This window comes from Trichosurus vulpecula, chromosome 9 (genome assembly GCF_011100635.1).
Source record: "Trichosurus vulpecula isolate mTriVul1 chromosome 9, mTriVul1.pri, whole genome shotgun sequence".
Taxonomy (NCBI): domain Eukaryota; kingdom Metazoa; phylum Chordata; class Mammalia; order Diprotodontia; family Phalangeridae; genus Trichosurus; species Trichosurus vulpecula.
The window spans coordinates 51,605,592-51,893,949 of record NC_050581.1 but is presented as its reverse complement, the minus strand read 5'-3'; the positions used below and the strand labels follow the sequence as shown (position 1 = coordinate 51,893,949).

The following is a 288,358-nucleotide window of genomic DNA, read 5'->3' as shown; positions in this document are numbered from 1 at the left end:
ATTGGTGATATTTTCCTTCCCCAATGCAAGATACCATGCTAGAAACTTGCATCTTTCCTCCAGAGAACGGAGGTCAGAAAGAAGACTCCAGAGGGTGTAGCAAAGAGCTTTCCCTCTTCTGACTCCTAGCACCGGGCAGCAGAGTAGGATTCACTGAAGAGAGAAAAGCTCTTGAGGTCAGACTGGGGTACACATCTAACTTTTAATTTCAAAAATGACCTTTGGAAAGACAGATGGCATGAATAGTCAACTCAATGATCTCCTTACTGTAATTTCCTACAGTCTTGTATCATAATGAACATCATGCTACTCATTCATTTTCCTTTTGTTGTAGGCCGATCTTGTCATTATCTCTGTTAGCAAGATCAGTGTGCACTTTGCTTCACTGATGCCTGGTACGTATCCTGGAAAAGAAAGAAAATGAGTGACTAACTTTGATATACTTTACTCCTCTCATCAATTCAAAGTTCAAAGACAGCTCCAAAAGACTCATGATGCAAAAAGCTATGCACATCCAGAGAAAGAATTGTGGAATCTGAATGCAGATGGAGGCAAACTACTTGCTCTCTTTTTTTCCTTCTTTTTTGGTTTCATTTCTCCTTTCTCATGATTCATTCCATTGGTTGTAATTCTTCTTTACAACTGGATTATTATGTAAATAATTTCAATGTGAAGGTCTATTGAGAACCTACATTGGGTTACATACCATCTTGAGGAGGGGAGGGGAGGGAGGGAGAGAAAATTTGGAACATCAAAACTTGTGGAACTGAGTTTTGTAAACTAAAAATAAAAAAGAAATTTATTTTAAAATTTTTTTGTAAAGGAAGATGGGTGAAAAGAACATTAGTCTTGGAGGTAGAAGACCTGGTGCTGACACTTACAGTGTGACTCTGGGCAGATCACTCACCTGCGCTGAGCTTCATTTTCTTATCTGTAATATGTGAGTAATAATGCTTGGAACACAGTTTCATAGGGTTGTTGTGAAGAAGGCATTTTTCGAACCTGAAAGTTTGTAAATGTGAGAAGAGCATAAGCTTGAGGAAAGAGATTATAACGCTCTTGTCTGTACATCCCTTGAACTTAGAGCAGGGCCTGGTAGTGGAATCTTAATAAGTGATTGCTAAAGAATAGTTAGACTGATTTCAAACTTTCAATTATGTCATGCTCCCCAGGAAGTAAGGCACACTTACCTTCATATAGCATGCTTTCCAATTTGCTATGGCTCAGACATGATTACCCAAAATGAAGATATGAAAAATGATGCCACATCTTTCCATTTGAGGTCATAAAAAATTTTAAGCCTGTTGGATGAAGGCGGACCCAAGGGGACCCCATCTTCAAACCACATGTAATTTGATATTGAAATTTTAACCTGAAATCACTAGTGTCAAGCACATTCAACCACATACATAGTTCTTCTTCGTACATTTCACTGCCAAGTCCCCTAAAAGATTTTTCAATTTGATTCAACAAACGCTGAACATCTACTATAATGGTGGTTCTATTGTAATTTATGTTTGACAAAACAGTTTTTATGCATTATCACATTCAATCTTCACCAAAACTCTGTAGGGAAGGTACAACAGGTATTATAATATCCATTTTGTAGTTGAGGAAACTGAGGCTCAAAAAAGTTAAATGACTTGTCCATGGCCACATAGCTGATAAAGAAGCAGGATCCAAACCTTCCTTCAAGTGCTAGATCTTTTTTTTTCTTTCTACCATGCTGCCTCTTTGTCATATGCAAGGCACTGGACTAGGCACTTAAAGGTAAACAATCATGAACAGTCATGTTTGCCTTCAGGAACATACAAGTTAGTAGATGAGATAATATCTGGACATGATAATAATAATAGCTAGCATTTACATAATGCTTTAAGAATCGAAAAGTGTTTTACAAATATTAACTCTTTTGGTCGTCACAACAATCCTGCGGATAGGTGCTATTTACCCTGATTTTTACAAATGAGGAAATAGAAGTGAAGTGACTTGCCCAAGATCATACAGTTAGTAAGCATGTGAGCTCAAATTTAAACTCAGGCTTTCCTGACTCCAAGTCCTGAATTCTATCCAATGGGCCACTAACTGCCCATAATGCAATTATAGTACAAGGAATGAATGAATCCATCAACAAACATGTATTAAGCTGGTTGTGTCCTGGCTGATGGGGATACAAATACAAAAGCAAGACAGTCTCTGCCTTCGAGGAACTTACAGGTTAGTGAAGGAAAGAAGATCTAAAAACTCGGTTTTAATACAAGGAATAAGTTAATCAATCAACTGAAATTTTTGAAACACCTACTATGTTCTAGACACTGTGCTAGGCACTGGAGGTACACATACAACAATGTACCAAATCCTACTCTAAAGTAGCTTCCACTATGTCAAAAGAAAGAACATAGAAGTACTCATAGCAAATTGCTATGAAAACTCAGAGGAAAAGAGAAAGTCACAGAATTGGAGAACCTTAGAGATAATCTGGTCCAAAAGAGAAACTGAGGCCCGGAAAAGGAAGATAACTTTCCCGATTTTACATAATTGGTGAGTGACAGGACAGGGGCTGGAGCAAAGGTCCCCTGAATTCTAACCTTAGTATGCTTTCCACTGTACCACAGCCATCCTTAGAGAAGGCTTCAATTATAAAACAAACCTTTAGCAGACAGATAGTGTCTGTTTCTACTTATCTAAACTGTACCTTTTGAAGACACCCTCTATACTTTTAAACTCCACCTTCCTACAGAGTGCTACTATATATTTGTACAATTTAAGGTTATCTGGATAATCATTTTGTGTGGACTGACTCTTTAAGGACCAATAAATACCAAGCACAGATGTCTACCATTTCTTCCCTTTCTTTATGAGCCAAGACCACAGCCAAGACTGACTTACCATTTTATTTTCCAAATGCAGATACAGTGCTAAACTTCAGGCTTTCTCAAATGCTGGGCTTGCTTGTACTGCCTTTTTGTAGGTGACCTCTAACATTCAGCTGCATTTGCAGCTTCAAGATGTATAGTTAGTTAAGCAGTTGAACATTCTTTTGTTCTCTTTCCTTGAATCCTTCCCACCTTGTCCTTCTGTTGCTCATCCCTCTCCAAACCATAACACTGGGTTACTACCACTAACTGCCTACTCTGCTTCTACACACATGCTGCCAAGTACTGGTAAGGGAAGTTCTGACTGGGTCCACTACCAATCCGGGCTGTGTAATCTTGACCGGGAACTCCCTGTTGCATCTTTTATGTGTCCCTGATTGACTCTCCATCCCATTCCCAAACCTTTCCTTTACTTCTCAAAGAACCTATGCCACCTGCTACCCACTCATTCTCCACAGAGAACCTCAGTTCATACTTCACTGAAAAAAGGCCACCTCTCACTTCTCACCATTCCCAATTCCTTACCTCAATACAACTCTCTATATATCACCTCCTACTTTCCTTTGTTCCTATAATAAAAATTATAATGTACAAATATTTACACATCACTTTAAGGTTTGCAAAGTGCTTTATAAATATTATCTCATGATCTTCACAACCACCCTGGGTGGTAGGTGCTATTGTATGGATTCAGTGAATTTCCCAGCTAGTTAAGTGTCAGGTGTCAGAGGCTGGATTTGAACTCAGGTCTTCCTGATTCCAGGTCTAGTAGCTCTATTCACTGTGCCACCAGAGCTACAGGTGAAGCTCTGGTACCTGCCCAGACCACCTGAAATGACATCTCTCCACATGGAGGATACTAAGAATCGGCATCTTGGAGAATTGTGATAATGTGTAAGGGAAGTATCTCAGAGAGACTAGAGCACGACTAGACATTCTGTAACTGGATCTATCTGTCTGGCCTCTTGGTTTGGGAGGAGTATTTTTATATTAATTGGGTAGCCAGAATGGTCTTTGTCTTCAAAAAAGTCCTCTCAGCTTCAGCTACTTTGCTACTCATCACCTAATTGTCTTCACATGCACTCTGGTGGGGTGATGGTATCCAGGGGAGAAACCATGCAGTAAATGCAAGGACTGAAGGGCCTTCCCTCCTAAAGCTATTATCATTCAGTCGTTTTTCAGTTGTATCTGATTCTCTGTAACCCCATTTGGGGTTTTCTTGGCAAAGATATTGGAATGGTTTGCCATTTCCTTTTCCAGCTCATTTTATAGATGAGGAACTAAGGTAAACAGAGTTAAATGACTTGCCCAGGGTCACTCAGCTAGTAAGTGTCTGAAGCCAGGTTTGAACTCATTCTTCCTGACTCCAGGCCTGGCACTATCCACTGCACCACCTGGCTTCCATCTAAGGCTATATGGCCCACAAAAACCAGAGCCTTCATTTGTTCTTTTCCTTCTAGCTACAGGAAATGGAGTCTCAGACCTAGGGAAGTTCAAAGGCCAGAAGATCAAGCCTTGGGAACCCAGAGTCAGAATCTAGGCCAGGTTCATGATGCCCCAAAGGCAAAGGAGTAATCTGGACTCCAGCCCGGGGGGAAGGATTCATCCAGAGATTATGCCACATTTGGACATGAACTTGGTGGGACCAATACTACGTAAGAACTGAGCTACTATATTTTGAGTCTGATCTTTCCAATCTTCCTCCATTCCCTCACAACCAAGGTGATATAGGGTGGATGCCCTAAAGTGTTGGGGAAAATGTTGGCCGTTTGGGAGGAATGTTACTTTTTTCTCTTGTTTGTTGCTTATTTTTGCCTTTGCTATATCTGTGAAGTAATCTGGGATCCCTCTATGACCCTCCTAGATTTTCTCTGTAGAGCTGCCTTGCCTTACTCAGAGTCAGGTGGGCAGTCTGCCCTCAGGAGTCTCCTCCTCCAATCCTACCCACATATTCCAGCTGGCTATAACTCTATCAAAGAAAAATCGGCCCTATGCAAAACACTCCTAGATCTACATATCTAGCCCTACTCTTTGACCTGAATTCTAGTCTGGTATCACCACCTGCCTATTAAACATCTCCAACCATATGTACTGTAGCCATCTCAAACTCAACATGTCCAGCTGCCATCTAAGAACCATAGGACCTTTCCATTAGACTTAAGCTAAATCTACTATGTGTTGTCCCCCTCTTTTATAATACAAGCTTCTTGAGAACAAGAACCGTCTTGCTTTTCTATTTGTATTTCCAGTTAGCACAGTAAGCATGTAATAAGCACTTAATAATTTTTCATTCAGTCATTCATTACAAAACAGAACTCATTTCCCCACTTTTCTTCTTAACTTTCCTATTTCTGTTAAAGGCACATCCATTTATCTATACATAACTTCAGTTGTCTTCAAGCTCCTCTCTCCCCAGTCCTCAGCAATCTAATCAGTGGCCAAGTCTAGTTATTTCAACTATCCCAATATCACATCTCTTTTATCCACTCATGTGCCCACCACCCTAGACCAGACCCTCATCACCTCTTACCTGGGATACTACAATGGCCTCCTAATAGGTTTCCCAACATCCATCCTTTCCAATCTCTAATTCACCCAACACACAGCAGCCAAAGTGGTATTTCTGAAGCACAGATCCGACCAGGTCACTTCCCAGCTCAAGAAGCTCCAATGGCTTCCTCTTGCACCTGCAGTTAACATACAAACTCCTCTGTTTGGCTTTTAATGCACTCCACAATCTGGCTCCAGCATATGTCTCCAGGCTTTTTACACTCTACTTTCTTTCATGCACACATGAAGCATACTTCAACCAAACTAGTCTGGTAGCTGCTCCCTATGTAGGGCAGCATCTTCAGCTCCATGCCTGTCCCAGGCCGTCCTCCGTGTCTAAAATGTCCTCCATGTCTTCTCACCTCTGCCCCTTAAAATCCCCAGTTTTCTTCAAAGCTTGTTCAAGTACCAACTCTAATAGGAACCCTATCATGGTCCCATCAGCTGCTAGAGTCCTCAATCTGGAAATTACTCTGTATCTTTTCCTAATTTTTTTGGTCCTGATCAATGATGTCGTTAGTATAAAGAATTCTCTGGTAATGAAACTCCCCTTACAAATGCAGATTGGCAATTCTTCTGCAACTTTTAGTCTTATAGAGTGAGTTCATCCATACATGTAATAAAAATTTCTATGTGCATGTTGTTTCCACACACATGTTGGAATATAAACTCCTTGAGGGCAGGAACTGTTTTGTTTTTGTCTTTCTATCCCAGCTTAGTGACATGGCTAACACATAATGAGAAGAAAGAAATGGAGGAGTGGATTTAATTTCCCCCATTTTATAAATGAGAAAACCAAGTTTCCACAGTCATACACCAGGATTTAATTCTGTGTTTGCAGAGTTGACATCATTAAACTACACAATACTGTTTTATAGATGAGATTGTATTTTTACAAAAGCCTTTTCATTATTCATTAATTTCAAGTCTATTGGGCTCAAGTCCCAGATTAATCTACTTTATACCAAATCCCACTCTGTAGCAAATAGTTATAGCAAGGTACATAAAACTTGGAAAAGTGAGGGGAAATCTCCCCCTAACATTTAATCATTGCCCAGATAGGTGTTTTGGTAGGATTGGTATCATGCAAAGAAGCCTGGACTTGGCAGAAGTAGACCTAGTTTTGAATACTTGAACTGATGACCTCACTTAACTGCAATGAAGACCAAATGTCATAATAGAGATAAAAGTACTTTTCCAAGTTACAGAGCATATATAAAGGCAAAGAATTCATGAGGCCATACATTTAGAGCTATCAGAGATCTTAGAAGTCATGTAATTCAATTCTCTCATAGAATTTGAGAACTGGAAGGTACCTCAGTGACAATCTAGCCCAACCCAAAAAGAATCCCCATTATAAACATTCCAGACAAGTGGTCACCTGGCCTCTCCTTGAAGACCTCCAGTGAAGAGAAATCTACCCTCCCAGGCCATCCTTTCCCTTTTGCACAGTTCTAATGGCTAGCAAGTTTCTCATGACATTGAGCCTTAATTCCACCTCCTTGCTTTTGTTTATGCCTCATGGGACCAAAAAGAACACACTTAATCACTCTTCTATTGACAGCCCTTCAAATACATGAATACAACTTCTCGCCCTCCCCCTATTTTCTTCCGACTTCTCTAGACCCTTCAACATCCTGGTTGCCTTTCTGGATACTCTCTGATTTGTTAATGTCCTTCTTAAATTATGGTGCCCAAAGCTGACTACAATGCACTAGATGTGGTCAATGCACAGAGGAGACAGCAGGGTACAATAGGAATGCAGTACTGTGTAGTGGAATAAGACCCTGCTCCAGAACTAAGACACCTAGGTTATGGCACAACCTCTACTGCTCACTAGCTATGTGACTTTGGGCAAGTCACCATAGTACTTTGGGTCTTAGTTTTCTTGTCCTTATAATGACAAGCTGAACAGAATTATTTCTGTTTCCTTCCTGCTCCAAAACTCTATCAGCCTCTCTGATTCTCAGTTTCCTCATCTGTAAAATGGGGATAGCATTTGTACTATCTTACAAGATTTGAGCAAACTGACCCAGAGAGCTAACATGACATGCTGACGGTCATATGTAGAGTAAGTTTCAGGAGTCAAACCAAGGTCCTCTGAATCCAAATCTACTATATCATGCTGCGCTTCTATTATTTTAATTAAGTCTTCTGGCTGTTCCTCCTACAGGACGTTCTATCTCTCAACTCTATGACTTTTTATTAGCTATTCACCTTCTGCAGGAGACCTTATTTGATTTCTTTTCTACCAGTGCCTTTCCTCTGAGATTACTTTCCTTGAATACTATGTTTATTGTTGCAATTGAAATTAAGGTAAACTGAGGCACAGTTCCATGCATTATCAATTTATTAGTAGAGCATGAATCTACTATCTAAGTCGATCAGTGGCTACCTCAGTAATGGCCAAAGACCCCAAGTGAGGGATGACAAGGTACTTTATAGCAATTAACAAGATGGAAAGAGGATTCTGGGAAGTAGGTCAGAAAACTTTCGGCTCTCCAAACTTCCTCCACAAAAAAAAAGACAGAACCTTGACTCAGAGAAGCAGAAATAAACATGAGGTACAGCAGTTGTCCTCCTAAGACAATCTGAGATGACCCCAGGAAAGACTTGACCTCTAAGGTGGAGGTTAGGCCTAAGTGAAGTACAAACCCCCCAGGCCAACTTTGCAGAATGAACAAATAACCGTGGGAGCAGCTGGGTTGCAAGGAAGGCTTAGAAACTTTCATTTTGTAGTGTGGGGGTCTGATGGCTGAGTAGGAGAAGACTGAAGGACTTTCCACTGTCAAAGGACATTAAGCACAGCTCTGCTGACCAGATATGTCCCAGGCTATGGCTGCAGGGTGTAGGAGCTAGCACACTCCTGGTGAGTGCAGTAGCGAGGGACAGCAACCTTGTTGGCTGTGGGCGCTTGCAGGACAGCAGAATCCTTGGTTTCAGTTCCAGGGCAGAGAGGACAGTCACCAAGGGAAATACAGGGAGCAAGATCATTTGCACTACAATGTGACTGGGGGCTCTAGCAGTGGCTTAGGAGTGGAGAGGAGAGCCTGAGGTTGGGCCCTGAGACAGACCTCAGAAAATAACAGTAAGAAAGACCTGAGACTTAAGGCATCATTTTCCTTACCTTGCGTAATGCCAATTATGGCAGCACACCTGAAGACTGCTACTGTGAATAATTTCAAGGGTCTAATCATGTAGTATAATGAACTATTTATTCAGCAATAAACCAAAGCATTGTTCAATAAAGCATAGCATAATATTCATAACAACATCCTTAAGCAAAACATATCATCTAATATAGATATATAGATATAGATATATATCATATCACTCAGTATGTCACATGGCACATAGCATGTATCATTGTACTCAGTAGCATTCCCCAAAATACTTGTTCACACAGCAGGGGGTCCCAAATTAGGGTCTTCTTTAGCACAACATATCCTAGGTCACAGTAAGAACAATCTCCTCAATCATTACCAAGCACCCAAGTAAAGTCCTCTTTCATCTTGACTCAAGGTTGACTTCCAAGTTCCATGGATCTTCCTCTGTAGGCGGACCGCTCCCTACTCTCCTGCGGATTCTCAGGTAGGTGGCTCTCCACTGCTGTACCAGGTCTCAGCTCATGGGGACTGATCTACTCCAAGGTCCTGCCTGACAACAGGCTCCAGGGGTTCCTGCCCAAAGCTTCTATTTCTGGGAAAATGAAGCTTACTTAACAGAGCAGCAACAAACACCGCCAACACCACCATCTCAATTCACTTCCAATGTCCAGAGGCTCTATGTTAACAGCTCAGTTCACTTTAACAGCTTTCAAAAGGGGCTTAAACTAAGCCTCTTTCTTGTGAGCAGGTCTCTGCCCTACAGTTCCACTCACCTTCAAAGTTTGCAGGCTTCTTCAGCAAGTCTCTGCCATCAAAAGTCTTCTCTTCACTCTCAAAGGTCACCTCTGCACTCTCAGAGGTCTCTTCACTCTCAGAGGTCTTCTCTCTGCTCTTGCCAGATCTTTTAAATTTCCTCTCAGCTGAATGCTCACAGCTCATTCTTCTTCTTCATCTCTTCTCTTCATTCTTCTCAATGCTGGCAGCTCTATCGATGCTGGCTCTCTCTCTGTCTCTCTACTTTCTCACACTCTGGGCTCCCATTATATACAGTTCTAGCCAGCATCTGATTGGCTAGAACTCAAGTCTCTGATTGGCTAGGATTCATGCACATCTGATTGGCTAGAACTTGGGGCACATAAAAGTCTTTGATTGACTAAAACTCATGCACCCCTGATTGCCCAGAACTCAATGCACATTCAATCCAGCAAAAATCTCACTTTGCTTGCCATTATACCTTGTACCTGCGAACACAACTTGATTATACTAATAACTGCTAAAAACAAAATAAAATAAAAAATAAATAAATAAAAATGAGTAAGTAAAGGAGAAAGAACCCAACCATAGATAGCTACTATGGGGATAGAGAAGATCTGGTTTCACATCCAGAGAAAGATAACGGGACTAAAAAAGCCACTCCTTTTTCAATGAGAAACGTCAACTGGTCCCAAACACAAAAGGAGCTCTTAGAAGAACTTAAAAAGGACTTTAAAATCAAATAAGAAAGACTGAGGAAAAATTAGGAAAAAACAAGAGCAATCCAAAAAAATCAAGAAAATTATGAAAAGAAAGTCAACCAACTTGAAATAAAGAATCAAAAACTTAAAGATGAAAATAATTCCTTGAAGACTAGAATTGGGCAAGGGGAAGCCAATGATATTCTAAGATACCTAGAAATCATAAAACAAAATCAAAAGAATGAAAAAATAGAAGAGAAAATGAAACATCTCATCAGAAAAACAACTAATCTAGAGAACAGATGGAGGAGAAGTAATATAAGAATAGACTACCTGAAAATTACAATTAAAAAAAAGAATCTTGAAACAATATTACAAGAACTATCAAGAAAATTGTCCTGAAGGTCTAGAAGAAGATGGCAAAGCAGAAATAGAAGGAAAAAACCCACCAATCATCACCTGAAAGAAATCCCAGGAGGAAAATGTACAGAAATATCAAAGCTCCCAGATTAAGGAGAAAAGATTGGAAGCAACAAGAAAATAAAAAACAATTTAAATATCATGGAGCTACAATAAGGATTACACAAGACCTAGCAGCTACTACATTGAAGGACTGTGGGTCTTGGAATACTATATTCTGCAGAGCAAAAGAGCTGGGGTTACAACCAAGGGTAATTTACCCAGCAAAGTTAAGTATAATACTGAATGAAAAAAAAATGGACATTTAATGAACTGAAAGACTTTCAGGTTTTTATAACAAAGCCCCCAGAACTTAAGGGAAAATTCAGCATATAACAACAAGGAGAAATATAAGGTAAACATTAAAGACCAATGATAAGAGACTCCATGAGGTCAGAATGTTCATTTTGTATATATGAAAATACTAGCAGTACTCTTATGATTGTCATCATTATTTCAGTAGTTTGAAAGAGAGGCTTTGGCTGAACTGAGTATGATGGGGTGAGTCTAAAAAAAATAAAACTGTGTAGGGAGAGATAAAAAAGGGGTAATTATACAAATGAGGCATTAAAGGAAAAATTGATACAGAAGAAGCTGGTGGGGGGAGGATGGGTAGTGCTGGAACTTTACTCTCATCAGGAATAGGTTGAAGAGGGAAATGTGTGTGTGTGTGTGTGTGTGTGTGTGTGTGTGTGTGTGTGTGTATAAAAGTCTTCTAAATTCAGAAAGAAATAAGAGGGCAAGGAGATAGGGTGGGGGGAGAGGATAAGAGAGGAACTTTTAGAGGGATGGGTAGGTTAAGGAATAGGAGGGAAAGGTAGTGGGTAGAAGTAAAGCAGAGGAGTGAGGACAGCACAAATAGGGTGAGAAGGATAGTGAGGAAAAATAGGAAGGAGGAAAATATACAGCAAGTAATTATAGCTTATAATGTGAATGGAATGAATTTACCTATAAAACAGAAATGGACAGCTGATTAAATATCTGAATTCAGCAATATGTTGCTTTAAGGAAACATTATAAAAATGAGAGATACACACAAAATAAAATAAAGGGCAGGAGTAAAATTTATTATGAAAAAAGCAGGGATAGTAATCATGATCTCAGACAAAGTTAAAGTTAAAATGAATTTAATCAAAAGTAAAAAAACAGAGAAACTACACTATGGGTCAGCAATATTATTTAATATTGTTTTAGACCATGTAAAATACCTAGACAGTATAAAATACCTGAGCATAATACACGCCAAAACAGACACAAGAACTATATGAATATAAACATAAAACATTTTTATACAAAAAAACTCAGATCTAAATAATTGAAGTAATATTTATTGTTATGGGTAGGTAGAGCCAATACAATTTTTAAAATGACAATGTTATCTAACTAGTCTATTCAATGTAATCCTAATTAAATTACCAAAAAATTACTGAGTTAGAAAAAATAATAAAGTTCATTTGGAAGAGCAAAAAGTCAGAAACTTCAAAGAAACCAAGAAAAAAGATGTAAAGGAAGTTTACAGCAGTTTTAGACTTTAAAGTATATTACAAGGGAGAGCATTGTTGAAGTGTAAGGAGGATAATTTTGATTATTTTAAAGTAAAATTTTCTTGTATAAAATAAAACCTATGTAGAGGGAGCTATGTGGTGCAGTGAGTAGAGCACCGGCCCTGGAGTCAGGAGGACCTGAGTTCAAATCCACATTTACTAGCTGTGTGACCTTGGGCAAGTCACTTAACCCCAATTGCCCTACCCAAAAAATAAAACCTATGTAGAGAAGAATAGAAGGAATGCAGAAAAATTGGAGGGGGGTGGGACTTTCATAGACAATCTCTCAGATAAGATATGATTAGGTTAGAATATTGCTGTAGTGTAGGAAATGATGAGCTGGTTAATTTAGAAAAATACGGGAAGACTTACACCTATGAAGATGCTACTCACCTTCAGACAAACCGATGACAGGTGGAAATAAGCATAGTACAGTCTTTAAAATGTATATGTAAGTGAAATATGTACATATCTATGTATATGTAAGTGATATATGTACATATCTATGTATATGTATATATATCCACACTTAATTGTAACCTTCTTTGGTTTGGGGGGAGGAAGGGGAGGTAGGGAAGAAATAAAGTTAAAAAGTATACAGCAGAGAACAACAAAAAAAAACAAGGAAGCAAAGCTGGGCAGCTTTAAAAACAATGTGTACTATTTATTATATAAGTTTTCTTGAAATGGAAATTTATCTTTTCATATTGAATCTTCTTTTATGGCCTGCTGTGTGCATGTCAATTTTTTTTTCATTTATCATTTTATATTTGAGTTTAAAATTTTAAAAATTACAGAAAAAAGGAAATTAACAAGATGACAGAGCAAAATTTCAAGCTACATAGATTATCTTCTTCTGATTGGCTATCAATGACAGAGTTCGAATTGAGATTACATTATCTGAACTTCCCCTTCTGAAATCCCTTAACCACAGCCAAGACTTGTGATTCAAGTCATAAGGCATATTCTCAGGCATGGGAGTTGAGATTTGACCTTTCAGATTAATCAGGTTTCTCTGAAAATAGGATTGATGGGTGGGGTTACAAAGGTGGAAGAAATTACAAGACAAAAGCTTGACCTTTAGGCAAGTTCCTTGGGATGTAGGTGGTGGGTGAAGTTACAAGGGTGAAAATACAAGTTACAAGAACTGTGGGACAAGTGACCCTCAGTTAAGTCCCAGCTCTTCATAATCCCATTTGGGGTTTTATTGGCAAAAAATACTAGAATGTGTTTGCCACCTCCTTCTCCAGCTCATTTTACAGATGAGGAAACTGAGGCAAACAGGGCTAAGTGACTTGCCCAGTGGCACCCAGCTAATAAGTGTGTAAGGGCATATTTGAACTCAGAAAGATGTCTTCCTGACTCCAGACCTGTGTAGACCACCAACCTGCTCCAAGTGATCTGAGGTTACCTGAATAAACCTTACAGCAAAGAAGGATATTAAATCTAGCTTGACTAAGCCTTAAAAATAGAATTAAAATCAATTTTACAATATATTTTGTGTCTTATATGTACACAGTGGCTTGCATGTTGTCTCTCTTGTTAGAATCGGAGCTCCTAGGGGCAGGGCCCAAGTCTGCACTTCCCTTTGAATCCTCAAAGCTTACCACAATGCACCACACATAGTAACCTCTTAATAAATGTTTATTGATTGATTGAGAATAGACTTCAAAGTGAGGAAAACCTAGTCTGGGTGAATTAGGTGTGAATTAGGAACAGCTCTAGGAAGATGTATGTAATATGCAGTGCAGAGCAACAGATCAGGTTTAAGGAGAGGCAAGACATACAGACATCCACTGGAGAAGGGAAAGGCAAAACCCTGTAGTTTTGTCAAGAAAACCTTTCCTGGCTTATGAAGAATAGGACACGACTGAACAACAACAACAAAAAAAAAGATATATAGGTTTGGAGCCACACGAAGCAGAGGAAATTACTTTTGCCAACATAAATTACAGGGTAGGTAAGGACATGAAGTGCCGAAAGTAACAGAGGTGTTGGTAAATTAATTAATATCTGTATTCTTCGTGGAAACTGAACACAAGCTAAAACAGAGGGAGCCCAAAAGGCGTGAAAAAGGTCTGGGGCAACTCTAGGGTAGAAAGAAAAGCAAGCAAATACTTAGAAACAGCCAAACTTACACAATTAATGATGAGGTACCTAAGGTGAACTTTTTGCTTTATCTTGTCAGAAATTTCTCTTTCCACTGCCATTTCTAAACTATACCCCCAGGTGTAACAGGGAGAGGGGAAGAAGGAAGTAAGCTCTCTTTAAGGGGTTGTCTTCACCCATCAGAATGTAAACTCCTTAAAGGGAAGCACTACCTTCCTTGCTTGTATTTGTAAATGTTTATCTGAAGTACCTAGCACATAACAAGAACTTAATAAACGCTTTATCTATCTATCAAATGCTACTTCCAAAACCTTTATCATTTATTCTAATTGGGTCTCACTAGGTCAATAGGTTTATAACTAGAAAGTAAAAGTAAACTGTGCTGTGATATGAACTTTTTTTCTATTAAAAATAAAAACAGGTAAATCTATGCGATGACATATCCCTGCCCTACCATCCACACCTGAAGTAGACCTAACTCCTCTGCCTATGCTATACTACATGTAGCTAAATTTCCTGAATAGCAGGTGCAGTATCTTAGAGGAAATAGAATTGACCTTGGATCCCTCCAAACTATTTCAGGGATGTGAGTGCTTTCTCTTTCAACATTCTAAATTCCTTCCCATCAAGTATATATTAAATCATAATATCACAGATTTAGAGCTAGAAGGGACCATAGAGGACCTTTAGTCCAACCTCCTCATTTTACAGCTAAAAAAACTGAGGTAGAGAGAGGTTAAATGACTTGCCCAGGGACACACAGCAAAATATTGCCTTCCTGAGCTATTCTGCAATAGATAGGTGCTAAATAATGTGAATAAGCAGTTTAAAAAGATTTTTTAACTAGAAATGACCACAAGAAAATGTTTTCCAAATCTCTAAGACAAAAAATGCAAACTAAAACAACTAAGGTTTCATTTCAACTCCATGTAAACTAGCAAAGAGGGAAATTGTTATTGTTTGTTGTTAATCCTTCACTCCCAAAGAGGACCAATGACATCACAAGTACAGATGTCTTGACTTTCAAGTGAACTGGATTTAAGTGAGGCAGAGCTGAGCAAAGTCATCAGCCTCCCTCTCTCCTCCAGAGTCATATGGGTCTAGTGGCAGGACAAAAAGTCAAGACTACTGGCAATGGCCCAGGATGCAGTGGGAGACATTATCCTTTTAAGCTAGGGTCTTTCTCAGGTCTAAGTTTGTCTGAGGCAAAGCCCATTCAGTGACTAAGGGCTAAGTAAAAGATGGCCTAGCTTGCCGTTACAAAAGAAATCAATCCGGGCAAGGAAGACCCTGAGAGTTTCTGGCCAGAACAGAAAACAAGTGCTATTTACACTAACTCTCAGCTGTCAAAACCCAAACAACGAGCAAGAGAGGGTTGGGCTTGAATCTACAGTTGGCCATTCAGTGAAAGCCAGAGTGATTTGGGTTAAAAGGCATAGAAAAGTAACTCCATTTGAATCACAAGGGGCTTTTTCAAAGCCTGTTTTTTCAGAGCTATACTTCAAGAAATCATAAATGAAAATGACACAAACTAGAGTTAATTGCCCCAGGTTTTGGTGGGGGGAATGATAAAATAGGAATTTATAAAAAATTCTGGCCCCCAAGCCCCAAGCCATTTTACAAAGTATAAATGACCAAAAATTATATTCCTTTGAACAGAGCACCTACATATAAGGCATGGACAAACAGACCACATGTGATGAAGTAAGAAGGAAGGAGAAGAAGAAATAGCAGCATGCCCAAAACTTGAAGTGGCTAGTTGAGTCCCTACTCACAGATTGTTGTTCATCCTTCATTCGCAAAGTGGACCAATGACATCATAAGGGTGATGCTTTGATGTAAGGAGGATTTTGTTATTCCTTCTTAAGAGTTTAGTTCTCAGTATCCATGACTATAACAATTTTTAGTTCCCAGGTGATAGATATGAGTTCTCATGATTGTGGTTCAAAACAGTTTCTACCATGACTGTGCAGAGAGATGTAGGGGTGAGATAATGTAAAATTGTGAGGTTATTGTTGGCAATATGCCTTCTTTGTCTGTTGCCCATCAGTAAGTGGGGATTTGGGATTTGGGTAATGCATAAGGGAATGCATGTAACTTCCTCAACTAGCCCCATTGATGCTTGGGGGATTAAGGGGAATGCTGTGCCTGTCTCAACTGGCCCCATTGAGACATAAGGGTTATTGCCAAACCCCCTTCTCACCAGCACCTACAAGAAGGGTGATTAGGGAAAGTTGTAGGAGTTGGGGTTCCCATTATCAGCAACTCCCTCTTGAGAAGAATGGACTAGAATAAAGTAAGCTTATTTAACCCCTTATTATGATTCCGTATCTGTCTTCCTGTCTGCCTGGTTCAAGAATGAACTTGTACTAGAACACCTGCTCACAGTCCTCCCGTATCTCCACCTGTCTTATACTTGGCGTAGTCGATGTTACCTGTGTGTAACACTTGATTTTGAAATGAATTGGATTTACGTGAGGCAGAGCTGTCCAAAGTCATCAGCCTTACTCTCTCCTCCACAGTCACCAGAGTCTAGTGGCAGGACAAAAAGTCAAGATGCCTAGCAATAGCCCAATCAAAGATGGAAATAGTCCATGTTAGAAGGGCTGTACAAAGAAAGGCACATTAATGCATTGTTAGCGGAACTGTGAAGTGATCCAATTGCTAGGGTTTTTAAATTTGGAATTATGCAAGAAAAGGTACTAAACTATCCATATACTTTGACTTTAAGTGTAATGTTCTGTGTACTATGCCACTTAGCTTGCTATTATGTGTTGAAAATACTTGGCCCATGCTCTAAATATGCCAGTGGATATATCCTAGAGTTGTTCTGTTCTTGCCTTTTTTCTATACTCTCTCTCTCTCTATTAGAGATCATTGTTTGTGTCTTTAACTTTTTCATGGTGTGTGCTTAGTAGGTGGAATTGCTAAGTCAAAAGATATGGACAATTTAGTACCTTTCCCTGCATAATTCCAAATTTAAAAAACCCATTCAAATCCTGCTTTGAACACTTACTGTATGACCCTGGGCAAGTTACTTAGCTTCTTTCAGCCTCAGTTTCCTGACTACAAAATGGGAGAGTAGCACATAATTCATAGAGTTGTTGGTGAAGATCAGAGATAACCATCTCAGGGTGGTAAAATGGATACAATGTTGAAGTTAGAGTCAGGAAGACCTTAATTCCTGTCCAGCCCCAGATATTTACAGGCTATGTGACCCTAGGCAAGTCACTTAACCTCTGCGTGACTCAATTTCTTCATCTGTAAAATGAGGGTACCTACCTCCCAAGGTTATTGTAAGGATCAGATGAGATAACTATAAAGCCCTTTTGTTATCATGTAAATCACTTTGCAAGCATTAAAGCACATGCCTATATGTGCATGTGTGCCAGCTATATCAGTATTGTTATTATTGTTATTAATGTTATTATTATTTCAGCATACCTTTGAAGAGCATTCCAAGTGGCCCCCACCCTTAATAATGCACCTCCCAAACTACCGATATTTGACTACTTTGTATTCATAGTCTTTACATTTCTTCTGCATACACATACATACATGCAAGGTGTCCAAAAAATCTAAGACTTTTGAGATACTCTGTACTTGTTGCCTCTTCCATGAGAATGTAAGCTCCTTGGCAATGAGAATCGTTTTACTTCTTATATTTGTATCCCCCTGACTAGTACTACTTAATAAATGCAATCGACCCTGCGGGTGGTTAAAATGAAGAGAAGCTATTAAGGCAGGGGAGCTGAGTAAGTTGATGAACTTATAGGCCAGGATATTTTTAGGGACAAAAGCATGCATATTGAAATCCCCAATTATGAAGGTGGGGCAAGAGTAGAAATAGAGAGGGAGACTGTGAGCCAGGTACTGGCTCCTTAAAATAGAAAGGAGAATGTCTCAGATATTAATAGATGACTGCAACATGGAAATGGTGATATAAATGAATGGAAGGAACTTCAAAAAAGTGAAGGTGATAGAGGCAGGGTCTGGAGAACAATTGAAAGCCAAAATAAGCGACCTCCTCTTCCTGGCTCACTGTTTTGGGAGACATAAAAGGTGTATCATGGACTGGGGGTTCCAGAGATGCAGTGTTTTCTGGGAAAAGTCAAGTTCCCCAGATTCCTAGAAGATGGAATTAGCATGACATCAAAAGACCTAGGATGAAAGGGAATCTGTTAACAGTGGAGTGACATCACAGAGCTGCACAATAGAATAGGAGGAAAGCTAAATTTATGAATTGTAGAAGAACAACAGTGGTGTAGATAGGGATGAGAGTTAAGGGAGAGGGAGTAAAGGGAAAAATTTTCACTTCAGTGCACAAATACTCTGAACTACAGGAATAAGGAGAGCAGAAGGCAGGAATTTGACAGTGATCAGATGAAGCAGTTGATTGGGGCCCTCACTATCCAGGTTCCTGTAACGAATGAGCAAGGCTTCCGGTAGGGCAATGCAGCATTAGATTTGGGTTAGTCAATCATCTGCCTGGACCTGTGTCCTTTTCTGTAAATGAGGAGGTTGAGCTATGTGACTTGAGGGCCCTTTAAAGTCCTAATCTTCCAAATGGTATCTATCATTAAAAAGCAAAACCAGAGGACTATTAAGCTGACGAGATAATTAACATACATGAAACAACTCATGAGCAATACAAGGGACAGTAGAGCTCAGTAATGAATGGGAGGAAGTCTGGTGTAATGCAAAGGGCAAGAGGCTAGAGGAATTGGGACACCTGAATTCTCCCTCTGCCATTCCCAGGCCACAGTTTTATCATTCATATAATATGGGGACCAAACTAGAATATATCATGGATTACTTCCAGCTTTTTCAGACCTGATTCTATTGAGGAAGGTAAAAAAAAATTCAGTTTTTGGAGATATCAGTGGGACAGCCCTTCTTTAGCAACAAGTTGGCTTGCCGAAATGACAAGAACTAACAAGAGATTGTCAAAGAGAAAATCGAACTCAGTATTTGGAAAACCAGCTGAAGGTACTATTTCTGTTGCTGTTCAATCATTTTTTGGTCATGTCCAACTCTTCACAGCTCCATTTGGGGTTTTCTTGGGAAGGATACTGGAGTGGTTTATTATTTCCTTCTCCAGCTCATTTTACAGACGGGGAACTCAGGCATACAGGGCTAATGATTGCTCAGGGTCACACAGCTAGTAAGTATCTGAGGTTGCATTTGAACTCTGGTCTTCCTGACTCCAGGCTCTATCCATATGCCATCTAGCTACCCCAGTGTTATGGAATTGATAAAACATAACCTCTCCGCACCCAGTAGAGGCAGGGTACAATTAGAAAAAAATATTGTATACATTGTCACAAGATGTTTCTGTTTAACTATTACTGTTACAAGGTAGGGAGCAGGTGTCAACCCCTGGGGGACTCTGGGTCCCTACCCTGGTCTGACCAGCAGTTTCCAAGTGGCCCTATTCCTGGACAGAAATAGTTACAAGGCTGCAACTTTGTTCTTTTAATCTCCTTTCAACACTTCCTTTCTGTAGTTTGGCTACTACAGATAACCCTGGCTTGGGGTCAGGCCAACAGCCTGCCGCTGCAGGCTAGAGCCCAATCCTATGGTTTTGCCCAGGGCTCCATGTACCTACTTACACACCTACTCCGGAGTGTGTCTAACTAACTCTCGTTGTAACTCTCCTCCTAGGGAATGGTTGCACAAAAAGACAGCGGGGTGCCCTGAACCGTGAATAAACTGCCTCACTTATTTACTGACCACCTAACTGGTCTGAGTTTTTGCATACTTGACGCAGAGAAGAGTTGGCACTCCCCAAAGACCATGATGTAAAGACAAAATGCACCATTTTAAACAAATGAAGAAAAGAAAGAAAAGTTAAGGGGATAAAGAAGAAAAGAAGATAAAGGAAAGGAAGAGGAATTAAGGAAGAAAGGAGGATGGGATCGCAGATTTAGAGTCTTAAAGTGACCTTCATGGCCCTCTAAGTACAACTCCCCCATTTTGCAAATGAGAAAATAAAGGCTTAGAGAAGTTAAGTGACTTGGCCACGGACGGTCAGTCACACAGCTAGTGTCAAGAGAGCAGATGTGGAATCAATGTGAAATCAAAAATCCTGAGGTCAAGGCCAAAAAGGGAAGAAAAAAAATAAAAAGAGGGAAGGGAAAGGGGAGGGGAGGAAAGGGGGGAAGAGAAAGAAGAAAAGGAAACAAAGGGTTTGATAAAAAGAAGAGAAAGGTAAGGGGATAAAAAGGAAAGGAGGAAAAGAGAAAGGAAAGAAACAACGAGGAAAAGGAAGAAGTGAAAAAAAGGAAAGCAAGAGAAAGAAGGAAGAAAGAAAAAGAAGGGAAGGAAAAGGGGAAGGAAGAGAAGGAAAGAAGGGCGAAAGGGACGAGAAGAAACACGAGAAATACGCAAAAGGGAGGTAAGAAGACGTCTTTTGCGATCTAGCTTCACGCCTATCACGAGCTCAGGGAGCCCTTATTGTGCTCCCCGCCCCCGTCCTGCCTCTGCCAGGAGCGGGACGAGCTGGGGGGAGGGGCAGGTCTGAGTGGGGAAGGGCCTGCACAGCCACAGGCTCTTCACGGGGCAGACGCATTTGACAGCGCCATGGTAAAGACAGGGTTGGCAGCTTCCCCCGAGGGGCCCGGGGCATAGGCACAGGTGGCCGAGCGCGCCCACGAGCCCTTCTCTCTTCTCCGGCGCCGGGCTGGCGCTCGCTCCCGTCCAAAGCGCCCCCTGGCGGTCGTTGCAGGCGCGTTCCCAGGCTTGGGGGGAGGAACGCCGTGGCCGCGCACGCCGAACATGGCGGAGGGGGAGGAGGCGGCTCGGGCTTACCCCGACTAGTGGGCTGGACGGTCGGCGGGTTCCCGGGGACTCAGCCTCGCCCCGGCAGCCGGGGAAGCCTCCCCTTCTCCAGTCGAGACATAGGAAGGGGCGCGTCCCTTAGGGAGCACGGAATATCGGGGACGTGCTAGGGGAAAGCCTTGGGCAGACCCTAGGTAGGCCGGGGACCCGGAACTGGGGGGGGGGGCGTCAGAGGGGAGATGACGTGCGCGTGCGCGCGCGCACTCCTGGTGTTTCCTCGGGGTGTCGGGGTCCTGGCGGTTAGGCGGGCGCGTGCATTTGGTGTGGGGGGGCGGGGCGGAAGCCACGGATGGGCTCTTCTATGACTGGGTGTAGGGGGACGGTCTGAATGTCCACCTATGTGTCCACAATCCTGCCTTTGACCCCATGACCCCCACCCTCACACTCTTCACCCCAGTGCCTAGTACTCTCATTCATTCATTCCTTTATTTAACAAACGCTTGCTAAGGCCTCTTCTGTTGCAGACTCTGGTGCTAGTATTGAAGGGTGTTACCAAAGTAGGAAAAGCCCCCAGAAAAGAATTGATTGTCTAGTACAGTGTAACATTGTATACCTTCTCTGAGATTGTAACACCCTCCACCCACCTCCCAAACCGTGGTCTGGTTAACTAACTAACCTCTGTTAGTGGCTTCTGGTGTTATCCTTCCCTGTGCTTTGCATTTTAAAAGCAGACAGCAGGTATAAAACAGTGTTTTCATTGAGGAACTGATTGTCAGATTTGGGCTATGTGTGTGTACATACATACATACACGTGCGTATGTATATATTATGTGTATATACCTATACATACACACATATATGTCTATGTGTGTATGTATACACACACACACACACACACACATATACACAAAAAAAATCCCTAATATTTAGGGTTGCTCAAAAGTCTTCCTCCCCAATAATAGGCTCCTTCCCAGTTTTACTGGAGACTTTCCAGGGGAGGTTGAATGGTTCTGTGTCAGTCATTCTGTGGAAGGGATTCATGTTTCAAGTGCAAGTGGGTCTACATGACCTCCCCCACCCCTGGGTCTCTTCCAGCTTTTTCATTCCTTGATTTATGATAGAAATTTAGGTCCTCGCACTTAGGTGGGAAAGAGACTTGCAGGTGAGGAGGGACTTTCCGGGTTCTATAAAACATAATGTTTTTAGAGTTAACAGCACATTGTCCAGAACAACTCTACCTGTGTGGAAAGCAGTAGAAGTATTATTTATTTTCATTTGACAGCTGAAGAAACTGCTGAAGAAGAGGGGAAGTGACTTTCCCAAGGACACACACTCAGTAACTAGTAAAGCTGCTTACTTAAACTTGAAGTCCAGGTGTTAGAAGCAAGCCACGTTGGTCCTCTTGAGATGGAAAATTATAAGCATGGTGGTGTCTTAGATTCCCTTTCTTTCCCTTGCCCCCTTAGAAGAATACAGGACATTTTCAGTTAACAAAGTGCCTTCACAAGCTTCTCTTAGGCTTCTACAACCCAAAATGTAAATATTTATAAGAAAAGGAGCTACATGCTCTATCACCAGCTCTCAGTTACATGGGCTAAAGGATAAATGAATTCTACACACAACCCCCTCAGCTCTTTTTCCCTTCCACCCCCTTAAAAAAAAAAAGAATACTTTTACCAAAGTTGTTCACAGGCACTGGTGAAATTTCTCCTTTTCCCTTTTTGCTGCTGGCAGGGGAAGAGGAGTAAAAGAGGGGTCTGAGTAATATCCCTAAACTGAATCATTGGTCTAGAATGATTAGAACCAGATGGATCCCTGGCTGGGTTGTATCTCAAGTAGTAACATTTCTTGCATATGTTTTGTGTTAGATACCCTTCCTATGATTAAACACCCTTATTAGGCATACTATACAGACTTGCATTGTACAAAATACATGATCTCAGTCATCTTATCTCAAAATAGATTATAATCCCTTTATGCTCTTAATACCCTAATTTGCTTTATATTTATTTGTATACCTGTCTTAATACCACCATCTAATTGTAATGTCTTTGAGGGCCAGGACCTTGTTTTAGTTTTGAATCTCCAGTGCCTACCATTGTGTGCTACACAAAATTTTTAGATTGGACCTGTCATTTCACTGGTCTGGGGAACTCCTAATAAATAAACTCCCTCTCCCAATGCAGTTCAGCACCTGTTCTGTAACTTATAATCTTAAAACAGTTCTCCAGGTTGCTAGGATTAAATTACTCACCCAGGGTCATACAAAAAGTATGCGTCAAAGGCAGAATTGAACCTAGGTCTTCCTGACTCTCAGGCTAGCTTACTAACCACTATTCTACACCTCTCTGTTTGTTACACATAATGAGCCCTTAATAAATGCTTGTTGAAGAAACCTAAACCAACCCAAAGACATATTTCTAAGGGTCTTTTGGTAAGTATTAAGTGGGTAATGAAACATTTTCATTTGCAACAGCCTTTCATTAAGGGGTTATCTTTTCATTCTAGATGCTCTTATACAAATTAATAGCAACACTGCACAATGGTGGACCCAGAAGAAGAGGAAGTTATGGAAGAAATTACATTTAAAAGTGACACCGTGCTGTCTGATGTGCATCTAAATATCCCAAACAAAAGGCACCTCATGGTTCGTCTGAATGCTGTTGGCCAACCTGGTAAGGACAAAAAAGTTCATGGCAGAATTACTGATCTCATGTGTTTGTTTTCCATTTGGATTTGATTTACCAGCCCACTCCCAAGAATAGAATCATAGATCCTTTTCTTAACACCGATTGGGGGAAAGGAAAGAATGTGGAGTTGTTTAATTAGCAACACAGTGAGTTCTTCAGTAAGAAAATGGCAAGTTTTTTCTTGCTAAGGTAGAAGTATAGTGCAATGGAAGAAACCCAGGATTGAGGACCTGGGCTCAAATCCCAGCTCTTCTCCTTATGACTTGAGTGACCTTGTCATTTAACCCCTCTGGGACTCAGCTTTCCAATCTGGAAAATATTTGGAGTAAATGACTTCTGAGATCCCTTATCATTTTATTGTCTTTGAAGATAAAGAACTACTGGCCTCTGCCTTCTAAATATAGATTAGGACTAGGATTAGGTTTCCCTTAACCTTTTCTCCCAAATAGCTCCTTTGAACTTTCCTCAAAGTTTAAATTCTAACCTTTTAACATCCATCCCATGGCTGTCATCCAAATTGCAGGAGTTCTTAACCCAGGATCCATGGACTCCCAGGGGATTCTAGGCTTCACCAGACTGTAAACAGGTCTATGACACAAAAAAGGTTAAGAATCTCTGATCTAAAGCCCTCTTCAGCCCTCTTCAGCTGTGGAGCCCTGAACTGGCCAGGGTCTTTATCGAGGTTTAACTACTATAGAATATAATTCGAGCATTGCTTTGAGGTTCCTGTATGCTACATTCTTGTTTGTGCATGTCATTATCATGGGTTATGGCAAGATGTGTTCAGTGATATACTCTTGAACTTACTCTTCCGAAATTTCCTACATTAAGTAGATCCTGTTTTGTTTGATTTCATCTAAATACCTTGTACTTGCTCATTAAAACTCATGTCAGTTTTTGACTATCCAATTGTAAAGGGTTTAGTCAATGCTGAACCTATCCTCCAGGTGATTCACCTGAGGTGAACCCTGTGGGCATGCATGCTGTTATTCCAGGCTTTCTATTTAGTTCTGTCAAACTAGACTTTCAAATATCTTAGTAAGGAAGTTAGCACTTTCCAAGAGAAGGATCTTCCTGCCTCATATTTGTGTCTTTTGTCTTTCAGTTTTTCAGTCACAATTCAAACTTCTGTGGAACAGAGATTCTTGGAAAGATACTCAAGTTAAGGATAAAAAACAAAAAGACATTCAAAAAGAAAATACTGAACAGGATGACAGAAGTATTCAGGATTCCTGCAGCAAGAATAGCAATGGTATAGATTTTCTGAACAAGAATGAAACTCAAACCAGCCCTTGTATGAGAATAGAAGCTCTATTAGATAATGATGGTGACTTGGAAGTGGCAAGAAGACCACGGGTTTTCTCTGAGACAAAACAAAAAGAGCCATCGAGAAATAAGATACATCCTAAAATTCTAACCCAGGGAGCAGAAAATTTCAATGAAGAAGAACAAGAAAATATCCACCACAGTATGGTTAAAATAGGTAACTATGCAAGAATTGTCCATTCAGAAACTGTCCATGCCTTCTGTAAGGCTGTAAAGACATTGTCCGGCACATTACCCACTTGCCCTTTATGCAAGGACCCATTTGATCAATTTCCACTAACTGGTTATGTGATCACCTTATTTTCTTGAGCCTCGGTACCTGGAAAAATGAGATGCTATTGATACAAACAGAGTTGTTAACTGGCTTGGGGATTGCTAGTGATGTCCAGTAAGTAACCAGGTGGAATTGAAGATTCTGAGAGAAGTTAAGGCTGGAGGTGTAGATTTAGAAGACCTCTGCATAAAGGGAATATAAAGCAGGGCAGTATACCTGGTATTCCTTCAATAAAGCCTAATGACTTAAAAGTCTCAAAAAGCAAGTGTGCCTCAAGTGTGGGAAGCAGTGTTAAAATCTGCCTCTCTAGGGTTCTGACTGTTATGTTTCTGAATTAAAATTTTTAAGTCCCTCTGAAAGAGTGTATTCTATTAAAAATAAATGTGCACTTAGTTGCTTTATCTACCACTCACAAATTTATCTAACCTAAGTTGCTAGTGGCCAATAGTTTGGGGGTATAGGATGAGAGGAGGGGTGCTATTTAGTTTTAAAATTACCCTTGCATCAGGTACTAATTGCCGCCTTTGTTAGCATAGTAATAAGCTCAGGATATGTCTACTTTTAAAATTCAGAGCTGTTATTCTTGCCTGTTGGGTACTTACCTTGTGAATGAAGAGCAAAAAACCCTAACTTTTTAAAATCAAGACTGTTTTTCTCCTTAAAATTAGATTTGGTCACCTATTCCTTTCAAAGAACATATGATCCTTCTTTAAAATGGCAGTTTAAATCTGATTCTAACATCTCCTAGGCCATTATGGTTTTGTTCGGTCCTCATTTCACTGTGGGTGTTTTTGTTTTGGTTTTCCATTCTGCCAGAGCACACCATGGCCACCCCTCTGGAAGATGTTGGCAAACAGGTAGGTGTGTTTTTTTGTATTTTGCCTTTAGCATCTTAGAACTTTCCTTAAAGCTTGACCCTTTGCTTTCCTTGTGCCCTGAAGGTGTGGCGAGGAGCTTTCCTTCTAGCTGACTACATCCTGTTCCAGTGTGACCTGTTCAGAAGTTGCACTGTGCTTGAGCTTGGGGCTGGCACCGGAATTGCCAGCATCATCACAGCAACCGTTGCTAAGACTGTTTACTGCACAGGTACTTTGTGTCTTCATTATTTGAGGTAAAATAGCAGTATTCTTAAAGTGTGTACACAAATTGAAAATTGAAAGCAAGAAGCTATTGATTTTTCTTTATTACCCTGGCTTTCTCTCTCCCCACCCCCTTACCCATTCCCCAACTTGATTTTGATCTCTGTTGTCAAAGTGACCCTGAAGCTTTAGATCAAAACGAGACAGAAACAGGACCCTTTTAGGACTGTGGGAAGCCTGTGCTCCTATCATTCTCCTAACAACCGAGAAAGGAAACAAGTGCCAGAGAAATGGAGGGGGCAGGAGCAGGAGGGAGAAAGGAATACATACATTTCCTTACCAAAGGGAGACAGGGGAAAAGATCTTAAAATCATGCAACCCTTTAACTAGGAATTCCTATAACAAAATTTGAATTAATCATGGTTGGAAGTCTATGATGAACAGTTCATATATACTAGCCTCTCCTTCCCAGTTTTCTATATATAACAAATGTTCACTTCTCAAAGAGTTAGCTAAGTGAAACCACAATCTTGAGTCAGCCATTCAAGATGATTGCATTTAATTTTTCTTTTTACCACATCTATAATATTAAACTGAGCAGGCAGAGTTTTCAGGTTATTTCAGAGTCTCTTAAGAAAGTGTTTCTGTACCTCTTCCAGGTGAATCATAGCATTTTTGAGCTGGAAGGGTCATAGAGATCATCTAATTCAATCTCCTTTTATAAATGGGTAAACTTCCCTCCCCACACACACAAGGAGAGTGTCTTACCTCACATAGTTATTTAATGACCGTGCTGGGTCTAAGACCCAGTTCTTCTGACTCTTAGTCAAAGCCTCAACATGTTGCTTTTAACTTAAGAAAGTTCTGACATTTTTCCTGCCCAAATTTTTGTATTTTGGAATCTAATAGAAGAGGGTTGTTTGGATCACTTGCCATCTTGGAATTTCTTTTTTTTTTCACTTTTTTTCTGTGTATATTTTATTTAATATTTTAGTTTTCAACATTGATTTCCACAAGATTTTGAGTTACAGATTTTCTCCCCATTTCTACCCTCCCCCCCATTCCAAGATGGCATATTGCCTCGTTTCCCAGTCAGCCCTCCCCTCTTTCACCCCATTCCCCCCCATTCCCTTTCCCCTTACTTTCTTGTAGGGCAGGATAGATTTCTGTGCTCCATTCCCTATATATCTTGTTTCCCAGCTGCATGCAAAAAAAAATTTTTTTTTAAATTTTTTTAAGCATCTGCTTTTAAAACTTTGAGTTCCAAATTCTCTCCCCTCTTCCCTTTCCACCCACCCTCCCTAGGAAGGCAAGCAATTCAGCATAGATCACACATGTATCATTATGGAAAACACTTCCACAATGCTCATGTTGTGAAAGGCTAACTATATTTCCTTCCATCCTATCCTGTACCCCTTTATTCAGTTTTCTCCCTTGACCCTGTCCCTTTTCAAATGTGTTTGATTACCTCCTCCCCCATCTGCCCTCCCTTCTATCATCCCTGCTTTTTTTTATCCCCTTCCTCTTACTTTCCTGTGGAGTAAAATACCCAATTGAGTGTGTATGTTATTCCCTCCTCAAGTTGAATCCGATGAGAATAAGATTCACTCATTCCCCCTCACCTGCCCCCTCTTCTCTTTCAACAGAACTGCTTTTTCTTGCCACTTTTAGGTGAGATAATTTACCCCATTCTGTCTCTCCCTTTCTCCCTCTCTCAATATATTCCTCTCTCACCTCTTAAATTTGTTTCATTTTCTTTTACTTATTTTTTTAGATATCATCCCTTTATGTTCAACTCATTCTGTGCCTATATTCCCTTCAACTCCCCTAATACTGAGAAAGGTCTCCTGAATTACACACATCATCTTTCCATGTAGGAATGTAAACATAACAGTTCAACTTTAGTAAGTCCCTTATGAATTCTCTTTCTTATTTACCTTTTCATGCTTCTCTTGATTCTTGTATTTGAAAGTCAAATTTTCTATTCAGCTCTGATCTTTTCATTGAGAAAGCTTGAAAGTCCTCTGTTTTATTGAAAATTCATATTTTGCCTTGGAGCATTATACTCATTTTTGCTGAGTAGGTGAGTCTTGGTTTTAATCCTAGCTCCATTGACCTCTAGAATATCATATTCCAAGCCCTTCGATCCCTTAATGTAGAAGCTGCTAGATCTTGTTTTATCCTGATTGTGTTTCCACAATACTCAAATTGTTTCTTTCTGGCTGCTTGTAGTATTTTGTCCTTGATCTGGGAGCTCTGGAATTTGGCAACAATATTCCTAGGAGTTTTCTTTTTGGGATATTTTTCAAGAGGGGATTGGTGGATACTTTCAATTTCTATTTTACCCTCTGGTTCTAGAATATCAGGGCAGTTCTCCTTAATAATTTCTTGAAAGATGATGTCTAGGCTCTTTTTTTGATCATGGCTTTCAGGTAGTCCAGTAATTTTTAAATGATCTCTCTTGGATCTATTCTCCAGGTCAGTGGTTTTTCCAATAAGATATTTCACATTGTCTTCCTTTTTTTCATTCCTTTGTTTCTGTCTTATAATATCTTGATTTCTCACAAAGTCACTAGCTTCCACTTGCTCCAATCTAATTTTTAAGGTAGTATTTTCTTCAGTGGTCTTTTGGACCTCCTTTTCCCTTTGGGTAATTCTGCTTTTCAAGGCATTCTTCTCCTCATTGGCTTTTTGGAGCTCTTTTGCCCTTTGGGTTAGTCTGTTCTTTAAGGTGTTATTTTCTTCAGTATTTTTTTGGGTCTCCTTTAGCAAGTCATTGACTTGTTTTTCATGGTTTTCTTGCATCACTCTCACTTCTCTTCCCAATTTTTCCTCTACTTCTCTTACTTGCTTTTCCAAATGCTTTTTGAGCTCTTCCGTGGCCTGAGCCCAATTCATATCTTCCTTGGAAGCTTTTGATGTAGGCTTTTTGACTCTGTTGACTTCTTCTGGCTGTATGATTTGATCTTCTTTGTCACCAGAAAAGGAATCTAGAGTTTGAGTTTGAGTCTGAGTCCATTTTCGCTGCCTGGCCATGTTCCCAGTCAACTACTTGACCCTTGAGCTGTTTGTCAGCATATGACGCTTGTAGAGTAGAGAGTACTTTGTCCCAAGCTTTAGGATCCAAGCACTGCTGTTTTCAGAGCTACTTCTACTCCACTGTCACCCCAGGCTCTGTCACAGCAGCGCTTCTCCTCCCCCAAGAACCGCCAACCAGGACCACAATTCAGATCCACGCAGGGGCACAGCAAGAGAATCTGCCTTTGTGCCCACAAAGCAATCCTTGCATTCCCACTCTGATCTTCTGTTAAATTCCTCCCACCATGTGAGCCAGGGACTCAGGAAGCCGCTGACGCTGGCGCTCTGGATGCAGCCTCAGGAGCTTCCTGCTGCTGCTACTGCCACCGCTGCATGACCTCCTCCTCCCCCAGAGCAGGTGGGCAGACCTCTCTGAACCCAATCCCACAGTTTCCCACTAACCTGCTCTTTGGCGTTTGTGGGTTGAGAAGTCTGGTAACTGCCTCAGCTCACTGTTTCATGGCCCCAAGGCCTGTTCCGGCTGACTGATTCAGGGTCTGGTCTGTCCTGGCGTGGCCCACGCTGGGCTGTCCTCCGCTCTCTTTAGTGTAGCTACCATGATAGTTCTTCATTACACTCAGAAAAACCAAGAATTATAATTAAGGTCATTGAGTTATCTCTTCTGATTTCAGAAATTAGACTGGAGAACTTTTTCTGTACCTTCAGTGCCCTTTCCCTATATAAAAATAGGATGGTCCTCTCCTATAATTTTATTTTATTCCTGTCTTTAATGTTAAGACTCTCCCAAAATTAAAGCATTAAAACATAAAATGTTACTTTTCTCATACTAAAAAATGTTAAAACATGTACTTTCAGATGTTGGCGAAGATCTCCTGACTATGTGCCAACGGAATGTTGCCCTAAACAGGAACCTGACTGCAACAGAAGGTAAAGTTCATTTGATATCTTGCACTTGTGTGAGAAGGTTTTTTTAAATCTGGTTTTTGTTTTGTTTTGTTTATTGGTAAAATGAAATCACACCATTCAGACTGTTTTTAATAGTGGAAAAAAATCTTTATACAGTGATTGTAGATGGTAGATTTCAATTTTCTTTGGTATATCCTACCAGCTAAGTGGAAAAGAGATATTTTTCCTAGTTATTAGATTCAAATTTCTTCAGCTCATGGTGTTTCAGGAAGATGTTTTCTGCATGTATTATGCTCCCCTCTCCCAACTTTTAATATGTGATTTGGGATTTTTTTTTTTGCCCAATAGGAGGTACAATTAAGGTTAAAGAACTGGATTGGCTGAAAGATGACTTATGCACTGGTAAGTTTGCTTCCTCGTTATTTTAAATATTTGCTTCAGGCTTTTGAACTGACAGCTCTTTCAGTATCAAATCATTTACTTTGAAATTATTCCTGTTTTTTTTATTTTTTTATGGTTTGTTAAATGGGAAGGCTGTTTTGGAGAGAGAGGGGGAAGAGATACATTGGGAAATGGATATGATGTAAAAGTAAGATATTAAAAAAAGACAAACATTTGGAAAAAAAGAAATTATTCCTGAATAAGCAATCAGAGGCTCTGCTATAGTTTGAAACAATTGTCATCTTTGCTAGATTTACTAAAGACAAATGTGGGAACAAGGTGACTGAAAGAGAAAAGTGATTGCCCATAGTCCACAATTTGGAGGTGAATAGCAAGAGCTGAAAGGGATCCAGACTTAATCATATTCGTATCTCCCCCTGCTGGTATCACCATGCTCTTCACATTGTACTTACTGGGTAACTGTTGAATTAATCAATGAACCTTGCCCAGTCATTACATTTTACAGATGAGAAAGCTGAGAGCCAGAAGGATCAAATGACTTGCCCAAGGTTGTATAGATATTTAAGAGAAGAACCAGGACTAGAATCCAATTCTTTCGAGCTTCCTCTCTGTTAAGAGTTAGAGCTATTTGGCAGATGGATGAATTTTCTAAAGCACCTTCGGGACTGATTTCAAATGTAGACTTCTCAGCCTTTTCTCACTTCGAAATGAGTAATTTCCTTTGTGGGTCCTTGCTACTACTTTTTTTTGTCTTCTTTTGCTAGAGAACTTGATTTATATTTTTGATGGTAAGGTATAAGAATGGGGAATTTGAAATCACTATGCTCTCTTCCTTTTTTCCCTTTTTTTTGGTAGATCCTCAAGTCCCTTTTAGTTGGTCTGAAGAAGAAATTTCTGACTTATATGCTCATACTACCATCATAATGGCAGCAGATGGTAAGGAAACATTACTTCATACAGAGGATTTTTCATATGCTTAGTATAGTGTGACTTCTTGTACTTGGTTTTCTGGATTACAGAGGTGTTTCCAGAATTGAACGTTACAGGATAATTCTGTGGCGCAGTGAGGTACTATTTCAATTTTAAAGACTGTATGTTTCTTTAAAGTAGTGCTCTAAATCACTTTTTTTTTCTTTTTTCCTTTTATTTACTTATTTTCGTTTTCAACATTCACTTCTATAAGATTTTGAGTTCTAAATTTTCTCCCCTTCTCTCCCCATTTCCTTCCCCAAGACGGTGTGCAATCTGATATAAGCTATACGTGTAGAATCATTAAACATAAGTCCAAATTAGTCATGTTGTAAAGAATTGGAACCAAAGGGAATAACCACAAGAAAGACAAAACAACAAAAAAAGAGAAAATAGTCTGCTTCAATCTGCATTCAGACTCCATAGTTCTTTCTCTGGATGTGGATAACACTTTCCATCATGAGTTTTTTGGAATTGTCTTAGATCATTGCATTGCTGAGAAGAGCTAAGTCTATTAAAGTTGGTCATCACACAGTGTTGCTGTACTGTGTACAGTGTTCTCTTGGTTCTGCCCATTTCACTCAGCATCAGTTCATGTAAGTCTTTCCAGGTTTTTCTGAAGTCTGCCTGCTCATCATTTCTTATAGCACAATAGTATTCCATTACATTCATATACCACACCTTGTTCAGCCGTTCCCCAATTGATGGGCATCCCCTTAGTTTCCAATTCTTGACCACCACAAAAAGAGCTGCTATTAATATTTTTGTACATGCTGGTCCTTTCCACATTTTTATGCTCTCTTTGGGACACAAACCTAGAAGTGGTATCGTTGGATCAAAGGTTATGCACAGTTTTATAGCCTTTTGGGCATAGTTCCAAATTGTTCTCCAAAATGATTGGATCAGTTCACAACTCCACCAACAATGCATTAGTGTTCTAATTTTCCCACATCTTCTCCAATATTTATCATTTTCCTGTTTTGTCATGTTAGTCAATCTGATAGGTATGATGTGGTACCTCAGAGTTGTTTTAATTTTCATTTGTCTAATCAATAGTGATTTAGAGCATTTTTTCATACGACTGTAGATAGCTTTAAAACTGCCTGTTCATATCCTTTCACCATTTATCGATTGAAGATCTAAATCACTAGCATACTATTTTCACTTTATTATTTTCATGGGTTTTTTTTTTTTTGCCTTTTGGTCTAGATCTTCTTTGACAACTGTGACTAATGTGGAAATATGTTTTACATGTTGCACATATATAACCTATATTGAATTGCTTACCATTTTAGGAAGAGGGGAGGGGAGAGAGGGAGAAAAATTTGGAGCTCAAAATCTTGTGAAAAATGAATGCTAAAAATTTTCTTTGTATATAACTGGAAAAAAATATAAAAAAGAAAAAAATATGAAAAATTCCACATATTATTTTCAAACTAAAAAAAGACTGTATATTTCCATTTTTATGGGAACTGTTTCCATATACCATTTGTAAGTACTCTAAAGAGCATGAGAATTTTCAAGTGGTAATATACTGTTTTTTATTAATTTTTTGCAGTTTTTTATGATGATGACCTCACAGATGCTTTATTTAAAACACTCTACAGAATTACTCACAATTTGAAAAATGCTTGTACAATCTACTTGTCAATAGAGAAAAGGTATGTTTGGCCTTACATTTTGTGTGTACTACATTGATGATATGTAAGGTTTTTTTCACATATCCAAAATTAGCTTTTTAAACCTTTTAAATGTCTCTGTCTTTCTGTCTCCATGGACACACACTCACACACACACACACACACATGTGAGTGTGTGTATATGTATGTACCAGGGTGTGTGTGTATTTGCATATATATGGATTCTATGAGGGAGAATATAATTCTATGGAGTTCCCTTCTCTGAGTTCCTAATACTTAGTATAGGAAAGAACAAATAAATAAGGTGTATACATCAGAGATACAAGTGAAAGACTCTAGAAATAAATACATATAACTCTGGCAGCATTTTTTCCCGTCAAGTGAACTTTAAAATGTTTCTCTTTACTCCTTAGCATCACTGCGTTTTCCCCCTGGGCGTCTGAAGTACAACTATATTACTTCAGTTTTCAGACTCAATTGTGCCTGCAAGGTCTCTGCTGTATGGGGCCTAGTGCCTGAGGAAATAAGCTCATTTGTGCTGATTTCCATTGGCCGTTGATCTACATGGTGTTTGTGCTACATATACAGAACATGGCCTTTGTGTATTTTCAAATAACAGGGCAATTTCACTGGTGTGAAAAATGACCCAAGCTTTGGTTTCAGACCTGCATATAATAGAGACAAGCAGAGAGTATTGTACTTACAATGCTTCTAATAGAACATGCACATTTTTTCTTTTTCTTCCAATTTTTTTAGAAGATTGTTGCTCATTATGTACACAGTGTCATCTTTGAATTTTTCCCTTAGCTCTTCACCTCGTAAGCATTTTAATAAAGGTTTGGTGAATTTGGATTTTACTGAGCAAAGAGAGTCAGCAGTTGGCATTTGAGCTGCTTTATTTTACAGAGATAGCAATAGAATTATTAACCCAAAATTGAAGTCTATTGTGACCCAGCCCAGAAATCAGAAAGAAAGAGGATCCAGGGAATAATGAAACTGTAACTATCCAGAAACAGGTTTTAACTGCCCATCTAAATGGGGAGCTTTAATTTCAGCCTATCAACTCTGGTTATTTTCAAAAATATGGAACTTACTAGCCTGACTTCTCTATAATCCCAGAAACAGGGGGGAAAAAGGAAAAGAGGCATATAAAGACATTGATATTCAAGCTGATAGTGTTTGGGGTAGTGATCAGGGAAGTGAAGTTGGCAATATCTCTTAAGTATTATAGAAGATAAGCATGTCTTGAGAAATTCCTCAATGTAACACATGGTTCTTTGTTTTTTCCAGACTAAACTTCACACTTAGACATTTGGACGTTACATGTGAAGCTTACAATCATTTTCGATTTTCCCTAAATGATCTAGAGAAACTCAGAGATGGCAAAATGAAGTTTATCGTAGAGCCAATTGAAGCTACTTTCCCCCAGTTCCTTGTTTATGAACGTATAGAGCAGTTGGTAAGTGCCATTCATTTAGTAAACTAGCAGTAATGTGCTGAGTTAATTGCTTTGCCACTAAGCTGTTTAGTCAGCAGAAAAAAAAAAAACTTGAATGTGCCAAAAAAAACTCCAAACTGAAACTTCTTAATTACTGTACTTTAGGAAAGTTTTTTTTTTCCTCTGCATTGATAGTAGCACCCAGGGATTAGGGTGTAAAAATTGTGAAGTATGCAAACATCATGCTTGGCATTTCCTCCTCCCTCCTTTCCCTTTCAACTCTGTTCTCCTTTTTGTCAGCTTCCCCTCCACCTTCCCAGAAGAGAAAGCTTCCCAGGGACCCAGTACCCTTCTGTTTGTTTACCCTCTGAACAACCTAAGGCTCACCACTGTAGCTGAGGTCTTTGATACCATCATCACAACCTTCAGATGTTTGCTAATATTCTTCCAGTGAAAAGTGATCTGCATGTTAATGCCCCTTCCCTACAAACCTTGCTGTCTTTAAAGGACTAATCTGATAATTAGCCTAAAGTATATTCATAGGTATTATTTTTTAACATAATAATATTAACCTTCAGAGCCTTAAGCTAAAAGAGTAACTAATAATTGAATTTCAGTTTTCTAGGAAGGCTGGTAACTGAAATTGCTCTTCCAGAGTTAACAGTGATCTCTTAACTACCAAATCTGATCAATTTTGTTTTCAATCCTCATCCTCCTTGACATGTCTTACACATTTAATGCTATTGACTATCCTTTCCTCCTACTCTCTTCTCTCTGGGATTTCATGACACTTATCTCTCCTGGTTTTTCCGTATGTGTCTGACCACTTCTCAGTTTCCTTTGCTAGTTCATCATGTATATCATGTCTCCTAAATGTGAATGTTCCCCAAAGCTCTATCCTAGACCCCTCCCAACTCTTCTCTCTCCACCTTCTCAGTGACCTCTTCAGCTCATGTGGATTTGATTATCATTTCCAAGCAGGTTCCTCCCAAATTCATATATCCAACCCCATTCTCTGCTTTAAACTTCATTCCAACATCACTCATTGCCTATTGGATACATCATGCTGGGTATACTGGAGAATAACTAGTAGTAGTATATAGACACAGTAGATACAAGCACCAGGCCTAGAGTCAGGAAGATCTGAGTTCAAATCTGGTCTCAGACACTTACTGGCTGTGTGACCCTGGGCAAGTCATTTAACCTTGTTTGCCTCAGTTTCCTCATCTGTAAAATTAGCTGGAGAAGGAAATGGCAAACCGCTCCAATATCTTTGCCAAGAAAACTCCACATGGAGTCACAGTGAGTCAGACACAACTGAAAATGACTGAACAAAAAAAACTGGAAACATCTTAAACTCAACATGTGTAAACCAGAACTCATTTTCATTCCCCCATTCCCAACTCATCCTTCTTCCAAACATTCCCATTTCTTTTGAAGAAACCACCATCCTTCCAGTCTCTGAGATTCACAATCTCAACTTTATCAACATCTCTCTCTTTCTCACCCCATATATCCAGGAAAACTGACCAATCTTTCCATTTCTTTGTCCCCAAGTCTCAGAATTACACCTTAGTTTGACCCTCATCACCTCTCACCTAAGTTATTAGTTTCCCCAACTCAAATCTCTCCCCACTCTAACCTGCCCACCACACTATTGCCAAAGTGATTTTCCGTAAGCCCAAATCTGACCATATCTAAGCCTACTCATTCATCTACATTGGCTCTCTCTTGTCCCTAGAATCAAATATAAACACACAGCGCTCCATCTCCTGTCCCTGCCCTTCTACTATCTATTCCCCATGCCTGGATTGTACTCCCTCCTTACTTCATGGAATCCCTGTTTGGCTTCAAGATGCAGCCCTATTACCACCTTCTGCATGAAGTCCTTCCTGACCCACCCCAAGCTAGTGTTTTCCTTTCAAACTGCCTTGTATTTAACTACTTTGTACTTATATTCACTTATTCACTTTATGTCCATCATTTGATCATGCTGTAAAGATAGCTTCCTACACTGAGGTTAGCACAGGTGACACACTTGCAAGTACAAATGGTATTTTAGTACATGGTCAAATGCCTGCTTTTATAATGTACATTTGTTCATTCATTGAAAAGTATGTATTGGACCCTCCTTATGTATTTAATGCTATTACAAGAAACAGAGGAAATGGTTGCTAAGTTTTACTCTTGTCTTAAAGGGGAAAAATTTTTCTTACATCAATAAAGTTCAGTCCCATTATAAGAGTAGGAAACTGGTGACTTTTTTCCCTTAAAAAAAACTGACCTTCCAAGTGTTATCAGCATTTCGGGGTGCTCCGTGTTTGAATAATACATCTGGGCAACATTTGAATCAAAACTTGATTGGCATGAATATTTTTTGCAGCAAATGTTTATAAATTATGTATGTGACTTACATGAACCTTCCCTGTTATTAGAAGTATTACTGATCTGTATAGTAACTTGCATTATGCACCTTTATAGATGGATAACCAGCTCAAATTCTACATGAATGTTATATGAAAGCAAATATATGTATGTATTTATATGTATTTCTTATAAGGTAGGCACACCTTCCTGTTGACAAGCTCAGGTATAGAAGTTGAGATCATTTAAATGTTTCTACTTTTCAGTGTTTCTCTAAATTAAAAAGTTTGATGTCTGGATGTACTAAGCATATCCCTAGCAAATGAGTTTTTTACACAGAAAATGATATGCTGTTTTACATTCTTCACCTGCAGGCTTTAAGGGTAACAGCATATAACAAAAAAAAAAAAACACAAGATTCATCAGCGACAGTACATTGTGCTTAAGACTCCTTAAAATGGAGAAATTGTGATGAATCTCATTTTGGCATTTTTAATTGTTTGAATCCCAAATGTCTTTTTATATTGCAAGAGTATTATATTTTCTTACTACAGTTAGATGAGACTCTCTCAGAATAACAAAGAAATTCCCCAATTCCTAAAACAATCTTTATGTTACTGGTAGAATATGGTGGTTTAAATGCTATCATTTAAAAATCTCTTTTACTAAAGACTTCCCTTTATTAAATGGACATTTTCATCATAGTGACCAGGATTCAATTTTAAAATCTGCCCTCCCCTTGCAGGAACTCTGGAAGATCATTGCTGCACCAACAAGCTGATCGCTCATGGAAAGAGGCTGAAAATATTCCCCAAGTCGGTTTACTATGGTTCTTTCCAACTGGATTTTCAATAAATCAAAGCTACCAAACCATTTTGCTTTAGTTTTTATAATTAAAAATGGTCAATGTGCCTGATGCAGTCTGATCATTTTTAAATTTTGGTGATGTTTTTCTGCTGTATAACACTTGAGAGCATTATCTCTTGTGGAAGTTGAATGAGAATTATTTAATTGCCACCATCTTTACTTGTCACTAGGGAAGCCTCCTGAAGACATTGAGTTCTACTTTTATCCAGTTAAGAAAATTCTCTTACCTCTTTCTAGCTCAGGTACTATTACCATGCACTTCAGTGGTGGCCAGACCAGGGGTGGGGAACCTGTGGTGTTGGGGCCACGTGTGGCCTTCTAGGTCCTTGGGTATGGCCTTTCAACTGAGTCCAAGTTTTATAGAACAAATCCTTTTCTTAAGGGGGTCTATTCTGTGAAGTTTGGATTCGGTCAAAGGGCCACACTTGAGGACCTAGAAGGCCACATGTGGCCTTGAGGCTGCAGGTTCCCCACGCCTGGGCTATGCTGATTATAGGCTTATGCTAGTGTTTTTGTCAGTATTGCTGCTGTTGTGCTTGCCATGTTAACAGTTTGTATGTATTTGCATTGATCAACATTAAAGACTCATTTGCTCCTGTTTTTTCATATTCTCTCTGTCACAAATCATTAATATGTTCAGGGCTTGGAGCATGTGAGTCTGACTCCATGCCACTGCATCACTCACTGCTTCTGATACAAGAAGCAAAAGCCATTGTCAGAATTTCTCTTTCTTCTGCTTTTTAAAACCTTAGGGTGATTTATGAGTAAAATCAGGTAAATGTTTTTCATCCTTTGAAGGAGACACCAAAGCTGCTCACTCCTTTGTCCTCTATCTGGCCTTTACTCTCTCAGTCTAAACTGTCTGGTTTGTTTTCTATCTCATCTGTGTATATGTGTAATCTGATATATGGACATACTTACATATGTGTTTAAGTGGATGGGCCTATCATTTCTTCTGATGCTGTACTAGGGGTTTTTTTTCCTTTTCCTTTTTGAAGTAGCTCTAAACCTCAGACCCTTGATAGTGAGGGTATCTCCATTGGCTCAAGATAGGATTGCCAACTGACTGGTGTTCAACTTGACTGGTGTTTTATCACAGAAGCTAGATAATTCTGACTGATGTGTCATCAGATGGCCAGGTTTTCTTATTTTTGATTGTAGTAACTCTTGTTACCAACCACTGGATGTTCTTTATCCCTGAACCTGTCATGACTTCTCAATGAATGGCATGACAATAGCAAGTGATGGACATGTTTCCTTCTCCTGCAAGTTCAACACGTTCTTGACACAGCTCACTCACAAAGTAAACGAATACCTAGCAAATCACTAGCTCTTTCTGTGTCTGTGTGTCTCAGTGAAATAATATACCTTTCCTGCTCACCTATGCATATGTATGCTTACCAGATGTGTTTCTAAAACATTCATACTCATTTTTCTGCTACAAATCTGTAAGAAGTGTTCCTGCCTAACTTTTAAATCTGTACCAATTGAGCAAGACCTGATAGGCCACAGCCAATTCATACATTGCAAGTTTTCTTTAAGAGATCACTTACAGAAATACTTATCTTTAATTAAGGAAGGTGGCAGATCACAACACAGTAGCTGTGGATGACACTGAGAATTAATGTTCAGAATGGCAATCTGGGCTTCAACCGGATATGCCATCTTGTTATATTTCAGTGCTAACACTGACATTTTCACAGCCTTGCTAGGTACATGCCTATAAATGTAATTTACATAGAGCAATAGAATTGTCAAGGCATTCACCTGATGCATTAGCGTAGACTCAGGTTTTATGTGTAAACAACTCAGATTGAATGTTTCTTTTAAATGGGGCCAGGAATTAATCTTGATACCACTGTAATTCAAAACATCGTCAGATTCCCATTCCTCGGAGTCTAAATGTGATGTTATCACTCTGCTTTACAACTTAATTCTGGATTCCTCAGTTTAATGGAGCTTAAGCTTCTTTGCACCAATATTTTAAAATATCCAGACCCTCTGAATGTTGTGATAGTTAATTAATTGGGCCAGTGGCTCATTTTGTAGTATGTTCTAATATTTCAGGATCTTATATATGGAAATATGGAGTTGCTTCAATCTGCTGTAGCATGTCTTGAAGGAGGCCTGTACTTAAGAAAAAAAAAAAGCTTTGATCTGAAGGTTTTAGTTTTTCAGATCTGTGAGTTTGAAATGTCTTATCAAAAATCAAGGTAGAAAATGCAGCTCTGGGAAAGTAGGGCCATATATAATTTACAGGAATTCACTATGTGGCATTAATCTCTAGCAGTTCTTTTTTGAAAACAACTTTCAAAACAAGGAATGAATTTGACCAGTATTGATGATAATGTGAAATGTTACACATTGTTTTTTTTTCTCAGTGCAAACTGGTAAAAATAGCCTTAATTACATTAAAATTTCAGTTTTGCATTAGGGTTACAAGGGCTAGTGCTTCCCTTGTAAATCAAGAACATAAACTGAAGTTTGGGCCTTACTGAATTGGCTTTCAGGTAATAGGATATTTTTATTTGAGCCTGCAGATTTGCAGGGTTTAATTTCCTATTTCAGTTTCAGTTTTTTGTACAGCAAAACCTTGATTGACCAGATTTCAGCTACCTATATTCATTTCCCCCACTTGGACCCTCAACCCCAGCTCCCAGAATGTGTTTTCAGCAGAGCAAGACAGATTACAAGGATAAACTTTGTGTCAAGGATTTATCGAAATATCAACTTTCAAAATTTCTGGGAATCAGTCTTCTATGTATGTTATAACTTCATGATGTTGTCTTCCCAGGCCTTATCTTCACATAAAGGTGGTCTCACCTTTGAGTTCAAATTCTGACAGCTGGTCCTACAAAGCTGGAATGGCCATAAGTATGGAACTAGCAGCACACTGCCATCAAAGAACCAACCTCAAATATTAAAGCAATTGAGAACAAAGTAATATTTTTAGTCAGAGCAACTCAAAGCCATGTCCTAAAGGGAGGATAAGTTGTGCTGTGTATTGGGAAAGGGAGTTATCCAGAGAAAGCATAGTTTTCCTGAAGCATTGTGTCATATGGTGCCTTCATATGTTATATTCTCATTTTCCTTTATGGAACCCTGTGAAGACGATCGTACAATATAAATTCAATTAATACGATATTCTTTGTCCATTCTTCTACCCTTTTTCCTGCCCCAGTTCCTTAAGCATTACAATTCGTTTCAATTCAATGATTATATTAAATTACAAAGTGTTCCTTAAAGAAATAAAAAGCTACTTAACTTGGAGGATATGCAGTACTTGTGTCTGGACCATGATAATGTAATAAAAATGACAATACTACCTAAATTAATTTGCAAATTTAATACTATATCAAACTATCAATAGGATATTTTAGACAGCCTGACTGATAATATTTGGAAGTACAAAAGATCTAGAATCTGAAGGGAAACGATGAAAAAAATAGGAGTGAAGGGGAGATGGCCCTTCTAGACTTCAAATTATACTATAAAGCAGAAATCAAAACTGTAGCAGTACATTTTTAAACATGGTCTAGGTGGAAATTTGTTTTGCTTGACTATGCATAGGTTTTGTTTTTCCCTTTCAGTGGGGGATAGGGAGGTGGGAGGGAGAAAAACAAATGCTTGTTAATTGAAAACAATACTTATTTTTAAAAGAACTACACGGTAATGATTTTTAATATCATTTGAATAGACCACATAAGGAAGAATCAGAAACAACTGAACTTAAGTCAACAAACATTAAGTCCCTACTATATGCCAGGTGCTAAGGGTTCAAAAAGAAAATAATCCTTGCCTTCATGGAACTTTTATTCTATTGGGGGGGGAGGGGGTGAAATACAACTTATGTAGCATGTGTACGGATACGTATGTACAAGGCAATTTTTAAAAGCCTAGAGTGCTAAACGGAGAAGAGCAAAGACTTCATCATAGAGCTGACAACTGAGTTGTATCTTGAAGGAAGGTAAGGATTCCAATGTATTCCAGAAATGGAGTACCACTTATATAAAGGCAGGAGATGGCATATTGTGTTAAGGGACTAGCTAGCTGTTCCCCATTTAGCAGGAACAGAGTACAAGAAAGGGGGAATGCTTGCAATAAAATTAGAAATGTAAATGAAGAACCAGATTGTAGAAGACCACAAATGCCACGCTGAGGTTTTTTGTATTTTATCTTAAGGGCAATAGAGAACCACTGGACATTTTTGAGTGAGAGACGAAGATGATTAGATTTGTGTTCTAAGGCTATTAATTGAGCAGATGTGTGAAGGATGGATTGGAAGGGGAATGACTAGAAGGAGGGAGGCCAATTTGAAAACTATTGCAGTAGTCCAGGTAAGAGATAATGAAGGTCCAAGATAAGGTAGAGTTTGTACAAGCAGAGACAGGAGGATGGATGCAAGAGATATTTTGGGAGTCGAGTCAATAAGACTTGGCAACTGATTGGATGTAGAGATTGATGGAGAGGGAAGAAATAAGGATGACTCCAAAGCTGTGAACCTGGGTGGATGGAAGGTTGGGGTTTCCCTTGGTAGAAGTGGGAAACTTTCAAGATGGGATGGCCCACAATAGCTGCAGTTAATCAGTTTCTATATCATGACTGGCAACCTTATAAAAGAAGTTGAATTTAAATTATCTACCACCACCAAAAAATACCATAAAACACTTCAGGAAAGACTTTAGTTTAAGCATACAAATAATTTTGAAAAGTACCAAATTTCTGTCCCTCTAAACTGGCATGGGGAAGAAATTTTCTAAAGGTTTTCATTGTTGTTGTTGCTGATACAACTTTGCATCTGTCAACTTTGGTCACCAAACCAAAGATTTGGAACAACTATCTCCATTTTACAGATGAAAAAACTAAGGCTGACCACTGCACCACCTAATTGCCTCATATTTCAGTTTGCTTTATACTTGTGGGAAAATAGATGGAAATACCACAGCAGATTTGGCCTTCATCTCTACATTAAACAAGTTTATAGACTACTAACATGTAATCAATGCAGCCACTCTAGTGTATGACTTCCAACCAGCTGACCTGAGCTCAGCACCACCACTGTTGGAAGTAAATGCTGCAGAGAGGCAGAGCAGTACTATGAGAAGAAAGCTGAACTTGGGGTCAGAGGACCTAGGTTTGAGTTCTATCTCTGTCATATACTACATGTGTGGTCTTAAACAAGTCACAAGCTCTCTGTGCCTCAATTTCCTCATCTGTAAAGTGAGTGGCATGGACTTGACGACCTCTAGAGTCCCCTCCAGCTCTAAGACTTAGGATCCTTCCATTAAATTGCAGCCTCTTATCCTATGACAAATAAACTCCTCCTGGAGAGTTACCCAGGAGAAAATTCAATTCCCTTAAACCATTGACTGGTTGGCTAATTGTTTTCCCTGCCATCATGAATCATACTCTTGTCAGTGTAAGAGGACACTGAAGAAGGGGGAGGGGAGGTTTGAATAATCATCTCCTACAGGGAAATCTTGAATCTGAGGTGAATGACTTCTAAGTAGTTGGAAACTATCAGGGGGTATGCTGGAGCCAACCCCCACCCCTCACCATGGTTCAGTTGTCAGTGTGAGCATTTACTTTGGAAATCAGCAAATGCTACTAGTCTAGGCTTGATTTATTGTTTTGTTGATTGTCTAGACTTAAAAAAGTGACAGAGAAAATGTTAATGCAGATTCAACTTAAAAGTGTGTCCTACATACCTATTTTCTGGGAGAGCTGATTGCTAAATATTTACCAGCACACCCCTGGGAACCATACAATAACAATGAAATAAAATCTCCATGAACAAGATCTTTAAGGAATGAGAAATGGTGGTCAATGTGTCTATAAACCTTGTCTCTGGCCCACCCCCAACCTCTCTTTGGAACCCATACATTCTAAAGAATTCTTTTTCCCCTCTAATATATAGTATCATTGCTGACAAAGGACAAATTTTATTCTTTTGAATCAATGAATAAGCATTTATTAAGTCCTTACTGAGTACTAATCACTGTGCTAATGCTGAGGACACAAAGAAAATTTAAAAAGAGTCTTTGTCTTCAAAGAATTTACATTCTAGGGGAGCAGATATGTACATAAACAAGTACATACAAAATAGATTCTTAAATTTGGTTTTTGAACTTGCTCCTTTAAAAAATATTTTAATCACTATTTCAATATAATTCATATTCCTTGTAATAATCTGTATTTTATTTTATCTATTCAAAAACATTTATTCTGAGAAGGAGTCCATAGCTTTCCCCAGACTGCCAAAGGTTTGATGATACACAAAAAAGCAGCTGGGGAGGTTGGTAAAGACCTCCTGCAGAAGGTTGCGTTTGAGATGGGTCTTGAAGGAAGCCAGGCATGGAGGAAGGAGATGGAATTTGGGGTTAGAAAAATAACCAGTGAGCCAGTTTGATGGGAATGAAAAATACAAACAGTAGTGGGGAGTAATATATAATAAGACTGGAAAGGTAAACGTGAACCAGACTATAGAGACCTACAAATGCCAGGCTGCTGAGGTTTTTGTATTCTATCCTAAGGATGATAGGGAGCCACTGATTATTTTTGAGTACTTTCTGAGTAAAAAAGTAACTTGGTCAGATTTGTGTTCCAAGGACATTAATTTATCCTTAGGTACATAAAAGGTAATGATGTATAAGGATATTCATGTGTCCTTAGATGTATAAGGATGGATTGGAAGGGGAAAGACTGGAAGGGTGAAGTCTGGTTTGAAAGCTACTACAATAGTGCAGGTAAGAGGTAAGGAAGGCCCAAGATTCTCAGAGGCACAAGTGAATGAGGAAAACATTCCAGATATATTCAACAGTCAGAAGAAAGCCACAGGGACATGTGATGGCAAATTGTGTGTGGAACAGCAAGAAGGCAGCATTGTGGCTGTACTACTAGCAATAACTAACACTAAGATTTGCAAAGTGCTTTATGTTTTGTCTATTTGATCCTCCCAACAACTCTGTGAAGTGGGTAATATTATCTCCGTTGTACAGCTGAGGAAAATGATACTTGCCCAGGATCACACAGCTAGAAAGTGTGTGAGGCAGCATTCAAAATCTGGTGTTCCTGACTCCAAATTCAGAGAATATAAGGAAAGAGGGCCAGATATGTTACATGATCTGCCCATGTGTAAGGTCAATGAGGAATAAGATCTTCCCTGCCCGTCAATAAGGCTCATGTGGAGCCCATTAAGGGAAGCTTGCTTGCTTGTAGGAAGGCTTACATACCTTTTGTTCATTTCTAATTAGGCACTGAGCCTAAAGAGTATATATTCTGAGAGGTGAGCTTTTGCTTTGGGGGCTCACTTATGAGAAAGATGTTGTGATTCCCTGGTCGAGACTCTGAGTGGCCCAGAGCTCCCCTACTCCTCAGAGGTGAAGGCTCTCTCAATTCAGTGGTGGATATAAAGCTTTGATTCAGGCAGTAGAGTCCTGACTGTTGGTCTTTATTTCTCTTTTCTGTGTTTCCTGTGTTTATATTTTATGGGATTAAAAAAGAAAGATTGTTGACCCCTGAAATAGCTATCTTTTCTTAGTAAAGCAGATAAAAGAACCTGCACGAGCAGCCATCCTGGGTATGCCAGTGTGGTTGTTGTACACCATGACCACAAAACTAGTAAGAATAACAAGAGAAATTTGAACTTAGAGCTCTCCTGATGCCAGGGCCAACACCCTTTGCATTACACCATGTTCTTCCCTACCTCATGACAACCATCTCCATAGACTATCCATGTAGATTTCCTCTTTCAAAGTCATTTTCCGCCTTTTAGTTTCATATATCCCCAAAGGTAAGAAATATAGCCAATTCAAAATATCAAGTACAGAACCTGATTTTAGTTAAACCAAAAAAAGGTTGTTAAGTTGTATCTGAATCTTCACCATCCCATTCGAGGTTTTCTTGGTAAAGATACTGGAATGATTTTCCATTTCCTTCTCCAGCTCATTTTACAGTTGAGGAAACTGAGGCAAAAAGGGTTAAGTGACTTGCCCCGGGTCACACAGCTAGCAAATGTCTGAGGTCAGATTTTAATCCAGGTTTTCCTGACTCTAGGCCCAGCGCTCTATGCATTGCTACCTAGCAGCCCATTATAAGTGGTAGTCCTGAAGACAATCCTTATAATAGCAGTGTGATTAAACAGGAAACTCTCTATGAAGATGATTGGGCAAGTGACTAGAAATAGTTCCTTTAGCCCTACGTGCTTTTTATCAAGGAGCAAGGCTAAGATGGACAAAATTAGAAAGCTTAAATAAGTTTAAACGCCTAGACTTGCTTGTTAGCAATGGGAGAAAATTTAGAGATTATCTAATCCAACTAGCTCTATTTTAAGGCTTAAGAAACTGAGGACAGAGATACCAGACATCCAGAAGAGAAGAAATTTAGAAACATCATTAGCAAACGAACAATTTATTTTGGGGCAGCACTTAATAACCTGCAAATATAGGGTTATTTGGTGTGCTCAAATGTTTTCAGGTTTAGAAGAAGATCCAGACACATCACTTCCTCCAAATATATAATTGGGATGTGCTCCCAAGGGTAAGAAGACAAATGGAATTAAGGAGATTAAGTGACTAAATAGTGGACCAAAAGCAAAAGGTCATTTCCGTAAGACAGTAAAAAACCAAGACATGGGATCCAAGAAGCATCTTTCAAGGTTCTGATATTAGGGTCCTCATAACTGGTGTTCTTGCCCAACCTACAAAGGAAAATAGCATCAAAAGAAGCCCCTGCCCTAGACACCCCTATCAGTTTAAACCATCTGCCTCCCCATCACTCCCAACCTCCTACATACTCCTTGGTCCAGATCAATGAGGTAGCTCCTTGGTAACATGTCTGAAACATAGAGTGATTGTTCCTATTCAAACATAAACTAGGCCCTTTAAATTGAGAGCAGTTGATCATGCAGGCAGGGCTGACTAGTGGGCCTGAGTTATCCTGGCACAAAAGACAATAGAATTCCCTGCACAGTAGAGGAAGTAAATGCAATTGATGCTCTATCATGGTGTTGAAACTATTAGCTCCTGAAAGCACCGATGAAGAAACATAGATGCAGAGTTGTTACTTGGCCTCTCCAAGGCTATAATTCCATTCAATTCAACAAACGCTTATTAAGCACTTGCTATATGTCAGCCACTGTGCAAGATGCTGGGAATGCAAAAGCAAGACTCCCTCAAGAAGCTTACATTCTACTGGGAAGGGGGCCCCTGGGTGTTATAACACGCATGTAAATAGGTCAATACAAAATATATATGTAACAGTGACTATCCAGGCCACCACTGCCTGAAGGCCACATGGCTACATTTTATCCCTCCTCTAGGGTTCCTGAGTACCCTTAAAGGGGCTTGGAGGTGTCTAGGCTTTCTGCCATTAACTCTAGTCCTCATCTATAAAGTTCCCCAATTTTAGCAGGACTCCTGCACCCGACTTCCACTTAACCACTAAACAGATAAGATTTCACAAAGAAATATCTATGTCAAACCTGGGAGCATAATCACTGCCATACCACTTCATATTCTTGGGAAAAGAAGGGGATGTTCACAGTTTAGCTTAGTTCCTAAATAGCACAGTCCCAAGTTACAAACCAAAGTCTCCCTTGGGTATGAGTCCCAGGGATTCTGCCTTCTCAGGGCTTCCCTGTTGGTCTGGCTGGCTCCATATCTGGCCTTGAATCCTGCCTCCAAGATCTCCATGACTCAAATCTGGAGCCAATGGGAGTTCCACCACCTATGCCTAAAACTGAAAAGGACAAAGAAAAGAGACCCAAAACCAAACCCCAAGCTTTATTCTTAAGGCCACAGGGTAAAATCTGGGGAGGAGAGGAGGATAGCCCACATGTGACTGAGGGGCTTGTTATGTGTGGTGATTAAAAAAGAAAAAATCTAATGAGCTACAATGCTAAAAGATCTTAGAGCTTAGGGGTTGCTGAGATGGAGCTAAGTTAGTATTTAAAAGGGAAATGGTAGCAGGATAAGGGACTTTTCACCTAGGCAGCCTTTACATTATAAGGATTTGGAGAGAAAGTCAGTGGTAAGATTAGAAGAATCTGGCGGTTCACTGGAAAGAGCAACGGAGTTCGGCATCAAGAGATCTAGGTTCTAACTCCACCACCAACCACCTATGTAATTTTAGCAGTCATTCTTCACCTCAGTTTCCTCAACTTTATTTTTTTGGAGGCAATCGGGATTAAGAAACTTGCCCAGGATCATAGCTAGTGAATATCTGAGCTCACATTTGAACTCAAGTCCTCCTGACTCTAAGGCCAGTGCTTTACCCACTGTACCACTAAGCTGCCCCCATCTAATTCTCTTTTTTTTTTGAGAGGGAAGGCAGGGCAATTGGGGTTAAGTGACTTGCCCAAAGTCACACAGCTTGTAAGTGTGTCAAGTGTCAAAAGGCCGGATTTGAACTCAGGTCCTCCTGACTCCAGGGCCAATGCTCTACTTACTGTGCCACCTTACTGCACCACCACCACCCCCCATCTAATTCTTACTAAGGCATCACTGAATGCTAACCAATTATTCAACAAGGATTAAGTATATACTATGTGTGATATACTGTTTAGCACTGGAAGATACAAAGACAAAAATGAAACTTCCTGCCCTCCAGGAACATACATTCTAAGGAGTAACAATATATAACCTTCCCAGGTAACATGCATTTTAACAGGACCTTCAAAGCCTTAGAAGAAATGAACATTATCTGAGGATTTCAAACCCAGTGGTAGGTACTATGGGAAAGGAATTTTGGAGGGATTTCTTCATACCTCAAGATACACCAGGTATAGGCGGCTGCCTAATTTGCCCATGCATAAGGCTGACCATATCTTTGTGTTCTTTAACATTATTTATGGAGGCAAGTGTCCTTCTTCTAACAGTATATTAGAAATTATGGAGGCATAAAGAGCTTAAAGACTTTACCAAAGGTGATAGTGATAACTCCCTCTGCCAGTGTTGTAATCATTAAATATTTAAAGTGTGGTATAGTATAAGGAACACTAAATTAATAATAACCGCTAGCAGCTACATAGCATTTTAACGTATGCAAGGTGCTTTACAAATAATATCTCATTTTACCCTCACAACAAACGTAGGAGATAGATTCTATTATTGTGCTCATTTTATAGACAGTATTAAATGATTTGCCCAGGGTCACACAGTTGGTAAGTATCTTTGAACTAGTAAGTGGATTTGAACTCAGGTCTCCCTGACTCCAGACCCAGTGCGCCATCCACTGCACCATCTAGCTGCCCCATGCTATCATTCTGACTCCCTAATAGAGATTCAGATTCTTCTGTCCCTGCCATCAACTTACTATTTGATCTTTGGTGTGCCTCCATTTATCCAGATGGGAACTGGAGGCAATAACCTATTTCTAGGACTAATTATTACTGAAATTGAATATTTGGCAGGGAAAATATTGCCAAGATAAGTTCTCCCCAGAAAAAAAAATGAATGGCCTTCCATGCTGGGCCTCTGGATCATACTCACCACAAGACGGCAATGGTTATTGTCTGTCATTCTCAAAGAGAACCAAAATGATGTCACTATGTTAGAGTCAAGTTACAGTGTGTCCAATGGTGGCTGATCAGAGAAGATGGCAACACAATCTCAGGAATAAGCAATGAACCCCTCTATAGAAAAGTCACTCTCCACCTTGTGCACCCACTGACCCTCTCACCCTCACTGCCATATTTCCTTTAATAGCATTAATTCTCAAAGGATGACCTGAGTGACCTCAGGGTGAGCTGGGACCTCATCATGTAGGATTGTTTATCATAGTCATAATTTGATTTTACAGATACTATGCTGGATGTTAGATCTGGAAGTGATCTTTTAATCTAATCCCCTCCTTTTAGATGAGAAAACCAGAAGGGTTTGGGGGAGAAGAGAGAAGAGAAAATGGGCAATGTCTTGTCTAAGTTAACCCAGCAATTTAGTGGGGAAATCAGAACCCAGTTGTCCTGCTAGGGAGTGGAGAAGTGGATAGAATGCTAGATTTCTAGTCAGAAATCTGACCCAAACACTTTTGTGTGATCCTAGGCAAGTAACTTAACCTCTCTGTGCCTCAATGTCTCCATTTGTAAAATGATAGAGTTGGTCTCGATGGCCTCTAAGGTCATTAAATATATTATATTATAACATAGGATATATATTAAATATATGATCCTATTAAATATATGATCCCTACTGCCAAGCTATTGCTCTTTCCAATACAGTGTGCTGCCTGCGCCCTCTGCTGGTGATACGCCTCTCTTCTCCTACATTGCTTCATGTGGTGAACCATAGTTTAGTTGATTCTGAGTGTTCCAGACCCTGCATTGTCTTCACCACATCTACTCGTTCTATCTCACCCCCTCCCATGCCCTCCAATGTACCAAACTAACACACTGACCTTAGTTTCAGGTTCCTCCCTTAGTTAAGGATGTGGCTTGTTGTTCTTGGCCCGAGAGAGAGCTCCAATTTCAGTTAATCCCGGTATCAGTCCTCAAGAAGGGCAAAAGGCAGAGTGGTAGAGTAGGCACCCAGAGTTAGGAGCCATAGGTTCAAAACCTTGCTTTGACATCTATTATGTATATAGACAACAGCAAGTGACTTCAATCCTATAAGACTCAGTTTCTCATCTATATAATGGTGATCATGATGCTTACAATGCCAAAGGGAATCAAAGACAGAAAGATCCCCAATACACCAAAATATTACTAATAACACTCTTTTTTCATAGCAAAAAAATTGTAAACAAAATTGATACCTATCAATTGAGGAATGACAGCAAATTGGGGTATGTAAATCAGTTTATAAACATTATTAAGCACCTACTATGTGCCAACAACAGGCATGTGATATAAAGATGATATATAATTGTGATGGAATACTACTGTGCTATAAAAAATGATGAGTTTGATGATCTTAGAGAACCATAGATAGATTTGCACAAAATAATGAAGAGTGACACAAGCAGAACCAAGAGAATGTCACATATAGTAGCAACAATACTGTTTTAAAAATTTTGAGCAAATAAATCATTTTGACTATTATAAATATCCAGATTAACTACAAAGGATATATGAAGGAATATGCTCTCTGCATCCAGAGAAAGACCTGAGAAATAGAAGTATATATAGAATGATTTTACATATGTGCATGTATATATACATATATATATTTGTATCTAAAGGAAGCCAGGGTGGGTGGAGGAGAAAAAGAAAAGAAATGTTCATGATAACTTTATTATATATTTAAAGGAATAGTAAGATGTACATAATAGATTTATAATTTCATGTGCAATCATCTTTTTAATTTTTCTATGTTATGAAAATGTTTACTTTATTGCATAAATTAAATTTCTAAAAAAAAGGTAAAAAAATAAAAATAAAAGGTAAAAAGCAGTCCCAGCTTTCAGAGAGCACATAGTCTAGTGGGGGAGACAACATGTAAGGCAACTATGTACAAATAAGCTATATGTAGAATAAACTGGAAATAATCAACACATGGAAGGCACCAGAATTAAAGATGGGGAAAAGGCTTCCTGCATAAGTTAGGATTTTAGCTGGGACCTGAAGAAAGTCAGGAAACCTAGGAGGCAAAGATGACTAAAAGCATTCCAAGTATGGGGGCCAGACATTGAAAATGCCCAGAGTCAGGACATAGAGTGTCCTGTTTGAGGAAAAGCAAGGAGGCCAGTGTTACTGATCACAGAGAATGGTCAGTGGCAAGTTGCCATAGTGTGGGGTGTGATGATAAAGGCCTGTACCAAGGTAGGGCAGTGTTCAAGGACGGAAGGAGTATATGAGACACGTTACACAGGTAAAATTAGCAAACCTTGGCAATAGACTGGATGTGGGTGTGGGGGAGGAGGTGGTGTTAGAGAGAATGAGGAGTTAGCATGACACCTAGTGTGCAAGCCTGAAGGATGACGATACTCTCAACAGTAAGAGAGAATTTGGGAATGCGCAGGGGAGGAGACTTTGTGGGGAGAGTTAATGAGTTCAGTCTTAGACATGTTGAGTGTAAGTTGTCTATGGGACATTCAGTTTGAGATATCCAATAGATGGTTGGAGAAGTGAGACTGAAGGTCAGGAGAGAAGTTAGGACTTGAAAGCAGATTTGAGAATCATCAATATAAACATGAAAATTGAAGCCATGGGAACTGAAGAGACCACCAAGTAAAATAATATAGAGGGAGAAGAAAAGAAGGCCTAGGACAGAGACCTGGAGAACACTCACGATTAGCAGGCATGCTGATACATAAAAGGAATGAGTAGCTTTAGAGTAAGACATAGGGGTGGTGGATTGAGGTGAATGGGAATTAAGGAAAAAGCAGTGGGAAGCTTCAAATGGAGTTTGAATGATAAACAGCAGGGCTTGAAATCATTGGTATGGGGAGGATATGACCTGGGGGAGTTTGTTAATCACTGAGAAGAATTTAGTTAGATTTTCATTTTCCAAAGAGGTTTGAATGAAAATAATGGAATATAAGAAATAAGGAGTATGAAGATTTCATAAAAAAAAGAGTAAAAGAAGATGTATATAAACTTATGTAAAGTGAAAGCAGAATAAATGAAACAATATATACAATGGGAAAAACAAAAAAACCCAGAATTCTGTGTAATAATAATAAAATAAGGAATATGTATCGTGTTTTGGCACAGTGGATAGAGCGATGGGCTTGAAATCAGGAAGACTCATCTTCATGAGTTCAAATATGACCTCAGACATTAGTAGCTGTGTGACCCTGGGCACATCACTTAACCCTATTTGCTTCAGTTTCCTCGTCTATAAAACGAGCTGGAAAAGGAAATGGCAAACCACTCCACGCTATCTCTGCCAAGAAAACCCCAAACGTGGTCACAAAGAGTTGGACACAACTGAAAAATGACTTAAACATTGTGTCTTGAGATTTGCAATGCATTTTGCATATGTTATCTCATTATAATGACCAAGAAACTTGGCCCTGGAGAAGATCTGCAAGAATGCACATTATCCTATTCCTTCTTTAAAGAGGAGGGGAACTATGAGTATGCAATTTTGTATTGTCGGACTCGATATGTTGGCTAGTTTGGGTGAACTGGTTATTTTTTCCTTTCTTTTTATATTCTATTATCAGGGATGACTCACTGGATGAGCAGGAGAGAAATATACTCAGAAGTGAATATAAGGTAGAAAATCAATAAAAAGGTTTTTATCTTTAACATGGTATAGATATATGAGCTATTTATTACTTTTCTTTTTGACAATTGTACTCAGTAGGGGTATTTTTTACATTGGTATGTAGGATCAGGTAGAGTAAATAGTCCATAGGGTCTTTGCTGAAGTGGTCCATGAATCCAAAAAGTTTGACAAAAAAGGTTTTGGAATAGATGAAAACTATTACTTCCTCATCTTTATGATTTACTGCTCTGGGTTTCAGTTTTGCTTTATCCCATCCTGTATGACATTCTCATAGACAAACTGTAAAATAACAGCCTTTATCTTCAGTGAGTGAGCCCAAGGGATATTACCAATGACTAGGCATCAGACAAGGAACATATCTATTCCATAAGGATAAGATCCCAAATTAGAGAAGCTTACTAATATAGGAAAGAAGAGGGGAAAAAATTCAAAGTGACTCCACAAATTGAAGAAATGGTCCTACAAGCTACAAAGGATAGTAAGTCTGGTGGCAAGTGTTTTGTTTCAGGACCAAAGAGTCACAACCAACACAGAGATGATAAAGACAAGATGGTCAGAAATTCACTTAGGAGAAAGATATAACTATAATTGGCTACAAACTGAGCATAGGCACGCTTTGAAAGTTGCATGATTTCATTGATGTGAGTCAATTGCAAGGCCTCTGCGTTTTCTGAGTTTCCATGGTCAGAAAAGGTTATCACATGGGGACCAATCTTTTGGTGGTGAGTTTTTCTCCATTTAGCTAAATTGATTGCCAGATGATAGAGACTCTGTTGCTGTACCTATACTAAAATATTTTTTCATTCACAGCACAAAATGAATATGAGTTGGTAATATTGTGCTAAGATGTATAAAGAGTAAAACAAGGTTAGAAATAATCCTTCTCAAGGTGGCGGCTGAAAAGCAGGAACTTGCATGAGCTCCCTGCCAGGTTCCTCCAAAAAACTATAAAAAATGGCTCTGAAAAAATTCTAGAACTGCAGAAGCCACAAAATAGCAGAGGGAAGAAGGGATCTAGCCCAGGACAGCCTGGATGGTCGCTGGATGAGGTCTATTGCACACAGAGCAGAGGGGAGTGGAGCTCAGCGTGGGCAGTGGCAGGACCAACCAGACCACCAGCAGGCTGGAACAGGCCCTAGCGCCCTGAATCAGTGAGCTGTGGCAGTTACCAGACTTCTTAACCCACAAACACCAAAGACAACAGAGAAAGTTAGTGGGAAAGCTGCAGGGGACAGTTCGAGGTTGGGCCACCGCCCCAGGGGCAGCGGGGGAGGTGCAGCTACAGAACTACAGCTGCAGTTACTTCTGGCCCCAGGCCCATGTGGTGGGAGGAATTAAGTGGAGGATCAGAGCAGGAGTGCAGAGCCTGCTTAAGATTTGCATCAGGTTCGGGTTGGTGGTTCTTGAGGAAGGAGGAGTGTTGGTGTGGCAGAGCTTGCTGTATAGAAATAGCCCTGAAATCAACAGCACATCCCCTCAAGCTTGGAACAAAGTACTCTTTGCTCTACAAGCAGTCATACCCCCACGAAAAACTCCAGGGTCAAGTAAGTTGGCTGGGAATATGGCCAGGCAGCAAAAACGGACTCAGATTCAGACTCAGACTTTGGAATCTTTCTTTGGTGACAAAGAAGATCAAAACATACAGCCTAAAGAAGTCAACAAAGTGCAAGAGCCTACACCAAAAGCCTCCAAGAAAAACATGAACTGGTCTCAGGCCATGGAAGAGCTCAAAAAGGATTTGGAAAAGCAAGTTAGAGAAGTAGAGGAAAAATTGGGAAGAGAAATGAGAATGATGCAAGAAAACTATGGAAAACAAGTCAATGACTTGCTAAAGGAGACCTAAAAATATACTGAAAAAAAATATTGAAGAAAGCAACACTTTAAAAAATAGACTAACTCAAATGGCAAAAGAGCTCCAAAAAGCCGATGAGGAGAATAATGTCTTGAAAGGCAGAATTAGCCAAATGGAAAAGGAGGTCCAAAAGACCACTGAAGAAAATACTACCTTAAAAATGAGATTGGAACAAGTGGAAGCTAGTGACTTTATGAGAAATCAAGATATTATAAAACAGAACCAAAGGAATGAAAAAGTGGAAGACAATGTGAAATATCTCATTGGAAAAACCACTGACCTAGAAAATAGATCCAGGAGAGATAACTTAAAAATTATTGGACTACCAGAAAGCCATGATCAAAAAAAAAGCCTAGATATCATCTTTCAAGAAATTATCAAGTAGAACTGCCCTGATATTCTAAAGCCAGAGGGTAAAATAGAAATTGAAAGAATCCACTGATCACCTCCTCAAATAGATCCCAAAAATAAAACTCCTAGGAACATTGTTGCCAAATTCCAGAGCTCCCAGGTCAAGGAGAAAATACTGCAAGCAGCCAGAAAGAAACAATTTGAGTATTGTGGAAAAACAATCAGAATAACACAGGATCTGGCAGCTTCCACATTAAGGGACCAAAGGGCTTGGAATACGATATTCCAGAAGTCAATGGAGCTAGGATTAAAAAAAAGAATCACCTACCCAGCAAAACTGAGTATCATGCTCCAAGGCAAAATATGGATTTTCAATAAAATAGAGGACTTTCAAGCTTTCTCAGTGAAAAGACCAGAGCTGAATAGAAAATTTGACTTTCAAACACAAGAATCAATAGAAGCATGAAAAGGTAATCAAGAAAAAGAAAAAGAAAAAGAAATTGCAAGGGACTTACTAAAGTTGAACTGTTTTGTTTACATTCCTACATGGAAAGATGATGTGTATGATTCATGAGACTTCAGTATTAGGGTAGCTGAAGGGAATATGCATATATATATATATATATATATACACACACACACACACATATATATGTTTATGTATATATATGTATATGTGAGTGTGTATGTATGTATATATGTATGTGTGTATATATATATATATATATGGAGAGAGAGAGAGAGAGAGAGAGAGAGAGAGAGAGCGGGCACAGGGTGAGTTGAAGATGATGGGAAGATATCTAAAACAAATAAAATCAAATTAAGGGATGAGAGAGGAATATATTGAGAGAGGGAGATAGGAAGAGATAGAATGGGGTAAATTATCTCGCATAAAATTATCTCGCAAGAAAAAGCAGTTCTGTAGGAAGAGAAGAGAAGGCAGGTGAGGGGGAATGAATGAATCTTGCTCTCATAAGATCTGACCTGAGGAAGGAATACCATACATACTCAATTGGGTATCTTACCCCACAGGAAAAAAGGAGGAAGAAGATAAAAAAGGGGGGGATGATAGAAGGGAGGGCAGATGGGAGTGGAGGTAATCAAAAACAAACACTTTCAAAAGGGGACAGGGTCAAGGGAGAAAATTCAATAAATGGGGATAGGTTAGGAAGAAGCAAAACATAGTTAGTCTTTCACAACATGAGTATTGTGGAAGGGTTATACATAACGATACACATGTGGCCTATGCTGAATTGCTTGACTTCTTAGGGAGGGTGGGTGGGAAGGGAAGAGGGGAGAGAATTTGGAACTCAAAGTTTTAAAAACAGATGTTCAAAAACAAAAAAAAAGTTTTTGCATGCAACTAGAAAATAAGATACACAGGCAATAGGGCGTAGAAATTTATCTTGCCTTACAAGAAAGGAAGGGAAAAGGGGATGGGAGGGGAGTGGGGTGACAGAAGGGAGGGCTGACTGGGTAACAGGGCAACCAGAATATATGCCATCTTGGAGTGAGGGGGCGGGTAGAAATGGGGAGAAAATTTGTAATTGAAAGTCTTGTGAATATCAATGCTGAAAACTAAATATATTAAATTAAAAAAAAAGAAAGAAAAAAATCTTTCTAATATGTGTTCTGTATTCATCAGACTCTCATTATAATGATATAATTGTGCCCAGTTTGTACACTCATACTTGGAGAGGGTCCAGAAGAGAGTAATCTGAATAAACAAAGAATAGAAGATTTGGCTCTGTGACAAAAGATTAAGGGGGAAGACTTTTCTTAGCCCAGAGAAAATAAGAATGATGAGTTGTGATGACTATATATAGGTATGTGAAGAGGGCATTTTTAGAATGATAATCAGATATTTTCTATATTCATAGGAAAAAATGAACTGGAAAAGTAAAATAGGTTTGGAATATGTTGGAGACACAGATTTCTATTAACTATAAAGCTATATGTGTTAGGTTATAATTTCATGAAGGTCAAGGTACAGCTGCAAATAGCTAGAGTAGGTGCTAGATAGAGGCTGTGGAATTGCAAATTTTGACTTATCCAAGGTCACAGGGCTAGTAGCCAACTGAACCAGGTTGTGAGCCAGGGTCTTCTGAGTGAGAAGCAAGATGGTAGTATGGAAAGGAACTCTGGATTTAACCCCAGAAGACCTGGGTTCAAACCCTACCTCTATCTCTTACTGCTTAAGTGATCTTGTATAAGTCACTTAACCTACTCTAGGCCTCAGTTTCCTGAAAAATGAGAGTGTTGAACTAGCTGTTCTGTGACATTCTTTCCATCTCTAAATCCATTATTGCAAATCAAGTACTCCTTCCCTTATATCCTTATACCATAGAATGAAGGAACCTTAGAGATCATGTAATCTAATCTCTTCATTTTACAGATAAGGATTCACTTTCTTGACCTTCCTTTGACATTTATGTCAAATAGTACTTAGATCAGATGCCCAGATGAGCAAAATGCTGTATTAAAACTGATTTTTATACATGGATTTTTCCCACAAGGAACTTCTCATATAGAAGACACACTATATGAAACACAATGGAGGAAGAGAAGGATTAAAAAGAGAAAAAAATTTACTAGATTTAGGAAGAAGAATAGAGTGCCAGACCTGTAGTCAGAAAGATTCATCATCCTGGATTTAAATCTGGCCTCAAACACTTACTAGCTATGTGACCCTGAGCAAATCACTTAACCCTATTTGCCTCAGTTCCTCATTTGTAAAATGAGCTGAAGAAGGGAATGGCAAACCACTCCAGTACCTTTGCCAAGAAAACCTCAAGTGGGGTTACAAAGAGTCAGACAACACTGAAACAACTGAACAACAAAATCTCTAATATGACAGAATTACACTAGATAATCTCTAGGGTTTTCCTTAACTTTTTACACTGTACTTCTAAGCACCACAGAACCCTGTAATAGTATGACTTTAATAAGATTCAGATTTCTTGCAAGTCAAATCACATCCACTGAATAATAAGTGTGTATAATAAAAAACTGATACCACATGGTAAGTCAGGTTGCAGTTTTGTGTTGTCACTTGACATGTGTGTTTTGGGTTCTATTCTATGTGTGTGGAATAGGAAATGAAAGAAAATTTGTTGATTTTTTTTTAAAGTTGTTCCAGTGTCAGAGTTTACATAATGGCTTAGTCAGCTTTCTATCAAGTCAAGACTTTCTTTCTAGCCACATTTGAATTCAGTATAGAGGCAGATACTGACACAAAATTCATGTCAGCAAAATCCTGATTATATAAGATATGTATTCCATAAGGCCCATCTTGTGCAAAAGATACATGACTGATCATGTGTGAGAGAAATATCAGCTAATATGGATTTTACTGAGTGTATCTTTTTCTTATTTTGCAATTCATCATTTTAGGAATAGCCTGCAGGGCAAGGGACCATGTTAGACCACTGGTGAGCAAGAAGCCTCCCAGCTTCATACTATTGAATGTAGTAACATCTTATGCTAATGCCTTTTGCGTTAAGTTTAATTTGGAGTCAAAGGACCTGAGACCGAATCCTTTGCTTTACTTTGGGATATATACTGCTTTTGTGATTTTCAGTTAGTCATTTAATCTTGATGAGCCTCAGTTTTCTAATCTAAAAAATGAGAGATTTGTACTAGATGAACACTAAGATCCTTTCTACATTTAAGCTTATGATCTTATGATACTGGTAAGAGTATAGTGATAAGAGTGAGTTTCTTTTCTGGCAATGTGAAATAACTAGGCTATAAACTTCATGTGGACAGGGGCCACACTTTAGGTAGATGTTGCATCTCCCCCAGAGTTCTGGATCAGTATTTCACTCAAAAAAAAAGTGTTCACTGAATTGAATCAAATTGTTGGAAGGAAAAAAAAAGAAAACCAGCTTTTCAGCAGGTGTATTGCTGGACAGTTCCTTGGTTACAGTGAATGAAGTAGTAGTGGGCATCAGAAGAAATGAACCTCATCAGCCTCCCTCTGTTTCTCATTAAATAAATATTTGCAGTGATCCAAGACAATTCCAAAGGACTCATGATGAAAAATGTTATCCATCTCCAGAGAAAGAACTAATGAAATCTTAATGCAGATTAAATCATACTATTTTTCACTTTATTACTTCTGTGGGGGTTTTTTGATCTGTGTTTTCCTTCACAACATGACTAATATGGAAATATATTTTGCCTGATTACACATGTATAACCTATATTAAATTGCTTATTGTCTCAGGGAGGTGGGAGAGAAGAGAGACAGGGAGAGAATTTGGAACACAATTTTAGAAAATAAATGTTAAAAATTGTTTTTACCTGTAATTGGGGGAAAATGAAATATTATTCAAAAATCATTTAATAAGCACCTATTATGTGGCAAGCATAGATTTTTTTTTTACTTAAGACAGCATTCAAACTCTCAAAACCTTATGATTTCTCTGAGGAAAAAAAAACCAAAACAAAAGAAGTATAAAGATGTTGCACCATCAGTGGGATATGTGTCTTGAGTAGTTTACACAGAGTTAAGAATGCCAAATGATTATTAAGTTTTAAGTTAAAGTTAAGAATTATGCTGAACCATTCGCACTCTTACTCAGCCTTCTCTCACCCCAGATATCAAGGACACGCATTTACAAGATGGTTGGTTGAGAGTAGGGAGGTAGGACAGTCTAAGATGAGTGAAGTGTGTCAATACAACTGATCCACAGGAATTGAATCTATTATTTTGTCCACATTAGGCTCATATTCAGATCTCCTGAATTACAGTCTTTTTTTTTAATTACAGTCTTTAACATAAGCACTGAAGAATCAGAAGGACTGTGGGCTTGAATCACGTAGAAAGAGTGTTGACACTAAATCTCAGTAAACTTTACAAGGCAGATTACTTAACTAGAAAAGAAAACAATGATGTTTAGAATGAGCAACATCTATTAAGCACACACTGGATTTCTTGGTGTTTGACTATGGAGGTTAATGAAAGAAAGACACTTCCCATGGGAAACACTAAGACATCAGCACTAATGTGAGTGTACATAGAATAACAGCAGGAGGTTAAGTAGCTCCTCAAATACGTAAGAATTTTTGTGAATTGTAAAACTTGTGAAGGATGCTGCCTTAGGGTAGGAATCTTGCTGACCATGGAAATCTTCCTTAGACTCTGTTGCTTTTTGTAACTAGTCCAGTGGACCTTTTACTTTATACCAAAGGATAACCTTTGCTGATGCCTAAACCCCAACTAGAGAGGCTAGGCCTTTTGTCTTTGGTTACTTGGAGCCTGCTTAGCACCGTGAGTTCAAAGAAGTCCCACCCTTGACCACATACTATTTTTTTACCCTCCTACCTCTGTCAATCAACAAGTAAGGCACTGGAGTACAAAGACAAAAATGAAACAGTCCCTGCTTTCAAGAAGTTTATACTCTACGAAAGAAACTACACATAAATATACAGGGTGTCCCTAAAGTCTGGACACATAGGCAAAAATGCATATTTTGGAATATTTGGAATATTAACAGACCTAGCCCCCTTGACTCCTTTTTCTGGGGTATGCTAAAGGAGAAAGCATACTCAATAAAAATCACAGATGCAACACACTTGATTGAATGCATAAAGAATGTGCTAAAATTGATGGCAATGCGGAGTTATTGCATCAAGTTCACATGGATCTTGCAAAGCATATCAACCTTTGCATCACAAATGATGGAAATCATATTGAAGATTTTATTTGTTAATATTCTAATTAAATAAAATGTTGTTGAAAATTTCATTCATTTCATTTCTTGAAAATATGCATTTTGCCTATGTGTCCAGACTTTAGGAACACCATACGTATATAAATATATATGTGTGTGTGCATATATATATGTACATATATACATGTGTGTGTTGTAAAATATATAACAGATGTATGCTGTATATTCATGAGGACACGTGTATATTGCCTATGTCATATATACACATACATAAATACAGTATAAATACAAAATAACTACAAGATAGTCTGGGGAGAGAAGGCAAGAGTAGCTGGAATGATTGGAAAAGACAGTGTAGAAGGTGAAATCTGGAATTCAATGAGGTAGAGGTGAGGAGGTCGTGCATTCCAGACACCGGGAAAGTCTAATGTAAAGGCAAAGAAGATGGATATGGAGCATCCTGTGGGAGGAATAGTAAGAAGATCAGTTTGGTTTAACTGTAGAGTGTGAGAAAGGGAGTAACATATAATGAGACTGGAAAAATAGGTTGAAGCCACTCTGTGAAAGACTTTAAAAAACAGAGAAGTTTACTTTTTGTGTCAGCTACTGGAGTTTACTGAGTGATAGAGTGATGTGGTCAGACATGTGTTAGCGTAAAATCACTTTGGCAGTTGTGTGGTTAATGGATTGGAGAGGGGAAGGTCTTGAGACAGGGAAACCATTTAGAAGGTTTTTGCAATAGTGTAAACATTTCTAAAAAGGGGAAAGAATCTATTTGTAGAAAATTATTTATAACAGCTCTTTTTGTGGTGGCTAAGAATTGGAAATCAAGGGGATGCCCATCCATTGGGGGAATGGCTGAACAAGTAGTGGTATCTAATTGTGATAGAATATTATTGACAAGGGTGGAGCCATGACAGCTCTGTGAAAGGAAGGAAGTACTGGAGCTCTCTCACAAATTCTGTCAGATATGTCTAAAATAGTGAATCTGAGCAGATTTGAGAGAGTTAGAAGCCACTAGTAGACTGAGAGGAGTAGGAGCGCTGGGCACGGGGAATGGCATCAGACCAAACCAACCGGGAACAGCAGAGGGATCCAGCTAGCACTCGGGTCTGGGAGAGTGCTGGGTAAGCGAAATGCAGGAGCAGGAACAGGCCCAGGGCGGAAGTACCAGCTACAGCCGCAATTGAGCCCCAGGCCCCTCAGCCCAGGACAGGAGTCTGTCAGAGAGCAGAGCCTGTGGCCATGGGAGCAGCTAGCCCAGAGGACTCCAACTTCCAGGAGCCATGATGTGCAGGTAAAATGGCTCTCATCCCTCCCTTGAATAAATGGATAAGGAAATTGAAAAGATAAAGGAAGAAAACAAAACATTAAAAATTAGAATTGGGCAAGTAGAAGCTAATGACTTTATGAGACATCAAGAATCAGTCAAACAAAATCTAAAGAATGAAAAAGTAGAAGAAAATGTGAAATATCTGATTGGAAAAACAACTGACCTGGAAAATAGATCCAGGAGAGACAATCTAAGAATTATTGGTCTACCTGAAAGCTATGATGAAAAAAAGAGCCTGGACAGTATCTTCCATGAAATCCTTAAGGAAAATTGCCCAGAGGTCCTAGAACCAGAGGGTAAAGTTATCATCAAAAGAATACATCGATCACCCCTGAAAAAAGATTACAGATTGAAAACTCCAAGAAATATTATAGCCAAATTCCAGAACTACCAGGTCAAGGAGAAAATACCACAAGCAACTAGAAAGAAACAATTCAAATATCATGAATCTACAGTCAGGATCACTCAGGATCTTTCAACTTCTACATTAAATGACAGGAGAAATTGGAATATGATATTCCGAAAGGCAAAGGAGCTTGGACTACAACTGAGGATCAACTACCCAGCAAAATTGAGCATAATTTTCTAGGCGAGGAGATGGACATTCAATGAAATAAGGAAACTACAGACTTTCCCGATGAAAAGGCCAGAGCTCAATGGAAAATTTGATCTCTAAATACAAAACTCAAGAGAGATATAAAAAGGTAAATAGGGGGGAAACCCTAGTTAATCAATAAGGCTAATTAGTTACATCCTTATATAGGATTATTTTGTTTTATATGTTTTATGTATATGTCAGTCTTGAGAATAGTATACTTATTATGACAATAGAAAGGGATATTCATAGACTGTGGGTATCAGTATAAAATAACCAATATAATGATAAAAAATATAATTAAGAGATCTAGAGGGATGGTTCTGGGAGAAGAGGTAAGGAGGTAGTAGAAAAGGGTAAATTACATCACATGAAGAGGCACAAAAACATATTGTAGTAGAGGGAAGGAAGGAAGGGAGAAGAGCAGTACTTGAGCTTTACTCTCATGGGATTTGGTTCAAGAAGGGAATAACATACTCTGATAAGTATAGAAATCTAACTGGTCCTACAGGCAGTAGGAGGGGAAAGGGAAAAAAGGGAGGAGGTGGTCAGAAGGAAGGGAAGAAGTAGCAAGGAGAACATGGTAAGATAAGGGAGGGGAATCAAGAGGGAGGGTAAATGAGGAAGGCAGTGGTCAAAAGCAAAAGTCTGTTGAGGAGTGGAAGGGGAAAGGGAGAAATGAAAGCATAAACAGGGGGGAAATAGGATGGAGAAAAAGACACAGATAGTAATCATAACTGTGAATGTGAATGGGATGAACTCTCCCATAAAACAGAAGCAGATAGCAGAATAGATTAAAAACCATAATCCTACAATATGCTGTTTACAAGAAACACATTTGAAACAGGGGGACACATGTAGGGTGAAGTTGAAAGGCTGGAGTAGAATATATTGTGCTTCAGCTAAAGTAAAAAAAAGCAGGGGTAGCAATCCTAATCTCAGACAAAGCAAAAGCAAAGATAGATCTAATTAAAAGAGATAAGGAAGGGCATTACATCCTGCTAAAAGGCACCATAAACAATGAAGCAATATCATTATTTAACATATATGCACCAAGTGGTACAGCATGCAGATTCTTAGAGGAGAAGTTAAGGGAGTTACAGGAAGAAATAGACAGCAAAACCATACTAGTGGGGGACCTCAAACTCCCCCTCTCTGAACTTGATAAATCTAACCTCAAAACAAAGAAGAAAAAACTGAAGGAGGTGAATAGAATTTTAGAAAAGGCAGATATGATAGACCTCTGGAGAAAACTGACTGGGGACAAAAAGGAATATACTTTTTTCTCAGTGGTACATGGCACATACTCAAAAATTGACCATGTACTTCTGCATAAAGGCAGAAGTAGTCAAAGCATCCTTTTCAGATCGTGATGCAATAAAAATTATGTATAATAAAGAACCATGGAAAAATAAGCTAAAAATTAATTGGAAACTAAATAATCTAATTCTAAAGAATGAGTGGGCCAAAGAACAAATCAGAGAAACAATTCATAACTTCATTCAAGAGAATGACAATAATGAGACAACACACCAAAACTTATGAGATGCAGCAAAACCAGTTCTTGGGGGAAGTTTTATATCTCTAAATGCTTACATGAATAAAATAGAGGAAAAGGAGATCAGTGAATTGGGTATGCAACTGAAAAAGCTAGAAAAAGAACAAATTGAAAATCCCCAATTAAATACCAAATTAGAAATACTGAAAACCAAAGGAGAGATTAATAAAATTGAAATCAAGAACACTATTAAATTAATAAATAAAACCAAGAGCTAGTTTTATGAAAAAATCAATAAAATTGATAAACCTTTGGTCAATTTGATTTAAAAAAAAGAAAGAAGAAAATCAAATTACCAGTATCATAAATGAAAAGGGTGAATTCACCTCCAAAAAAGAGGAAATTAAAACAATAATTAGGAATTATTTTTCCCAATTGTATGCCCATAAATTTGACAACCTTAGGGATATGGATGAATATCTACAAAAACATAAATTGCCCAGGTTAACAGAAGAGGAAGTAAAATATCTAAATAACCCCATCTCAGAAAAAGAAATTTAGCAAGCCATCAATGAACTCCCTAGGAAAAAATCTCCAGGGCCAGATGGTTTTACATGTGAATTTTATCAAACATTTAAAGAACAATTAATTCCTATATGTTGTAGACTATTTGGGAAAATAGGTGAAGGAGTTCTACCAAATTCTTTTTATGACACAAATATGGTACTAATACCCAAACCAGGAAGAGTCAAAACAGAGAAAGAAAATTATAGACCAATTTCCCTAATGAATATTGATGCAAAAATTTTAAATAAAATATTAGCAAAAAGATTTCAGCAATTTATCACGAGAATAATACACTACGACCAGGTAGGATTTATTCCAAGAATGCAAGGCTGGTTCAATATTAGGAAAACTATCAACATAATTGATCATATCAACAACAAAACTAGCGGAAACCATATGATCATCTCAATAGATGCAGAAAAAGCTTTTGACAAAATACAACACCCATTCCCATTAAAAACACTAGAAAGCATAGGAATAAAATGGAGCCTTCCTTAAAATTATAAATAGCATCTACCTAAAACCATCAACAAGCATTATTTGTAATGGGGATAAGTTAGATGCATTCCCACTAAGATCAGGGCTGAAACAAAGATGTCCATTATCTCCCCTATTATTCAGTTTGGTACTAGAAATGTTAGCTGTAGCAATAAGAGAAAAAAAAGAAATTGAAGGAGTTAGAATAGGCAAAGAAGAAACTAAACTATCACTTTTTGCAGATGATATGATGATTTACTTAGAGAATCCTAGAGAATCAAGTAAAAAACTACTTGAAATAATAAACAACTTCAGCAAAGTTGCAGGATCTAAAATAAACCCACATAAATCCTCGGCATTCCTATACATTACTAACAAAGCCCAACAGCAAGAGATAGAAAGAGAAGTTCCATTTAAAGTTACTGTAGACACTATAAAATATTTGGGCATCTCTCTGCCAAGACAAACCCAGGGCCTATATGAACATAATTACAAAACACTTTTCACACAAACAAAGTCAGATCTAAATAAATGGAAAAATATCAGTTGCTCATGGTTAGGCTGAGCTAATATAATAAAAATGACAATTTTACCTAAATTAATTTATTTATTCAGCACCATACGAATTGAACTACCAAAAAATTATTTTACAGAGCTGGATAAAATAATAACAAAATTCATCTGGAAGAACAAGAGGTCTAGAATATCTAGGGATTAGTGAAAAGAAATGCTAGTCATACCAGATATTAAACTGTACTATAAAGCAGCAGTTATCAAAACTACCTGGTACTGGCTAAGAAACAGAGTGGTGGGTCAGTGGAATAGGTTAGGTTCACAAGACACAGTAGTCAATGACTATAGCAATCTACTCTGATAAACCCAAAGAATCCAGCTTCTGGGCTAAGAATTCACTATTTCACAAAAACTGCTGGGAAAATTGGAAAATGGTAGGGCAGAAACTGGGCATAGACCAATATCTTACACCATATACCAAAATAAAGTCAAAATGGGTACATGATTTAGGAATAAAGGCTGATACTATAAGCAATTTGGGAGAGCAAGGAATAGTTTACCTATCAGATTTATGGGAAACAAAGAATTCATGACACGACAAGAGATAGAAAGCATTATGAAATGCAAAATGGATAATTTTGATTATGTAAAATTGAAAAGTTTTGTATAAAAAAGCCAATGCAACAAAGATTAGGAGGGAAGCAGTAAATTGGGAGAAAATCTTTACAACTAGTATCTCTGATAAAGGCCTCATCTCTAAAATATGCAGGGAACTTAGCCAAATTTATAGGAATACAAGTCATTCCCCAATTGAGAAATGGTCAAAGGATATGAACAGATAGTTTTCAGAAGAAGAAATTAAAAGATATTTATAGGCATATGAAAAAATGCTCGAAATCACTACTGATTAGAGAAATGCAAATCAAGACAACTCATAGGTACCACATCTCTCCTGTCAGATTAGCTAAAATGACAAAACAGGAAAATGATAAATGCTGGAGAGGATGTGGGAAAATTGGAACATGGTTATATTGCTGGTGGAGTTGTGAACTGATCCAGTCATTCTGGAGAGCAATTTGGAACTATGCCCAAAGGGCTATAAAAATCTTCATACCCTTTGACCCAGCAATACCACTTCTAGGGTTGTATCCCAAAGAGATCACACAAGTGGGAAAAGGATCCATATGTACAAAAATATTTATAGCGGCTCTTTTTGTAGTAGCAAAGAATTGGAAATCAAGGGGATGCCTATCAATTGAGGAATGGCTGAACAAATTGTGGTAAATGAACGTAATGGAATACTATTGTGCCATAAGAAATGAGGATGATACGGATCTCATAACAACCTGGAAAAACCTACATGATTTAACGCTGAGTGAGCGGAGCAGAACTAGGAGAACATTATACACAGCCACAGATATGTGGATTCTGTGATGACTAACCTTGATAGACATTGCTCTTCTCAAAAATACAAGGTTCAAAGACAACTCCAAAGGCCTCATGGGGGAGAGAGCTATCTATATCCAGAGAAAGAACTATGGAGACTGAATGCACATCGAGGCAAACTGCTCTCCTTTTTTTTCTTTTGTTTTTTTTTCTCTTTTGTGTTTTGTTTTGTTTTGTTTTTGGTTTCGTTTCTCCTTTCTCATGATTCATTCCATTGGTCATGATTCTTCTTTACAACTTGACTATTGTGTAAATAAGTTCAATGTGAAGTTATACGTAAAAGATACATCAGATTCCATGCCATCCTGGGGAGTGTGGGGGGAAGAAAATCTGGAACTCAAAATCATATGGAACTGAGTATTGTAAACCAAAAATAAAAAAATCTTAATTAAAAAAAGAAATGACAAGCAGGATGATTTCAGAAAAACCTAGAAAGTCTTACATGGACAGATGCAAAGTGAGGTGAGAAGAACCAGGAGAACATTGTACACAGTAAGAACAATATTATACCATGAAGAACTCTGAGCAACTTCACAGTTCTCAGCAATACAATAATCCAAGACAATCCCAAAGGATTCATGATGAAAAATGCTATCTGTCTCCAGAGAAAGAATTAATGTTGTCTGAATACAGACGGAAGCATACTATTTTTCTCTTTCCTCCTTCCTTCCTTTTGAGTCTTCTTGCACAAAATGACTAATACAGAAATGTTTTACATCATTGCACATGTATAATGTATATGAGATTGCTTACTGGAGAGAGGAGGGAAGGGGCAGAATTTGGAACTCAGAACATTACCAAAAACCACAAATGTTAAAAATTGGTTTTACATGTAACTGGGGGGAAAAATCAAATATTATTCAAAAAATAGTATAAGCATGAAGTGATGACAGCTTGAAATCAAATGGTTGCTATTTGAGTAATGAGAAAGGTATGAATTGAAGAGGTATTGTGGAAGTAGAAATAACAATATTTGGCAACCGATTGCACATGTGGAGTAAAAGATGGTAAGGACTTGAGGATAATGCCAAAGCTGCAAACCTAGGATACTAGAAGGAAATAGTATCCTTGATAGAAATCAGAAAATTGGAGGGGAGGGGAAGATAATAAGTCCTATTTCAGACATGTTGAGTTTGAGATGTCTATGGGAAATCCAGTTTGAAACTGGAGTTAAGGAGGGAGATTGGGGCCAGATGTAGACCTGGGAGTCATCTGCATAGACATGATTATTACACTCATGGGAGCTGATGTGGTTACCAAGTGAGAGAACATAGAGAGAGGGAAGAATAGGGAGTCTAGGACAGAGTTCTGAGGAACAAGCAGCAAAGAAGACAGGGAATAGTGTTCTAATAGGTGAAAGGGGGACAATGAGAGAGCTATATCACAAAAATCCTAAGAGAGTAACTAGGAGGAAAAGATAGTCAACAGTATAAAATGTTGAAAATAGATAAAGGATGAAGACCAACAAAAGACCATTGGATTCTACAATTAAGAGACCATTGGTAACTTTGGAGAGAACAATTTCATTGGGAAGCTAAATTGCAAAGGGTTGAGAAATGAGTGAAAGGTGAATTGGAGTTGAATGTAGACAAATTTTTCTAGAAGTTTGACTGATATAGGGAAGAGAGAATGTAGGACAATAGTTCAAAGGTGCGGTAGCATCTAGTGAACAGTTTTTTGTTTTTGTTTTTGAGGAAAAGGAAGACTTGGGCGTATTTTTAGGGGAAAAAAACAGAAGAAAATATATAAAAATTATAGATCAGAGAGAGGGAATGATTAAAGAGGCAATTTGCTGCAGAACACAAGAGGGGATGGGATCAAGGGCATATGGAGAAGATTTGGCCTTAGGGAAGAGAAGGGTCAACTCATTATCTGATGCTAGAGTAAATGAGGAGATGTCATGAGGTTTTGAGATATAGAGGAGAGAAGAGTGAGCTCACTGCAAGTAGTTTCTATTTCCCTAGTAAAGTGTTATGCGATTTTCTCATCTAAGAGAGAGGGAATCAGTGAAAGCAAGGAAGGTTTGAGGAGAAAAGAAAAAATTTGGAAGAGTCTCCACAGGGAGGACAATAGAGAATCATTTAAGGAAATAAAAGAATTGTGCTGCTTGGGGAGAACCCACCCACTTCTGTTTAAATAACATTGTATAGTGACATTCCCTCTCTACCTCCCTCCCCTCCAGCCCCCCAATAGCACCTACTCTCCTTTTCCTTCTTCCCTCTTCTAAAGAGTTCATGCCTTAGGGTTTATTCAAAAGGTTAATAATAGTTTATAGAAAAAAATAAAGGATAGAGTTGTAGATAATCAAAAGAGCATAAGAGAGAAAACAGTATATATTGGCAAATTCAGAAATCACTCAAACTCTTCTCTAGCTAAAGCTCTTCATACCTACCTTGGCCTCCTGATGACCTAAACTTAAGAGTTGGCATTCCTGTTTCTACCCACAGGCCTCAACATGAGAATGGTATCTTCCACGGTAGAGCAACTCCACATCAAATCAAAATCAACTTACCTGGGCCCTCTAGACCAAACATATTTATTCCAAGTTCATATCTAGCTGATCAAAAATCCATTTGATTATTGGGAGGTTTTTGGTGCTATGCTTATAATCCTATTTAAGCATTCACTACCTTAATATCTCTCCTCCCTTTACCCAAAAGGCAAGAAGTAGAAAGAATTCATAAAATTACAGTTTTGCCCAACTAACCAGAAAAAAAGAATAATCCCATTTGACATCTAGTTTACTTCCAGGGTTCATAAAACCACCCCCTTTTCATAACATTTAACTCCTTCTTTTAAAAGTTAAACTTATTTTATTATATTGGACTTTGTCCTCTTCTCCCCTCTCTACAAAGAGAAGTAGCTTAGCCATAGTGGTTAGAGAGACAGCCTTGAAGTTAGGATGATCTGACTGTGTGACCCTGGACAAATGCCCCCAAACATTCCTTAAGACTCTAAGTTTACAAAGCAGGGACCATCTCAAATGGTAGAATGTCATCTGGAATTCTAAGTTCTACTTACTACAGTAGGGGTGGGGAGGAATTGGCAGATTTCAATTTTTAACAATAATTATTAAACATCTTCTGTATGCGGAGCCCTGAAAGACTATGGGGGAGATACAAAATTTTGCTATCATGGTGCCTGCCATTTGAGATCTTATAGTCTAGTAAGGGGATGTGAGACGTGCTAGAAGTGATTATGGTGATAATAAGGATTGTGAGTGTACATACTATATAGGTTCCTGCAGGAGGGAAAGAGGCAGGTGTATTTTCAGTCACAGTTCTTGATCCAGAGAGCTGTACTTTGTGCAAGTAAGACTTACCCCATATTTGCTTCAGCCTATATGTGAAAGGTAGCAAACAAACCGATCTTCTGGAAAAAATGGGTCTATAGGTCCTTCCCAAGTGAGGAAACACATTCAGGAATAATCAAACCCATCAGGATTTCAGAGAAGCTGGATAATCAAAGGGCTGCCCCAAGGAGAACTAGCTCTGTTGCCTTTCTTTGCCTTTCTCACTAACCCCTCTGAAGCCAAGTTCTTGAAGCTTGAACGTTTTGCTCATAAGTGAGCTTCATTGTTCGGTTTGCTGTACAAAATTGTATCTATGACATATCTTGATGCTGGAAATCAGATCACAAATTTAGAGCTGCAAGGCACCTCATAGGCAATCTAGTCCAACCCCCTTATTTTACAAAGGAAGAAAATCAGGTTGATGGTGAGATTACACAGCTTGCCTAAGGACACATAGGTGGTCATTTGTCTAAGACATTTGTCTGAAGCTGGATGTGAGCCCAGGTGCTCTGACTCTGGAGCCAGTGTGGGCTCAACTGTATGCCTATCATCACCTTGACTTGCTTAATAGACTCCATTTCAAAGCACGTTGGCATTCCAGTTAACTTTTAGTGAATTTTATTATTTCTCATTTGAGAAGAGCTAATTTAAAAGCTCATATTTATGTAGTATTCTATGTTTACGAAATACTTTATATATTTTACCTCACGTGAGCCTCATAACAGTCCATATCTGCATTTTACCCAAAAAAGAATAGAGAGATAGATAAATAGACAGATAGATAGATATTCAATTTATTAAGTATTTACTATGTTCAAGACATTGTGCTAATCACTAGGGATAAAAATACAAGAAAATAAAATGGTCTCTATTCTCATGGAGGCAGGTAGGTGGCTCAGTGGGTAGAATGCTAGACCTGGAGTCAGGAAGACTCATTTTCCTGAATTCAAATCTGGCCTCAGATAGTTATTAGCTGTGTGACCCTGGGCATGTCACTTAAACCTGTTGGCCTCAGTTTCCTCATCTGTAAAATAAGCTGTAGAAGGAAATGGCAAACCACTCCAGTATCTTTACCAAGAAAACCCTAAATGGGGTTGACTGGGCTGAACAACAGCAACACTCTCAAGGGGCTTACACTCTAATAGGTGAAGACGAAACATTATGAGGAGCCATAATTTGTTTCATCATTTCCAAGTTGATGGGTAGCCCCTTTGTTTTTCCTTTTTTTTTTTTGCTACAACAAAAAGAGCTGCTATAATTATTTTTTACATGTGGGTCCTATTTTTCTTCCTTTGATCTGTTTGTGGGATAGGTCTGGTAGCAGTATTGTTGGGTCAAAGAATATGCACAGTTTAGTGACTTTTTAGGTATAATTCTAAATTAGTTTTCAGAATGGCTAAACCACTTCACAGCTTCATCAGCATCCTTTACAGAAGGAAGGAAGGCAAGGCAGCTGGTGGAGGTGGAGCATGCCAGAGTTTGAGAGAGAAGCGAATATCACTGCAGGCAGGGACTCACCGATTATGGAGGCTCAGAGAGATAAAGTTATATTCTCAAGCCCATCGATGGCTTGTAACCCAGGCTTTCTAACTCTAAAGCCAGTGTACTTTCCACTGTACTGTATTTCAGGCTTCTCTGTGAATAAACACATTCACCAGATACAGGTCTGCCACCCTGAAAGCAACCGGTTTCATATAATAGAAGAAACTGTAGTAAAGTTCTCGTAAGCCTATTGACTTATAGCTAGAAAGGACTTTAGAAGCAATTTAGTCTCACCCCTGCATTTTAAAATGAGGAAACTAAGGCCCAGAAAAAGATTGGCCAAGTATGTCCTCGTAGCTAATCAGTAGTCTTTCTAGTGGGTTTTATTAGTATCGTTATCACATTGTTGTTTGTCCTTCCTTCTTAAAGAGGACCATGACATCAGGAAGGTGATGCCAAGACTTTCAAGTGAATTGGATTTAAGTGAGGGAGGGCTGTGCAAAGTCACCAGCCTCACTTTCTCCTCCAGAGCCATCTGGGTCCAGTGGCGAGACATAGATCTGGATGACTAGAGATGGCCCTGATGCAGCAAGAGACCTTGACATTTTTAAACTAAGGTCTTCAATAGATCTCAGTTTGATTGAGGCAGCATCCATTCAGTGATTAAGGCTAGGTAGGAAATGAAGCAGAAAATGGCTTTGAGGTTTTCAAAGATTTTACATATAATCAGGGGAGGGATTTATGGAAAGAACCAATTGTTAAGTTTCATTATGAACATTTAGCCTTGGACATCAGCAATCACTACAAATCAAGTCTTGATTTATTATTTTGTTAATTTTCTAGACTTAAGAAAGGGATGGAGAAAATGTTAATAATACAGATTAAACTTTAAAAAGTGTCATGTGTACAGTTGCTGGTTTTTTCCTGAAAGCCGGTTGTTAAACATTCACCAGCATGCCCCTGCATGCAGTCTCATTCTACCCTCACAACAACCCGGTGAAGCAGGTGCTGTATGCCCATTTTAGAGGTGAGGGAACTAAGACTGAGAGAGTTTAAACGGCTTTCACAGCTAGTAAGTGTCTGATGCCAGAGTTGAACTTACATTTTCTTAACTCTTAAGTCCTCTACCCTTTTCACCCTGCCACCTTGGTCTAGATATACTGAAAAGTTTTTGAAGTCATAACCCATAAGTAAGGTTCAGGATTTTTCAGTGCTTTGCGCTTACCTCCTCAGATGCTCTATAGATGATGAATGGTTCCTATTATTCAAAATCTTCCCCCCAAACAGGGTGTTAGGTCATTTAGGTTCTGGGAAGTGCAGTGAGGTAGATTCTTCCAGCAGGTGGCATCTGGAGATTCCAAATGAGAGGAAGGAAAAAACAGTCTCACTATGCTTTGTTTGAAAGAGTTTAAGCATCTGTCTCTGTTAGAAAGCAAGCTACCTGGTCAATTTTGTTCTAAGCTGCTTTAACCTCAGCTCCATGTGAATACCGCCATCCCATTTTCTTTGGACTCACTGCCAGAGGGAAGACCATTTGTCTGACACCCCAGCACACCTTTCATCTTGGCTGAGGGCAGTGGGAACAGGAGTTGGATACAACTCCATTCATATGTTTGTAGTCTCTGACTACAAAATCGAGTGAAGAGATGAGACAAGAGGCAGGCAGTCCTTGTCAGGCTGCCAGCCTAGTGTTTGAACTGCGAAGGTTAAAAACATCAGAGTCTTTTCATATGGCTGCTCCCACTGTGGGAGACAGATCTATATCCTGCTTTTCTGGGCTCAGGATTAGCTAGCCCTCCTTTCTGATCAGTTACTCATCACTCATTGGAGGGTAACAAAAGATTTAGGCTAAAGATATGGGAAAGAATGCAGATTCTGCCTAGTTTACTAACATGGGATGTTCTTAGAACTAACTAGATAGTTTTTTCAAAAGTAAGAGGCAGTCTGCTATAGTGGATAGAGGTGGCCTTAAGGGGAAGAAATCTGGTTTCGGGCTACACTGTCACACACTGGCTAGGTGACCCCAGGGAATTCATTTAACCTCTTGGTGGCCACCAAGCAATTTTTGAAGACGATAAATGGCAGAGTTGGTGCTTATCTACATTAACAGAAGTTCTTCACTGGGATCTGTGGACATAAAGTAGTAAATTCTGTCCAAAAATTATAAATAAATATTTTCTACTTTTTCATAGTTCCTCAGAGCAGTTCCTAGAGCAGGGATAGGGAATCTGCAGCCTTGAGGCCACATGTGGCCCTCTAGTTCCTCAAGGGCAGCCCTTTGACTGAATTCAAATTTCACAGAACAAATCTCCTCAATAAAAAGATTTGTTCTGTAATACTTGGACTCTATCAAAAAGCCACACCAGAGGATCTAAAAGGCCACATGTGACCTCAAGGTCACAGGTTCCCCACCCCTGTCCTACAGCAACCATGTAGCATGATATAGAAAAGAGTACTCGAATAGCAGGTGTTGGAGTGACTGGAAGACAGGAACACTAAAAGTCTGTTGATGAAGCTGTGAAGTGGTTCAGCCATTCTGAAAACTAATTTAGAATTATACCCCAAAAGTCACTAAACTCTGCATATTCTTTGACTCAACAATACTGCTGCCAGATCTATGCCACAAACAGATCAAGGGAACAAAAAAAGGACCCATATGTAAAAAATAACTATAGCAGCTCTTTTTGTTGTAACAAAAAAAAATGAAAGCAAAGGGACTGCTCATCAACTGGGAAATGATTGAACAAATTATGGTATATGGATGTATAGAATAATATTGCACCATAAGAAACGATTGAACGGACAGTTTCAGAGAAACCTGGGAAGCTTACATGAATTAATGCAGAAGGAATTGAGCAGAACCCAGAGAATAATTTATATACTTAACATTTTAACAAAAAAAAATATTTTGGAAGACCTATATAATCAGCACAACAACTGTCAACAACTCCAGAGGACTGATGTTGAAGCAATCTACCCACTTCCTGACAAAGAAGTGATAGATTCCAGGTGCAGAATGAAGCGCATATTTGCACATATGGTCAATGTATGTATTTGTTTTACTTGACTATGATTATTTGTTAGAAGAGTTTTTTTTATTTAGTGGGAATAAAGAAGCCAACAATACTATTGCAAAAAAATACAAATAAAATATAGTCACTGAATCATTTAAAAGAAAATGCATAGAAGAGAACAGAAGGAAGTTCAGAAAGAAACACAGACAAGCAGGACAGCTTTGAAAGTAATGGAGAATTTATTATGTACTTTTCAAAAAGCAAGCTGTATGTAATCAAGATTTATAGGGATATACTGTTGTTGTTTGGTCAATTACTCATGTCCAATTCTTCATGACCCTATTTGGGGTTTTCTTGGCAAAGATATTGGTTTGCCATTTTCTCCTTCAGCTCATTTTACAGATGAGAAAACTGAGGCAAACAAAGTTAAGTGACTTGCCCACAGTCATAGAACTGGAAAGTGTCTGAAGCCAAATTTAAACTCAAGTCCTCCTGACTCCAGGACCAGTGTTCTACTCACTGCACCACCCTGGCAGACAACTATTTGTCTCAGCATCAGAAAAGATGGTGGGGAGAGGAGGTAGAGGAATTGGGGAAAATACAAATGAAAAGGATTTTCTTTACCAATGTGTCAATTTTCTTCACCACCAGCTCCACCAAGTAAAGTGCAAACCAGGTGGCAAACTGCAGAGTAATCTAGTGTTTGATAAACCCAAAGATCTCAGCTACTGGGGGTAAGAACTCATTATTTTACAAAAACTATCAGGAAAACTGCAAAGTAGTCTGGGAGAAACTAGGCATAGACCAACATCTCACACCATATACCAAGGTAAGTTCAAACTGGGCTCATAGTTTAGATGTAAGGTGATATCCTAAGCAAATTAGTAGAACATGAAAGAAACTACCTGTCAGGTAATCATAGCCAAATAACAGAGAAGATCACAGGAGGCAAAATGGATAATTCTGATTACATGCAATTTAAAAGATTGCATACAAACAAAACCAATGCAGCTAAAATGAGAAGAAAAGCAGGAAACTGGGAATCTTTGCAACAAATTTTTCTAATAAAGGTCTCATTTCTAAAATATACAAGGAATTCGGTCAAATTTATAAGAATATGAGTCATTCTCCAACTGATAAGAAGTCAGCAATCCTCTCACTTTTCAGATAAGGAAACTGAAAACAAATTCATGAGATACCAAGGAGGTTTCTCTGCCCCCTCAAAAAAAAAAGTCTCTCTCTTTTCCTGTCTGAAGTTCTTTATTTCTGTAACTCTGCATTACTTGTGTTATTTGAGGGCAGAACCAGAATTCTAAGGAAAATTTTAATTCCGAGGCAATTTTTTTCTACTGGGACAGTGACACAACCCTAGAAGGAACTCTTGAGTCTTACCAGGCCTTTGAGGTCACAACCAGAGAATTATTAGTAGAACAGGTGGCATCTACATGGAACCTTTGAGCCAAATACATTTTTTCATTTGACAACAATCTCAGAGCTGGGAGGGATCTCCTAGTTCCAAACCATACCTGAACAGTAGTGCCCTCAGTAGCATCCTCAAGAGGTGGTCATCCAATTTCTGCTTTTTCCTTCTAATGAGGGAACACTCACTACAATCTGAGCAGCCCATTACACTTGGGAGCATCTGTGATTGTTAGGAAGCTTTTTCTTATCTTTGATCCAATCTTACACTTTGCAACTTCTAAACACTGACCCAAGTCAAGCAAAAAAGTCTAATCTCATTTTTTCTTGACAGTCCTTAAAATACATGAAGATAAGTATCATTCTTCTCTTCCTCCACTGTCTCCACCCACTAAGTCTTCTGTAAAAATCTCCAGTTCCTTTAAACACTCCTCATGTGACATGGTCTTAGTCCTTTCATCATTCTGATCACCCTTCTCTAAACATACTCTAACTCATTGATGCATGTTATTAGAGAAGAAGAGAGGGGAGGAAAGGAAAGGAGGAGAGGAGAGGAGAGGGGAGGGAAGGGGACGGGTGGGGGGAAAAGGAGAGGAGAGGAAAGAAAGGGAGGGGAGGGGAAGAGAGGGGAGGGGTGGGGGGAAGGGAGGGAAGAGAAGTGCACAGTCAGAACAAAATACTTCATACATGACCTAAACAGTGCAAAGAATGGTAGAGGTATCATCTCTTTTATTTTGAAAATGATTCCTACACTTATTTAAATTAAGAGTTCTTAATCTTTTTTTCTGTGTTATGGATCCCTTTGGTAATCTAGTTAAATTTGCAGACCCTTTCTAGAATAATGTTTTTAAATTCATAAAATAAAATACAGAGTACTACAAAGGAACCAACTCTGTTGGAAGACAGTTATTCAAATGTACATATATATATATTCACACACACTTATATCTATTTAAATGAGTTCACAGATCCCATGTTAAGACCCCTACTCTAAAGTGTCATCTTCCTATGTATCTGGTGGCACAGTGGATACTGATGGGCCTGGAGTCAGTAATACCTGAATTCAAGTTTGGTTTCAGACACTTAAATGTTTGACCCTAGGCAAATCACTTAACCTTTGTCTGTCTCAGTTTCCTCACCCATAAAGTGGGGGCTACTAATAGCACTTACCTCTCAGGGTTGTTGTAAGGATCAAATGAGATAATCTTTGTAAAATGCTTTGTAGACCTTAAAATGCTATAGAAATGCTCACCATTATTACTGTTAATTTTTCTTATCATCATCTTCATGATGTCAGGACACTGAGCACTGCCAAGAATTCAGACCACTTCTACTCTCTCCTATTTTGGAAAAGGACAAGCAGATTAGTGTTCAAGTTTCTGTTAAGTCTCATTGTCTCCTAGAGAAGAAGGAGTCAGGGGACAGGAAGATCTTTTCCCAGTATAGTGTGTTATCAGTGGTTGTTCTACAATCCAATTTTTCTAAATGACACATGTTGTTTTGATATAGCAGATACATCCCTGTCCATCTTTTAACATCAATATCTTTATGGTAATGCTGTTTGGCTGTCAGTCAAACAGCAAGCATTTATTAAGTTCTTAATATATATACCAGGCACTCTGCTGTGGGAATACATAAAAAAAGCACAAAAATACAGTCCCTACCCTCAAGAAGCTTAAATTCTAATAATGGAGACAATGTGCAAACAACCATTTACATACACAATATATACAGTGTAAGTGGAAAGTAATTTCAAAAGGAAGGCACTAATAGTAGGGGACTTACCCCTGTGGGTGGGTGGAAGGTGCTGAGGGCTGTCTCCTGCAGACTGGGAGATTTTATCTCAGTTTTGAAGAAAGCCAGGACGCAGAAGTGAGGAGGGAGAAGATTCCAGGCATAGGGAGCAACCAATTGACAGGCATGAGCTTAGGAAAAGGAGGTCCTCTGTGAGGAACAACAGAAAATCCAGTTACTGTAGATCAAAGAATATGTGGAGGGAAGTAAAGTATATGAAGCCTGGAAAGGTAGGAAGGGGTCAAGTTATAGTGAATCGTAGATTCCCAAAGTCTCTGAAGAATTAATTTTACAGGTCAACCAAAAGCCAATAGAGATGTAATTGGTGGGTGTCAACAGGCTGCAACATATTACTGCTGAAGATCTGTGCAGGAAAAGTGGAAGAAAGAATATTGTCAGAGACATGTGACCAGAAAAGGATGTGCACTTGTCAGGCAGTGAGAGCAAAGGAGAATTGATGGATGACTCTCTTATTCCATTGGTAAATATGCAATTTCATACGATATAGAGGAAGCCCTCCAGCACATTGGTCTGACCCTTTGTGGAAGACTTACAGAAGGATTTGATAAATTCAATACATAATTGTTTATTAAGTACCTGATATATGCAAGCCATTATGTTAGGTGCAGGGATACAAAGAGCTATAAAGACAAAAATAAAGTAATTCTTGCTCCCAAGGAATTTATATTTTACACAAGGGAAGGGAGGATGCAACATGCATATAAATAATCCTATAAAATGCACAATGTTGTTTCAAGAGGGAGGTAGTGATAATAATTTGTTAAGGTATGAAGAAAGGCCTCCTTTAAGAGATGGCAGCTGAACCAGGCTTTGAAAGAACCAAGGATTCTACAAGAAAGAAATGAGGAAGTACATTCCAAACATGGATACTATTTGTATAGAGGTATGGAGGTAGAATAAGGACAGTAATGTTTGGGCAGGACAGTTAGACTAGAATGGAGAATGTGGGAAATATGAAATAACCGGAAAAATATGTGGGAGCCAAATAGTGGAGGAATATAAATTCCATGAAAGAATTTTGTATTTTTTCCCAAATAAACAGACATTCAGAGACAGACAGATAGGTAGATAGATAGAGACTGACAGAGAGACAGAGACAGAGACAGAGAGAGAGAGAAACACAGACAGACAGAGACAGAGACAGAGAGAGAGAAAAAGAGAGACAGAGACAGAGAGAATATATCTTAAGAGCTTATTATTTCCCTGGCACTATGCTAAGATCTAGGAATACAAATAAAAACATGCTAGACCATCTTTGCCCTCAAAGAGCTTACATTCTAAAAGGGAAGACAACAAACCAAAGAGAGTGGGAAGAAAACTTACAGGGATGGTGATTGGGGCCATAAAGAAGTATATCTACACATCATATCCAAGAGCAATTGCATGGTCGATTTGATCCTGGTTCATGGTTCTAGAGACAGGGGGAAGGAGAAAGCAGAGAACAAAGTAGGACAAGTGGCAAGGCTATGACGAAGATGGATGAAGAGTCAGGAATGAAATGATACATAGCTGGGGCTTTTCCTGAAATAATGGTCCAGAAGAGGCAGTCCCCAATAAGGAGAGAAGAGCCTAGGGATTTGACCCTTAAGACATTGGTGATAACCTTAAAGAAAGTAGTTTCGGTAGAGTTGTAGAGTTCAAAGACAGATCACAAAGAATAAAATCATCCCTTCCTAGGAGTTTGCCTGTGAAAGGGAGGAAAGAAACAGAACAATAATTTGAGGTTAAGAAAAAGATATTTCACTGAATAAGAAAGCATAGGTGGCTTCTGACCTGCAACGTTGAAAGTAATGGTTGGGGCAGCTAGGTGACACAGTGAGTAGAGCACCGGCCCTGCAGTCAGGAAGACCTGAGTTCAAATCCAGCCTCAGACACTTGACACATGTGTGACCTTGGGCAAGTCACTTAACCCCAATTGCCCTGTCCCCCCCCCCAAAAAAGTAATGGTCACCCAATAAATAAATGGTCCAAGGATATGAACAAACAGTTCTTTATTAGCAAACTATTAATAGCCATAAGAAAGAATGCTTCAGATCACTAATAATAGGAGAAATGTGAATCACTTCACAACTAGCAAATTAGTAAATATTATAAGAGATAAGAATATTCGATGTTGGAGATATTGTGGGAAGATATGCATAGGGTATGGTTAGTAGAACTGAGATTCAGTACAACCTTTTTGAAATGCAGTTTAGAATTATTTAAATAAAATGATTAAAATATCCATACTCTTTAATCCTGAGATCGCATTACTGGGCAGTAGGCCTTTTAAAAGAAGAAAGTCCCCATATGCACCAAATATTTATAACAACACTTTTTTGTAATAGCAAAGAATTAGAGATATAGAGGGTACTCATCAATCGAATAACGGGTAAACAAATTGTGATACAAGAATGTAATGGAATATTATTGCACACAAAAAAGATGGAAAGACTTTCATGAACTTATGCAGAGTGAAGTAAACAGAGCCAAGATAACAATATACACAATGACTACAATAATGTAAATTGAAAGAACAACCACACGCACAACCAGACACAACAACCACCACAACAAAAGTGAATGTTCCAAAAATTTCAAAGAACACAACTAATTACAAAGAAAATCTATGAGATGTTCTGAGCTAAGCTCCCTCCTTAAAGGGAGGGTTTAGAGTTCATGACTCCACCTTCTAATCACAGAGAAAGGGGCTAGTGATGTGGTGAAGTACCAAGGTTGACGAGGTTTTCCCAATGAGTTTCTCTGGGCATGGTGGAAAAGTCAGAGTCTCACTTGCAGCCAGGTGAGAAATGTAGTTTAGGTTAGATATTGGGACAAAATGAGGCCCTCACAGGTCACTGAACACTTAACGAAGGAGGTTTATTTTGCCCTAATACATTAGAATAAACAACAAGGATACAGTGGTACTTATCTTCTCTGGATGTGGCCCCTCCCCATCTCCATCTGGAAATGCATCTGATCAGTAAGTCAACTAAATATGGTGACTCACATGGTCTCAGGTACACACCAAATCAGACTACAAGAAGCTGGGACTTTTTTATTTCTCTCAACCAGAAGGCTGTTACAGGAAAGCAAGGGCCAATCAGGTTGCACGAAGAGAGGAAGCTGGGGCCGTCAGTCAAACAGGGGTTAACAGACATTAGGAAACAACAGGAAAATACTGGTCCTATCACTTAAGTGCTTTGTGTCAATTAGCATTTCTTTCGTCTGTGAGAAACATATTTCTAACAGCTGATTTGTACCATGCAATGAATAGCTTTCTATTCCCCATTCTTGGGACACCCTAGAAATGAGCCCAAACCCAAATTTTAAATAGTGCCCCCCAGGCATAAAGATAAGGATATATAGGGTTGAAAAGTGTGAGAAAAGGAGGTCTAACCCATCTCATTACAGTCCAGGCTCTCCCTGGACTGAACCTGATTTGAACTGTATGCACGTGTCCAGAACAAAAGAGCCTCCTAGTGAAGACGTCTGGGGTTGAGGGGTACTCGACACCCCAAAGTACTGACACGCTGGATCCTGCCGAAAGAATTCGACTCAAGCCTTCTCAGCCAAGGGAAAAGACAAAGTTTATTAAGGGTTTGCCATAATGGGTTGTCTTAAGAAATCCCACCCTTTGTGACGCCTGTTTTCACAAGCGGGCCAGATTCAATCTACAGAGCTAGATTGACTCTGAGCGCCTTCATGGAGGCAAGATGAAGATTATATACACAAAGATTGTGGGAGGGATTGAGGGGTGGTCTGGGGTGACTAGAGGAGGGGTTTAGGGAGGGACTTGAGGAGGAGGCTAAGGAGGAGCTTGATGGGACTGAGTTGAGGTCAGACTCCAGGGTAGGAAATAGCTAAAGACTACATGGAGATGACAGACAATAGAGGGTTAGGGTAACAGAGCTAGGGTATAGATATTTTGATCAGGATTAAGGGTGGGAAACAGCTGGACAGTAGAGGGCTAGGCTAGGCAGAGACTTGGGCCCAATGGTAATGCAAGGCCCATGGCCTTGGAGGAAGGCCAGATCCAGTTGGAAGACTCAAGGAGAGTTCAAAGGGGCTCCCAGAGACTGTACCCCAGGTTCAAAGGGGTTCCCAGAGACCGTGCCCTCATCACTAGGGAGAAGGAATGGATGCAATGCCCTAGCTCCTAATGTTAGATTAGAATTTCTGATACCCTTGTATTCTGTGCCTTTGTAAAACTTCCTACAATAGGAGGAAGATTCACTATGCAGTCCCAGTCTGTAGCAAGGACTGGTCCAGATATCAGGAGGAAATTTAGGAACGAGGAAAAGAGACCTTTGTTTGGAACTTAGATTAAAGTCAGCAACTTTGGGCCCCTGAGGAGCTCCACCCCCACCTTCTTCTGTCTTAGTGGCTAGAGCACTAAACTTGAAGTCGAGAAGACCTAGGTTCAAATTCTGCTTCAAATCGGTGATGGGGAACTGGAGAGTTAGAGTAGGTCTAAATGTGGGTGTCCTCTACATAGAAATAATAATTGAATTCATGAGAGCTGGTGAGACGATCAACGTAGGCCCACGGTGGATTGAGCCTTATACACTTGATAGCTGTGTGATACTGGGTGAGTCAATGCCTCAATTTCCTCAATCCATGAACTGTTGGATTTGAATGCCATTAAGGTTCCTTCCATCTCTAAATCTAGGATCCAATGTCCCTACCACTCCACACCTGAGGGCCATGGTTCCTTAGGCAATACAAAGGGGAGGAAAGATGAGACAGAGTCTGACTTGGAGAGGGAAGTAGGGATGAAGCTAGAATAGGCAGCAGTCTGACCCTGTGGATGAGGATTGGGGAGAGAAAACAATGAATGAGAGTCTGACCTAAAGATGAGGAGAGGATGGGGTGGGGGTGGGGGGGTGTACCAAGCTTAAGTATGACCTCCATACAAGTAGGGCTGAAAAAAACAGGAATCAACATAATCTAATCGAGTCTTCTGGATACTGGCTACATTCTAAAGACGGAGGAGAAAAAGGGTGCTACTGGCTGGGGGAGGTGTCATGGTATACTTCAAAGTCTGATGGATTTAGAATGGAAGGACTTGGATTCAAACCCGTCTGACCTTAGGAAAGTCAATCAGCTTCTCTTGACTTGTTTCTTCAATTGTAAATTGAAGAGGTTAGACTACTGAGGCTTCTATGGTTGTATGTATTGGTGGGGGTGGGAAGATGGGATGGGAGGGGTTATAGACTAGAGGCTGACCTATAATTTGGGGACCATAGAGGTGGGGGTGGGGAGAAAGACCGCCAGAGTCTGACTAGGATGGCATATGGCGGAAAGCAGGGAGGGGCGACAGTTTGGAGTGACATAGGGGGTGGGGGGAGAGAATAGAAAGAAAAACTGGCTGGAATCTACCAGGATAGGGCAGAGGGCAGGTGGGACCTGGTTAGAGACTGAGCTAGTAGGGGTGGGGGGAATTTACATCGTAATCCCTCGGTCTCCTGGAAATCTATCCCCTCCTCCCTAGCTCCTTGGCCCCCAGGACAAACACTGACCCAGAGCCTCCCCAGCCTGAGGCTGGACCTTGCCCCCTGGCTAGCTCCCCCAGCATCCTCCTCCTCGCCCCTCCCCCCGGGGGGCGGTTGCCCGTTCTGGCCCTGCTCATTGGCTGTGGCTGGAGCGTGTTTTGGAGCCACGGTAGTGATTGGCCGGAGCGGCGCGGCAGAGCCGGGGAGCGAAGCAACCGGGACAGACCGGTGGGAGAGCAGCGCTGAACGCCTGGTCCGAAGACCTGAGCGTTTTGAGCCTTTCTGAGCCGTCCGTAGGACACGGAAAGCCGCCTGAGCGCGTGGTGAGTGTGGGGCCCGAAGGACCGTGGATCCCCGAAGGGAACTGGGTGGAGAGCGGGGTTAGTGTTACAGGGAGAGGATCAGGATCCACCCTGATGGAAGATTTGAGTGTCCCCCCCCCTTTCGCACCCCCGCGCGCAAGACGAGATTTTTGCCTGTGGTGTGAAACCCAGAGGTTCAAGATTAGAGTATCCCCGACAAAGAGAAGAGAAATAGCCCACCCCATCCCCGCCCCCACCCCCGAGAAAATATGAAGTAACCCTCCCAGAGCTCGGATTGATGATTCTCTAGAGGAGAAATAGGATGTTCCTTCTGGGAGGTCAGGGTCACCGCCCTCCCCTCCCCAAAACACACACACACACACACACACACACACACATGATCATAGTGAAGACCCTTCTCAGATCAGACATTTATATTCCTAGAAAGGAGAGACAAGACCAGGGTCACCACAGATGAGAGGTTAGAACATCTCTCAGAAACTGGTAACCACCTCTTAGACCATGTTGGAGGTACAAATGGGAGATTTGAGTGTTCACCCTTAGACACAAGTTCAGGATGCCCTCTATTTGGAGGAAAATTTTGAGCTCCTCATCCCCAGAAGGAAATCAAGACACTGTTTTTGCCCCAAGAATGGAAATCAGTGTTCCCTTTCAAAGATGGAGACTTACATATCTCTTGATTGACACCCTGCCTTAGAGATGGAATTAAAGTCCTTCCACATTAGACATGGGGCCAGGGCGGTCGCTCACGCTCTCTCCCTCTCTCCCTCTCTCTCATAGAAATTACCCCTTCCAAAATGACATACTGACTGACTCCCAAAAAGTGAGGGACAGGTCATTCTAACTTCTGTGGGGAAAATGATATTCCTTAAAATTTACTCAGTTTGCTTCCTAAGACTGCCCATGAGGTTCCCTCTGGTGACAGATTTGTAGTGATAGATTTGGGGCTTGACAGCCTAGCAGAAGAATTAGCTCAGAAAAAGAACTGAGGCCACATCCCAGAAAAGTAGAGTCCGGCAGAGGTCCTCAGGTGCTTTTCCCAGTGGAGAAATGCTGGCTTAATCCTTGGGGTTTTCAAGAGCAGAGCTGAAATGTTTGATTATGAGAGAGTGTTCTCCCAGTTCTGGCCAAGGCCTCTGGCCTGACTCCATTTCCATCCATTGCTTTTTGCTAGGGTCTGACTAGGAAACATGATGTTGGTGGGTATGACAGCAGAGGCCCTGCAGCAGAACAGAAACAGTACCCAGATGAAAGCAGGCAGTTTCTTAACAGGAGCTGCAACTGGCAGGAAGGTTGGGCAAGAAAGAAGGGAGGAAAGAAAAGATTCCCAGAGCTGCCTTCCCCAAGATAGGGGAGAAAAAAAACTTGTTTGTTTTCAAAACAGTTCAAGCGTACGTACGGAGGTAGATTTGTCTAGGGAGCCTGAGAAAATGCCTTCTTGATAAGTGCAAGTGATAGTCCTGAAGTCTTAGTTATTCTGCTCTTGTTCCTTAGAATTCTCCCTTTCTCCCCCATGTTCTCTTGAACTCATTGGCATGACTGTATCTTTCCTAGAGGTAAATATAAAAGCAGCACCTCTGTCCTCTCTTATCCTGATCTTTTAGTCCCTCTTCCCCCACAGAAATCTCCCTACTCAGCACTTTTTTTTTTTCCAGGGAAGAGTTAAAAAAAGTAATCTGAACTCTGGGACTTCTCAAACCACTCCCAACTCTTTTCAGGATCTATAGATACAAGTCATACAAAGGGCCTGTATTCTCATGGCATTCCATTGCCTGTCTCCATGACTTTGGCCAAATGGTCCCTTTTGCGTTCCCTCCTGACCTCTGACCTTCTTTCTCTGACTTCCTTCAGAGCACAATTCCAATGCCACATCCAATCTGAGGCCTTCCTGCGCCCCCCCTCCCCTCGCCACCACCAATATCAGTATCTTCTCCTTCTTAAAATTACTTTGTATGTAATTTGTATTTACTTGTGAACATGTTGCATTCTACCACCACTCCAACTCCCCTTTACTAGAATAAGCTTGTTAAGGACTGGGACTGTATAGTTTTGGGGGTTTTTTTTGGCTTTTTTGTTTCCTAGTATCCCCTGCCTTTTATATAATATGTGCTCAATAAATGTGAACTGGATTGAATTCAGCTGAGGGGGGGAAACAGGCTCAGTGATGAAGTAATTCTGAATGGTTGGGGTGTTCCTTGAGGAGCCTGGGTATGGGTTTCTTGTCAGCAGATGGATCAGGTCATATTGACCTAGAGCAGGGATCGAAGTTCAAGGATAAGATAAGGAACGTGAGGAGTTCAGAGACCAGCCTCCTACTGCTTCCTACAACTCGTCTTGTTGGGTTCAAGTTTTTATACAAAAACTCCTTGAATCAGCTGATGGATGACCTAGATCATAACTGCTGAACTCAGAGTCAGGACAGTGATTCGCTCCTTGAAAGCAGAGACCAGAGTGATCTCAGGAAGTGAGAGCTGGAAGGAAATGTAGAGACCATCTACTAATCCAACCCTCTGATTTAATTGAGGGAAAACTGAGACCCAGAGAGGGTAAGTTACTTGGACTTTTGACCTGGAGCCAAATTCAAGAATAAGATTAGGAGTGTGCAGAATTCAGAGACTGACCTTTTGCAGTTACAAAGGTCACCTGTTGAGTGTATAGCAGAACTAGGATTGGAACCCAGGTCTCCTGATTCTTCCTAATGCTGCTGCTTGGGAGAATCTAGAGTCTTGGTCTCTATAGCAACTCTAAAGTAGCACCTTTCTATTCCTCCAAGCCTGAAGAATATGTGTGACAATCTGATTCCTTTTGATATGCCAGAAGCCAATGTGTTATTTCAAATGAAATCTAATGGAAGATAAAGGGTGGTTATAAGAGCCCTTGTTGCTTAGATTTGCCACAGAGACCTTTGGTCTTCCTGTTTCCATTAGAATCCTGGTGATCTTAGTTTGTATTCCACCTCAGTTACACAATGGACTTAGGCTATCAGGCCTCCCTATGTCACCCCAAAAGCACCCAGCACTGGGACTGTGTACATATTTGGATGCCAAACAAGTGCTGTTGACTGGATGAGTATAAGGAGCTTCATGAGTCTGACTTACTCTCTCAGCACCCATTTTCACAAGGAGGAATGTCATTACACCTCCATTCAGGGTTTATACCAGAGGGACAGGGGCAATGTGAGCAGGGATCAAAGGATTATAGGTTTAAAGCTGGAAGGAACCCTAGAGGCCATCTAGTCCAACCCTCTCATTTTACAGGTGAGGAAATGAAGCTCAGAGAGAAGTGTTTTGCTCAAGGTCACACAGGGAATAAGAGAAAGAGCTGGTAACCAAACTCAGGTCTTCTAGGTCCCAGATCCAGGGCTCTTTGCACAGCAGTTCCCTGAGCAGGGGCAGAGGCTCATCCTCTAGAGAAAATACAAGTTGTCTTCTCCTAGAGAACTTTGTGACCTTAAGAGGGACTGGATGAGTTTGGGCTCAGTCACTTCAAGAGGCTTCCTCACATGATGGTAATCTGCTGTTTTGTGCTAGGTATGGGAATCTACCTATCACTCAAGGGCTTCTGAAAAGTTCTGACTGAAATGGTGGCTTTAGCCTTTCTGCTATTAATGCTTCCTTTCCCTGGGCACCTGCCTGCCCTACTTCCAGGAAGGGATAAAAAAGGGAAAGAAAGCTTAGTGAGCAGAAGCATTCTGTTCTGGTAGCCTTGAAAGACCAGCTCAGCTAGCTGGATCAAGCCCCTGCCCATTCTAGCCAAGGAACAAGAGGTGATCCCTGCGCATTCTGGCCATTGTGTGCTGCTGATTTCATTTCAGAGCCATACTAAGAGTTTTTGTCACCTTGGAGCCCAGCCCATATCCCTGGGGGACAAACAGACTAGAAGCAAATGACCCCAGAAAACTGTTCTCTGTGAATTCAAGAGTGTTGAAGGGCAGTGATCTGTATTCAGGCTGGAAGAAGCATGCTTATGGATGGGGATACGGGTGGGACAGGGACGGGATGCTGGGGTGAGTAGAGTTCTGCCACAGCTGAGATAACACGGAGTGGGGAAGGGAATCTGTCTAGCAATATCTTCTCGCAGCTATTGCTGATGACTCCTATAGACCTTAAATGGACAAAGATGCAGGGGAAGAGTCAGTAAGCCATTTCTTGCTCTGAAGTGAGAGGATGTATGGACTTGAAGTCAGGAAGATGTAGATTCACACTCCCCCTATATACATGCACACACACTTACTAGCTACATGACCCTGGGCAAATCCTTTAACCTCTCTGTGCCTCAGTTTCCTCATTTGCAAAAGGAGGGGGTTGGACTTAATGATCACTTAAGGTCCCTTCTAGCTCTAACTCTATGATAAGTAATTCCTTCCCAATTAGTTTCTAATCGCTGACATTTTCAGTGAGTGTAATTCAAGGTTTACAGCAAAGTATTTTGCACCCTTGAGATAGTACTATCCTGATTTAAATCTGGCAGGAACCTTTGAAGTCATTTAGTGCCACCCACACCTCCTTTCTTTTTTTTTTAAACAGATAAAAAACCTGAGACCCTTCAAGGTGAAGCAACTTGCTCCCAAATTCCACATAGGTAATGAATTATAGAGACAGTGTTAGAACACAGGATCTCTAACTCCAGATCTGGGTCATTTTTCACTGTACTCCTACACCTGGAATGCATTACCTTTTTTTGTTTGTTTGTTGTTTCTTTGTGGGTTTTTGAGGGGTTTTTTATTTTTATTTATTTTATTTTTTATTTTTATTTATTTATATTTATTTATAGTATTTTATTTTTTCAAATTACAATAAAGATAATTTTCAACATTCAGTTTTTTATGATTTTGAGTTCCACATTTTTCCTCCCTCCCATCTCCCCTCCCCAAGATGGCAAGCAATCTGATATAAGTTTTACATGTGCAATCAATTTTATTCCCTTCTTACTACAACTTATAGAGTCTCTCCCTTCCTTTAAGATTTAACTGAAGCACTGTCTTCTCCAGGAGACCATTCTTGATCTCCTCCAACTGCTAGTGCCCTACCTCTCAAACCGCTTTGTATTTAAGCAATGTGTATGTATTTGTTTTATTCACTTTTCATTTATGCTACTATACAGGTGTATATGTATATGAGTTCACAACTTCCCACACACACTTATTAGCTATACTTATAGGTGCATATACACACATATATGCATGTATATATACATGTGTACATATGTGCATATAAATGCATGTGCTCATATATATGCACACACATACATACACATCACATGTACTTGTCTCCTCCATTAGAATGTTAAGTTCAATGTGAATAGAGATTATTTGATTCTTTGAAGTGCTTGGCATATAGGAGAAGCTTAATAAACACTTGCTGGTTGGTTGATTGATTATCGAGGCCCTGAAGCCCCTAGAGAGTGGTGGCCTTATCTAGAGTGACCGAAACTATTCTCTGGGAGAAAGCCTTCAGTCTATAGGAGCTAAATGCAGTCAGTCCTCAGGGAAGGGGTAGGGTCTGGGTGTCAACATAGCTAATTTTTGTTGTCGTTATATCATTCACAGTCATGTCCAGCTCTTTATGGCCCCATCTTTTGAGCTTTCTTGGCAGAGATACTGAAGTAGTTTCCCATTTTCTTCTCCAGCTTATTTTACAGATGAGAAACTAAGGGAAACAGGGTTAAATGACTGGTCCAAGGTCACACAGATAGTAAGTGTCTGAGGCTGGATTTGAACTCATGAAAATGGGTCTTCCTGATTCCAAGTCCAGTGCTCTATCCACTGTTCCACCTAGCTGCTAATATAGTTAAATAGGAATTCTCAAAGAGCCAAATGGCTTCTCTAAATCTTTACCCAAAGTATAGTTTTCCCATCCTGTTTCAGCCACTGGCCCAGGGCATTTTTTTTTACTTTTTTTTAAATTGCATTTATCCTTGAAAAGTATCTCAATGTTGAAATATCTCTGGAGTTTCTATTTGAATTGGTTTCTCATGGGCCTCTATTTCTCCATCTCTGCCAGAAACTTAATTTGCAAAAAGACAAAACTTCCAGTTTAACCCATTCCCTTCAATGATAACGCCAATTTAAAAAAAACAAACATTTATTAATTGCCTACCGTGTACCAGTCATCATGCTAAGTGCTTTACAAATATTATCTCCTTTGATCCTCAGATAGCCCTGGGAGATAGATGCTATCATTATCCCCATTTTACAGTTGAGGAAATTGAGGCAGACAAAGGTGAAGGGACTTGCCCAGGGTCACAAAGCTAATGAGTGTTAGGAAGTAAGCTAGCTATTAGTCAGTCAGTCAGTAAAACACTTATTAAGCACCTACTGTGTGCTAGGCGCTGTGCTGAAGACTAGTGATACAAATAAAAAGTCTCTGCCTTCAAAAGTTTATAATCTAATAGGAGAAAACAATAAACAAAGCCTAAGGGGAAAAGGTGCCTGGTTTTGGGGCACTGATGGAGAAGTCCAAGGAAGTCCAGTAGAGTGCAACCAGGGGGGAACTGAAGAGATGGCTGGCTTAAAGGGAGGTTTTAGAGTTTGTGCTCAGAAGGACAGGATGCTGAGGAAGTGTGAATACCAAGGCTGATTGGATCCTGCAGGATGGTGGCATTTCCAGTGATGAGGCCCCTGAAGGATGATGACAATGGAGATGGCCAAAGAAAGTCCAATAGAGTGCAGCTAGGTGGGAAATTAACATAGAACTGAAGAGAAGGTAATGGACAGGTACCCCAAAGGCTTTTTCCACATCACTGCCCAAAACATTGCTGTGGAATCTGGGGATTTCATAAATAACATTATAGCTAGAAGAAAGCATTAAAGCTTGAAAGGAACTTAGAAACACACGTAGTCCAGCCCCTTCATTTTCCAGATGAGGAAATGAAGACTGAGAGAAATTAAGTGACTTGCCCAAGGTAAGGTGACAAAGAAACCAGGTTTCCTGACCCCTTGTCCCACACTGTAAATTACTCTGCCTCTCATCCGAGAAGCATTTTTTTAGGTTTAGAAAGGCAGCACAGTGTAGTGGAAAGAGCATTGGTATGTTCAAGATTTAGATCTGATGATTTCTGATCATGAGATTTTGATGGCTCCATGTAACCCTTTCTGGGCCTTTGTGTCCTCATTAGTAAAAAGGGGAAAAGCAATACTTGATCTACCTGTGAGGATTTAAACTATAAAGTAGTATGTAAGTATGGGATATGTTTAGATTTCTAAGAAAAGGATTTCTCATCTAATGCCTGCCAATGCTGGACAGGTCCCAACGATCAATGCCTTTGCATCTGACCACAAAATTCTGGTGGCTTTATACCATACTCCTTGGAAGGTATTTCTACAAGCCAAGTTGGCAGTTATAGGAGGTTTTCCAGCAGGAAATCTTGGGCAGTGACTGAGGAAGTAGAGAAATGTGTCTTCAGGGGCTTCAATTCTCTATGTGGTAGTAACCAGCTCCTCTTCCCACCACCCACCCCTGTGTGAAAGCAAGTGCAAAAGACAAGAGACAGGAATAAAAGAGGGAAGGAAAGGCTGATTAAGCACCACTCTATGAGGCATTTACAACTATTATTTCATTCGGCCCTCCTGGCAGACCTGGGAGGGAGGTACTACTATGATCTCCATTTTATAGTTGAGGAAACTGAGGCAAGAAGAGGTTAAGTGACTTGTCTTGGGTCATACAGCCTCAAACACAAGTGTTTGAGAGACCAGATTTGAACTCAGGTCTTCCTGGCTCCAGGCCCTATGGTCTTTCCACTGTGCTACCTGGCTACCTCTGAGCTATAATTAAGGGTTTTTTTCTCTTTCAATACAATAATAGGATTCAGAATTGAGAGGGACTTCAGCGGTCACGGGGTCCAAACTCCTCAATTTACAGAAAACATACATGACTTTCTCAAGGACATTCAGCTAGTAAGTAGCTGAACCAAATTCTAAACTCTGATCCTCTCACTTCAAATTTAATGTTCTCCCTGCTGCTTCCTACTCAAGAAGAGAAGGAAAGAATTTAAAGGAGGGGAAGAAAACCAAGAACTAGAGAACTTTTCTTGAGATTGTCTCCTTTTCCTAATTGACATATGTCTTTCTGAGAAGTCATTGTAGAGATGTTTTTGTTTTCCTGAATTTGAGTCTAATGACCTTTCCCAACTCTGAACTTCTGCCCTATACTGGAACTCTCTATGGTATAAATCTCTGTCATGCACCTTATTATAAACTTCATTATCTTAATTCTCCCCCTTATTACCCATTGTGATATTGTTTAGTGCTGTTCCAAAAATAATTCTGCAATGGCTTCTTGGGTTTGTCCTCTTTGGAAGTCAATTAATGATTGAGCCCTGATTGGGCTGGTGTTCAAATCCATGGCACTTAACTAAGACAGCTACTTTTAGGGTGTCTAAGAGCCTGCCAGCACTGCCTGAAGCTCCCTTTTAGTAGAATAAATGCCTTGAGGAAAGGGATTTTCATTCTTGTACCTGTCCATGTCTTGTATACAGTTGGCACTTAATAAATGCTTGTTGAATTTGGATTGTTAATTTTAGTTTGGTCTTTCTTTTTGAATCTCAAATTCTATTTTCCCCTGCATGAAATGGCTCCCCACTTTCTCTCCATTTCTCTGAAACTATCAGGTTCCTCCTCCATGTACCCTTTACTGACCAACCCAAGCCACAGTGATCTCTGTGCCACTCTATGGGCCACTGTTAGGTAGTGAAAGAAGGACTTATTTGGAGTCAAAGAACCTAGCTTTCTTGCTCACTACCTAGGTGTCTTGGGCAAGTCCCTTCCCTTCTCTGGGCCTCAGTTTCCCGATCCATAAAAGGAATAGGTAGAACTGAATGACATCTAACGCCCCTCTAGCCCTCAATCCCTTATTTTCCATTGCCTTCTACTGTTATCTTTTACTCTGTATTTATTGCTTTTCCCAAATATACCGTAATACCTTTGAGGGAAGGGTCTGTGCCTTATAATAATTGCTCATTTAATAACTGTCGATGACTGTCCCTGAAGGCAGTTCTTAAAATACAAGTGCTTTTTAGGCAGCTTAACCCATGAAAGCCATCATCGGGTAGATAACATGGAGAAAGAGAGCTGGTCTCAGCATCAGAAGAGACCTGAGTTCAAGTCCCATCTCTGATAGATACAGAGTATGTGACCCTGGGCTAGTCATTTGACCTCCTCAATGACTATAAGTTGCAGAATAATTTACTGTTATAGAGGGAGTTTCATCCCTGGAAGTTCTCTATCATGATCAAATCATAGCTCTCTTTTGTCCTCACCCTGGAAAAAAAAAAAGCCCTTAGCTACGCTTAGTCTATCAGTTCCTTTGTTGTTATGTTTATTCTTCATTTTTGAAGAGGACCATGGCGTCAGGGAAATGATGACATGACTTGCCTTTGACTGTGAATTGAGTGAAGGAGGGCCGTGCAAGGTTACCAGCCTCACTTTCTCCTCCAGAGACATCTGGGTCCAGTGGCCAGATATTCAGCAGGACAACTGGAGATGACCCAGGATGCAATGGGGGACCCTGGGCCTTTTAGGCTAAGGCCTTTTCAGGTTCTCACTTAGAGTGAATAGGCCTCTTTAAGAAGTGAGTCAAGGGATGGCTCCTTTAATTAGAAAAAGGAAAAAAATCAAGCTGGGAGCAGAAGACCCTCAGGGTTGCTGTTCCAAAGAAAAAGCAAAGAGCAAAATCCCTGGACTAGTCCTTTGACCTCCTCACTGACTATAAGTTGCAGAATAATTTGCTGTAATAGAGGGAAGTTCTCTATCATGATCAAATCATAGGTCTCTGTCTGTCCTCACCCTGAAAAAAAAGCCCTCAGCTAAGCTTAGTTTATCAGTTCCTTTAACAAAGAGCAAAATCCTGAGGAAGGGAACAAAGGACAACTCATTGGGAGCCAGAGTAATATGAGGGCCCTGGGTGCTTGAGAGGCCTAGTCATAAGGTTTAGAGGGGACCTAGAAAGGAACAAGGTGAATGCTGACTTAAGTTCACCTACAGATGTACTAGACTGGCAGGGCTGGAAGGGCCCCTAGATTAGACCCATGTCTCTTCCAGAACCTATCATTTTGCAGATGAGGAAGCTAAGGCTGGGAGAAATGAAAACAACGAGAAAGTTGGCCACATGACATAGTGAAAAGAAGCTTGAATGCCATGTCAGAACTGACACTCAGTGGTGATCTTAAGCAAAGCACTTTAATACTCTGGGCCACATTGGCTCAGCTGCTACATGAGAGTTTTTGCACTTGGGATAGAGGGAGTTCTTAACTTGGGGTCTATGGATAGATTTCAAGGGATCCGTGGCTTGGATAGAAATAATACATATTTTCTTTTAACTACTATCTAACTGAAATTTAATATTTCCTTTGGAGGTCCCCAATACAAACAAGAACCCGTGAATCATATGATGTCCAAGGCTCTGACCAACTCCAAAGCCTGTGACCTTGTAAACTCAATCTCTTGACTGTTGGTAAAATATGCTTTCGACCACACCGTACTGTTCTCTGTCCTGGCCAGCCCTGGTAGTGTTTTTTCCTATAGGATCTTGAATATCTTCATTTTCTCAGGAAGGAAAAAAAACTATAATGTTATGGAATCTCCATAGAAAACTGTTTTTTCCTCCTGAGCTGTTAATGACAAATATATACTTGAACTCTAAGCAATGCGATAGAGTCTTAGAGCAACACAGAGTTCTAGACTCCTAGCAGAAGACTTTTAAAAATTTGTTTTCTCTGTGGAAATCCTACTAACTGCCTGGGGAGGGATGGTGCAGACCTATGAGTTTGTTAGTTCAGGGAACTCCTACTGAGGAAATTCTATTTACTAAACAGAATGGCAATGGTTGTGAAATGATTAATCTTGGAGAGCTGCCTGGGGCACTGAGAAGTCAATTGACTTGTTCAGGGTCACACAGCCAGTAGGTGTTAAAGGCAGAACTTGAACCCAAGACTTTCTATCTATAAGGGAGCTTTTTATCCTATAGGCCTTATTAGGACTGCAACCAGATTAATTACATGCATTGATTACCCCTGTTGCCCTCAGTTCTCAATAGGCGTCCCAATTTCAAATCCCTAGCCCAGACTTTGCAAGAAATCCTTTCAAGGGGCAAAGCTGAAAATTAGCAAACACGAGAAGCATTTGGGAAGATTGAATGATTGCATTATTCCCTAGATTGTGCACTGGGAACAGCTGGCACTTTTGCTTCAGGGCCCAAAACACATGATCTTAGGTAGAGTCGAGGCCAGTTCCATAAAATCGGTTAGTTCCCATGTGCTTGGCTTAATAAGAGTGGAAGGTAAATAAATTACATAAGATAGATACTGCCTTGATGGTAAATAGACTCCAAGACCTCATTCTGCACTAGGCCAGGAACAGCGTTTCAGTTACTCTGTCAAGGCTTAGGGACTAATTGACCTTGGGAAAGGTACATCTGTTCCCTCATCTCTAAAATGAAGAGGTTGTACTAGATTCTTGATCTTTTTTGTGTCGTGGGCCCCTTTGGCAGTCTGGTGAAGCCTGTGGATCTCTTCTCAATAAATATATAAAATAAATAGAACTACAAAGGAAATTAATTTATATTGAATTACTTATTAAATTTCTTTTAAAAAAAAAACAACTTTACATGCCCCAAGTTAAGAACCTGTGAAATAGAGGATCTCCAATGTTTCTTCCCAATATGAATCCTATGAATCTGAATTGTGTGGTAGGAAAAGCAGTGAACTGCAAGATTTGGATGTGTGGGTCATGAGAGAGTGCTTGAGTTAGGGTCAGGAAGACAGAAGACGAAGGAGGAGAGTCAAGGCTTCAGGTCCTACCTTCGGCATTACACTAGCTGTAACACACGGTAAAACTTCCTTTTCCTCTCTGTGCCTCAGTTTCCTTATCTGTAAAATTAGAGGTTGGACTTGCTGGCCTCTAAGGTACCTTCCAGAATAAGGATCTTTAGAGATAACTCCAGTTCTGTGATTCTCAAACTTTTTGATTTACAAAGACTTCTTTTTAATGTTTTTTTTTAAACCCTTAGGCTCCCACTACACAATAATATATTCTTGTTGACTAAGAAAATACATGATAACAAAAAGCTGTTATGAATTCAGTAACACTTTTAAATGCAGCTAACAGTATCTATACTCTGTACATTTGAAATATAGTAATATGAGTATATAGAGATGAGGGCGGGAGGAGAGGAAGAGAACAAAATTTATTAAGTGCTTACTATATGCCAGCACTATCTTAAGTGCTTTTGCAAATATCATCTCATGTGATCCTCCTGAGAACCCTGGGAGGTAGGTGCTATTATCATTAACATTTAACAATTGAAGAAACTGAGGCAGACAGGTTAAGTGACTTACCCAAGGTCATACAGCTAATAAGTGTCTGAGGTAGGATTTGAACTCTGCTCTTCCTGACTCTAGGCCTAGTGTTATATCTACTGTGTCCTCTAGCTGGGCTTGGAGTCAGAAAGACCTGAATTGAAGTCCTGCCTCTGAGAAATACTGCTGTGTGACCCTGAACAAATCATGTAACTGCTCTGTACTCCGAAAAATGTACTAGGATTCTAAATTGCAGAGTAGTGGTCATACACATTGGTAAAGGTAAGGTAATTTTAGATAAATTTAGAGTTCCCTACATCAATGACATCACAGGTCTAGCTAACATGCATGTTACAATAATCATATATAATGTTATGTAAATATATTGTATGCGATACATTTTTATGTATTCTTATGTATATGACTAGACCTGGAATATATGTGTGTGTGAAGAGACATTATTCAACCTACAGGAGATATGTTTGCTTAGTTATTATACTGTTACACTGTATATTTTGTTGGGGCTGAGTAAAGATTAATATAGCACTCCTTGTGCCTTTAACTCTCACAAATTCGGAGCAAGTGATGAAACTGAGTCCAGAAAGCCTAAGGAATTTGTCCATACAGCTAGTAAAAGACAGAGCCAAGGCTTGAACCCTGATCTCATGTCTCCCAGTTTCCCCCTCTCTAATTCTAGTTTTGCTCCTAAGTAGTCATGGCATTGGGAAGGTCACTTAGCCTCTCTTTGCCTCAGTTTATCCATCAATCAAATAGAAATAATCTTCTCTGTCTTCTCCACCGACCAGGGTTATTGCTATTAGATGACTTATTGTAATGAGAAACTGCTCTGGAGATGTTAGGAGTCCTGTGTAATGTGGACTAATAAAGCTTATATAACTTTATGAGTACCACACATATCTCATCCTTTATCCCATCGGATTCCCACAACAAACCCGGGAGGCAGGTATTACAAGCATCATTAACCCCATTTTACTGAGGAGGAGGCTGCAGTGTCAGAGGTAAAACAACTTAGCCCAAGGTCATTTCTCCAGTATTTCACTTACTTCGCAGTGACCCTCCTCCCTAATAGAACCTTATGCTGTCACAAAGTAAAGTTAATAAGCAAAGCAAATAACAATTGTCTATGTATGCAAATATGCTTAATTCCATACCTGTAGTTCAACATCTCTCTGACAGAAGGAGGAAATTATGCTATGCTATCTTTTCCCACTTTTTTTTTTGGAGGCAAGTGGCAGTTAAGTGACTTGCCCAGGGTCACACAGTATCTGGGGCTGGATTTGAACTCAGATCCTCCTGACTCCAGGGCCAGTGTTCTATCTACCGCTCCACCTAGCTGCTCCTCAATAAATATTTATTGAGCACCTACTTTGTGCCAGGCACTGTGCTAATCTCTGGGGATACAAAAAGAGGCAAAAGACAATCCCTGCCCTCCAGGAGCTTACAATCTAAAGTCATGATTGGCCGCTGCATTGATCGGAGTTCTGAAGTCTTTCAGTGTGGCTTTACTTGACATTATCATGGTCATTGTATAAATTAGCGGCATTGAGGTGGGTGAGTGCTGAACTTGGAGTCAAGAAGACCCTGTCAGACCCTGTGTGACCCCAGGGAAGTCTCGTAAGCTCTCTCAGCCACAGTTTCCTCATCTGTAAAATGGGGATAACGGTAACACCTATGTCTCAGGGTGGTTGTGAAAATCAAACGAGATAAAACACATGTGAGGTGCTTTAAAAAACTTAAAATATTAGGATTCTAAATTGCAGAGTATGTACGTACCCATATGTTACTTAAAATACTTACATAAAAGCCAGCTATTCAGTTACCCTCCTGATTCTGCATCAGTACTTCTTCATATTTATCATTTCTTACGGTACAATAATATTCAATTATTTTCAGATACCCTGGTTCTTTCAGCTATCCCTTAGTCAATGGCTACATGCTTTGTCTCCAGTTCGTTTCCATCCAGGAGTCTTTCCACTACGACTCTGGCTTGCCAGCTCTGACAAGAGTCTAGAATCACAGCCTTTCTGATCCACCCAGGTATTCACTAGGACTTCAAGGGGCTCTCCCTTGTTAGAGGCATTTGTTTCTCCCACGGGATTTGACTTGAAGTATAGAATTGTGGATATAGAATTCTTACGGAAAATTTTTAATGATGAAGAATTCAGTGAGATTGGTAACCCTCATTTGGTTACAATCATGTTTTTCCTCTGCCTGGTGACTAGTTAATTGATTTTCAGAGAAAGAAGAGACAATTGGAGAATGGATAGACAAACAGCAGTGTCTTCAGTGATGCATTTTTGGCTGCTTTTCCTGTGCACCCAAGGGGAGAATAAACTCATTTCTGAGATTTCAGTCCAATTCCAATGTAATCCTCCCACTCCAGAAATTCCACTGAGGAGCAAGCCACTGATTCTATCTGGGGTTCCCAGAGATGTTATAAAATGAACATCAGGTTTAAGAACAGGCCTTACTACTGTCGAGCTGCCCTAAAATTATTTTTAGCTGTATGCCCAGCTCATAGCACAATGCCCACCACATAACAGGTGCTGATAACTGTTCATTACTGGACTGATTAATTGATTGGCTGGCTTCCTGCAGCTAGTTACTACCCTGTGGCCCTCTTGTGATCTTGAAACCAGTTGGATCTTTGGTGACCCTTTCTCCCTTACTTGGAGGGATGAGAGAAGAGCGCTCATCATTGGCAATGGGGAAGAAATATGGTCTTCCTACTTTGGTATGTGCCTCTAACACCCTCCTAAATCAGCAAGCAGACCTAGCCCTTTGCTACCTCCTGTCACCTATCATCAGGTTTAAGAGGAAGAACGTATATCCATGGTGGGGCACACACCAGAAGGATAGAGAGGAAAAGCGAGTGGCTGAGTGTAATGACAATTTAGATTTGAAGATCTTTCCTACCCATTAATAGACCATGTAACCTGCTGACCCCCAGGAAGTCTAAGTCGTATGTGGTGGGAAGAGCTTGCTGAGAGGAAAAGGAAAGTGTGTCACAGGAAATTCAGAGAGAGCAGACATGGAGGCTGTGCTGTGAGTGATGGTTGGTGGCAAGGCCCCAGCAGGAGGGGTGGATGGCTTTGAGATGGAGTGGTTCTCTGCTGTGATACTATATATTGAATTCTTTGCTGCTGTGATGGATTGGGCTTATTGGTTATGGGATTTGGTTGTCTGGTGTTTGAATAAATGGTTTATTTCTTCTGTCTTCTATATGGAGAGTCTCTTATATTTTGCAGTACGGAACCTCGTAGGCATTTTGACGATTATTGTCTATATTGTGATTATTGCCTTGCTCATACACAGAGTTGGAAAGAGTAATGGGCCTCCCTTAGGGATCACTCCAAGATTCTGAAACCCTCCACCATAGGCCTGTCATCATACAAGTGTCTTTGACAAAGGACCTTGGAACATTGGCTGTGGTGCCAGAAGGAAGAATCATGCTGAATCTTTGTAGTTTCTATGCCACTGGGCTGCAAGTACTTTCAGAACCCTGGTTGCCCTACCTAGTCATGGCTCCATTGGTCAGAGACCTTAGCTGGGATCTCTGAGAGCTCTCAGTCTAGGTTCCTGGTTCTCCAAGAAGTCTGAATTCAGTAAAAAAAAAAAAAAAAAAAAAGTATTTTAGTTTCTACAACCATTTATTGAGTAGCCACTATATATGCAAGGCATCATACTTCCTTCTTTCTAATCCTTTCCCCTTTTTTTAATTTTCTATTTGGCTGCCTCCTCCTTTCCTCCAGCAGTCCCACTTCATCCTCTGTCTGGCAGGTACCCCAAGGCCTACAAACCATTAATAAGGATAATAGCAGTCCCTTCCTTTTATACTTTGATGCTTTGAAGGATCCCCAATTTCATCCATTCCTTCAACAGACCTGTTCATATTTTCCCAGAAATCAATTCTCCAAAGAAGATCAACCCAGCTCATTGGAGATTTTTCTTGTATTCATTTAATATGTCAAAGGGCACCAGCTCAGGTTGTCCCCTGGTTGTTTCTCCTTCTTGAAAATGATTCCCCCACCTCCTTTTCTCACCATGCATAATCTTGAGAATGTCTTTTTCACCATTTCTCATGAACAACAACATAATAGTCCAGGCAAGAGGTGCGGATGGAATTGGAGGGGTGACCAGGTGAATGGAAAGAAAGAGCTTGATATGAGGAAGGATTGTGGAGGGGGCACTCCCTACACCTGGGAGAATGCCCTTTCCTCCATTTCTGGTTGCTGATTTTCTGCCTATCCTTTAAAGCTAAGCCCAGACATGGAGCCTTTCTTGATTTCTATCCTCACCCCAAGTTGTGCTTGATAATCTGATGTCACAGCACTTTATACTCATCTTATGAATTTGTATTCTTATGTGCACTTTATCTTTCCATGTACATCATTATAGGTGTCATCTTGTCCTATCAGAATGTGAGGTCTTTGAAAGCAGGCTTTCTCTTGCTTTTCTGTTGTATCCATAGTACTTAGCATAATACAATGCTTTGTTAGATAGATGATTTCATCGATGTGGGTACTAAGCATTTACTAAGTACTTTTTCTTTCTTTTATCTCTTTTCTCCCTTTACTAGATTGTAAATTCCTTATTTATCTTTTCATCTCCTTTAGCACCTAGTACAGTTGTAGGTAGTGACAAGGGGGTTATATTATGTGTGACTTGAAGGGAGGCAGAATAGACATCTCTAGCCTCTTCTCTCCCTGTCCGTCTCCAAGGGAAACTTTCATTCCTACCAGGAAGACAAATAGGAGATTGGAACCAGTGGTTACCCCTTTGCTCTTTTCAGAGAGAGTAGGTATCAGGCTAGAAGTATGTCTGTCTGCTCCCTCAAATGTCATTCACCTAGGAGATTTGATTGGGTTCCATCTAACTTTTTTGTCATTTTGTGGTGCATAAAGACCCGAAGTTCTATATGCTAAGCTTGACCCTTTTCCTACCTAATACCAGTTCCACAATGAACACACATAGCAAATAGCAGAGAAACCTATTTATCCAAATTATAGCAAAACAAAAATCAGAGAAGGTATACATAGGAGAATATATATCAGACAATATGGAGTGAAGGAGCTCTCCCACTGCGAGTGAGATAACTCAGCTCAACCAAGAGTGTCTTTGATCTCACCCAAGGGGAAACTTCCACAGTCTGTAGTGTAGCAAGCTGGAGTTAGAGACATGATAGAGACTGTCTGATCCTCTCTTGTCTTCCCAGAGTCTTTTTCTTCAGCAGCCTGTTGCGGAGGTGTACTAGTTCATCTTTTCTCTCCAAGATGGAAGCAGACTTGATGCTATGCAAAGAAGAGTCTTCTTTAGAGAGTCTCCAAAGGGGTACTGGCTGAGACCTGAGGTTCTCATCTCTCGCCATCTCTACCCCGCCCCTCACAGAGGGCAGGGCCTTCATCTCCACTGATGAGGAGAGAGGCCCATACCAATGGGCTTTGGGACAGAGGTTAAAGAGGTACATTGTATATAGCTGATGATTAATAAATACATCGAATGAATGAATGATTAGACCAACATTCAAAATGTTTAACCTAATCAGGCCCCAGAATTTGTTATTGTACACATAAAAAATAAAGTTAGCAGGTAGAAAAGAGTACAGCTGGGGTCCAGCTAACTAGTCCTATTCTCATATGCCCCAATGCAGTTCTGGCCCTAGCTGGACATGGCATGATGTTTCAATTTGGAGGAGAAGAGAGAAGGGGAAAGAGAGAGAGAGAGAGAGAGAGAGAGAGAGAGAGAGAGAGAGAGAGAGAGAGAGAGAGAGAGAGAGAGAGAGGAATAGAAGGAAATGGAAAAAATAAAACATTATTCTCATATTCTCATTGGGATTAATGCTGTAGGCCTTGGAGATACACACTGTTACCCTCAAGGTCACTAAGAGCAAAAGTTAGATTATCAACCTAGTCAGCCAGAACTAAAAACACAGAGTCCAACATAGTCTTATAGTGGGGGACCTTTTTTGTTCTTAGTCCTAGTAGGTCATTTTTATGAGCTAGAAGTCGTGCCTGAGCTAGCCTACGCAACAAGGCATTCAGGAGTAGTCTCTGATCTCTTCTACTTGTGCCTGAGACCTGGTCTGCCTTCCTCATCCTGGTGTCTGACAGTTCCAAGGACCTTGATTAAGACACAAGTCTGGGTTTTAAAAGAATAAAACCAATGCCTTATAAGCCAGCACAAAATCTAATTAAACTGTCCTTCACTCTCCCAAGACAGGAGTACTCCTTAGAGCTGTTTTTAGCCCAGAAGATGGATGTGGTTTTCATGAAACCGGGCATCTATTTCCTCACCCACATTGACATTCTCAGTTTTCAAAGAAGTGAACTCATTAAGATTTTTTTTTTTTAAAAAAAAGGTATCAGAGAGCTGTAGTCAAATAAACTTTCCCCCATCCCCAAGCCCACTCTGGGTTTTGGTATATTGGGGTTGTGGGATGCATTGCAGGGGTTTTCTGAGACCTGCAAAGGAATTGAAAAAATGGTTGCATTTTTCAGGAGAAATTGGGGAGGATGGGTTTAGAGATTCCAGCAAATAGAGGATTCTAGCAAGTTTTTGTTTTTGGCAGAAAATGTTTCAGAAGGTTCTGTTCAACACCATGACTTTTCCAGTTCTTCTGATGATTTCAAGGAGACATCCACAATTAGGCCTTAGTCATGTTGTGTTGAAGATTCATAGCTTTTCAGGCTACCCACCTCCTGACAGACAGGTGATGGACTAATGTGTAGCATGAGGCACATTTTTGGACATGGCTAATGTAGGAAGTTGTTTTGCTCAACTGTATATTTGTTATCAGGGTTTTGTTTGCTTTTGTTTTCCCCCAAGGCTGGGGGGAGGTAGTAGGACGAGAAAGTAGAATTCTGTTTGCTGAAAAAAAAATTAAATTTTAAAAGATTTTACAGCTTCTAATGATCTCCCAAGGAGGTTTACTAATGTCCCTTTTACTTTAAAATTATTTTTTCAATTAACAAGCAATTATTATTTCTTCCTCTTGCCCTTCCCCCTGTGAGAAAAAAAAAAACAAAACTTTTATAACAGACAGTCAAGCAAAACAATTCCTACATTGGACATGTCCAAAAAATATGCCTCATTACGTATATTAGGTGCATCACTTCTTTGTCAGAAAATGGGTTGAAGTCTTCATCAGTGGTTCTCTGGAATCATAATTGTTCATTGCACTGATCAGAGTTCTTAAGTTATTCAGTGTTGTTTGTTTTTATAATGTTGTTGTAGTATAAATTCTTTTCCTGGTTCTGCTCACTTCACTTTGCAACAATTCATGCATGTCTTCCCAGATTTCCCTAAAACCCCTCTTCATCATTTCTTATAGCACAGTAACATATGCCATGAATTGTTTAGCCATTCCCTGATTCGTGGGCACTCCCCTATTTTCCAGTTCACACACACACATACACACACACTTAAAGAGCTGCTATAAATATGTTTGTACAGACAGGTCCTTTTCCTCTTTCTTTGATCTCCTTGGCTATAGGTCTGCTAATGGTATTGCTGCGTCAAAAAGTATGCACAGTTTGGTAACTTCATGGGCATAGTTCCAAATTGTTTTCAGAAATGACTTGACCAATTCATATCCTCATCAATAGTGCCTTAATGTACCTGTTTTTTTTTTCACAGCTCCTCCAATATGTGTCATTTTCCTTTTTTGCCAATCTGCTGGATATGAGGTAGAACCTCAGAGTTGCTTTAACTTTCATTTCTCTAATTAATAGTGAATAGGAACATTTTTTCCCATGACTATTAATTGCTTTGATTTTTCCCCTAGAGAACTAAGGTCCCTTTTGCCAAGAGGAGTGAACCTGAGATTCAGGGTGAATGCCAACACCATAGAGATCATTGAGGGAGATAGGCTGTTCCTGGGAACTCTAAGATATATTATAAGGACCCAGAAAGAATATTCCACACTGAGAATACCGAATCTAAATAACCTAGAGTTTCCTGGATATGTATGTTACTTAGTTGCAGTTTCAGCATAAACTCTAATTAGGATTTATGACTCTTAGGGAAAGGTCTTCAGAAGAAATTACAAACTAAGTTCTTAAATTCACTTAAATTTTGCTCCACTGTGGATTCTTTTTGAAATTGGGAAAACTTTGGCCAATCTCATCCAGGCTTTCTGCTTGAAAGCAGCTGACATATATCAGAATTTGTTAGATGATCTCTTCCATATGGGTACTTCTTCCTTAGGAGTCATATTTGGTTGGATACATGATGATGTGTGTAAGCACTTATTCGTTCATTCATTCATTCATCTCTTATCTCTCCTTATTAGATTCCTTATTAATCTTTTTAGCGGCTGGTACAGTGCACTGTGTGTAGTAGATGCTTAATAAAAGTTTATTGAGTGAATGAATAATTAGACCAGTATTCAAGGTGTTTAGACTAACCAGGTCCTTGTGGTGAAGACTCAACTATTGCCCATTCATGCATCTTCACCCTGTGGTTCTTATTCATGACCTCCCACAAATCCTCCACATGGGGTCCATCCAACAGTTCTGCCTTTTTCTAGGTCCTTGTTTCTTACCTTTTCAAGTGTGAGGACTCCTTTTTATAATGTCAGGTTGTGTTTGTCCTTTGTTTTCAAAGAGGATCATGACATCAGAGAAATGATGACATGACTTTTATTTGAGTGAGGGAGGGCTGTACAAGGTCACCAGCCTCACTTTCTCCTCCAGAGACATCTGGATCCAGTGGCTAGATATTCATCAGGATAACTGGAGATGACCCAGGATGCAATGGGAGACCCTGGTCCTTTCAGGCTAAGGCTTTTTCAGGTTCTGACTTTGAGTGAATAGGCCTCTTTAAGAAGTGAGTCAAGGGATGGCCCTTTTATAATGTCAAAAAATGTCATGGACTCCACACAGGAGAGTAGTTGTACTATTAGTAACTGTTGATTGTAAAACTCTATGCCTATATGTGGACCCCTTGCCACAACACCTCAATCTTACAGATTGGGAACCACTGCTCTCGATCTTTTAACATTCTTTGGGTCCTAGTCCAGTATTTTGTTATCTCTCATGCACAAAATCTTAAATTCAAAGCCAAAAGGGATATGAGAGGTTATCTAGGACCCACCCCCTCATTTTGCAGATAAGGAAACTAAGTCTAGGAGAAAGATATTAAGTGATTTGCTGAAGGTCACACGCAAAGTAGCCAAATCTAGATTTGAACTCAGGTTCTTAATCCAAATCCAGCACACTTCCTACTGCACCAAGCCAGCCACCTTCTTTTCTGATCATACAATTAAATTCCCTTTGGCAAGCATTTATTAAGTGCCTACTATGTGCCAGGCACTATCTTTGGTGTGGGGGATACAAAGACAAAAAACAATGTCTTCCCTCAAGAAGCTTAGATTCTACTAGATAATATTTTTATGGCATTCTAAGGAAGTGGAAATAAGTGGAAATGATCATTGCTAATACAAGGTGAAACCTACTTATGCCCACTGCTTTTGAGTCATCTGCAATTTTGATTCTTCAGACATTCTGGTTGGTTTATGATTCGCATCCATATAGCAATATAGGAAGAATATTATTGTTAAATAGTTAGGTTGGCTTTTGTGGATAGAGACTCTCAAATCACCGAAACCAGTGCCAATAATCTTCATGGCATTAATAGCCCTCAGTGAGGCCCAAGGGATGGATTTTGCTGCAGCTTTTAAGCTGGAAGGAGAGTTAGGATACTAATTAAGGAGAGAAAGAAGGTCCTCAGAACAGAAGTTTTAAAGTAGAGAACTCTTGCAAATGGCAGCTGCATCTGCTTGCCTTTGAAGGGGACAAATCTCTTTGAAATCTGGGCCCCCATTTCTTGGCATATTTGAAATATAGCTCAGAGTCCAGCATTTCCTCCTGTCTGTACTGTACTCACCGGGCTGAGAAAGAGACTGGTTCTTAAGAGTGGAGCGGCCCAAAAGGACACAGCCAGGGAATCCTGGAACTCTTTCTGTCCCTGGGATTTGTGCGGTGACCTTGACAAAGTCATTTCTCCTCTCTCTCTGTCTCCTCTCATCTATGAAATGAGCAGAGTCATGACTCTGCTTAGATGGAAAGTTCTTTGTAAAAATAAAGTGCCGGGTAAATGCAACATTACCAGCTTTAGTGAAAAAGAAAGTAGCGTCGTCCAGGAGACGGCTTGGAGTGGTTTGGGGCTTATCGAGAGAGAGAGAGAGGGGAAAGAAAGGAATTCACCTAGATTTTTGTGACTGGAGTGGGAAGCAGATGGACTTGACAAGCTTCACTAAGAAGTTTATGCCTTGCTTTAATTTTCGGTTTCTGCAGGAACCAAGTGATTGAGTCTCCTTCCTACTGCAGCATGACAGCTTTCTTGTGAATTCTGTCATTCAGCTTCTTTTCCCAGGGCTTTTTTTATAGGTTCTGGACACCCAAGGATGGATACAACCCATAGGCCACAAACGTACTTCTACTGTGGATACAAGGTGGATTTGGTGTTTGTGTGCTCTGCATATTAATAATTTCAAATCCCATCTTCTGAGAGAGCTTGAAGGGATCTTAGAGACCATTAAGTATAATCCCCTCATTTTACACATGTGGAAATTGAGGCACAAAGAGAGAGAAAGATTAAATGAGTTGCCCATATACACAGAAAGTATATGAGGCAGGATTTGAACTCAGGTCTTCCTCACTCCAAGTCCAGCATTCTGCCTACTACATACCACCTAACACTTCTCTACAAGCAGTCTCCTATGCCTGGAATTCACTTCCTCTTAATCTCTACCTTTTAGAATCCTTACCTCCCTTCAAGACTCCAATCCAGTGCTATCTCCTATAGAATTCCTATCCTGATTCTCTCAGTTGTTAGTACTGCCCCTCCCATCTGAAATTACTTTATATCTACTTTGTGAAAATGTTGTACTTACTTTTCTAATATGTTGACCCCAATAGAATGTGAGTTTCTTAAGGGCAAAGGATTATTTAATTTTTGTCTTGGTATCCCCAGTTCCGGGCACATAGTAGGTACTTGATGTTTGTTGAATAAATGGATGAATAAGAATGATCCTGGGCCTCTCTGACAGTAGGCCCAGACAGATGGGAAAAAAATCAGATGCTTTCTTAGAACTAGAAGGGAGCTTAGATATTCTCTCAAGCCTCTCATTTTACACATGAGAAAATTGAGAGCAAGAAAGCTAAAATGATCCTCTATGGAGAATTTACAGAATTGCACAGGATGCAGCCTTGACTTCAGTGACATGAGGGAGTCATCAAACTATTGGTGTAACTCAGTGCTTGTGTCCAGGCTCTTGTACTAGTCTGCAAGATGTTGAGGACTATTCATCTCTGTACCATAGGACCATAGACAGAGAATTGAAAGGGATATCAGAGCCCATCTAGTCCAACATCTTTATTTTACAGATCAGGAAACTGAGGCCCCGGGAAGTAACATGATTACCTAGGATAGTGCCTTATATGTGGTAGGCACTAAGTAAATGTTTATCGAATGAATTAATGAATGATTTTAATGTATATGAGTTAATTTGTCATCTATAGACATCCATCTCTTAATTATTTATATTAAGACGGACAGTAGGCTAAATTATTCAAGTCACTCGATAATGAAAAACAATTGTATTTGAATTTGGAGTGTATGAATTGCTTGGTTCTTTTGGAGGAAGACTTACTGACCTAACTAACATCACTGGTGTTAGAGCATGAAGGGACCTAAGAGATCATCTATGTCAATGTCTTCATTTTATAGGTGATGAAACTGGAGGGCTAAGAGAGGCACATCGATTTGGCCAAGGTCACACAAGGGCAGTGCCAGAGATCGAATTTGAACTTTCATCTCCTGGTGCCTAATCCAGTGGTGTTTCAATAAGCCATAGCTGCCTCTACCTTATTATATTTTCCCAAGACCACTTTTCAGTTACTCTTTGCTTCCTTACGTCAGCCAGGCAACTGGAGGAAACAGTTCAGGAGTATACTAGGCATGCAGGGAGGCCCACCTGTTATTTCAGATTTGCCTTGAGTGAGCTTTGAGTGGCCCTTTGAGAGCTGATCATGCAGAAGCTGGCCCCAAAGCAGGGACCTGAGCCTGCTTACCTTTAACTCTAGATCTGATGGTGCTCAGACCTTTTCTGTTTCAAAGACCTATTTGTTAGGTTGAAGACCCTCTGGATCACGTCATCCACCTATGCCTGGTTGGCACTGGCACAAAAAAAATCATCACCAGAATGCATAGGGAAATGGAGGATGTTTTTGACAGTATAGAAGTAGGCCAGTGTCTTGCATTCAACAGTAAACAACTGTTAAGTGCCTACTATGTCCAAGGCGCTGTTGGTGCCTACACAGATAAATATTTATCAGACAAATATACAAATAACTGATACCAGAGAGAGTAAGATGAGTAAAAAGGAGAAGTCCTAGGAAAAAAAACCCAGGCTTTGAAAGATTTGAAGAGGGAGAAATCACTTAGTGTGGTACAGTGGAAAGAGTGTTGTCTTCTAGAAGCAGAGGCCCTGGGTTCACCACTTCATTCTTACCACCTCTGTGACATTGCATAAGTCACTTAACTGCCTTGGGTCTCAGTTTCCTCAACTGTAAAATTATGGGATTCAAATATATGCCTTCTGAGATTCCTTCCAGCTCTAGATCTAAGATCATATGACCCTATGACCTGGGGTGCTTTAGGGAAGAAAGAAAGTCGGGGAAGGCCTTGCAGAGGGAGTGGCATCCGTGTTGGGCTTCAGAAGAAAGGACAAACTTCAGCAGGTGGATACGTAAGAGGAATCTATTCCAGGCATGGAGGAAGTCATGAGTCAAAGCAGAGAAATGGAGATGGAGGACGAGATAAGAACAGGGACAGAGAGTAATCCAATTTGCCTGGAATACAGAATACGTGAAGGGGAGTAGTATGAGATAAGGCTGGACATTTGGATGGGAGCCAGGTCGTGAAGGACCTTAAATGCCAGTCTTGAGAATTTATACTTAAATATCCTAAATTAATTGCTAACTATTCTAGGCAGATTTTTAATCGGTGTCGGAGATGAACATATTGTCATATTTGAAACCAGCCCATGTGAGGGGCCTTTGTGGATGCGCAGCACTATTATCATTGTTATAATTCAGAAAACGCTAAGAGAGGTGAAAAGTTAGAAGAGGAAGAAGTGAAATCGAACTATGATTGATGACGCTTGCCCGAGAGGCTGGTTGTGATGGTGGCAGTCAGACGTGCCCAGCTATTAGGATAACTCTGGAGAGGTGAAACCTGAAAATGTTGACCCTTTCCCGCCTCAGACATTCCCTCAAAGCCTACTGTTTTGCTCGGCGCTATACTAGATTGGAAGACTATGAGGTCCAGCACCACCCATACTTTAGGAGCTTATGAACTGGTGGAAGACAGAAGACATGTACACATTCAATTCAATTCATTTCAACTCACCAAACAGTTATTAAGCAACTTCTATAAGCAAGGCACTATTCAAGGTTCTCGGGATGCAAAGACAAAAATTAGACAATCCGTGCCCTCGCAGATCTTACACGCATGTAAGAGACTTACAAACATGTATATAAATAAGTATATATAAAGGTATACAAAGTAATTTCAATTTCAATGAACAAATTAAAAAGCATTTATTAAGGGCTTGTGATGTGCAAAGTACTGTGCTAAGTGCTAGGAATACAAAGACAAAAGCATGATTTTTTCTGTTCTTAAGGAGCTCACATTCTGACTGGGGAGACATATATAAGAGGTTTCAGCTGCAAGTCAGACAGAAAGATCACATGATCATTAAGGTACAAAAGCAAAGGAAATATTAATGTATCTTTAATGTCTTTTCCACTGGTGTAATTACGTCGGCTTTGAATGTTGAGATGTTGAACCAGATGACAGTGGTAAGGATTTTAGTGGTCTCCAGTTACTATGGATGCTGAGAGAGCAAGTGCCTAGAATCCCTGTAGATGCTGATTTCATGTGTCATCTCCACAGGGGTTACTTCTGGGGATGATTACCAACGAGGGCTTGGCTAAAAGCAGGGCCAAGATCAGGGGAGTGCTGCCCCTCCAGGGGCTCCTGGGCTTCCATACTCATTGGTATTGGTTGATCAGCAGTTGTTATTGGTATCAAGAAAGGTGGACCCCTTCTCCATGGTGGTTGCTTTCAATGATGGCTGCAGGGCCTGAGATGGAAGCAGGGTCAGTAGTCTAGGGGGGCACTAGGATTCCCAAGGCTCTTAAGTTCAGTATCTGGAGCTATCTCCATTGGGGTTTGAGGAGAGGTGTTAGTCACGGTGGTGACTTGCCTAGCATATACTGCTTCCTGTCTCTCCCTCTGGGTGCCTTGTTGCTTCAGCCAAGCTAACTTGCCTATCTAATAGATAACAGCCAAGAGTTGATGAGCTTGGTTGTCCCCTCCTCCATAAAAGTTACTTCCCAAGTACTGGTGGGGAAGGGGGCAGGAAAATCTTTGTGAGCTGTGCCGTTAGGATTTCTACAAGGCATAGGTAAGGAAGGAATACGTTGCAGGCATGAGAAGAGTGTCATGTATGTGAAACAGCAAGTAAGCTAGTTTGATTGGAATAGTGAGTGTGTGAGGAGAGCAATATGAAATAAGAGTAAGAATCTGATTGAGAGCCAGATTGTTGAAGGTTTTCAATTCCAGGCTGAGGAGATTATATATTATCCTAGAGGCAACAAGGAGCCAGTGAAGATTTTTGAGTGAGGGAGTGGCATCATCCATTCTATATTTTTAGGAATGTCAGTTTGGCAGCTGTGTAAAGGATGAATTAGACAGTGAGAGAGAATGGAGTTAGGCAAATTAGGAGGCTGTTATTGCAGTGGTCTAGGGGAGAAGTGATGGTGTTCTGGACCAAAGCAGAGATGCTATTATATATTAGCAGAGAGAAATGTGAAAGATGTGATGGAGTTAGAATCAACAGAATTGGACTATGCATCTGGATGTTGGAGGTGGAGGTGAAGGAGAAGGAAGAGGTAAGGATGGCTCCAAAGCTGCGGATCTGGGTAACCTGAATAGTGGTGCCTGCAGCAGAAATGGGACTGTTAGGAACAGGAGTGGATTGGGGGGAAATTTATAGACATGTTGAGTTGGAAAGGCCAACAGGACTTGTAGATGGAGATGTTTAACAGGCAATTGATGATGTGGGACTGGAGCCCCAGCGAGAGAGAGACAAGGGCTCTTATGTAATTTGGAAATCTTCTTCAGAGATGATCATTAAACCCATGGGAGCTGATGAGCTCACCAAGGAAGATCACTTAACTACAATAGAAGGTGGTATAGGATATTGCCATGTACACATTGTAGTCTAGTGGAAAGAGCCCCTGACTTGAAAGCAGAAGACCTGGCTTTGTTCTCTGGCTCTAACTTTTATTAGCGACGTGACCTTGGGCAAGTCATGTAAGTCAGATGCTCTCTGAGGCACCATTTTTTCCCATCAGTATAATAAAGATTTAGCAATATCTGCTTCTCAGGGTTGTTCCCAGAAAAACACATCCTATTTGAAGTACTAGGTCAGTGTTAGCTGTAGCTGGGATAGTCAAGGAAGGCTTGATAGTCAGTCTGTCAGCAAGCATTTATTAAGTGTCTACTGTATACCAGGTCCCAGATACAAAGAAAAGCAAAAGACAGTCTCTTCCCTCAAGGAGTTCACAACCTAATGGGAGGGACAACATGTAAATAACTGTAACACACATGCTGCATACAGGATAAATTAAAAGTCACCAACAGAGGAAAGGCATGAGAATGAAGTGGGACTGGGAAAGGCTTCCTTGTAAAAGGTGAAATTTTAGCTGGGACTTGAAGGAAGCCATGGAGGCAGAGATGAGGAGGGAGAACATTAGAGGACTGGAGGACAATCAGTGAAAATGCCCAGAGATGAGAAATGGAGTGTCTTGTTCAAAGAACAACCAAAGGGCTGGGGTCACTGGTGCTTTCAAAAGTTTGCTTTGAAAAGCTTCAGTCTAGCTAAAGCAGTACTCAACCACCAACCTGAACTCAGCAGTCTCATGAAGATTAAGTGAGATAAAACAAATTTCTAAAAGGGGAATTGGCTGCCTCGGGAAGTGGTGAGCATCCTGAAAGGAGAAGTCTTCAGACTGAGGTTGGATGAAGTGGAAATGTTGCATAGAGGATTTTTATTCAGATATAGGTTGGATTGGATGGCCTCTTCACACTCTGAGATTCTAGACTTCTGAGCTTCTTTTTTTTAATTTTTCAAAATGTATTTATTTATTTTTAGTTTACAATATTCAGTTCCACAAGGTTTTGAGTTCCAAATTTTCTTCCCCTCTCTCCCTTCCTTTCTTCCCCTTCTCCCCAAGACGGCATTCAATGTAATATATGCTCTACATATTCATTCACATTAAGCATATTTTCACATGAGTCATGTTGCAATAGAACCAATGGGATGAACTATGAGAAAGAAGAAACAAAACAAAAAAGAGGAAGAGCAAATCGTATGCTTCAATCTGCATTCAGACTCTGTAATCCTTTCTCTGGATGTGGACAGCATTTTCCATCATGAACCTTTTGGAGTTGTCTCACTTAGAGCCTTTCATTGCTGAGAAGAGCCGAGTCTATCAAAGTTAGTCGTGGCACAATGTGGCTGTAACTGTGTACAATGTTCTGGTTCTGGTCCCCTCTGAGTATCTTTGAAGGCACTTTGTAAACTGGCAAGTGCTGTACAGTGGCCATCTCATAACACTGTTGCTCTAGAAAGTTTACATAAAGGCAGAACTCAGCAACTGCTTACTAGTTGTTCGACTGTTGGTCAGAGTTTCTAATAAGTAAGGAGTGCTAGGAAACACCCTGCTCTGTGCTGCTTGCTGGAGGCTCCCGTAAGACTTGGGAATAAGCAGATCTTTATCTTCTCTGAACTTCATCCAACTGTTATCATGCCTAACAGATGTTAATATGCTGACTGGTACATTGGCAGGATTGACAATCAGACTTTTCTCAGAAGGGAGATAATTTGGGCAGCAGGTATAGCCATGGCAGGGGTCAAGGGAGCCAAAGAATACTTCCCTATGTGTCCTGACAAAGTGCGAGGGCAGATGAAAAAGAAGGGGAGAGATGAGTCTTTCCAATGAGATTGGCTCATAGATTGGTTGGGAATCTATGTCCCTACCAATAGTACCAGCTTCCTGGTTCCCCACAGTCTAGGTCATGAGATGGTAGGGCAAAGAAGGAAGGGAATATGTATTTATATAATGCCTACTATGTGCCAGGCACATATATAATGCCTACTATGTGCTAAGTACTTTTTACAATTATTGTCTCATTTGAGACTCACAACAACCCTGGAAGGTAGGTATTATCATTATCCCCATTTTATAGTTGAAGAAACTGAGGGAAATAGAGGTTAAGTGACTTGCCCAAAGTCGCACAACTGATTAGTGAGTGTCTAAGGCTAGGTTTGAACTCAGTCTTCCTGACTCCAGGCCCACATACTTATCTGCTGCGGCACTAACTAATTCAGATGGTAGAGAATCGGTAGCTGGTTGTTACTGTCTTGGCTGTCAGTTCAGGGAAGGCATCATTGGATCATAACCTTAAAGGCCATCATATCTGACCACCTCATTGTACAGATGAGAAAACTGAGGCCCATGGAGGTTAACTAATTTTCCCAGAGTCACATGGCTAGTAAATAAATGTCTGAGGCAGGATTCATTTTAAGTCTTCCTGACTTAAGTCCAATAGTTTATCCATGTACTATACAGGCAGCTAACTGAAATAGGCACCAGAGCCCTAGACTTAGAATCAGGAAGATCTGAGTTCAAATCCTGCCTCGGATACTGTTCAACCCCGGACAAGTCACTCAAGTTCTCTCAGCCTCAGTTTCCTCATGAGGGGTTGTTCTGGGAACCAGAGGAGAAAATGTGTGTGAGATGCTATTATTACATCATGCTGCCTCCATATCCTGTTGGTTCATAGATCTTTCTAACAAGCAGCCTACTAGCTAGTCCTATCCCCAGACTCTCTCAATGCAGGGGGTTTTTTTTAAATGAAAAAAATAAAAACAGAGAAGCCAAACGTATTCTAAAACCTGAAAAAGGAAACAGTCAGTTTGGGATTTTTTTTTCTTTTTTTTTTAAAGTAGGAAATAGAAAAGATGTACTGCTGAGCTCCCCATTGGAATTGGAACTGCCTGGCTGGCAGGCTGCTGTGTGGGGGAGTGAGTGTTCCCACTGCTAAAGAGAGCATGAAGGAACAAGTGAACTTGGAGTTCTGTATCAGCACTGCCTTCATTTGTCCCTCCCTTCCTCCCCCCCCCCCACCCGCCACAACCTCCGCTGCTCTCAAAAGAACTCCCAGTAGCTCAGAGCATCCCTAAAAGGAAAAGTCAGGTAAAGGGGGGCTATTGTCCTGGGTTGATCTGGCTAAAAAATAAAGAGATGGGCCATAGAACAAGGTCCTTAGAGAATGTAAAGAGGTTGAGAAATCTTTCTGGATAGAAAGAACAAATAGTCTGAACAGGCACAAGGCAATGATGAGTAGCAAAAAGAGACGACAGATCATGTGGTATCAGGAAGAATACAATATTTGGAACCAGGACTGAGTTTGAATTCTACCTCTGAGACTCAGTTTCCACATCTTTAAATGAGGAGTTGTACTAGATGGCTTCTTGGAGCTCCTCCAACCCCTGGATCTATAACACTATGATCTCCTCCATTAGATTGTAAGCTCCTTGTGGGTAAGAACTATCTTTTGCCTTTTTTTGTATCCCTAGCACTTAGCCCAGCATACAGTAGGTACTTAATAAATGTTACTGATTGAAGCAGCTAGGTGGTGCAGTGAGTAAAGCACTGACCCCGGAGTCAGAAGGACCTGAGTTCAAATCTGGCCTCAGACACTTTACATACTTATTAGCTGTGTGATCTTGGGCAAGTCACTTAACCCCAACTGCCTTGCCTTCCCCCCTCAAAAAAAAATGTTACTGACTTAGCAGTTACATGATCCCAAGGCAAATTTGTCCATGCCTTAGTTTCCTTCTCTCTAAGGTGGGGTTAATAATATAAGAGGTAGCCATGGTATAGTAGAGAGAGAGCTGGCCTCAAAACTGGGTTCAAGTTTTGCCTCTGACATATACTAACTGTGTCACCCTGTATGAGTCATTTGACTTCTCCATGCACCACACATTTCTCTTAAGGTTAGTTACAGAGCAGCAGCGCAGGTGCCATCTACATTGGTAGAGGGCATTTCCCTACTTTGAGTTCCTTATACTAATGAAATCATAGCCATTCCAAAATAGTGACATTTATACTTGGCCTCACAGGATTGTTGTGGAGAAAGTACTCTGAAAAGCTAAAATTTGGGAGGATTTGCTTTTTACATTTTCTCGTAGAAAAAGTGGTAGTCCTCCAACCCTATCTACTCCCTTGACCTTCTGTTCTGATACAATGAAGGATGTAGCCAAGGTAGGCTATAATATTTCCAAGGAAGTTCATGTGACTTTTTTCTGGATGGTGGGAAAAAGGAGCAGGGGAGAAACTTGAGGCAGGAGGTTACCCAGAGATTTCCCCCAGTGCCCAGAAATACTATTTGTGAATTTCAGTGTTTGAAGGGACCTTGGAACCAAGTCAGTCTAACCTCATCATTCCAGAGAAGTCAAGGCATCCGTGAAAAGAAAAATACAATCAAGAATTGAATTTCCACGGCTTACAAGACCGTGGAAGCAGGATACTAAAATGGGGAGCAGAATGGAGCATCAATATGCTCCTTTCACAGCCTGTGATTAACTGCCTTCAATATGACCAGCCATTTAACCTCGATTCCACGGATTCTCCCCCTTTAAATTGGAATGTCAGCATTTGTCCTGATGATGTAAGGATAGGTGAGAAGATTTATGTAAAAACAAACTGAGCTTTTCAAAGAAAAAGGTCTGCTTGGGCTCTATTTTGCTGTTTCTTTGGATGGGCATTAGGTTGGAAATATAACCAGTTGGCTGCACACCAGAATTTTCCTAGCTGGCATATTATGGTTTCTCTAAAATTTGTAGCTCAAGCTTGAAATCATGCATAATAGACAAGAGTTTGCATTTATTTCCTAAGGAGTAGGTCAGCCCTGTGATTTCAATTCAGCTCAGTAAAAGAACTTCAAATGCCAGACTGAGGAGTTGGGACTTTATTCTATATATTTTCCAAGTATGTCTTAGGTTTTCTTTAAAAATGAACCAAGGTCCAAGAACTATTTCTCTTTTCTTGTCTTGGGGAAACTTCTGATCTCCATCCCTATGCCCCAGCTGCCTACTTCTCTTTCTCCTCTCCCACCTGTCTTCCTCTGTTGTGGTTGAACCAAGAAAAAGGCAACTTGATGTAAATTTAAAATGCACTGAAATTCAGATGCAATTGATTGAAGTTCTTCTTTAAATATTTCCTTCTGGGGATTGAAATCCAATTTTAGCTGGTTAAATGCCCCAAAAAAGTTAAAGTCCCTTTTTTTGATCCACTTTGAAGCTTGTATCTTATTTCCACACCTTTGGAAATCCAACTGAACACAGATCAATTTTCAAGTGCCTCTGGGGTTCTCTATTAATGCCACATCAAGTTATTCAATAGTTGTTTTCCTCTAATTAAATGTCTAGACACTCTCACTGTCATCAGCTGCTGCTTCCAAACTCTTCTTGTGGCCTCTTGAACTTATTATATGACTGAGCTTGACTTCTTAAGGAGAAAAGGTAGGCAGTCTCCCACCCTCACGTTCACTGGATTGTAAGAGCATAGATTTTAGGACATCTCATCTTGGTTGTTGTGGTTGTTCAGTTGTATCCAACTCTTCATGACCCCATTTGGGGTTTTAGAGGCAAATATACTGGAATGGTTTGCCATTTCCTTCTCCAGCTCATTTTACTGATGAGAAAGCTGAGACAAACAGGGTCAAGTGACTTGCCCAGGGTCACATAGCTAGTGTCTCAGACACCAGCCTGATTTGAACTCAGGAAGACGATTCTCCCTGATTCCATACCCAGCACTCCATCCACTGTGCTGCCTAGGTGCCTTGTGTCTAGTCTACCTCCCTCTTTTTATAGATGAAAAAACTGAGTCCTAGAGAAGGTATTTGCCCGTTGTCATACAGGTAGTAAGTGACAGAGCTTGGATTCGAATCCAGTATTTTTTCCTGTCTTGTACCCTAATGTGCAAACACTTGGCTGCCAACCTGCGTTCTTGTACCACCCTGAATTTCTTTTTTCTACCTTTCTCTGATTGATGCCACACCAGTGACATTTCCTTTGAAAGTTCTTGAATTTCTCAAAGCAGTTTTAAAATAAGGCATTTTAAGTAGTGTTGGTGTCATACATCACACACTCACACACACACACACACACACACACACACACACACACACACACACACACACACACACCCACCCCCTCCCTTCATAGCTTTTGCCTGATTGTGTGGATTGGAAATTAACTCACTCTGTGGCCCTGAACAAGACAGATACTTAATAGCTCCCTAGCTGTTCATTTCCTCATTGGTAAAATGAAGGAGAAGGGGCAGTGTGTGCACCTGGACTGTGTAGATCAAAGAGCTAGAAGGATCCTTCGGGGGCATCTAATCCAGTGGTTCTCAAACTTCTTGATCTCAAGACACCTTTACCATTGAAGAGCCGCCATTGGAGTCTAACCTTCTCATTCAATAGGTGAGGGAACCATGGCCTAGATAGGTTATCAGATCATAGCCTTTAGGACAGGAAGAGACCTCATAGGTTTAGAGTAGTGTGAAGAACACTGGCTCTAGAGACCAGTTGAACTTCAAATCCCAGCTCTGCTGCTTACTACCTGTGTGACCCTGGACAAGTCACTTAACTTCTGTCTCCCTTAGTTTCCTCAGTTGTAATCTATAAAATGTGGGGGTTTGGATTAGACCAGAGATATCAGGCACACAATCCATGTGGGCCATGTGCAACATATAACACTGTGAGCATAGCCCAAACTAGGTTAAAATGTAATTGGGGGGCTAGGAGGCTCAGTGAATAGAGCACTGGCCCTGGAGTCAAGAGGACCTGAGTTCAAATCCAGCCTCAGACACTTGACACTTAGTACCTGTGTGACCTTGGGCACTTAACCTCAGTTGCCTTGCCTTCCCCCCTCCCCAAAAAATGTAATTGGGATATATTTAATGAAATAAATAAAAATACAACAAAATACAGATAATATTAATATTGGTTAAGAGGCTTGCAGGAATACGAGTTTAGTGGGCCTTGTTTCTATTTGAGTTTGATACCTCTGGCCTAGGTGACCACTGAGGTCCCTTCTGGTTCTAAACCTATGGTCCTGTGATCCTTTGTTATATAGGTGAGGAGACTAAGGCCTAAATAAGGCACAGGATCAGAGATTTACAATGGAAAAGGGATCTTGGGGATTATATTTGCAGATGAGGGAACCAGAGACACGGTGACCTGCCTACAAAGATTTTTTATTTTACTACAGGTAGTAAATAGCAGGATTCAAACCCACATTCTTAGATGCCAAATCCAAAAATCTAAAAAGTTCTCCACACTTATAATACCACTCAGATTGAGGCACCCCTGCTGGGGGCGGAGCACTCATCATTGGTAGGTAATTGATCATGCCTTCCCTCCAATGAAACCCACCAGTTTCTGGGACCTCTATAGTCATCCAGATTTATAGAACTACCCAAGGGCTGAAACCCATACTCACCTCCCCACCCCCACCTCCCAAAAAGGACTTGAGAGAATCAGCCCTGGACAATCCACAGGACTCAGTACAAGTAAGGGATGAGATTCAGATTTGTTCAGCCGTATCATGGCTCTGTTTCTCAATGCTTGTTCACTTTTACCTTCTCCTTGGTCCAGGAATTCTTCTGCTTGGTTCTGGAATTTGGTTTGATTCATTTGGAAAGTCTCTCATCATGCTTCTCTCCCCCGATTCATTTCTGTCCACTGTCATCTCTGGGGCTACCTGGGTCTCTGGAGGAGCTTTATAGTAGGTTTTCCCTAAAGAGAGACAATTCCAAATCTGTCTGTAACCCCTGTCTTCTGCAATCATGAATTCTTGTTCTTTCTGGCTCTGATCTCCTAGTTAAAGACCAACTGCAAAAGGAATAGATCAACTGTCTGAAATGTCCACAAATGAATGAATCTATTCGTCAATCTACAGGCATTTTTAAGAGGTACTCTTTGCCAGGCAATAGGGAAAAAGGAATAAAAACTGTGTTTTCTTTTGCATAGGGATCTCCCAGATGAGGAAACTCCATTTACCAAGGCAATTATAGCAACATATAGTTGCTTAGGGTACTAAGAGGTTAGGTGACTTGTCTAGGGTTACACATTCAGTAGCAGAGACTTGGATTCAGGTCTTCCTAAGTCTTCCTAATAGGGAACAGTTGATGCCTTAATACTAATGGGGGAGGAGGGAGCAAAAGAAGGTAGCAACAGATCTGTTTTTCCTTAACATGATTACATTGAAAGATGAAGTCATTTATTCCATGTAAAAGAAAAATCAAATATGTGTGGATGTTCGTTTTCTAACTCTTGCTCCAGAGGGTGAGATGAAAGAGAAAAATCAGTGATAGAAACAACTGTCCAGTTAATTACACATTCTAGAGGCTGAGGATTGGCAAGAAATTCTGAACTGGTTTAAAACAGACTAATAAAGAGATTTTTAAAAATTAATTAGTATATGTCAAATCCATCCCTCTGAAGTTTAGGAAAATAAAGACTAACTCTGAATGCCTAAAAGATGCTTAAGAGCATTCATACATGATTTTTCCTGGCCATTTCATCATGCCCCTACCAGTGGCCATCATCCTTGTCTCCTTCCACCAGAATCTTAGACTCTACTCCTTATCCACTTATCTCCCTCACCCGCATAGGTGTGTTGGCTTTATCTTGCCCTGAAACAGGCACTTTGGGGCATCTCCTCACCATGCAGCTACACACACACACACACACACACACACACACACACACACACACACTTTCCAGCTCCCCATTAGAATTTAAGCTTCCTGAGGGCAGGATTATTGAATTGCTTGTTTGTGAGTGTTTACATAGTAAATGGTGGTATGTAGTAAGCACTTCCTAAATGCTCCATCTTTTGTCTTAACCAGATCTAAACCTTCAGGCTTATCTCGCTTGTGTGTTTGCACCATGCAGATAATTTTGCACTGCCTTGAGATTTTTAGTGTTCTGTGGTAGGTTAACCTTCAAAGAGCCTGGTAGATGAACTTTTAAATCTTTTTGCCTCCTAATTAGTGAAAAGAGCACTGGCCCAAGAGTCAGGAAGCCTGGGTTCCCTCTCTGACCCTCCCACTACCTAGCTGCGTGACCTTGGCCAAGACCTTCTCCTTTTCTAGGCCTCATTTTTCATACCTGCAAAACGAGGACTTGAGCTATTGATCATCTTTAAGATTCCTCTCAACTCTAAATAAATGTTCTATGATATATCTTATCATTCCCCCAAACAACAAGAACAAAAAAAAATGTGCAGGTTTTCTTGTTCTGTTGGGTCAACTCTTTGCCCTTTTTTTGCAAATTGTTTGTTTAACTGGTACACACAGGGTGTTGCCGAATGTGCTGTTTGCTTGCCCTGCACTCTTTTGATGCTGTGTTCATTTCCATCTCTCCCAGGTCCATGTGACATTTACCATTTTGACATTTTGACTTTAGCCTTAGGAGTAAGCATTGGGTTCATCTTAGTTTCTGTGACATAATGCTTTGCAAGGTACATTATGCTTTTTGAAATGTGTACCTGGATAGTATGTCCAAATATACATATATTTATATATGTGTGTGTATGTGCGTGTGTATATATATGTATATATATATACACACACATATATGTATATATACATATATGTATGTATGTATATGCATATACATACATATATATATACATATGCATATGCATATACATACATATATATATATATATATATATAAGCACCCAGATCATGGCAGTTAGCCATGCTCTTGGGTGCTCTTGTTTTTTTCAAATATCTAGTAATTGGCGAGTTTTCCTGTAATATAATGAGCTACATTTCTTCTGTATAGCTCAAGTTCTGAGGTGATTTTCTTTTTTTTCCTCTTAAATAGTATTTTTTCCAATTACATGTAGAGACAAGTTTTAACATTAATTTTTTAAATTAAAATTCTGAGTTCCAAATTTTCTCCCTTTCTCCCCTTCCTCCTTCCTGAAACAGTAAGCAATTTGATAAAGGTTATATATGTTCAATCATGTAAAACATATTTCCATATTTAGTCATGTTGTGAAAGAAGAAGCAGACCAAAAGAAAAAACACAGAAAAAATAAAATGAAAATAGTGTGCTTTGGTCTGCATTTAGACTCCTTAGTTCTTTCTCTGGATGGAGCTAGTATTTTCCACCGTTGAGTCTTTTAGAATTGCCAAGAAGGTGGTTTTCACAGGGAAGGACTAAGATATAATATTCTTGAGTTGTGTCTCTATTTACTCTACTGATTACTAATTATTAATCAGTCAGTCTCAGGCCCTGTGCTGAGCTCTGGGCATACCAAAAGCAAAAGTCAAGTAAATTCATTCCCTTAAGGAATGCACATTCCAACGGTGGGAACAATATGGCAAAAGCATTGGCCTTAGAGTCAGACGACCTGAGTTCAAGCAGCACCTCTGATGCTTGTTTCCCGTATGACATTAGGCAGGTTACAGAAATTAGATGGCCATTAGGTCTAAATCTATGATACTGTATGATTCTTTTCTGTCTCATTCTATAAACAAAATGAATATGAAGTGGTTTTAGATGGGATGGAGAAATGATTCCTGAAGGAATCAGGAAAAGTCACATGTAGAAAGTGATGTTTAAGCTGAGACTTGAGTTTGAGCTGAGGAATCCAAGAGGCTGAGCTGAGGAGAAAACACACTCCATGCATGAAGAACTGACGTTAAAAAGGCAGAGACCGAAGATGAAGCAGTGAGTGTGCCCAAAAGCAAATTCATTCATTAGTAATTCATAACCATACTCCAAAAGTCACTAAACTGTGAAATACCCTTTGACCCAGTGATACCATTTCTAGTCACATTTTCCCAAGAGATCAAAGAAAGAGAGAAAGGACCCTTATGAACAAAAATATTTAGAGCAGGACTTTTGTCATAGCAAAGAACTGAACATTTCAAAAAGGCCTTTTCATTTCAAGGCAGAGGGCTGTGTTTTTTGGGAATTCAAAGAGATAGAAGACACACAATTCCTTGACCTCACAAAGTTTATAGTCTACTGGGGAAGACTGGTTATGCACTGACATTTACAGATCTGTAATCATACAACACAATGTGGCATTGGTGGATAGAAAGCTAGCCTTAATGTGAGGACTCTGAGATGTATGTGTATATGTGTGTATGTGTGTGTATATATATGTATATATAATATGTATATAAAATGTATTTATGCACATATGTATAGATGTTTATGTGTATGTATCCATACACACATATTAAATATATAAATAAACATATAATATATGTTTGTGTGTATATGTATATACATATATACACACATACATGCATGCATACATACACTTAGCTGTGTGACCATTGGCAAACCACTTAACCTCTGCTGTTCTGCTTTAATGGAGAGAAGGTCCCCACAGCGAGCCACAGCCAAGGATCATAGATTTAGAGCCAGAAGGGACCTCACAGACCACTCACGAAAGGTCAAGACCACAAAAACAAACAACCATAGAAGGACTTGTATGATGTGGGCAAGATGAGCAGTAAATTAATCGAATCTGCTTGCCAGATAGGGATAAAGAACATCCCCCTCCTCTTTTTTTTAGACGATTAAATCTGCTGCGCCAGCCTGAGCCTTCCTAGTTGTCATTGGACCCTGGGATGTAAACAGGTCTGGCCAGTGCACCTCTTCTCTGGGTGCTTCGTTCGCCAGAAAAGGCGACTTTCTTCTTGGAGTTCGGATTGGATCACTCTCATGTGCTGATTACCGCACTGGGTAAGTCAGTATCTGGCTTGTAATAATTATAGATTTCCTCTGTGATTTTCTCCCATTGGTTGCCACAGCAACCATGTAATAGCTCTGCTGAAGCACTGTCACAGTGATTTCAGGCCAAAATGGCTCAGGCTGCACAGCTTCCCCATTGCTGTTTTCTCTTACTACTCTACTCCTCCATCCCCCGGCAGTTGTCATGGCAACTGATTAGAGGCACCCAAGTCCTGCAGTGTTTCTCAGCACCAGAAATACAGCAGAAAGCTCTGGATTCTACCACTATCCCTCCACCTTCCCCCCCCCCCCCCCGCCCAAACCTTAAGCAGCCCCCAGCCCCTCCTCCTTGTCCAGTTACATGGCATCCTTCTTCCTTCTCTTAGGCATCCCAACGTGGGTAGGAGTCGATAAGGCCCTTCAGCCAGTGATGGATGGGTGCGGATGAGGCTTAGGAGCCTCGATTAATCAAACCCTGGGCAGGTTGGGATAGAACGAGCAGCATGGTGGGAACTTCTTCCTCTTGGGGGAGGGCTCAATGGATGTGTTCAACAGAATGCTGCCAGATGCAGGGAGATGATAAAGGCTGCTTTTGCAGCTGCTAGGCTCCTGCGGAAGACACTGAGAAACCCAAAGACTCAAAAGCCCTGTTGTTCTCATCGGGGGTTCATTATTATGCTAGTTGACTTCCTACTGGGGAAGAGAAGAAGCCACAAAGAAGACTTTTAGTGAGCAAGGGGGGTGGGTGGGGGCATGTAGGGGATAGAGGGGGGGAGGAGAAACCAAGCACTACAGTGGGGTAAGATGTCTGTGACAGAGTACACGTGAATCTTTACAGTCAAATGAGCAGGGATTCAATCTCACAGTCCCCCAACCCCTTGTTTTTTAGTCTTCCTCTTCGGGTCCCGGCTGAGCCCACCAATTTTCTAGATCCGGGTTGGTTCAGATAGGTGGTTGTCCTTTCTGCCAGCTGAGATGTCGGGTGGCTGCCGTGTGACTCCCCCTCCCCCTGTGAGTGATCCATGTTCTCAGGACTGACAGTCCCAAGCAGCTCCTGAGGGGGGCTGAGAGCAAAGATCTCCCTTTAGGATGCACCCCACATGCTGCAGCCCAGGAAATCTCAGGAATGAAATAGAAGAATTAATGTAAACTCGGCAAGCTGCCTGCTGGAAATCTTCAACCCAACCACAGGAGTGTCTTGGATTCCTTCGTGAGTGTGTGTGTATGTGTATGTGTGTGCGCAGGGGCGACTGTGTCTGAAGGGGGGATATCCTGCTAGCTAGGGCAGAATTCTTTAAGGAGGGGAGGGTATGAGTAGGTACTTATTCCATGGAAAAAGCCAGAGAAGGGAGATTTTTAAAAATCTGATATTTACAAACATTATCCATTCGGGATTTGTTTATATTTGCCTGCTTACAAAAGCAGCCGGTGAGATGAAGTGAGGGTCACCTTGAAGGATGTGATGTCAAGCTCCCAAAGAAATATTTCCTTTCTCCAACAACTGACTGCCCCCCCACCCCCAAAGCTTTCCATTTAGGTGTGCTGAGGGAGGCTTCTAGTTTTTTGGTTGTTATTTTAAAATAGATGTCCCCTTTTTCCTTGGGACATGACTTGGATGTGTTTCATTAATTCCTTTGCAACGGGAGAGTGTTTATTGACATGATGTAGTATATTGAGAGAATGTGGGCTTTAGGTCTGCTACATAACTTAGACTTTTCTTTAACATTTGGGAGACTAGGAATAAGTTTTAGGAAGCTTTGTGCATTTTCCTTCCCGTTGACCTTCTGAGCCGTGTGGTCATGCTAACCCTTTAAAAACAACCAGGTATTTTCTCAACTGAAACCTCCCAGAACCAAAGAAACAGTATGGCATGGTAGAAAGCGCCCTGATTTGGTGGTCAGGAGATCCGAGTAATTTTGGACACTTTGCTTTATTCCTTGAAGTCTGTTTTCTCACTTGTGAATTGGGCTAATAAGATAAGTGTACTGGACTTGGAGTCAGGAGACTTGGGCACACATTCCTCTTCCAGCACTTACTGTCTAGCCATGTGACTTTGGGCAAGTTGCTTCTCCAACCCTCAGTTTTCTCATCTGTAAGATGGGAATAATTATGTTTGTACCGCCCTGGCTCAGAGGGTTGTTTTGAGGATGGCATTTTGCAAAACTGAAAAGGCTGTGTAAATATGGGTTATTGTCTTTGTTATTATCTGTTCTGCCTGCCTCAATAGGTTGTTGGTGAGATCAAATGAAATAATACAAAGTTCTTCATGAACTACAAAGTGGCACACGAGTCAAGGAATGGCTAACTAAAGGTTTAGAGTATCACATATGCATGATTTCAGTGCAAAGTTACATTTAATCTAGAAAATTGGTGACGTTTAATTCTTAGTCCTATTATCGTCATTTTCATATAGAGTACGTATGTGTACAGTGAAGAAATAAGTATTTCCAGTTTGCTCCTGATAGACCCTCAGATGAACTTTTGCGTGTTTTCCATGCTTATTCACCTGGAATACCTTTCTGCAACTTCAGTTAAAGTGCCTAATGTAAACAGTCAGTGACGTCTACAGAATACTTACTGTTTGCCTGGCCATGATGCCATAAAGAAGTAAATGATGTGTTCCCTGCCCTCTGGGGGCTTACAGTCTAGTTAGAAAACGTAGCACATGAGTACTCACTAAGCGTGTAAGGGTCAGTTCTTGATGACTGACGATGGCACTGTGGGACCGCAGCCGACTCATTGAACCTCTCTGGGCCTCAGTTTCCTCCCCTGTACAATGGTGATAATATTTCTCATGCTTCTCACCTCAAAAGGGTGTTATGAGGGAAGAGTTCTCTAAGCATGTGAGCTATCGTAATGATGTATTATTAATGTGCCCAGGGGCAAATGCAGCCTTGCTATAGACATGTGAATTGAATTTGGGGATGCAGCTTTACCGTTCTGAGGTCTCGGATGTGAGCCTGTAGGATTGGAAATCCCCTCCAGAGATTATCTAGTTCATTCCCTTCCCGCCAAGGAAAGATTGCTCCTAAACTTCCCCTTCTCAACATTTTAGCACTTCCTGAGAAAAACAAACATCAAATCATCCTGGCGAGTACCTGCTTCGGATGCTTACTAGCAGTATGACTCTGCATGTATCTTTTAACCTCCCTCAGTCTCCTCCTCTGTAAAAAGGGGATGATAATAAATAACATCTGTCACAGGGATGTTGTGAAGCTCAAATGAGAGGTGTTGAGTTGAGGTGATCAAGTGAAATATGAGCATGTTGGATGCTTTGCAAACTTTAAAGCTATAAAAATGTGAACTGTTATTATTAATATTACCGTAGAAGCCTATTATGACGTTAGTAAGAGGAAATTGACAACCCAAAGTTATAAAACCTGAATCTATCTTGAGGCTTGTGGCTATTGGATTTTTTTTCCCCTATTTCTTCCTTTGGATTTGAGTTCCTCGGGTTACTCAGAATCCCAGAAAGTGAAAAATATCACTTCAGCGCATTGCTGTTCTTTGAGCCATGGGGCAGTGAGATCTCAATTCACTTCCAGGTTATATTCATCATATGATCCTGGGGAAATCATTTTCTCCCTCCAATCCTCAGTTTCCTCATCTGTCAAATTAAAGCATTAGATTAGATAACCTCTAAAACCCCTTTATTCGTGGTCTGTGACCCAAGATTCGCCATAGGCAGAAAGGAAGTCATAAATTTGAAGGAGTGTTTGTTTCACAGACCTGAAATATGAAAGAAAAGGACTTCAAAACTGGGGAGCAGAGCTAAAGATATCATCTCTCCACATGCGGTGGGCACGGGATCTCGGCTCCAAGACATTGATCGGACCACTTAGAATAGGCCGGTTATAAAGAACCTCACCACCAAGTGCAGAATAAAGTAGACCCTGGGAACAATGTCTTCCCTTCACCTCGAAGAATGGATGGGTTACTTTTCCTGCCAGCAGGGCAAGTTGTCATCCAGTGTTCTTCTTCATTCTTTCTAACAGCAGGAAGATCTGTTTGCAATGCAGATGCTTTCACAAAACTGGAAACTGATAACTATCTCATTGAATTTGGAGTCAGAAGTCTTGAGTTTTCATTCAGGCTCTGCAGCTTACTTTCTTATGAGCTTGAGAAAAATCATTGTGAGGTAGTGGAAAGAGCACTCGATTTGTAGTCAGGGGAACTGGGTTCAAATCCCAGCCCAACTGATGACTGCCTTTATGACCTTGTAAGTGACCAAGTAAGTGACCTCACCTCTCTAGGTCTGTTTTCTCATCTCTAAAATGAAGAGAATCCAACTGTAACTCATCTAATTGTCCTTGAGAAAGTTTGTTGAGCAAAATATAAGCACCTCAAGGGAAGAGATTATTTTATTTTTGTTTTCATGTCTCCTAACACCTAATAAAATGCTAGGGACTTAATAAATGTCTGTTGATGTGTATTAAACTTTACCCATAGGGATGTCAAAACTATGCTAAGATTCTTAGCCAATTAAGTAAAAAAATTATTGACATTAGGTTTTTTTTTAAAAAGTCCAGTTTTCATGAAATTGAGATGGTCTCAGAAAATCCAGGTAGGTTGCTTCCTGCTCATATCTATGACTGGCTGACTATAGGAGGCCAAAATTGGAAATCAGTTCCAAGTCCAAAATTCTGGTTACCTGCTTATCTTATTCCTCAGCTCTGTAGAATCAGAAACTGGATTTTCTCAGTCTGGTCATCTCTGATTAACCTCTTTGGTACTTAAGCTCACCAGAGAGTCACCAGAGGTGAAAGGAAAGACCAAAAATTTGGTTTTGGAGTCAGAGGACCTGGGTTCAAATCCTACCTCTGAACCTTAGGCCTGTGTAACTTTTGGCCATTTAGCCTCCTTGGGTATAAAGTGCTCTACAAGCCTCTAGAAATGTCAGTTACTGTTATTATTATTATTATTATTACTGTTATTGTTAGTATCTGCAAAACCAAGGGGGTTGCGCTAGATGGCCTCTGAGGTTCTTTCCGGTTGTCCACTTGTGATCCTGAAAAAACTAGGATGATAATTCCTTAATTTACTGTGAAGAACTTCCTTCCTGGTGTCAAAGTATGTTGGAAACCAAATTCGTTGTCGATAGGTTACTTGGTAGACATGGGATCGAGGAATTGGAGGAAGCAGCTAGAGAGTGCAGTGGACTGGGCCTGGAGTCTGGAATTCCAGAATTCAAATTCTGCCTTAGACACTTCCTAGTTGTATGACCCTGGGTAAGTCATTTAACTTCTGTTTGCCTCAGTTTCCTCATCTGTAAAATGAGTCTAATAACATCACCTACCTCTCAGGATTGTGAGGATCAAATGAGAAAATATAAGGTGCTTAGCACAGTGCCTGGAACATAGTAAGCATTATATAAAGGTTAGTTATCATCATCACCATCATCACCATTATCACCATCACCATCATCATCATCGTCACCATCACCATCATCATCATCATCACCGTCATCATCATCATCACCACCATCATCATCATCACCATCATCACCATCATCACCATCATCACCACCATCACCACCATCACCATCACCATCATCACCATCACCATCATCACCATCATCATCATCACCATCATCATCATCACCATCATCACCATCATCATCATCATCATTAGGTGGTTTTGAGGGATATTTCACCCAGGCTTTGGTTAATCCTTGATGATTATCTTTGCTCACTTTACTGCTTTAAAATACAACCCTTTTGTGACCAGTCATCATGGTCTCTATCCCCTGCCAGATAGTCTCTATCCCCTGGATACCTCTCATTCTGTGGCTTTTCTTTTTTAGATTCCATGCAGACCCCAATCTCACTGCCTTTTCCATTATGTGACATTGTCTTATGTTAAACCTATTGCAGCTAATTTCAGGAGACTTCAAGCCACCTTGGTCATCTTAATAACTCACTGTGTGACCTTGAATAAGTCACACAATCTTTTGTTGTTGTTGTAGATTTTTTCTGTTTTTTATTTGTTGTTGTTATTGTTGCTGTTCTGATGTTATTGGTACAGGGAACTTGCACTGAAGAAACTCCCTCCACCAATGCAGGTAGCCAGCTGTTCACAGAATCACAGAATTTGAAAGTTAGAAAGGACATCTATGACCGCCTATTCCATCCTCTATACCAACTGACTAGTGGTCATCCAGCCTCCAAGGAGAGGGAGCTTACCACTTTTGGACAGCTTGAATTATTAGGACGTTTTGGGGGCTTTTCCTGGCAACAAATTTCACCTACCACTCCTCTTCTGCCCTTCGAGGCCAAACAGAACAAGTCTAATCCTTCTTCCATTTGACGCCTATCACATCCGACATGAATCTTCTCGTTTTTCAGTCTCAATGTACTCGATTGCTTCAACCTGTTTTCATGTTTCATAGTCTTGAGCTCCTTCACCATTTGGTTGCTCTCTTCTGGGCCGTCCTTGGACCTTGGACCTTCCATGGCTCCTAGAACTAAGCACAACACTCCAGATAAGGTCTGATGAGCGCAGAGTATTGTGGAATTCTCACCTCATCCTTGGACAATATACCCCACAACCCCAAGGTCAAATTAGGCTTGTTTGGCTGCCACATAACACCGTTGACTCCCTTTGAGCTTGAAGTCCAATAAAGCCCCCAGATCTTTTTCAGAGCAGCTGATATCTATGTCTAACCATGTCTCTTCCATGATTTTTTTGCCCAAGCACAATACTTTGTATGTGAACGTATGTATATATACACATACGTATGTTTGTGTATATAAGTATGTATACATACTCTTACTGAGTTTTGTCTTATTAAATTAAACTCAACGATCTAGCGCAGGGCTTCTAACCTTAGGTTTTTATTGAAACAATAGACAAAATATTTTGATTTGCCATTTTAGTGAGAGCTCTGCGGGTAGCTCGGCTTCGTTTACTAAAGCATTTATGTAAATTTCTATGCTTGTAGGTGGGCCACATAAATCCCACTGCAGGCCACATTTTGGACAGCCCTGCTCTAGCCTATGAAGGTCCTTTTGGATCCTGACTGTTTTCCACTATGTTAGCTGTCCCTTTGAGCTTCTGTGTCACCTGCAGATTTGATGAACAGTTACTAGTCTTATGTGTTTTGCAATTTTTAGTCTTAGAGAGTTGTCTGGGGCCCTGAGATATCAAGTGACTGGCCCAGGGTCATGTAGTAAGCATGTCTGCTTGAACCCAAGGCTTTCTGGCTTCAAGGCTGCAGAGCTCAGTCCATTAAGTCATGCTGCTACTAGATTTAGAGCTAAAAGGGACCTTAGAGTTCGATCCTATCCAGTCCCTTTATATTACAGGTGAGGAAACTGAGGCCCACAGAGGTTAAGTGACTTTTGCAAGGTTCACAGATGGCAAATGACAGAGCCAGATTTTGAGCCCAGATTTTCTGAATGCAAATCCAGTGACCTCTCTTAGCCTTAATTTCCTCATCTGTAAAATGAGATTGGACTAGATAACTGGTAGAATGCTTTCCATCTCAAACAACCTATGAATCTGTGCTTATACGTGGGAGGCACACTGATTATATAAAAAATATATTTATAAACCATCTCTTTTACTTATGTAGCTGGCCAATGGCATATATCTGATTTTATTTTTCACTCTCAGAAATAAATTTTCTGACCTTTTCTCCAGATTCAGAGGGTACCCTTTGTTTGAGGCCTGTTTGGGACCTCCCTATATAATGACCTTAGAGGATTGACTGACTAATCTTTTCCAAGCTCCTATTTGTGCCCTCCCCCCCTCAAAAAAAATCCAAAGCTAAACATTTAATGCCATTTTTCTGCCCATTCTCCTACTTTCTTTTGTTAAGCATGCTCTAAGGCACTGAAGGACATTTCAGAATTAATGATAAAAGCCATCTGCCCCAGGCGCCACATGGGAAGCCTCCTAGTTCTCCTTGAGTGGACAGATTAGGGTTTATAGCTCATAAAAATAAGTTTTATGACAAGCAGGACAAAGTGTGGGGTCTTAGAAACAGACATATCTGCTACCTAGCAGACGAGACACCCCCTCAAGTATTGGATTACTGTACAGTTATGGTAAAAATAAGATGTGGGTGACTGTTTTACAATTAAAATAAGTTTATTGAGGGCAATAAAGCTTTCTGAATACTCTATCTCCTCCTTGCACAGAAGACGAAAGGGGACAGAGAAGGAGAAGATTCTGTTTCACCAGTGTTTTATTATTGTTATTGATGAAGCTTCTTTTGACATAATACATTCTTCTCAACAAACACTCAAACAATCCCACCAAAATACTTTCCCCCCAAAAAACAATTAAAACCCCCTTGAAGAGTGATTTTGATTGTGAGTGCATGGTGCTCTCTTTTTCTAGTGTTCACTAATTGCTTTAAAAAAAAAGGAAGAATGTAAGCTTTCATTTTAGTAACAGATAGGCTCATTTAGAAATGGAAGGGACTTTTGGTGTGAATATTATCTGTTGTCTTTGACCTGAATTTTGTCACCTTTTAATGTTGATTTCATTTACGTTATTGCATTCATTTTCTGCATTGTTCTTTTGCCCCTGCTTCCTTCTATGTCTCTTCATACGTGTCTTCCCGTATATTTCTTAGTTCTTCATATTCATTGTTCTTTGTTTCTATACATCAATGAATTTGTATTCTTGCTAAAGATATGGATAAGTTGGAATCCAAACCCCTTGGTAGAGGATCCTTATTGATGAGTTCATAGAGCCATCAAAAGTGATTTTTATATTTATATTTGTATTAAGGCTCCATTAGGAATTTTTTTGTGATATATGGTATAACTTGTTAACCATTGAGCTGCTTTCCAGGCTTCCTATCAGTTCCTGTCAAATCAGAAGTCCTTTTCCTCATAGTTATATTTTTGGGTCGATTAAATACTAAACTACATGATACATTTGCTTCCAGTTCTTACTTCTATAATCTATGCCACTTTGATATTCTACCACTTTAATATTTTTTCTATAATACTAGATAGTTTTTCCTAATTCCTGTTTTGTAACATGCTCTGATATTTGATAACACCAAATTCCCTTCATTCATACTTATTTTTCATTATTTCCCTTGGTATTCTTCACCTTTTTGCTCCTTCATATGAATTTTGTTATTTTTGTCTGCTTCTATAAAGTATCTCTTGGTAAGTTAATTGATACCACCAACCATGAACATTTAATATCTCTTCAACTATTTAGGTCTTCCGTTATTTCTATGAAAAGTCATGGGTAGTTGTGTAATCATATATGCTTCTGGTTAGGTAACTCCTAATGCATTTTGTTGTCATTTTGAATGGAATCTCTATCCCTGCCTCCTGGTTTTTATTCTAATTGTGGACATATTAATGATTTTGTGTATTTATTTTTAATATTGTTCATTTATTGAAGTCATTATCTCAATTAAATTTTTTGTCGACTCTCTAGGGTTTTCTAAGTAAATCATCATATATATATTTTTGCTACCTCCTTGCCTGTGCTTATTCTTTTAATTGCTTTTTACTCTCAGTCCTGAAGCTAGCATTTCTAGTACTATGTGAAATAAAAAGGGAAGTAGTGAGCATGCTATTTATACCTTATTCTCTTAGGAAAGCCTTTAATATTGCTGTTATAAATAGTGCTAGCCCTCGATTTGAGACAATATTTGTAGCATATTAAAATGGTCCTTTTATTATTGTTTTAAACAATATTAATATAAATGAGTACAGTATTTTGCGAAAGGCTTTTTCTACATACATTACTAGAAATCTTGTGATTTTTGTTACAGTCATGACAAATTATACTAAGAATTTCCCTAATATTAAACCATGCTGGGGTTTTTTTGGGGGGGCTGTCTTTGTCTACTAGCTAAAATGCTTTTTACCTTCAATGAGGAATATATGTATGATTTTATTTCACCTAGTGTTTTGAGAGATAAGACTGTGGGGAATGACATGTTGGAGGCACTTAAATTAATTCAACCGGCATTTATTCAGTGCATGCTATATGTACAACATTCTACTTGTGGTACAGCATTAAGATTGATGCATCCATAGTCAGAGGACTGGGATTCAAATACTAGTTCTTCCACTTACTACCAGTATGATTTTGTATGGTACTTAGCTCCTCTGTGCCTCAGTTTCCTCATATGTAAAAAGGGGGGGTTGGAATAGATGACCTCTAAGCTTCCTTCGGTCCGAAAAGACTCCTGCCCCCACTTTCACACAACTTACCACCTAGTAATGGAATAAGGCAGAAACACAGTAAGAATAAGACACAATATTTACAGGATAAGTGCCCTAGAAAACTGAAAAACCAAGGGCCTTGTGAGGTTTCAAAGAAGATCATCACTGACTAGGGAGATCAAAGAAGCCTTCATGGAAGAGATGGTATTTGGATAAACCTTTAGAGATGGGAAGGAATTTAATAGGCAAAGTCATTCCAGGCACTGGGAACAGTGTGACCAAAAACATGGAAATTACTATCAATAAGAAATAATATTCTGGCAGTGATAATAAAGATAGATTGATGTGTGGGAGAAAACAGAGATGAGATATCTACTGCAGTAGACTTCCCAATCCCATGTTAGGTCACTGCTCTACACGGTAAAGGGTCTTCCTCTGGAGTAGTTTAGGGAAGACTGCTGAGACGGAGGGAGATCCTTACTTGGTGAGATCAGTACTAAGTCAAACTTCAGGGTCAGTCTTTGTGGGATTTTGTTTACATCTCACCCAGCATCAGGGCATCCTTATTATACTTTGGGGAAAGAGAGAATTGCCTCCCACTTGTGATGTGAAAGGTTCCCAGAATGTGGCCACCCAAAAATTTCTTCTCCAGCCTGCCAAAATGCCTCAGATTCCACCCTAGGAAATTATTCTTTAGAGTGAAAGCACTGCATTCAGGGACAATAAGGGCTTAGTGGAAGAGTGAGGTGCAAAGAATGAAGTACTGGCTTGAGTGGACAGGTTTGGCTGGAGATCAACCCTGGGGGTCTTAGCCTTTGGGATTTAGAGAAAAGTTTGACAAAAAAAAGAAAGTGGAAGAGGATTGAAAACACACTTTGCCTGTTTCCCAGTTTTATCTTTAACTTAGCAAATTTTTGCCTGCCCAGCATTGGTACTTGGAAAGTAATAAGCCTCTCAAGTCAGGACTGGGTTTTCTGTAAAAGCCCACACAGGGAAACTGATTTTCTTCTTTAAAAAATGGTCCTGGTTAGAATTTGCTTCCTAGATGTTCCCAACTCAGTGAACCATGGAAATCAATGCTGATAACAGGTAATGCAGCCTCCATCTAAGAACTTGGCTGAAAACCCTCAACTCCTGGTTAATGTTTGTCCTAATTATCCCAGTCCTACCTGTAACCTTTCCTTCTAAGGGATCCAGCCTGTCTCTGGAGGGGAAAGACTGTGGAGAGTTCCACATCCTGTCAACAAGTATTGAGAACACCTGCTTACTGAGGCTGCCACTGCAAGGGGCACAGAAGTATAAAGCAAAAGAAAATAGGGTGCCTACCCTCATAGCACTTATAATCTGTTTGACATGACAAATTTTACGCACACGCAAAAAGTAGCCAATAATACATTGTGTTATCCAACCTAAATTGTGGTACATATCTATATGCTGCATGTTATATCCCCACCAGGAGAATGTAAGTTCCTTAAGGACAGGCATGAATTCATTTTTGTATCTGTATCCTCAGTACCTAAAAACATTGTCTTGTACATAGTAGGTACTTAATATATGCTTGTTAAATTGAATCATGTGTCGAGATTGGGAGCACTGTAGGAGTTCAGTGCCCCTGTGGCCACTGCTCTCCCATTTTCAAGAGTATAATGGCTTTTTTTCTTTTCCAAAGATGGTGATGATGTACCAGAAAGCAACTAGCAAGGGAGGAAAGCATTTAGGTCCATGCTTCAGGGAAAACGAAACAGAGACCTTTGAGTTGGGGGGAGGAAGAGGAGGAGGGGGAGGCAGACAAGGAAGAGGTAAACTGTGGAGTTAAAGCCTTCTGTCCCAATTGCATCAATTAAATCAGCATGAATGTAGGACTGTTAGCCATCTGTGAAAAGCAAAAAAACTGTGGCTTTCTGTGTTGCTATGACAACCCATGTCCTTGACAACTGAAACGCAATTACTGGGTTTGTAATTATGTCCAGTTCCATAGGAAAGCTTTGAGGGCCGCTGTCAACAGAGCAAGAGTTTGAGCATGTTGTCCCCTCCTTTCTGTAGAATCTTCATAATTCTTAGACGCTGCAGAAGAAGAATGCTTGTTCAGGCCCCTTAGACAATTGTCCTTGGCTCTGGGTGTTTGGTGGTCATTCTCCTTGAGAGCTTTAGTAGGTGCCTGGCTCACCTGGAGTTTTGGAAGTAAGAGCCCGCAGATCATCTGTGTGTCCAGAGATATGGGGCAAGGGGTGGGAGGAACAGCAGAGACTGTCACTGCTTTGATTCTCTTGGGCACATCACGCTTTCCAGCTGGCCCTCTCTTCTCAGCTGACCTGAAAGGGAGCCCATTTCCACTTCTCTCCTTTTACACTCAGAACAGGGACCTTCTTTTTGCTGACTACGTTTGCTCGGTGCTAGCAAGATCTGCAGCAAGTTCAGGGATATCTGTGGACTGCCTGGTGAATCCTCTGCCTTTGAGAGTGGGGCTCACCTATCCTAAATCTTTAGCATTGGTACAGTGAAAAGTGTATCTGATTGTCAGTCAGAGGACTTGGATTCAAATTTAGATTCAGATACTACTGACTAGGTGACCTTCCTTAGTGATGTAATCATTTAGTAAGTCATATAAATTCTCTAAGCCTATTTCCTCATGTGTAAAATGAGGCAGAGTTGGGATCTCTAAGGTCCCTTCTAGCTCTAAATCCATGATTCTTTGAACCTTCGCACTCTCCAAGGGAAAGACAAGTTCCTTCCTTTGCTACAGTCATTTTTCAACCAACCAGACCAGACGTGGGAGGTGTTTTCCACAATTGTCAAACAAGAGCCAACTGCCAAGTGTAACAGTTGGATCACAGTGAGCCAGCCGATGATGGGATTCCTGACACCTTGCTGATATAAGGGATTCCTAGATTATTTTGGCCCCTCGCCTGATGTTGTGACTTTCACAGTGAGTCTTAATCATCTCTGCATCTCCTACAGTACCTAACAAGATGTCTTACACAAATGTCTTACACTCTGGAACTGTAAGATGAATGAGTAATAATAGCTAACATTCAGGAGGTTTTTTGGTCCTCATTTAGAGCTTTCTCTGAGATCATTTAAAAAAGATGAAGGGAATAAGTGATACCAAATAAATAATAAATAAAAACCTGTACCCACCCTCTTGAGGGGTGGGGGTGGGGGTGGTGAAGAATTGGCAAACAAAGAAAAGCAGCATGATACAGTGATTTTTTTTTCTTTTTGGTACCATATGTTTTCACATCATCTTCATTTCTTAATATGCCCTTACCTCCCCCTGTACAGTAACAGTTTTAAAAAAGACAAAAAAGGTGATTCGGCAACTCACACATCAACCAAAATATGTAATAGTCTATACCCATAGTCCCCCACCTTTACAAAGCAGAGAAGGAGGCGCATTTTTTCAACTTTTATCTAGAATCAAGCTCGGCTGTTATAATTACATATTACTGGGTTCCTTTTGTTGTTCCTTCCATGTGCACTATTGTAGTCACTTCTCATGGCTCTGCTTCCCTGTGCATCAGTTCATGTACATCATCTTCCCATGATTCTCTGGATTCACATTTCTTACCATATAATACTTCATTATACTCATGAACCATAATTTGTTGGCCCATTCCCCAACTGATAGGCATCAACTTTCTAGTTCTAGTTCTTTGCTACCAACAAAAATAAACAAGCAAAAAACAATGTTTCAAGAACATTTGATATATATGGAGGCTTTCTTGTTGTCTTTGATCTCTGTAAGGGAACCCTGAGGGTCTCCACCTCCCAGTATGATTTTTTTTTTGAGTTTTGATTAAAGGAGCCATCCTTCGATTAACTTCCTAAAGAGGCATATTCACTGAATGGGCGTTACCACACTCAAAGTGAAAATCTAAAAAGACCTTAGCCTGAAAGGGCCAGGGTCTCCCTGTGCATTCTGGGCCATCTCCAGTCATCCTGATGAATATCAGGCCACTGGACCCAGATGGCTCTGGACGAGAAAGTGAGGCTGGTGACCTTGCACAGCCCTCTCTCACTCAAATCAAAATCAACTGCAAGTCATGTCATCATTTCCCTGATGTCATGGTCCTCTTCGAATACAAAGGACAAACACAAGGGATGAGCCTAGAAGTAGGGTCTCTGAATCAAAGTACGCATGTTTTAGCCACTTTTTTAGAATGATTAAATTGCTTTCCAGAATGATTGGAATTTACAGAATCACAATTATCACCAACACTGAATTAATGTGCCTGTCTTTCTGGAGCCCTTCCAACATTGACCATTTCCATCATTTGTCATTTTTGCCAGTTTACTGGGTGTAAGGTGAAATCTAAATTGTTTGGGTTTAAATTTCTCTTATTAGTTATTTGGAGCAGTCTTTCATATGATTGTTAATATTTTGCAATTCTTCTTTTGAGAACTGGTGGCTCCTATCCTTCAGTCACTTATCCAATAGGAAATAGCTCTTGGTTTTACATATTTAAATTACTTCCCTATATATCTTGGATATCAAACACTTAGAGATATGTGACACAAATGTTTTTTTTTTCCTCCAGTCAGTGATTTCCCTTCTGTCCTAGCTGCATTGATCTTATTCATGCATAAGCTTTTCAATTTCATGTACTTGAAATGATCTGCTTTCTCCTTTTTAAAATCTTTATCTCTCTACCCACACAAAACTGTGAAAGATACCTGCTCTCATCCTTTTCTAATTTTTTTTCTTTTATGGTATGACCTTTTACATGCTGATGATTATTTTAAACAAATAAAGGCAGGCAGCTGATACATTTGCAAGAACACTGCCTCTAGAGTCAGCCTCGCCCCTGATGCTTAATGTCTATGTGTTCTTGGCTAAGTCAGATAATTTCAGCAGTCCTCAGTTTCCTCATCTGTAAAATGGGGAGGTTGGGCTAGATAGCCCCTTAAGGTCCTGCTACATCTAGATCTAGGATCATAAGCATTTATACAATAATGTATGAGGGAGGGAGAATACTAGCAGCTAGGGGGAACAAGAAAAGTTAAAGTATTAAATAAAGAAGCACCAATCACAGTCTTTTCCCAACTCAGTAAGCGCTGGGAGCTAATTTTACCAACTTCTTTACTGAGCTCAGCAATTTATTGCTTGGCCATTTGCATATTTATTCCAGAGCTAGAACCCCCAAGGTGCCGTGACTTAGCACAGATCCTTTATAGATGTGATAAACACACTGACTCATCAACCAATTCTCCAACCCCTCCTGGAATAATTTTGCAATCCCACGATCTAGAATGAAAGTCTCACTGAGAATTTACAACCTCTCAGGGAAGAGGGGACAGTTCTATTTTGATTGATGGTGTGGTGGTCAACTGGAATTACTGCTTTGTTTGAAGTAAATCCCTAATGGATGCTTGTTGGTTGGTTGATTGATAAGATACTTCAAGGACTGTGCTAGGAACTGGTCACACAAAGACAGGAATGAAACCATCCATACCCTGTTGGAATACATATATAAGAATATGTGAAATAAACAAAAGATAGTTGAAGAGAGTAAGGCCCTAGCACCTAGGAGGAATCAGGCTACCTTCTAGTAGAAGGCAGCATTTGAGTTGAGCTTTGAAGGAAATAAGTGATTCTACAAGACAAGGAAGATGGAGTGCATTATAGGTATGGGGAAAGCCTATGCAAAGGATACAGGAAGGGGAGCATCATATGTGAGGAAGAACAAGAAGACCGGTGTGTGTGGACAATGGAGTGAGAGAAGGGAAATAGGGCATATTAAGCCTGGAAAAGTAAATTGGAGCTAGGTTACAAACTCCAAATAGAGGAATTTTTATTTGACCTTTCAGGAAATAAGGAATTATTCAAGTTTATTGAGTAAGATCTTAGGGTCATGCGCAAAGAGAACAAAACCCCAGAACATTGTATTCAGTAGCAGCAATATTATAAAGATGATCTACTGTGAAAGACTTGGGTTCTCTGAGCAAGACAGTGATCCAAGACAATTCCAAAAGACCCATGATGAAAAATGCTACCCATCTCCAGAGAGAGAATTGATGAACACTGAGTACAGATTGAAGCATACTTTTTTATTTTCTTCATTTTTCTTCTCTTTGTTTTATAACATAGCTAATAGGGAGATATATTTTGCATGACTTCACATATGTCATATTGTTTGCCTTCTCAAGGGATGGGGGAAGAGCAGGAGTGAGGAAGAGAATTTGGAACTCAGAATTTTTAAAAATAAATGTTCAAAATGTTTACTATAATTGGGAAATGTTTATTGAAATAAATAAAATATATTTTTAAATATCATAGGATCATAGAGAGTTGGAAGGGTTCTTAGAAGCCATTTAGTTCTACTCCTTCCTTTGACATTATGAAGAAACTGACTTATCCAAGGTTACATAAGGTCATAAGCATCAGAAGTGGAATGTGAGCCCAAGTGCTCTTACTACAAAGATAGTGAAATGATCTGACTGCTTTAAGAAAATCACATTAGCAGCTTTATAGGGGATGAATTGAGGAGTGGAGAGAAAAGGGTAAAAAGGGAAAGGAATAAGTATTTGTATAAAGCCTACTATGTGCCAGGCACTGTACTAAGTGCTTTTATAAATATATCTCTTTTGATTTTCACAACAATCCTGTTAAGTAGGAGAGGGAAGAGAATGAGGCGGGAGACCGAGTAGGAGGTTATTACAGTAATCCAGGTAAGCAGGGTTGAGAATTCGAACTAGGGTATGAGTAGAGGAAAAGGGGAAAGATGAAAGAGATGTATAGATAGAAATAATAAAACTTTACAATGGATTAGGTTGGTGGAAGACAGGGAAGAGTGAGAAGGTAAGGCTGACTCCAAAGTTGAAAGCCTGAGTGAAAGGAAGTGTGGTGGCACCCTTAACAGAAATAGACAAGTTCAAAAGAGGGTTGGGTTTAGTGGGAAAAGATAGCAAATTCCATTTTGGACATGTTGATTTTGAAGTGCCTTATGAGACACCAGTGGGAAGTTGGGTGATAGGGCAATTGTAAACTCTGGAGAGAGACTGTAGCTAGGATCTGGGAGTCATTACCATAGAAATGATCAAAGTCAGCAAGAGAAAGAAAAGAATTAAGACAGGGCAAAACCTTGGGCTACACTCAGAGTTAGGATAAAGATACAACAAAGGAGCCTAAGAAGTAATTGGAAGTTATGAGAAGAACCAAGATAGGTCAGCATCACGAAAACCTAGAGAGGAGAGCTAGGTCCACAATGTCAAATGTTGCAGGGGTCAAAAAAGGATGAAGATTGAGAAAAGAGAAAAGGCTATCAGATTTGTCAATTAGGAGATGGAGGGAGAGAAAGGGGAGAGAGAGAGAGAGAGAGAGAGAGAGAGAGAGAGAGTGAGAGTTGAAAACCTGATTATAGAATTGAGAAATAAGGTACAGGAAGATATCCTCCCAGGTAAGTGCAACATTTTTCTAAAAAAGGAGAAGAGACATAGAATAACTTAAGGAGATAGGTAGAGTCAAGTAAAAGGTTTTTATAAGGAAGAGTGGTCAAGGAAGGGGTAGATCAAGAAGTAGAAGATCAAGCAACTATTGCTCTATTTGATGAAGTAGAATGTTAACAGCAAATTATGTTTTATTATTTTTTGACATTTTCCTCATTCAAGATCCTTATAAATGTTACCTCAAATTATCATGGGTTAGAGGTAAGAGCGTGGTGAGGAGGAAGACATAAAGAGATTAATTATGTCAGCTTGGACATTTTTCTCTTTAAGGAAAAAATAATATTGGATTTAGAATAATGTGAAATAATCACGAAAAAATAAAAACTGTCTCTGGTATACTTGTCCCAAAAGCGCAGAGTATAGAATTAAATTTTTTTCTTATTCAAGGGATACAACATTTAAGCAGATACATACAAATTCAGTTTGGGCTGCAGTCAATGTCAGTGTTGTACAGTGAGACATTTCTAGACCCAAAATGTATTTTTTATGTGATTCTTCACCTTCATACAGGCACATAAATGCTATAAGTGTTATCAGAGATCTTCCCTTTTGGAAACAAGTTCACCTGAATTAAAAGTAAAACCATGGTAGAACACATATTCTACAGGAACTGTGATGACTTTTTCTAGTTATAAATTAATAGATCTGCAGTGACATGGATCATCTGAAAGTCAACCCCCCCAAGAAAAAAATTAAATATAAGGAAAATAATAAAACACTTCATTTAACTAATGCTAAAATTAAACTGACGTTTAAACTTTTTCCAAGATGTTTTATTTTCAAACTGTAAAAGTCAACAGAATTAGCTCTTAGCTAATTATATACATCTAGTTATACACACCCATAATTTTCAGGAGATATTTTTCTAATTGGTACTCAAGAGACCTGAGTTCAACCCTGAGGGGAGCGGGGGGAACATGAATGGTGGCACAGTGGATAGAGAGCAGAGCCTGTAGTCAGGAAGACCCGAATTCAAATCCAGCCTCAGACATTCACTAGCTATGTGACCTTGGGCAAGTCATTTAACCTGTTGTCTGCCTCAGTTTCCTCATGTGTCAAAATGAGGATAATAATAGTGCCTACCTCCACGGTTGTTGTAAGGATCAAGTGAGATAATATTTGTAAAGAGCTTTGAAGACCATAAAGCACAATATTAATGCTGACCATGGTTATTATAGCAGTGCCTTTAACTCACTGAACTTGGGCATGTTACTTCCCCACCTTGAGCTTCATCTACCGGATCTAGAAAGGAATCTTAGTAGAAAGAAGGCTTTGTTAAAAATCAGAGGACCTGCGTTTAAATGCCAGCTCTGCATCTGTGACCACATGACCTTGGGTGTCACAACCTCTTTGGATCTTTCTCTTTATCTATAAACTGAGGGAGTGGATTAAAACCTTCCATTGTCCCTTCCAGCTACAAACCTCTGATCCCTTAGACCTCTACCAGAGCGATCATTCCATGATTCTTTTCATGAAAAAAGAGAAATCTGAAATCTGTCATTTCCATTCACCATTGCCTCTTCTCTACAACAATTAAATATATAGATTTTTAGATACCAGCATTAAGAGTAACAGTATGGAATAGTGGGTAGAAGACTGACCTTGACACCAGAAAGTCTTGGATTATGTCCTGCCAGTAACACATGCTAGCTCTGTGACCCTGGGTAAGTCACTTAACCTTGTAATGCTTCTCCATGACTATGAGTTGCAGCCATCAGCATAGGCTCATGGATTCAGAGATGGAAGGAACCTCATAGATCATGTTGTACAACCCCTTTGTTTTTACAGGTGAGAAAACTAAGGCCCATAGGGGTAGAATGACTTGCCCATGGTCATACTGATGGTAAGCATCGGAGGTAAGATTTGAGCCCAGATCCCTATAGGATCCAGAATCATAGGTCTAGAGTTAGAAGTGACCTTAAAGTTCATCTTCTCTAATCTACCAATGTCATTTTGTAAATGAGAAAACTGAAAGCCAAGGATGTTAACTTGCTCAAGGTCACACAGTAAGCACAAGGGGCAGGATCTGAATTGATATACTCTTGACTCGGGAGCCAGCACTCTTTCCACGGTACCACCGAGGGGTAATGGAATTTCTCTACACTAATAAAATCATAGATGAAGAAGAAGAGGAGGAGGAGGAGGAGGAAGAGAAAGAAGAAGAAAAAGAGGGAGAGGAGGAAGAACAGGAGGAGGAAGAAGAGAAGAGGAGGAGGAAGAAGGAGAGAAAGGAGAAGGCAAAGAAGAGGAGGAGGAAGAAGAAGAAGAACTATCCAGTCTTTTCTCAAAACAAGACATGCAGATTTTATTTCTACTTCAGAAGTGTGTGGGAACCATTTGTAGAACTGTTTTGTGTTATGTATCCTGCTTTTAGAATTTTTGTTTCTTAAGCTTTTGTTTGCGGCTTTGGGGGCTGTGGCAGGTGTGGAATGGTATTACCCATTGTGCAGAAAAAGTGCTTTTAACATTTGCAATATGATTGCTTTGTCTCACAATAGCTCACATTTATATATCGTTTGAGTTTCTAAGGCACCTTCTTCATGAATACTGGGAGGGTAGGAAATGAAGTCCCTTTCAGCTTTAGCTCTATGATCTAATCCATTTTATAGATGAAAAAAATGAGGCCCAGAGAGGAAGTGATTGTATTAGATTCTGTACTGAATTGACCCCAAAGGGATGCAGTATTAGGAATAACTGTTTCAGACCTGTTTACTGACCTATGCTTACAGAGAAAGGAAAATTAATCCCAGGATTGGAAAGAGACCAGAGGTCCTCAAGTCCACCCTTCTGCCTTCAGGCAGAACCATACCTAAATCATTTCAGTGAGAAAGGGAGATGCCACTCTTGGGTCATGGGCAAGTCGCTCAACTCTGAACCTCAGTTTCCTTTTTTGAAATGGGTATAATAACATTTTTTTGTTTTGTTTTTTGGCAGGGCAATTGGGGCTAAGTGACTTGCCCAAGGTCACACAGCTAGTACATGTGTCAAGTGTCTGAGGCCGCATTTGAACTCAGGTCCTCCTGACTTCAGGGCTGGTGCTCTACTCACTGCGCCATGTAGCTGCCCCTTATAATAATATTCTTACAACATACCTCACAGCTTGTAGTGACAAAAGGGCTTTGTAAAGCCTAAAATTCATCCCCATATGTGTAAGGCATTTTTGTGAAATAATGAAAACCTTCTCTGTGATGAAAGTGTTCTTTATCTACCAAACCTAACTCCCTTAGATTGTAGCTTATACTTCAGTTAGCTCCCTTCTGGGGTGGAAGCTTAGCTCTGCAGCACAAGAATACTTGATTCATTCTGACATCCCTTGTTCATCTCTCAGCTTGGCTAGTGAATTCTGGGAATCTTTTTCTTAACAGGAGGCATAAAGAACATACAACTCAAACCTGGGAAGAGACCTTAGGCATCATGTTTTCTTTTTAAAGACAAGGAAATCAAGGCCCAAAGGGCAGGTGGCCGGGATTGAACCTATGCGTTTGGACTCTAAATCCAAGGCTTTTTTCACTAAGCCATGCTGACCTCTCAGGAATAAATTACTTGATAAGTTGCCAGCCCAGAAGGGTTTCTCATTATCCCCCCAGTGTTTCCCTCATGCAGTGTTCAATGAGCCAAATCATGACTCAGAAAAGCAGTCTTATGAAAGATGATACTTCAGATAACTTCTGTCTAGGCTGTGAGCCAAAGATTTGTTTTGTAGCAAAAGGTACCATATTATTCTGAATATCAGCCACATACTTTCCTATAATCTGGTTGTTGGTTTTTTTTTTTAATGAACTGAGTGGAGTGTTATGTTTAAGACTTATACTTCCCCATTTTATAAGAGCATAGATTTAGAGCTGAAAGGAATCTTAGAGTCCATTTAGAACAAACTCTTCATTTTACAAATGAGGAAACTGATGCCCCAGGGAAGTTAAGTAATTTACCCAAGGTTGCATAAGTAGTATTAACAGAACTGGGATCTGAACCTGAGTCCTCTGACAGATCTAAGATTCTTTTCTCATATCCACAATCTCATCAGTATGAACATCCCCTTTATCAGGATAGCTCATAACCCAACTACTTCTCATCACGTGTAGTTGTTGTCCATGTTCTTGCATAGGTCCTTCATAGACTCAGCCCAGTGTTCTGAGTACCATTTTGTGAATACCAGTTATAGCAACAAAGCAATCCATCTGTTTTCCCTTGCTCTTGTTATCCACACAACTGACCCACCTTTTCTTTTCCAGGCATGCATTTCTTCAAGGGTATCTCAGAGATCACCATTAGAAAAATGGGGCAGCCTCTTCTTAAACCCATCATGCATTTCTACAGTTGCCCATTCATTTATTTGCAACTTTGATTCTTCAGAGATTGTGCCATGATTTACTACCATATAGCATGGTTGAAAACAGGTTTTTAAATAAGATTTCATTGGTATTTTTTGTTTTTATGTAGCCTGAATTTCTCTTTGTGTCCTTCTTCATCTCCACCTCCCAGAGTTATTCCTTGTAACAAAGAATATTTTTTAAGACATGAAAATAGAGGAAGAGAAAAAAACCAACAAAGTCTATCAGTTTTTTTTTAAAGATCTGACAATACATGAAATGTGTCGGACACACCCATGCATGCACATGAGTTGCTGCCTTTCCTCTCCCCACTTCCACAAAAAAATGGGGGAAGGTTTTTTTCATACCTCCTCTTCCAGGCCAACCTTGTTCTTTTACCTTCATTTTTTATTGTTTTTATGCTTTGGTGATCTTTCCATATACATGGTTATAGTCGTTGTGTATATTATTTTCTCTGCTTGCTTCATTTTCCATCAGCTAATGTAAGTCTTTTCATGCTGGTGTGTATTCATCATAGTTTTTGTTTCTTACAGCACAGTAATATTCCATTATGTTCATGTACCATAGTTTACCCAATCAGAGACCTCTACTTTGTGTCCAGTTCTTAGCTCCCTCAAAAAGTTCTGCTATAATTATTTGCATTTGGAGTCTTGCCTCTAATCAGTGACCTCCTTGGGATACACACACACACACACACACACACACACACACACACACATGTAGCAGAATCTCTGGGTCAAAGAGTATGGATATACTTTTTAGCCACTTTATTTGTATAATTTCCAAAGTGTTTTTTCCAGGATTGTTATACTAATTCACAGCTCCACCAATGACTGCCCCTGTCTCTCTATAAGCCTCCAACAATCACCATCCATGGAAAGTGTTTTTATTAAAAGTGTGGGGCTGGTGCTGAGAAGTAGCTTGGAATAGTTAGGCATACTGCACAATTTTACAAATGCAACCCAGCCTTCTCTCTTTCTGCTTTTAACTGCTAGGTCCAGTCCTTTTGAGTCAGCCAGGTGACACAATGTTTAGAGTACTGGTTTAGAGTCAGGAAGACCTGAGTTCAGATTTGGACATAGACACTTCCTAGCCATGTGAACTTGGACAAGTCACTTAACCTCTGACTGCTTTAGTTTCCTCAACTGTAAAATGAGGATAATAATAGTACCTACATTATAGGGTTATTGTGAGTATCAAATGACATCGTAAAGTGCTTAGCACATAGTAGGTTCTTAACAAATGCTTATTCCTTCTCCTACCCCTCTTTTGAAGATTTATATGCTGAGAGGCTGTTATCCAACTACCTGACAACTTGTAAACATTAGGTCTTTTTCATCCATCAAGTTTTTTCTCTATAGATTTGCCAAGCTAATCTTTTTTTGAGTCACCACAGAGTTCATTGTAAAGGCTCTGTATGATTCTGGGGCATGATTCAGTCAGGGCAATATCATCTGTAAACAGCATTTCAGTGACCTCACCATCTGTAGGGAAGCCCTCTTCCGGTATGGAGCATCCCCCATGATGTACACCTTTCTGTTTCTGACTTATCTGACATTAATAATCACAGTCCATAGTGAGCCAGCTATGTGACCCTCTGAATAGACTTCTGTACCTGGAGTCAGAAAGACCCGAGTTCAATTCCAGCCTCAGATGCTTACTAACTGTGTGACTCTGAGCACGTCCCTTAAGCTCTTCTCTATGTCTGTCTCAGTTTTCTCACCTGTGAAATGACAATCGCACCGACCTCTCGGAATTGTCTAAGGACCAAATAAGATAACATTTGTAAAGTGCTTTGTAAACCTCACGGTGTTATCTAAGTGTTTACTGTTACAATAATATCTTTCCTGTTGTTAATGTGCTGGACCGGGAATTAAGAGAAACCAGGGTTTCACTTCCTACACTAACTAGCTGTGTTAGCATAGGTAAGCCAGCTTCACCTCTGTGTAAAGCTTTTCTTCACCATCAGCAAAGTGTGGAGTAATGGTCATATGTAATAGGATTGTACGAGGATCAAGTCAAGTAGCGTGTAGAAAGTGCTTCCCAAACCTTAACATGCTATATTAATGCTGCATTATTACTGCTATATGGAGTAGCGTTTTAGGAATTCTGTGGTTGTAGTTTCCAAGGAATATTATATGATCTAATATGAGAGAGAGGGAGGGAAGGAAGAAAGAGGAAGGCAGGGGGAAGGGGGGTGGAGAGAGAGAGAGAGAGGGTAAGACAAGGAGAAAGGAGAGACACACAGACAGAAACAGACAGACAGACAGGCGCTAAGTAGCACATGGAGAATCAGACCTATCACCTTGGGCTTATTTAGTATGGAGCTCTAGTTGCCAGAGTTAGCACGTGCAAACTGAGAATGGAACAAATCAGTTCCCCTCTCTAGGCTTAATTTCCCCATCTGTAAAATGAGATGCTAGATCAGATGACCATGGGATCAATGTAGAGCTAGAAGGGACCTCAAGGGCCGTTTTGTCCAAACCCTTCATTTTACACATGGAGGCCAAGGGAGGCTAAGTGACTTGCCCACCAAGGTTACAGAAGTCATAAGAATCAGAGGCGATATTTGGGCCCAGGCCCTCTAACTCCAGAATCCGTGATCCTGTGAGCTAGGCCTTCAAGCCCGGTTTCTTATTTTAAAGTTCATCGAGTTGCTTTGGCATAGATCACGACATCTCTTCTTCAACTAGAATATTCAATAAGGTTGGCCATCATGGACCCAGCAGGCTGGTCACTGTGGTGTACTAGTGAACCTTTCCCCCAACCATGCGGCCAGTGAGACAGTGAGATTTTAGGAGTGGGAAAAGAGAAAATACATGGGGTAAGGATGAGTGACCTGAGTGCCGCCGTTCTTTTGTTTGGGGACCTAACTCCTCTTTTTTTCTTTGTCTTTTGCCCTAAATCCTCCTAATTAAGTACAGAAAGAACACTTCATGAGTTTTCTCTGTGATAACGGCAGGAACAGGGAGTCTCTAGATTTTTATAATCTAGTAACTGTTACGGGGTGGGGTTTTTAGATTATTTTGTTAAAATTTCCCACGAAAAAAGTTGTTGAACTTTGAATGCCCCACCTGTAAATAGCACAGTCTGATGGAAGGAGCAATGGAAAAAATCTTTTATCCAGTGTATAGAAAAACAGCCACGAAAGACTTCAGAACTCTGATTAATGCAGGGAACAATTGTGACTTGATATTAGGATGCTTAGTTCTAGAGTTAGAAGGGATTGTAGAGGCCATCAAGTTAAGCTCCTCCCCCATTTTAAAGTCTAGGAAACTGAGGCACGGTTTTAGTAACTTGCCCAAAGTCAAACATCTGGTCAGTGTCTAAGTTGAGTTGAGAATTGAACCATTTCCTTCCTGACTCCAAGTCCATCAGAACAGCTGTAGAATGAGGCCTACATTCTAAGATATAGCCAGTGTACTATTTGGTCCTGCTTGACTCTACATCTCTGAAAGCCAGCTTGGATAGAGAGCCAGCCACTTGTAAGAAGTTTATCTTCATGGGCAAGTCACTTAGCCCCAATTGCCTTGCCAAAAAACAAAACAAAACAAAACAAAACAAAAAAGTTTATCTTCAGCCTCTGATGTGTACTGGCTGGGTAAGTGTCTTAATCTCTTAGTGGACTCTTTAGGACTATAAATTACAGAGTAGGGAAGAGGTACAGGTCTGAATTGGTAGAAGTTTCCTTATTGGGAGGCTCTTTATAGCAATAAAAATCATAGGTTCAATTTCAAGATCCAAAATGTATTTGCTACAAAGGAGGCGAGCTGTTTTGTTGGGGGTTGGGGGCGTGGGGGGGGGCGGTACAATGCTGTTAAGAAGAGCCATAAAAATGCAGAAACAAAGACCATTGGGCTCAGTCAATAAACAAGCGTTTACTAAGGGCTTACTATTTGCCAAACACTGTGGCTAGGAAACAGGTTTCTCTTCCTTCTGGCTCTGCTAAGAGATTTTTTCATGTGACTTTTCTGTGTGACTCTCTGACTGTGAATAGTTTGCTGGTACTGTCTCCCCATGTGTAAAATGGAGATAATAACACCTGCCTCACAGGGTTGTTGTGAGGATCCAATGAGGAAGCATCTTGTAAAGGGTATTTGTAAAGACGAAAGACAATTGCAAGGGATTAAACCTTAGGGGAGCTTTGTCTTCTCTGAGCCAGCATGCGGGACCTTTCCCAAGCCATGTTGCAACCTATGGAGACCTGAGTCAGGATTTCTGGTTTCTTTCCAGGACTGTTTCCGGCAAAGGAATTTCCTGCAGTTCACAAGCGTCCCCTGGCTGAAGAAGAAGAAGAAGAAGAAGAAGATGGCTTCCATGCTGCTCAGTCGACAGCTGACCTGCGCAGTTCAGCAAAATTGCCGGCTGTTTGTATCTGGTAAGCATTTGGGGTATCTCAGCAAAAGAGCTGATCCTCAGTGGAAGATACCTCCAAATCTGGGGCTTCTTTGTCTTGTGTATCTTCAGAGAACAGTGTTTCCCGCAGCCCAGCATGGCATGTAATAGGTACTTAATAAGTACTTGTAGAATTGAGCTAGACTGAACTGAATTTATTTAGGCCCACAAAAGAACCTCTTGGAATCAGTCAATTGGAAAGCATTTATTCAGTGCTTACTATGGGCAGGGCACTGGGCATACAAAGAAAATGAAAAGAAAAACCAGTCCTTTCCCTCAAGAAACTTACATTCTCGTGTGAGAGACGACTGGTAAATAAGTGAATTATGTTTTGGGGGGATGGACTATGAATGGAAAGGAGATCTGCTACCTGCAGAAGACCCCTAGCTTTTAGCTCAGAAGCCCTTAGGTGTGACTTCTCAGTGTGATGGGCATCGGAGCATTGCTGATGGCATAGCTGCCTCACCATCCTCACATTCTCTGGAGAGGTGTAGGAGAGAGATCATGGAGGTTTACTAGTCAGTCAGTCACAACTAACATTTATTAAGCATCTCCCATGTGCAAAAAGATACTCTGCTGAGTGCCAGGGATACAAAGAAAGACAAAAGATAGTCTCTGCTTTCACGTAGCTAACAGTCTAATGGAAGGCAACATGAAAACAATTGTATACCATCTGTGGCTATGTCTATATATCTATACGTAGACATATAGATGGGATAAATTGGGGGTAACCTCAAAGAGAAAGCACTAAGATTGAGGAGGACCAGGAAAGGCTTCTTGCAGAAGGTAAGACTTCAGCTGAGCCTTGAAGAAAGCCAGGGAAGCCAGGAGGTGGAGATGAGGTGGGAGAGAGTTCCAGGTATGGAGGACGGTCAGTGAAAAAGGCCAGGGTGTGGAGATGGAGTGTTTTGTGTGGAGAACAGCAAGGAGGTCATTGTCACTGGGTTGCACTAGAGAGGAGTGAGGTGTTTGTTAGACGACGCCAGAACACTTGAAAGGACACCTAAGACAGAGTTCAGTGAAGTTATATGATTTAGATATTTGACAAGATAGAGAGATCTACTTTACTCCTCCCCAGGAAGTACTAAGTTAGCCAACACATAGCTATTTTTTTCTAGACTTTTTTTGTTTTTCCCTTGCCTAGATTTCCCCCTGTACCCCTTTCCCTCTCATCTTCCAGAAAACCACTCCATGTAACAAATTTTTTTAAAGAGGGGGAAAAAGTTCAGCAAGGGCCAATACTACATTGAAAAAAATATGACAGTGTATGCACTGTTCTACCCATCCTCCCCATACACTCGCGCCTCTTCCAAGGAGTGGGGAGGGGCATCGTCTCATATCTCTTCTTTGGAGCCAGACTTTCAACAAGCATTTATTAAGTGCCTTCTTCGCGCTGGGCAGTGGGGATAAAAACAGAATAGAGAGGCAGCCTCAGCCTTCAGGGGGCTTACATTCTAAAGTAAAAATCCATTTTCTAATTAGGCCCATATTCTGTAAAATCTACTCTAAAGAGAGTAATTAGATTCAGAAGGGGAAAATGGAGAATAAGAGGAGTAAAAAATATGTATGTATGTGTATTTTTTATCATATCAAATTGACTAATTCAAAGGGGTGATTGAAATCATAGATAACTCAAGTAGACTGCACAGTAGGGCTTTTCCAGTTCAAGTGGGTAAGCAGGTCAGAGAGGCCTGTGAAAGAGACACACACCTTATAGCTTTAGGATTTCAGACTAGTCAACAGATCTAAAAGAAGAGTCCTTTTTCAGATGGTTCATTTTATTACTAAATGTAAGCATTACACGTGGACACATCATTTATTCAGGCTTTTGTCTTGTTGAGTCTGAGTCAAGCATCCGCACTACAAATGACTGGTGTGCCAGGGTACAGGAAGTCCCCCTTGATTCAGGGATCCAGGCCTCCAACTTTCTGCTCTTCACTGCCTTCACATTCTTTGGGGATCCTCCAGCATAAGACCTTTGGTCTTCATTCATTAAGGACCTACTATGTGCCAGATTGGAGGCAGCTAGGTGGTTCAGTGGATAGAGTGCTGGGCCTGGAGTCAGGAAATCCTGAGTTCCAATCTAGCTTCAGACATTCAATGTAACCCTGGGAAAGCCATTTAACTTCTGTTTGCCTTAACCCACTGGAGAAGGAAATAGCAACCACTCTAGTATCTTTGCCAAGAAAACCCCAAGGAGAGTATTGTCGTGCTGTGGTGACAAAATCAGACACAACTAAACAAACTGGCCAACAACAGTGTGCCAGATTCTGTACTTAGCCTAGGGATATCAAAACAAAAATGGAACAGTCCCTGCACTGTTCGAGGAGCTCACATTCTGGAGGGGAGATGCCATGTATAAGTACATGTACAAGTATAGATAAAATATCTACATAGTAAACACAAGGTAAGTTTTAATTTTAGCATAAGATAATAATATACAAGGTGATATCCAGAGTTACCTAGAATTCAAAACCAGAAATGGAGTGGGTGCCCCTTATTCTCCTGTTTTCCTTGTTTTGGGATGTTGTTACCAGCCACATCCCCAGCTGTGGCATGTCCTGGCCAGAGGATAGGTACTGCTGCCTTCATTGTGGTCAGGTTACCCAGTTCCAGCCTGATTGTTCAAATTGGCTAAACCCCATCCCAGGACTATGGTGGCCTATGGTTATTTGGGGAATGTAAGACAATTGTAATTTATCAGTCTAGTGGGGGGCCTAGAAGACATGGCAGCCTGGAACTCTTGATTCACATCTCCTTTTGACCCTGTACCTGTGCTGTTTGGATTCAGCTTTCTCTGTCTCTGACCCCGCAACCAGAGCTAGGTTAACCTAATGTCCACAGTCCCTGACTTACATCTCTTGCTTTGACCCTGTGATGTCTTCAAGCTGTTCTCTATCTCTCCTTTATTCCTAAATAAATTCTCTACTTGAGGGACTTCCATTTCACCTCCTTCTGCTCACTTCTCAACGACCTTTTGTTATCTGTCTTCTGGCCTCACCAACTCAACAAAACATGCTCTCTCCAAAGTTACCAATGCTCTCAATTGCTAAATCATATCCTCGTCGCTTATACTTGGTGCCCTTTCTTCTGGACTTCTCTGCAGCTTTTGGTACTGTTGACCACCCCTTCCTCCAGGATTCTCTCTCTTCCTTGGGTTTTTGGGACACTGTGCTCTCCTAGTTCTCCTGGGTCAGCATCCACCTCCTGACTCCTGACCATGGGCATCCCCCAAGGTTCTATCCTGGTCTATATCTTCTCTCTTGGAGATAATCTCATCATCTCCCATTGATTCAATTATCATCTCTCTCTTTCTCTCTCTCTCTCTCTCTCTCTCTCTCTCTCTCTCTCTCTCTCTCTCCCCTGAGTTCCAATTCTATATCATCAGATATCTATTTATTTCCAACTGGTTCCACATAGGCATTTTAAACTCAGCCTGTCCAAAATGTAACTCAAACATAAATGCATTGTTGGTAGAACTGTAAATCAGTCCAACCATTCTGGAGAGCAATTTGGAACTTTGCCCAAAAAGCTATAAAATTATGCATACTTTTTGACCCAACTAAGTCTATACCCCAGAGAGATTAAAAAAAAAGGAAAAAGACTCACGCGTACTAAAATATTTATAGCAGCTTTTTTTATGGTGACAAAGAACTGGAAACTTAGGGGATGAACTTCAATTGGGGAATGGCCAAGCAAGCTATGGTATATAAATGTGATGGAATACTGTTGTGCTGTAAGAAATGATAAAGGGTACAAGTAGATGGTCTGACTGTACATAGACAGCTGATATAGGAAGGACTCCCACATCAGTAATGAGATACTTCCTGTCTGTTAAAATACACACCTTCATTTTTCATAATGTTATTTGGAGATCACCATGTCCAGCACCTACTGATTCTTTTCTTAAGGAAAATATGATACAGAAGCATGAGGCTTGAATATCTTTTGGTCTCTCTCCTCCCTCATTCATGATCTGTATTTTTCAATATATTTCTCACCATCCTCACCTATTCCCATGATGGCATTGAAGTCGCCAAGTATCAAAAGTACATGTTAATTTAAATTAATTTGGGGGAGCTTATTGAGCACTTTATAGAATTTCTTTACCATTTCATCTGTTGCCACTGATAGTTGGTCCATAAGGTACAATTGTTTTCATGGTGGTCCTTTTGCAAATACTTATCATGAGTGCTACGATATGAGATAACCAAATTTCCCATGAAATTATGTTTCTTGTTGCCTTTGATTCATAATAAAACCAATTCTGCCATCCCTTTAAAAAAAAGAAATGATGAAATAGATGGTTTCAGAAAAACCTGGGAAATTAGTTATATGAACGGATACAAAGTGATGTGAACAGCAGTATTTTAATCAACTGTGAGAGACTTAATAGTTCTGATCAATACAATGATACACCACAGTTCTGAGGGTCCTGTGATGAAAAAAGCCATCCACCACCAGTTGGAGAACTGGTGGACTCAGAGTACAGATTGACGCATATTTTTTTCTCTTTTTCTCTCCCTCTCTTTTTTAAACATGGCTAATGTGGAAATAACTTCATATGTATAATGGGTATTATACTTTCTCAATGGGAAAGGGAGGAGGGAAGGAAGAGAGAATTTGGGACCAAAAGTAAAAATACAATTGAATAAAGAACTATAACTCAGTATTTCCCATCTAAGACCCACCTCTTCTCTAAACATCCATTTCCATTCAGGTAACCAGCACCCTTCTATTCACTCAGGTTTGAAACCTCAAAGTCATCTTTGACTATTCTTTCTTCTCTCTACTCCCATCCAAATAGTTGCTAAGTCTTATTGATTCTATCTCCACAACATCACTTTGCTATATAAGTATTAGCTATTATTCCACCCAACTGCCTACTAATACAGCTAAAATGTTCTCCTGGCTACTTAACTCCTTGCTCAAGACATTTCAATGGCTCCTCATTGCCTCTAGGATAAAATGCAAAGTCAGCTTGACATTTGAGGCCTTGCATAATTTGGCTCCAGCCAGACTTTCCAGGACTACCTCATATGACTCCCCTTTGTGCACTTTCCATTCTTTTCTGGCCTCCTTACAGTTTCTGAACATAGCATTCAGTCTTCTTCTGTTCCTTTGCTCATTCTGTCCCTGATGCCTGGAATGCACTCACTTCTGTTCTTCACCTTATCATTTTTCTCTACCCTCTCCCACTTGACACCCCACGAGCTCCCATGGGTTTAATTATCATCTCTATACAAATGACTCCCGGATCTCTATATCTAATGCCTAGTCCCTCTCCTGAGCCCAGATCACCAACTTTGCCTGTTGGACATTTCAAACTAGATGTCTTAAAGAACCCGTTATCTCCACCCAACCCTCTTCTGGACTTAAATTTTTCTGTCAAGGGTACCACCGTCCTTCTAGTCACCCAGATTCACAGCCTTGGTGACTTCCTTGACTCCTCACTGTTGCTCATGCCACATTTCTAAACCCGGTCATTTCTATCTCCACAACATCTTTTCTTTTTCAATTTTTTTAGGCAATCAGGGGTAAGGGACTTGCCCAGGATCACACAGCTAGTTAAGTGTATAAAGCTGTATTTGAACTCAGGTCCTCCTGATGACAGCGCTGGTGCTCTATCTACTGAGCCGTCTAGCTGCCCTTCACAACATCTTTTCAATTGTGCCTTTCAACCACCATTCTATCTCTGGCCCTCTTTAGTTCTTACCAGGACTATTGCAAAGGCCGCCGGTTTGTCCTTCCTAATAATAAAGAACAACAAAACAACACTTTAAAGCTGTCAGACAGTAGTATAATATTTGTATAGTAATATAAATATATAAATATGAACACAACTGTGAGATAGGTGCTATTATTATCCCCACTTTATAGATGAGGAAACTGAGACACAGATACAGAATTTAAGCCAAGGTCACAAAGCCAATAAGTGTCTGATGCACAATTTGAACTCGAGTCTTCTTGCTGCCAGCTGTTGAAGGCAAGATTTGCCTTCTCCACTTGCCACTCCAATTCATCATCCACGTAGCTGCTGCACTTCCTAGAGCAACTGGTCATGTCACCCCCTTACTCAGTACAGACCGGTGGCTCCCTATGACTCCCAGGACTTACCAGAAGCTGCTCTATTTGGCATTTTAAAAGCTCTTCCCAGTCTGGCCCCTTCCTACATTTTCCTGTCTGCTAACACACTGTTCCCCTCCACTTAGACTAGTTCGAGCCTACTGGTCTCCACACCCAACATTCCATCTCCTTTTCCCATCATTTTACACTAGCTATTCTCAGTACATGAATGTTCTCTCTACACCTCCAGCTCTTAAAATCTTTGGTTTCCTTCAGAGCTCAGCTCATGTGCTGCCTTCCACAGGAAGCCTTTTTTGATCACCTCCTCCTCCTCTGCTCCCCCAGCTGCTACTGTCCTCCATCCCAAAAGTACCTTATGTCCATTGTGTAAATATTCTGTTTATATGTGTATGTGTACATGTTGTCTCTTAGAATGTAAGCCCCTTAAAGACGGGGACTATTTCAGTTTTGTATCTCTACTTTGGCAAGTAATCACAAGCATTTAATAAGTGCTCATTGACTAATTGGTAAATTAGAAAGCCTAGCTTCCTTAGAAGCTCAACTCAATGCTGTATCTACTATACACAAAGCCTCTCATGTTCCCCTTACTGATTAGTTTGCTCCTTCCACCTCAAATTATCATATATAATATGTATCTGTTGATAGGTGGTACCCCCTTCCCTCCCCAGTTGAATGTAAATTCCTGGAGACCCATAGAGACTCTCATTTTGCCTTTTTCATATCCCCATCACTTGGGATGGTGCCTGGCACATAGTAGGAGCCTAGTAATAGTTGATTGGTTGATCTTTATATCCCCGGTATCTAGCATAATGCCTTGCTCAATAGAGGGTCAAATAAATAAATAGATAAATGAATGATGGGCTAATTAATTAAATTAATAAATGCTTATTGGATTGAATAATGGCAAAAGTTGCACTTACCCTTTCCCCAATTTGGTTTGAGAAGCCCTGAGGCTTTTGTATTGTGAATGATGACTTATCAATTGCAGGAAGTGTCAGCCCAGAGACTTGGTTAGATGGCCTGCTGGAGTCAGGGGTCAGAGTTAGCAAGTTGTCCTTCCTTCTCAAAAAGGACCAAAATGACATCACCGTTAGAGCCAAGGTGCATTGTGTCTGGCTGTGACTGATCAGACCAGTACAAGTATGGAAGGCTCTATCCCAGGTTGGACACAAAGAGTTCATGTGAGTATTTGGAGCAGAGATGTCTCTAAATTTGTGTATCTCGTGTTTCTTTTGAGCTACTGCAATTCTGCTTGGCTCACAGAGCACAGAGCCTTCTTTGATGCAGGCACACCATGCTGGGCAGTCCTGTCCTAGTGTCTTTCATGTCTCACAGTGTCAAAGTTCTTCAGAGAGACCTTGAGAGTGCCCTTGTATATTGCTTTTTCTAGCGTCTGTGTGACTGCTTGCCTTGTGTGAGTTCTTCATGTTAAAAAAAGCTACCAAGTAGCTACAGAAGCTGGGTTTGAACTCAGGTCCTCTTGTTCCCCATGCAGCAGTCACTGCCTCCTATGAAGCTTCTCTTCAGCTTCTTTCCAAACAGTCCTGTGTGGTAGATTCTATTATCCCCTCTCTATCCTAAGATAAAGAGGCTGGGATTGACAGAGGCTGAAGGGCTTGCCCTGGTCATATAGCTGCTAAGTGTTGGAGGCAGGATTTGAACCCAACATTTCCTGATTCTAGGTCTAGCCATCCTGCCATAGTATTTCTAAAAAAAATAATAACTTGTTATTGCAGAATGCCCTTTTTAACTATGTTCTCTCAGGAGCATAGACTCTAGGAAGTGGAAGGGAGACGTCAGTCCTAAACTCCTTCTGCATGAAGAAGAGCAATGAGAATAAGTCTAGAAAGATAGGCTGGACAGACCAGAGGTGGACAGACTTTTAATGCCAAGCTTAGAGGCAATAGGAAGTCATTGAAGATTCTTGAGCAGGATAGTTACCTAGTAAGACCTGTGCTTTTAGGAAGATTATTTTGGTAACTATGTAGAGAATTTAATTGGGGAGGGAGAAGCGATTGAGTCACAGAGACCAAGTATAAGGCTGTTGAAATAGTGCAGGTGAGATGTGATGAACTAGTATGGGAGCAATGTAAGTAGAGATAAGGGAACAGATAAAAGAAGTATTGCAGAGGTAGAACTGACAGGACTTTGCAACTGTAGGAGGCAAGACGTGAGGGAGAATAAAGAGTCAGAGGTGAGTTTGACGTTATAAAACCCAAGTGACCAAAAGACCCAGTTTGGAGCACAGATCTGTTACTGCCTGCCAATCACTTGCAAAAATGGACACTGTAGGTCTTCAAAAAAAATCTATGGTTACTGAGCTCCCACAGGGGTGGGGAACCTATGGCCTCGAGGCCACATGAGGATCCTCTAGCTCCTCAAGTGTGGCCCTTTGACTAAATCCAAGCTCCACAGAACAAAGCCACAGTTGAGGACCTAGAGGGCCACATGTGGCCTCAAGGCCGCAGGTTCCCCACCCTTGCCCCATTCGTTTAATCTGCCCCAGCCTACAATATGCCTAGAGCCCCTATGCAAAAGGAATAGGGTCTGATGAAAAGCCTATAGGGGAAGCAAATTAAATGAAATCATGACATCTGTATTAATCACCTGTTTATGTGCAAGACCCTATGCTTTCAGGCAGTGTGGTACAGAGAAAAGAAGGCAGAATTTGGAGTCAGAGGACATGGGTTCAGATTCTGCTTCTGACATTACCTGTACAACCTTGCTCAATTCATTTCAACATTTCAGAACCTCAGTTACCTTAGCTGTAAAATGAAAAAGCTGAACTAACTGACCTCTGAGGTCCTCTCCGGCTCTAGATTCACAATCCTATTGCTAGATAACCTTTAAAATCCCTTGTAGGTCTAAATCTACAGTCCTATGATTTTAGGATTATTGTTTATTGAATTTGTTCAGTGAACTCGGGCTTAATCCTGACCTTCTGCTCCCCATGTGAGTCCCCTGCTGTGGTGGAGTGCTTACGCTAGGGAGAAAAAAGACAGGAGGAGTTTGAGCAAAGCAGATGTCAGTTTGTATTTCAACCCTAGCCTTGCCCAGCTGTGTGTATCCAGCCCTCTGGGTCTGACTCTCTTGTACACTTCTGCTCAGAGGCAGGATTGCCATGCCTGATTACTTCCTTCTCCCATAACTAGTGGGTAAGAATTGGTGCAGCTGCCCATCACCCAAAGATTGAAATGGGAGTGGGGCGAAAGGGTCACCTGGCAACAAAAAGATTGGTGGGGGTGCGGGGGGTTTCAGCTGGAGAGGCAATGCTGGCCTCCTTTCCCACAATGGGAACAGCCCTGATTGAACAGTTCCATGGTCTCAGCTGGGGCCAGGAACTGCTGTGTTTTCAGATGCTCAGAGTGCCTTCATAATGGTCCCATTTCCACTAACTATTCCCTCCTCATCTTAGGGAAGAGCTGTAGCATCACAAATACAAAGCAATGCCAAAAGCCCTCTAGGCCACCCTCACTGTAAACCACCAAGGTCTAGAGAGGTTAATTGACTTGCCTAATGCCATGGCACAGCTAATAAGTGTGTCTGAGACCAGATTTGAACTCAGGACTTAAGGTCTAACTCTCCAACCACTGTACCATCTAACTGTCCTGGAAGACCTGGATACAAATTCCTTCTCTAGCACTTACCAGGTTTGTGAACACAGGCAAGTCATTTAAGCTCTCTGCACCTTAGTTTCCCCATCTGTAATGTGGGGATAACAAATCTAAGAGGCAACCAGGCATATTTGGTATACAGGGTCAACCTTGGAGTTGGGAAGACCTGAGTTCAAATCCTGCCACTAACCCAATACGAGCTATGTGACTAACTTCCCATTGTTCCAAGCAGTCCTCTAGCACTAGAAGGGGCGAATTTGTATCAATGTAGAGAATTTTCACACTAGGAGGTCCCTACATGGATGAAATTATAGTACCAGACCCTCTCCCAACAAAGTACTTATACGTACCTACCTCACAGGCTTCTTGTGAGACTCAAAGAAGATAACATGTTTAAAGCACTTTGTAAAAACTTAATATAAATGCCACTTATTATTATTGGCATTGTTATTTTGGTACTTTTTTGTGGCTGCAGTGGAGCTAAGTAGGAAAAAAAAGGTTGAAACCTCGCTGGGACTACCAAGAAAAAATATACACCAGGGGGTTGATACCATAAGGACAAAGTAATGAATAGCTTTTGTCATTGGGCTGGACTAGAGCTGGGGTCTCTGGGAGAAGTCCTAGTTATATAGACTTCTGAGAGAGTCCCCAGCTGAGGCTTCAGTCCAAGGCCGCCCCTGAATTGAATGCCATGCCTTTGAAAATGCATAAGCCTAAGGAAGGAAGCAAATCACGACTCCCTTCTATCCAAAACCACACCTAGAGCCCCATATTCTAGCCCTTTGTTCTTTGATCATTAAAGGAGATATTTGTAAAGCTCTTGGCAGTCCCTGATACAGAGGAGACAGGGTTTATTTTCATCTCTTTCTTCTTCAGACATCCCTGACCCTCCCAATGCTTGCTTCCACAGCCAATATGAAACAGTAATGTGGTTGCATTTTGATCATTTGGCTTGCTACGATCGATCGATCATTTGATTGGTTGAACATTGTCCGTATGTCCAACACTGTGCTGAGCAGTACAGGTTTAAGAGTGAGGGCAGTATAATATGTATTCTCTACCCTACTGGCTTTTAGAGTCCTCAGGAAGGTAGTTGGAGAGACAAAAGACACGCCTAGCCTTGGGCAAGTCTCTCCAGCTCTCTAGGTCTCAGTTTTTGCATGTGTAGAATGGATTCCCTTTCTGCTCAAGCTCTGTGGTTCTGTAAACCTCTGAGAGCAACACATGACTGTGCTTCAGTGAGTACTGAGTTGAAGGGAGTAAAGAATTGCATGGTAAGTGCTGTAGGAGTTCAGACAAGGTCAAGGCCAATTGAGGCACAAGTAGTCAGGAGAAACTCCTTGGAAGAGAGGGTGATGAATAGCCATTAGGCCATCCTCCCTGAATGCACTACAGGAGTTGAATCTGCCCAAAGACACATCCTTTTGGGGTTTTAGTTCATTACTTTAACTGAGCGAGATCCTTGTTCAGGCGCTAGTCTGGAAGCCAGTAGACAAGGATTTTAGTGCCAGCTCTGACGCTCACTCACAGTGTGACCTTGAACAAGGCCCTTTTCAGTGATCTCCCCAGGTTCCTGTTGTCTGTAAAATGGACTATGTCTTTTTCCAATTCCTGAGTGGTAATTATAAAGTCTAGTCTATAATACTAGAGTAAGTTTCTTGAGGGCAGGCACCATGTCTTAACCATTAATTTTTATCATTAGTCATTCATTATTCATTAATCTTGATTTTACCTCCGTCAGCCTCACTAGGCCTCAGGTTCCTCGGGTATTGAGTTAGGTTATCTCTTAAGGTCCCTGCAGCCCCAAATATGTGACCCTATGATTGCAAGATTCTCCTCAGTACCTTGTACATAGAAGACCCTTGGGAATTACTCTGTCGAATTGAATTGATATTCAGGCCCCACATACAAACCACTTTCATAAGCATGAAACCCCAAACAATACCGGCCCCTTTGGATATCATAAAAGAGGCTTCCTAAAGCAAATAACCTTTTTTTTTTTTCTCATTACAGCCTCTGATGCAGTCTGTGAATTGAATTGACGAAATACATTTAAATCAGAACAATATGTTTCCAATTTTGGCTCCAGCGTACATAAGCACCTGTGCATCTCATTATAGTTTCTCCCAATTGTTGTCACTCCTCTCTTTGGCACCAAAAGAGTCCTTGCTAAAGGGTTCATTTGTTTACATGCTAAAGCGTGGCAATTAGAATGGTGATAGCTCTCTAATGCTACTTACTCCAGGCATTTAAAAGGCCAAGCACTTCCTCCTCAGGAGGAAAGTTATCAGTTATGGGATTTTTTTTTTCCCCAGAAGAGAAGCCTGTGAATGTTGAAAACAATGAAGAATACACGAAAATCTCATCGCACAGATAATAGTTTAATCAAAATAGGAGAATTAGCTATGCTTGAGGTGGACACTCCTTGGTATTTCGTGGTTGCTGTCATTTGGCATTTTAACCAACAAATATTTGCTGAATGTTTACTGTGTGGTGGTCACTTTGGAAGATCAGATCATACGCTGCCACTAGTGGCAGTATATTGGGTAGGGCAGATAATGGATAGGAGCTAATGTGGTATTTTTTATGTTATAGAATTATAGAATTGTAAAGCAATTAAAGAATTATGCAGCAGCTAGTGTAGGCCCAATCCCAAACTGATCTGTATGGAAATTTTAACCCAGTGAGTTTTTCTGATTTAGGCCTGTTCTCCCATCCATACAGCCCAGTGGTCTTCTACTCCCAGGGAGGAGGCAGGAGTAACCAAATCAGTGCTGGACTTAATGCAGTCATCAGATCAGTTTTTGCCCTGTTGCAACTCATATATAACTCCTGGATTTAAGCCATCCACCAACCTCAGCTTTCCCCATTAGCAGAGATTACAAGCATGGGTCACCACACCTGGTCTCTGAGACTACTAGTTTCAGAGAAGGTACCAACCTGCATTGGTACCGGGATTTTCCTCATTTGGGGTTCCCTGTGCCAATGCTATCACAGGTCTAGTCCCAATTCTGAATGAAATTCAGGTGTTAGAGAAGTCAGACCTGATGCAGTGACTGTCATATTCATTCTGTGTGTGAAAGAAAGCAAGAATTTATTATGGGCCATAGGTAAACTTTACATCTCTACAAGCTGAGAAATAGATATTTCTGAACAGCAGCAGTTGTGTTTATGGGGCCTTTTCTCATTTGAGTGTAAGTCAGTCAATAAACTAAATTAAGTACCTACTGTGTTCTTTCTAAGTACATACTAAGCACTGGGGAGACAAAGAAAGGCAAAAAATAGCTTCCGCTCTCAGAGCTCATAGTTTAATGTGATATGATGGGTAGTATAGAATGTTAAGCTGAAAAGAGTCTTCGAGATAATTTATTACAAAAAATTTTTACTGTAATCTCTTTGCCCCCTGTTTCTCAAAATAGTAAGGAGATGAGAAGTTCCAGTTGTGTTTCAAGGCAGTATTATTTGTAAATAAGGGTAGAAAACTTCTTAGCATAGTGTGATTTAAGGGATCCTTCCCCCCCCAAAAAAAAATCTCTTTTCCTCTAGTCTCCATTGCTTCACCAGATACCTAGAATTCTTACCTACAGGCTGTGTTCACAAATGTTCAGGGATGTTATTAGTTCTATATTCACTGCATTATGGGTTGAAGAGGCTTTTATGGAATAACCTGGGAACCTAACCATTGTCTATAACACTGTTTATTTGGAGAAGAACTCCTTCCAAGTTCTAACCTATCAACTTACAAACTTACACTCTGAACAGCTCAGAGAAGGAGTACATAAGGGAGATCTGGTTCCTGTAGGTGGAAGCATTGAAGGTTAAGATTCGTATGATTGGGAAGGCCAACAATCCATTAACCCATTTTAGTCATTAACATGTTGCCTGAATCAACTTAGCATTGTAGTCCTAGAAAAGAGTAGGCCCTCAAGTTTTTGAGGGTGCAGGTGTTGACCAAAAACAGGGTCACAAGTCCATGAGACATTGTGTTGCAACTAGATTTATTACAAGAGAAATGAACATGGATGTGGAACCCAAAGGGTTTACAATCCATACGGAAGTTTGCATATTTATGACAGTATAACAAAAAGAGGAGAAGGAAACAAAAATCTCTACCTGAAGGGCGTGACATGGGAGGGGGAAAGGTGCCTAAAAGTAGGAAAAAGGACAAACTCCCTCCCGAAGGGGAGAAGCAAGGCGATGGCAAAAGGGGCATTCCTTTCCTTTGGGAACTGCTAGACTATGAAAATATGATGGTCTGCTTATCCACAAGGGTCTCAGCTGCACAAGCAGTTTCTCAGCCTAGTGCAGACTGACTGGCACCTATCTTGACTTCCAAGGACACACAGGGAGTCCACCTTGGGATGCAAACAACAAATTATGTCAGCTCAGGGCGGGAGGGCCATTGTCCTTGACAGCCTCCTGCATACTTTGGTCTAGTGTTTCTGGAAAACATGGCAACTCAAAAAGACAAATTCAGGGGACCCCTTAACATTCCTTAACACAGGAAAGGACTAGAGGATGGGGTGCTGCCTGGGAAGATAAGCCCAAATAGATTACTACATATTACCAATAGATTACCTATAGCTCAATGTAGATGGAGGAACATTGTTGTTACTGCTGTGTGTCCTCAAAAGGCCATTCTCTGCTTCATTTCTTTTCTAGCCTTAATCACTGAAAGGGTGCTGCCTTAGTCAAATTTAGGGGCATTAGAAAAAAGTAGAAACTACACAGAAAAGAATGAACCTTGCTGAAAGCCACTCTCATTTACATCAAAATTTTGCCTATTAATATTATCCAGATTTTGCCTTTTGCTTGTCATTGAGTTTGGGAATACATGATATTCCTGGGCAGACAAGAAATATGGTTGACCAGGCCCATGAGGGGCAAGTGGAGAATAGAAGAAAATAAGATTCTTATGAATTTCCAAAGTTAATCCCATTTAATTACTTTCATCTGAGATTGCATAACGTCTTAAAAATAAGTCAGTAAGAAAATGATTTATGTTGCCTTAAAAAAGTGAATTCACTTTTAATTAATATTAACATGTAAGGGCAGCTAGGTGGCATAGTGAGTAGAGCACCGGTCCTGGAGTCAGGAGAACCTGAGTTCAAATGTGGCCTCAGACACTTGACACGTGTACTAGCTATGTGACCTCGGGCAAGTCACTTAACCCCAATTGCCCTGCCCCCTCCAAAAAAAATTAACATGTAAGAGATGAGGACACATGGGTATAAAATATTTCATATAATGTTAGATTCTTTTCAATGTATTTAGTTTTGCTAAAAATTTTTTCTTTTAAAAAATCCTCATTTTTAGGGATGACTATCTGTGAAGAGAGATGGGGAAGAATACAAGAAATGTAAACAAAGTAAAAACAAAAGATTATTCCAAATCCATTTTTGAAAAATGTCTCTCAAGTCCAAAGACTCTATAAAAGTTTAAAAAGGGAGAGAGTTAAAATTTTGATTTTTTAAAATTAAATGAAAATTGTTTTCAATTAATCTAATTTTCTCACTCCATCTGCAAGAAAAATAGAAACATAATTCTTGTAACACATATGTATAGTCAAGCAAAACTAATTCTCACATTGGCCTTCCCTCCTCCCCCCAAAAAAGATATATTTATCTCCACCTTGAGTCCTACCAGGAGGTGAGTAACATGTTTCATCATTGGTCCTGTAGAATCCTAATTGGTCACTGCACTGATCAGAGTTCTTAAGTCTTCAAAATTGTTTGTCTTTACAATGTTGTTAATACTGTATAAGTTTTTCTCCTGGCTCTGCTTATTTCACTCTGCATCAGTTCACATAAGTTTTCCCAGGTTTCTCTGCAACCTTCCCTTTTGTCATTTCTTACAGCATGATGGTATTCCATTACATCATTCAGCCATTTACTAGTTGAAAGACAATCCCTGAGTTTCTAGCTCTTTGTCACCACAAAAAGAGCTTCTATAAATATTTTCGTGTATATGAGTTCCTTTTTCTCTTTATTTCTCTGGGGTATAGACCTAGGAGAAGCATCATTGAATCAAATGGTCTACATAGTTTAATAACTTTTGGGGTTGATTCCAAATTACTTTTCAGAATGATTAAAACAATTCATGGCTCCATCAAAAGTACATTATAAATACACCAAAGCCCCTTCAACATTTGTTATTTTCCCTTTTTTTGGTTAACTTTGCCAATCTGACAGATGTGAGATGAAATGTCAGAATTTCTTTAACTTGCATTTCTCTAATTATTAGTAATTTGAAGCATTTTTATATGGTTTTGGGTATCTTGGATTTTTCATTTAGAAAACTGCCTGTTCGTATCCTTTAACTAATTATCAACTGGGAAATGCCTTTTATTTTAAATTTGGATGAGTTCCTTATGTATCTTGGAAATGAAACCTTTATCAAAGAAACTTGCCATGAAGATTTTTTTCTCTCAGTTATCTGTTTCTTTGTAATTTTAGCTGCATTGGTTGTGTACAAAAACTTTTTAATTTCACATAATAAAAATTTTCCATTTTATCGTCTTTGATCCTCTTTATCCCATGTTTGGTCATGAACTCATCTCTTAACCATAGATCTGTAAGGTAATTTCTTCCCTTGGTCCTTCAAATTGCTTATAATGGTCACCCTTTTTTGGTCAAAGTTACATATGCATTTAGAGGTTATTAAGAGAAGGTCCGTTTGTTCCCCACCCCCACACACACACTCACAAAAATGGAGAGGGGCAGCTAGGTGGTACAGTGGATAAAGCATCAGCCCTGGAGGACCTGAGTTCACATGTGGCCTCAGACACTTACTAGCTGTGTGACCCTGGGGCAAGTCGCTTAACCCCGATTGCCTCCAAAAAAAAAATGGAGAAATAAGACTAGAGACCATCTAGTCTTTGAACATCGATGCGGCGTTTTTTTATTATAATATTAATAAGTAGACTACAACATATTACAAAGATTATATACCATGACTAAGTTGTGTACCGGGAATGTAGAGTTAGTTCAGTTTCAAGAAAACTATCAACACAATAGACCATATTAATAACAAGAAACATTGGTATAGAGAATGAACAAAATGCCCCGAATCTGTGGATTATTATTCTCTGGCCATATGTTAACATTCTATCTAGAGGGTAACCAGGACACTGAGAAGTCTGAAGCCATGTCATCTGAGACAGAATTGAATGAATTTGGAATGTTGAGCCTGAAAAAGAAAAGATGTTTGAAAGATAGCCATTATGTAGGAGAGAGTATAGCCAAGGGTCACAATTTGCTGAGGATCCAATCGGGCCTGCAGTCTGTTTTTATACTGCCTGGGAGTTAACAATTGCCTTTACATTTTAAAATGCAATAAAATTTTATTTTAAAATGTAAAAACCATTCTTAGCTCACAGCCTACAAAAACAGGCAAAAGGCCTGCCTATAATTGGTGAACTCCTGATGTTGCCTATGTTACTTTTAAGGACAGAACTAGGAACAAAAGTAAAAAAATATAAGGAGGCAGATTTTGGTTCAGTCCAAGGAAAAAAATGTTCTCCCAAGAGGCCACATTGTGAAATATGTTCTCTTCAGGGATAGGGTAGAACCAGCTATTCCTGGCAAGCTGATTGTTAAATATCAGGTGTGAGCATTTACACCTCAGAAATTACAAATATACAGATCATCCTTGTTTTGTTTTGTTTTGCTTTGTTGGTTGTCTAGAATTAAGAAAGTGATGGAGAAAATATTAATAATGCAAATGAAACTTAAAAGTGTCTCTTTTCTGAGAGCTGATTGTTAAACACCACTGGTTCTCCATTACTACAAGTATTAAGACAGAATCTATATGACACCCATGTACCTGGGATGTAATTGAAGAATTCCCATGTTGGTGAAGAGATTAAATCAAGTAGGTTCTATCCAATTTGAAGTTTCCATGACTTTATGAATTTGAAATTTTTTGATGAGCTATTATGTTACTGTTTGTTTTCTGGCTCTATATTATTAGAGAAAGAAGGGAAGACCAGATTGGCCTTTTACTTGAGAAGGGGGAAAAAGCAAGGTATGTCAGTAACCTGCAAAGAAATCTTGCTTGTTTCTGAGTCTCCACTTTTCAACATTTCTGAAAAGTCATCATGGGTTGCTTGCTTTATCAGAAAATAAATCTCTGGTTTCTGCAGGCAGAATTTAATGAAAGACACCAAACTAGGAATTTCCTTTGACCCAGTGATACCACTTCTAGGCCTAAAATCTGAGGAGATCAGAGAAAGAGGGAAAAGATCCATATGTATAACAATACTTATTGCAGCTCTTCATGTAGTAATAAAGAACTGGAAGCTATTTCCTATTTATTGGGGTTGCCAAATGAATTATAGTTTAGGAATGGAATGGAATGGAATATTCTTGTAAATATGAAATGACAAAGTGAATCCTTTCAGAGAAACCTAGGAAAACATATACGAACTAATAGAGTGAAGTAAACAGAGCAAGGTGAAAAATGTACATAACAAGAGCATTATAAAGAAAAAAATAACTTGGAGAGATTTGAGAAGTCTTGAACAATGCAGTGACTGGTTATGATTCTAGATAATTAATGCTACCCACCTCTGGACAGAGAGGTGATGATCTCAAGCTAGAATAAGACAGTTTCAGACAGAGCCATAGTAAGGATTTATTTTGCACAACTCTATGTATTTATTACAAGGGTTTTGTTTTTCTTTTCTTTTTCCAATGGGGAGAGCAGGGTTAGGAATACAGAGCAGGATAGAAATAAAGTATGGAAGGGAGAAAGAAAATAAGGATCATAGGGGCATTTTTAAATGCATGGAAGAAAACAAAAGGAAGGCCAGAAAGAAGCACAGACAAGCAGGATAGATTCATGGATTGAACTTATAGAGGATATCCCAAAAGTCTAAATAAAGTTTTACGCTATTAAAACTTTGGGAATATACTTAAAAAGAAGAGCAAGTTGCACATTTATATGTACAAATATTTCTTTTTGTTCTACTGTGTATATGGAAATGCCTGTTTTATTTATACCTCATTAAGTTCAGAATAAAAACAATTTTTATAACTTTAAAAATTAACAAAAGTAGAATCAATTAAGTGGAGAGTTCTCCAGTGTTAGCACAGTTAGTGAAAGTTGAAGTGAATATTTTAATACAAAATATCACAAAATTTTTCATAACCTTAGCTATTTGAATAAAATAACCAATTTTCCACCCTTCCCCATGCCATCCCGGCAGACTTCAATTTCTCACAATTCCTACCAAGCTAGGAAGGCTTTGAGGACAGGCCAGGTACAGGCTTGCATGCCTGCCATTTGAAGACCAGTCTAGATAAAATGAAGATACTCAGACGATTGCTGGGTTGTGAAACCTTAGGTCCTAGCAACTCTTAAAGATCATCTATCTACCAAATCAGAAGAGGATTGCAGCTTTCATGGGTGGAAAGGTTACTTACACCAAGCAAATCACTTACCTGCAAGCATTCAAGTACTCTTTTTAAAAAAAAAATTACCTCTAGTATTAAAAAAAAAGTTTGCTTATCCATGGATTAAAATAAGGCAGGTGTTCAATTTTCTACATTTATTAGGATACATACTATTACATTGTGTGGTTCATTTGAATACCTTCTTTGGTATCCCTAAGAATTATCTTGTTCATAGAAATTGAAGTATAAATTAAATATGTTATTGTTATCTGAGTTTGGTATTGTTCTGCTCTAAATCAATTCTCCCTCTATATCACTCACTTTATTTTAGGGAAAAATAATTATCTAAGTTGTGTTTTTTTTTTATTTTGAGGCTACTGGCAGGTGATTTCTTTTTTGTCTATCTGATGATTTTGGTCTTCTTCAAAAATGAGGGATGAACATCTGATGATTTGTTGAATGGCAGTCTCATAATACTTTTATCCATTTTGGATAAAAGGGATGGAGGAAGGAAGGAAAGAAGGAGGGAAGGAAAAAAGGAAGGAAGGAAGGAAATAAGGACGAGAAGGAGAAAGGAAGGAGGAAAGGAAAGAAAGAAGGGAAAAGGGAAGGAAGAAGAAAGCAAGCATTTATTAAGTACGTACTATGTGCCAGGCACCATGCCTAAGTAAACTCTTTACAAATACATCTCATTTAATCCTTACAACAGTCTTGGGAGGTAGATTTGGCTCCTGAGAGAAACAAGGTTGCCTGATGGTAGGGGTCTGTGGTGCATCTGTGATGTCAGTACTATGGGTGTCCCTCTCACCAATGCTAAATATTAACTCCCCCACAATCCATCATGTGTGAGTCTTTAATTCAGTAAGCATTAGTAAATACCTACTATGCACAAGGCCCTGTGCACTAAGCGCTAGGAACAGTCTGTGATTTCAAGGAGCTTACATTAGACAAGGGAATTAATACTTGAATAGAAATAAGTAAATAGAAGAAATTCAGTGAATACAAGAAAACACATGGAGAGAACACTAAGCTGACTTCATTGTGGGCTCAGTGAGTATAGTTCTTTTTGACTTTCTGTGGTACGGTTTAATATATTTAAGAAGGACAGAGAAGCTAGAGGGTGAGAGGTAAACTGAGGCTGAAGTTTGGTAAGGCCTAATGGTGATAAGATGGGGAGGAGGGGATGAAAAGTCAAAGATAAAGGACAATATATTACTGAACTGGTCAACTATATAGAGTCAAAACCAAGAAGGGACTGAAAAGGCAAGGAGAGATGGCAGGCCTAGAAGTCACAATGAAATTAAAGAATAAGCTTTGGAAAGATAGGAGGCTATGAACAAAGAGAGGACTTTCAGGATTCAATGTCATGGAAGTATGGGAATAATAGGAGATGGTGGGCATTAATATCAGGTTTTCATAAAATTTTCTGTAGGGGACTTAGTGCCTCCAGGGCTTATTGTTTTAACATCTCTAAAGTACCTCTTATAAGGTTATTTATTTGTTGTCTGTCATTTTTGCTATGTAGCCAGTATATCTCCTTTTTTGGTTATACATGTATAAAATATCAACAGTATGCTTTGAGTATATCATTGTAATGGTTATTATCATTAAACCAATTTTCTTTGCATTGTTGTGGGTTTCACTAAATAGGCTTGTTGTGTTCCTTGTTGTGTTTAAGAACTCTTAAAGAATCTTGCCGTCAACAGAAAATCTTTCGGTTGGAGCGTCAGAAGCAGTGATGTAAACTGTGTTTCTAAAGTCATAGGATTAGGACTCTAAGGGAACTCAGAGGCCATCTAGTCCAAGTCCTTCATTTTCCAGATAAGGAAACTGAGGCCCAGCAAGATAAGTAATTTGCCCAAGTTCACACAAGTGATATGTGTCTTCAGTCGGAAACTGGAAGACAACTCATTGGGTTTGTTGCAGACGCTATTCTTATTTCTCCTACAGGTTGGATTAGATGATCTAAGACCCTTTCCCACACTGAGATAGTAAGTTTGAATATCCAGGAGCCACCTCCTTGCAGAGAAGTGGTGGACTGAGGGTTCAGAATGAAACACATATTTGGATATGGCCAATGCGGGAATTTATTCTGCTTAACTTTGTTTATTTGCTACAAGAATTTTTGTTTTGTTTTGTTTTTTTCAATTAGGGGTAGAGGGAGAAAGAATACAAATATTTATTAATTGAAATTTTTAATTTTAAAAAGAATGTTGAGAGAAAGAGGATGACAATTCAATAGGTTGGTTCTTCAGCTCATTCTCCAAATGATATATCATCTCTTAGTCTCCTTTTGCCCCAATCTCAAAGGCACCCTCTGATTTATGAAGCCTTAGGTTAGCTGTAAATAGCTATTGAATGTGATACATTGGTCTCTTGTGATTTTCTTATTGCTCATTTAGGATGCAGATCTATCAGTCAAGCTGCAGCCAAAATTGATGTCGACTTTGATTATGATGGACCTCTGATGAAGACTGAAGTCCCCGGACCTAGATCTAGAGTGAGTTGACCATATCTGGCACGTGTGAATTGGGAATGTATTTTGAAGAGGAGAGCATGAGGCCTGTAAGGCAAGAAAAATGATAGAGCCTAGGTGGCTACCAGCAGGATGGCCTATGTAGAGGCACTGAGTGTTAGATGGGGCCAGTTTTCAGTAGATCACCTTATAATCTGATAGCCAGCTCCCATCCCTTTTTAACCCATGTCCTCATGCAATAAAGAACATAAATAATAAACAAATTCAGTGTGAGACTCATAAACTAACATGGTTGAAGGAAAAACTGAGGGCTTCCTCCCTTCCATCTTGACTTTGCCAATTATAGTCAACTCTCCACTATCCATGGACTTTACTTAGGTTGTGTATCATCCAGGTCCCCCACCTTTCCCTGCCATTAGCCTCTCTACTGCCGAATGGGAAGGGGAAAACCAAAGGAGAAGAAACACAGGCTTAGCAGTTTTGTTGCTTGTTAGCAGCAAGCATTTGAGATGTGTCTGGGGGCCTGCTCACCTAATCCTTGTTAATCAACAGCTATGATAAAGGATTTGACAGAGGAGAAATCTGTAGCTATTGGCCCCAGTCTAGATGGGGTTTTTTGGCCCCTTTGTCCTTATCTATCAGCTCACCCATCATAAATGCTACTTGACCTGGGACAAATACCTGAGCTCCCTCCATGGTAGCAGGGGTAGATTTGATACTCCCCCATCTTTTAGGTAGTTTATACATAATTGCTTCTTCCTAAATGCTCCAGCCACCAGGGTAGAACATTTAGCCGTGCAGTGGTTGAATGGGGGGAACATGGTACAGTGGAAAGACTATTGGCTCTAAAGTCAGAGGGCCTAAATTCAAATCCTGCCTCAGACTCTTACCTGTATATACCTTGGGCAGTTCATCTAACCTCCCCAGGGTTGTTTCCTCATATCTGCAGTGAGTGGGCTGTACCATATGTCCCCTGAGGTCCTTCCAGCTCTAGATCAGTGAGTCTATGAATGCCAAAAGACCTTGTAGTTGTAGGCCAATACCCTTGTCAGCAGAAGATCAACGGTTTCCATAACAGTTCTGACGTGAGCAAGTAATCTAAAGATAACTTTTGAATCTGCAAGGGTAGTAGGACTGGATGTGTTTCTAAAATAGGTGCAAGGCCTAGAGCCCCTGGAACCAGCCCCCCACCCCCTCTGCTGCCACCCAGCTTTAAAGCAGTCAGAATTAGAAAGAATTTCTCCTGGGTGACTGCACTGTTCTTTGTCATGAACAAGGTAGTTCTGGCAACTGCCTTCACTGCCTATGTCCGCTTCCCCCAGTTCTCCCACCCATTTTCAGTTCAGCTCATTTTAGATTGGTTGTAAAAAAAAACTTAGTCAAAAAAGATCCATTTGGCACATTCCTAGTTAATATAAATTTTCTCAAATCCTCATCCTTCCTCCCTGAAACTTCTATAACTACTTTTCATTGGTGTGTTAAATTGGCTATTGAACTGTTTTATATATATTGTCTCTTCTTCTAATAAAGTCAGATTTCCTAATAAAAGTCCTGATTCATTTCAGCTTCCTGCAACAACGGTTTTTGTTTTTATTTTCAGGAATTAATGAAGCAGTTGAACGGAATTCAGGTAAACTGTCCATGGACCAACCATATTTTAACTAAAATTTCATGTTTCTGAATTTCCAGTTTGACTGTATGCTTATTAATGACTTTTCCAAATGCTCTTTACTGGAGGGAGTCAGGACGATCGAGGTATTGAGACAAAAGGGTGGCAGCTCTTGCCACTGGCCCCAGTGTGGGTCCTAGACTGTCTCTCCCTCTGAGCCTGCCCACAGGCAGCAAAGAAATGCAGGAAGAGCCACCTGTTTGAGGCCAGCCTATTATGTGAAGACTGATTTTAAAGCTGTGTATTCTAGAAGGAGGTGAAAGCAAGAAAGTCAAGGTGGGAAGCAGGGCCAGGGGGTGTCAAGTGTTCCTAAGTGGCCTTTCTTTGCATTGAGCGGTAGAACAAAGGATTTGATTCTTCATGAGAAAGTTGTCTAGGCTGAGCCATGCTTCTGCCTGAGGTCTTGGGCATAGAGAACACCACCAAAAGGACTCAGCGATGATAACTTTTGTCACAAGGTCATTACATCTATCTTCTCGCTTGTTCTCTCGTGTGCGCTTATATCAGCTGTTGCTTCCAGAATTCTGACACTTTCTAACCACTCTGTCTCCTCCTCCCTCGTCCAACCCCAACACATGCACCACATACACTGAGATGTCTCATCTATGCCTAGGAATGGAGTCATCTGTTTCTAAATTAAGGGACAAATGCACTAAGTTTTACTATTACAAAAATAAAAAAGAGGCATTTGGCTCTTGGTATTTTGACCTGACTCATTCTGATGCACATTTTAGCAACTACCTACACTCATTAGCTTCCTTTTAGATTAACTGTAGATTTGGGGTATATGTAAATCCATGGGGTCACAGAGACATATCACATATGTAAATTAGGGGTTTTCTAGGGACATAACCTTCAGAGAAGAGTAGCTGCCATGGCCTCATCCCTATCAGAGCCGGACACTGGATAAATGAACCACTGAAGCTATCCAGTATGACGTTTTTGACACACTTAATTATATGTCAGCTTTCACTGGGGTTGAGAGTAAGAACTAAGAATTTGAGAATATTTTCTACTTAGCTAACCAGAGTCTACCATACTGCTATGAAATTCTCTGTCTGGTACAGTCCACTATGTCTTTCAGACTGAACGCAGGAATAATCTGAAAGAATTGTAGTTATTCGTGCTGTTTGAATGTAGGCTGTATATTACAGGGTGTCTCAAAAGTCTGAATACGGCGTTAAGTTATTAAAGTTTGAAACAGCACTCAGCCCGGCATCCATTCTGGATTTGTGTGGTGAAAGCATGCCTCTTGTTTAAAACTCATTGATTAGGACAGAGAGTGTTCTGATGTTTTTTTTTTTACCAATTAAAAAAATACAAGGTTGACTTTGGATGGATCTGAAGCTACAGGATTGTGATAAGCCTGAATCAGTTTCTCTCTTTTTCCAAAAGAATGCAGAATCAGTTCATTTCTTCTGCAACTACAACGAGAGCCGAGGAAACTACCTAGTGGATGTGGATGGCAACCGAATGTTAGATCTTTATTCTCAGATTTCCTCTCTTCCCATAGGTAAGTTTCACAAAAGATGGGCATCATTGGTCATAAGGGGGAATAAGTGAAGGTATATAGGTGAATCAGTACAAATGGAAACCAATTCAGCTACTGAAAAACAGTTCCTATGCATGCTCTGTTACTGATGAAGGAAAATACTTCATTATTTACTAGGGACTAATAATTTTTTTTTTTTGGCACATTATTCAGGCCTGTTTCTAAGCTAGTTGACCTGAGAAAAATCCCTGAACTCCCTAAATGGCAGCAAAGGAGTCTTGTTACATATCCATCACTAGGGCTGTCATTAACTTTATTAAGTATATATATTAAAGACATGGTCTCTGGAAAGCAAGAACTTAACATTTAAGCTAGATGACACTGGCAGAGACCTACTTTGATATGACTAAACACATTTAACAAACATGTTTGCTAAACCACTGAATTTCAATTAAATATGTAAATTTAATTCAGTGCAACAAATTGATAAGAGCTCTGGATTAGGTGCTCAAATAATTAAAACCTAGGTCTGGCTAGTCCAATTGAGCAAATCATTTAGCTACAGAAAAGGTTGAATAATCTTGTTTCTTTGGTACTATGCATGTGCAAATTTTTGAATTTGTAGGGTTTAGATGAAGGGTACAGATTTCATTTAAACTTACATGTAACTTCATGTTAAGTTGATATTGTGTATTATGTGACACCCTATAAAAAAATCCATAAAGCCTTGTGGAATTTGAAGGGAAAAAAAGATGGGTATCAAATTGGGCCTTTATTTTGGCTCCTTAATGCTGCACAAATATGTTGATCCAGTCGATACCCCCTCCCTGCAGTCATATCCCTGATCCTGAGCTTTGCTACAATAGTTTCACATCTTTAAAATGTGCCTTGCTGTTGCTGAAGGGCCCAGCTAAATATATGATATGCAGGTCTCATATGGAAATGCTTTTAGCTCCAGGAAACTGTGATGTCAATCGCAGCTGGGAGACTTACTTTGGGGTTATTGAGTGCTTTTTAAACATTTTTTTCAATTGATTCCCTGCTAAATTTAAAGACCTGTAGGCTGAAGAGCCGATGAAGCATGTGCCCTCAGAGATAACACAGGAGGTGATGTCAGTGATCATCTTTGGCTATCCTCCTACTCACCATTACACCCCCACACTGGCCTGAATATATTCCTTCTGAAACTAACTTTGCCTTCCACACTCCTGCATTTATTGAGGACATTACCTCAGACATATTTACTTGCCATCAAAGGATGATTAGACAATAAGGAGCTACCAAGTAGAGAAAGTGAGATGACGTAGCAACTGCGGCAAATTCCTTCACAAGAATCCATCATAAACTGAGGGTGTCTGGGTCTTTGCAAAACTTTTAGATTCAGCAGTTTATGCATTTCTTCTGTTTGAATTAATTTCTTCTCCAGTTGGCAGATAGCTTCCACTATGGGATCATAGGTGTGAAGCTTGAAGGGGCCCACCTTACAAGCCAATAGTCCAACCCCCTCATTTTTTTATAGAGGTGGAAACTGAGGCCTAAAAAGGTTAAATGGCTTCCGCCAGTCAATAAGCATTTTTTAAGTCCCCGTTCTGTGCCAAGCACTGCCCTGGATGGTAGAGATACAAAAGCAAAAAGTAAGGTAGTCTTTATCCTCAGTGGACTTACCCAAGGTCACAAAGTGGCACAGATAGGATTTGGATCCAGTCATCTGACTCCACATCTAAGGCTCTAGATTTGGTTGATTCAATAATAGAAAATAGTGACAGTGAATTTTCAAGCTCTCTTCCATATTTAGCCTTCTTAGAATTATAAAACCATTTAGTCTTAGAGTTGGAAGAGACCCTAAAGGTCATTTGGTCTAACCCCTACCTGAGACATGAATTACTCTTACAACAACCCTGACAATTGGTCACTCAGTCTCTGTTTGAACACTTCTAGTGAGGGGGTACTCATTATTTATTGAAGTAGACCAGGGTTGGGGAACCTGCAGCCTCGAGACCACATGTGGCCCTCTAGGTCCTCAAGTGCAACCTTTTGACCTAGTCTAAGTTTTATAGAATAAATCATTTTATTAAAGGGATTTGTTCTGTGAAATTTGGATTTGGTCAAAGGGCCGCACTTGAGGACCTAGAGGGCCACATGTGGCCTCGAGGCTGCAGGTTCCCCACCCCACTCCATTTTTGGAGTGCTCTGGTCTTTTATTGAGCCAAAACATAAGAATCAAACTGTTTTCAAGAACCAGTGAGTCTTTTCAAATATAATTAAGCACCATTTATGTAAAACTTTTTGAAACCTATGCACAGTGACTTGGGGAATGCCTGATGGGAAGGCTGAGCAGGCATGGTTACCCCCCTACTTCTTGATACCTTTGTATTCAGATCTCCAACTAGATTTACCTCCAGACAGACTCGTTTTCATCCTCAGAACATTATCCAGACCACTACATAGAAGACTGGTGGGCCATGCCACATCATGGAACTTTAGTGCCTAGGAAGGAACAGACAAAGGCAGCTTTGCATAGTCATATACTTTCCGTAGGGCTTTCATATCCATCATCTCATTTGATCCTCAAAACATCCTTGAAAGGAAGGGCTATGTAGATGTGTGCACATGCATGCCCGCGCACAGGGATGGTTCATTTTCTCATTGGAAGACCTGACCTAAATTTTGACCTGGGGGCTTTTCCTTTCCCATTCTGGTATTTCCCCCAAGTACCATCTGCTTCCCCAGATTCTGAGACTGAGAACAAAATGTTCATTTCATAAAGTCGTAGATTTTTAGGTATATAATGGAAAGTACACATCTCTTAGTTTAACCCCCTCGCTTCTAGATGAGAAAACAGAGGCCCAGAGAAGGGAAGGGACTCGCCCAAGGTCACAAAGTAAGTTAGTAACAGAGACAAACCACTTAGCTTTATCCTTCACTGTCCAAAGCACCAAATAACTTTGCTCGCAAAAATAAAGTTGTCTAAATTAATTGTCATAAGCCCCCCAAGCTCACATTTCGTTACTCATGCCTGGACACAATCCACATGCTTTAGGTAGCCTTGAGAAGTATTCTAGTAATTGTAAAAACTTCAAATTTTGCTCCTAAAGGGCAGCAACAGCATGGGATATAATCAGAGGACCTGAGTTCAAGTCCCAGCACTGTCACCCAACTATCTGTGACCTTGGATGATGCCCTTCATCACGACGTGCCTCAATTTCCTCAACAGTAAAATGAAGGGGTGGCCAAGATCAGAGGTGCACTGCCAATCCTGCTGCCAGAATTAAATTAAAATGCAATTGGGAAATATAACAAAATAAATTTTAAAAAACAAAAGAACATAGACAACGTAGATTAACATGGTTTTCTAAGTGATACGTGGCCCACAGAGATCCTAATGTAAGGTTTGGTGGCCATTTGTATTTGAGTTTGACCCCACTGGTTTAGATGACCTCTAAGGTTCCTTCTAAACTCTAAATCTATGATCCTATAAACTAGGATCAATAGATATAAATTATAGGGAAATAGATTTCAGCTCAGTGTAAAATGAAACATGCCAATAATTAGATGTATGTGATAGGGAAATGAGCTCTGTAGAGTAGTGAATTCTTCTTCACTTCATCTTCAAGCTGAGTCTATAGAGAACAGCTATGCTTCTGCTACTTGGCTATAGAGTTTTGGGCAAATCTCAAACACTCTCCAAACCTCTATTTTCTATCAGTGTAGCCAGAGTGATTGGGACATCCTTGCTGGAATGGCCCAAGGAATTCCTCATTAGCCCCCAGCTGCAGTCATAAATAGGGATACAACACCATGACTTATTCCTTGGTGATCTTGGGAGAATCACCAATTGTGCTTTTAGAGCTGGAAGGATAATGGAGCTGGAGTTGGAATGGACCCTAGAAGTCATCTATTCGAGCCCTTCATTTTACAGATGAGGTCCACAGAAGTTAAGTGACTTACCTAAGACCCCACAGGTACTAAGTCGTTTTCTTTTTCTCAAGCTCCTGTGAAAAATGACAGTGGGCAATGTAGGTCACCTCTTAGGTCCCTCCTAACTCTGAATCCTACGATTTTATGGCTGGGGCCACTTACCCTGCAGGCTTGGTGTCATGGATAAGATGCTCTGGGCACAGATCCAACCTCTACCACTTACTGTGTACCCATGGAACAAGTCTTCTACCCTCTCAGAGCCTTAGTTCCCCCACCTGTAAAAAGAAGATAACACCTCTACGTAGTGTACAGGATTGTTCTGAGGTACAAATGAGGGAATATAGGGAATGTCACTTTGTTTTATATGGAAAAGTGCTATATAAATATCAAATTGACTGGGAGAGAAAAACTGAAAAATGGATTTTGATGACTCTTTTGACATAGCTTGGAAAAACTGAACGTGGCCTTCAATTTGGAGGCATGGTCATCCATAAAAAGCAAAGAGAGTAAAATGACATTAAGAACTCCAGGTGGCTATGGTTTTCTGATCTCAGATCAGGGTCTCAGCTGTACCTTTACTATAGAAGCCAGAAAAACGATTTGAATCTAACAACTAGATTATGCACCCTTTGGGATTTAATAGGACACTTCTTTGCCAGAGCACACTTATCAGCCGAGACAGAGAAGCTCCACTAACTGCCTGAGCAGAGAGATAAGGGATTAATCTGGAAAGACCTTTAGCCAAAAAGAGGCTTCATGCAAAAAAAAAAAAGAAAGTAAAGAAAAAGCCCAAAACCAGAAGGCTCCTTCCTTAAAGTGACTAGAGAGTTCTAACCTTTTTCCTCTTCTCCTTTCTCTTCCTCTCCTCCTAAGAAATGAGGTTGGCTTGTAGTGTGGATCTAGATTAAGGAAAAATGGATTTTAGCCCTATATTTCAGCATTTATAAATTAATCAACCTGGAAAAAATTAGTTCAGAGGGTAAAAGAAGGCTAGGTATCCCAGCTGGGGATTATTCCTGGGCCATGGCATAGGAATTGTAATGTTCCCCAGAATTAGGGTTCATAGAATTTAGTGCTAGAAGGAACCTTAGAAACCTTCTGGTCTTCCTTTTGCAAAGAAGGAAACTGAGGCATGAAGAGGTGAAATAACCTGCATAAGGTTACAGAGATGCAGAGCAAGAGCTTGAACCCAAGTCCTAGAATCCCAAACCCAGTGATGTTGCTATTACCATCCCGCAGTATAGCTGAGACAGAGCCTCAACAAGCTTTTAATGAGATCCTGCCATGTGTCAGGCAATGTACTAAGTGATGAGGATACAAAGACAAAAATGAAAAAAATCTCTGCCCTAAAGGCTCTTAAATCCAATCTGCACACCACTGTACTGCCACACTTGCCACTGGCTTATGGTTGAGTTTTCAAAAAATTGCCAAAAATCAACTATTTCGTTTCTGATTAAAATGGCCCACTGGAAAAAGTACTGGACTGGAAGCAGGAATATTTGGACTCTGGTTCAAGCTTTGCTACTAATTAATTGGGTCATGTGACATTTGACCAGTTACTTAATTTCAGGGCCCTAATTTCCTCCTCATCCTCATCAATAAATATTGAGTTCCTATTCTGTGAACCCAGAATTGTGCTCAGTAGTATAGTGGTTACAAAGAGGGATAAGGCATGGCTTCTTGCTCTCGCAGAACTTCTGATCTAATAGAGAAAACATAAGAGGCCTAAGAAGCCTGGCAAGTTACAGAACATTGATTTGGAGTCAGTGAATGTGGGTGTTACTCTCAGCTCATTTCTCTTCTCAGAAACTTATTTTCCTATCTGCTAAATAAGGAGGTTGAGTAAAATAATCTTTAAAATTTTTCACGCTCTCTATCTGTGATTTTATGTAACATACATAAAAAGCAAGATAATAATACAAGGCTAATAATAAATGTCAAATGAATGGTAGAGATAATAAGGGCTGCTACTTTGCTTTGTGACATTTGGTAAGTCTCCTGCCTTCTCTGATCTCACATGCCTCTTGTAAAATGAGAGGCTGGGAGAGATCATGGGATCAGAGGTCTAGAGCAGGAAGGGACCTCAGCAGCCATCCAGCCCAACCCCTTTATTTTGCAAATGAAGAAACTGAAGCCTAGAGAAGTTGACTTATCCAAGGTCACACAAATAGTAAACATCAAAGGGGATGGATTTTTCCCTCTTTGTTGCACTTTCCAACAGCCAGAGGTTTTTTCTTGATATAATATATAAATGTCTCTGGTTAATGATACTAGTGGAAAATATGGCATGCAGATGAAATTAAAGAAGAGGAAAGGAATTTAATTGGGTAGTAGTAGAGTAAAAATCGAAGAGATTGTTTCCAGTCATTCAGAAATCCACAAAGATCAGTAGTATCTTGTTAAGGAGGGTCTGAAATAACCACGATGTTGGTCAGCCCAGATATATTTTTAAAGGGAATATGATTTTGGTAGTAAATTTCAGATGGCAGAATTAAACATATTCAGCACGGAGTTCCTCTCTACTTTACTTGGTAATTAATCATGGACCACTTGCTGACATTTCTTCTACTGTTTTCTCGAGTGGTCAAGTTTTATATGTGAAAGAATTGTTCACCAGCCCTGGAGTCAGGAGGACCTGAATTCAAATCCATCCTCAGACACTTGACACTTACTAGCTGTATGACCCTGAGCAAGTCACTTAACCTCGATTGCTACACACACACACACACACACACACAGAATTGTTTAACATTTCCCTGTTTTTACGTAGTCTCCCTTGTACACTGGCTCCATGAGGCTAGGAATCTTGTCATGTACTTGTCCTGCATTATCCTCTACAATTCAATTCACAACTTTTATTAAATACCTGCTATGTACAAGGCACTGTACTAGACACTGAGTATCCAATGACCAAAATGAAAAATAGTCCTTGCCTTTGTAGAGCTTACATTCTTTTGTTAATCTGACTTTTATTCATATTTTTTTTCACATTATCGTTTTCAAACATATTTCACCTCTTCTTACCTATCAAATGGTCTCTTGTAACAAAAACTTTTTAAAAGAGAGGGAGAAAAGCAGTTCAGCAAAACCAATCAACATACCAGCCATGCCTGACAGCATATGTAACATTCTATACCTATAGTCCCTCATCTCTGGAAAAATAAAAATAAAAAGGAGGGGGAAAGGAAGATGAGCCTTCGCTTATTGTCTCCCTCATTAGATTGTAAGCTTCTCGAGGGTAAAGACTGTCTTTTGCTTCTTTTTATATTTCTAACATTTAGTACAGTGCCTGGCACACAGTAAGCACTTAATAAATGTTTATTGACTAACAGTTCTCCATCCCCAAGCTTTGTCTTTGCAATTATATAGCATTCAGTTTCTGTCTTTTTGTGGTTTCCATGTACATTGTGGTAATCATTGTCATTTTTTTCTGGTTCTGTTCACTTCTGCGTTAGCTCAAATAAGCCTTCCTCTAGGGCTTATGTTCTATATATAACAGAACTGAACATGTAGCTCTGGGCAGTTCTCAACAAACAGCTGCTAATTTGACTTTGGAAAGGTGAGGTTGCTAATGGAAAAAGGGATGTTCTTATAATTTTAGGTAGCTATCTGGTTTCCCCTCACCCCTGTACTGGGAACATAGTAATAATAGGTAACACTCACTTAGGGCAGCCAGGCAGTACAGTGGGCAGAGTGCCAGGCCTGGAGTCAGGAAGACATCTTCTTCCTGAGTACATAATCCAACCTCAGACATTTACTAGCTGTGTGACCCTGAGCAAGTCACTTAATGCTGTTTGCCTCAGTTTCCTCATTTGTAAAACAAGCTGGAGAAGAAAATGGCAAACCATTCCAGTATCTCTGCCAAGAAAACCCCAAATGGGGTCATGAAGAGTCAGACAGGCCTGAAAACAACTGAACAACAACTGTTACACAGGGTGTTCCAAAAATCTTGGTGTAGTTCTTAAGCTACTGAGGTTCTCAAAACATTTTATGTCATCTCATTTGATTTTGCCCCACCCAAAACCTTTGAGGTAGGTGCTATTATCCCCATTTTTAGAAGTTAAGTGACTTGCCCAGGGCCACATGCTATCTGAAGCAGGATTCAAGCCTACATCTTTCTAGCCTTAATTCCAGTGCTCTATCCACTATGCCACCTAGCTGCCACATAGTAGGCAAGCTCAGTAAATGCAAATTGAATTAACTCAGATTCCCATTCACTAAACAAATATCCTGGCTCCTTCCACTTACTAGCAAGGTACCCTTGGACAATTGGCTAATCCTCTCTGATCCTCCACTTTCTGATCTGTAAAATGATGACAAGGGTAGTCATGATGAGACAAGTAGGTGGTGAAGAGTTGTGAATAGAGTGCAAGACAGAATTCAAGGTCAGGAAGCCCTAAGTTAGAATCTTGTCTTAGACACTTAACTAGCTACATGACTAAGGAAATCACTCAACCTCTATCAGCCTCGGTCAACGAGGCAGCTGGATGGCATGATGGAAATAGAGTGCTGGGCCTATACTCAGGAAAACTTGGACTCAGATCCAGCCTCAGACACTTATTAGTTGTGTGATACTAGGAAAGTCATTTAACTTCTGTTTGCCTCAGTTTCCTCAACTGTAAAGGATAAAGGGAATAAAGAGGATAAAGGGTTGACTAGATAGCCTCTAAGATCCCTTCCAACTGGCTCTGTGATTCCATGATCTCACATTTGTTCTTTTTTTTTTATTTTTTTTTTTAGGTAAAAATATTCATTTATTTTTTTTGTTTTTATTTTTAATTTATTTATTTAACATATTTAGTTTTCAGCACTGATTTTCACAAGAGTTTGAATTACAAATTTTCTCCCCATTTCTACCCTCCCCCCCACTCCAAGATGACATATATTCTGGTTGCCCTGTTCCCCATTCAGCCCTCCCTTCTGTTACCCCACTCCCCTCCCATCCCCTTTCCCCTTCCTTTCTTGTAGGGCAAGATAAATTTCTATACCCCATTGCCTGTGTATCTTATTTTCTAGGTGCATGCAAAAACTTTTTTTTTTGTTTTTGAACATCTGTTTTTAAAACTTTGAGTTTCCTCCCCTCTTCCCTTCCCACCCATCCTCCCTAAGAAGTCAAGCAATTCAACATAGGCCACATGTGTATCATTATGTATAACCCTTCCACAATACTCATGTTGTGAAAGACTAACTATATTTTGCTCCTTCCCAACCCATCCCCCTTTATTGAATTTTCTCCCTTGACCCTATCCGCTTTCCAAAGTGTTTGTTTTTGATTACCTCCACCCCCATCAGCCCTCCCCTCCATCATCCCCCCCTTTTTTTATCTTCTTCCCTCTTCTTTCCTGTGGGGTAAGATACCCAATTGAGTATGTATGGTATTCCCTCCTCAGGCCAAATTTGATGAGAGCAAGATTCACTCATTCCCCCCTCCCCTGCCCTCTCCCCTCCTCCCACAGAACTGCTTCCTCTTGCCACCTTTATGCAAGATAATCCACCCCATTCTATCTCTCCCTATCTCCCTCTCTCAATATATTCCTCTCTCATCCCTTAATTTGATTTTATTTCTTTTAGATATCTTCCCTTCATCTTCAACTCACCCTGTGTCCACTCTCTCTCTCTCTCTCTCTCTCTCTCTCTCTCTCTCTCTACATATATATATATATATATATACATATATATATATATAAACACATACATATATACATACATGCACATTCACTTATATATATATAAACATATATATGCATATTCCTTTCAGCTACTATGATATTGAGGTCTCATGAATCATACACATCATCTTTCTATGTAGGAATGTAAACTAAACAGTTCAACTTTAGTAAGTCCCTTATGATTTCTCTTTCCTGTTTACCTTTTCATGCTTCTCTTGATTCTTGTGTTTGAAAGTTAAATTTTCTATTCAGTTCTGGTCTTTTCACTGAGAAAGCTTGAAAGTCCTCTGTTTTATTGAAAATCCATATTTTGCCTTGGAGCATGATACTCAGTTTTGCTGGGTAGGTAATTCTAGGTTTTAATCCTAGCTCCATTGACCTCCGGAATATCGTATTCCAAGCCCTTCGATCTCTTAATGTAGAAGCTGCCAGATCTTGGGTTATTCTGATTGTGTTTCCACAATACTCAAATTGTTTCTTTCTGGCTGCTTGCAGTATTTACTCCTTGATCTGGGAGCTCTGGAATTTGGCAACAATATTCCTAGGAGATTTCTTTTTGGGATCTATTTGAGGAGGCGATCGGTGGATTCTTTCAATTTCAATTTTGCCCTGTGGCTCTAGAATATCAGGGCAGTTCTCCTTGATAATTTCTTGAAAGATGATATCTAGGCTCTTTTTTTGATCATGGCTTTCAGGTAGTCCAATAATTTTTAAATTATCTCTCCTGGATCTATTTTCCAGGTCAGTGGTTTTTCCAGTGAGATATTTCACATTGTCTTCCATTTTTTCATTCCTTTGGTTCTGTTTTATAATATCTTGATTTCTCATAAAGTCACTAGCTTCCACTTGCTCCAATCTAATTTTTAAGGTAGTATTTTCTTCAGTGGTCCGTTGGACCTCCTTTTCCATTTGGCTAATTCTGCCTTTCAAGGCATTCTTCTCCTCATTGGGTTTTTGGAGCTCTTTTGCCATTTGAGTTAGTCTACTTTTTAAGGTGTTGTTTTCTTCAGTGTATTTTTCAGTATTTTTTTGAGTCTCCTTTAGCAAGTCATTGACTTGTTTTTCATGGTTTTCTCGCATCCTTCTCATTTCTCTTCCCAATTTTTCCTCTACTTCTCTAACTTTCCAAATCCTTTTTGAGCTCTTCCATGGCCTGGGACCAGTTCATGTTTTTCTTGGAGGCTTTTGGTGTACGCTCTTGCACTTTGTTGACTTCTTTAGGCTGTATGTTTTGGTCTTCTTTGTCACCAAAGAAAGAATCCAAAGTCTGAGACTGAATCTGGGTGTGTTTTCGCTGCCTGGCCATATTCCCAACCAACTAATTTGACCCTTGAGTTTTTCAGCGGGGTATGACTGCTTGTAGACTAAAGAGTTCTGTGTTCCACGTTTGGGGGGGATGCGCCAGCTCTGCCACACGAGCACTCGTCCTTCCCCAAGAGCCCCCAACCTGCACTGGGCTTAGATCTTCAGCAGGCTGTGCACTCCTGCTCTGATCCACCACTTAATTCCTCCCACCAGGTGGGCCTGGGGCCGGAAGCAACTGTAACTGTAGCTGCCCCACCTCTGCTGCCCCAGGGGCGGTGGCCTAACCGGGAACTCCTTCCACTCCCGCAGCTTTTCCCACTAACCTTCTCCACTGTCTTTGGTGTTTGTGGGTTGAGAAGTCTGGTAACTGCTGCAGCTCACTGATTCAGGGCGCTAGGGCCCACTCCGCCCAGCTCCTGGTCTGGTTGGTCCAAGCCGCTCATGCTGGGCTCTGCGCTGCTCCGCTCCCAGCTCCATGTGGGATAGACCTCACCCAGAGACCATCCAGGCTGTCCTGGGCTGGAGCCCTGCTTCCCTCTGCTGTTTTGTGGGTTCTGCAGTTCTAGAATTGGTTCAGAGCCATTTTTATAGGTTTTTGGAGGGACTCGGCAGGGAGCTCACGCTAGTCCCTGCTTTTCAGCCGCCATCTTGGCTCCGCCCCTGGAAGTCTCACATTTGTTCTTAAGAAAAGATTCATTACAGCATTCAGAGGGCCAGAGGCCAAACTAAGGTAGTATGTGGTCAAAAGGAAGCAGGTTAGGGAAGTTTGTATCCTCTTCTGGACTCTAATCACATCCTTCTCTCCCTCTCAGGTTACAGCCACCCGGCTTTGGTAAAACTTGTCCAGCAGCCCCAAAATGTGGTAAGTCAATTGGCTTGTAGGGGAAGAAAGATTATATTAGTCTGGATTAAGCGTGAACATGTAGAGAGATCAGCAGAGCAGGCTGGGACTCTTGGAGTTTATTGGGTGATAATGAAATGTGAGAATTTTTCTGCTCCAAACTTCTCCTTCTGAGCAAGCTTGGTTTTAAATGTGAATGAATCAGATTGCACAGGGATCTGTTTCCTAGTCCTCTTTTTTTATGAATTAGGAATGCTCGGGTCGGAATTCTTTTGGCAGCTGGGTGGGTGGTTTTTAGATTGGGTTTTTTTTTTGCCAGTTGCAGCTTAACAAGCTCAGCTCTGTTTTGTTCTTTTAAGAAGGAACCAAAGTCCTCGGAAAGGTTTCTAATGAGGCCTATTTTGGGCAGTGCTGCAATGAGTTTATTTACTTTTGAAGAGCAATTTTTGTTTCTAAACTTTGTGCAGATCCCAGATGCTATACCAGTTGGTGCCAAATGAATGTGTCAACAAACATTTCCAATACATTTTGTGATGTGAACTGCCGATAGGGTTGACACTGTACTGAGCAGGGCTTGACTGCAGGCTTTCTGAGGGAAACAGGCCTGATTACCCACCCTGAGCCATTCTGGATTCCTTGTTGGAGGATTCACCTTGTCCTGCCCTTCTCAGTAGATAGTGCTGAGACCCAGTGACAAGTAAACCACACAAGTAGAACATTTTTACAGAGCACTTTCTTCACAACTTTGTTTAGGTACAAGTATGTGATAATACCCATAACGATAATTACAATAACAATGATGATGATGTCACCCACTTGGACAGAGAGTCTTTGACTTGAAGTCAAGATCTGAGTTGGAATTCTGACACCAAAGAACGGAGATTCTACATCTCTGAGTCACTCCAAAGTTAACTATAAATTCAATCTATTCCAGCCACCATGAATTTTCCTCCTTCCTCTAAGACAGAAACCAAGCAGGATGAGCTCATTTGTTTTTGTCCCTTAATTTTTAGGGGGGTGGTTTTGGGAAAAGTTGTTAGTCTATAGAGAATTTCCAGTGAGAAAACTCCTTCTACCAATGTAGTTCTGAAACTGTTCTGCAACTTAAGAGTCTTAGGGAGCTGCGTAGGGCAGAGATGTGAAACTCACAGCTGAGCCAAGCAAAAATCCCAGCACCAGATTAGAATGTAATTGGGAAGTGTTTGACAAAGATACAATACAACTTAGAGAGTTAATTTGTTTTCTAAGTTTTCTAAGTCAATATGCAGCTAGCAGAGATCTCTTTCTATTTAAGTTTGATGCCATTGGCCTAAGATACTTAGGAATTACATAACTTGTCCCAGGTCCCAAAGCAGTATGGGACTTGCTGACTTTGAATCCAGCTCACTAACCATTTCATCACACTGCCTCTCATTTAGAAATACATTACGGGTACAATGAGTATGCACAGAGACATATTGTATACAGAGCCCTGGTGAGACACAGGAGAATATAGTTTAGTAATGGACCTGTGAAACCAGCTAAACACATAACAAGGAACTAAGGTAGAAAATGTTGAAGGAAAGATTTTCACACGCAAAAAGGAAGGTGCCTCAGGACGTTAAACCTAGCAGCTAATCTTGGCAGAAGAAAGAGCTCAGTCTGTGTACTCCTCAGGTTACTCTGCCAATGGGCTCTTCGTTAAAATGGACTTAACTTTTGCAAGTTAAATATAACCTTTACCTTTAGTCCTAGAGACAATGTAACAAAATTGAGTAAGAAGGAAGACTGAGTTTTTGACATGATTTACTGAGTAAATTAAAAAATCACCCAAAGAGATCTCTGACACGATGACATGGAATTTCTTCACATTGTTCAACCACCCAACTGAGGTATTTTCACTGGCCTAGCTGGCTTAGATTTGATGCTCCATAGAATCAGACTCACCTGCAGAAATATTAGTGATCCTGTCTGAGAGATCTTTCCTATAGGAGAGGTGTTGCATACTCCCATGGTGTGGCTCTTGGTGGGAAGAAATAAACCTTTATATGTGGTTTTAGAAATATTATTTATATCTTTCTGTATCTCAGAGGATCTAGGGCTTGGAAGTTACCTAGGATAATTCCTCCATTTTCATAGATGAGGCTATGAGGTTAAATGTTCCCCAAAGTCGTGCAGAGAGTAAGAGAAAGAGCATGAATTTAAACCAAGATCATTCTTTTCCAAATTCAGTACTCAGTGCGCTTCATCAAGATACCCATTCCTGGGTAGCACTGTGAAGGTTAACTAGTTATAGATAATCCTGGTTGATGAAACAGTATTTCTCCTGTCTAAGGACTGACTTACAGAAACTAGCCCAAGCCAGGAAACCCCAAGAGTCCTGTCCATTTCCAAGCACTAGAAAAAGGTTTGAGTGGTGGCTTGGGAGATTTCCTGCTTTCACTGCCACCTCCTAGGATTAAGGGCTCTTCCTAGAGGCTATGACCTCTGGATGATAGATTTCTGCTTAACTATTACACATTATAATAAGTGACCCTCCTCATTTTACAGATGGTCCAATCATATACTAGAAAAATCACTAAATAATATATCCTTTGAATCAGTAATACCACTGCTCAACAAATACCGCAAGGAGGTCAGAGACAAAGAGAAAGATTCCATATAGACAAAAAATATATAGTAACATTTTTGTGCCAGCAAAAATAACAACAAAAACTCTAGACAGTGTGATTAGTGTGAAAGGAAGCAGCATGTGGAAAGACTGGAGTCAGCCAACATGAGTTCAAATCCCAGCTCTGCTCTGAACAACTCACAGCCTTGTGAACTTTATGTGGTAGACTTTAAGGCAGCCACTGAAGATTTTTGATCAGAAGAGTGGCATGACTAGATCTATTCATAAGAAAGATGATTCTGGAAACAGCATTTAAAGATGGATAGAATAAGATGGCTTTATGGGAGGCATGCTGACCTCTAAGGAGACAAACTATAGATGGATGTTAACAAGAGTTTATATTATAGGATAGTGGTAGTGGGAATAGAGAGGAAGGGACAGATGAGAAAAGTTGTAGAGGTGAAATCAACAGGATTTGGTAACTGATTAGATCTGTTGACTTTGAGGTAGTGGTACAACATTGAAAGCAGAGAGAGCAATTGAAATCCAAGTCAGGAGCTCAGACATGAAGTCATTGTGTCTACGTAAAGGTATCATTTGAAATCATAAAATTAGATGAGGTTGACAAGGGAGAGAAAAGAAAGCTAAACTCTTGGGTATCAAGCATACTAAGGTGTCACAAGTCAATCAACCAATCAACAAGCATTTATTAAGTGCTTATTGTATGCCAGGCACTATATTAGATGTGAGAGATGCCAAGACAAAAATTAATGTTTCCTGATTTCATGAAACTTACATTCTCTTGGAGTGATACAAAACATATACAGAAAAGTGACTATAAGGTTTATATATAAAGTAATTTCAGGGGGTGGGGCACAGAACTAGCAGCTGTGGGCATCTGGAAGTCTTCATGGAAGAGCTGCTATTGAGCTGAGCTTTGAAGGAAGCTAGGGATTCTAAGGGTCAGAGCTGAGAAGGGACTACCTTCTACGCATGCCAAGCAGCCTGGGCAAAGGCAAAGATATGGTAGAGGTAGTAACTGGAAGCAACAGGCAGAGGATAAGAAACCAAAAGGAGTGGTTAGAGAGGCAGCAAACGCATCTGGCCAGTAGGATCTCTAAAGTCAAGGGAGAAAAAAATTATCTAGTAAACAAGGATAAGGTGAGAGGTACTTAGAAATTTTTTAAAAAGTAACAGATAATTCAAAGATGTGGGGAGGATGTGTTGATTGATCATTAGCCACCTTTGGAAAAGCAGTTTCAGTGCAGTACTGGGGATAGAACACAGATGCAAGGGACCGAAGAGAGAACAGGTAATAAGGAAGTAGAAATAGCGGTTATAGATATTTTCAGGAAAATTAATAATAAGAGAGGTAGGATGATAGCTGGGCAAATAGAGCATACATGTTTAAAAATAAAACAGACAATAGATAAGACACCTCTCCCCCTGCATCATATCTTAAACCTAGAGCTAAAAAAGACCTTAGATGCCATGGTATCCAATCCTGTTTCTATACATGAGGAAACTGAGGCCGTAGGAGGTTAAATAATTTACCCAAGGTCACATGGGTTTTGAGCATCAGAGACAGGATTTGAACCCAGGCCCTCCGACTTCAGAGCCAATGCTTTTTCCACTATATCATACTGCTTCCGTAATGGGCAAACAATTGCCTTTTTTAAGGATTGTTTGTAGGCAGATGGAAAGGAGCCAGAGAAACAGGATAAAGGGACAAAGGAATACCACGTTATCACGTGCAAATGGTTTTTTTCATTCCATGCTAGTGATTAATGGCATTCTGAAGAAGAATGCTTTGATGATAGCTAATTTACATGTCGTCAGAACCAAAGGATAACCAAGTTTGTGTTCATTATGGAAAATGCCCTTCTCTTAGTTTCAGCATGAATCCTTGTTCAGGTTATTTCCTTTTCCTTATATGCCTAACAAAAGGAAGCTCATAGCCCTTGGGTCACAAGATTTTTTTTTAAATGAAGTCCCCAATTGCCCCCAAATCAGGAAATATAAATATAGCAGTGTGTTCTGTGCTCAAGCAGCAGTTCCAAATAAGGGACAAGGCAGAACAGAAGGCTCCTGATGCTGAAGAGACCAACGGGAACCCAAAAGACCTCAGGAAGAAAAAAAGGGGGGAAAAGGCCTAGCAGGTTTAGCTGAAGACCTTTCCAAGGTAAATGCCCACTGCAAGAGAAATAGCCAGGGAACTCAGGTTCTAGGAAATCCATGTTCAAAATGCAAAGGAAAGGATTTTCTGAAGCATAAAACTGTGTAGAACTGGCCTCAGGGCCATTGTGTGAGTGATAATGCCATATATTGGAAATGGGTTTCTCTGACAAGAAGGAGCTGAAGTGCTCAAGAGCCTGGTTGGGGTAGCTCCTTAACAGAGGATGCACCAATAGATAATATAAGCAATAATTTCCTGCCTCAGCGCATCATTATCTCTCCTCCCCACTCTCTGAGCTTACAGCAGGCTCAGAACTGGGAGCAGAAGGAAGGAGGGAAGGTGATGCTAAGGAACTTTGATGGGAATAGAAAAAAATGTGTTCATATACTCATATTTTGGTTGCCCAACTTTGGAGCCAAGTATTTTGATTCCATTTAGTGCTTATGGACATTCAGCAAATATTCAACCAAAAGCAGATTGTGCCCAGGGGATTGATGATCCAATGCCAGAATTTATGTCTTAGGAAGGACATTCCTCTTAACAAAAAATAAATGCCTAAAATTAAATTTTTAAACTGTATTTTTTCAACCATGTCCTTGAATTGAATTGCAACAGTACTAAACTTCCCAGTGTGTTTGTGCTGTGTTGTGATATGATGACCCTGAAAGATAGCATCTGTCTGTGCCCATAAAGATAGAATGTTTTTGGCCATAGATTGGGCAAAACTATGGGTGTTGGAACAATAACAGGAGGGATTCCCTACATGACCCACCCAGGGAAGCTCACCTCTTTGCCTTTTCAGTTATGTACATCAGAAATATTCTCATAGTTGGTGACTAATAGGACAGCTGACAGCAGCTAGAGTCACAGTGGGTCTGCATGTTTGGCATTCCTTGTATAGCTTGGCCAAGAAAAGAAAGGCCCTCCCATGTATCTTAAGGCACTGTGAAAGCAGGTGTCTTTAGTGGGTTGCAACCAAATTACTTCAAAAAGCTTTAGAGCTAGTGTTGAACAGTGGGAAGTCACTTGTTCCAAATCTCTTGTTCACTTTCTAAACCCTCATTGATTACTTCCAGCAGTCAGGATTGGTCCAAGGCAAAAATTACAGAGTCGATGAATAGTTGATCTTCACATTTCCCCTAGGCCTCCCTTTTCAGAACTTCCACCATCCTCCCAGCTTGGCTGACCAGGGACATCCCAGCCAATTTAGTTCAATTCAACAAACATTTATTAAGTTTTGTGATGGTAAATTAGGCTGCCTTTTGTCTCATTTCTCATCTCACCCTTAGTCATTGAATGGGAGTTGCCTCAGACAAACCAAGACCTGGGAAAGACCTTAATTTAGAAAGGCCAGTCACCCACTGCATCCCAGGCCATTGGCAGTAGTCTTGACTTTTGTCTTGCCACTGGACTTTGACTTTGAGAAGCTCTGCCTCACTTAAATCCAATTCATGCTTAAGTCAAGACCTTCACTCTGTGAACAACAGCAAACAATCTGTTTAGATCCTAAGTTATAAATCTCACTTTTTTCTCCCAACAAAACATAGGCAGCATAGTATCACATACGAAGTAGCAGATCTGGAGTCAGAGGAAACGACTTTGAGTCTCAGCTCTCTCACTTGCTGTGTGACTTTGGGCAAGTCACAGGTCCCCTTTGAACCTCCGCTTCCTTATTTGCATAATAGGGACAATAATTCTTACACTCGGTCTGAAGAAAGGGCTGAGAAGCTTTTAAAGCACTAGACAAGCATAAGTTATTATGTACCTCCTGCTGGCCCCATTATCCCTGCTAATATGATGATGGGCACTACTGAGTTAATGCTACCTCTCCCGGATAAACAAAGGTCAGGAATTTCCTGGAAACATGATGTCTAAGCCTAAAGTAGAGTCTTTTTTTTAATCGATTAATTTATTTTTAATTTTCAGCATTCACTTTTAGGAGATTTTGAATTCTAAGTTTCTCTCCTCCTCCCCAAGACAGAATGCAGTCTCATATAGGCTACACATGTATGATCGTATTAAATGTATTTCCACATTATTCATGTTGTAAATGATAAAGCAGAGTCTTTAACAGCACCTTGGCAGACTTGGGGGAAGCTCTTCATGCCCCTCACATCATAGTACACATAGTATCTAACATGTAGTACACCTGCTTTGCTGACATAGCATCATATCCTAAAAGAAGAAAGTGATTGTAGAAGCCATCTAGTCCAACTTCTGCATTTTAAAAATGAGAAATCTGTGGTTGAAAGCTTTTGAATGACTTAGTGGTGTCACAGAGTGAACAGATCGAGGATTCAAACCCAAATCTGCTGATTCCAAATCAAGCACCCTTTCCCCAGTACCACTCTTGTCCTTATGCATTCAATATTGTCTATCCCTTTAATCCTAAAGGAAACATTAACTACTAAGAACAGCTATAATAATTTGGCAAACTCATGCAAACAAAAAAACACCCAAATAAATCCTGATGGGATGGTGTTCGGGAATCTTCTTGTTCTCTCCCACCCATCCCTGCAAAAATAAATAAATGAAAGTACATCTAAATATGCATTCAATAGACTGATTTGGAGTGGTAGCCAAAAACTATTGGTAGTTCAGTTAATACGATACAAAAAAAGCAGTAATAAAGTTGTTGATGTTAAGGGACGTGCTGAAAGGCTATCAAGGGTAAAATTTGGAGAATTTACTGTTTCTTTTTTTCAGGGCACATTCATCAACAGACCTGCCCTTGGAGTATTTCCTCCAGAAAATTTTCCCGAAAAGCTAAAGGAGTCCTTACTTTCGGTAAGTTCAGCATGAACACTTTGTCTTTGTTAAAATAAGAATATTATACTTGACCTCTTTTAGATTCCAACTACACTCCTAGTGTATAAATACATTGACTTCAGGGCTGACAACCACCTCTAATTGGCCTGTGACACAAGAAACGGTTGCCAGCAGTAAGTCACTAACTTGAGAAAGCACCTCCTGTCCCCCACTTCCTGACATTTGAAAGTCAGCATCCCATATTCCCAGCTTGTCAGGGTCCAGAGATCTCTTATACGAGTACGCTCAAGAAAATAGAAAAAGACCCAAAAGATGTCAAAGGTGCAACCATTGCTAATCTTCTGACAGTCATCATCATGTAGCCCTTCGATATACTCTGTACCTAACAAGACTTCAGGCAAGTTCTAGCACAACCCAGTACATAATACTTATACCACAGAAAGCAATATAGTCACACAGGTAAAATCCACCCAGTAACCAGATTTCCCGGATCTTCACTATTCTTGCAATTAAGATTTCTCACCTGTCTTGCTATTTCTCCATAAAGACATTTAGCTCCAAAGCCACCGAATAAGGACCACTTTAGAAATAATCACCTAAAGTTGTGGGTCTCCCTGTTTTACATCCTGTCTATACGTAGTTTCAGGATACAAGAGAGGCTGATTGCTTTCCAGCTCTCACAGATCAGTCACCTTACCTCTGTTTCTCTGGCTATGTTAACACTCAGTGGTTATGAGTTGGGCCCAACGCTACTTTTTTTTACAAATATTAATTCTCAGTCATCAGCGCTGCTCCATCACTTCATATCAGAAAAGCAAGAGTCAAGAATATATTTGCAGTTCAATTCAGTAAATAATTCATTAGCACTACTATATTCAAGGCACAGTATACACTCTGGGGATACAGAAACAAAAATGAGACAGTTGCAAACTTTAAGAAGTTTATATTCTACTGAAAATGGACAGTATAACAGGTACATAAATAAGGAAGTAGAAAATTATCTGAGGAGAGGAAAAACACTAACCCCTGCAGGAATCTGGAAAGACTTCACAGAGGAAATGACACTTGAGCTACACTTTGAAAGAAAATAAGGATTCTAGGCTAAGGACCGAGGACATTTCAGGCCTGGGGGGACAGCTTGCGAAAGTGTATGGAGACAGAAGATGGAATCAGCTAGCTGTCTAGCTTGGCTCTACTATAAAGGATGTGAAGCTTTAAATGTCAGACTAAGGAGTTTGTGTTTTATTATAGAGGTAATCGAGAGCCACTGAAGATTAGTGAACAAGGGAGCCATAATGATCAGACCTATACCTTAGGAAGAGTATTTTGCCAGCTGTATAAGAGAAGGGTTGGAAGCTGGGGTTCCAGTTAAGCTATTACCACAGTCCAGGGAAAAGGTGATAACAGCCTGGTTATGTGATTGAATTGAAGGAGGTGGACTGATCTGATATGTTGGGAGGTATAATAGCTTTTGTACTTGATTGGATTTAGAGATGGAAGAATGGGAAGAGTCTAGGATGACTCTGAAGTTGTAAATCTGAGTGACTGAAAAGATGGTGGTGCCCTCAGTAGAAACAGGGACATTGGGAAATAAGTTGGAAAAGATCTGATTGCATCCAGATTTTGATGCCAGACCAAAGACTTTTTATTTTGTCCTAGAGGCATTACAGAACCGCTGAGCCTTCTATAGCCAAGTTGTGAAATGATCCTGTTTTTCAGGAATATAAATTTGACAGCAATGTGGAGTTGGAATGGAGAAGAGTAATACATTAAGAGACCATTGTAATAGATCTAGCAAGAAGTAATGAAGGGGCCTGAATCAGAATTTTGTTTCTGTGAGTAGAGAAAAGGTGACAAATTTGAGAGATGTGGGAGAGATAGGATTGACAAGTCTTGGCAACTGATTAGACAAAAGAGAGAGAGAAGAGAGAACGAAGAATTATGGATAACTCCAGGATTATAAACTTGGATGACTGGAAAGATGGTAGTGCACTTGACAGAAACAGGGACTTAGAAGGAAAAGCAGGTTCAGGAAGAAAGACATTGAATTCTATTTTGGACAGAGATGGTGAGATGCTTAAGTGGAGCTGTCCATCAGGCATTAGTGATGTGGGACTAGATCTCAGGGCTTGTAGGTGGAGACATCTGCAGAAAGGCAGGAATTGAACCTGTTGGAGCTGATTTGATCACCAAAGGAGAGAGGGTAGAAAGACAAAAGAAGTGGGATAAGGAAAGAGCTCCCTACAAAAAGGGGATGGAACTCTGATCATGGCCCAGCAAAGGAACTAAGGAAAAAACAACCAGACAGGTAGGAGAAGAAGCACAAGAGAGCAGTGTCATAAAAGCCAAGGGAAGAGAGTATCCAGGAGGAGAGAGGGGTCAGCAGTGTCAAAAGCTACAGAGAGATCCAAAAGGATAAAGACTAAAACAAAAACAAAACCCATTGGATATAAGATTGCTAGTAAATTTAGGCACTTAACCTTGGGAAACAAAAAATAAAGCTTGAGGTGTTTAGTATTCATAACTGTATCTCACAGCTTGGTTTGTCTGCCTTTTCCTAGGTGGCCCCAAAAGGCCTCTCCCAGATTGTCACCATGTCCTGTGGCTCCTGCTCTAATGAAAATGCCTTCAAAACCATATTCATGTGGTACAGGGTGAGTCTGTCTCATACTCACAAAGGCCTCATCAATTTCCTCGTCTTTAAAGTGAGAGAGTTAGACTAAGTTCCCTCCAGCTCTAGAAATCTATTTTACACTATGATTTGAGGAGGAGGAAGAGAAAACAAGCACATATATGTACTATGTGATATATTTCCAAAGTAATGGCTATGAATGAACCAAAATACAATAAAATAAGCTAAAGCAGAGGAAAGAAAAGAACTTCAGGTGGGTTAATTGTGGGGGGTTTCCTAAGGACAAGTTTAAAGCCCCAATATATTTGAATTTATGATCAGATGATACTCCTCCTCAAAAAAACAAAGGAAATCTGAATGAGCCATTCTATGGGAGAAAAGAAAAGGGAGAAAACTGATCTAGGACCACTGGAAGAGCTGGAAGGAACCTTGGAGGGCATCTAATACAACATTTTGTGAATGATGGGGCTGAGGCATAAATAGAGAAGAAACAGTAAGAACGATGAGGTAGTTCGGGGCTGCCTGGAGAGTGTATGGCGGAGGATTCTGAATGCCAAGGCAATGAAACCCACTAAACTATAACTTGGAGGACAAATTCATTGTCTTTTAGCTAGCTAGCTTACATACCAACTAATGTGACTGTACAGAGTATCCACATCAACCCCAGCAAAAGATAAGGGACTTTACTGCCAACTGAACAGCACAGCTTTTGTTTCCCCTCTTTCTTCACGGATTCTAATAAGAGTGACGAACAACAGCCACAGTAATAACTAATATCTATATAGAACCTACTATGTGCCAGGCCTGCACTATGCTGAGCACTTTACAGATACCTCATTTTATCCTCACAACCACCCTGGGATGGGGAAACTGAGGGAAACAAAGCTAGCAAGTATCTGAAGCCAGACTTGAACTCGGGTTTTCCTGACTCCAGGCCCATCACTCTATCCACTGTACCACCTAGCTTCATTATTTCTACATGTGCCCCCTTATAGCATAGGGCTTTTGTTTCCAGCTTCTGACATTGGAGGGCACAGTAAACATTGCTTGCAAAACAATATCAGGCCGGCCCCACGATGTCCTTTTGTTCTTTCCTGATAAATAAAATCTTTTTGGTCGGTGGTGGGGGGATTGTTTTTGCTTTGTTTCAGAACAAGGAGAGGGGTCACGCTGGTGCCACAAAGGAGGAGCTAGAAACGTGTATGATTAACCAGGTAAATGGAGTTGCACTTATTCTCTCAACCCTGGACTTGAAAGTATGGTTGATACCCAATGATAGTCTGATCGCAGCCCATATACATCCATGTATTCTCACGAGTGAACATGAGATGATGAATTTCCCTGTCTGGTCCCTTCCTCTCTCTCTCTCTGTCTCTCTCTCTCTCTCTCTCTGTCTCTCTCTGTAGAAATGTATGTGTGTGTATGTGTGTGTACGCTGGACCCAGATGGCCCTAGAGGAGAAAGTGAGGCTGGTGACCTTGCACAGCCTTCCCTCACACAAATCAAAGTCAACTGCAAGTCATGTCATCATTTCCCTGATGTCATGGTCCTCTTCAAGAATGAAGGACAAACACAATATATATGTATATGTATATGTATATGTATATGTATATGTATATGTATATGTATATACACATACATACGTATATATGTATGTATGTGTATGTATTTCCATTAACACCAGGAAAAGATTCTTGGCCTCCTGTAGTTGGGCATCTATAGGGATTTCTCTGGGAAGCTTCAGGAATTTAACTAAGAGTATGGTCAAAAGCTGACATTAATGGAAGGCCTAAATATTCCTTCAGTGATATGAAGAGGTAGAGCTAAGAACAGTCTCAGGAAGGTGCCTTTAGCTCTTAAAAACAATCCAGACCTCAGGGTCCCAGGATTCCATCTCAAGTCCTAACTAATATCTCCAGCTTGAAACAGATAGAATAGTGTCTATATTCCAGACCTTTTTCTAACTCTGGTGGGTGACCAGGAAGGATCATGGGCAAGAGCTGCTGCATTTTACTTGGGGATGAGACGTGCTATTTTGGTGTCTATCTTGTTTCCTGAAGAGCTTTTGATATCTCCCATGGGTTTTGTTGGATTGTCTTTCACTTTGAATTGTCCTAGAGGGATAGTCATCTCAACTGCAGCTATGAACCACCCACTCCAGGTCCCTCACATACATTACCAACAGTAGCATATGCCTCAATGTGACTGTTACTTGGTGGTTTGGGCCCACTAAATCTGGTATAAATGATTTATCTTGTTTGTCCATCTAATTGAATTGAGAAGCCAGGTTAATCTGCATTTGGTGGGGGGCAGAGGTAAGGATAGGGAGGCTATTGCTATGTTTCTTAAATTCTTTTTTTTCAGTTGTTTTTTTCTTGAGGGGAGAAGGCAGAGCAATTGGGGTTAAGTGACTTGCCCAAGGTCACACAGCTAGTAAGTGTGTCAAGTGTCTGAGGCCGGATTTGAACTCAGGTCCTCCTGACTCCAGGGCCGGTGCTCTGCTCACTGCACCACCTAGCTGCCCCTTATGTTTCTTAAATTCTAAGAGAATAATCTCTGGCTAACTTCAGAGAACAATGTATCCTGGCCCTCCATGAGGGCATAGTGACTGACTGTTTTATGTTTCTAGTATCCAGGTTGCCCAGACTACAGTATCCTCTCTTTCATGGGTGCATTTCATGGGAGAACAATGGGTAAGAGTGCCACTATTACTTGTTTGCAAGTTGGTATTTCTTGGCTTGACAAAAAAATTACAGAATTTAATGTTCTGAGGAAATGTATATGCCCACAGGACATTGGGGAAGAGACAGGAGCTATCCTAAAGAGGGGTGCTGCTATACACCTCCTCCTGACTGTTGATGGCTCTGGGGGTTTTAAAAGAGCTGGGCAAGAACCTTCCATCTCTTTTTCAAATGCTGTTCTTCTCCTACCCCACACAATAAGATTCTAATTCTTGAGTTTTGGGGGGGTTTTGGGTTTAGGTTGCCTAGCTACCACTCACTCCAAAGCCATTCACAAGCTAGACATCCCTTCCTTTGACTGGCCCATTGCTCCATTTCCCCGGCTAAAGTATCCTCTGGAAGAATTTGTGAAAGAGAATCAACAAGAAGAGGCCCGCTGTTTGGAAGAGGTAACAATATCCCCCAAGCTGTACTTGTACTGGCTTTCCTAACCTTACTCCATTCCTCATTCTGAGCCCTGGAAACATCTTATTTATCAAGTCAGGGTTAGGAAGCATGCAAACAAAGGGTCTGTCTGAGGAACTGAACAGCTGCCATTAGTAGAGAAACTGGTCAGAACCAGAGCCGTGTCTCAGCAATGTGAAATTTGGTCCTTGTTTCCCAAATGCCACAAAAACCCCAGATACAGAATCAAAAAATCTTATGGCTAAAAAGGACCCAGAGCCCATCCAACTGAACCCCTCCATTTCCCACATACAATTTGGAAATTGAGGCTCAGAGAGGTCAGGTAACCTGTCCAGTGTCACACGTCTTTTCTTCTTCCCCCAACCATCCCCAGCTTTTCATAAAACCCCCTTTTGGGCACCTGTTCCTCTCCAGACTTCCATTAAACCTCTAAAATAATAATAATAATTCATATTATTGTACTTTTTGTATGTATATATATATAGAGAGAGAGAGAGAGAGTCTCTTTTCTACTTTCTTCACTGCACCACTTCATATAAGTCTTCTCATTTTTTTTCTGATTTCCTCATTGTTTCTTACAATACAATACAAAGATATTCCATTATATTCATATACAACAATTTGTTCACCCATTCAATCTATCTTTTTTTAATAACTTTCTACCCTCCTTTTAAATTTGTACTAGTATAAAAGGTGCTGCTATGAATATTTTATCATAACAGGTATTTTTTTGGGCAGGGGGAGTATGTGCTCAGGCAGCCAGACAACAAGCAATTATTAAGGACTTACTCTATGCCAGGCACTATACTAAGTCCTGAGGACACAAATACAAGCAAAAAGAAAGACTGTCTCTGCCCTCAAAAAATGTATGTTCTGGGGCGGAGCCAAGATGGCAGCTAGAAAGCAGGGACTTGCCTAAAGCTCTCCCCCAGGTCCCTCCAAACACCTATAAAAAATGGCTGAACAAATTCTAGAACTGCAGAACCCACAAAATAGCAGAAGGAAGCAGGACTCCAGCCCAGGATAGCCTGGATGGTCTCTGGGTAAGGTCTATTGCACCGTGCTGGGAGCAGAGCCAAGCAGAGCCCAGCATGGGTGGCAGCAGGACCAACCAGACCAGGAGCCAGGTGGAACAGGCCCTAGCGCCCTGAATCAATGAGCTGTGGCAGTTACCAGACTTCTCAACCCACAAACACCAAAGACAACAGAGAAGGTTAGTAGGAAAAAACTGCGAGGACAGAGTGAAAGGGGTTTGTGGTTCGGCCACGGGGCAGCGGAGGTGGTGCAGCTACAGAATTACAGCTGCAATTGCTTCTGGTCCCGGGCTCACCTGGTGGGAGAAATTAAGTGGCGGGCAGGAGTACAGAGCCTGCTCAGATCTGAGTCACGGTCCGGGTTGGCGGTTATTGGGGGAGGAGGAGCGCTGCTGTGGCAGAACTTGCTGTGTAGAAATAGCTCTGAAAATAACAGCATAGCCCCTCAAGCTTGGGACAAAGTACTCTCTACAAGCAGTCGTACCCAGACAAAAAGCTCAAGGGTCAAGTAGTTGACTGGGAATATGAACAGGCAGCGAAAACAGACTCAGACTTTGGAATCTTTCTTTGGTGACAAAGAATTCCAAAACATACAGCCACAAGAAGTCAACAAAGTCAAAGAGCCTACATCAAAAGCCTCTAAGAAAAACATGAACTGGTCTCAGGCCATGGAAGAGCTCAAAAAGGATTTGGAAAAGCAAGTAAGAGAGGTAGAGGAAAAATTGGGAAGAGAAATGAGAGTGATGCAAGAAAACCATGAAAAACAAGTCAATGACTTGCTAAAGGAGACCCAAAAACACACTGAAGAAAATAATACCTTAAAAAAATAGACTAACTCAAATGGCAAAAGAGCTCCAAAAAGCCAATGAGAAGAATGCCTTGAAAGGCAGAATTAGCCAAATGGAAAAGGAGGTCCAAAACACCACTGAAGAAAATACTACCTTAAAAATGAGATTGGAGCAAGTGGAAGCTAGTGACTTTATAAGAAATCAAGATGTTATAAAACAAAACCAAAGGAATGACAAAGGAAGACAATGTGAAACAACTCATTGGAAAAACCACTGACCTTGAAAATAGATCCAGGAGAGATAATTTAAAAATTATTGGACTACCTGAAAGCCATGATCAAAAAAAGAGCCTAGATACCATCTTTCAAGAAATTATCAAGGAGAACTGCCCTGATATTCTAGAGCCAAATGGCAAAATAGAAATTGAGAGAATCCACCAATCTCCTCCTGAAAAAGATCCCAAAAAGAAAACTCCTAGGAATATTGTCACCAAATTCCAGAGCTCCCAGATCAAGGACAAAATACTACAAGCAGCCAGAAAGAAACAATTTGAGTATTGTGGAAACACAATCAGGATAAAACAGGATTTAGCAGCTTCTACATTAAGGGATCGAAGGGCTTGGAATATGATATTCTAGAGGTCAATGGAGCTAGGATTAAAACCAAGAATCACCTACCCAGCAAAACTGAGTATAATGCTCCAAGACAAAATATGAACTTTAAATAAAATAGAGGACTTTCAAGCTTTCACAGTGAAAAGATCTGAGCTGAATAGAAAATTTGACTTTCAAACATAAGAATCTAGACAAGCATGAAAAGGAGCCCTGAAGCATTGTGACCATGAGAATGACCCAGGTCTGAAACTAAGAGAGACATTCCTGTTTGAAAGAGTATGCTGTTTACTGACTTTTGAGGCGCAGTTCCAAATGGCTTTCCAGAAGGACACCATCAGTATCATATTAATGTACCAGTTTTCCTGAGACTCCACCAATATTTGTCACTTTATTCTTTATCATCTCTGCCAAATGAGAGTGAGTTTTGCTTTAGTTTTCACTTTTCCAATTATTAGTGATTTGCAACAAATATTTCATATGACTGTTTGTAGCTTTCACATTTTCCTTTGGAAAATACTTGATCATAACTTTTGTTCATTTGTCATTTGGTAAAGAGCTCTAATAAATTTGAATCAATTCCTTAAAGAAAAAAAACGTATATTCTAATGAGAGAAAACAACACATAACAGGGAGCTGAAAGGGAAGGAGTCAGAAGCATAGCCGGGAGGGGAATGTAGCCTGGCCAGCCTGGGCCATCCCAAAATGGAGGCCCTAGAAGGAACTCACCAGTACAAAATGGGACCAGCAAGATAGAGTGGTGTTCCAGGGTGAGAAGGCCCCAGATACTAAGGGAAGTTCCAGGGTGAGAAGGCAGCTAAGTCACTTTGGCCAAGTCTGGAGAGAGTCAGAAGCACAGTGAGGAGAGAAATGAAGTATGGCTGGCCTGGGCCCATGAACTCACCAATGGAGGAAGGGGACTGGCATGGCAGAGGAATGTTCCAGGATGAAAAGTCATGGTGGTGAAGTCTGAAGAGGTCAGGAAAGAAAGGGAAGCACAGATCAGTAGTTTTGTTCACATGATCCAGATCGTTTGCTAGAATTGGTTGGACCACTTCACATCTTCATTGACGGCTGTTTTCCCACAACCACTCCAATGGCGGCTGATTCTGTTTGGCATCATCTCTGCCAATTTAATGGCTATGAGGTGAACATTTACGAGTTGAAAAAGTTTAATGCTTTAGCACTGAATAAAGAATTTGTTTGTGAATCGAGTATTAAGACCCTAGTCAAAGGGTTGTAGGAAGGGTGAGAGAAGAGGAACTGCTAATCACTTAGAGAGCATGAATATGGCAAGAGTTATGTTACAGAAAAAGGTAGACTTCCAGGGGTTCCCTGATCCAGCTCTTGGGGCCACTAACAGCCCTCAGGTGCCTCTTGATACTATCAGTATTGCTGGGCATTGTACATAAATAAGCCTTCATGGACCAGCGGTTTTTAGAACAACAAGCCACATTCATCTTCCCAAGTTATTAAGCTGATTTTTTTCTTTTAAAAATGTTTTATTGGGACCTTTTTTTTAATACCAAAATCAATTTGCACTCAACTCAGGTCCCCTCAACACCACTATCCATCCACCCTTGTAATGAAAAAGAGTTCCACAAAATCATAAAACACTGGGTGACCATGTCTTGCAGAGCCTCCATACCTGTGACTCCCACCTTGTTACTAAAGAGAAGGGCCATGTGTTTCATCCTCTTTTCTCTAAGACTAAAATTAGACACTGCTTTTCTCTGCTCTGCATCAATCCATACAAATCTTCTTATGTTTCTCTGAATATCTGAATTCACTCTCAGACCTCCCTCCCCAACTGGTACCTGTTCTTTGGGTCCTGGGTTGTTGAGGAGGATTTATTATTTTAAACACTGTGGTTGCAGGATGAGAAATCAGGTTGTGGTGTATTGCATAGTGCCTGATACTTGGTAGATGCTTAATAAATATTTATTAATAGATTGTTCCTTTGAAATATCTGGTCTCTCTTTAATGTCCCTCAACCTTTTCCCTGGGCAAGCCTTATAATTCGTAAGTAGTAGAACCAGATAAGCTTTTTTCTCCTTATAGGATAGTAAAGATAAAGATCAGCATTGTTTATATACTTCTCTTTCTTCATTCAGTTGGATGCTGGCAATCTTTGAGTCTGAAGCAAAGGAGTAAACCTTAAGGGTCAATTTGTTTAATTTTTAAAATGCGCAAAAGGTATTTAATGGGGTCCTGGAGTATAAAACATCAACACAGCTTAATCTGTCACTGTCTGTATGACCTTGGTGGAGTCACTGTACCATCTCTGAGCCTCTTTCCTCATCTGTAACTTGGAGTTGGAGTAGAAGACACTGAAGGGCCTTTCCAGCTTCAAATCCTATGAGTTTAAGACACAGTGACACAGAGAATATTTTCAAATAAGTCCAGTATCTTAAACAATATTACTTTTTACACTGTAATTTCTATCACATGGGTTATGTGCTTAAGGTTAGGGTTTTTTGTTTTGTTTGTATTTTGCTAACATGGTCTCCATGTTTTTAATAACATATTATGCAGCAAGTTCCTTTGTGTCTTAAGTGTGAACACTTGAGATTTTTTCCTTTCTTCCCAAAAGAAATTGCCTTTAAGAGGCTTATAGCTGATTTATAGGTATTAGGTACATTTTGGAAATGAAATCATCTGTCAAGTATCTTAACAGAAATGATAAATCTGTTTTGGAGGATGGCATAAGACAAATTAGGATTGTGTAGGAATTGGGACAATAAGTGTATCTGTTGAAGAGCCTATGCTGAAATTTACCCATCTGCCAGATCACGACACCCAAAATTACACTGTAGAAAGAACACTGGATTTGGAGTCAGAGAACCTTGGCTCAAAGCTTGGCTATTTCACTCACTATTCATTTGGCCTTGGACAAGCCATTTCTCTTCTTTGGCCCGTTTCCTTATCTATAAAATTAGGGAATTGGACTAGGCAACCCCTAACATTCCTTCCAGCCCCAAATTCTAGGGGTCCATGACCCACAGACCCAAATGTATAGTGATGATAACTGATCTATGTCTGTAGGTGTCCTTGAGGAAAGCCCCAAGGAAACATAATATATAATTCACTCTTTTTCTGTCCAGGTGGAAGACTTGATTGTGAAATATCGGAAAAAGAAGAAGACAGTGGCAGGAATTGTTGTGGAGCCCATCCAGTCAGAGGGGGGGGACAACCATGCATCTGATGACTTCTTTAGGAAGCTGAGAGACATTGCTAGGAAGGTGAGTAAAGCTTTTATGTGGGTAATAAATAATACTAGCTTTAATTTGCATAGTGCTCTAGGAAGTTTGCAAGATGCTTTACAGCTGTCATTTCATTTGACCCTCCCATCCACTCTAGGATTATCCCTGTGTTAAAGATGGAGAAACTGAGGCATATGGAAGTTAAGCGACTTTCCCAAGGTAATGTGCCTATATCAGGGTGAGGAGTCCCATTTTTCTGACTGCAGTGCTCTATCCAATGCAATGTGACTCCTCTACCTGGGCCACCAGGATTTTTCAAGCTGTTATCTCCTCTCAACAGGAAGGTTTAAAAGTGGTTTTCTTTTTGTATTCTTGGTAGAGGATCATAGAAAATCTAAGCCTTCTTAAAGAGCTGACCTTAGCTTCCTTCAAAAAATAGCTCAGGCACCACACAAGGACCAATCTTCCCAGTTATTAACCCTCTTTCCCCTTGAAGTTGGGGTTTTTTTTTTAAATGCTTTGTATAATTTTTTTTTACTTGATTTGTGACTTCATTGGTATAGGGCAGAGATGTCAAACTCAAGGTCAGCAAAATTCCTGAGCAGAAGCCAGTTTAAAATATAATTGGGAAATGTTTAACAAAATTAATAAAATTCTAATACAACAGAGATAATGTTAATCTGTGATTTTCTAAGTCACTATGTGACCCACAAAGATCCTTTTCTATTTGAGTTTGACACCACTGATGTAAGGTATTTCTGGTTAGGAAACTCACTGCACTAATGCAGGTCATCGACTGCTCTGCAATTTATAGCCTTTGGTTAGCTACGCGTAGAGAAGATTACTGAAGACTATTTAGATTTTTCCCCAGTACCCAACTCTGCCATTTCTGTTGAGGATTTTGTTGCCTTCTATTTTAAATGTTTCCAAGATGGTCTCAGTTACTCTGTTCTTCTTTTCTGGAGGTCGGTCCCCTCGCTGTGAATGATGAGGAATGTGAATTTGTTGTTTTTTTTTTCCTGATTATTTTCCAATAAAAAGTAGGTTCTTGGAGTGCTAGGATCGCTTCTCTTTTTGTCTTTGTATTCTCAGCAACTTGCATAATACCTTTGACATACTAGGCACTCAATTTGAATGAATAAATGAATGAATGTATTGGTGGATGTGTATTATTTTCTTAAGGAAGCCAAGATCAAGGACTTCAGCTAGATGCAATATTGATTTGGGGTTTTTTTGGTTTAACAGATATTTAACATTCTAGTTTTGTTCCAATTCAACAGTTTGAGGAAGTATATGGGGACAGTGTGGTTCAAGCTAATTCACGAGGGTAGTGAAATGAAACAACCACTTTCATTTGTTATAGTGGTCAGTAAAATGTGGATGTTTGAAAAAAATAAAAAGATGTGGATATTTGGATTTGGTGCAGGTGTGACTCAATCTGTCTGCCTTTTTGGCTCATTATAGTCCAAGTTCAAAATTCTACGCAGCTCTCTTTGCAGAGTGTTGATTTTTCTCTTTCCTTTAAACATATCCCTTCCTCTCTCCACAGCATGGCTGTGCCTTTCTAGTGGATGAAGTACAGACTGGAGGGGGCTGTACTGGCAAATTCTGGGCCCATGAGCACTGGGGATTAGATGATCCAGCTGATGTAATGACCTTCAGCAAGAAGATGATGACAGGAGGATTTTTTCACAAGGAGGAGTTCAGGCCCAATGCTGTGAGTACTTGACTGGCCCTTCTTTTCCATATGTGGGAGCAAAGGAAGGGAACCTATAGAATGATTTATTTTAGTACAGCCCAGGGCTGGGGAACCTGCAGCCTCAAGGCCACATCAAGGCCCTCTAGGTTCTCATGTGTGGCCCTTTGACTGAATCCAAACTTCACAGAATAAATCACCCTAATAAAAGGATTTGTTCTGTGAAACTTGGACTCAGAAGGCCACAAATGGCCTCAAGGCTGCAGGTTCCCCACCCATGGTATAGCCTCATTAAATGCAGAGAAGTGGGAGGATGCTTTAAAATGGATTTCCCTTATAGGGTGACATGTTTAAAGAATGAAAAAGCCTAGTAAATTGGTTCTTTATTGGGTGTGTATGTATCTACATATGTATACGTTTGTATGTAGGTATATTTAGCACAACAACTGAAAATAACTGATACAAACATAGTAACAGGGGTCAGCCTTGATGTTTGAATCATGAGACTTGGATTTGTACATACAAAGTCCTGAAATCTTCAGTTGCTCAATTTTTCCTGGTATGCAATCTCTTACTTCCTTAAAACACAACTCAGGTGCCTGAACACCCATCCTCCCACCCAATCATTAGCACTAACCCTCTTGAAAATATTATGTATTACTTTGTATTTTTAAAAAATTCAATCTGTGATTTCATTGATATAGGGCTATGGTAGCAAACTCAAATAGAAACAGCTCCCTGGGAAAGCATATTAACTTAGAGAAACCACAAATTAACATTATCTGTGCTGTATTGTATTTTTATTTATTTTGTCAAACATTTCCCAATTATATTTTAATTTGGTATCCAGGAGTTTGATACCTCTGGTGTGGAGAATTCCCAATGAGGAAACTCCCACTACTAATGCAAGTCAGCAACTATTAACTGAAAGGTTAAATGACTTGTTTAGTAACACACAATCAGTGTGTATCAAAGACCAGCTTTCTATGCATTGTGCCTCTACATTGCTCTGTATAATAATATTCAGTTTCATGTAGTCTTCTTTTTCTGTTCTATTTTATATGTAGAAATCCTAATTTATTTACACATTTCACATTATATATAATATATAATACATATTGCTTTGCATATGCTTTGGGACAGGCAATATGGCACAGTGGATAGAGAATTGGCCTTGGAACCAGGAGGAACTGGATCTATGTTTTGCCTGTCGTACACTGTTTCTCAGTGCTCCAGGCAACTCTCCAAAACTATATAAATTGCAAAATAAAATGCACTGGTATAAGGAGTTTCCTCATTTGAGAGTTCCCTATACCAATGAAATCACAAGTCTAGTATCTATCCCTATATGTTCTATGTGTATGTGTATTGCTTTGTAGATACTTTTATTCCTTACTTGTGTACATGTTATATGGTGGTTGGAAGGCTTTTGGCATTGTATCCTTAGAAGCCACAACACAGTGATTTACACATAGCCGGCACTTAATCTCATAATAAATGTCTGTTGAATTGAATTCAATAAAATCAAATAGTGAACAAGTATTTATTTAGTGCTTTCTATATACCAGGCACTGTCCTCAGTGCTTGTGATACACATAAAGAGAAAACATTGTCCCTGCTCTCAAGTTCACATTCTAAGGGGGGAGACAATATGCAGATAACCTTGTGTGTGTACATATGTACATGTATATATACAGATATATGTGTGCATATATGCATATTTATATGTAATGGACAGTGATCTCAGAGGGAAGGCACTAGGAGTGGGAAACTGAAAAGTCTTCCTTCATAAGGTAGAATTTGAACAGAATCTTGAAGGAAGCCTTCGGTTCTTAAGAGATAGAGAGGAGGAAGAGCTTTCCAGACAGGCATAGAGGATCCCATACATTGTAGGAACTGTGGTGGGCTGCAAGGGGGAATGCATTGCAGTAATATGGAGGCTAGCACTGTCTTTTGAGGTTTGACTATATAGGTATTCCCTAAAACTTGTGCCTCTCTTTAAAGCCTTTCCGGATTTTCAATACATGGCTTGGAGACCCTTCCAAGAATCTGCTGATTGCTGAAGTCATCAATGTCATTAAGAGAGAGGACCTCCTCAGTAATGTTACCCATGCAGGAAAGGCACTGTTGACAGGACTGATGGATTTACAGGTAACCGACCATCCATGGGAATGCCAAGATCCAAAGGGGTGTAACAATGATGTTGCTTGCAGCTACTGTAGCTGTGTGAGGCCAACCACACCGCCACACAGGAGGGCTGCTCGCACAAATCTACTTTTTTGATCTACTTTTCTAAGGAAAGCAACTTTAAGGAGTTAACAATCTTACTTTAATTAAACATACATATACTATTCACTTAGTTCAGGGGGAAGAGCCAGCACCCTGAACTTCAGAGCAAATACAAACAGAAATTACAAACAGAGACAATATAAACAGATCAACATTTCTGTCTGTCTAATCAAATCACAGTACATAGTTACCAGAGAAGCACCAACACCTGGGTTTTGGGAGGGGGAGGCTGCTTCAATGCCTTATCCAGAGTCTCCTCACCAACACTCCTTCAACAAGTGTGCCCTCAAAGGCAAAACGCCAATCTTAGAGCTCTTATACCAGCTCTTATATTGGCTCAGAGCCTATTTAGCAAACAGGCGTGGACCTGGGGCCTCACACCTAGTTAGTGAAAGGGTGTGGGCCTACCTCTAATCGGGCCTCCCACCTGAGGTCTATTGAGTGGGTGGGAAGAGTCTTTAATCCCTGATCTGCATCACAGGCCTGCCTTTAATCTGGCCTCCCTTTGTTGGCCCCACCTGAGGCCCATTCAATGGGTGGGAAAGATCTTTCATTTACTGATTGGCCTTACAAGGTGTTGCTTAGAACCCTCAAGAACTGGGTAGAGGACAACACTTGAGTTGAAACTATCTCCTTTGACCCTGACTGCTCTCTGATCTTTTCTTTTTTTCTCCCTGATCCTTTCATCCCCTCTTCAGATACATATGACTCTCAGAGACACCTGTATCAATATAGCAGACCTAGTCACAATAATAAGGGCTACCTCACCAACCCCTACAGGCAGCCCTGAGCCAGGGACCAAATCAAACTTCCTTAGAGCACAAATTCCTCTCAGGTTTGGCACACTCAGAAGGTTTTGTGTTAGAATAGAGAATGACCACAGAAGCTCTATTTCCAGTCCAATGCAGTAATAATAAGTCCTACATCTGAAAGACTGTCTTGCCAGTTGAGACCTCTAGAGACTTACCATGCATGTAGCAATACTATGCCTAAGCACTTCTCAGCCCCGCATATTCCTGAGCTCTCCTTTTCCTTCCCCTCTTCCATCAGGAACACTTAGGTCCCCCATCCCACCTTCACCCCAACAATTTAATCTGTAAGGGCATTCGCATTCACACCAATTTAAGGACTCAAAATAATTCTCAGAACATATCTTAAAGCACAGTCAGAAAATAACAGCAGCAGCTACACTGCTTCGAGCTATGACCAGAACAGCCATAGGGTGAAAGTGTATTTCATCCTTCACTGACTTGGAAGGTTGTTTTTACAATCTGTGTAAATACTGAGCTCACCCAATCTAGAAGCATCTAGTCACACATGACCAGCATTGCATCTGGAGAGCTGCTAAGCGGTGCGGGGCTGTTGGACTGCACCAAGAAAACATCAAACGGCCTTTAGAAGGGGGAAATTGCTGCTGTTATTACAACTAAGCAAACACCTTCAATGAAAGCAAAATGACACCAGGCTTTTTTTTTTTCCCTTCAGCTGCTTTCTCTGGATTTGATTCATGTCCAAACAGAGGCAGAAGAGGGAATCAGGAAAATGTCTTTGCAGTGGGTTAAATCATTACTCCCTGCTGAGATCCTCTTTAATCTTCTGGCTAGCACAAATAGGAGAAATGACAGAAGTAGTTTATTTTCCCATGTGATTTATGGCCCAGCTCAGCGTCGGTTATGCAGAATCTCAGGTTGCACGACATGTGCCTAACCCAAGTCAAGGAGGATAGGACCAACTCATCATATAGCTGCCTCAGAGCCATGAGCTAGGGAGGCTCTCTGGGTAGAAATAGCAATTTGGGGCTATTGGGGGTGGGGTGGGATTATAGTCAAAAGTGGGAGAATAAGCAAATAGAGAAACAAATATTCCTGGAGCTAAAGTTTGAGAGAAATTATATAATCCAAGTCTAAGCTTCAGGGCAAGGGCTGTTTTGCTAGAAGTATTTTCTTCCCAGATCTTTCATGTAAATCCTTGACTTCTCTGCCTAATGGAGCATATCCAGAGTCATTGCAAATAACACTGTGGTTTTTTCTGAGGAGGAGGAGAGAACTGAACTCTCACTAATTAAAGTCAAATTTTGCTCTCAAAGGGGGCCTGGAACCAGCTGCCAAAAAGCTTAAAATAATAGCACATAACTGTCTTTTTCTCTGGCATAGCTTTGTGAAACTGCCAGGCCTTTGTCCTCTCATGCATGGATTAGCCAAGAGTTTGATTTGTTGTTGTCGTTTTTCATCTCATCTACATTTATGATTAATACAGGCTGATTAGTGTCAGAACCTGATAAAAATATAGTTCCAGGTAAATTGAAATTTCTATAAATATGGACAGAAGGACAATTCTAGCTTTGTTTGATGAGTCACTAGCTGCTTAGTTGTATAGGACACCCCTTTACTGGACTCTTCTGGGTAGGCTAGGAAATACTTGTATAGTGGATAGATTGATCTAACCCTCTGGGCAATGATGTCTTGGGGAAGAGCTGGTTATAAACCCATTGGCCTTATACCAAGGTAATAAGACAACATACAAAAAATTTTGGGATGCAGCCAAAGCAGTCCTGAGAAGAAAATGTGTATCACTAAATCAAAAAAGCAAAAAGAGCAGGTAAATGAATTGGAAATGCAACTAAAAATACTAAAAAACCAACACATTAAAAAACCCCAATTAAATGCCAAGTTAAGAATCCTGAAAATCAAGGAAGAGATTAAAAAATTGAGGAAAACATTTGATTAATAAATGGAATTAGGAGCTATTAAAAATAAAATTGGTTAACCAGGAGCTAATTTAATTTAAAAGAAGAAAGAGCAAACCATATTCGCGATATAAAAAATGAAAAAAGGAAAATTCATTACAAATAAATCAAATATATTATTATAAACTATTTTGTCCAACTATACTGACAAATGAAATAAATGAATATTTACAAAAAATATAAAACATCAATAAAACTGTTTTAGAAATTTAAGGGTCTTGGGATACACAAAAGAATCACATAATAAAATTCAAAGTCATGATTTTAGATTATCTGCCCCTTTGGATCATTAACGCCATAGTAAAGTTTTGTGGAGGAAGAACCTGAAAATAACTGTGTTTCTATTTTGGCCTGATTTGAGGGAAGTTTGCCTTTTCAACCCCTTTTTTCCTGTCCCATCCTTCCTGGAAGTTCCTATGACTTCCCTCTCCTATGTCTTCCCCACATTGCAGGCCCGATACCCACATCTCATCAGCAGAGCAAGAGGTCGAGGAACATTCTGCTCTTTTGATGCTCCAGATGAAACAACAAGGAACAAGCTCATTTTAACAGCCAGAAACAAAGGTAGGGGGGCAGTGAGCATGTGGTATGGTCCTGGGGTTTCATTTCTTCCTTGTACTGAAATACATATTATGCTTTTTCATCTGTGCAAGTTATTATCTCTCTGACTGAGTACCATATTGGCAAACTAGTCGGGAAGAAATTTCTTCAGTTTTGTTATAAATATTATTATTTAGCATGTGTCCAGAAGGCCATATTTAGCAAACTCAGAGATGATTTTTCTTTATTGTTTCTAACTTCAGTAGACTTGCATGTGTGAGAACTGAGTTCCGATATTAACTAGCTATATGACTGGTGTAAGTCATACAGTGTAAGATACATCCCTATGGATCAAAGTTTCTTCATCTTTAAAATAAAGCATTTGAGCAAGATGATTTCCAATGTCTCTTCCAGCTCTAACATTCAGTGACACTAGTAGCTAGTTTAATTCAAGCAGATTTTATTAAGCATTTGTAGAGCACTGTGATGGGTACTGGGGATACAAAGAAGAAAAACAAGACTCTGCCCTCAAGGGACTTACAGTCTAATAGGAATATAAAGCATTCACACAAATAACTAAAAAATATGTTAGAATGTGATCAATGCAGGGAGCAGGGCTTGAGAATAAAGAGATTGGGCAGAGCAAGATCCCTTCATCACTTCAGACACTAGGGAAGACTTCATGGATGTTTCACCTGAATTAAGCCTTGAAGGGAGAGGATTTCATCAGGTAGAGATGTGAAAAGAATCCATGCCCGATGAGAGCAAGATTCACTCATTCCCCCTCACCTGCCCCTTCTTCCCTTCCCACACAACTGCTTTTTCTTGCCACATTTATGTGAGATAATTTACCCCATTCTATCTCTCCATTTCTCCCTCTCTCAATCTATTCCTCTCTCATCCCTTAATTTGATTTTTTTTTTAGATATCATCCCTTCATATTCAACTCACCCTGTGTATATTCCCTTCAGCTACCCTAATACTGAGGTCTCATGAATTACATACATCATCTTTCCATGTAGAAATGTAAACAAAACAGTTCAACTTTAGTAAGTCCCTTATGATTTCTCTTTCTTGTTTACCTTTTCATGCTTCTCTTGATACTTGTGTTTGAAAGTCAAATTTTCTATTCAGCTCTGGTCCTTTCACTGAGAAAGGTTGATGAAAGGCCTCTATTTTATTGAAAATCCATATTTTGCCTTGGAGCATGATACTCAGTTTTGCTGGGTAGGTGATTCTTGGTTTTAATGCTAGCTCCATTGACCTCTGGAATATCATATTCCAAGCCTTTCAATTCCTTAATGTAGAAACTGCTAGATCTTGTGTTATCCTTATTGTGTTTCCACAATACTCAAATTGTTTCTTTCTGGCTGCTTGCAATACTTTCCCCTTGATCTGGGAGCTCTGGAATTTGGTGACAATATTCCTAGGAGTTTTCTTTTGGGGATCTTTTTCAGGAGGAGATCAGTGGATTCTTTCAATTTCTATTTTACCCTCTGGCTCTAGAATATCAGGGCAATTCTTGATAATTTCTTGAAAGATGATATCTAGGCTCTTTTTTTGATCATGGCTTTCAGGTAGTCCAATGAGAATTTTTAAATTATCTCTCCTGGATCTATTTTCCAGGTCAGTGGTTTTTCCAGTGAGATATTTCACATTGTCTTCCATTTTTTCATTCCTTTGGTTCTGTTTTATAATATCTTGATTTCTCATAAAGTCACTAGCTTCCACTTGCTCCAATCAAGTTTTTAAGGTAGTATTTTCTTCAGTGGTGTTTTGGACCTCCTTTTCCATTTGGCTAATTCTGCCTTTCAAGGCATTCTTCTCCTCATTGGGTTTTTGGAGCTCTTTTGCCATTTGAGTTAGTCTATTTTTAAGGTGTTATTTTCTTCAGTATTTTTTTGGGTCTCCTTTAGCAAGTCATTGACTTGTTTTTCATGGTTTTCTTGCATCACTCTCATTTCTCTTCCTAATTTTTCCTCTACCTCTCTTACTTGCTTTACCAAATCCTTTTTGAGGTCTTCCATGGCCTGAGACCAATTCATATTTTTCTTGGAGGCTTCTGATGTAGGCTCTTTGACTTTGCTGACTTCTGGCTGTATGCTTTGGTCTTTTCACCAAAAAAAAGGTTCAAAAGTCTGAGTCTGAATCTGAGAGTGTTTTCGCTGCCTGTCCATGTTCCCAGCCAACTACTTGACCCTTGAGCTTTTTGTCGGGGTATGACTGCTTGTAGAGTAGAGAGTACTTTGTCCCAAGCAGTACTCCTTCTCCCCCAAGAACCACCAACCAGGATTTCGGCCCAGATCTAGGCAGGGCAAAGCAGGCTTTGCACTCCCGCTCTAATCTGATGCCTAATTCCTCCTAGCAGGTGGGCCTGGGGCTGGAAGCAACTGCAGCACTATCTCTGGAAGCAGCCTCAGAGCTGCACCTTCTCCTTCACCTCTGGGGCAGTGGCTAACTATGAACTCCTTTCACTCTGTCCCAGAAGCTTTTCCCACTAACCTTCTCTGTTGTCTTTGGTGTTTGTGAGTTGAGAAGTCTGGTAACTGCCACAGCTCACTGATTCAGGGCAGTTCTGCCCAGCTCCCATCTGGTTGGTCCTGGTGTGGCCCACGCCGGGCTCTGCTCTGCTCCACTCCCAGCTCCCTGTGATAAACCCTTCCCAGTGACTATCCACGCTGTCCTGGGCTAGAGCCCTGCTTTCCTTTGCTATTTCGTGGGTTCTGCAGCTTAGAATTTGTTCAGAGCCATTTTTATAGGTGTTTGGAGGGACCTGGGGGTGGACCTTAAGCAAGTCCCTGCTTTCCAGCGGTCATCTTGGTTCTGCCCCCCAGGAATCCATTCCCTACATGGAAGAGAGCTTGTGTGAATACATGAAAGGGAAGAATGGAATCAGAGAAGAGCATGTCTGTTTGCCTAGAATACAGAATATGCCAGAAACAGTAGTCTCTAAGAAATCTGAAAAAGTAGGCTGGAGCCAGATTGTAGAGGACATCAAGACCTAGGATAATGTGTCTGAATTTTGCCCTTTAAGCAACAGAGGTCTTCACTGAGGGTCTTTGATCAGAGAACAACAAGATTAGTGCTATATGTTAGGAAAATATCAGCATCCTTGGGCATCAGCATAATGTAGGATGGATTGGAGAGGGAAGAGATTGGGGCCAGACCTATTAGTCTCCTTGCCTATCCCAGTAGCTAAAGATCTAAGAAATCACAACTAGTCCAAACTCTGAGGCCATGGGCCCTCTTCCATTCTCTTCTCTCCACTTCTCCTCAATTGCCTAATCAGCTCCTATGGTTCAATTATTATGCCTATACATATACGTGTGTGTGTGTGTGTATACACATATAAATGTGTATATATATATATACATACACACATATATACATATATACACACATATACATACATATATACATATATGTGTATGTGTGTGTGTGTGTGTCTATGTGTATACACACTATCCAGCTCTGGCCTCTCTCCTGAGCTCCAATTCCCAGCTGCCACTTGGACATTTTGAACTGGATGTCCCATGAGCATTTCATATTCAACGTGTTCAAAACTAAACTGCTTATCCTCCCCCAAATACCCATCCTTCTTCCAAACTTGCTATTTCTGTCAAGGGTACCACCACTCCTAAAGACATTCCTGTTGGCAATCTGAAAGTCATTCTCTTTTCCTTACTCTCCCTCACCCCCTATATCCAAAGTTGGCCAGTCCTATGATTCTACCTCTCCCTTGGACTATTGCAATAACCTCATTGGTCTCCCTGCCTCAAGTTCCTCCCCACTCTAATCCATCTTCCAGAGAGCTGCCAAATTGATATTCCTCAAGCACAAGTCCGACCATGTCACTCCCCTCTTCAGTAAGTTCCAGTAGCGCCTTCTTTCCTCTAGGATCAAATATAAATGCCTTTATTTTGCATCTGAAGCCCTTCACCAAACTGGCTCCTATCTACTTTCCGAATCTTATTATAAATTGGCCCCCTTCACACATTCTATGAAAACCTTAAAGTGCTATGAAAAACCTAAGTTATTATTGTTAATTTAGTTCCTCTGGCTTCTTGTTTCTTCCATGTGTACAGAAGAAAAAAGAGGACAGGAGTGAAAATTAAGGATGTTCCTAACCTTTCCTCTTTCTCTCCTTGCAGGTGTAGTCCTGGGAGGCTGTGGTGATAGGTCCATCCGTTTCCGCCCAACATTGGTCTTCAGGGATCACCACGCACACCTCTTCCTCAACATTTTTAGTGACATCTTAGCAGACTTCAAGTAAAGGATTATTTTTCCATTGCACTGAGAAGGTCTCAACCTCCACAACTGTCAAATTGATTAGTTTGCCTATTTCATATTTTCACTTAAAGTACTGAAAGGTGAATCCATAAACTGGAGGGCTGTTTTTTGTTTAGTTGGGTTGGGTGGGTGGGTGGGGTATATTAAGTGGTTTGGGGAGATAGGAGGAAGAAGAGGGGATTGGTTTGGGTCTTCTCTCCAACTATGCCAATATTACATGCTGACTTCAACACAAAATTCCTCTAGTGCCCTGGACACGGGCAGTCTTTGGGCGGGGCTGTCAGCACCCTGCCTAAATTTCTCTTTTAAAGCCAGGCACAAGACCTGTACATGGGACTGGGAGTTAGAAAACTCCTGAGTGTCAGGTCTGGTGTCAGATCCCTTTAGTGGCCAGTTTAACTTCCTCCCTATGCAAAATAACAACAAAAATAAAATGGGATCATTCTTGTCCAGCCCTACAGGGGACCTGGGAAGGTTCCATTCTTCACTGAGGTACAGAACTAAGGGATAAAATTGTATTTCAGCTGCACAGTGGTGAGGTCAGGTCAAGGGACAGTGGAAAATAGGGGACTGCTGGCCCTCTTAGAAATGTCAGTTCCATCCAGATGTGACTTGGCCTCGGACTTCATCTGGCTGACTTGGTGGTCAGCTTTTATTTTACTTCTCCCATTTGTGTCCAGTGGAGGGGCAGGTGCTTGAGTCTTGCCAAAAGGTCTGCTATCAGAGGCCAGGGAAGGTCTCAGGTCTGACTAGGAGCTTGGGAAGGAGAGAAGGCGATGAGGAGGGAAGGAGCAAAGGAAACATTGTTGCTGCCTTGGACCTCAGACAGACTTCCATGTCCATATCATCTGTCATTCCAATTGCTTGTTCACGATGTTGAATGTCATGTGATACATCCATACACAAGAATCTCCGTCTCTTGAGTTTCCATAGGGATATAAGGGAAGGGTCTGAAGCACAAGCCTGCAGCCTCACTCCTGGGAAAGCAACACTTGGAAACAGGGGCCACAGAATTACATAATCCTCTTGCCTCTGATACACTCTATAATATTAGAGGTCTTTCCCCCTACCCCATCCCAGACCCTTTCCCATTCCCTTAAAAACATTGTTCTTTAGCTACCTTTCGTTTCTCAACATCCGCTCCATTTCTGAGGAGCTCTGTGAAAAGCATAGCTGTTATGCAGAGTAAGTCTGTTGCTTGACTAGATTCTTCTTGAGGGAAGCATCCATATTGAAGAGATTTATTGATTAATGTACGAGAACTGTAAATGTGGAATGTTAACCTGTTCGTTGCTGGTTTGTTTTGGGTGGTTTCATTGTATTGCCATTCAAAATGTCTCTTATTTTCTTAGGATGTAGATTATGCTAATGTGCATTTCCTTTCTCTTACATAATTGGATGGTGCCCAAGACTAATTTAGCATTATTTTAATTTGAAAACATTTTGAACTGACTAGCTCTAGATGGTGATTATCATCCTAAACACGGCTCAAAAGGAAGCACAGAACCATAGTTGGTGGTCTAGCTTCTGTCCCTGAATATCAGTTGTTAACTATGAGCTAATTATTTCACTTTCTGGTGCCTCCATTTAACGTTATGTAAAATGGGCATAATAAGGGTAAGCACTTGGCCCTTTTATAACTTTTCACCCAAAGATCACAAAATGTAGTCTCTAGAGACCAGCAGACATCCATAAAATATTGTTGCAGAAGACTGAATGCCAGCTATTACCTATAGCCAGGAAGAATCAGCAAATTCATAAATTGTGACTGTTGGCATTTTCATCGTTAAGGCTGTTTAGATTTTTTTTTTAGTATAAAATTATGCCTTAATTAAAGCCAATAGCACCCACAAAAAAAATGAGAATGTCTGACTTCCTTCCCCACCTTTTGCATTTAATACCTAGGACCCAGGCTCAGCCAATAGTTTCATATGCTGACACCTCTAATAAAGCATATTGTACTATACATATAAAGAAAAACACAATTCATGAATTTGCTAAATGTTCTTCCCTACTATGAATTTTAGCCAACTTTTAGCCATAAATGAAATATTCCAGTGAATGAGGTTGTATAACTCTCTCAAAGGCTTTCTTAGCCAGGGTCTAACTGATAATTTCATTTTCTTGGGTGGGGAGACTGGGTCCAGTTTTATGCTGTCTTCCCTCCAGGGGATAGCCTGGGAATGTAATTATTTCACCTACAAAGCAGTTTCCTTGAGCGTTATCCATTCATTACCAAGGAAAGTTCCTTCTAGCATATGTTCTTAAATGCTTCTTTATTAACAGGTCTATGTTGACCCAGAGTATAATGGGCATCCTGGAAAGCCCATTGAGGAAAAATAGCTAGTAGAAGCTAGAGGAAAATAATTATATAATCAAAGATTTAAGACTCATGAAACACAAAGGACTGTGATGGAACAGAAAAATTCAACAAACCTGCTGTCATAGTAGACCTAGCAGGCATGCAACCATTAAGGGCAGATTAAGTGAGGAAGACCTTCATTGGCCAACAACTGGAAATTAGTTCGTGAAACATATCAGTTTAGTAGATTTAGTAATTGTCTCTAGCAAGTCATGTACTTTTACAGAAAACAAGGTCCAGTAATATCAAGTCCTATTCACATCCTCACTTTTATTATAAATGGGTGTTTTTTATAATTTTTACTGACACTCAGTAACCATGTAAAATTGTGCACAACATACATATATATATATATACACACATATATATATATTTATCGGATCATGATAGACAACTTAATAGAGAGCACTTCATACCTAAGCATAAGAAGTGATATTGTTTACAGTGTTCTGTGGACAGTGCCAAATAAAAATGTCAAAGAAACTAACTACACTTCACAATGTAACTGCTGACTATGTACACAATTCCATGAATTAAATCCATTTCCTGTGTTAATCAATATTCTTAAATAAAATATTTATAATTGAATATCTCCAATATAAATGTGACCTCTTTCACAGCAGCAACCACTTGGGTTTCTAAGAGTCTATGGGTATGGTGGTCAATGTCAGTGTATTAGGTGAGAAGGCACTGTCATCATCAGGAAGATCGTAACAGCAGCCAAGGGGAGGTTGTAATCACTGAGAGAAAGAAGCGACACACAACAGTGAGCACTTAGTAGATGCCAAATAAACACTTTTTTTAAAAAAAAAGTAATTAGATTCTGCTTTAATGAGGGGTATCTGCATTGAGTCTTTAGTGCTGTGGTATAAAGAACACTAGACTGGTAGAAATCTTCTTATCCAGTGATGTCAAAATCAAACAGAAACAGGGACAACTAATCCATACATAAGAATTCCTGTGGGCTGCATGTTGACTTAGCTTTATCACTTAACCCTGATTGCCTTGCAAAAACAAAACAAAAAAAGTGTTACTATGTTTTCTTGTATTTTTACTATTTTGTTAAGTATTTCCTAATTACACTTTAATCTGGTTTGAGCCAAACTCAGGAGTGTCATGAGCCAAGCTGTTGACACCTCTAAACCAACCCCTCCTTTTTAAAGCTAAGGAAACAAACCTAGAGAAGTTAAGCAACTTGTCCAAGGTCACAAAGGTAATAAGTAGCAGAAATGGAATTTGAACCCAGTCCTCTTTTGTATTTTCTTTCTCTTTCTTCCCTCTATTAACCTGGCTAATTAGATATATGTCTTTTTGTCCTCTAAAACAAATACATAGTATTTCTACAAAGGTAATTTTTACTCTTAAATATGAATCCTCCTATCTGAGCCATTTATAGCCCTAAATTAATCCCAGAGTAAACTTATGCTGTTAATCAGAAAGATGACTGTTTTATAAACAGGGTCTATATAAACACAGCCAGAGGTAGTAAAAGCTCTTGATTAACTTTAATAACACAGGATTTTATAGTTGAATGAAATAGGATCAAAACAAGGCCATAAAAATTGGACTCTGGTGTTTATGTTGGGTGCCATATTACTTTCAAGATACAGACCTACGAGCCCAAATGCCATAAAATACTAATTAAAAGCCCCTAACCCTAGTTACTTTTTAACAACGCAAACCAATGAACAATAACTAGCCTGCCAAATGAGTTCTAGTCCAAGAATGTTAAAGGTCCACCATGTCTATTGAAATGATAGTGGAGTGGGAAGTCAGTGCATGAAAAGACTGGCCCTCTCCTTGAAGGCAGTCTCTGGTATTTTTAAATAATAGTGCCTTATGTCTGCAAGGCACTTTATAAATATTATCTCATTTAATCCTCACAACCCTGGCAGTAGGTATGGTTCTTACTTCTCACAGATGAGGAAAGTGAGGCAGACAGGAGTTAAGTTCACTTGCCAAGGATTACAAACAACTAGCCAGTGTCTGAGGGCATATTTGAACTCGGTTATTCCTGACTCCAGGCCCACTGAATTGTGTCACATTTTTATTTGTGCATGCCAGGCACCTAGCACTGTCTTTCATGTCATCAAATGAATATTAATTGAATTAACTCAAATTCAACAAATACTATAAGGCCTATTATTGGATAAGCCTCATCTTTAGCAAAAATGCTGTCACTACAATTACCTTGTTTGACATTCATTAAGAATCTACTATGTGCAGCATTATGCTGGTGACCGGGGGAGCTACAAATTTCAGATAAGGCACTAGCTGCCTTCATGGAGCTGGACAAGTAGGAGGGATGAGGTCTACAATTAATCAACAAGCATTTATTAAGCACTAACTCCGTCAAAATATGCTAGATGTTAAAAAGACAAAAAGGAAATAGTCCCTGACCTCTAATAACTGTAACACATTGTAAGTGCATTAGAGAGGAAGATCAGGGAAGGTTTCTTACAGGAAGCACTATTTGAGTTAAGATTTAAAAGATGAGAAGGAACTCAACAGGCTAAGAAAAAGAGAGAGGATATTCCAGTCATGGGGAGCAATATGAGAATCAATGAATAAATGAACGCTTACTATGTGGCAAACATTATGTTAAACACTCGGGATATAAATGAGAAAAAGTGAGATAGTCCCAGTTCTCAAGAAGCTCACACTGTAACTGGGGGATGATAATACATAAAAGAAAAGTTAGCTATAGAGCAAATGGAAAGGCCTGAAAGTCCTAAGGATGTGGCAGCATTTATCAGAGCAAATGGCAGAGCCCGGGTGGAGGGGAGAGGGGGAATCCTTGGATTACATAACTTAAGTCATTTGACAATGCTGGGGCCAAGTTGTAAAAGCCAGGCATGTGGTAAGGCCTGGAGGACCTCAGTAAGCCATGTCAGGACAGATGTTAAGACCTGGTGGTCCACTATGTCATCAGAGAGGAGTTCTTAGATTCCATCTCATGAGTTCTATGACAGGCAGGACCAAGGGGTAGGGGGAAGGGTGGAAGGCAAGATGGAAAAGGCCACCTCTGGTGGTGATAAGTCTTCTTTTGTCCCAGCCACATGGGGTATAGTGTTTAGCTGGTGCACAGAGGTAGGAGGGAGAAGGGAATAGTATGAGACAGGGCTGGAAAGATAGAATGTTGTCATTTTCTGGAGGGCTTTCAATGCTAGGAAAAGGAATTCGAATATTACTCGGTAGACAATAGTGAGCCACTGAAGATTCTAGTACATAGGAATGACTTCAATCAACAGTATTTATTAAGCACCTATATATAAGGCATTACGCACAAAAATTAAACACTCCCAGCCCTCAAGGAGCAACGTGACTGGAACAACCTGCAAGATAGCATCTGGTTTCTCAAGGAACTCTCTCCATGGGGCAAGTACTTCAGTCCTAGGGTGAGGCTGTGCACCAGGACAAGATGGGGTGCCCAAACCATACTGGGCTTCCCCCACTCCATCACCATTCCCATCCAAACCAGGGCACAGGGACAGGCCCAAACTAGCAACTTTGCTGCTCATTATCCAGTTCTGGGTCACAGTTGCAGAGAGGACTGAGAAGGAGAACTGCACACAGGGCTGGTGTCCCCTGGGTAGGAAGGCTCTTGGGCAATGTACCAAGAAAGGAAGTTCAGAAGCCAGCAGCACCGGTGAAAAGGCCAAATGACATGATGTAGCATAGGCAGCTAGATGGTACAGTGGATAGAACTATGAACTTGGGAGTCCGGAAGACAGGAATTCAAAACCGGCCTTAAATATTACTAGCTGTGTAACCTTGGGCAAGTCACTGAATAGTACTAGGCTTCAGTTTCCTCATCTGTAAAATGGGGATCACACAAGCTTATTATTGTGAGGATCAAACAAGATGACATGTAATAGCGTTCACTAACCTTGCAGTACTATGTAAACACTGGGTTCATAAATTATCACAACCAAGTAAGTTTGCCAGCAAAAGACCAACCTTGGGCAGTGTCATAGGATCACAAATCTAGAGCTAGAAGGGAATACAGAAGCTATCTAATACAGCCCCCTCATATTAAAGATGAGGAATTAGGGCCCCAAAGTTAAATAACTTCTCCGGGTCATGAATCTAGTTAATGTCTAAGAAAGGATTCAAGATCTTCCTAATTCTAGTCCTCATGCTCTTACATTCTAAGCCGCCATGTCCACTGACAGTAAAATCTACTTAAAACATGGGCCCATACATAAAATTAGGTGCACTAAATCATTCTAAAAATTACACATATTGATGTAATATGGTCACCTGTAACCCAAGTATTAATCCTGTCCTCTGAAAGTAGTTGTTATAAAGGGATCCACCCCACTGTACGAAGGACAGTTGCTGAGACACCACAGTTAATTTGCTTTTCCTTGCTGTTTTATAATCCATATGGAAAGCTGGCTTAATGGTTTAAAAAGTGAACCATTTTATTACTTGGAAAAGAATTCTTCAGTCCCTTGATTACATCCCTTTTTTTTTTCAGATTGGTTGGCTATTGTAAATAGGATTAATGATTTAGGTAGGGGCTGAACTAGATCTCAGAGGTCCTACTGATAATAAATTGGGATAATTGCCAGAACTGGGTTGCAGAAGTGACAATTTCCTTCCAGTTGGTTTTTTGTTTTGTTTGTTGTAAAGTCTGGTTGAGTTTAAGAACAATTTGCGCTTTTTTTGCGCCCTCTGGTGGTATTGCATGAACCTCAATGTCAGAGCTGAAAAGAACTTTGGAACTCTACTTCACAAAATTCTTTAGTGGCAGAGCCCAGACTAGAATCTAGGTTGCCTGACTGCTAGCGCAAATTTGTCCAATGGACATTTAGTGTCAAATCTTTCTATTAGAACCATACATTTAGAGCTGGAAAGGTCCTTAAGAAGTCATCATTTACAACTTCTTCATTTTATAAATGAGGAAACTGAGGCAGAGGTTCTAAGGTCATTACCCCATTCCCCACTACTAAAAAGTAATTTGGTATGCCTTGATAGTTAATAATATCAACTTCATATTTGAAGGACTGCATAAATGCCTACGTTCTAAAACACGCTTTAACTGAAATTATTCCTGGGATCACTTATACTTCTAAGTCCCATGGACCAAAGTTACTACCTTCTGAAGAGTTAACTGCTGAAACTTACATGTAAACTTATGACCTTTCATTTACATTTATCAATATAAAATGAACAAAAATGGAAGGAAAATATTTTTCCTTTGTTCTTTTAAACTACAATCATTTTTCAAGTTCTTCCCCTTGAAGGACTTGTATTATTCTTTTGCCTTCCATCTTTTTGACATGGAGCAAATTCACCAATGAGTTAAAGTCCTTTTATGTGTCATGGATATGCAGGTAGCTGGAGTAATTTGATACCACTTGAAATGCTGCTTTCAGGTTTTACAGGCTCATACATCTCATGGTTTGCTTTAAGTAGTACTTGCAAAGGACCCCTTTTAATTCTTTTGACCATGAATCAAGTTACTGCAACCCTCCCCCATCTCCAATACATGAGTCTTCAGTAGATAGCACCTACTGTAGACTTTCATTAAAACCACTATGCAGCCAGTGACAGTTTATCCCTCTTCCTACCAAGACACTTGCAGCATCACCCAATGAGTTACGCTGCCCTGCTGAAGTTCTATAAAAAAAAAACAAAAAACAGAAATACATGAATAAACCATTCAACCTCCAAAACTTTTTTTTATTAAACTGTAATGTTAACAGTGTAAGATATTTAGATCTCTGAAAGGTTAAAAAACTCACAATTGTGACGTTATGCTAACCTCTGATTTCCATCCTGTTTCCGAGGAGTGCACAAAGCTTCCTTTCTGAGGGGAATGAAATAGCCATGTTTTATCCTAGTCATGCCTTCCTCAAGCACCTACTAAATATCAGCAAAGTAATACTTTCTTTTTGATAGACTGAATGTCATTCACAGGCCATCATGGCCATTATAATCAGTCAGCAGCAGAACAAGGATCCACTGGGTCCTGACAATTTTCTCTCCAGAAAATCAAACTGCCTTTTTCCAGAAAAAATATGCAAGTGGAAGACCAATTGGCACAGCAGCACTAAAAGCAGTTTCACAGTTCCACTGGGTACTCTCTTTTCAAAGCCTGTTCAGCAACTTGTTTTACCAGAAACTTAGGTCTGCTTTTAGTTCACTTATCTCTTGACATTGAATGACAAGTGCCTGCCACCAGACACTCAAAGTTTCTTGCCTCTTAACTTCCCTCTCTAGTTTAAGCCCTGGGAGAAATCCTTGGCACAGGTACAGTACAGGCACACTCGAGGCTACCATCCAAAGCTCCAGTGAAAGCACACTCCCCTAAAGTCCAGGGGTTTTTTCTTCCAAACCATCAGTGTTTTCCATCAAGATTCCCAAACACCTGTGCAAAGCGTTTCCTATCCAGGATGTGTCCAAAACGCAGTGTTAAGTAGAAGGTCTGATCACCATCATACTGTTGGATCTTCAAGAACACATCAAAGGGATGTTCACTGGTCTCAGATACAGGAATTATGTTGGCCACTGGGCAATATGTGTCTTGACGTCGGCCCCAGAAGGTCAGGTGTGCCACCCGCAACACAGTGCCAGCCTCATTCATATAAAGGATCCCAACAAGCCGACGAAAGAAATGACTAATCCAGTACAACATGGCTAAGGCAACGTTAGCAATGCCCCCTGTGAAATATAAGGAGTCCAGGGGAATGAGGCCCTGGATGTACCAATAATAGCTAAGTGGCAATATTACCACAGTAATCCCTGTCTGCAGAATCTTTACCCGGGACAGTGACCCACAGAATCTGATGCCAGGAAACCGATAAATCATCTGGAATTTTTCAGTCTCCATGGCTGATGGTTTATCAGGGGTTGTGGAGACAGGCCTTCCCACGTACAAACTGGGAATTTGCATCTTGCAAAACCAAGGCCGACATTGCAACATCACCACCCAACGGATTGGGAAACCAGCTTTGAAGATGGTAACCTGGAAGGGAAAAGAATGAACTTCTCTCACAAATCCCAATATAAAGTAACAGTGAAGTTAAGTCCTTGCCCTCAGGAGTATATAACGTATATACAAGTAAGTAGATGCAAAGATTAATAATAATACAGATAACACAACTTTCTCAGGCTTACAATCTAGATGTAATCCTCAACTCCTCACTCTCACCTCCCATAACCAATAAGTTCTTAATTCCTGTTGATCCTACCTTGCTAATAACTCTCACATTTGCCCCATTATCTCCTCTGACAAGGTCAACACTCTGGTGCAGGTTCTTATCACACCATGCTGAGACTACTGCCTCAAATCTCTCCCACTCCTGTTCATTTTCCACTCATGTATCAAATCGATCTTCCTAAAGTCCAAGTCTAACCTCATCTCTTCAAACCTCTGTGATCCGGTCTCCTTTTCCTCAAAGCAATAGAAATTCCTTCCTTCCTTGTCTACGTCTCCCGGTCTCCCTTGTCTCCTTTAAGTCCCAGCTAAAATTCCACCCCCCACCCTCAGTCTACAGGAAGCTTTTCCCAATCCTTCTTAATTGTAGTGCCATTCTTCAGTTATTTCCAATTTATCCTGTGTGTAACTTGTTTTGTTTCCCCTATCAGACCATGCACTCCTTGAGAGCAGGAACTATTTTTGGGGGGGAGGGGTAATTTCTTTGTTTATCTAGTGAATAGCAATTAATAAATACTTGCAGACTGATTTGATGTAGAAGACATTAATAAGTGGGGTGGGAGGGATTCTTCGAATCAGGAAGGGCTTCCCTTGGAAGATGACATCTGAAATGGCCCTTGAAGGAAGCTAAGGATTCAGAAAAAGGCAGAGGTGAGGGAGGAAGAGCGTTTTAGGCATGGTGGGGAAGAGGGGGCAGCCTGTGCAGAGGTCCATCCTTCCGGGAATAGCAAGAAGGCCAGTTTAGCTGCAATGCAGAGTGCATGAAGGACAGCAATGTTATATATTCAGATGAGGTAGTGAAAGGAACCAAGATGGTTTAAGTGGGGTGCCGAGATGGTCTCTCGACCGCTGGGGGCGGGGTAGGTAAAAGAACAGCCCAGGAAAGGAGCATCTAGGGCCCGAGGGGTGTAGCCTTCAGGGTGGATCAGCAGCACGAAGAATCATGGGGGACTTCCGGACCCAGGGTCGTGATGTCCCGGTATGGGATAAAAAGGGGGCCGGGGTCTCGCTGTCTAAAGACCTCGAATGGGAAGGCGAGCGGTGGAGGGGGCCCGCAGCCCGGCTCGGAGGGAAGCTTTCCCTCTTTTAATTATTTCCTGTTTATCCTGTACATAGCTTGCTTTGTATATATTTGTTGCCCCTCCTATTAGACTGTGTGCTCCCTGAGGACAAGAACTGTCTATTGCCTCTTTCTGTACCCCCAGCGCTTAGCACAACAATACCTGCTGGCACACAGTAGGCGCCTAATAAATATTTATTGAGTTTAGTCAATTGAATTGACATCGCGACCTCACGAGATGACAAGGTGCCGTAGGCCGGAAGGAGCCCAAGTACGCTTCCCCCCTCGTTCCAAGACGGGAGAGGGTTTTCTTCCGGCCTATCGAAGAGGAAGTGACCAAGTTCGGACTCCCAGCTAGCGGATCTAGCCGGCGGCCCCTCTCCAGCACCTCAGCAGCGCCCACCTCCCTATACTCGGAAACCCAACTGCTCACCATGGTACCGCCGCCTGTTTCCGGAAGCGAACCTGCTCCGTCCTCCGGAACTACTTGGCTCCCGGGCGTGCGTGTCTCGACCCCTATGGGTCATACCTCAGGGAAGGATGGGACGTGTTTGGGGCGTTGCATTCTGGGAGTTGTAGTTCCGCGCGTCATCGTGGGCCGTAAAAGGGGTTTAAGGCTGTGACTCGGAGCCTCTGGTCTTTCACCTTCCCGGCGTTCCCCGCGGCTTGTGAGGCAAATCCGGGAAGCTTCAGGTGCCAGCGCGTCTCGTCGCGCTTGTGACTTGAATCGTGAGTTGTAAGGATGGAGCCTTCGGCACCTGTTCTCTGTCTCTTCGACGTCGACGGGACCCTCACCGCCCCGCGACAGGCAAGCAGACCCTGAGCCCGCCCCACGCAGCCGCCTGCTTCGCAGAGCCTCAGTTTCCCCCGTGTGCAGGGGAGGGGGAGGGGGCTTAGAAATCCCGGCGTGGGGGAGGGTGCTGGTAACCTAGCGCTGCCCTTGGAGGGCATGAGGTCCTAGCACTTGGAACCAGAAACAGCCGTAAAGAGCGCCTGTGATCTGGACCAACCAGTGCCCTCGTTTTACAGATGAAGAAACTGAGGCCCAAAGAGAACTTGCCCAACCTCACATTGCTAATAAGCAGCAAGGTCAGAATTCGAACCTTAGCCTCGGACTCCAAATCCAAGGGTGATCCCACATTGAACAGTCCCCCAAATAAAAACATGTAGCCTCCTTTTCCTCGCCTTCTTTCCCCTCCCCCTAAAAACCGTCCCTAGGCACGCACCCAGTTGGGAAGGGGTCTTACCACATTGGGAAGGTGGTAGCTCTGTGCGCACGATCTTTCATCGTGGAGCTCCTGGGGTGAGAAGGAAGTGGGATGCTTGCCCTTTGGGAGCTTAAGTTCTGTTGGAGTCAAAGAAATTTAGTCCTGCAACTCAGCAGAGATTTATGAAGTGCCTGCTTCGTTCCTGGAGGTATAACGGTGATAATTGCTAGCATTTTTATACTGCATTACGGTTTGCTAAGCGATTTACACATGCTAGTTATTTCCTTTGAGTCTTGAAACAACCCTGTTCGATAGCAGCAACGATCATCTTCACTTTACAAATGAAGACGCTGAAGCTTAGAGAGATTAAGTGATTTGTCTAGGATTTTACATAACTAATAAGTACCTAACAAAGGATTTGAACGTAGGCACCTACCTTCATACCGTAATGAGGAATCATAGTTCTTGAAGGCTAACGTGTGGCAATAATTTAGTAGGACAAGATAAGACCGTGCACAATTAAGTGTGCTATAGGAGGAGGTATCCAGGCAAAAAATTTTTTTTAATTGAGAACGAGGTTACCTTCAGCTGGGGGGATAATCAGCAAAGGTGTCATAGAGAACATCTGAGTTGTCTTGAAGTTCTTCAAGAATTGGAGTTCTGGTGTTAAGGGAATCTCTTCCAGGCATGGAGTCTGAACAAATAAGGCAGAAACTCCTGAATAGAACCAAGCAAAATAACTAATATTGGAAAGTACAAGTTAGTATAGAGAGTGAGGTGGGGTCAGTTCAATTTGGTTCACTTCAGCAAGCACTGATTAAGTCCCTACTATATATTAGGCACTTGGGACACCAAGATCAAAAAAAGAAAAATGATTCCTGCCCTCAAAGTTCATGCATTTTACTTGGGGAGCAGCATGTACACAGATAAATATAAAACACATACAGAATAATTTAGTGGGGGTGAAGGTGTAGGATATGGTGCACTGATAATTAGGAAAATCAGGAACTGTCTCTTGTGGGAAGTGATGCTTGAGTAGAGACTTGAAGGGAGTTAGGCTTCCAAGAAGCAGAAGTAAGGAGAGAGAGCATTGTAGACATGGGAGACAGTCTGTGCAGTGGCAGTAAAGTTAGGGGAACCAGATTGCAAAAGTCTTTAAGTGCTAGAGAGGTTTTTGGTTTTTTTTTCCCCTTAGAGATAGTAGAGGGCCCTTGAAGCTTCTTGAATAGAGGTGGCCACATGGTCAGGCATGTGCTTTAGATATATCAGTTTGGCATTTGTGTGGAGGATGCAATGGAAAGTTTAAATGCAGTGGAACCAACCAGGAAGTTATTGCAATAATCCTGGTGACAGAGGATGAAGACCCGAATTGTTACTGTGTGTTTAAGTGGAAAGAATATGGGAACAGGAAGCATAAAAGGTAGAAAAAGGGATTGACAATTGATTGGATATGGGAATGGGGACCATGTGAGGAGTGTTGAAAGCCTGTCAGACAAGAAAGAGTAAAAGAATTGGTATATGACTGAGAGATTTTGGTTTAGATCAGCTAACATCAGATTGTAGTAAACCCAGTCATCAAGATTGTAAATTCCTTCAAGTATTTGGATAGGAATGGTGGAAGTAATCAAGGGTTGAGGTTGATTTAGAAAGGTCTGAGCAGCAATAATAAAGTAAAATTCAAGGATAGAGGACAGTGTAAAGATGAACTGATAAAATAAGACTTTTGAAGGGAGAAAAGTGAGACCAGACGAGGTTGATGACCTGGGAAAGCAGGAAGGAGTGAAATGATTAGAGGTTACACTGAGGATAGAGTATAAGTTTAGAGGAGGAAAGAAGACTCATAGGAGGTTGTGGTCAGATAGAACAATCTAAGAGTTATAGATTGTGAAGGTGGGTGATAATGAGATTAGGAGCTTTTGAGACTTCATTAGTATGTAAACTGAAACCCCCAAATATTGGAGTGGAGAGGAAGACTAAGTCATGTATTGAACTCTTGAAGACTGGCTTAGAAGTCTGTAGTTGGAAATGCCCTAGCACATTGATTCAATGGCCTCATGGCTGTTTGTAAGGGACAGAAGGAACAGTTGTTTCTCTAGAATCCTGAGAGCTCTCATTGTAGCATAGAGGTGACACTGGGTGCTCAGAGGCTGTGCTAGCTGAATATAAGCTCCCATCAGGTGCTTTAAGAGTTTGTTCTTCTCTCAGCCCACGTCAAAGACAGAAGATTAACTTTTAAGTCAAGCAACTCTTGAAGATGACCTACTGAGTTAGAGAGGGTTCCTAGAAGTCTGCATTGGTCAAGGGAGTAGTAAACAAATCATGGCTTATTGAAGTATTGAAAATTGAAGGCTGGGGAATCAGGGAGTAATTGGATTAGTAAATATTTACATATGATAGCATTATCCAGAGTTCCAAATTTCCTCAAGAGATATGTGGTACATTGTAAACCAGGGACTACAATGGACCATACATAAGTCTGTGCTCACTTGAACCCTACAACTGCCATTCATTTATTTTCCCCCATTCAGTTTACTAGGACAGGTATTATTCACATTATTTGGGTAAGGAAACCAAAGCACAGAATGACTAAGTGACTTCTCCAAGGTCATTCAGTTAATACCGATCTGTCTGAAACAGGACCCTAGGTCTCATGACCCATGGATAGTTTTACATTAGCAAAGCATTTAACGAACCCTTTTTGTTGCACGTACTGAATAGTACTGTATTGTACTAATGTTGGGACGCCTGAAATGCAAAAGAAATCTAAGATACAAATTGGACTCCAAAAAGTTATAGTTACTTGAGTAGCCTACATCTTTTGTACATTAAATATTTTCCTCACACATAAGCACAAGTCAATTTTTTTGGTGGGAAGGGAGCTGAAATTTGCATGTTACAGTGGTTAAGGTCAGAAGAAAAGACTTTGCACCTTATTTCAAGTTATTTGGAAGTGGCTTCCTCAAGAGGGAGTTTGGAAACTTGAAATTGAAGCAGGATATATCATTAAAGGAAACACTTATTCTTGATTATATGAATTATAATAATAATAATAGAACTTTTTTCTCCCTTACAACTACCCCATGAGTTAGGGAGAATTAACTTTATTATTCAATAATGTAAATTCCTTGCAGGTAGGATTGCTTCATTTTTGTCTTTGTATCCCTAGCACCTAGCAGGAGGTTTTTTGTTTGTTTTGGTAGGGATTTATTTAACCCATGTAGGAAACTCCCAGTGAAGATATGCCTTCTCTGCTAATGTAAAAGGGCAACTTCTCTGTGATTTGTAAGGCACTGAGAGGTTAAGGACTTGCCTACAGTTACACAGCCAAATGTCAGAAGTGCTGCTTGAACCCATGTCACTCCAAGCCAGCCTCTGTTCACTGTGACATTTCTCCCCTGGAGCACAGTAGATGTTTAATAAATGCTTCCTAAGTGAAATGAATCCTCATTTTACATATGAGGAAACAGAATCAGAAGTTGAGTGCCATATATCGGTTCAAAGCTATTAAGTGTCCAAGCCAAAAATCAAACCCAGGCCTTCTGATTCCAAGTCTAAAACTCTTTCCCCTCAACCCATATTACATTAGCTAAAGTATTTTTTAATAGAATAGTCTTTATATCCTCTTTGCTGAAAGTCAGAAAATACAATTTCTATAAATCTGTTTAATAAAATGTTTCCTAAGCCCCAGTCTATTTATTTCTTTTAAATATTTCTTTCATTGATATTTTTCGTTTTTATAATACCACCCAGCAAGCCATCCCTCGTAACAAAGAATGAAAAAGAAAGATAAAAAGGTGGGGGAAAGCAGTTCATCACAACCAACCAACATATCAGCTGAGTCTGACTGTGTATGAATTATTCCACATCCATAGTTCTCCATCTCTGCAAAGAAGGGAGAGAGGTTCATTTTCTCAATTCTTCGTCGAGCCATTTAATTTTCTTTACCTCAGTTTTCTCAGCTGTAAAAGGAAGAGGTTAGATAGGAGGATATCTAAGGTCTGTTCCAGTTGTAATATTGTGATTCTTTCACTAATGTTTTTAGTGATTGAGTTTTCCTGTGCTACTTAAAACACTATTTTCATTTTAAGCCTTTTGTCAGTAACTGTGGATTCAAAAGTTTTGCCCTCTGTTAAAAAGATTCTTGACTTCAGGAAGCCTCAGTTTCCTCATCTGTATAATGAGGGGATTGGACAAACAATTTCTAAGATCCCTTCTGGCAATGCCCTTTGACTCTTTTAACAGGTGAGGAAATTTGGGGAAAACTGGTTCTTTTTTCTCACCACCAGATGGCCTCCTGTTCCTCCAGAAAAAAGAAACCAGGCCTTCAGCTAAAGCTGCTACTAGAAGGCTCTTTAGATAGAGGAGCCAACGTCCCTTGTCACATAGGATTGGGAATCTTCCCTGGTCATAGCATTGCTATAGGCAAATCATTCTCTCTTCAGACCTTATTATGCCTCCAGTCTCTTCCTTTGGCCGAATACAGGGTTTCCTACATCTGTTCTCCTAATTTTGTCCATTATCCCTTCTGCCCCATACATATTTTATTTTTCCAGTGATATAATTTTACCACATTTGACATCCTGAAACATAACCTATATTTCCTATATTATTCCTTTCTCTAGGGATGAAATTCATGGCAAAATACAGAATTGATCATGAAAAGAACACTTGGAGTGTCAGGAGACCACGGTTCTAATTCTGACCCCGTCACTGACTCGCTGTGTGGCCCTAAGCAAATCTCCCCACCTCTCTAGTTTTCTCATCTATAAAATAAAGGTGTTGGGCCAACTGATCTCTGAGGTCCCATCCAGTTGTAGTGCCTGAAGAATATTACTAAGAATACATCTTTTGTTAGTAGAAGTATTACTTTACTTTCAACATGACGATTATTGGCAAATTCTAAAAGAAGAAAGTAACCTACTTGAAGCTGTAGTCATACTATTAAGCAATTTTGCTCAGTTATTTTCTGAGCTTGTACTTTGCAGATAATTTGTTTGGAAACTAGTTCATTAGTGTCCTGTGATTTTACATTCATAGAGAATTCCTTGTAATAATACTTTACATTTGGTGCTTTAAGCTTTACAAAACACTTCCCTCAAATGTCATCCCCCTTTTACACATGAGGAGATGGAGGCCCAAAAGGGGTTAGGTGACTTGCCTGTGGCCACACAACTTATGATTTGGAGCTGGGATTCAAACCAAGGTTCTATTGACTCCAAGTCCAGCATTCTTTCTATTACAGCATGCTGCCTCTCCATATAAAGGGCTGTTATTTTATAACGTGGAAGTGATTACTTACGCAAAAACCTTTTTGTGGTATCTAGGATTTTAGCTAGGGATTGTGGTTGTACATAGCTGGATGTTGCTTTTAGTCTGATCAATAGACTATTTGTCTTCCTCCTGCCTAATTAACTTGAGTATGTCTTGGTGATTTAGCTCATCATTTTGCTGTGAGATTAGGATGCTGTAAATTATGCATAAGATTCGATTTGGAGAAGGAATTTATGTTGAATTTCTGATATTTTGCAACCAGAGTTAACTTTTTTTGCTTCTTCCTAATCTGGCTAGGGCAGAATAAACCCCTTGAGACATTCTCTTTCATAGCCTTTACTTGATTTTAGATGAGTACTATATACATTTTGGTATATACATATCAAACTCCAGATTTTATATATTAGATTTGAATTTTATGCTTTTTAAGTTTTTAAAATGTGACATGTATGTTATAAATGTGATTGATGAAAAGCGATGTGATTGTTAAAACTACGAAAGTCATTTTGTTGTACATTAATGTGAGTATGAGCAAACTTTTGTTATGTTTTGTTTTGGCTTAGGGTTTTAGGTGACTTGATTTGGCTATTTGAGCTGGTGACCAATAAGAAACATTGAAGTATTTACAATTGAAATTAAAATATTTTACTTGAGCCCATCGAACAGGGAGGAAGCCCTTTCACCATTACAGTTTTAAACTTTCCCTCTTTCATGGCACTGTTAGATCACTTGATCCAGGCTTGTTACCAAAGTTAATCCTAAATGCTATGATTTTACCAATCCGCAAGAAAGCCATCTGGGCCTGAGAAGACATAGTTATAAATTCTGCAATTTTAATTTTATGGCCATGTTGTGTTTAATTGGTTTGTCTCTTCTTTTTTAATATACAGAAAATCACCAAAGAAATGGATGACTTTCTGCAAAAATTGAGACAGAAGATAAAAATTGGAGTAGTTGGAGGCTCAGACTTTGAAAAAGTACAGGAGCAGCTGGGAGAGAATGGTAAAAAGTGATTACTGTCCTAGTAAAATATTAACTTCTCTTTAGAAAATTATGACATTAAAAATATTAGGTCATATGCAACTCTAAGCCTGGACCTCCCACGTGGTGAATTCCTGTTTCCTTGTTTACCAAACAGCTTGTCTTATAAGTAACAGGAATTACTAGCCGGTAAGTAAACTTGGTGCCCAAATATTAGTAGAATCACCTTAAAATAACAATATATTAGGCACAATTTGAATTACTGTTGGCCCTAGCCTACTTAGAACTAGAGGCCATGCTTTTATTTTTTTATTTTTTGAGGGGGGAAGGCAGGGCAATTGGGGTTAAGTGACTTGTCCAAGGTCACATAGCTAGTAAGTGTGTCAAGTGTCTGAGGCCGGATTTGAACTCAGGTCCTCCTGACTCCAGGGCCAGTGCTCCACTCACTGTGCCCTAGCTGCCCTGAGGCCATGCTTTTAAATATAATCATTTACTTTCCAAATTATAGTTTAATGTGCAAGTTGTATTTTTTTTTTTGGCTTACAAATGCTGAGGATCAAAGATTATATTTCCTGTAAATTACTTTTCGCCATTTTTTGGTGTTTCTTATTGTCTGCTCAGTTGCTTTAAATCTCTTAAATCACAAAATTATTGGGGTAAATTTAGACTTTTCAGTCCCGTTGTCTGGCCATGATATTTTTCCTTTCTCCTCTTATCTCAGACTAGTTAGAGAACAAAAGTCTTACCATCTTCTAGGATTCACCACAAGAGGGTGTTGTGTTCGGGTGCCATGTAATAGGGTAAAACCTGCCCTATTAGGGGATGGATTATCATGTAATCACAGAATTTTAAAGCTACCAAGATCAGCAAGTCTAACCCCCTCATCTAACAGATGAGGAAACAGATGCAGACACATGAACTGACTTGCTCAACTTTATATGGCTAATGACAGAACCCAAACTCAATGCCAAGTCTCCTAATTCCTAGGCTGATGTTCCTTTTATCACGTCACTTGTAATTCTTAAAAATCAGCGATGAATAGAAACATATAAATAAGTTGCATTATGATTTGCTACTCATTTTTATTTTTAGTGCTTGAAAAATATGATTACGTCTTTCCAGAAAATGGTTTGGTAGCATACAAAGATGGCAAATTTCTGTGTAAGCAGGTAGGTCATTTCAGAGTCTACAGAATATTTTTTACACTGTTATAGTAACAATTTCTAAAATAAAATTTGATATAATAGCCATGCTTTGGAAGTAGGATAGGAAATGCAAGGATTGACTTTAAATAGCATATCCTAATGACTTTTTAGATGTATTGTAAGCTTTCTTAGCATAAATACCTACAGCAACAAGTAGAACTTTAACAATGACAATTTTGGTGAAAAAATGGTAGTATATTGTACTTGGATTCTGGGAACTACTTGACAGTTGTTACCTGCTTCCTCTTTTGATTGCATTGGGAGTTTTTAACTGAGTGTAATATAAGAAGGTGTAAGTGTCTGGGTTTTATTTGCATTTGCAAGCCTATAAAACAGAATCCAGAGTAATGAAGCAGAAAACACATTTGATTGATAAACTCACTGTTCTGATTAACCCAACTGTGTTTAATCATGGGAAACTAAAGGAAGGAAAAATAAAGAAGGTAATGACACACATTAATCTCATACACATTTGCCTCATAATTACATAATAACTTGATTGGAAAGCCATTTGGGAAATGGATCATACTTAATCTGGTAACTCCAAAGTGTTTTGTTTGTTTAGAATATTCAGGGTCATCTGGGTGAAGACCTAATCCAAGATTTAATCAACTATTGTCTGAGTTACATTGCCAAGATTAAGCTGCCAAAGAAGAGGTGGGTATATGTCCTTATCAGCATAATCAAGATATACATCTCCCATCTGTCATAAAGATCTGATGCCTTAGATGCTGGTATTATTAGTAAACTTAGTACTAATTTTAATCAGAAAACTGCCACTTGAGTTTTAGGACATACTATACTGTTGGAACAAATTCAGACTAGTAAAAGGTAAAAGGGGAGCCTCTGAATTACTCTGGTCAATGAACAACGACCTTTTCAGAATGAGGTAGGGATAAGGGATAGGAACTGGACCTGGACCTATGATTTTATTGGGTATAGAAAACTTCCTCTACTAATACAGGCAAGTTAGTACCTTTTGTGCAACTTCCTGTCTTAGAAAGTTGTCTAGACCACTGAGAGGTTAAGTGACTTTCCCAGGGTCGCACAAGTCTTCATCTTTGAGGCAGCTCTCTATCTTCCACACTAAACCATCTCTCATCACAGACTAAAGTAATAATTTAGTGAGCTAGGGAGCAACATTGAGAATCCAACTTGTTATGGCCCCTAGAACCAAAGATTAAAATAGGTTAAAAATGATCCTTATAGATATGGTAAAAATCACAATGTTCAGAAAATGGATTGTTTGACAGATTAAGATATCCTTTTTTTAAAAATCTTGCTAAAAACTTTTCTAAAATGTATCAGCATTCCTTTCTGCCTTAAAAAGTAAATTATGCAGCACATGAATTATTTTTAAATTTTTTTATCTTTGATAATTTAGGATCTTATAAGGCTTTATAATTGTCACTATGAATATTCTTATACATTACCATAGGTATAGATGATTGGGCTGAATGTGTGGAGTTGGTTTTTATCACTAAGTCGTGAATAAGACTTATTTTTTTTAAGTGCAGAGGAGAAAAGGATCTGTTTAATTGAGAGTTCTCATTGGGTGATTTATGGTTAGTCAGATGTTCTTATAAGATGCTGGTGGCAACACTTAAAGGTTTAGTTTATTTAGACTACAGATTAGGCCAGGATAAAAATAAAAAGGGATCCCTATTGGGAATTACCACATTTCATCATAGACTAATATTCATTTCATGAAATAGAAATCTGGCCTGTGCATTATTAGATTGTGAAGGAGCTATACTTTGATAATTCTGAAACTTGACATTCTGAAACTAGGCAGTTTTTCCAAATAGGAATTTTAAAAATACAGAAAAATTAGTTCTTATTGTTGTTTCAGGGTAAATTCAGGATATTTCCTGGAAAAGTCTTGTGTCATAAAGAATTTACTGTTTGTGAAATGAATTTTTGTAAAACTTTGTAAACTATAATTTAGGATTACCTTCTGTGTTTTTAGTTTTCTAATTTATCACCAGAGCTTAGAGGACAGTTCTAAGAATGTTTTTGCACTGCGTTTCTAGTAAAGGCAGTGTATCTGAAATCTCTCTTACAAAGTAGCCATTTGGAACTAAGCTCCACAGTCTTGGCATATCTAATGTGTTATTTTATTCAAATATTTATTGCTTTTATTTGTAGTGATATCAGTACTATTACTGTTCACGTAGCACTTTTCAGCAAAGTTCTGCGTAGCAATTTTGCAAGCATAATACATGAACTTAAATCTCTGATCAAAGTTGTTTGATATTGCCTTGTGTCCTAGAGACATGTGTCCTCATTTTGTCTGACATGAAGAATCTCCAACTTTTTTAAAGTTAGCCAGCTGGTTTGTGCAATTAGAAAATGCTCAAATTGTTACTTCTCAGTGAATCTTTCCTCTGGCTTATCTCTCTTCAGGGGCACTTTCATCGAATTCCGAAATGGGATGTTAAATGTGTCCCCTATTGGAAGAAGCTGCAGTCAGGAAGAACGACTTGAATTTTATGAACTAGATAAGGTAAGTCTTTCCTAAATGTCCTTGGCCAACTATTATACTTACAAAAGTGAGCTAAGATGCTCATTACCAAGAATAAAATAAGGAAAAATATTGTTCTTTTAAAATTACATTTCTAAAATCAAATTCAGTCAGTAACTAATGTCTTTCTTTTTTCTCCGCAGAAAGAAAATATAAGGCAGAAATTTGTGACTGATCTGCAGAAAACATTTGAAGGAAAGGGCCTTACATTTTCTATAGGTATTTCCTATTTTAAAGCCTATTTGGGATTTTGGTACCCTTTACCAGATCTTGCTGTTGAATTCTGTAAATATTTATTAAGCCCCAGTTATTTACAGAGCAGTGGACTAGATGCCAGTCAAAGTACAGAATTTAAATAAGTCCAAGCCTAATGAAGTTTACAATCTAGTAGGAAGATATGACATATGCACAGGTAACTAAAATACACTGTAACATTTTATAAAAGCACATGAGCCTCCACCAGAGCCCTACTTCATTGCTTCATTATGTCATTCATTGCTTCATTATGTCATTGAAGTGGACTCTTTAAGATAATGCCAGCTTACTATAAACTCTGACAGATGCCACCAAGTTAAAACAGTTTTAATTACGGGCCCAGTTCCATCATCCAAGGACTGGCCTAGCAAGTTTAGAAAGCCCTGTCACCAAGTTGGCTACAGGACAATGAATTTTTCATTCAAAACAACCCTCAAAGACCAAGTAGTAGAATCTACATCAGAAGAAACACACAAAAAAGGATGAAGTCACAGATCCTTGAAGTATTGAAGCAGGTCTTATTATATGTAATCATATGGGATAGGGTCCTATATTTCAGTATAATTGGCTTCCTTTGTAATCCTATTTTTTTTTTTAATTTTATTCATGTGAAAAAAATGATTTTGAGAAGGGATCCATAGGCTTTATCAGACTGCCAAAATAGTTCCCTACACAAAAACAGGTTTGTTAAGAACCCTTACCCTAGGTTCAAATCCATAGAATGCAAACTCTAGCAGATCCTACTCTGCTGGAAATGAGCATGGCCTGTCATTAAAGCATTGTCCAAGAAACAGCTCAGCTAAATTCAGAAACACCATCGCTAGAGGTGCTAAATATTTTTGGCAGTCACAACATAGAAAACTTTGTACGCAGACATGGATGGGTAGTGACATATCAAGGAGAGAGGACCCGCGTGGGAGGAACTGAGAATCTTTTGAAATAAATCGATAAGAGAGGTGTGGAATAGAAATCTGAGGAAAGAGAGGTAACATTACCCGTTGGAGAGGTCAGAGAAGGCTTACAGGAAGAGGTAAATTTAAATTGGGATTTATCAGAGAAACAGAAATTCTTTTTTTGATTTTTATGCCACAGATATAAATTCAGGAGAAGTAAAAATTCAGCAGATCAGATTGAGGAAACTCTTATTTTCCTAAATCTAGGAGGTAAGAATCTCAAGGATAGGTAACAGTGTGAACAAAGGGACAGAGTCTGGAAAGTGGAGGATTGCATGAGGGGCAGCGAGCAGTCTATTTTGGCCAAAGTGTAGAATACACGTAGGGAAATGTTATGAAATATGGGTAAAACAACAGGTTGGCACCAGATTATGGAAGACACTGAGTACCAGGCAAAAGAATTTTGAACTTTACCCAGTGGACAGCAGAGAGCCATTGAAGGGATTTAATAAGAGAAGTACATGATAGCCAGATGGACCCTGAGGAAGAAAGGTTCACATCCCACCTCTTCTGCTTACTACCACGATCACTTTGGCCAAGTTACATAACCTCCCTTGACTCCAGTTTCGTCAAATGAAGAGTTGAAATAAATTGCTTTTGAGGCCCCATACAACTCTAGACCCATGATCCAATGACTGCCAAAAGTGTTGAGTGATTTGAAGAGGGGAGAAAATAAAGAAGGAAAGTCATGTTATTGATAATTATAAATAAATATGTAAATATAAATAAATTGATAACTTGAAATGAGGCTGGAATTGGCTTAAACTTTAAGCTTAGGGTTAAGAAGATTTTAGCATGTAAAAGTTCCCAACTGAAAGGAGAATTCAAAGAAGAATCTTCTTTCCTTTTTGAAAAGTCATGACATTTGTCCTCCAATCTTGTGCCTTTCCCATTTTCCACAATCTTTAAAACACCACCCAGTAAATTCTGCACCCAGAAGTGGAGCAAGTGGCTTGAATTGATCAAGGGCAGCGAGGTGCTGTGTTTATCTGTCTCCTTGCTTATGTTTACGTTTCCATGCTTCAAAGGAGATAACATGTGTAAAGCACTTTGCAAACCTTAAAGCACTGTATAGATGTTAGCTATTATTATCAGTCATCCCATCCACTCAAAGCAAAACTATAATCCCTTTTTTGTTGTCCTTCTAGCCTTACCTCATTCTGAATTTTAGTATTCCTACCCTCTTATAGTCATCTTGTTATCTGGTCTCACTTCCATTTTCTCTACATGTCTTTTAAAAATCTGAGTTGATTGATGAATTCACTGTCCATCCACATCTGTCTTTTCAGAGAAATCCTATTCTTTTCTCCTCGTTTGAATTAGTCCCTTAGTGTTTTAAAATTTTGTACTTGAGTATCTCCCAGTCCTCCAGGGCTGAGTTAACCTGAAGCATTTTGGTCCATGAGATCCTACCTATTTCTTCTCTGGATCCCTTGAAATCATCTTTTCCCAAATCCAGCATGTATGTCAGACTGTTCTCCTTGATCCTAATCTTTAGGAAAGAATGGTCACTTACCTGAGGGATCTCACTATTTACATCCCAACAGCCCGTTGTTCTTTACTGTTACTGAACAGAATTCCCCTTTGTTGAGTTCTCTCCTTTTTTCGAAGGATGAAATTATCACTAAGGGTCAATAAAGAAGATATTGATTGTTGTGCTTCTTGTCAGAGCTGAAGCTCTAGCAGAGGTTTGGATGATTGAAGTTCCCTGTCACTGTATTCCTCGGTGCCAGGCCTGTGTGTTTCACGTTGTTCCTCAAAAAGCTCCTCCTAGATCTAGTTTATTGAATGAGTAGATGCCGAAGATCAGAGCATTTGAAAACAAACACATGTGACAGTTATCTGGTTAGACAAAAGTAGTAACAAAAATGATATTCTTTCTGCCGTAGAGATATGGAGTACTCCTAACTTGGGAGTATTTCGTTAAAAAAGCAGAAGCTACTCTCTCCTTCTTTGAATTAAATTTATAAATGTGTATGTATGTGTATCAGTTTAAAGTAGAAGCCTTCATTCCCACCTGGTTATCTTTGCATTTCTTTGGACTTTTCCTGATAGACTATACTCAAACCCTTCCTTCTAAGAGATACTACCTCAAAATTGTATAATACTTTGTGGTTTGTTTTTGGTTTTTAACATTGTCATTCATTATCTCATTTGTTCCTCAAAAAAAGAAAACATGATGTAGAATCGTAGATATAGAATTGCAGGGATCTTAGAGGCCATCTAGGCCAACCCCATAATTTTACAGATGAGGGAAATTGAGAGAAAAGTTAAGCCCAAGATCAGTAGGTGGCAAAGATAGGATCTGTGCCTAGTTCCGCTGGGTCCAGAGGCAAAGGGCTTTTCCCTCCAGCACTTTTCCCACTTGTATCAGTTTGCCTCTCCAGTAGGGCAGGAATTAGTATCCCCATGTTACAGAAATTCTGCTCAAAACTTAGTCTGATGCTTCATCATGAAGTGACTCGCTTTCACTTCCAAAATTCTCAGAGGTTATGCTAGTAGAGCACAAATTCTGGAAGGCATGCCCCCTACCTTGCTGGAAAGGTTTAGAACCTCTATTTTAAACCCCTCATCTATTTCCTCTTGCTGTCCTGGTGATCAGTAGTATTATGCCAATGACAAAATCCCTTCTATTTCTCTTTCTTTCGACTTTCAACTGAATATACTCTGTCATGTCCTCTGGTTGCTAGATTTCCTCACATGAACAGACTTTCGTTATGTTACTCTGCACGCGGCACACACACTCCCCTACCCTTTTACCAGAGTGGTGTGTGTGTGTTTAAATAAAACATACCCATCCAGAGCCCAGTTATGGGTATCCTTCTACCAAGCCTCAGTGATTCTTATTAGGGCATTTTTGTCTCTGCATTAGGACTTCTACCTCTCCCTGTTTGTTGCCTAAACTTAGGGCTTCCGTGTATAGATGCTTGAGGCCATGGGTTTCACCAATGACTCTTTTCTTGGATTTTGTCTCCTATGAATTTGTGAGTAGCTCAGGTGCTATTTTTCTCTTTGTTGCTACTCCGTATAGATTTGCAAGATACCTAGCAAAATCATTTTTTTTTTTGGCTTATGTTTGGTATGCTCCATCTCTGGCCAGGAGTCTTTTGGCCTTATATTGTACTCCTTGATCTAGAAATCTAAATCCCATCCTCAGAATTGCCTTTTTACCAAGCTATTCACTTCTCAGATTGACTGTTCTTTCTTCATCCCTTCTCTTTAATAGACAAAAATGAGGAGAATACAACCTGTGCTCTTGGGGTCTTCAGTTTCTTGCCCAACACTTCATAATTGTTGGTAATATTTTTTAGTTTCCTTCTGGAACTGTCATTAGTGACCATGTAAATCACTAGAATGAATAGTAATCATCTATTTTTGATAAGTCTCAGAAAGCTCTCTGTATGTCTTGGATTCATGCCCAGGAAGAGAATAGGCCTCTATTATTTTTAGGTCAATAAATAGGAGCTCAGTACCCCTGAATAGGAAGTCACCAACTACTACTACTCTTCTCTTCTTCCTCTACCTCTTATTGGATGATCTCTCACCTGATAGATTCTGTGACTGCTCTGTCATCCATGGGACAAGCAGCTTCTTTGTACCTCAGAGCATCTAGTTTATTCCTCTTTAAAAAGAACTGCTTTTAAATCTGTTTTTAAGGTCTAACTATACAGTGCCCCTTTCCTACCCTTTCTCTTCTGTGTAACCCTCTTCCATTCTTCATCATCCTGGTAAGGGTCAGCCCCACCTCCCCAAGCTGTCCACCTCAGAAATTTTTTATTCCCATTGAACCCTTCTGTCTCCTGTAAGAATGCTTTATACTCCCTAACAACCTGGAGTGTGGAGAGACATTCTCCCAGCCCCCTCACCTTCTCCAGGAGGGAAGTCAGCCTACACTTGGAACACAGATAAGTCACTCTATTGTGGCAAAAAAGTAAAAGTCGAACACTCAGTGTAAGTAACTGCATGATTTCTCCAACTCTTCATAATGGTTTTCTTGAAACTACTTGGTGAATCCTTATATCTCAACCCTAAGCACGTGGTTAGAATCTTTAATGCTCATTTATTCTGTCTCCACTCCACTCTTCTGATTTACTTCATCGTTTATTCTGCTTGCCTTTTTATCCTCTCCTTGGCTTGTCTTGTTTTGCTCCTTCTTAGTCTTTTTGAGTTTACCCCTTTATATTCCACTACCTAATTGTCCTGTTAGCCTCCTGAATGTATATTTTCCTTAATTATTCTTGAACTTGCTTTGTTACAACTTAAGAAGCAGAATCTGGGTTTAGAGATTCCTCTTCTTCAAATTTTCTTCCATTTCTCCTCTCAAGTTCAACTTCTGACCTACATCACTAGTCCAAACCTTTCCTTCTCCTTATTCCACCCAAGTTCTCTGCACTCCTTTGTTCCTTCTTCCACAGAAGCAGGAAGCCAAAGTTCTCATTTATGGGGTTGCTTTGAGCAAAGTTTGTGAGTACTAGTTTGCTACCCCATCTTAGGTCAAAATATTAAGACCTGATTGAATTCTATGGGAAAGGTTGGAGCAAGTCAGAAAAAAAACACTTAGTTTTAAATGAAATAAAAAATGCTAGCTTCTTTAAATATGCTTTTTTCTCCTGTCATGCTGATTAGTCATTACTTACATCTCTTCCTTTTTCAGCCTTTGATGAGTATTCTGGGTTAACAATACTAGAAATAGGGATCACAATAAAATAGATTGGTGCTTAAGTATTCTCACATGAGTAAGATGAACATTTTTATGATATAGTTTTGTGTCTCTTGATTTAAAAAAAATAATGATTTTTAAATCAGTAACTTGTGGTTTTAAGCCATTAACTTACTACGGTTAGTAGTTTAGCTCATTTTCATTCCTATGGCAATTCAAGCTGGATATAAAACTTCCCCAAAAGCCACCTGCAACTTGATATGTGTAAGCCTAATGGTATGCTCTGTTCAGTGTTGTTATCACATTTGTTATAAATATGCTTCCTTTGCTGTCTACTTGCTTGATGGCATTTAAATACAAATAAATTTCCTTCCCTGAGTTGACCCTACCTCATCAAGACCCAAGTAAATGCCAAGCAAATGACAGATTTGTGAAAATTGGGATTTTAAATCAATGTTAAATCACATTCATCTGTAAAACTGACAAAGTAGACTACTGGAAAATCCAATCTGGCACTTTGAGTACTCTAGAATAGTAAATTATACGTTGTTCAAAGATTACCTGTCAGTGACCCCCTTCTGTCTGTCTTTTATGCAGGAGGCCAAATAAGCTTTGATGTATTTCCTAATGGATGGGATAAGAGGTACTGTCTGAGACTTGTTGAAAATGATGGCTATAAGACAATTTATTTCTTTGGAGACAAAACCATGCCAGTAAGTATTAAAATATTTTTACAGTTCCTTTATTCTTAGCATTTAACTTTAAATAGAAAAAAATTAACAAATGGGCTTTCTCCACATCAGAGCAGTGCTGAATACTTGATCATTCCCTCTGAGTTTGCAGCCATGTTTGGGGATGATTCTATTCACACACATTCCTTAACGTTTTCCTAGAAACTCGTAGTTCTGGCCACAAAAAAATGGGGAAGGGAAGCACAGATGTGGCTTTCTGTTTTAGCTAAAGAATGTAAATTTCCACTGTAGGGAGAAGCAGACTTGGATCTATTTCAGTTTTCATCTTTAAATGTTGCCCTTTTTTAGTTGCTTTACATTGTTTCGATTCCAGTACTGTAGAAAATCTGCTCTTAGCCAAATCTGATTTGCATGTTATAAAAATAGTAACTTGTCTGTGTGTACTTTTAAAAAATTTTAACTTTTTTTAAAACTGCCTAGGACTTAGAGCGAGAAGAGACCTTAGAAACCATGTAGTCCAACCCCTTCAGTTTACAGGCGAGCCAGCCATAACCCGGAGAGGTCAAGTATTTTGCCCAAAATTGTACAGGTAGTGAGTTAGCAGGGGTGAGATTTGAACTCAAGCCCTGTGACTCCAAATGCACTACTCTTTTTACTATAACTTGCTTCCATTTGCATAAGCTATTTTGTAAAATCCATCCTTAAGAATTAGACATGATTTGAGCCATATATTGGCAAGAAAGTGAAGAATTTCATTCAGAAGAGTTCACCTCGCTGTCCATTTTCTTTTTGTTCTTATGTATATGTATGGCCCTCACACCAAAGGTAGCATAGGAAGTGATTGAAAATAGCTAAAATTATGGAGAGAAGGAAGGGAAGAACCTAGTCTATCATACTCCCCAGTCCCAGACTGTCAATTCCCACCACCCTAAGGACCCCACATGTCTGGTATAGAAGGTTAAGGTATCACAACTAAACCATTATCAATAGGATTATCTGGTTAAGCAGGCAAGCCATGAATCATGCCCTCTACTCATGCCATAGAGAATAGATTGGCATTTAGCATGCCATTTTGGAATTTAACTCATGCTTGGGAATTTCCCTTGCTAAGCAGGGTATGTGGCCAAGAACTTAATGGGATCATTTACTCTGCAACATATAATAAAGTCATTTTCATAACCTATTATCCTCCAGATCGTCACAATAGTAATTGATTTTTCTTCCTTGACATTAAGGCAAATAATATGAAATATGAGAAGGAAAAAGGTATTAATGGAATGTGGTTTGGCAGCATTACTTTCAAGTCTGTGTTTGTAGCCACTTAGTGTCATCTGTCTTAGAATTGAGGAAATCAATGAAGTGTTTTGCCATTGGCAATATAGGTCACTGAAAAAATCAGCCAACTTATATGGTGAAAACCTCATCCTTTGAGCCTTACCAATGCAGGTTTTGTGATAGATAACTCATAGTACAATAGACTTGGAAAGGATATGAAATATTATCTAGTCCAACTCCTTCATTTGATAGATGAGGAAACTGAGGCCCTTAGAGGTAAAAATTACTTGCCTAAAGTCACAGCTAGTTAGTGGCAGAATTAGGACTTTGAACCCCAGGATTTAGGTCATTTACTTCAGGGTTCTTTCTACTATACCACACTGCCTCATAAACCATAGTATGAATTGGGGGTTGCTGTGTATGAGTGAGAGATTTGGGTATGAAGGGTGGGGAAGAGAACGATGTTAATCCTACCTAAGAGGATAAATTCGAAGCCTGTCTCTGAAAAGCCTTTCCTGACCAGCCCAGCCAGCTGGGATTTCCCTCTGCATTGAAGTCCTGTAGCACATATTGTCTATACTACAAACTTGGCACTTCTCATCACTTATATTGTTAATTATCTTTTTATGTAGAGGCCCTATCTTCCTGAATAGATTATAAACTCCTTAGAGGCAGAGACCACATCTTATGCTTCTTGATCCCTAGCATCAAACACAGTACTTTGCATGAATTAAGCACTCAAAAAGTGCTTGATTGCTTGAAGTGGTTTGCCCAAAGCCATATAGTTTGATAACAGAAGCCTCTTACATCTCTTGACTCTAGTTCAAGAAATAATATTTGATAGCATGTTTTAGAGTACCTTCCGGTGAAGTTAAATGAGAAGAATTTTGTTCTTTTCATCCTCATGAATGATGTATTTTCATTTAGATAAAATTGTGTACTTTATATTCTTTATGACAGTGAGTGAAAAAATTCATATATGACTGCTGTATCTGGTTATTGAAATCATTTTTAGGATAATGTTCATTTAATAGGTTCCATTTTAAAAATCCATTGCAAACTGTCACTATCTGATTTCATGCTATTTCTTTTTTTCAAAAACAACTAGGACATATAATTATATTCTATTCAGATGCTAAGTAACTCTAAGAAGCTTACTCATACCTGCCTACTAAATGTCATTTTCTTTCATATTGAAGAAAGGAGGAACTTGTTGTTAAGACTACAAAAGCTTACTTTGTTGGAAAGGTGGCCTTTGGATAGTCATCTGAAAGGGTCTCATTTGTTTATTCCACTTCACAAAATAGAATCTAATTCTTGAGTCCAACAAAAATCAACTTCAGATGTTTTTTCTAACTCTTATTCAGGGAGCCCTCACCTTTCCCATTTGGGGGTCATTTCCAGTCTCCATTGATTCTTTCCTAAGTACCACCCATACCTCATTTTGCAAACCCTTTATCCTTCATTCAGGCAGCAATCAGGATCTGTCTTTGGGTTCCTTATCTCACTCCTTACAGTGACTGCTATTCCACTCCCCATACACACTCTTAACCAAAAATGACTTCGACTCCTACTTCCAATGTGCGTGTTCTCAGCTTCTGTTCCCTTTGTATAAATCCTCTTTGTTAGCACCAGCTTCTCCTTCCCACTGATCATAGAAGAGAGGTTCGAGCTATTCACCAAAATTAATCCTTCAGCTTTTGATACCATTCCCTCACGACTCTCTAGCACCTTATTCCAACAGTCATTCCCTCATTCTCATGGCATCTTTGCATCCAGCCAACAAATATGTGGAGGTTTTCTCTTCCCTTCCCTCCCAAAAAGTCACTCCTTGGCATTTCTGTTCCATCCTACCTTCAGTTCTGTATTTGTCCATAACGATGCCAACACCTGATGCCTCCTTTCTTCAATATGCACCCTCACCTTGACCCCTTGCAATCAATCTTGATAGTACTGAAGCTTCTGATATATAGGTATTGGCTTGTTGTCTCCATTAGAATGTGAGCTCCTGGAGGGCAGGTGCTATGGTTTTTTCCTTACTTTCTATCTCTAGCACCTTAGCATGCTGCCTAGCACATAAAATTAGCACTCAATAAATGCTTGTTTACTGACTGCTTTTCCAAGGTCACCAGAAATCTCCTAATAACCAAATCCAGGTGGTTGGGTTTTTTTCCCAATCCTTTTTTACTGTTGACTACCTCCTAATTTTTGGATACTCTCTTCTTCATTGGTTTCAGAGACCATGCTCTACTTATTCACCTCTCTCCCTGATCTCCCTCTTTGTCTCTTTAACTGGCTTATTATTCCTACATAGCCTTTTAATGTGGACATTCCATAAACCTATGTCCTTGGTCCTCTTCTTTTTTCTCCACACTCTAGAGATGCCATGGTAATATTTGCATCTTTGGCTTTAACCACTACCTTTAGGCAAATAACTCTCATTTCTAGCTCTGTCCAGTCTTCTAATCTATACCTACTTTTCCTACTATCCTTAGGATGTTTCCAACTGAATGTCCCCCTAATGTCCCAGATATAACAGAAACAAAATAGTTTGTTATTTTCTCCCCTGAACCTATTCCTTGTCCAGACTTCACTATTTAATTCTGTTGTACCACCATTCACCTAGTTTTCCCTATTTGTAACTTTAGGTTTCTTTTTTATTCTTTCCCTCTCACTTTGCATATGTAATCATGGGAACATAAGATCGTAGAATTGGAACTGGAAAGGTCCTTATAGGTCATGAAGCCTAACCCTTCATTCTGCAAATGAAGAAACTGCGGCTCAGAGCAGCCCAAAGCAACATATGTAGCTGTACGTAAACTGAGGTAGTAGCAGAAGGTAAAGGAAATTGCTTTTTGGATCAGCTTTTAGTTTTAAAAATGCTCTTTCATAGGAGTAATGATTATCATCAACAACAATCAGTTAGTGAACCTTCTTCTTTGAGTATTGTTATAAGGTCAGTGAACTGGGTTTTTTAGTGTCTTTGCTTGCTATAGAGAAATGTATCAAGATTAACAAGAAGTGCCAGTTCAGACTTCCTTGGAAAGGTTTATCAAGAGACCTAGGTGATTTTTATCATTCCAAAAAGCTCTCCTAAATTCTAAGATCTTCACTTGGTCTTTGATCTCATCAATGCAGGTAATCCCTCAGACAGATCACCAGCCATCCATTCCTTTTCATCCTATGTGACTCTTGTTCGTGTCCTACTATAAACTCTCCACGGGGGATCCACTGAGTGTGCCACATGCCCCTTGATGTTGCATTTGTTCCAGCAGGCACATGGGCTTATCAGTTGGTTAGCCCACATTCTTGCTACAGTACCAAGCCACTTCCTTTCCTGGCCACATACTTTTTGGATAATATGTTTTCATCTTGTTTCTTCTGTTCATTCCTTCATTGGTAACAAGTTACACAGCTCATTTCAACCTGCCATGCATCTTTCCATGGACTTTTGGGTGATCTGCGCATTAATTCCTGAGAAACTCATATCCATGCCTTACATTTATATGGCATTGCCATAAGAATGATGACATTAGGGGCAGCTAGGTGGCGCAGTGAGTAGAGCACCAGCCCTGGAGTCAGGAGGACCTGAGTTCAAATTTGACCTCAGATACTTAACACACCTACTACCTATGTGACCTTGGGCAAGTCACTTAACCTCAATTGCCCTGACCAGAAAAAAAAAGCCAAAAACAAAATTAGTGATGCCTTGCTTATACAGTGTTGCAGGTGATTTTACTGCACACATTTCTTTTTTTAAAAACATTTCTCCCTTCCCTCCTTCCAAAGGGCAGTGGCAGTTATAGATTAAAAGAATAATTAAGATTCTGGAAGGCCTTACCTGAAATTTGAGCCTTGCTGATTCATATCCAATCCAAGAAACTCTTGGTACTTTATACATAACAACAACTTAAGCCCTGTCAGTGAGCAGGTGACTAATTTAGCTACTCATGAATCCAAACCTTATTTCTACCACTAAATTGCCCTTTGGCCTTGAATGGGAACTTTGTTCAATAAAAGCACATAGGATCATAGAATTCAGAGCTAGAAAGGACCTTAGTGACTAACTAATCCACCCCACTTTTTTGCAGCTGAGGAAAAAGCCAAGAGAAACAAAGAAATCTGTACAAGGTCATACACCGTAGAGGCGTATAGTAGTGAGTTAGAGGACGCTGCTGCAGTAATACTTTACATCTGTATGATAATTCACAAAGCTCTTTTTAACATTTATCTCATCTGATCTTCATATAATAGCTCTATGCATTAGTTGAGACAGTGCCGTCCACATTTTATAGATGAGGGCACTGTGGCAGACAGGACTCTAACCCATCTTCTTGTTCCAAGTCCAATAATCTTATGGTGGGTGCAGAATAGGATTATTATTTAAAGTTTACTGTGGACAAACTTTACTGAAAGTCATATTTATTATCTGAAGACAAATTTGTGAAACAAAACTCATGTTGTGGCTAATTGAAGAGTTGGGTTATCAAGTCAACAGACAGCTGCCCAGCACTTGGTGTATTTACTTTCTCCACTGTTTCCCAAGAACAACGGTAATTCCACTGTACCATGACAACTGTAAGATGAATAGGCATTGAACAGCCTCCAGGGAATTAATAACACCACCCGCTGTTCTATATGCTCTAGCTCTTCCAATTCAGTGAGAAGCAGCCTCTTTCCAGGCTCACTGTGCATGGTCTTTTGCAGTGAGGAGGGGAAAACATGAATTGTTAAATTTTCCTATAATTGGTTTGTTGAAATAAGTCTGTGAACTCTTAGTTATCACTAAGCATCTATGTACTTGTAAACCATCTGTTGCACTGTAGATACAAATATTCTTCAGTACTGTGAGCTAAATGAGAGCTTAGACTATATAACACAAAGCTGAAACAGGAATCAAAAGATCTATGACTTTTTCCTCCTCCTACCACTAAGCACAGCCTGTCTGACTTTGATGCTCATGTCGGGTGAACAACCTCAGGCCAAGTCATTTCCTCTTCCAGGATCCATTTCCTCCCCTATGAAACAAGGATATTACTAGATGGTATCTAAATTCCCTTATAATTTTGACATTCTATGGAGTCATCTTCCTCATAAACACAATGATGTGTGGTTCATCTTTTATTATAATCAGCATCATAATGGTACTCTACTACTCAAATTATCAAGAGCATATGCAAATATTGGAAGAAAAACAAAATCCAAAAATCCATTTCCTCAATACCCCCAGCCCTCACCAAATAGCAAATACTGAGTTCTCCCTGTCCTCAGGGCTAATTACTCTAGGCTTTTAAATATTAATAAGCTGATTTCACTGATAGATTATTGCTAGCCCAAACATATCAGATTCACTACAGGGTAATTTTAATTTTCTAAGAGGCAAGTATTTCTAAGTTAACTCTATCCTACCTACTAAACCCCAACCCCCATAGAGCAAGTTTAAAAACAAAACAATGAAAACAGATCTCTTTATACATATTTAGTCAAGCAAAACACATTCCGACATTAGCCATGTCTATATTATGTCTCTTTCTGCCTCTTAAGTTCATCCCTTCTCCATCAGGAGGTGTTGATGTTTCATCTTCATTCTTTTGAACTCAAGGTAAAGTCTTTGTATTGTTATCATTGAGTAAACTGTTCTAGTTTTACTCATTTTGCTTTGCATCAGTTCATAAAGGTCTTCCCAAGCATTCTCTGACATGGTTCATTTCATCATTTCTTAGGACACAGTAATATTTAGTTATATTCACATACCACCATTTATTTAGCCCTTTCCCAGTAACCTCTCACGTTTCTTTGAAGGTGTGTTTGTACATTGGTGACTTTTTCTTTACCAAAAAGTGTCTTCACCCCAGGGAAGCAGTAGCTAATGGGCAGGCAGATCCCAGGTTAGATTTATCTCTTGCTCTTTATAGCTCCAGGCTTCATTCTTTTGGAAACTGTCCATCTTACCCATCCTCAGTCCTCAAACCCTGGACCTTTTCTGGCATGCAAGAGGAATACCACCACAGGAAGGAAAAGCCAAGAGCTTTTGCAGAAAGCAAAGGAGGACAAAAAATTTCAAGTCCCCTCCTTGAAAAGGAAAGCCAAGAACTATTGAGGTTAAGTTGTTTTGTAATGCAAATGCTACATTTAACCCCTGAGAACATGGCAGAGGTATTAGCAAATAATTGCACCATCTTTCTGTACCAGATTCTTTTAGGGGTGTTTTGGCGCTGCCATGTCACAGGTTTTCATTGACGTGCCCAAGTCACAAACCATGTCACAGGTTTTCCATCTCTCTTTCCTTCTTCTTCTTCTCTCTCTCCCTCCCTCTCCGCCTTTCTGTCTCCCTCCCCCCTTACCCCCCTCCCTCTCTCTGTCTCTCTCTGAATATACCATAGAACATCTATAAAACTGCCCTACTTTTCACATGTACTTTAACTGGTAAATACAAGCTGTAAGTATATTTTACCCCACGGACAATTGTAAAATGATCTGTGTATAATCTTTCAGCTTAAGAAGTTATATGTTAGAAAAGAAGTTCAGAAAAAGGCATAAGCAGGCCAAATTATGTTTCAATATAGGCTTTAAAAAGTAGAAGTCTGTAGTTTCATTTACAGTTCAGTTTTTTGTGATTCCTAAGTGAAATGTTCATGTTTATTAATTATTACATTCATAATGAAAAGGAAGTTTTTTTGAAGTTGTTGGTAAAATGACGGATCTTAATCAATAACAAGCTCCTCCACAAGTGTCCCTGACTTATTTACAAAAATAGCTTGTCTTTGACAGATGTTAATTTCCATGGACAGTTTTAAAACGGTTTAAAAACTTCAGTTTTAGCTGTAATTTGTGAAGCAAGTGATAGAACATTGTGGAAGTAGACTGTTATTATAAATATGAGAATAAAATTTTAACTTCAAGTGTTAGTCTGTTGAAAATGCCAAATGTCTGTCTGTCTCTCTCATGTATGTATGTATGTATTCATTTTTTCCTGTTTGTTTTTATTGCATCTCCCACAATTTCCTTCTGACTGCAGTTTTATAATGCCATAAATGTCATTTGCGTTAAAAGTTAGCAGACATTTTTCAGAGTTTTGAGTATGACATCCGGTTTTCCAGGAAAAAGAACTTTGGTATAATTTCTTTAACTACATTGATGAATTATAAATAATAATATTTTTAGTCTTGGGAGCAAATCACTTTCCCTTTCTGGGCCTTTTCTGCATTATAAAGGGACAGATAACATAGATAATTTCTAAGGGCCTTTGCAGCTCTATGTTTAATACCTAATCACAGTTTTGTGGAAAAAAGGAAAGGAACTAAACCAGTCTGCACAACATAAACATGGTTTCCTTTATAAATATAATTATATGTTCCAAGTGTATTTATAGTTCAGAAAAAAAGTTTTTAATCTTTTTTTTTTCAGCTCAGGTAATAATCATACAAGTTGTGTTTTGTTTCTTGGTTAATTAAGGCCTTTTTTATTTTTTAAAGGATTAATGAATTAGCAGTGTGTTTCTGCTATCTCTGTTAAGACTGAAGTCTCTGATTGCTCTGGGAACTTTTGGCTCTAAAGTAACACCAGTCATGTGCTAAAAAGAGGTAATGCTAACAACTCAAACATATTTATGTCTTTCCTGTGTTTATAGGGTGGAAATGACTATGAAATCTACACAGATTCCCGAACAGTAGGCTATTCGGTGACCAGCCCAGAGGACACACAAAAAATCTGTGAGGAGCTTTTCTTATAGTCCTTTTTTTCCTGACCTTAAGACTGAAAGAAAAAGAGTCATCTTAAAACTTAGAGAAGATAACAAGCCTCTGAAGACTGATACATCACCATTTAAACTCCAGAAATCCTCCTCTGCCCACCTCCAAAAAATTGTGCGGTTCAAAATTTAAACCCACCACTCACTGAACGGAAGCTGCTCCTACTGACTTTGGGATTTTGTTTTGCCACAACTCCACTGCGAGACTGACATACCTGTTATCAGGGTTTTATTCAGGTTGAATGACTGTTGTCCTCTTCTTAAGCCCCATTCCTTTCTGTGAAGCTGATTTCATATGACCAGCCATATGACATCCAGTAGAAAACATGTCCCTCAGCCTGGCACTGCTGGAAACTCTGGAACTGACTTCTATTTGAATAGCACAGCTAGTTGACCTGCTGTCTAACAATCACATCTGTTACTCACTGCCTTTGATGGAAGAGAAAACATCTAGCTAGCAAGTGGTTGCTGAGGCCAGAGTAGCCTTCTTCTAGGAGCCTGCCCTCATGGAAGCCTCAGTTTTCTACAAAATCTGAGCTGGTCTCTTGAACATCATAAAACAAAACAGTTCTAGAACTCTCCTCAGCCTTCAAGAACCATGTTGTTCTTGGTTAAGTTGGCTAAGAAATGCTCTAAGTTAGCTACCTACCTCTTAGCTACTTTAAAGATAATGTAAAAAAAAAAGCCTAACTGATCAGTTAGCAATGTGAAGTTTTTCATTTTCTCTACCATTATTTATTAGTGAAAAATGCCATCTACTATTGATAAACCCTCACACAGAATTGAATGTTTGCTTTAAAAGAAATGAGAACACCTATGGTTTCACTTCTTTTAATTAATTGCTTCAGGACTTGCTTATTTGAATCTCTGGTAAAAAACGGGACAAAATCAGTTTTATCCATATTATACTCCTGGAGAATAACAATTTCCCAAGAAAAATGTACCAATCTTTCCAATGAGACGGTTAAAATGCCTTTTTTTTTTTTTAAATCTTGGAAAAGAACCCTCTAGCACTCCCTCTCTTTGCTGCTGATAAGAGTCAAAGGATAGGTAACCGTAACAGCAGCACTAGCACCTGCAGCTAGGTCTTAAATGCCAGGACTTTGTACCAATTAGACTTCCTATTGACTAGCTTCCTCTCCAGTGCCGCATTGGTAAAACTAATTAGTAACTGATGTGGCCCATAGCATGTGAGCAAGTACCAGGGAAGGGAAGACTGCCCTGTTTAGCCCTTTCTCCCAAGTTAGACTGGGGCTGCTACTTAATACAGCACTCCTAGGCATAGGTCTGGCGAAAAGATTGGGAGTGGGACTCATGAGTGTTCTTTGCTCCCACCAACCCACTCAAAGTGTTGCACATAGCATTTCTGATTAGTAACATTCAGAAAACGTGACCAATGAAAGGCTTGTTTTCTTAACACTGCAAATGAAATGATATACAAAAAGATTTCAAAATCAATAAAATTCTACAGTTTTTAGCAAAAGCACCACGGTTTTGACATTACTCATCTCAGCTATCTCAAGTTCAGGAGTTAAGGTTTACAAGTGTGCCATGCAGTTACAAAGTGAGTCATTGGATTGCTTGGGCTCTCAGGATGAGACAGACTAAATGCACCTCCATTCCCACTTGGTGTAAGAAGAATGTAGCCCTTAGGGAGGTCTTAAAAGCGGTCATTTTCTCTGCTTCCCTCCATTTTTATTACTTTATAAACAGTAGTTAAACTTCACCTCTATCTTAGGACTTGCCAGCACTGATAGACCAATGGCTTTCCAGGACCCACATCTATTTCTACTATGACCTTTGATTCCTTCCTGCCTATATGTCAAGTTTTATCAGTCTTTGCTTTCCCAAACTGTTAAACACCAAATGGAAGTGAAATTTCCCTTATAGTTTGCTTAGACAACAGTTCTTGTGACCTAGGTTTAAAGCAAATTCTAGGATGACACCTTATATTCATAGAATCATTTAATATTAGAGCTGGAAAAGACCTTGCCAGGATTGATAATTAGGTCTTCTCAATGTGGTGCTCTTTCCAGCAAGGTAAACCATTTTTAACTACAGTCGGGTGGGGGTTTTCAAAGCATAATGAAAATAAGCTTTAATTTATCCCAAATTATCCAAGTAAACACCTTTCCACTTGCCTCCTAAGATAAACATTTTAATACAAAAAACCCAAAGAATTATTTCTAGCGCCTCAAACCCAAATAAAAACTAACTGTGAATGAGACTGTTGCCCTACACATGCCCGGCCCTTCATGATACACTCTATCACTCAATCTCCTTTACATGGGACATTGCTTTTTGCATGACACCTTTTTAAATGATATCTTTTTGTACAGCATGTTGTACTTGCAGAGGAAGCTAGTACATGAGAAACATTAATAGACAACAGTCCCTTAAAAAAAATTACGCCAGGTGAAGCAAACCATACAAAAGACAGCACCTGACTCATGGACATTTTCCCCAAATTTTGCCTCTCTTTGAAGAATTGAGTAAAGTATTTGTAAACCTTAAAGCATCTTGCTTTCTGTAGGAAAAGGATATAGTGTAGTAGGAATAGCACTGCCTTTGGAGACACAGGGCCTTAGATTCAGATCCCATGCTTAATATGTCAGTGACTTTGGTCAAGTCACAATGTCTCAGAACCTCAGTCTCCACATTTGTGAAAGGAAACAGTTGATCTAGATGACTTGTAAGTTCTCTGCCAGCCCTAGGTCTATTATCCTTATGATGTATTCTACCCAGGAAATTGGTAGGCAGCAGTGTGTAGGTTCAGTTCCTAACCCATAAACCTTTAAGAACACCTTGGAAGCATATTAGGCACCTTAATGGCAAACAAAAGCTGGAAAACACAAGAGCCTCTTGGACTTTGCTACAACTTGGATTTCTATTTGAAATACATCTTTTGTGTGCGGCCTGAAGTACCAACAGGGTTCAAATCCTGGGTTAGCCTCCCTGAACTTGAACTAGGCTGTAAAACAAACACACAGTAGTACCCCTATGACCATGGCACATTGTTTTAAGTGGTCTGAGCCTCTGTCTATCTGTAAAGTGAGAGGGTTGGTGGGCTCCTCTAGGTCCTGTCACCTTGGGGGAAAAGAATCAGGGACTGGGGAAGAATGTACCCCTTTGATCCAGAATGCTAGTGTGTACCTTCCAAAGCAGAGAATAAAAGTTACAAATGAAAAGGGGAGCTTGAGAAAGAGTGTATGAACCTGGAATCTGAAGCAATGATAATACCACCACCTTATGTTTGCACAATACTTTACAGTTTACAAAGTGCTTATTTCAGTCTTCCCATCCACCCTTTGATGGGTATTATACTCATTTCCCACCTAAGGTAATGAGGCTCAGGTAAGTGGCCCAGATTCACAGATGATGTAGACAACTTGTCTACTCAACCACACACACCAGGACCACTGATGCAGAGATGTAGAATGGGAAGGAACTATGCAGCTCAACCAGTCCAACCACACCTACCCCCTTTTAATATTTATAGATGCACTTCAGTGACAATCTATGTTCATTCCATCTACCAAGGTAAATAAACCATTCTGTGCTTTAGCTGACAATCTCCATGGGCTGCTAGGCTCCAAAAGTTCTTTACCTGGTGGCCAGCATTTTGGTAATGATCCCCTGAGCATAGCCAGTCTCGCTACCAGACGCACAATCTGTCACGCTCTAGTATGTCCCATAATCTAGTCATACTAATAAATGTCTGCTGATGACAAACCCTCTGCCTGGTACAGGGGAAAGAATACTGGATTTAGACTCAAGGACCTGGGTTACTTACCCTCCTGAGCCACAGCTTCCTCATCTATTATCATGGAGGGAGGGGTTGGACCAGATCAGAAGTGTCAAAAATAGCCTGCAAAACTCAAATGGGGCTGAACCAAATTAAAATGTAATTTAATCAAATAAAAATACAATGCAACACAGATAATGATAATTTATGATTTTCTTAGTCAACGTGCAGTCAGTGAAGTTCTGTTTCAAGGGACTAGATGTCTAGTCCCTTCCAGCTCTAAATTTCTAATCCTGTGACTACAGTCTTTTGTCAGTGTTTCTAGCATTCAACCCCTTTCAAATAGAGTCATCCTTACAGAATAAATAAGAAACAATAACAAAAGTTAAGAAATTTTAGCAATTTTCAACAAAAGTTAAGCGTTTAATTCTTAAACTTCAGTTTAAATCATCAGCAAATAAGCCTTATTTAAATTTTTTTATCATTTTCTAGAAACCACAAAGTTCAGAACACAGCATACATTTTTCCTTTTAAATAGCAACCATTGAAAATGCAGAAAACCAATTACAAAGAAAATCCAAAAGCCTCATTTGCCTAAAAAAAAGTATATATATTTACAATACTTGCAATCTTGTAGCAAAAACAAATGCACACATGCAGTTGTTTCTGGTTTAAGGCAGAAACCTTAGTCACTAAAAAAATTACTGAACATTTATTATATCACATTTAAAAATAAGACACCACCCAAAATGCGTTTAAAATGTTCACTTTAACCAGTTTGTCAGAAAGCAAGCTACTACCCCCTTAGTCAGCTAGTGTTTCAGCACAAACCTTAAGAGACAGTTTTGTTTGCTAAAGAGGAGCCCCCACTATTCCACCCTTCACAGTATAATGGTTCAAACAGCACAAAACAGCCAAACCAGAGATGTGGATCCAAACCTGTCACCTCAGCAGCAAAGCCCACAGGCTTTGCTATGAGTGGAGAAGTCCTCATACTTGTTTAAACTTTACAGAAGAATGAGGGATTCTGTCTCACAGCTCAGAACAGCTAAAACTGGATGTGAGGGTCCAGAGGGATTCACTTAAGGCCTGAGCTGCCTGATCTCCCATCAGTCCCTCTTCTCTGGACAGTTGTTGGGCCCTCCTGCTTTCCCACGCAGAGAACATACCCCTCAAGAAAGGCACTGAAACAAATTCCTAAGAATCCAGATTCATTCCCTGAACTCAACTGCTTCTCCCGAGTCTCCATCATCATCCTCAGGTCAGCCCCATTCTAATTAATCGGTAATTCTGGCTGAAGGCTAAGGCAGAGGCTACATCTAAGAATAGCAAAGGACACTAAGAGGTGACAAGCTGAGTCATTATAGGATTGGGACATCAGGGAAGAAAATCCAAACTGCCTATCATGGGTTCCTACTGGGCCTCTGTCCCAGAGGTCTAACTCGGTGGTATAAAGTACCAGCATACACAGGTACAGCGAAAAGGTCAGTCTACGTGGAGGCTGGGGCTAACAGCCGTCCAGCCAGAATGTTAGGAAAATAACACATCCCAAATTGCCCTTTCTACATCTCTTTGGGCTCAAAGTTTAATCCTCCACTCAGCTACTGAGCCTCTTCTTTTTAAAAAATTAATACATTTCAGGTGGTAAGGAATCAAGACATTTCCCCTCACCCCTGGTCCCTTGCCCCTGGTCCTCCACTCCTTTCTTCAGGAGAGAAGTCACGTCTCACAATTTGACCCTTCAGTTCCCACTCCCGTCCCACCCTTTGGCCGAAATTTACTCATAACTCATCTGTCTGTCCCCAAAACTTGCCCCATCTCCCCTCCCAGAACAGTGTCCTTCAAGAGAGCCAAGCTGGGGAGAAGAGAGGAAGCAGGGGTACCAGGAGGCCACCTAGGAACTGATGACATGTCCCGACCAGGTCTCATGTTTGGTGCCTGGTGCCAGGTGAGTGATAATAACTTCCACAGCCTGGTGCTTCTCATTCTTTGGTGGAATCGAACACATCTTGTAGGTGACTTCATCTCCTTCCACAGGCACGTATTCCCCTTCAACACTGTCAGGCGGTAGGAAAAAAATTCGATTATCAGACATGAATATGTCCCAATATACCACAGAGGGTTTTCCCCACTCAGTCTCCTAATAGGGAAGCCAGGTCTGAAAAGGCCCATCAGAGCAAAGGACAGGATCCAATCCTTCTGTCCATCCTAGGGACCTGATAATTATGAATTATGACTAATACAATAAGAATGATTTATAGCGTGGTCTACAGATACATGTGAGCCCTGAGTTACAGAGACAAGTGGGGAGGGGGGGAGTAGGAGAGGCATTCCTGGGAATGCCCTCCCTTCCACTGGCTGGGAGGTGCCTTGAAAAAACTTATAGTCCTCCTCATCCTCTCATCCCCTCAAGTGTGCATGCATGTGCACCTGCATACATCTACACTCTCCTCTCCACCCCATCTCAAACTCACTTCCCCACCCTCTACACTGACCCCTCCAGAAGCCCTCTTTATAACTACCTTTAAGAAAAAAATACATCCCCATGTAGGCCTTCCTCACACATGTCCACACACCAGATGACATGTACCACACCAGTTTAGCCTATGAAATCCCCAATTCAGGGCAAGGCTCATACACTGCAGATCCATGGAGATATTATGAAACTGGGCTCTTGCTCATTCTCTCTCTCTTTCCCTCCCTCCCTTTCCCCTACCCACCCCCGCCCCCCACACATACTTGGCTGCTCACATATTGTATCTACCTCCTGGCCACTTACTCAGAGATATGAAGGAAGATGTCTGGGCCACCATCAGCCGGCGTGATGAAGCCATGCCCCTTGGAGCGGCAAAAGCATTTACAGACCCCCTTGTAGACGGGTCCCTCAGATGCCCGCACAGTCCTGAATGATCGTAGAGAGAGAGAATGATATGCATGCCCCACTGCATTGTTCCCACCAGGCCGACTCAAGAAGAGAAAGGGAACAAAGTAACTTCAGGCACTCTCTCGCCAGGGCGTACTAACTCAGGGCCTGTGTTCTCTCTGGAGACAGTGAAATCAGAAACTTTGTGCATAAGGGCTCTCATTACAGACCTGGACCCACCTGCCCAATTCCTGGGGGTCACATGCCTAGAAAGCAGGAGCAAAATGTTGAAAAGCACAGCTGACAACTTCTGTCGAAGTGAGAAGAGCTAGTTTCTAGTCCTGGTTCTGATCTGGTGTAAGCCTGGCAAATGAATTCATCTCAGGGTAAAGCTTCCTGATCTATAAAGTGAGATTTTTAAAGTTCCCTTCCAAATGGACAGTTTCAGAAGCAATTTGGAAAGCCTCTGAGAACAGATAGAGGAAGGGAGGAGAATTAGATCATGCTACAAAGACAACATTATCGAGAAAAACAACTCGGAACAATTTTAGAACTCTGACCAATGCAGTGACAAATGACAGCTCCAGAGGACCACAGATGAAATGCACAAGCAGACATACAATTTTAGACACAGTCAATGTGGGTTTTGTTTTGACTGGCTAGGATATGTTATTAGGGTTTTTGTTTTTGTTTTTTTTTTTTTAATTGTTTGATGAGGAGAGATGGGAGAGAGAAAATAAAGGCTTGTGGAAAAAAAATCAGAAAAAATCTTAAAGTTTAGATAGAAAAAAATTAATTCAAAAAAAAAAACATAATGCAGTTCTTTTCCAGCACTGACAGTCTGTGATCTTATGATCACATTCAAACATCGCTGCCTCCTAGCTAATCCAGGCTTACAAAGCACAGCAAAACACTGGGCTTTAACAAGAATTATCCCCTATGTTTGCACAGCTAGCATTTGCTATCTGCTCTATGAGGTAAGCAAGGTAGGCATTTTGGCCACCATTTTACAGTTGAGAAAGTCAGAGGCCAAAAGGGTGTTGAACTGACTTGATGAAGGTCTGGAACCAGGGCTAGAACTAAGTTGCATGATGACCTGTCAATATCCTTTTTTAATCACACCTCACCAAGGTGAAGCAACACAGGGTAGCACATTAGGTTGGTCATTTTGGGCCCTCAGTCACTTGGCCTTTCCACAAGAAGCGTCTCCAGCCTTTACTCCCCCTTCTCTTTTTTCTGGGTACTCACGCTGAAAAGGTCCTGGTTCGCCGGGTGGGCAAGGGGCTGGGGATGAGGTACCCTCTCATGGGAGATGGTGAACGGTCCCTCTCCCGTGGACCATCAGGTAGACGGAGAGAGGCTGGATGGGTGGGGGGTTTCGGTGGTTGGGGAGGCTCCGATGACATAATTTACCTGAGGGGAGAAATGGAGATTTCTGAGATTCTGGATCCTATTGGCAGATTCCCAGTGCAAACAAATATAATATACAGCAGAGATGGGGTAGAGCACAGAGTCAGCCATAACTTGTATAAAGTAAACGAAGCCAGATTTAAACTAATTTACATGTCATTTGAGAGGCAAGAAAAAGCTATCCCTCCCCATGCACACACACTCAAAATCTCTTTCCCAACCCAGCTGCCATAAACCCATAAAATCCTGCCATTAGAAATTCATCCTTTGGGTTAAAATGAAAATTTGTCCTGGAAGCCATAACACATTATTCACAATATGGTAGTATTATCCTTGAGTTGGCTACCCTGAGACCAAAGTACTAGGTCAGTCTCTCAACAAAAACTTAAGACAAGGATCACATAAAACAGATTCTGCGCTCCAGAGATAGAAGCTGAATTACCACTTGCTGGATATGATGTAGATCTTTGTGTAGCGATGGGCTGGACTAGGCAGCCTCTGGAGTTTCTTCTAAATTCTGACACTGTGATCCTGAGTTCACAGTCTAGCAGAGGCAGCGAGGGAGGCAGGAATTCAGGGGGAACAATGGCAGGAGCACGGGTGTGTAAAGTGCTGAGGGAGGTAGGAACAATGAGTTCTGATGCTGCAGGGACAACCCCCAGAGAAGGCGGGCACATCCCAAACCTGCTTCTCTTCCCTGTTTCTGCTGACGGCATCACCACTCTGCCAGTCACCCAGGCTGTCCTCAAAACTGCCCAGGGAGTCATGGTTGACTCAGGTGCTGACATTCGATCCTCCCTCCAAATGGTTTTGATTGCCCCACCCTATCACACATCGAATATAATCTCTTTCACACATCTGTCACCTTCCTTTCTCCTTTCCCTGATACGTCTCAGGTCCTACAGGCTGCTACAATCAATGGCCTAACCCGTCTGTCTCTGTTCTTTTCTTCCCCAATTCATCCTCCACTCTGCCACAGTAATTCTGCTCAGTCACAGCTCTGATCCTCTTCCTCAGTGACTTGGGGGCTTGCTAGCTGTGTGACCCTAGGAAAAACACTTAACTAACCTCTCAGAGCTGTAGTTCCCTCATTTGTAAAAATGGGTGCCTCAGAAGGATATTATGGAAGGGAAAACACTTTGAAAACATTGAGCACTATGCCTATGGATATATATGTATGTGTGTGCATAGTGTTCGGTCGTGTCTGACTCTTTGTGACCCCATTTGGAGTTTTCCTGGCAAAGATACCGAAGTGGTTTGCCATTTCATCTTGCAGATGAGGAAACTGAGGCAAACGGGGTTAAGTGACTTGCCCAGGATCATAAAGCTAGTAAGTGTCTGATGCTGCATTTGAACTCAGATCTTCCTGACTCCAGGCCCATTGCTCCATTTACTGTACCACCTAGTACTCAAGCACTTTCTCTACACATACACACACACACGTTCAAATATATGTATACACATGTATATATGTACATATACACCACTAGGGGTATGTACACATACGTATGTGTTATTACTGCTACCATTAATAATAATGGTTCCCATTGCCTACTAGCAATGGGAAATGCTTTAACCAGTCATTCAAGGCTTTCTACAATTCAATCAATCAGCCAACATTTATTAAGCATTTACTATGTGCCAAGCAATGTGCTGGAGACACAAAGAAAGGCAAAATATTCCCTGCCCTCAAGGAGTTTATATTACCTAAGGTCTTCCATATACATGCAATTTCTATATGCAAATAAAATTCCTACAAATACTCCAGGCTCCCCCCAAACCAGTCCAACAGTTCCGTAAGCATTATCTCATACACCCCCACCTCTGTGCATGGGCTTTCCCTATATGGGAAATGCCCTCTCCACAATCTCCCTCACTGAAATCCTAAGGCCACCCCACCCCAAAAACCACCTTTTCCTCGAGGCCTTTCCCCATTCTCCCCAGAGCTGTTTCATCCCCTGGCTGTTCATATCCTGGTCCTTTGTACCTTTCTCATCTACTTAGTATCATCAGTTGATACCGACAATCGGTGCAATCTCCCCACTTCCTGCCCAAGAGGCGCTAGACGAAGGATGCAGAATGAGACTTAGCATTTTGTACACAAACAACATAGAAATTTGTTTTGCTTAATTATGCATATATGTTACAAAGGTTTTTATTTTTCTTATTTCCTTTTAAATTGGAAGGGAGGGCTAAGAGGAGGAGAAAATAAATGATTGAAAAATAAATACCATTTTTCAAAACTTCAAGAATGTTTTTAAAAAGGACCTTAGAAGTTCTCTAGTCCAACCCTCAGTTAACAGACATCATTATTGTAGCCCTTTGAGATTAAATGATTTATCTAAGGTCATTAAGTAGATCTTCCTAATGATTTAAAAAAAAGGGGGGGGGGCTCTCATCATTTTGCCACAGAGAAGGTGATTTTACAAAACCCGAAAAAACAAAAGCTGGTATCTGGGCACTTGTCCAACCCTACCCAACCAAGGCAAGAAAGTCTGGTGCTAAAGGCACCCAAACGATGAGTCTAGTTGCTTCTCCCAACCTGCCTCTGCCCTCCCCGGAGATACGTAGGCTATTCGAGTTGAAAGGAACCTTAGAGACCATCTGGTCATAGCCCCTCATACAACTGAGGAACCTGAGGCCCAAAGAGGTCAAAGGGATTTGTCCAAGGTCCCTCAGTGAGTTAATAGCAGAATTCAGACCAGGTCTCCTGCCTCACCACTCCGTGTCTCTACTCTCCCAAGCTGCCTCTCTGGATCCTGTATAGAAAGGGAATAGCCTCTGGTGACCCCAATGCTCAGACGGTAAACTCAAGGAAGCCAAGAGAAGGGCCTCAACTTCACAGGAAGGAAACGCCACCCAGGGAGGTGGGGTTGGGGGAGGGGGCCTGATTCCCCAGAGTCCCACAGCCTCTTCTCTACCAGGGCAGGCAGTTGGATCAGGCAAACCATCACTGCTTGTTTCCTCCCCACCAGGAAAGGCAAAAAATAGCAGCTCCTCCCAGGTCTCTCCCTTCCTTTGCCCTTCCCATCAAGCCCTCCTGAAATATAGGCCCTTGTTCCCCAACCCCATGGGCACCTGCCTCCCCCCACCTCTACTGGAGACCACAGCCCACTTGGCCGGAAAGGGAGGGGCAGAAGAGAAGAGGAGAGGAAGTGGCCTACCAGCCTCCCCAGACTTTAATATCTGTTAGTCCCTGTCTATATAAAATCACCTCTAGGAGGAAGGGGTGGGGAGGGAGGAGAAAAGGGAACCAGATAGGCCAGGAATGAAGCATCTATTCTAACTGGAGAGTGTGAATCCAGAACTCCACAGGGAAAAGTGGAGGGTGAACGAAGAACCAGTGTGGTAGAGTGGAAAGAATGCAGGATTGGGAAAAAGAAGGCCTGGGTTTGAAACTGGTTTAGAGGGACTGATGGCTCCGAGGGGTTAGTTAAGTGATTTTCTTAGGGTCACAGAGCCAGAAACATATTACCTACATGCTACCCATGTGATCTGGGCAAGTCATTCTAACCCCTGCTTGGATTCACTCAAACAGCAGCACTTGAGGACCTAGAGGGCCACGTGTGGCTGCAGCTTCCCCACCCCTATTCTAACCTCTGCCCTTCAGTTTCCTTACCATCCCTTTCAGCTCTAAATCAATGATCCTATGAAACATGTATTTACAATAACTATGAGAAAAAAAGTTTAAAACATCTAATCATCTGAGAAGTGTAAATCAACTCTGATATACCACCAGATTTCCAACGATTTGGCAAAGATAATAAAGGTCATCAAAATTCAACGCTGGCTAGGCTGTGGTAAACCAGATATGCTAACACCATACTGCCAGTTGAAATGTAAACTGACTCAAACTTGTTAGAAAAAAAATAGGTGATCATGCAATAAGAGTTACAAAAATCGCCTTAATTGTGTCACACTGCAGCCTAAAAAAAAAAAAATCTAAAGAAATCCTAGGTCGCACTGACAGAATTATCATGTCCAGGAAAAGCAGGCTTCTTTCCTCTGCATTCTGCTTCGGTTAGACCACATCTGGAATATCTTGTTCACACATTCTCAGCCCACTTAGAAAGGATATTGATATGGCTGAATCTGGACTGGAGGAAGGCTTCGAGTTCATGCACTATGAAGAACAGCTGAAGGAAATGGGGAAATCTTCTGGAGAAGATTTAATGGGGACATGATAGCCATATTCAGGATTTAAAGAGGAGGGACAAGACTTGTTCTGCGTGGCTGCAGAAGACATAACTAAGAACAACGAGTGGAAGTTGCTAAAAGACAAATTTAGGCTTGATGCAAGGAGCAACTTCCTATCAGAGGAGCCATCTGAAAGTGAAATGGGCTGCCTCTAGAGCTACTGAGTCTTCCCCCTCTGAAAGTCTTAAAGCAAAAACAAGATTGTCCACTTGCTGGGTAAGATGCAAAAGGGATTTCTGTTCAGGTACAGGTTAGCAAGTGGCAGAGCCAAGATTTCAGCCCAATCCTCTGACACCAAATGCAGTGTCTTTTCCACTTTAAGCAGGCAACCTTCCTAAAAGTGAGTCAGGAATTCACCAAGGTCTCCTGACTACAGTTCAGAGTTTCTTCCAAACCAAATTTCAGCCTCTCCAATGAGGGCTTCCAGGAAGGAAACGTTGTTTAGTCAGTCAGTCAACAAGCATTTATTACATGATTAGTTCCGGACCAGGCACTATGCTAAGTACTTAAGGATACAAAGAAGGGCAAAAACATGATCCCTACCCTCAAGGCAGCTCCTATCCTCACAAGGAAATTAAAGTTCTGGGTAGGGAATGTATATTTAATGTGAGACACCTGACTTATCTAAAGGTTTCTTCTTTTTCAAAAATGAGAGGTGAAGTCTTGAATTGCCTCAATTAATAAATTAATTTATCAAAAGGTGGATAAACAAATGAGAAAAACCATTCTTGATCTGATTCTCACCAACTGGTAGGAACTAGTTCCTGGAATGGAAATGTTGGGAACCTTAAGCCAAGACCGTTCCATTTCAAAATCTATGGTGATACATATGCAAAGCACTTTATGTACATTATCATAGTTGAGCCTCATTGGCACCCTGGGATTGCAGTAAATACTATAATTCTTATTTTCCAGATGAGGAAATTAAGGCTGAGAGAGCCTAGTAACTTGACCAGGGTCACCCAGCTAGGAAGTTGTTCACAGGCAAGATTCCGATTGAGTTGTTCCTACATCCCTAGTCCAGCACTCCATCTGCCATGCCCCCTAGCTGCTTCAAATAAGCGAAAATAGAGAAGATAACGTTCTATGTACTCTATTGTGCTGCCTCTTAAAAGAAGAAAGCCAGGTATAGTTTCATATGTACTCTAGGTTTGGGGGAGAATAGCTATCTAATGGATAGGTACGACCCACGGCTCAAGATCCTGCATACATCTCATCTGTACATAATCGTTTCCATGTTGTCTCCCCCATCAGAATGTCAGCACCTTGAGAGCAGGGACTACCTTTCTTTGTATGCCCATGGCTTAGCAAAGTGGATGACACAGAGCATTAATAAATTAATTGGTGACTTAACTGACTATCCCATGGAAGAGATTAGACTTTTTTTTTTTTTTTTGGCAAAGTCAGACTTTGGCTAAATTTTTAGAAGAAACAACTGAATAACAATTTGAGTTACTGAAAATGAAACTAGGCCTCTCGGGAGGTAGTGAGTTCCCCATCACTGGAGGTCTTTAGCCACACATTTGTCTGAGATGTTACCACAGAGATTCTTTTCCAAGAACAGCTTAAACTAGATGGCCGGAGTCCCCTTCCATCCCAGAGTTCACTCTGATTTCTCCCTCACTAACCTTTCTTCTCTAAACAGGAGTTTCCATTTCTGCTTTGCCATTTCATAGCTATTGGCAAGTTAGTCAAATTGAGACTCGGTTTTATCATTCATAAAAAGGAGCTAAAAATTCTTGTGTTATCTGCCTCTTGGGAGTACAGTGAAGAAAGCCATCTAACCTATATAAAAGTGAACTACTGTTGATAACTAAGTAAGGCATTTATATTTTTAGGGGATTTAAAGCTTTTAAGAGGCAAAGGAATGAATCTCAAATGATATAATTTCAGGCCTGAGCTTTTTTTATTACCATTCCCCAGTTAGACTCCCCTGCCTCTGTTCTCCCCATCTCTGTTCCCGGGCAATTTCCTTTTGGGCTGGGTAGAAGGGAGGAAGGAGAAACATTCTTCTAGACATTCTTCAGCAGTGGTAAGAGAGGACCCCAAAAAGAATACTAAGTATTTCCACAATCAATAGCCCAGAGAGAAGTAACTTGCCCAAGATCGTAAACACAAACGAAGCATTCAAACTAAATATAAGATAAGACAAAACATACCACAAAGTCTTGTGGGGTAAGAGCCAAATGAGTGGTATAGACAGGAAATGTTCTACTGGTTCAGGGAAGGGTGTTCCACTGTGGGCTGACCAGGATGGTCAAAGGAGGTTTCATGGGGAGATGGGGATGGAGCTGGGCCTTAAAAGATAAGTGGAACTGGCATAATTAGAACTCACATTTACATAGCCCTTTTGGGCTTACAAAGTACTTTCCCCACAATAATCTTTTACAACAGAGGTCTCAGACACATGTGGCTTAATCTCCCATTCATGTTTAAGTGTAAAAGGGAAATATTTAACAAAATAAATAAAATGATTTCTATTTAAATTTGACAACACTGCTTTACAGCATTATTCCCCACACTTTACAGATTAGCAAACTGAGTTTCACCAAGATTGAGTGTTGTCACAAGCCAGATCTTCTAACTCTAGGCCCAGTGGTCTTTTAAACATTTGTTTTTAATTTTAAAAATAAGTTTTAAGACTTCTTTTTTTTAATATCACAGTCTTTTTCAAATTTTTTTTTAGTCAACAAGCATTTATTGAGCACTTACAATATGCAATATGTGTTAAGCACAAGGGATACATATACTAGCAAAAAAAAAGGCAGTCCCTCCCCGCAAAGGGCATCTTTAGCTCTAATATGCAACTAGATCCATTTCAAGATAGCTAGAGAAATTCTTAGTTTAGGAGTCAGTATTGTGAACTAACTCTTCTCTCCTGCATCACAGTCATTTCTCAGTGTTACTCTCCACCCCCAATCTACCTCACACAGAGTTCACCTCCTGGAATTTAACCCTCTTTTCTAACAAAGAAAAAACACTTGAGCAAAAACAGCCAATACCATGAAAACAGTTGATAATGGATGCAACATTTTGCCCTTGAAGACGTCACTTCTTTGTCAAGAAGAGGGAAATATATTACATCATCTCTTCCCTAGGACCAAGACTGGTTATTAGAATTACTGAGTTTAGCTTTCCTAAGTGCTCTTTTTCATTGACATTATAGTAATTATATATAGGGTTCTGGTTCTACTGCATCAGTTCATATATAAACTTTACATTTCTCCAAATTCCGCGTGTTAGTCATTTCTTGTTATACAATAATATTCCATTACATATTTATTTCCAGTGCTCTTCCTACTAAACCACCCTGGAAAGATGCCCCATGTGGCTAAAACAAAACAAAAATGTCCCCACCTGTGGCCACACCCCAATCATCTCCCCCTTCTCTGAAAGGCCCACCCCTTTTAAGAGACTTTAAGTTTGAGGGTGGTGGAGAGGGGAGAGTCAGAGACCTTAGGTCTCTCAGCTTTCTCAGTCCATCTCTCTCAAACATTCCCCTCACCCCAGCTCGACCACCTGAATCCTACCTGTCCTTCAAGAACTAACTCAAAGATCACCTCCACAAAGAATTTCCTGACCATTCTAACCTACCATGATCTCTGGGGCCTTGGTTTCTTCATCTAGAAAATGAGAGAACTGAAGTAGGGCCTTTTCAGCTCTAAATCTGTGTTCTTAGGATCCTTGTTCTGAACCACCACAGTTTTTACTATCTTGTACCCAATTTGGCCCTGACCACTCACTTCCTGGTGACAATGGTTATGTTTTCCTTGTAAGTATGTATCTTGTGTCCAAAATTAGCCTTCAAGTCCCTGGGCAGCATCCTGTCTTGAACATGGTGAAAAAATATTTGTTTAATGATTGATTCCACTAGATCTTTTTCGGCAAATAATTCACCCTTCTGGGACTCAGTTTCCTCACCTGTAAAGTAACAGGGCTGGCCTATATCCCAGGATCCCTGATCCTGCATCTCCCTCTGATAGGAATTCCTGTTTCCCTCCAGGGCACATAATTACTGCTGCTCTAATTAGCAACAATGCGTAAAGTCCAGAGGCCCTCCGGAGCAGATTCAGCAGGGGGTGGGGGGAGGGGAACCTCCCAGAAGGCACTAAAGGCTTCATTCTCCCAAGGCCTGAAACAGCTCTCCCTCTACCCCTTTCCACTCAAATTTCCAGAATTGTTCTCAGTAGGTATAATTTAAGCCCTAAAATAGTCCCTCAAGCTGCCCAGTTCTTTACAAGCTAGTCTCCAGGGTCACTGGCCTTTCATCCCTATCTTTAGGCCCTCGGCCCAATCCCAGAACTGACCAGACCACTTCATTTCCTTAAGGTTCACAATCTTCATCCCCGCCCTTCTACTTCTTAGACAACAGTTTCAGAAGCAGACACTGAGTCCCTCTGCCCCGAGAATCGCCACATCACCAAGCCAAACCTGGAGCAAAAATTTCCAATATTCTTTAGTCTCAACAAGCCTGTTTTGCTGTGGGACTTTGGCCGATCAGAGTCTCCCCAGGCAGACCTCATAAAACTGGAAGCGAGCAGTGGCATTTATGCTAGGGGGACTTCTAATTAAGATGGTAGCAAGAAAGGCTGTAGACGAGGGACCTATCACTCCCACATATATTCCAGCAATGATCGAAAATGACACTAGATTGGATAGTGAGCACGAAATCCAAAAAGAAACATAAATAAATTGCTTCATACATCCCAGGACTGCATAAAAGGACAGCCAGGCGCCCCAGGTACTGGACTAAGTGTTCCACCAGGAATGTAAGGATGAGATCAGGTGAATCAAACATCTCATCAATTAGAAAGGGATGAACAACAGTGAATTACTTACATTCTAATAGGAGAAGAAACAAGCATCCCTTCAAAATCCTAATGTGTTCAAGGCTCACAGAAGGAATTAAATAAGAAAGAAGAACTGAGAGTTGTTTTCTTCTGTTCTGATGGTCTTGAAAGGGCAGAAAAGGAAGAGAAAAAGGAATACCACTAAGGAAGAAATGAGAGAAAAGGAGATAGTGCTTATGATGTCTCACAATAGGAGTGTGCAAGAAAAAGAGTATACAGGAAACAAGGGGTAGAGGAAGGAGGCATCACATGAACTTCATTCTTATCTGAACTGGACAAAGGAGGATTCAATACACATACACAGAGTTTAATGTAACATTAAATTAAGCAGGGGGTAAGTAAGGACAGAAAAAAGAGGAAGAAAGTCTTAAGGAGACTAAAGTTCTTGATGTAATAGTTACAAGCATAACAAAGCAATTCTGAACAGTGAATTATCAAAAGAAAGAAAATGTCAGAACCACTGACCAGAGTTCTGAGTGAGGGGAAGAGATGAAAAGGCAATTAAAAAAAAAAAGGGAGAGATCTCTTCAAATACAGTATACTAGCATGGATCCCATTCCCTCTCTTTTACCAACCTCTTCGTTGTAAAGGGGACAGTAGACAAAAAAGGAAAAATTAGAAGCAGATGTGATGAAAGGATCAACAATCAACAATAACACTGAATATGAATGGTATGAATTTACCCAAAAAAGCAAGAGGATAGTCAAAAATGGATTAGAAAGCAGAATCCAATGATATGTTGTTTATAAGAAACATCTGAAACAAATATTCATACAGATTTAAAATGAAACACTGGAACAGAATTTATTATGCTTCAAGTGAAGTCAAAATAGCAGGTATAGAAATCATTATCTCAGACCAGGCAACAGCAAAAATAAACATGGTTAAAATATATAGAGAAATTACATTATGCTTAAAAGTACCATAAGCAATGAAATAATATCAATGCTTAATACATATGCACCAAAAGGCATGCCAAAGTATCTGGAATATGTAAATACTTTAATTAAAAGTTAAAGTACAGGAAGAAATAAACAGCAAAACTGTAATAGTTGGAGATCTCAATGTATTCCCTCTTTGACCTTAGATATATTAAACAAAAAATAAACAAGAAAGAAGTTACAGACATGAGAAGAACTTTAAAAGTTAAGTACTATAGATCTCTGGTGATTGCTGAATGTGAACAGAAAGGAATATGCATGTTTCTCAGCTGTGCATAGCACCTTTGCAAGAAGTGACCATGTGTTAGGGGTATTAAAAAGCTCATAAACATTCAGAAAAGGAGAAATATTAAACACATCCTTTACTGAGCATAACACAATAAAAATTATAATCAATAAAATGCCTTTTAAAAAAAGATTCAAACTTAGATGGAGGATAAATAATTTTTATCCATATTAAATTTCATACTGCCTTTGGGAATCATTAGCAAATATGGAGTCAGCCTGAGGATCTTCTTGAAAAATTGCCTTAATCTGTCTGGGTTAACCAAAGTAGTTCTGCCTTAGGGCAAGATAATGAATGAGTTAATAATTACAACTCACATTTATATGGCACTGTTAAGGTTTACAAAACTCCTTAAAGCTGAGTTTATGTAATTAACCCCATTTTTTTGGTAAGGAAACTAAAACTTAGCTAGGTGAAGTTTACTTGTCTGTAGTCACATAGGAAGGGTTTTGGAGAAGAAACCAAGTGTCTTCTATCTCTAGCGCTCTTTCCACCAAAATATGTTTCCTATCTGGCCTCTTAAGTCCAGTCTAAGAGTCTTAAGACAAGGCAAGCCTCAGTCTCTTTGAGCAACACATGCCCAACTCTCTGTGTTTGGCTTCTTACTGTGACCCCTGGGTTTGGAGCTTTCTCCTCCTATATACATTATCTCAGGGTGCTCTGTTAAAACCTAGGGGACATCAGGGAGAGAGGGATGAGGATCAAAGCCCAGAAAGCTATTAGCAGATATAAACAGATTAAAAAGACATAAACAGAGAAATTACATTATGCTTAATGGCACCTGCTGCCTGGACTTCAGCTTTAGGAACATATCATATGAACCTGGGTGGTTTTAGAATGAGCAGGGAGATTTTACGAGTGACTTATTCAGAGTATTAAATGGACACCATAACGGATGAGTATGTTGAATTCTGAGAAACATGGGAAAATGCATACGAATGACTACAAAATGAAGACAGCAAAACCAGGAATACCAGATAAAGGATGTCCCAAAAGTCTTGTCCTAAAAATCTGAGTGCACTTTAAAGGTTTTTTGTTTGTTTTAAGCTTAAAGCCTGCACTAAGACTTTTGGGACACTGTCTACATAATGACTATGATAATATAAATGAAAACAGTGCTAAAAAAATAGCCAACCTTTGATTAATTAGAATGTGAATACACTTACACATGGCTCCAGAGAACAGTCCCATCAACAGGCATTTATCAAGTGCCTATTATGCACTCTGAGATACAAAGAAAGGCAAAAAAAAAATTCTTCTTCTCAAGGAGCTCATAGTCTAACTAATGGTATAAAGGGTAGGGGGCTACAGGTGGAGAAAGTCACAAATGACGTCAGTCATTTTAAATATAAAATTTGCTTAACTCCTTCGTTCTTGTTACAAAGAGGGACTGTAGGTATGTTTGTATGTGTATATGCACGTATGTATGTGTGTGTTATATAAAACAAGAATAAAATGGGGAGAAGGGGGAGTGACTTACCCTCAGGTCTGGTGATCTTACAGTTCCAGGACCTTGTTCTCACAGATTTAGGGAAATTTCACTGGACTGCCCTCAGCACATAACCTCCCAGCTCTGGATACTCGGGTCTCATAATCCCTTACATTCATATAGCTGTCAGTGCTTTTCAAAATACTTGTATGTGTGTATACACACATGTAAACACATATTATACATACACATGTATTGTATGTATGTGTCTACATATACATACATATTATACATACACGTGTATTGTATGTATGTGTCTACATATACATACATACACATGAATGTATATGTATGCATTTCCTCATTACAGTCTCATGAGACAACAACATGAGTCAAGTGGGGCAGGTGGGAGTCTCCCATTTTAAAGATGAAGAAATTGTGACACAGAGGTTAAGTAACTTACCCAAAGGCATATAGATGTTTAATTGCAGAACTGGGAGGACCTCTTAAGATTCCTTCTGGATCTAAATCTTGGATCCTAATGAGCCTATGACTAGAACTTATGTCTCCTGGCTGCCAATGTTTTGATTTCTCCACTGCAGCTCTAAGTGGGCTCAGGCTAAATGTCAGGTCTTAAGGCTTCCGTAATGGCTTGGAACTTATCCATTCTTCTGCCTTCGGGGTGAAAATAGACCATTTCTTCACAGATTCCTCAAGGTTGTGAAGCCCAATATCCTACCCTCTGGCATAACCAAACATGGGCAATGGGGTGGGAGAGCACTAATTTAGCCTTCACTTGTCCCTAGGATTTTCTGCATGAATGGGGCCAGTCTGGTAGAAGGAATTCAAAATGTATTCTCCAGGAAGGCTTTCCCGATGCTCCCCACCAACAGGCAAACCTGATATGCCAGCTCTGCCAGGAACACTGGAGGGAATAAGGATTCCCTTCTAGAGTACAGACCAGAAAGCATGGGTGACCTCCTTTGCCATCAACTGTAATGGAAGTTCAGGGGTTATGGAGAGCTCCTTCTGTCTTCTTTTTCCAGGAACTGAGTGAGGGGTCTCCTATTATAGTACCCTCCTAATTTGGCCTCCCTGCTCCAAGGCTTTCCCCATTCTTATCCACTCTCTACACACGATCAAAGTGATTTCCCTAACAGTGAAATGGTATTTCTGACCACATCACTCACTTTCTCAATAAACTCTAGAGTCCATAGATCAAATATAAATTCCTGTTTGGCATTTTAACACAAGTCTTTGGCTTGGAGAGAACTAGCTATCTCCTAAATCTTGACACTGTTAAATCACAGGATTTCCCATACTCACTAAGATGCGGACTTGGGACTGGAGGACCAGATCTATGAAAGTGGCTCTTGTAGGGTCTGCCCCAGGGTGTTATGTTTTGGATTAAAACCACCCTACAGGCCAACAAGACACAGAAAATACAGACATCTAGAGTGGGAAGATGAACAACTGGGCTATTCTATAGTCTGAAGTTAGAAGGCAAGAAGCCAGAATACTGCCAAGAAACCTAGGCCCCAGGGACCTGCTGGGTACACCAAGCCTGAAAGCAAATTCCCAAACCTGGTTATAGCCTGGGAAAGGTCAGAGTAGAGCTAAAATGGGCACCTCTCTCCATTCCCAAACCTCAGCCCTGCCTCCTCCAAGGTACCAGCCAGAGGTGGAACAAAGAAGGTGATTCACAGGAAGGCAGGAAGCTGCCTACTCAGGACAGGGCTTATGGACTTGTGTATTTAAATGTAGTCTAGGCGGTTTTAGTGATCCCAATCCATGATATCGTTGGTACTGGGCAACTATTTTGCAATTTACAATCTTAGAGGGTTGCTTAGGGCACTTGGGAGGTGGGGAGTGGGCAGATGGCTGCACAGTTATAAAACAGAAAAGAACCAGCTGTTAGAAGTGCTAAAGGCAGAATGGCCAAGGGAGGGTGGGTGGGGGAGAGAAGGGGAATAATACTATTGCTGAACATTTAGACGAAATCTGGAGGGTCCTAAAATGTTTCCTCCTTTTATAGTCCAAATTTGAACAACTTTACAGGTAGGTTAATTCATTTGGGGTTAGGGTAGAGGGTAGAGAAAGGCGAAGTCTAGGAAACCAATGACCACCTTATTTTTCCCACCTCATAACTATAGAAAGAACCCTGCTCTCCAGCTTTTGAAATCCTTCAGTCTATCAATTCTGTCCTTCTCCAAACTTCTAAGGAGGACCAGGCCTCTGGGAGATATTAATAGGGGTGTAGAAGGAAGGGAAAGGAAAGGGAATATTAATTTATAAAGTGCCTACATGTGCCGGACACCATGCAAAGTATTTTATTACAAATACTACCTTGTTTGATCCTGACCCTGTAAGATAGTTGCTGTGTTATTATCACCATTTTACAGTTAAGGAAACTGAGGCAGAGTTGAAGTGACTCGCCCAAGGTGGCACTGCTAGTGAGTATCTTGAAGTTGGATTTGAACTCAGGTCTTCCTGATTCCAGACAGGTGCTCTATCCACTGAGCCTGCCAGCTGGCCTAAAAGATAGGGAACCTGATTGCAACAGCAGGTAATGGCCAATTTAGGGCTCCTTTTCTGAATCACTGGACTACTGTAATAATCTCCTAACAGGTCTCCCTACTTCCAATCCACTCTCTACACAGCTGTCAGTTTCCTAAAGCACAGGTCTATGTCACTCCCCTCCTTGATGAACACTGGCTACCTCTAAGATCAAATATACACTTGTTTGACTTTGAAAGCCCTTCACAATTTGGCCCCAACTACTCCCTTTCACGATCCCTGAAGTCCAAACAAACTAGTCTTTTTGCTTTTCCTCATATGTGGCAGCCACTCCACCTACAATCTCCAAGCCCATGTAATTTTTGTTCCCATACCTGTAACTGGCTCCCTCTCTGCCAGCCCCTCTTAGAAATCCCTAATCTTTAGGATCCTTCAAAGTTCAGTTCACACACACCTTCTTCAACAGGCTTTTCCTGACCGTGTCCCATCCCCCAAGCTGCTAGTGCCTGCTTCTCACTGTCTTCTCTCTATCTAGTTACTAGAGATAGATATATTATTGGTATATAGTGTCAGGGGTGGGGGACCCTGAGGCCTTGAGGCCATATGTGGTCTTCCAGGTCCTTGCCTGCAGCCTCCTTTTGACTGAGTCCAAGTTTTACAGAACAAACTCTTCTATTAAGGTGATTTGTTCTGTGAAGTTTGGGTTCAGTCAAAGGGCCCCACCTGAGGACCCAGATGGCCACATATGCTTAGGCCTCAGGTTCCCCATCCCTAACAGTATATACCAATATGTGTACATATTATCCCCCTTGATTAACTCCCTGAAAGCAATGCATTCCTTTATATTCCCAGCCCTCGGGCTTGTCAAATAGTAGGCATTGAATAAAGGCTAGCTGATTAATTGAATTCTATGTAGCCAAAATAGTTTGTCAGTGTCTTTCCTTCCTTCCCTTCTCTCTCACTCTCTCCTCTCCCCTCCACAGGCATTTCCTGACACCTGCAGCTAATAGAGCCCCCCAGACAGTCTGTCTCTCTCTGTCTCTCTCTCTCTCTCTCCCCCCCCTCCCTCCCCACCCCCACTGTAAAGAGCCCCTTCATGAAAACAACAAGCTGATACTTTCTAAAAACATTCTGAGCAAATGAAGACCCCACTCTGCAAGACACTTGGAAAACAACCTCAACAGTGAGAGAGGGGAATGAGGGGGCTGCTTTGGAAAAGAGAAGACAGAGTAACAAAGTATCATCCATTTCAGGCACAGATTTCCACCCATTGTTCCTAGTTCTCAGGGAAGGGAAAGCTGAGATTCTAGGGAGTGGAGGGAGGGAAAGGAGATGGGGGAAGCTGGAAGCAGATCTGTACTGGAAATGTAGCCAATGCCAACAAATACTGCAGGGGCTGAAGAAGGGAGAGGAAAAATTTCACTTTCATCACTCTCTGACCAGAACTTTCTAAGCCAGGGGCCAGAGCTGGGAAGCAGAAGAGGACTTGTATCCTCTTCTGCCAGAAAGGTAAGGGGTGGGGGGCTAAAAGGTAGAAGGAAGCTTCCCAAATCGCCTCTAAATCGACCTAGATTGACTAAGCATGGTTAGGCAAAGGGAACCCTAGGGCAGAGGTTGATAATGGAAAAAAACCAAGAATCCTCCTCCTGGCCCAGGCCTCCCCATCCCCCCTCCCGGTCCTCCCCAACATTCCTGAATCCCCAGCCCCAGGCACGACTGGTCACAGCTAGAGGAGGAGTCACCTGGCCCTCCCAAAGAACCCTCCAGTCCTGTCCAGCTGTATTTTCCTATTTCAGGAAAGGCAGACGGGAGGCAGAATTGAAATTCCTGTTTAGAAGACAAAGTTGGCCACCATCCTGGTCCAATTATTCATTACCTGGACTACTGATTGCAAGAGCCCTTAGGGGTCTCTCCCCTCACTCAGCAGCCACAAAGAAATTCCTAAAGCTCTGGTCTGACCATATCTGTCATTCCCTGGCTCAAAAAGCTCCAGAGGCTCCCAGGCTCCCTATTTCCTCTCAGATCAAATACCAACTCCTCTGGCATAAAGCCCTTCACAATCTGCCCCCAAACTACCTTTGCAAGCTTATTACATATTACTCTGCTTCACTCAGTTTACACTTACGCTACTCTCAGTCTAGTCAAACCCCCTACTAGTTCCTAGTAGAGGACATTCTATCTCTAGGCTCCATGCATGCAGTTAATCTCCCCTGCCTGGAATGCTCACCCTCTCCCGCTAGAACCCTAGTCCAGGGGTGGCCTTAAGGCCTCTCAAGTACAGCCCTTCGAATGAATCCAAATTTCACAGAACAAATCCCCTTAAAAGGATCTGTTCTGTAAAACTTGGACTCAGTCAAAAGGCTGCATGCAAGGACCTAAAAGGGCACATGTGCCTTCAAAGCCATAAGTTCCCCACCCCTGCAAGTAGTCTCTTTCAAAGTTCAGTTCAAATGCCACCTCCTGCATGAGGCCTTTCCTGACACCCCCAGCTGCTAGTGCCCCCTCCTCATTACCTTATATAAATGCTGTATTTGCCTATATATGCACATGTCTCCACCCACAGAATATAACATCCTGGTTGGCAGGGAATGTTTCATTTCTATCTTTGTATCATCGCTGGTGCCTAGCAAGGTACCTAGCACATAATGGGCCTTTATGAATGCTTGTTAATTGACTTTATGTCATTCACAGCCTCCTCACCATCTCATAAACTCATTCACAATAAGGGGATTGTGAATAGTTACCACAGGAGTGGTTGGAGGAGAAACTGAAATGGGTAGTGGTCAACCCAAAGGAATGAAATGCTAACCAGTAGGATGGTGGGCATTGAAGGTGATATTCTTGGAAAACGAAATCACAGTGCACCTTGGGAATTAGCCGGCCCATTCTCCCCACAACTCTCTCTTACTCTCTTACACTCGAAGAGGGGAGGGATCTCTTCCTCACACACAGCTGGTACTTCAAAAGAAATATAATGAATGAATGAGGAAGTATCTTTAAGAAATTTAATGAGTCACGAGTAGGTCCATCCCTCCCTAAGAGCCAGCAATTTGGGATGGTGGTTCTCTGCAGGGGTTCTTTCTTCAGTAGAAATTCTGATTCCGATGGCTGGCTTCTTGGCTGATTCCACCCCCACCCCACCCCAACTGGTCCCACCCCACCACCCACACCACATAAGACCATTTTGTGTTTTTAATGACATAATTCTGTTTCAATCATCAGTTCAAGCTGTCCCCAAACCAAGGCTAGTAACCACTGAAAGACCTCTGGGGAGGTTGTGAGCATTCCTTTGATCAGGTCTCTAAGCTCCAACCCCTCTTCTGGGCCCCACACTCCTTTCTCTCCTATCCCCTGCCCCCTCCCACTCACATTCCCAATCCGGCTGCTTCTCTCACAGATGTTCCCAGATACTCCCTTCCCTTCTCTTTCTCTCTCACACACACAGAGCAGACACAATTTCTGCCATATAGAGACCCCATCTGGAAAGTTCAACAGTTGGCCTGCTGTTACACATCTGGAGCATCTGGACCGTCTGGCCCTTCTAACTGGCTCTCATCCAAGGAAGCCTGGTTCCTCCAAAGGCGGCAACACAAACCCAAAATCGAACCCTCCCCTCCCTCTCTGGAATCTCAGTCCTCTCTGATCCCGGCATAGGGTTCACTCCACGCATGGCAAGGGTAGGGGAGGGAATCACGGAAGTGAATTCTACCCAGTTCTCAAGCAACAGCCAAGGAAATTCCAGATTCCCTAGGAAAGAAGTCCCAGTGCTTCCCAATTCTGAAAGGGAGGAAGTTCTGCTGATTACCTAGATCTTCCAAGGCCCTGCCCGAAAGAGGGAGGGAGAGAAGGTTTTGGTAAACTCTCCACCTATCTATTCTGCAGTGGTTAATCCTCTACCACCCCTACGGCCAACAAAACACCGTTTTGGCCTAGGCTCAAAACTCCCAAACCATCTGTGTAGGTTTTAACCCGAAACAAACATGAAGCCCAATGGGGTGGAACATTCTCTTCCCCGCCCCCCACCACCTCATACACACTCTGCCCGTCTACAGGGGGTGAACAGACTGGCAGGTACAAATTCGAACAGCCCTCTTCTCCTGACGCCCACTACCCTCCAAAAAACCTAGAAAATGAGGAGGGAAGGTTAGCTTGGCTAAGAAGGGAATATGAGAATGACTAGTGGAAAGGAAGAAACTCAAGTCCCCACTACAGACCCGTCCAACTCCTTCGATCCCAGATAAACCCCGCCCCTCCCGAGAGGTTCCCAGTCTCTTCTTCACCCCCCAACTCCTTTGTGCACTCAACTCTGCCCAAACCAACACCCTCTCGGGGCCTACCCTTCAAACCCCCAGAACCCAAGAACGCGGGCCCCGCCAGAGAAGACGGAGGGGACTCCGCCCCAAGCAGGGGCTACAGAGGATTCCCGGAGAAGGGTGCTCGCCTCTGGAGTCGAAACCGCGACGCCGCACAACCCTGTCTGCTTCCCAGTCCTTAGTCCAGGGGATGTTCCAGGAAGCCCAAAGGGCTCAGCCCTGGGAAGAGAGATAACACTCCTCCGACGATTCGACCCCCCCAAACCCCTTTACCTGACGCTTTAGCTCCCGTGGGCGCAAACAGCTCGACAGAGACACAGCCAGCGGTGGTCAGGGGGCGGGGCGGGAGGGCGAGCGGAGGGAAAGTCTGGGGTGGGCGGGGTCTGGGTGGGTATTGGGCGGGGTCTACCAAGGGGGCGGGGCCGCGTTATTTTCCCTATAACCATATCTATCAAGTAATTCCTTCCTCTGGCCCCCACTTCTACCCAGGGTGGGGCTCTAAATTGAACTTCTGCTAGTCACACCCCGCTTGGCCCCCATCTCTCTGCCGCTCGCACAGTCCACGGGAGGTACCCAGGACTGGACGGGAGGGGCTTGAAAACCGGATGAGAGGGAGGGGCAGAGATTGCTGAGGGGGGGAAGTAGGGGGCAGGATGGGGCGAGGAGGCGGAGAGTTTCTTCCAGCTGGATGAGTACAGCGCTCGCCCTGCACCCCTGTACGGGTGGCAGCCCCAAGAAAGAACCGTCTTTGTATTCCCACCCAACCCCAATCACCAATCTCTTTTTCCATATCTAGGATCTCAAAGTCCTTTCTGACACTAGCAAGCGGGCCCTTGCTTTGTTGTGCCCCAAAGAAGCTACGGGCAGACCCTGGCTCTGAGATCCGCCCTTTCCCACCCCCACCTAGACGGAAAGCGCTGGCCAGCCCAGGGATGGTTCTGAGAGGCTAAAGAGAGACATCCACACCCGGAGATGGAGTAATTAAGGAGCCCAGGCTTAGGGCAGTTCGGTCCCCGCCCCCGCCCTGAGCTAGTCGGATAAGGCTAGCTAAGGACCGGTTAGAGCGGAAAACGGGTGACCAGGAGTGAGCGGGAAGAGGGGGGGCGGGGTGGGGTGGGGTGGAGTGGTGCGGGGCGGAGCCAGGCCTGCCAGGGCTGTTGACATCCTAGGCAAGTGGCAGCTCAGTTCCCCCCTTGCTGAGAAGAGGAAATCAAAAAGGACTGTGTATGATGTATCTTAATCACTACTGCGATGGGAGTGTTTAATTTCCTCACCTGGAGGTAGCATGTAGTGGATGACCTAATGGAGGAAAAGTTTGACAATGATCCCGGCTCTTGGATCCCCGGGGAGCCACAAAGGGCAAGGCATTTCAAGCTCCTCTTTGGGACTCTGATGAGCCTGGTTTGTCCTGGTCCATCCTGTCCAGACCTAAGGTCCTCAGGACTCCTTGCCACATCTTCATTTCATCAGTGTAGATACCAAAGGGGAGTAATGTGCAATAAGCCTGGAAAGGTGGGGTGAAACCAGCTTTAAAAACAGCCGTCACTTAACAAATGGCTGTTGCATGTCTTTGGAGCAACCAGTTACCCGCTGGTTTCATGAGACAAACTAGGGGAAGTCCTAACTCAGAAACCTGCCCCTCATATGTGTGAGACCTCATATTTTACCGGCACTGATTCATTCCTCATCCCTTTTCAGAATGTTCTTGTAAATTGTAAATTCAGCTTTAGGTTGGGCCACTGGACGGAACAGAGGAGCAAAACCGCCTTTTGTTCTGTGGGAAGTAACTCGTCGTGGGGAGTCTTCTGCCTCAGAGTACACGGGGGGGGGGGGCGGTTTCATCGCAGTGGGGCAATATATAAGGGGATAGGAACTGGACTCCTGATTTCATTGGTATAAGGAGCTCCAGAGTGTATAAACTGTCAATGCACCGTCCCCCCAATTTATTGTCATAGAATGCCTAGACATAAGAGCATTGAGAGGTCCTGTGACTTACCTAGGATTACACAACTAATATATGTCATAAAGGCAGATCTTGAATCTGGCTCTTCCTCGTTTCAAGGTCCACCCTCTACCCACTATAAAAGGCAGGCAGGGAAAGCAGGGAGCTCCAAAGTATTAGAATTGAATGGAGACCTGTAACATATAGGCCATCCCTCTCATTTTACTGTTCTGGAAACTGAGGCCCAAAGAGGTTGAAATACCTTGCTAAATGGCACAGTGGAGTGTGCTAGACCTGGAGTCAGGAAGACCTGAGTTGAAATCCAACTTCAAATACCTAGGGCAAGTCACTTAACCTCTACGTCAGTTTTCTCTACTGTAAAATGGGGCTGATAACAGTGCCTACCTTGAAGGGTTAGGGTGAGGATCCAATAAGATATTTGTAAATCGATTCGCACAGTGCCTGACACACAGTGGGTACTCACTCAATAAATGTAAGCATTCCCTTGCCCTTGCCCATGGTTACACAGACAATCAGTGACCCAGCCAGGATCCAGGTCTTCTGGATCCCAGCTCAGTGCTTCCTCCTATCCCAGGCTGCTGCACTCAGGTCGGTGAAGAAAAAAAAGCACTATCTAGATCAGAATTGACCTTAGGTCCTTGTCTGTGTAGATGGTGTTGGGAAACCTAACTGTTCACTTGTTGCCCTCACAATCCTCAGGAAAAGAATCATCAAATGACCAGTTAGGACAAGTTGGGTATCCCAGGGCAGGAATATTGCTCAAACAGAAGTGGCAGGTTCCCAGCGAAGACTAGAAAAGGGCAGGTGCTGGGAAGATCAGACAGTGTGTACCTGAGTAATACTTAATCTTCCTCCCTGCTTCCTCTGTGTTATTTCTTAAAACTACTGATGTGTTTTAATCCTTTCAGGCCTGACACCCATCACATTTCTCTTCTCTCCCTCCAGAACAGACAGAGCCAATATTGTTGTGAGTTGGTTTGCTTGGGCACATAGTACTTCTAAAGTCAGTGAGCTGATAAACATTTATTAAGTGCCTACTGTGTACCAGGCACTGTGTTCAGCACTAGGGATACAAAGAAAGATAAAAGCTTTCAAGGACCTCACGGTTAAGAGATGAGACAACAGACAAATGACTATGTACAAACCAGCTAGTATACAGAATAAAATGAATACAATCAACAGAGGGAAGGATAGATTTCTTATAGGAGGGGATTTTATATGGGACTTGAACGAAGTCAGACAAGTCAGGAGGTGGAGAAGAAGAAGGAGAGCATTCCAGGCTTGGGAGACAGCCAAAGAGAATGGCCAGAATTTGGAAATGGAAGTGGCAAGGTTTAATGTCATTTGATCAAAGAATACCATGGGGGAGGGAGGTGAACATATGAGAAGTTAGGAAGGGCTTTGAACACCAAACAGAAGATTTTCTATTTGATCTTGGAGGTGATACTTGGAGCCACTTTGATTTATTGATTGAGGTAGTGAGGGTGCGACAGGGTCAGATCTGTGCTTAGGAAAATCACTTTGACACTGAGTAGAGAATGGTCTGGAATAGGAAGAGACTTGTGTCAGAGAGACCAAGCAGCGAGCAATCAGGTAGTCCTGGCATGAAGTGATGAGGGTCTGTACTTATGAGAGTGTTCATCTATCATCTTTGACCACACATTCCCATCCTTCCATTTCTGAAACCCATTCTTATTCTCATCTTGACCTCCAGTATTCCTCCTGGTACATAGTAACTTGTTAACAGATTCTCCCTGTCTATAACCCCTGTTCTGGCCTTCCTTCCCTTTTCCTCCTTTCTCCCCACCCCCCACTTCTTTTTTCTCTTCTTTTCCTTGTCTTTCCTGTTTCTTCCTTTTCCCTTCTCTCTTTACTTCATGAGTTCTCTCACTAGAGGAATTCACCTTTTACTTGACTGAGAAAAGCATCCATTGTGAGCTCCCTCGTCTGACTTCTATTCTACCTCCCTCTTTCCCTTTCCCCATTCTCTCCTTTTCTCTAGTCTCTGATGAAGAGGCAGCTCTTCCCTTTGTCAAAACTGACTCTTCAGCTTGTGCTGTCCTATTGATTATTCTCACTGTCATCTTCAAATTCTACAGAGGCAATTGGCACGTTGAAGGCCTATCAATATTTATTCCCTTCCCTTTCCCTGCTACCCAGCACTTTCTCATCCTTAAAACTCCCTCCATATAACCCCAATACCAGACTGTTCAGTCATTTTTTTCACTTGTGTTTGACACTGTGACCCCATTTGGGGTTTTCTTGGCAAAGATCCTGGAGTGGTTTGCCATTTCCTTCTTTAAACCCTAATATCATCATGGCACAATTCTGGTTTTGTATTCAGAAGAACTAGGTTTCTATCCCTGTGCTTCCTGTGAGAGTGACTGAGTCTATTATTTTTTAAAAAGCACTGATGTGTTTAATCCCTTCAAGCTGGGAACACTTATACCATATCTCCTCTTTCCAGAGCAGACAGAGCCAATATTGCTGTGATTTGGAGTTGATCTGCTTGGGTACACTCTTACTTCTCCTGTGACTTTGAGCAAGTTATTTAGGCTGGCCCTGGTTTCCTCATTCATAAAATGAATGGATTGAATGAAATGACCTGTAGGTAAGGTTCCTTCCAGTTCCAAATCTCCAGTCCCTTCCAGCTATAGTCTGGTGCTTCTCTACTTTAATAGTCAAAATCTGAGAAAAACTGTCTACACTTGATGCCTTCGCTTCCTGAGCTCCCACTCACTTCTCAACCCTTTACAATCTTCCTTATGACCCCACCGCTCTGCTGAAACTTTTCTCTCCAAACTTACCAACTGTTAAAACTGATGGCCTATTCTCAGTCCTTATCCTTCGTGAACTCCCTTTGACACTGCTGACCACCCACCTCCTCCTAGATATTCTCTCTCCTCTCAGCTTTTGTGACATTGCTCTCTTCTGTCTGATCACTCCTTGGGCTCCTTTGTTAGGTCATCATCCATGTCCCATCTCCTAAGCATTGGGGTCCCCAAAGGCTTTGCCCTAGGCTTCTCTTCTTCTCTCTCTATCTCTATGCCCTCTCTTGGTATGATCTCATCATCCCCCATGGATTCAGTTATCATCTCCTTGAAAATGACTATATAGGAAGCACAGTGGGAATAGCATCGGCTTAGGAGTCAGGGGGCCTAGAGTTAAATCTTATCTCTGCTCCTGCTTCTGTGACATTGAGCAAGCAACTTAACCTCCTTGGGCCACAGCTTCCTTCTCTGTGTAAGGGAAAGTAATAAGGGAATCAATCCTCTTTCCCCTCATCTTCACTTGCTAGAGCATATCCCATAGAATGTTCATAGACCTAAGCTCAGCTCCCAGGCCACTTCCAATGACAGGTACTCTAGCTCACTACGGAGAGATTTTCACTTTGGGATGACACCACCACTTTTTATTGGTTCTTTGGACCCTGTGATGGTGTGGTGGGAGGGGATTTATCTAAGAGGATCAGCCACTGGGCCAAGAAGGGCAGACCCACTCAGGAAGGGTTAACTTTAAAAAGAGTGGCTCCACTTTTGACCTCTCCTTGAATATATGAATATATGGCTTGGCCCTTCCTCGGACTTGGTGTGAGGGATGTCTTCCTCTCTACCTCCTGTCCTCCCATTGGTATGGCAGCAATGAGCAAATGACAACGGTAGATGTGCTTGTCTGGGTACACCCGAAGATCGCTTTCAAGCATCTGGTTGCTTTATGTTTCTTTCCTGAAGCACAGAGACCTGAGATGGGGATTACTGGCCTCAGGAGTTTGAGAAATCAAGAGCTCCTTGGTCTGGGTTCTGGTTGCTCAGAAGACGGTGACCACTGAAACAGCTTCTTGAAGAATACGGTCACAGGCAAGAGCGTGAGCTCAATCTGTGACCTATTTGCCAAAAGATCTGGACCTCAAGTTTGAGTTATTGAAACAGTGCAGAGCCTAGGTGAAAATTAAATATCCATTCAACAGTTCCAGAAATGGTGCTGTTTTTTTAATATTTTAAGTTTTGACCTACTGAGAGGGTATAATAGGAATTAATGCTTCATGTTTTGAGCATTCATCAATATGTACTTATGAATTATTTTAATAATAATAACTAACATTTATGTAGTACTTACTATGTGCCAGGCACTGTCAATTATTATGTCATTTGTTCCTCACAACAATCCTGAGAGGTAGGCGCTATTATTATCCTCATTTAACAAATGAGTAAACTGAGGCAAATAGGGTTGAAGTGACTTGCCCAGGATCACACAGCTACTATTTGTGTCTGAGGTTCTTTTAACTCAGGTTTTCCTGACTCCAGGCCTAGCACTCTGTCCACTTCACTGTAGTAGAGGAAAAAAAAATAGCTGTCCTATACTTGTCTGCTTTTTATATCAAGTACCTTTTTAGTCGTGACTATGTTAATACCTTCTGGAGAGACTCTAGATATGAGCAAAATCCCAAAAAAGACTTTAAAAGCCAAACAGAAGATTTTATATTGGAAAAATTTGAAGTAGTAAGACCAATGAGCAGACAATTACAATAGTTCAGGCATGAGGATATGGAGTCCTTGATAGCAATAAGAAAGTTAGGAAGAGGGGAGGGTTTTGGTGGAAAGATAATGAGTTCAGTTTTGGACACATTGAGTTTAAGATATCTAGTAGTCAGCTGGAGATGCAGGAGGTCAGCAGAAAGATTAGGGCTGGATAAGTAGAGTTGAGAATTATCATCATAGAGATGATAATTGAACCTGTGGGAACAGATGAGATCACCAAGTGAAATAAAGGGAGAGAAAAAGAGGGTCTGGGACAGAGTTCTATGGAATACCCACAGTTGGTGGGGGTGACCTGGATGAAGATCCAGCAAAGGACACTGAGATGACTTCACCTCAGATGGGTAGGAAGGGAATCAGGAGAGAGTAATATCCCAAAAACCTAGAGGGAAGATAATATTGAGGAGAAGAGGGTGATCAATGGATAGTATCAAAGGCTGCAGAGAGGTCAAGGATGAAAACTGAGAAAAGACCATTAGATTTGGCAATTAAGACAATGTTAGTAACTTTGGGGAGAACAGTTTTGGTTGAATGATGAAGTTGAAGCCAAATTCTAGAGAGTTAAGAAGAGAGTGAGAGGGAAGGAAGTGGTCATAGACAGCCTTCTCAAGGAGTTTAGCCACCAAAGGGAGGAAAGATATGTGATGATAACTAGCAGGGAAGGGTGGAACCAGAGAGGATTTTTTGAAGATGGAGGAGACATGGGCACGTTTATAAGCAACTACTAGACAAGGAGGGATTGAAGATAAATTAAAGAGTGGGGATAATAGAGGGGGGCAATTTGCTGGAGGAGACGAGATGGAATGAGATCACTTGTGCATGTAGAGGCGCTGACCTTGGCAAGAAGGGCCACGTCGTTATGTGAGACCTTCGAGAAGGAGGAGATAGTAGCAGAAGGTGGCAGAAGGCATCTGGGTTATGGGAGATAAGGATGAAGGAAGAAGAGGGAGCTCTGGGCAAATGGCTTCGATGTTTTCAGGTCCTCAGATGAGGGGAAGGAGAGAGGGCCATGGGAGCTTTGAGGAGAATTGGAAAAGTTTGTAAAAAGCCACTGTAGTGAGTATGATGACAAATTAATTAAGGAGAGGTGTAAAAGGATTGCCTTGTAGCAGTGAGAGCCTAGTTGAGATTATGTAACATAATTTTTTAGCAGATCCATTCAATTTCAGGATTTTCTCCAACTTCATTCAGCATCACATGTGTAGAATGATGACAATACATCATGGAAGTTATCCAAGGTTGAGGCTTGGCAGGG

The 288,358-nt window shown here is 40.5% G+C and overlaps 5 protein-coding genes across 6 annotated transcripts; 3 read left to right on the top strand and 2 right to left on the bottom strand.

Moving 5' to 3' along the window:
• Nucleotides 1-20,857: 20,857 nt before the first annotated feature.
• Nucleotides 20,858-37,877, top strand: METTL22 (methyltransferase like 22). Its single transcript, XM_036738485.1, has 11 exons — nt 20,858-21,073; nt 23,388-23,554; nt 24,675-25,052; nt 25,986-26,026; nt 26,111-26,255; nt 30,143-30,214; nt 30,542-30,595; nt 31,451-31,531; nt 33,123-33,225; nt 34,495-34,663; nt 37,752-37,877. The coding sequence occupies exons 2-11, from the start codon at nt 23,422-23,424 to the stop codon at nt 37,785-37,787; spliced, it is 1,212 nt and encodes a 403-aa protein (XP_036594380.1). The 5' UTR covers nt 20,858-21,073; nt 23,388-23,421; the 3' UTR covers nt 37,788-37,877.
• A 46,167-nt stretch (nt 37,878-84,044) lies between these two features.
• ABAT (4-aminobutyrate aminotransferase) lies at nt 84,045-216,693 on the top strand. Of its 2 annotated transcripts, XM_036739331.1 has the most exons (17): nt 84,045-84,172; nt 123,240-123,409; nt 149,553-149,697; nt 171,213-171,310; nt 172,887-172,916; nt 174,351-174,468; nt 186,152-186,201; nt 193,653-193,733; nt 196,277-196,369; nt 197,499-197,561; nt 198,977-199,040; nt 199,329-199,477; nt 205,031-205,168; nt 206,679-206,846; nt 208,830-208,976; nt 212,313-212,424; nt 216,552-216,693. In XM_036739331.1, the coding sequence occupies exons 3-17, from the start codon at nt 149,628-149,630 to the stop codon at nt 216,671-216,673; spliced, it is 1,503 nt and encodes a 500-aa protein (XP_036595226.1). In that variant the 5' UTR covers nt 84,045-84,172; nt 123,240-123,409; nt 149,553-149,627; the 3' UTR covers nt 216,674-216,693. The 2 variants fall into 2 exon arrangements, with proteins under 2 accessions (XP_036595226.1, XP_036595225.1); XM_036739330.1 differs by lacking the exon at nt 123,240-123,409 and having other exon boundaries at nt 84,051-84,172.
• Nucleotides 216,694-224,717: 8,024 nt separating this feature from the next.
• Nucleotides 224,718-227,872, bottom strand: TMEM186 (transmembrane protein 186). Its single transcript, XM_036739544.1, has 3 exons — nt 227,839-227,872; nt 227,714-227,796; nt 224,718-226,028 (listed from the first exon to the last, which is right to left on the bottom strand). Exons 1-3 carry the CDS (start codon nt 227,870-227,872, stop codon nt 225,402-225,404), a joined length of 744 nt encoding a protein of 247 aa, XP_036595439.1. The 3' UTR covers nt 224,718-225,401.
• PMM2 (phosphomannomutase 2) lies at nt 227,777-255,537 on the top strand. The gene is made up of 8 exons (XM_036738342.1): nt 227,777-228,088; nt 234,650-234,761; nt 235,833-235,909; nt 236,511-236,602; nt 238,352-238,451; nt 238,613-238,688; nt 244,935-245,050; nt 253,935-255,537. The coding sequence occupies exons 1-8, from the start codon at nt 228,023-228,025 to the stop codon at nt 254,034-254,036; spliced, it is 741 nt and encodes a 246-aa protein (XP_036594237.1). The 5' UTR covers nt 227,777-228,022; the 3' UTR covers nt 254,037-255,537.
• A 2,655-nt stretch (nt 255,538-258,192) lies between these two features.
• Nucleotides 258,193-280,974, bottom strand: CARHSP1 (calcium regulated heat stable protein 1). The gene is made up of 4 exons (XM_036739516.1): nt 280,879-280,974; nt 261,911-262,075; nt 260,579-260,701; nt 258,193-259,856 (listed from the first exon to the last, which is right to left on the bottom strand). The coding sequence occupies exons 2-4, from the start codon at nt 262,066-262,068 to the stop codon at nt 259,694-259,696; spliced, it is 444 nt and encodes a 147-aa protein (XP_036595411.1). The 5' UTR covers nt 262,069-262,075; nt 280,879-280,974; the 3' UTR covers nt 258,193-259,693.
• Between the last annotated feature and the right edge of the window lie 7,384 nt (nt 280,975-288,358).

Excerpts from the sequence above, each read along its gene's own strand:
- METTL22 (XM_036738485.1), top strand. The coding sequence starts at position 23,422 with ATGGTGGACCCAGAAGAAGAGGAAGTTATGGAAGAAATTACATTTAAA. Across the intron at positions 26,256-30,142 it reads TAAGACTGTTTACTGCACAG|ATGTTGGCGAAGATCTCCTG; the intron begins GTACTTTGTGTC and ends ATGTACTTTCAG. Across the intron at positions 33,226-34,494 it reads TACTTGTCAATAGAGAAAAG|ACTAAACTTCACACTTAGAC; the intron begins GTATGTTTGGCC and ends TGTTTTTTCCAG.
- PMM2 (XM_036738342.1), top strand. The coding sequence starts at position 228,023 with ATGGAGCCTTCGGCACCTGTTCTCTGTCTCTTCGACGTCGACGGGACC. Across the intron at positions 228,089-234,649 it reads CCCTCACCGCCCCGCGACAG|AAAATCACCAAAGAAATGGA; the intron begins GCAAGCAGACCC and ends TTTAATATACAG. Across the intron at positions 234,762-235,832 it reads GGAGCAGCTGGGAGAGAATG|TGCTTGAAAAATATGATTAC; the intron begins GTAAAAAGTGAT and ends TTTTATTTTTAG.
- TMEM186 (XM_036739544.1), bottom strand. The coding sequence starts at position 227,872 with ATGACGCGCGGAACTACAACTCCCAGAATGCAAC. Across the intron at positions 227,797-227,838 it reads TACAACTCCCAGAATGCAAC|GGGTCGAGACACGCACGCCC; the intron begins GCCCCAAACACG and ends TATGACCCATAG. Across the intron at positions 226,029-227,713 it reads AAACAGGCGGCGGTACCATG|GTTACCATCTTCAAAGCTGG; the intron begins GTGAGCAGTTGG and ends TTTCCCTTCCAG.
- CARHSP1 (XM_036739516.1), bottom strand. The coding sequence starts at position 262,068 with ATGTCATCGGAGCCTCCCCAACCACCGAAACCCCCCACCCATCCAGCC. Across the intron at positions 260,702-261,910 it reads CGAACCAGGACCTTTTCAGC|GACTGTGCGGGCATCTGAGG; the intron begins GTGAGTACCCAG and ends ACGATCATTCAG. Across the intron at positions 259,857-260,578 it reads ATCTTCCTTCATATCTCTGA|TGTTGAAGGGGAATACGTGC; the intron begins GTAAGTGGCCAG and ends ACCGCCTGACAG.
- ABAT (XM_036739331.1), top strand. The coding sequence starts at position 149,628 with ATGGCTTCCATGCTGCTCAGTCGACAGCTGACCTGCGCAGTTCAGCAA. Across the intron at positions 171,311-172,886 it reads TCCCCGGACCTAGATCTAGA|GAATTAATGAAGCAGTTGAA; the intron begins GTGAGTTGACCA and ends TTTTATTTTCAG. Across the intron at positions 205,169-206,678 it reads TGAGAGACATTGCTAGGAAG|CATGGCTGTGCCTTTCTAGT; the intron begins GTGAGTAAAGCT and ends CTCTCTCCACAG.